Source organism: Zonotrichia leucophrys, chromosome 15 (genome assembly GCF_028769735.1).
Source record: "Zonotrichia leucophrys gambelii isolate GWCS_2022_RI chromosome 15, RI_Zleu_2.0, whole genome shotgun sequence".
Lineage (NCBI taxonomy): Eukaryota > Metazoa > Chordata > Aves > Passeriformes > Passerellidae > Zonotrichia > Zonotrichia leucophrys.
This window is the reverse complement of record NC_088185.1, coordinates 8,293,000-8,574,263: the sequence shown is the minus strand read 5'-3', so window position 1 is coordinate 8,574,263 and position 281,264 is coordinate 8,293,000. Positions and strand designations below refer to the sequence as shown.

General features: G+C 46.9%; 12 protein-coding genes across 18 annotated transcripts; 3 read left to right on the top strand and 9 right to left on the bottom strand.

The window, feature by feature from the left end:
* The first annotated feature begins 17,102 nt into the window (after positions 1–17,102).
* Positions 17,103–22,242, top strand: LOC135454477 (immunoglobulin lambda-1 light chain-like). The gene is made up of 4 exons (XM_064726669.1): positions 17,103–17,188; positions 17,323–17,614; positions 20,164–20,201; positions 21,761–22,242. The coding sequence occupies exons 1-4, from the start codon at positions 17,143–17,145 to the stop codon at positions 22,084–22,086; spliced, it is 702 nt and encodes a 233-aa protein (XP_064582739.1). The 5' UTR covers positions 17,103–17,142; the 3' UTR covers positions 22,087–22,242.
* Positions 22,243–31,127: 8,885 nt separating this feature from the next.
* On the bottom strand, positions 31,128–38,128 carry LOC135454718 (carbonic anhydrase 15-like). The gene is made up of 8 exons (XM_064727092.1): positions 37,777–38,128; positions 36,136–36,171; positions 34,065–34,235; positions 33,700–33,860; positions 32,953–33,045; positions 32,604–32,670; positions 32,227–32,393; positions 31,128–31,576 (listed from the first exon to the last, which is right to left on the bottom strand). The coding sequence occupies exons 1-8, from the start codon at positions 37,841–37,843 to the stop codon at positions 31,364–31,366; spliced, it is 975 nt and encodes a 324-aa protein (XP_064583162.1). The 5' UTR covers positions 37,844–38,128; the 3' UTR covers positions 31,128–31,363.
* A 7,445-nt stretch (positions 38,129–45,573) lies between these two features.
* Positions 45,574–86,989, bottom strand: DGCR2 (DiGeorge syndrome critical region gene 2). Of its 2 annotated transcripts, none has more exons than XM_064726735.1 (10): positions 86,767–86,989; positions 66,890–67,012; positions 58,637–58,762; positions 57,395–57,608; positions 56,393–56,472; positions 54,344–54,520; positions 52,793–52,996; positions 47,924–48,076; positions 47,245–47,481; positions 45,574–46,461 (listed from the first exon to the last, which is right to left on the bottom strand). In XM_064726735.1, exons 1-10 carry the CDS (start codon positions 86,843–86,845, stop codon positions 46,220–46,222), a joined length of 1,635 nt encoding a protein of 544 aa, XP_064582805.1. In that variant the 5' UTR covers positions 86,846–86,989; the 3' UTR covers positions 45,574–46,219. The 2 variants fall into 2 exon arrangements, with proteins under 2 accessions (XP_064582805.1, XP_064582804.1); XM_064726734.1 differs by having other exon boundaries at positions 46,070–46,461; positions 57,395–57,617.
* Positions 86,990–91,049: 4,060 nt separating this feature from the next.
* On the bottom strand, positions 91,050–98,600 carry ESS2 (ess-2 splicing factor homolog). The gene is made up of 10 exons (XM_064727069.1): positions 98,388–98,600; positions 97,921–98,089; positions 97,147–97,242; positions 96,697–96,863; positions 95,895–96,012; positions 95,338–95,471; positions 95,095–95,197; positions 94,025–94,134; positions 93,016–93,131; positions 91,050–92,476 (listed from the first exon to the last, which is right to left on the bottom strand). Exons 1-10 carry the CDS (start codon positions 98,532–98,534, stop codon positions 92,191–92,193), a joined length of 1,446 nt encoding a protein of 481 aa, XP_064583139.1. The 5' UTR covers positions 98,535–98,600; the 3' UTR covers positions 91,050–92,190.
* Positions 98,601–99,314: 714 nt separating this feature from the next.
* On the bottom strand, positions 99,315–101,813 carry GSC2 (goosecoid homeobox 2). Its single transcript, XM_064726991.1, has 3 exons — positions 101,395–101,813; positions 100,095–100,342; positions 99,315–99,584 (listed from the first exon to the last, which is right to left on the bottom strand). The coding sequence occupies exons 1-3, from the start codon at positions 101,702–101,704 to the stop codon at positions 99,483–99,485; spliced, it is 660 nt and encodes a 219-aa protein (XP_064583061.1). The 5' UTR covers positions 101,705–101,813; the 3' UTR covers positions 99,315–99,482.
* A 3,897-nt stretch (positions 101,814–105,710) lies between these two features.
* LOC135454425 (tRNA (32-2'-O)-methyltransferase regulator THADA-like) lies at positions 105,711–118,784 on the top strand. Its single transcript, XM_064726529.1, has 31 exons — positions 105,711–105,826; positions 106,271–106,448; positions 106,618–106,704; positions 106,978–107,005; positions 107,267–107,415; positions 107,590–107,712; positions 107,936–108,056; positions 108,291–108,445; positions 108,935–109,019; positions 109,277–109,413; positions 109,716–109,913; positions 110,269–110,965; positions 111,053–111,205; positions 111,298–111,407; positions 111,537–111,697; positions 111,936–112,102; positions 112,374–112,559; positions 113,033–113,184; positions 113,536–113,679; positions 113,958–114,062; positions 114,224–114,424; positions 114,673–114,823; positions 114,937–115,171; positions 115,315–115,554; positions 115,670–115,895; positions 116,000–116,206; positions 116,375–116,613; positions 116,809–117,045; positions 117,475–117,741; positions 117,834–118,039; positions 118,152–118,784. Exons 1-31 carry the CDS (start codon positions 105,723–105,725, stop codon positions 118,442–118,444), a joined length of 5,742 nt encoding a protein of 1,913 aa, XP_064582599.1. The 5' UTR covers positions 105,711–105,722; the 3' UTR covers positions 118,445–118,784.
* A 4-nt stretch (positions 118,785–118,788) lies between these two features.
* On the bottom strand, positions 118,789–122,141 carry LOC135454427 (somatomedin-B and thrombospondin type-1 domain-containing protein-like). 4 transcript variants are annotated; one of them, XM_064726533.1, is made up of 6 exons: positions 121,667–122,141; positions 120,767–120,949; positions 120,575–120,680; positions 120,049–120,207; positions 119,564–119,674; positions 118,789–119,473 (listed from the first exon to the last, which is right to left on the bottom strand). In XM_064726533.1, the coding sequence occupies exons 1-5, from the start codon at positions 122,139–122,141 to the stop codon at positions 119,569–119,571; spliced, it is 1,029 nt and encodes a 342-aa protein (XP_064582603.1). In that variant the 3' UTR covers positions 118,789–119,473; positions 119,564–119,568. The 4 variants fall into 4 exon arrangements, with proteins under 4 accessions (XP_064582603.1, XP_064582600.1, XP_064582601.1 ...); XM_064726530.1 differs by having other exon boundaries at positions 120,049–120,680; XM_064726531.1 differs by having other exon boundaries at positions 120,049–120,665.
* A 104-nt stretch (positions 122,142–122,245) lies between these two features.
* SLC25A1 (solute carrier family 25 member 1) lies at positions 122,246–135,980 on the bottom strand. The gene is made up of 9 exons (XM_064726535.1): positions 135,826–135,980; positions 125,931–126,038; positions 125,707–125,806; positions 125,343–125,481; positions 124,796–124,880; positions 124,532–124,636; positions 124,062–124,177; positions 123,678–123,751; positions 122,246–123,582 (listed from the first exon to the last, which is right to left on the bottom strand). The coding sequence occupies exons 1-9, from the start codon at positions 135,917–135,919 to the stop codon at positions 123,468–123,470; spliced, it is 936 nt and encodes a 311-aa protein (XP_064582605.1). The 5' UTR covers positions 135,920–135,980; the 3' UTR covers positions 122,246–123,467.
* A 6,373-nt stretch (positions 135,981–142,353) lies between these two features.
* CLTCL1 (clathrin heavy chain like 1) lies at positions 142,354–176,998 on the bottom strand. Of its 2 annotated transcripts, XM_064727098.1 has the most exons (33): positions 176,778–176,998; positions 168,359–168,566; positions 164,078–164,346; positions 163,650–163,811; positions 163,081–163,194; positions 161,773–161,946; positions 161,298–161,495; positions 160,782–160,982; positions 160,508–160,660; positions 159,850–159,972; positions 158,916–159,053; positions 158,540–158,704; positions 157,991–158,171; positions 157,463–157,626; positions 157,185–157,310; positions 156,769–156,911; positions 155,928–156,162; positions 154,009–154,131; positions 153,435–153,580; positions 152,860–153,043; positions 152,482–152,674; positions 151,839–151,996; positions 151,579–151,743; positions 151,335–151,442; positions 150,849–151,016; positions 150,617–150,766; positions 149,656–149,787; positions 149,205–149,315; positions 148,489–148,659; positions 147,718–147,939; positions 146,989–147,009; positions 144,700–144,775; positions 142,354–143,691 (listed from the first exon to the last, which is right to left on the bottom strand). In XM_064727098.1, the coding sequence occupies exons 1-33, from the start codon at positions 176,817–176,819 to the stop codon at positions 143,576–143,578; spliced, it is 5,040 nt and encodes a 1,679-aa protein (XP_064583168.1). In that variant the 5' UTR covers positions 176,820–176,998; the 3' UTR covers positions 142,354–143,575. The 2 variants fall into 2 exon arrangements, with proteins under 2 accessions (XP_064583168.1, XP_064583169.1); XM_064727099.1 differs by lacking the exon at positions 146,989–147,009.
* A 10,037-nt stretch (positions 176,999–187,035) lies between these two features.
* SNAP29 (synaptosome associated protein 29) lies at positions 187,036–195,489 on the bottom strand. Its single transcript, XM_064726945.1, has 5 exons — positions 195,100–195,489; positions 193,501–193,697; positions 193,155–193,240; positions 192,117–192,221; positions 187,036–191,073 (listed from the first exon to the last, which is right to left on the bottom strand). The coding sequence occupies exons 1-5, from the start codon at positions 195,307–195,309 to the stop codon at positions 190,916–190,918; spliced, it is 756 nt and encodes a 251-aa protein (XP_064583015.1). The 5' UTR covers positions 195,310–195,489; the 3' UTR covers positions 187,036–190,915.
* A 310-nt stretch (positions 195,490–195,799) lies between these two features.
* Positions 195,800–249,759, top strand: PI4KA (phosphatidylinositol 4-kinase alpha). 2 transcript variants are annotated; one of them, XM_064726540.1, is made up of 55 exons: positions 195,800–195,954; positions 198,065–198,181; positions 199,322–199,415; positions 200,076–200,164; positions 200,643–200,715; positions 201,023–201,282; positions 201,964–202,033; positions 203,952–204,100; positions 204,672–204,737; positions 205,738–205,834; positions 206,217–206,408; positions 207,133–207,233; positions 207,969–208,098; positions 208,816–208,945; positions 209,695–209,790; positions 210,491–210,674; positions 211,415–211,518; positions 212,462–212,630; positions 214,540–214,590; positions 227,581–227,689; positions 228,163–228,299; positions 229,180–229,313; positions 229,483–229,565; positions 229,838–229,908; positions 230,026–230,150; positions 230,587–230,668; positions 231,274–231,357; positions 231,725–231,814; positions 232,281–232,400; positions 232,908–233,000; positions 233,345–233,501; positions 233,779–233,906; positions 235,129–235,287; positions 235,512–235,663; positions 236,164–236,271; positions 236,989–237,116; positions 237,212–237,331; positions 237,966–238,045; positions 238,183–238,376; positions 239,100–239,190; positions 239,996–240,163; positions 240,715–240,768; positions 241,737–241,857; positions 242,189–242,318; positions 242,436–242,506; positions 243,351–243,423; positions 243,556–243,626; positions 244,186–244,295; positions 244,886–244,990; positions 245,434–245,559; positions 245,871–245,991; positions 246,640–246,799; positions 247,622–247,711; positions 247,912–247,995; positions 249,072–249,759. In XM_064726540.1, exons 2-55 carry the CDS (start codon positions 198,083–198,085, stop codon positions 249,121–249,123), a joined length of 6,135 nt encoding a protein of 2,044 aa, XP_064582610.1. In that variant the 5' UTR covers positions 195,800–195,954; positions 198,065–198,082; the 3' UTR covers positions 249,124–249,759. The 2 variants fall into 2 exon arrangements, with proteins under 2 accessions (XP_064582610.1, XP_064582609.1); XM_064726539.1 differs by having other exon boundaries at positions 208,813–208,945.
* On the bottom strand, positions 217,525–226,170 carry SERPIND1 (serpin family D member 1). The gene is made up of 5 exons (XM_064727000.1): positions 226,087–226,170; positions 223,225–224,093; positions 219,450–219,723; positions 218,395–218,539; positions 217,525–218,025 (listed from the first exon to the last, which is right to left on the bottom strand). Exons 2-5 carry the CDS (start codon positions 224,075–224,077, stop codon positions 217,834–217,836), a joined length of 1,464 nt encoding a protein of 487 aa, XP_064583070.1. The 5' UTR covers positions 224,078–224,093; positions 226,087–226,170; the 3' UTR covers positions 217,525–217,833.
* Positions 249,760–281,264: the final 31,505 nt, after the last annotated feature.

Below are 281,264 nucleotides of genomic sequence, written 5' to 3'. Positions count from 1 at the left end.
TATCAGCAGAAGGTCCCTGGCAGTGGCCCTGTCACTGTGATCTACTGGAATGACAGGAGACCTTCAGGCATCCCTTCACGATTCTCCAGATCCCAGTCCGGCTTCACAGGCACGTTAACCATCACTGGGGTCCAAGCCAAGGACGAGGCTGTCTATTTCTGTGGTAGCAATGATGGCAGCAGTGCTGGTCAGCACAGTGGAGGCACCCTCAGGCCCTGTGTTCTGTGTGTGTCTCTAGTCCACTTCATGGTATCTTTGTGGCAATTGAGCACAGGGACCCCATCCTGCTGCCACGCAGGTTTGTGCTCCTGGGACACTGACTGACCCCCAGGTTCTCCCCTCTCTTCTCTCCCTCTCCAGGTTCCCTGGTCCAGGCAGCAGTGACTCAGCCACCTGAGATGTCAGCCAAGGTGTGCGACACTGTCAAGATCACCTGCTCCAGTAGCAGCAACAGCTACTATGGCTGGTATTAGCAGAAGGTCCCTGGCACTGGCCCTGTCACTGTGATCTACAGCAATGACAAGAGACCCTCGGACATCCCTTCGCGATTCTCCGGCTCTGGGGGCACGTTAACCATCACTGGGGTCCAAGCCGAGGACGAGGCTGTCTATTTCTGTGGTGGCTTGGACAGCAGCTATGCTGGTGTAATGAAAATGACAGATTTTGAAATTATATACAGAGGAAATAAAAATGGCATTTTACTGTTCTTCTCATTGCAAAGCAGAGTGATGAATCTGAGGCTGGGGCAGGCTTTTGTCTCCTCTGCATGACCATGGCTACAAATGTCCCCCGTTTTGTGTCCTAGCACACTGGAAGCAAACTTGGGGCTTGGGATCATTATCCTAGTCCCTACAATACTCATGGTGTGGCTTTTTCCCCCATCCCACTGCCTCTGATGACCACATTCTCCTGCTATTGCCAGAGGTGCCCCCGTGCTGGGATGCCTTGGGGTACATTTGGCTTGGCTCTGTTCCTCAGATTCACTAGGGGCTGTGGTTGCACCTATTCTCCTTTGAGTGTTGTATTCCCCATCCCCCTGCCCAGGAGATGACCATGTTCCTGGAACACTGGGTGAAACCCCTCTACTGCCCTCTCTGCCTTCTCCACAGTCCCTGACCCAGGCAGCATCTCTGAGTCAGTCTGGGAGAAACCATCAAGATCTTCTGGTCCCAGGGTAGCAGTGGCTGTACCTGGTCCCAGCAGAAGGCCTCTGATGGTGTCTTTGTGATAAGCTCGAAGAGACCCCCAGTGGTGCTGGAAGACATTGAAATGACATGGCTCATGGAAGTAAAGATCTGTGGTGGGGCTACTAGTCCCTGCCCTCAAAATGTCCTGTGCTATGGTTGCTCAGAAGAGCTGGGACAATCCCTGTCATGATCTCTGGACATTTGGGTAACCTCCAGTCCCTGCCAGTTCAGGGCTGATGCACACTCATCTCTGGTCACAGCAACTGTGCCAAAGCACCCTGTGTGTGTGTGAGAGGCTCTCCCCTGGGAGCAGAGTGGCCACCGTGCCATGCAGAAACCCTGATGGTTGTGGCCAGGGCCGGAGCAATCTCTGGACCTGGTGGAAGCCGTGGCAGGGGTGAGAGGCAGCAAGGGCAGAGTCCTGGCCCTGGCTCTGCTCTCAGTTCCTGCATTGCTGTCCCTGAGGCCCTGCTTGTCCCCACACGGTGTCAGTGTGGCTCCGCTGCACAGGCAGGAGGCTCACGGGCCCGGCGGGAGGCAAAGGGGCTGTGGGCAGCCAGGTGCCAGCGAGGTTCAGAGCAGCCCCGCCGGCTCCTTTGGCGGCTGCCCTGGGCCGTGCTGTGCGCAGGAGGCAGAGGGGCTGCCCCCGGCCGGACGTGATTTTCCTTTGTGTTGTTGAGCCTGGAAGCTCCTGGCCTTGGTGTGGTTCCCATTCCCTTTCAAAGCCCCATTTCTCTGCTCTGCACTTCTCTTGTGGCAATTCAGAGAGGCCCAGGGTGGCACCCTCGGTTGAAGCAGGATGTGGTTTTCCCAGTTTCTCTGTCCCTGCTGATGATCAGCACCCAGGGAGTGCAGTGCCCTGGGACCAAGAGGCAACAACGAGCCTTGGGTGCTCAAAGGCATGTGGATGTTGTCCCCACGGCCAGGTGGTGCTGTTCCCTGCTCTGTGCACAGAACTCCTGGTGCATAGAGGCCATGATCCTACTGGGAAGGAACAGGCCCTGAGTGGTCCCCAGATGGTCTGAGAGTACATCAGTCATACTGGGGAAGGAGCAGGCAAACCGAGCCATCTTTGGTGGGACAGAGGTGCCTGCAGCACACTGTGGTAGCACTGGGACAGGACCTCCAGGGAACATGCGGTGCCACATATCCATGGAGAACCTGTGCCTGGGCAGATAGGGACTTAAAAGATGGTCAAGACCCACAGCACAGCACCATCACTGTGAGGACATGGAGCTGGTGGGATTGCACCATGGCCTGGGCACTTCTACTCTCAGTGCTTGCCCACAGCTCAGGTGCCATGGCCAGACTTGCTGTGCCTGAACAGGGTTTCTGGACACAGGGGCCACATGATCTTCCATTGGGAGGTCTGAGCTCCTGGGACACTGACTGACCCTCATCTACTCCCCTCTCTTCTCTCCCTCTCCAGGTTCCCTGGTCCAGGCAGTGCTGACTCAGCCATCTTCACTGTTAGCCATTATGGGAGACACCATCAAAATCACCTGCTCTGGGATTAGCAGCTGGAGCTATGCTGGCTGGCATCAGCAGAAGGTTCCTGGCACTGCCCCTGTCACTGTGATCTATCAGGATAACAACAGACCCTCGGGCATCCCTTCACGATTCTCCGGTTCTGCATCCGGCACCACGGCCACGTTAACCATCACTGGGGTCCAAGCCGAGGACGAGGCTGTCTATTTCTGTGGTGGCAGGGACAGCAGCAGTGATGCTGCACAGTGACACTGAACAATGGGGAAGTGATTCAAAACCCTCCCGCTTCAGCTGTCTCTTACAGTGCCATCGCTGTGCCCATCCTCTGTCATTTGGGGAAGGGATGACCTCCCTGCAGCCCTGTCCCTGTGCACTGAGCCAGGGCCAATGCCCCCCTGTGCTCCTCAGCTGGTGTCCAGGGCCCTGCTGGCTGCCTCCCTGCCCAGCTGCATCAGGAGCCTCTCGACATCACCCAAGAGAGTTCAGCCTTGTGCCCCCAACACCGAGTGCCAGGGGGATGGGCCAAATCTTTGCCTTCAAAACCTAGGAAGGAATATTTCCCATGGGTGCTGGAGCTCTGGGATCACACATGAGGCTGCCAGGGCAGACCAGGGCTCATCAGGGAATGCTCTGTTGTGTTCAAGGGGAGCTGCTGGGCTAAGGCTGCATTGGCTGTGTGTACTCAGTGCCAGCCCACCAGGCTCACTTTCAGCCTCTGCAGGAGCCCCCAAGCATCTCTGGCCCTCAGGGAAGCCCCAACCAAGGACAGCATCCCACTATGACCCCACAACAGCAAGAAGCTTGAGCCCATCCCCATCCTGTGATGTCTGAGCAGCTGGCACCTACCTGCCTGACCTTGTCCCCTTCCTTGCAGCATTATTCATCCCTGGTGTAGATATCCTGGCCAAACTCAGTGTGACCTGCTCGGGACTTTGAGCACAGGTGTCCAATCATTGTCCCAAGGCCTGGAGAGATCTGTGCTCCCAGCTCACTGACTCACCCCCTCTCCTGTCCTCCCCTCTCTCCTCTCTCTCTCTCCAGGTTCCCTGGTCCAGGCAGCATCACTGAGTCAGCCATCCTTGTTGTCAGCCACTGTGGGAGAGTACTTCAAAATCATCTGCTCTGGGAGTAGCTACAGCAACTATGGCTGGTTCCAGCAGAAGGTCCCTGGCACTGGCCCTGTCACTGTGATCTACCAGAATGACAAGAGACCCTCGGACATCCCTTCGCGATTCTCCGGATCTGGGTCTGGTTCCTCGAACACGTTAACCATCTCTGGGGTCCAAGCCGAGGACGAGGCTGTCTATTTCTGTGGTAACTGGGACAGCAGCAGTGATGCTGCTACAGTTGTACAGCGGATTGTTGATGTGATACAAAACCTACCATGGCAGAGTTCTGTGATGATTCCCTACATTCCAGTATCAAGCATCAGGGTAGACCTCCCGGCCTTACTGAACCTCTCTTGTCTCCTTCTCCAGCTCCCCTGGTCCAGGAATTATTGCCATTCAGACATCCTTGCTTTCAGCTAATCTCAGTGAAACCACAAAGATCAGCCTCTCTGGCCTTAGCGGTATCAGGACATATGGTGACTGTTCCCGGAGGGGGTCCTTGTCACTAGAGCAACAACATACTCCCGAGCATGCCTTTGCAATTTTCCTTGTCTGCCTCCACAGCCAAAGGAGCAACATGGAAAGGCAGAGGCAGGTCGGGGAGAGGCAAGGCAGAGAGGTCTGTGCAGGTGTGTGGGGCTGGGCAGGCTGGGCACTTGCCCTTGTGCTCCAGGGGCTTCAGGATGCAGAGCCCTTCTGTTCCCTCTGGTGCTGCTGACAAGGGGGAGAGTCACTGGTGCTGGGGCACTGCCTGCAGTAGGGGTGATGTGGCACCTCAGCACTGGTGGGGGCCATGGGCTTGGCTGGGGCAACTGCAGGTGCAGAGCTCAGCGCAGAGCCCCTGCATGAGAAGAAAGTGGCTGGAAGAGCTGATCTTTGCTAAGATTGAGGGGCCTTTGCCCACATAACTCAATCCAGCTGAGCATAGTCCTGTGGCTCCTGAAGCACACCAGCTTCTAAGATCCACCACCTGTGCTTGGAGCAGGACCTGTTATTCCCAGCTGAGTGCCCAAGGGAACAGGCGGCCTGAAGTTATCTTGCTGCATTGGTGGGCAAGAAAGAGAAGAAGCAGTGGCACAGAAGCCATCAGGAGATGTTGGGGAACACATTTCTATGGAGGGCTTGTGCCAGATAGGCAGGCACATAAGAGGGTGTTGGGTGCCACAGTGTAAGGACAAGGAGCTGGTGGGATCACACTGTGGCCTGGGCCCCTCCTCTCCTCACAGTGCTCACCACAGCTCAGGTGCCATGGCCAGACTTGCTGAGCCAGAATGGGGCCTTTGGGCACAGGGGCCCCACCCTGCTGCCCAGGCAGGCCTGTGCTCCTGGGACACTGACTGACCCCTGTCCTTCTCCCCTCTCTCCTCTCCCTCTCCAGGTTCCCTGGTCCAGGCAGCGGTGACTCAGCCACGTGAGATGTCAGCAAAAGTGGGAGACACTGTCAGCATCACCTGCTCTGGGCTTAGCAGCAGCAGCTATGCTTATGCTGGCTGGTACCAGCAGAAGGTCCCTGGCAGTGGCCCTGTCACTGTGATCTATGCTAATGACAAGAGACCCTCGGGCATCCCTTCACGATTCTCCGCATCCACATCCGGCTTCACTAACACGTTAACCATCTCTGGGGTCCAAGCCGAGGACGAGGCTGTCTATTTCTGTGGTAGCTGGGACGGCAGCAGTACTGGTGGGGATGATGAAGCCAGTGAGTAATGGGGAAGGAGACACAGAAGCTAAGGTCAAGAGAAGCTTTTGAGCCATTTTTTTCTCACAGCCAAACAAAGCTGTGATAGTGGAGTTGAGGCAGGTTCCTGTCCCCTGGCTAAGGACATGAATGTGCATGACAAGGCACAGGAGGGGACTCTTTTCCCTGTTCCCATAATAGGAATAGCACTGCCTCATCCCCAGCCCTGTTGCCTTCTGCTTCAGGCTGCTCCCTCCTGCTGCTGAAGCTGCCTCTGCTGCATTGCCCTGGGCCAGGCTGGGCCCTGATTCCCCCATGTTTCTGTACCCGTGACTAGGTCCCTTGCCCTCAGAGGGTGTTGTTCTATTGCTCTGCTGCTGCCAGCTCTCCTTCCAGGGCCATGGGTCTCTAATCTTCCTCTCTGTCTTGAGGCTGTCTTTCCCAACGTGGCATCAGAACCATTGGGCACAGCGGACTGCCACACTGCCTGGGCAGGGCTGTGTTCCTGGGGAGAAATAATTGATCCTTCTAGTATTACCCCTCTCCCTCTCTAGGCTTCAGGGCCTAGGCAGGATCACTGAGTCAGCCATACTCAGTGTAATTAAACATGGGTGAAACCATGAAGATCCACTGCTCTGGGAGCAGCAACAACTATGGCTGGCACCAGCAGAAGGTCCCTGGCTGTGCTCCTGTCACTGTGATCTATCTTAATGATAAGAGACCCTCAGACATCCCTTCGCAATTCTCTGGATCCTTGTCCGGCTCCACGGGCACGTTAACCATCACTGGGGTCCAAGCCGAGGACGAGGCTGTCTATTTCTGTGGTAGCCAGGACAGCAGCAGCTCTCCTGGTCAAGGTCCATGGCACAGTCCCATCAGTGTGAGGTCATGGAACTGGTGGGATTGCACCATAGCCTGGGCCCTTCCTCCTCTGCAGTGCTCACCCACAGCTCAGGTGCCATGGCCAGAGTCATTGTGCCTGGAGGGCAGAGGGGTCACATTTCCCTGCCCAGGCTTACCTGTGCTCCTGGGACACTGACTGATCCCCATCTTCTCCCCTCTCTTCTCTCCCTCTCCAGGTTCCCTGGTCCAGGCAGCGCTGACTCAGCCACCTGAGATGTCAGCCAAGGTGGGAGACACCATCAGGATCACCTGCTCTGGGGGTAGCAGCGGTGGCAACTATGCCTGGTTCCAGCAGAAGGTCCCTGGTACTGCCCCTGTCACTGTGATCTACTGGGATAACAGCAGACCCTCGGACATCCCTTCGCGATTCTCCGGATCCAAGTCCGGCTCCACAGCCACGTTAACCATCACTGGGGTCCAAGCCGAGGACGAGGCTGTCTATTTCTGTGGTAGCTATGAAAGCAGCAGTGGCAGCTACTATGGTGTGAGGTAACAGTAAGAGAAAGTGACAGAGACTCAAAAAACAGGGGAAAGATTTTGGTCTTCTCCTCCCCTAGCAGCTCATGGTGTAGCTGTGTCCCCCACAGACACTTGGTACTGATGGCCAGGTCCTTCTGTGCTGCCAAAGCTGCTTGTGCAGCCATTAAGCAATTGGCTGGGCTCTGCTTCTCAAATGTCTGTGACCGTGTCCTTGTCTGACTGTTGGATTCCCTGTAATCTTGTCCAGGCAGGCCTGTGTACCTGGGACACTGACTAACCCCATCTTCTCCCCTCTCTTCTCTTCCTCTCCAGGTTCTCTGGTCCAGGCAGCGGTGACTCAGCCACCTGAGATGTCAGCTAAGGTGGGAGAGACTGTTTAGATCACCTGCTCTGAAGGCAATCACAAAAAAATACTTTGCCTGGTTCCAGCAGAAAGTCCCTGGCACTGGCCCTGTCACTGTGATCTATGAGAGCACCAACAGACCCTCAGGCATCCCTTCGCGATTCTCCGGATCCAAGTCCGGCTCCACGGGCACGTTAACCATCACTGGGGTCCAAGCCGAGGACGAGGCTGTCTATTTCTGTGGTAGCTATGAAGGCAGCAGCGGCAGCTACTATGGTGTGAGATAACAGTGAGTAACAGAAACTGACAGAGTCAAAAAACAGGGGAAAGATTTTGGCCTTCTCCTTCCTGGCAGCTCATGGTGTAGCTGTGTCCACCACAGACTCTTGGTACTGGTGGCCAGGTCCTTCTGTGCTGCCAAAGCTTCTTGTGCAGCCATTCAGCAATTGGCTGGGCTCTGCTTCTCAAATGTCTGTGACCATGTCCTTGTCTGTTGGACTCCCTGTAATCTTGTCCAGGCAGGTCTGTGTACTTGGGACAATGACTAACCCCGTCTTCTCCCCTCTAGTTTTTTCCCACCCAACATTCCCAGGTCCAGGCAGTAGCAGTGACTCAGCCATCCTTAATGTCAGCCAATGTGGCAGTGACTGTCAGGATCCCCTGCTCTGGGGCTAGCAATGGGAACTGGTATGGCTGGTACCAGCAGAAGGTCCCTGGCACTGGCCCTGTCACTGTGATCTATGAGAGCACCAAGAGACCCTCGGGCATCCCTTCGCGATTCTCCGGATCCAAGTCCGGCTCCACAGGCACGTTAACCATCACTGGGGTCCAAGCCGAGGACGAGGCTGTCTATTTCTGTGGTGGTTGGGACAGCAGCAGTGGCAGTTGGTATGGTGATAAAGAGAGAGGTGAAAATGAGGTACAGAGGAGTTAAAGATGGAGCTTCTCTGCCCTCTCTCTCAGGGCTGAGCAGGGCTGTGGGCTTGAAGCAGCTTCAAGTCCCCCCTCCATCACCGCTGGCTCTGAATGGCCTCCTCCTTGCCTCACGCTGTGCACGAGGAGTCCTGGGGCTCTGCAGTGCCTGGCATTGTCCTCAGCCCCACCACCTCATTCTGCTGCCAGCCACGTCCTCTAGCTCTACCAGGTCTCTTCATGGGGCCCTGGCCTTGAGCTCAGGCCGTGAGCTCTGTCTGAGGCAGTGACCCCTCTGTTCCATCAGAACCTTTCGGGACAGCAGCCTCGTCCTGCAGGACAGAGAGGGCTGTCCTGGGGCACTGACTGACACCTCTCTTCTCTCTTCTTTCCCTCTCTACATTACCTGGTCCAGGCAGCATCTCTGAGTCAGCTCTCCAAGGTGTCAGCCAACATGGGAGAGACTTTCAAGATCAGTAGCAGTGGCTGTGCCTGCTCCCAGCACAAGTCCCTGTCACTGTCATCTGTGATAGCAGCAGGAGATCCACAGTGGTGCTGGTCCCTGCCAGTTCCGGGCTGATGCACACTCATCTCTGGTCACAGCAACTGTGCCAAAGCACCCTGTGTGTGTGTGAGAGGCTCTCCCATGGGAGCAGAGTGGCCACCGTGCCATGCAGAAACCCTGATGGTTGTGGCCAGGGCCGGAGCAATCTCTGGACCTGGTGGAAGCCGTGGCAGGGGTGAGAGGCAGCAAGGGCAGAGTCCTGGCCCTGGCTCTGCTCTCAGTTCCTGCATTGCTGTCCCTGAGGCCCTGCTTGTCCCCACACGGTGTCAGTGTGGCTCCGCTGCACAGGCAGGAGGCTCACGGGCCCGGCGGGAGGCAAAGGGGCTGTGGGCAGCCAGGTGCCAGCGAGGTTCAGAGCAGCCCCGCCGGCTCCTTTGGCGGCTGCCCTGGGCCGTGCTGTGCGCAGGAGGCAGAGGGGCTGCCCCCGGCCGGACGTGATTTTCCTTTGTGCTGTTGAGCCTGGAAGCTCCTGGTCTTGGTGTGGTTCCCATTCCCTTTCAAAGCCCCTTTTCTCTGCTCTGCACTTCTCTTGTGGCAATTCAGAGAGGCCCAGGGTGGCACCCTCGGTTGAAGCAGAATGTGTGCACCAAGGCCATGGTCCTATTGGGCAGGAATACGGTCAGGGTGGTCCCTGGCTGATCTGAGAGCTCAGCAGGCATGGTGAGGTAGGAGCAGGCAACCCAGACCAATCTTGCTGCCTTTTGGTGCGACAGAGGTGCCAGCAGTGGAGGGAGCTGTGGGACAGGAGCGCTAGGGAACATTGCTTGCCATGTATCAATGAAGAGCCTGTGCCTGGTCAGATAGGGGCTTAAAAGTGGAGCAAAGCCCACAGCACAGCCCCATCACTGTGAGGACATGGAGCTGGTGAGATTGCACCTTAGCCTGGGCCCTTCTCCTCCTCATAGTGCTCGCCCACAGCTCAGGTGCCATGGCCAGACTCGCTGTGCCAGCACTGGGCCTTTGGGCACAGGGACCCCATCCTGCTGCCCAGGCAGGTCTGTGCTCCCGGGACACTGACTGACCCCGTCTTCTCCCCTCTCTTCTCTCCCTCTCCAGGTTCCCTGGTCCAGGCAGCGCTGACTCAGCAGCCACCCAAGATTACGGCCAAGGTAGAGACACCGTCAAGATCACCTGCTCTGGTAGCAGCTACAGCTATAGCTGGCACCAACAAAAATCCCTGGCACTGCTCCTGTCACTGTGATCTACTACAGTGACAAGAGACCCTCAGACATCCCTTCGCGATTCTCCGGATCCAGATCCGGCTCCACGGGCACATTAACCATCACTGGGGTCCAAGCCGAGGACGAGGCTGTCTATTTCTGTGGTGGCTATGACAGCAGCAGTGGCAGCTATGGTGTGTGGCGACCATGAATAACAGAAAGTGACTGAGACTCAAAATGTAGAGCAAAGATTTTGACCCTTCTCCCTCCTAGCAGCTCTTGGTGTAGCTGTGTCCCCCACAGCCTCTTGCTACAGATGGCCATGTGCTCCTATGCTGCCAAAGCTGCGTCTGTGCGGCCACTTGCAATGGGCTGGGCTCTGCTCCTGGAATGTGCTTGTAACCATGTCCCTGTCTGTTCTGTCCAGGAGTGTTGCATTCCCTGTAACCTTGTCCAGGCAGGTCTGTGCTCCTGGGACACTGACTGGCTCCACTCCTCTCCCCTTTCTTCTCTCCTCTTCCACATTCCCTGGTCCAGGCAGCACTGAGTCAGCAACCATCCTTGCTGCCAGCCAGTGTGGAAGAGACTGTCAGGATCTCCTGCTCTGGGAGTAGCAGCTACTATGGCTATGGCTGGTACCAGCAGAAGGTCCCTGGCACTGCCCCTGTCACTGTGATCTACAACAATGACAAGAGACCCTCAGACATCCCTTCGCGATTCTCCGGCTCTGGGGGCACGTTAACCATCACTGGGGTCCAAGCCGAGGACGAGGCTGTCTATTTCTGTGGTGGCTGGGACAGCAGTGTTGGTCAGGATTGAAGCCCCCTGCAGGATGGTTGTTGTTGACCATGGATGCTGGGGGATGCTGTTTCTGAGGAATAAATGAGGTTTAAGAACTGCAGTTTACAGGAATGGTTATGCAGATTGATAGTGAATCAGAGGCCCTTGGATTTAGGGATCCCTGGTGGTACCAACACCCTGTTCTGCCATTTGGACATTTGTCCATCACCATGTCACGTGTAACTCATCATAAATCTGGCAGTTTTTCTCAGCAGTTGAAACATGGTATGGGAAGTATCCTCTAATGAGTGAGCTGAGCAGGTGCTGGGGAAATATATATTGGCAGGTTCCTGCCTTGTGAATGGAGTCTTAATTTCATGGAGGAGCCATGGCCCAGATATGTGGTGGCTTAAAAGCTAGACAAGGACCACAGCACAGCCCAAACAAGGATGAGGACATGGAGCTGGTGGGATTGCACCATGGCCTGGGCCCCTCCCCTCCTCACACTGTTCTCCTATAGCTCAGGTGCCATGGCCAAACTCACTGTGCCTGCACTGGGCTTCTGCATGCAGGGCACATCCTGCTGCTCTAGGAAAGCTGTGTTCCTGGGGCGCAGATTGATCTCCTTCTTCTCCCCTCTCTTCTCTCCCTCTCCATGTTCCCTGGTCCAGGCAGCGCTGACTCAGCAGCCACCCGAGATTAAGGCCAAGGTGGGAGACACCGTCAGGATCACCTGCTCTGGGGGTAGCAGCAACTATTATGGCTGGTTCCAGCAGAAGGTCCCTGGCAGTGGCCCTGTCACTGTGATCTACAACGATAACCAGAGACCCTCGGGCATCCCTTCGCGATTCTCCGGATCCAAGTCCGGCTCCACGGGCACGTTAACCATCACTGGGGTCCAAGCCGAGGACGAGGCTGTCTATTTCTGTGGTGGTCAGGACAGCAGCAGCTATGCTGGTGAAGTTACAAAGGCAGAGGAAATAAAAGCATAGATTTTCAGTCCTTCTCATGGCCAAGCAGAGTTGTAGATGCGGGACTGGGGCAGGCATATGTCTCCTCTGCATGACCATCGCTATGAATACCATTTTTTTATTGAACAGGAGGCTGTGAGAACAATGTTCTCACCTCTAACAAAACTCATGTTATAGCTGTGTTCCACACCTCACTGCCTCTTGCTAGTGGTAACCATGTCCACCTTCATCTGCCAGAGCTGGCTGACTCTCTGCTCAGATGCCTTGGCCTCAGATGCCTCAGATGCCTTAAATATGCTGGTGACTGCATCTGGGTTCATTCTCCTCTGACTGTGGCATTCCCTGTAAACCTCCTCCCCAGGAAGATCTGTTCTCCTTGGGCACTGACTGACCTCCTCTCCTTCCCTTTCTCCTCTCCCTCTCCTGGTCCAGGCAGCAGCAGTGATTCAGACATCCTCAATGTCAGCCAATGTGGGAGGGACTGTCAGGATCACCTGCTCTGGAGCTAGCAACAACTGGTATGGCTGGTTCCAGCAGAAGGTCCCTGGCACTGCCCCTGTCACTGTGATCTACGATAATACCAACAGACCCTCGGGCATCCCTTCGCGATTCTCCGGATCCCAGTCCGGCTCCACGGGCACGTTAACCATCACTGGGGTCCAAGCCGAGGACGAGGCTGTCTATTTCTGTGGTAACTATGACGGCAGTGTTGCCCAGGCTTTTGGTTATGGTGGGATAATTTTTTCGCTCCTCTTGATTGCAGGACTTTTCCCTGTATGGGGAAGAGTTTCTGAGCATTGTCAGTTCCTATCCTTGGTGCCTGCAGCTATTTTGGCTCTTGGTTTACCAGGTCTTGTCTGCAATTCTGTCCTCGTGCCACATCCCATCTGGTGGCCATAGTGTGTTGAAGATGTCCCCATAACTTTGTCATGCATTATAACCACACAGAGCTTCTCACTGCCTAAGAACCCCCTGCTTTGCAGTATCTGGCTGCTGGCCTGGACGTGGTTCCCCTCGGTCCATGGGCAGGGCTGTCTCCAACTGCTCCAGACACTGGGTGTCCACAGCAGGCCATGTCCCCAGGCTGTCTGGCCTCAGTGCCTGGGATGAGGAGTGCCCTGAGGGCAGTGGGCAGGGAGAGGTTTCAGGTTCTGGCTACAGCAATCCCTCAGGAGTGCCCAGGGTGGGCATCACACCTAGGGTGTCCCACATGTGTGCCTGAAGGCAGAATGGTCCCATTACTGTTCCCCTGCCTGGGGAGGGCTGTGCTCCTGTGCCACTCACTGACTGCCTCTTCTCCCCTCTCTCCTCTCCCTCTCCAGGTTCCCTGGTCCAGGCAGCAGCAGTGACTCAGCCATCCTCGGTATCAGCCAAGGTGGGAGACACCATCAGGATCACCTGCTCTGGGGGTGAGAGCCACCATAGCTGGTACCAGCAGAAGGTCCCTGGCACTGGCCCTGTCACTGTGATCTACTGGAAGGACCATAGACCTTTGGGCATTCCTTCACGGTTCTCCAGCTCTGGGGGCACGTTAACCATCACTGGGGTCCAAGCCGAGGACGAGGCTGTCTATTTCTGTGGTAACTGGGACAGCAGCAGTGGTGGCTATGGTGTATAGTGGCAACAAGTAGGAAGTGAGAATTCCAAGGATTTCCAAACTCCAAAATGAAAGAAAATATTTCAGCCCTCCTCCCTCTTGACTGGCTGTGGGGTAGGTTCCTGTCCCCTCTGTACAGCAATGGCTACGAATGCCCTGCTTTTGCTGTCCCACAGAACTGGAGGTTCTCTTGTTCTCCACCATGTCTGAAAGTCATTGTCCTTGTTCCTATAAAGATCGGTGTGGCTTTGTCCCCCAACCCATCACATCTTGTTACTGATGACCATGTCCTCCTCCTGCTGCCTCTGTTCTGGGGTGCCTGGGGCTGTGTCACTCTGATCTATGGCAGCAACAACAGACCCTCAGGCATCCCTTCGCGATTCTCCGGATCCTGGTCCAGCTCCACGGGCACGTTAACCATCACTGGGGTCCAAGCCGAGGACGAGGCTGTCTATTTCTGTGGTAGCAAGGACAGCAGCAGTACTGGAGATGAGTAATGGGGAAGGAGACACAGAAGCTAATGTCAAGAGAAGAAGCTTTTCAGCCATTTTTTTCTCACACAAACAAAGCTGTGATAGTGGAGTTGAGGCAGGTTCCTGTCCCCTGCCTAAGGACATGAATGTGCATGACAAGGCACAGGAAGGGACTCTTGCCCCTATTCCCATAATAGGAATAGCACTGCCTCATCCCCAGCCCTGTTGCCTTCTGCTTCAGGCTGCTCCCTCCTGCTGCAGCTGCTGCTGCTGAAGCTGCCTCTGCTGCATTGCCCTGGGCCAGGCTGGGCCCTGATTCCCCCATGTTTCTGTACCCGTGACCAGGTCCCTTGCCCTCAGAGGGTGATGTTCTACTGCTCTGCTGCTGCCAGCTCTCCTTCCAGGGCCATGGGTCTCTAATCTTTCTTGTCACAGACATCTTTTGTGAAAAATCCTTTTTTTAGGATTTTTCTCCCTTCTGAGAAGCTGTGGCTTCAGCAACAAAATGTAAACAGTGGTTATCTACTGCTGTGGAATGCAACAGGTAGATTCGTGATTGGTCTCAGGTGGATGTTTAGATTTACTGACCACTCACAGCAGAGTTGTTCCTGCTTTCTGCCTGGACACAGAACTTTGTTATTCATTCCTTTTCTATTCTTATCTTAGCTAGCTTCTGAGAACTTTTCCCTCTATTCTTTTTAGTATAGTAATAATGTAATATATATCATAAAATAATAAATCAAACCTTCTAAACATGGAATCAACATTCTCGCCTCTCTCTTTGCCCTGAAAACCCTTGCAGGCTCTGTAACACTTCCTCTTTGTCTTGAGTATATGTCACTGTGGCATGAGGACCATGGGCACAGGAGGCCTATCTTACTGCCTGGGCAAGGATGTGCTCCCAGTGCTCACACCATCTCATTGCCTTTCACTTCTCCCTCTCCAGGCTTCCTGATCCAGTCAATCATCCTCGGTGCCAGCCAGCCTGGGACAAACTGCCTGGGCTATGTGCTCTGGGAGCAACAGTGGCTATGGCTGGTACCAGCAGAAGGTCCCTGGCAGTGCCCCTGTCACTGTGATCTACTGGGTGACCCAAGACCCTCAGACATTCCTTCGTGATTCTCTGGTTTTGTATCTGGCTCCAGAGGGTCACTGGTGTTCAAGCTGAGGGCAAGGCTGTCTACTATTGTTGTAGCTTTGACAGCAGCAGTGCTGATCTCATGGTGACCTCTCTCCCACAGGCAAGCAAGATCTTGAGTGTCAAAAAGACTGGTTTTGGTGCCTCATTCCACTCCACCAGGCATGACCACCTCTCCAGCTTTGGGACTTTTCCATTCCCTTCTCTGAGTGTTCCAGGTCTCAGGGCTGTGACTCTGAGCATGATGTGGCACTGGAGCTGGTTTCTCAGAGAATTTGTGGATGACCCATCCCTGGAAGTGTTCAGGGCAAGGTTGGATGAGGCTTGGAGTAATCTGGTCTAGTGAAAGGTGTCCCTGCCCAAGGCAGGAATGTTGATGGTATTTAATGTCCCTTCCGACTCAAACCTTTCCATGATTCTACAACTGTGTTCCCAGTGACTGGGCCCTGGTGCTGCAGAAGCCCTGACCTGGGCTCATCCTCACTGCCCAATAGCCATGTGAGGGGCAGAGGAGCCTGGGACAATGTCAGGAGCTGCAGACAGTGGAGCTGCCCAAGAACACCTTTGCCACATACCTGCTCCACAGTCTGAGTCCTGCCCAGGGCCTGGCAGCATTGCAGCTGCCCTGGCAGCTCAGACTGGGAGTGTGGGCATTTGCCACCCCTGGGTGCTCTGGCTGGGCATGGAGAGCTTCTGCCTCAGCCCTGGTTCTCACATGGCTCTGGCATAGCTGTCCCCAGTGTCCATGTCTCTGCAGCAGAACACCTTGATCTGCTGCAGGGGCAGCAACAATGCTTATGGCTGGTTCCAGCAGAAGGTCCCTGGCACTGCCCCTGTCACTGTGATCTATGCTGATAGCAGCAGACCCTCGGGCATCCCTTCGCGATTCTCCGGATCCACATCCGGCTCCACGAACACGTTAACCATCACTGGGGTCCAAGCCGAGGACGAGGCTGTCTATTTCTGTGGTGGTGAGGACAGCAGCAGCAGTGCTTAGACAGTGGCATGCAGCAATTGGGGAAGTGATGCAAGAACGTCCTGCTATTGCAGATATCAGTCAGGAGTCTCTGCTGTGCTTGCTTGATGGAGGGTCAGGCCCTCACCATGGCCCTGCCCTTGCTGCCCTGCACTTAATGTGGCTGTCCCTGATGTCTCAGCCTGGCACTCCCTTAAAGCCCCAGGTCCCTGCCCCTTCCGTGGCACTTTGGGAGGGGATATATAGCACTTGGAAACACACTCACCTCCATGGCCACATTATCCGTGGCTGGGTCCAGGCAGAGGACGAGGAGAATCGGGAGGAGGCTCTCACTCTTCTGGCTGGGACACCAGTGGTGACTCCCAGCACAGGAAAAGGGAGACACAGGCCCACTCTTGCCTCAGTAGGACACCCTTGCATGCTGCCTGCAGCTGCCAAGCACAACATGGAGCAGCATCTGTGCCTGTGTGGCAGTTCCTGCTATGGGACACATGCTGTGCTCTAGCAGGTCCCCTCCGTGCTGCTCACAGGGAGACAGCCCTGCAGCCCTTCCCTGCCCATGCCAGCCAGGCTCCTGGTGCCCTGGGCACCCTGGGGACACCAGAGTCGGGTACAGGGAGGATCCTGGGGGAGAGGGAATTTCCTGTGGTGCAGCCACTCTTTGAGACTGCCAGAGGCAGCCATGATCCCTATGCCCTGAGTTGGAGCAGCACTGACCAGGAGCTGCCCGAGCTCTGGCTGCTGAGCACCAGCACACTGGGCTCATGATCAGATAATGGGGAGGCATTGCTGGACCCTGGGGCTCAGTGCTGGCCCACTCCCATTGTTCTGGGGTGTGAATGCCTGATAAGAACAAAGGTCTTGGTCTTGAGTGGTGGATCTCAGCTGTCAGAGGAAGGGCTGGGGCACAAAAGCAGGAGATCAAGGGGGTACTTTACAGGCCTGGGACAGCTGTGGGAGGGAAAAATGCCAAAAATTAGTTGGGGAATGGTAGAGCTTGGCATCGTTCAGGTCCCATCACTGGGAGCTGCAGATACTTCTGTATGCCCTTGCCACAGTGTCCAGCTCTCCCTTTTTGGGCACTGCAGTCACTCAGCCTGGTGTGGGGGCAGGAGGGTCAATTCTGGTGGGTTTCAGGCTCAGAACTGGGGGGTATCTCCACTTTGTGTCTGTGGGCAAGCCCTGCTACCTCTGGTGTGGTGGGGTTGGGTGTGGAGCAGGGAGGGATGTGCGGAGAGAGGCGCGGGCAGAATCCGGCCGTGACCGCAGGGTCGGATTTGCATGGAGGGGACGTGTCCCCGACGGGCGGGGGCTTAAAAGGGAGTCAGGGTCCACAGCACAGCTCCATCATTCTGGGGACGCTGAGCCGGTGGGACTGAACCATGGCCTGGGCCCCTCTTCTCTTCGTGGTGCTCGCCCACAGCACAGGTGCCATGGCCAGACTTGCTGTGCCTGTGCTGGGCCTTTGGGCACAGGGACCCCACCCTGCTGCCCAGGCAGGCCTGTGCTCCTGGGACACTGACTGACCCCCGTCTTCTCCCCTCTCTTCTCTCCCTCTCCAGGTTCCCTGGTCCAGGCAGCGCTGACTCAGCCACCCGAGATTAAGACCAAGATCGGCGCGACCGTCTCGATCACCTGCTCTGGTAGCAGCTACAGCTATGGCTGGTACCAGCAGAAGGTCCCTGGCACTGCCCCTGTCACTGTGATCTACTACAATGACAAGAGACCCTCGGACATCCCTTCGCGATTCTCCGGATCCAAGTCCGGCTCCACAGGCACGTTAACCATCACTGGGGTCCAAGCCGAGGACGAGGCTGTCTATTTCTGTGGTAGCTATGACAGCAGCAGTACTGCTGCACCGTGATACAGAGCAATGGGGAAGTGGTACAAAAACCTCCTGCCTCAGCTTACCCTTGGAGCCCCAAGACTGTGCCCATCCTCTGTCATTTGAGGAAGTTATGACCTCCCAGCAATGCTGTCATGGCCCAGGGTGTCCCATGTATGTGACTGCAGGCAGATTTGTCCTGTCACTATTCCCTTGATCAGAGAGGGCCATGCTCCAAGTCACTGGCTCACCCTCATCTTTTCTCCCTCCTCTCCCTCTCCATGTTCCCTGGTCCAGGCAGTGCTCTTTCACCTCTACTTGGTGTCAGCATTGTGGGACAAACCACCAAAGTCATCTGCTCCAGGGATGGCAGCAGCTGTGACTGGTACCAGCCTAAGTTTCCTGGCTGTGCCCCTGTCATTGGGATCTGCTGCAATGACCTGGGACCACCAGACATCCCTCTGGGGATGCCAGCCTGGCTCCATGAGCACAGTAACCATCTCTGGGGTCCAAGCCCAGGACAAGGCAGTCTGTTAATGTGGTAGCTACCAAAATGGCAGTGATGATGTTACCATGGTGAAATGGAGCAATGGGGATGGGATACAAAGTCTTCCTGCCATGGCAGGGGCCTGTTAGGAGCCTCTGCTGTCCCTGCTTGGTGGGGCAGGTCCCTGGAACAACCCTGTCTTTTTTCTGCCCTGTGGTGAATGTGGCTGTTTCCAGTGACACAGCTCCATCCTCACAGCCCTTTCCTTGTCATTGGTGGATGAGAGCAGATAGGATAGAACTGAACAGACCATTTCAGATGGAAGAGGCCTTCAATGATCACATAGTCCAACTGCGTGGCCACTTCAGGCATGACAAAAATGTAGGGCATTGACCAAGTGCTTGTATAAAACACTTGCAGGCCTGGGAAACCATCCAGCTCTCTAGGAAACCTGTCCAATATTTGCCCACACTCTCAATAAAGAAATGCTGGGATAACCTCCTGTGCCTGCCTGTGCTCCAGAGCCAGGATTCTTCTGATCTCCCTAGCAAGCACCCAGAGCCCTGCTGATGCCTCCCAGCCCTGCTATGCCAGGACCCTCTGGACCATCACCACCTCTGGAAACAAAGGAGTTAAAGATGGAGCTTCTCTGCCCTCTCTCTCAGGGCTGAGCAGGGCTGTGGGCTTGGTGCAGCTTCAAGTCCCCCCTCCATCACCACTGGCTCTGAATGGCCTCCTCCTTGCCTCACGCTGTGCACGAGGAGTCCTGGGGCTCTGCAGTGCCTGGCATTGTCCTCAGCCCCACCACCTCATTCTGCTGCCAGCCATGTCCTCTAGCTCTGCCAGGTCTCTTCATGGGGCCCTGGCCTTGAGCTCAGGCCGTGAGCTCTGTCTGAGGCAGTGACCCCTCTGCTCCATCAGGACCTTTCGGCACAGCAGCCCCGTCCAGCAGGTCAGAGAAGGCTGTCCTGGGGCACTGACTGACACCTCTCTTCTCCCCTCTCCCTCTCCACACCAGAGGAGAGGTCCTGCTGGTCCAGGCAGCATCTCTGAGTCAGCTCTCCAAGATGTCAGCCAACATGGGAGAGACTGCTGATCTCCTGCTCTGGTGGCAATGCCAGAAGCTACTTCAGCAGCACCCTGCTGCATGCAGCACAGCCTCTGTCCTCCTCCTTGCCTCCCTGCAAGGAGAGCAGAACTGAAGAGATGAACATTGTCCCCCTCTTGTCCTCCCACAAAATGAAACCGAAACCCCATTGAAGCCTGAGAAATGCTCAGAAAATGATCATCCACAATAGAGGGCATTGGCTTCAGCTAAATGCTTTGCATATACAATTTCAGTGATGTTTTTTTCTTTTTCAGATAGTTTCAGACTTTGCACAAAAGCATAAACCTTCCCAGAGGCAAAGCAAACCTCTGAAAGAGAAAGTGTCTCAAACCACAAAATCTTCGAAGTGTTACCTGTTCTACAGTGAACTATTTATAGAGTTCCTGTAACTCAGGAAGTTCACTGACTCTGCCTCTTTCTATAACCACTTGCACAAACCACATCATTTGAAAATCTGTGGGTTCAATTTACATTGGTGCTGTTGGCATCCAATGGTCCAAGATGAGCACTGAATCTGCCAATCTGTGGGATTGGCACCACACTGGGAAAACATTTTTCAAAGAAGCAGCCAAGCCTTTACAGGGAAATTTGAAGTTAATTGGTTTTAGCTGAAACTCATTTTGTCTCACCCCTTCCTTGGCTATCTCAACTTTATGAAGGCATCTCCACCTCTTGCTTTTTCATATTTTTAGGGTAAATATGAATAAAAATAAGTTGCCTGCAGAGACCTTCAGCTATTATCTGCATTGCTGGTGGTGGGAGCTGCACAGAAAGAGACCAGCCAGGACCAAAACTCCACAGGTACAGCTGTGTCCACACCTTCATCCTGCTGTGTCCATGGGGGCATCCCCATCCCATCACCTTCATTCCACTGCACCCATTGGGGTATTTCCAGACCATCCTCCCCACCCTCCCACATCCGCGGGCTCCAGGACCGCTCAGCCATGAGGCAGGAGGTTTTTGTGTGGCCCTGTGTCACTGTGTGGTGTATTCGGGGCCGGGACCACGTTGATCCTCGAAGGTGAGTCGCCGACTTCCCCTCGGTCTTTCCTCTCCCACCGCGGAATTTTGACATTTTGTCGATTTTGGGCGATTTGGGGTTTTTTCTCGGACTTGGCGCCGGGCTGGGGTCTGCCGCCCGTTTGGGGCCGGGCACTAAGCCCGGCCTTGGGGGCTCTGTCTCGTCCCTGCGGACTCTGACGACTCTGTGCACGCCACGGAGATTCAGGGCGTATTTTCTTAGTCGAAAATTCTTAAAATTCGTCCAGGAAATGTGTCTGAGGTCTGAGGGGGAAGGAAACTCAAATTTAGGTCCCTAAGAGATGTGATTTTTGTCTTTGTCAAAGAAATTTGTCAGTCTAAAGTCTAAGTCCTCAACTCTTAGTCCTGAGGACTAAGTCTGTCACTCCTGGTGAGAGGCAGGGGCTCTTCTGCGGGGTCCAGGGGTGCAGGTGCTGTGAAAGGGCAGCCTGTCCTCAGCTGTGAGCAGCCCACAGTCATCCTGACTTTGTGTTAAAATGTCCCTGGAATCTTAGACAAAAGATTCCAGGGGTATCTTAGAGAGCCCATTGTCCAGGTAAGACATGTCAAAAATGGAGATTATTGGGCTGAAAATGCTGCCGGAAACGTTGTTTGTCTGTCTTTGTCTGTAATTTTTAAAAGAATTTGTTGAAAAATCCCAATTTGAACCAAATTACGCAGGGCTAAGACCAAGAAAAATGTTCTTTGTGCCCTTTTTAATCAAAAAGTATTTAATAGAGTCATCCCGGTTTTTAAATGGAGATAGAGATAGAAATAGAGGTGAAGATAGAAATGGAAACATTGCACATTGGAGGAGGCAGCAGAACCACACCAGAAAGACCAGACATCTTTTTTCCATCTTCCTTTGTGTGATTTTTAGTGGTAGTTTCCAGAGAAAAGAAAATGTCTGAAAGCAGAACTGGGCAGAAAACAGGATGGTTTGTCTGTGAAATTTTGGGGTTTAAAAAAAAAAAGCCCTGTAAAAGGAAAGAAATGGCTTTATGGCAAAGAAATTAATATTTAATTACATATATATATATATATATATTATATATATATTATATATTATATTTATATATAAATATACATAAATATATATATATATAAAATTAATCTTTTATATATATGAGATACAGAAATGTACAAATATCCATGTTATATGCATTTTATAGAATTATACATCTATTCATATGATATGGACGACCTATGTATGTATATTGTACAGTGTATATATATTATGCATATTAACTGTATATATCTATCATATCTAATACATATATGCACATATATGTGCATATAGTGTATATAAAACATATATACAAGCATATATGAGATGTATGTGTATTGCACACACACATATATGCATATATTTTATATATATATATATATATATATATATATATATATATATATCCCAAATTTAAATACATTGCAGTTAGGAGTGATAAGCTCTGGCTGTGGGGAAAGTGGGGAGTTCCTGGGTTGTACCAGCAGAGCAGGCAGGGGCTGTGGTGGGGGACAGGGCCCTCTCTGACCCCGTACCCCTCTTGTCCCTCACAGACCTGCCCCAGGTCGCTCCCACCGTGCACCTCTTCGCGCCATCCACCGAGGAGATGGAGTCAAAGGGCAAAGCCACCCTGGTGTGCCTGATGGAGAACTTCTACCCAGGCAAGGTGACAGTGGAATGGGTGGCTGACGGCAATGCCATCACCACTGGCGTGGAGACCAGCCAGCCCCAGCGGCAGAACAACAGCAACCAGTTCATGGCCAGCAGTTACCTGTCCCTGGATGCCACCAAGTGGCAGAGTTACAATTCTGTCTCGTGCAAGGTCAGGCACGGCGCTGGAAATGTGGAGAAGACCGTGAACAGATCCGAGTGCTACTAACCCACCCCGCTGGCTCCCTCCCTCCTCCGCACCTCTGGAACAGCGGCTCCCCCAGCCGCAGGTGTCCCTGCCCATGTCCGCCCGTCCCCTGCTCCTGTCCCCCCACTGTGAGTGTCACACAAATAAACACCGACACTGAACTACGCTGGCTCAGCATCCCTGGCTCTGTGTCCTTCCAACGCGCTCGCTCCCCTCGCGGCCTGGCAGCAGCCCAGGGAGGGTGGGATGGAAACACCTGCACCAGTAGGGAGGGTGGGATGGGAACACATGTGTGTGGAATTTGCAGGCAACTCCAGCATGGGAAGAGATGAGAATCTTGACTCCACGTTTCAGAAGGCTGATTTATTATTTTATTATATATATTATATTAAAAGAAAATTATATATTAAAACTACACCTAAAGAATAGAGAAAGGATTTCATCAGAAGTCTAGCAAGGAATAGAAAGGAGTGATAATAAAATCTGTGACTGCTCACAGCCTCGACACAGGTGGCTGTCATTGGTCATCAAGTAAAAACAATTTCACATGCTGGATAAACAATTCTCCAAATCACATTCCAAAGCGGCAAAACATGGAGAAGCTGAAGCTTCTCAGCTTCGTGACATATGTGTACACACACACTCATATTGCAGGGCCTCTGCAAAGTTTTGCTCAACCCTGGGGACCCCAATGAAATCCCCTGGCACTGCCAAGACAGGGAATGAGCAGCCTGGGGCACAGCCTGCAGTCAGCCCCCATGCACTCATTGCCCACACAGCCCTGGCTGTGCCATCCTCGACCCTTGCCCATGTGCCTCTGGGTGCCAGCTGCCTTGCAGGCACATGTGGCGGGTGGTGGAGGCACAGCCAGCCATGTCCCTTTGCCACCAGGCTCTGTCCCCCTTTCATTGTCCTGTTGGAGCTTCCCGGAATGTAGCTGCCAGTTAAGCACAAGCACCAGCCTGTCCATCACAGCCTGTGCCACCACAACTGGGACTCCTGTGTGCCACATGCCCTGTCCCTGTCCCCAGCACAGCCCTGGGGAGATTTCCCTGCAGCCCCGCCCATGGAAGGGCAGAGAGCCATTGCTGTGCTGAAAGCACCAGCGCTCTGCTGTTGTCACCCCATCAGGGCAGCCAGGAGCCACTCCAGGGTCAGGGGCTGGGAGCAGCCAGCCATGCCATGTGCAGTTCTGGGGAAGGTGTCCCTCACCAGCCTCTTGGGAAAGGGGGATGACCCCAGCACATCCTCCTCCTCAGGCTGTGCTAGTGGAATGCCTTGCTCCAGGTTTTGGGTTGCCACATGTCCCTGCAAGTGTTTTCTGGGGACACAGAATCATAGAAGCCTAGAATGGGGTTGGGTTGGAAGGGACCTTTAAAAATCATCCAGTCCAAGCTCCCTGGAATGAACAGGGACATTATCCAGATCAGGTTGCTCAGAGCCCCTTTCATTCTGATCTTGACTCTTTCCAGGGATGGGACATCCACAGCTTCCCTCAGCTACCTGTTTCAACACCTTACCACTCTCACAGTAAAAAATTTCTTAATTTTACCTAGCCTAAATTGACCTTTCTTTAGTTAAGAAACATTATCTCTTGTCCTATTGCATCAGGGCCTGCTAAAAGGCTGCTATAAGGTCTTGCCAGAGCCTTCTCCTCTCCAGGCTGAACAGCTACAACTCCCCTATCTTTTCATCATAGCTAGGTGTTCCAATGCTCTGAGATCTTTATGGCCTCCTCTAGACTAACCCAAACAGGTCCATGTCCTTTTTATGCTGTGGGATCCAGAGCTGGACACAGCAATGCAGGTGGGGCCCCACCAGAGTGGATTACAGGGGGAGAATCCCCTCCCTCAAACCACTGCCCTCACTGCTTTTGATGCAGCCCAGGATATGGCTGGCTTTTTTGGGCTGAAGGTGCACATTGCCAGGTCCATTATCCACTGATTGATTCAAATCCTTTGTAGCAGGACTGTTGTCAATTCCCTCGTGCCCCAGCCTGTATTGACATGAGAGCACAGCGCCCCTTCCCTCCTGCTTTTTGTCAGGGAGCTGGCAGCAGGCCCTGATCCCACCTGAGCTGCCAAAGGGCACCTCATGCTCCAAAACAGCTTCACTGGCTTTAACCCTGCTTTATCCTCCTCAGCTGGGCAGAGGAGGCCTTGCCATGGAGCAGCCCCATGCACAGGGCAAAGCCCCCTTCCCATCACCCTGCTCAGGGGGTCAGTCACAATGTCCCTTCCCATGTGTGGGGCCACAAGCTCATGGTTTTCACAGGAAATCCTAAATCCCATTGCCACAGAGCAAACCCATGTGCAGGCCAGACCCCTGGGCTGCTGCTGGCCTCAAGGAAGGAGCCAGCAGCACACCCAGTGCTCATCCTGCACTGGAGCCAGGCAAAGGAAGGAAGGGCAGATGATGGAGAGCTCTGTCCCACTGTTTCAAGATAAGCTTCTTTAACAGAGTTTCCTGAGCAGAGAGGACCCACCATGGCAGAGGTGCAGGGCTGGCTCCTGGGGGGCCACTGGGCTATGGCAGGTGCTGCTGAAGGTGATGTCCCTGCAGCAGGGCCACATCTGGGCATGCATCCATCCATTCCAGCTCACTGCTGGGCATGTGAGCCCAGAGATGGCAGCAGCTCCTCCACACTGCCACTGATCCCCTCCTTGCTCAAGCAAGGTTACTCCCTGGCAAACCCCTGCCTTTGGCATCTCATCCCCAGCCTTGTGGTGCTGCCAGGAGAGCTGAGACTCTGCCAGCCAGAAATGCCCCAATGACCCAGACCTGCTGCCAGGGAGGATGTACACTTCTTTTCTGCTGCAAAGATCAAGCCTCAATAATTACCAATTCCAGCAGTTGCTGAATCACCTCAGTACTGGTTGAGGCTGCAGTGAATGAGAGGTAACACAGAGCCCCCATCCCAGCTGTGCTGCCAGGTTTTACCCTGAGAAATGCCACATTTCTGGGGAGGGGCACTGGTGGCAGGGCAATGCTTTCCCCAGGTCCTGAGATTCATCTTGGCATTTCCTCAGTAAAGCCCATTCCTTGGTCATAGGACACCACCCCAGCTTTTGTGGGCTCAATTTGGGGCATGAGCTGGGGTCTCGCTTCAGCTCAGGTCTGTTTGGGCAGGGCACAGCACATCTCTGGCTCAGGGAGCAGGAAATCTCACTAATTATTGATTAAAAAATTTTTCTAAATCTTTTCCATAAGCAACAACTGTCAAGAAAAAAGCCTGATTAATTATAGATCAGTGGCCCTGGCTGCTCCAGGGCTCCCATCCTCCCCCGCTGCCTGCAACTTGGCAAATTCCCAGCCAGAGCTTTACCCTTAACAAACCTTCAGCAGGGCCAGAGAGCCTCGGCTGGGAATCACAGAGGGATGCAGGGCCTGCTGCATCCCCTGGCAGGGAGGGAAGCAGTGCCTGGGAAGAGCAATCACCACCCTGGCTGGGGGCGTCTGGTGAGCAAATGTGCTGAGCAGAACCGAAACCTCCCTCCCCTCCCCAGCTGCAGCTCTTGCTCTCACTCTGCCTGCTCCTGCACTGCAATTCTAACAGTCATTTATTTGCTCATTTTCCCAGCTTGCCAGTAATTTTAAAATGAGGGGGATCTAATTTAGTAAATGAGATGCTTCGGGAAGGCTTTAATTAGCTGCAAAGAGAAGCAGTGGATCCCATGAAGGGTTTGGGCTTGGTGAGAACTGCTCTCTCAGGCTGAGGCTCCCAGGTGAGGGCTTAACAAAGCTTTCAGGGGCCTTTTGATAAACCCTGGGGGTTTGGACATCATGGGCTTGGAGGGGTCCCACAGCTGAGAACAGAGTGAAGGATGCAGGAATGTTGGCAAAGGAATGTGGGACCATAGGAACTCTTGCAACCCTCGTCCCTAAACCACCGCCACAAACCTCGAGCACAAAGCTCTGCTCTGGTCCCCAAACCCTCCTTGGGTCCCCTCCATGATGACCACCTCTGCCCACATTTGTGCTTCAAAAAACAGCCCTGACCTGCTATTTTTTTATTGTATATCACTGGGTGATTTCCCCAGGCCAGGCAAGCCCCAACGTCTTGTACCAGGAGGAGGTGGGGTCCTGTTGTGGGGACGTGGCAGGAGCACAGAGAGTGCACCTGGAGCTGATGAAACAGCTCGTCTGGAGAGGCACGGGCGGCGTGGCAGAGCCGGAGAGGAGGGGACGGGTCCCGCCTGCCCCCAGGCAGCTGCAGCTGCACAAACAGCCGCGTTCCTGGAGGCAGCGGGGCTGAAACTCGAAAGCAAGAGCAGCGTCCCAGAATAGCCCCAGCCCGGGCTGGGGGGAGTGGGGCAGAGCCAGAGGCACCGGGACAGCAGTGGGAGGATGGCCCGAGTGCCCTCGCTTTGGTGCTACAGCTGTGCCAAGCCCGGGTGACACCCAGGGTCTCTGCCCTGCCTGAGCCAGGGGGCTGCAGCCCCCGAGCACCAGGAGAGTGCTGCTGGGTCCTGCTCCCCATCCTGGCACTCCCTGCACTCACATCACATCACCGTGTTCTCTGAAGGACTTGGGGAAAGGCTGAGCAGAGCCCACGTTGTGCCACGCCAGCACTGGCCCCTGTTTTCCCCAGCCAGCCCCACCGTGCAGCTGTGCAGCACTGGGGCATCCCCTGGCTAAATTTAACCCTCACCCACTGCAGTCCCCAATCAGAAATTGAAAAGGGCGCCCCAAAAAAGGAACTGAAACTGTCTCCAGTGGGTGCTGACGTGTGAAGGCAAGCGAGCACCACGCGGTTGAGCCAGCTCAGCCCTGAGATGGTGGCCATCATACCTTGTGGGGGACATCAGCCCTGAGATGGTGGCCAGCTCTGTGTCCCCAGGGCTCTCACCGTGGGGGATCATCACCTTGTGGGGTCATCAGCCCTGAGATGGGGTGGCATGGTTGGGGTGGCATGGTGCTGCCCAAAATTGCTGCAGGGTGGGTGGTGCTGAGCAGGGACCCACTGGGGCTGGTGCCAAGGCTGTGCAGACTCTGTGCCATAGCAGGGTACGTGTCCCCAGGCCAGGGTCACCCCTCCTGTCCCCTGAGTGTCCCTGACAAGGCACCCAGTGGGGTCTTGCCTGACAGGGCGGTCCCTGCCCTGGTGTGGGATGTCCCAGCTGCTGTACACACGCGCACACACACACACACACACACATGTATGCACACACCTTGCACACGTATGTACACACACATCCCCCTCCAGTGACCCCGGTGCTTCCAGCCCAGGCTGGGCACCACTGACCCCACACCTGTGGGCTTTGAGGCCAGGAGAGACCCTGACACTGACATTGTGGCCTTGTCTCCCTGTGCCACCACCACAGGGTGACCAGCCTGGACAGCTTCCTGCTGCTACCCTGCTGTCAGGTCACCCTGAATTTACCCACTCATTTACTGAATTAAACTAATCAGTCCCTGCCTGCTGCCAAGGCAGCCCCTTCTCTGGGGTCATCCCTCAGTCTGACCTGTTGCTGGGTACAGGGGCAGCCTCCAGGTTCACAAAATATGGGGCAGGTTTCCCCAAGTCTGGGAAATAAATTTATAAATTAATAAAATACAAGATACAAATTATAAAGTACAAGTCATGAATGACAAAATACTATCAAACACCCCTGGGCAGCCCTGGGTCAAAGCCCCAGCTGGAGGGGGCAAGAGAGTGCAAAACCAGGGTTTATTGCCCTGCAATTGGAAGAGAATTAAATGAAATAAATAAATGTTTCAGGCTGGTGTGGTCGAAAACACAACCTGAGCATTCAAGCCCATTTGTGAAGACGAGAGCAATCATTTGCATAACTGTGTCAAAACAGCAACTGCCAGGACATGCAGCTGGCAGGAAGGTAGCCCCTAGCTGGGGGTTATTTAGATGTGTATGAAACCACACCAGAGCCTGGGGGAGAGCCCAGTAAACAGCCCCAAAGATAAGTGCCCAGGCTTGTAAGCAGATTGTAAACAAGCTGAACCAACTAAAAAATAAACACCTTTCAGCTGCTTCAAAATATTTATTATTTCAATTTTATTGTGGCAGTAAAATGTAATTCCCAGGAGAGCCTCAGCCTGGCCTGGGGACTCAGCAAAACCTTGTTTTCTCTCATATTCAAGATAAACAGGTGCTAATCCCCAGTCAGGTGTGCTGATAAAGATTTGATTGCAGGGCTGGTGCTCCCTCTCTGGAGAAACATGGTCATTGAATTGCAGACCTTGTTCTGACTCCCTGGGTGGGACTTTTTAGTTTAATGTTTGTAAATTTCTAGGTAGGGAACGGTGACAACAAGGTGGTGGCAGTGGTGGCTGAGGGGTGTGATGGGGTGGCTGCCAGGGTCCACGCCAGGCCCTCGGGGTTAGGCTCACCCAGTTAGGGAGGACTTTTAGCCGGATTTGCCTTTTTCCCTGTCCACAGCCAGGGTGGGCAGAGCAGACAGCGGGATGGAGAGTGGAGGAGAACACTGGGTGCACCCTGGGGCTGGACCCTGCATCCTGCAGATGTGGTGTGCAGGGACACGGCTGGAGCTGGCGTTGTCAGTATGATCTTAGATAACTTTTCCATCCCTAAGGGTTCTGGGTTCCTACCCCAGGCAGTGACACCCTCACCACCAGCTCCCCACCCTGTGCACATGCCTCCAGCCCCACACCAGAGCCACAGCCCTTTCCCCTTCCTCTGCAGCCACTGCAGGGACAAACCACCAGGTTTAAACATTTCTGCCATGTTTTGGGCACTTTTGGCCGGACCCCCCAGCTGGCTGTGGGCAGGGGTCTGATGCACATCACAGCCCCCCAGCTGAGCCAGGCACCCTCCCAGGCAGCTGTTTTGACCGCAGCCCCGCAGGCTGGAAACAGCCCTTGCTAAAATTACAGCCCGCCAAAAGCAGGAGCCCGCCAAAAGCAAGAGCCCGCTGGGGCAAACATCAGCTGGGAGCCAGGAATAGCCCCGGCCCCGCACGCTCCGCTGCCCTGGCACAAACTGCCCTGCACGTGGCACCCGGGCACCGCCGCCGGGCCGTGCCAGGGCAGGGCAAGGGCGGGAAAAGCTGGGGCTTGGCCCCAACTCAGCTATGGCTCATGGAGGGGGCATTGCCGTGTTCCTTCCCTGGCAGCCCGGCATTCCCAGCACAGGCACAGCACCCCCCAGATTTCGAGTCCCAGCAGGGCTGCCCAGGGTGTGCTGAGCCTTTGGGGTGGTTTTGGTGTCCAGCTGTACAGAGAATCTCTGCTGCCAGACCCTGCCTGGTGCCACTACTGTCCTCTGCTGGGGATGCCACAGCCAGCAAGGACAGGTCCCCCAGGTGATGACTCCAGGTCCCCCAGGTGATGGGGACCCTGTGGAGTCCCTGCTCCCAGAGCCACTGCCCAACATTTTGGTCACCCATGCCTTTGGAGCCACAGCCTGTGCCCTCCATGGTCCCCCATGCCTGGGTGCCCCTCACACCCTGGCCTGGCACTGGCTTGGACTGGGGGGCTGCAGCCACTTGGGGCTCACCACAGCCGACTGGGCCCCCATTTCTCACCAGCTGGGGCTGGGCCCACCCTGGGCTGGACCTGGGCACATCCACAGGGCAGCTGCCCTGTGGCCTTTGGGGACAAGGGGCTGGAGCTGGGCAGTGCAGCTGGGAATGGTGGGACGTGGGTGGACATGAGGGAACAGGCAGAATAGAGGACATGGGAACATAGAGGGGCAGGGAACACATGGGGGCATGGTCGGACATGGGAGGAAGAGAGGGCACAGCAGAGAGGGTGGTAGGGCAGAGGGAGCAGTAGAACACTGAGGCCAGGGACATGATGACACAGGGCACAATGGTATCCAGATGTGGGGGACAGGGGCAAGAAGCCATGGATGCCAGTGGCACAGGGACACAGGGGCTGGGGGCATGGAGACACAAGGAATGGTTGTATGAAGACACAAGGGACAGCAGCAGGAGAACTTGGGGTACAGGGACATGAGGACACGGGGGACAAGAACATATGGAACAGGGCAGAGGGGAAAAGTGAATGAGGACATGAAAGGATATGGGCCCAGGAGTCAGGGGACAGAGGCCAAAGGACACAAAGGAAAGGGCCCCAAGGACATGAGGAACAGGGACAGGAGGACACAGGCGGCGATGGCATGACACAGGGACACAGGCACACGGACACTTGATGGCAGAGACAGGGATACAAGAACAAGGGACACAGGGACACGAGGCACAGGCACACGGGGCTCAGGTGGCAGTGACAGGGATGGGGACAGAAGCACACGGGGCACGGGTGGCGGGGTCGGGGCCGTGCAGAGGGCGCCCCCTGGCGGCCGCCAAGCCGTGCGGGCCCCTCTCCTTGCGCGTGCCCGCGGCGCCCCCGCGTGTCCGGCGTGTCCCCGTGTCCCGCGGCTCCAGCCCTCAGCTCCGGGGGATCACAGAGCCACATCCCCCCCGCGTGGGCATCAGGGATCTGGGACGGGGCCCCTCTGCCCAGGGAGAGGCTCTTGCATGGAGGGCCTGCCCCAGGAGCCTCACGTGGGAGATTCTCGGGAATACTCGGGACCCACGGGTGGGGCGGCCACCGCTGGGGCTGGGGCTGGAGTCCGGCACTGGCAGCGGTTCCATCCAGAAATGATGAAAAACCTCAGTCTGCCCCCTCTTCTCCCGGATAACGGCCTGTGCTCTTCGCCCATAATTCAGGGGAGGATGGGAACATGCCTGGAGCTCCAGCACATTAATTATGAACCACCCCGCTCATGCAGTTATTCCTGCCAGCACAAAATGAGCTCCGTGGAAAGATCCCTGTGTCCTGCACAAGGGCACTGCAGGTGCTGTGTTCCTAGTGACACCCTCACCCTTCCAACAGGCAGCCCCAGCCCTAGGGAGGGTGACAGGGCAGCAAATGCAGCACAGGGACTGCATGCGGGGCCTGCTTCCCGAGCCAGGGCGGGGATTTGGCTTTTCCTGCCTGCCTGCACCAGCACGCAGGGGATATCCCTGAATGCCACCCAGACAGCTCCCCCAGCTCCTCCCCACTGACCCCACAGTGCCATGCCGAGCCCCTGCCCCAGCTGGCGAAGGGACAGAGCCAGCAAAAAGGAGGCAGCAACCCACTGACAGGACCTTGGCTTTATTCCAGTCAATAGAACATCCCCCTCCCAGCAGCTCCCCCTGCCCATCTACAGGGGCAGCCCAGGGCAGCTCCAGGCTTGCTGAGATTCACCTCTGCAGAGATTCAGCTTCACAAAATCCTCACCCAGCCAAGGTTTCAAGGTGCTTTTTTTCCCTCGTTTCCCATTTCCCACGAACAAGACGCATCGCCTCCATCTCCACTGCAGCGGGGCCAGACCCTACGGGGCTGCTGAGAAGAGGCTGAGCAGGGCCAGGGGCAGCAGGGGTGACAGGAGCCGGTCCCCATGCAGGGAGCCCCCGCTGGCTGCGGCCCCCCTGGAGGCAAAGATCCTGCGGCTGCGGAGCGGCTGCGGCGGGCGGAAGTTGTTGATCATTTTCAGGAGTGTGGATCCCTCGAGTGGGAAGTGCAGGGTGCTGACGAACGCCTTCAGCTGTGCAGGAGAGAGGGAGGGTGGGCAGCTGCATTGCCAGGCACCCCAGGGCCCTGCCCACTGTCAGCCCACCTCTGACTGCCCCACCGCCAATGGCACAGGACCCAGGGCATGGCCCCACACCAGTGCGTGTCCTCCCACCACCCCCAGTGCTCTGCTGCAGCCAGACCCGTAGGTAAGCACAGAGGCAGGTCCTTACAAGGATCAGATCTTGAGTTTTCAAGGAGCTAATTGTGTTTTGGTGCCGACAGTGGGCACTTAGAGAGTGGCTGGCCCATGACTCTCTCAAGAAAATACATCTACTAAAATGCTTGAGCAGCAGAGGAAAACTCCTTCCTTCCTTCCTTCCATGCATCCATCCATCTCCTTGGAGCCTCTACTGAGCTTCAATGGATTCACTCCCATTTCTCTTTCTGAATGCCAAGGCTGGGCAGGAGTGCAGTATGGATGGCATTTCTCCCCACTGGCAGGTGGCCACATCTCCATTACTTAACCTTCATAAAATTAATTAATTGCCAAGTTGCCAGGAGCATTATTATAGAGATGACTTTCCCCGTGCTCTTGCTCTAGGGTCGGGAAGGACAAGGAGAGAGGTCACCCTGGGCACCCAGCCTGTGGGTGCTGGCACGTGGGGCCGTGCATGGCAGTACCTGCTCCCGGCCGATCTCCACCGGCTCCTCGAACACGGTCCAGAGCACGGCCTCGCTGCAGTCGGGGGTGGTCAGCGAGCCCTGGTAGCGGTAGTAGCCCGAGAGGCGGGCGGCAGGCGGCAGCAGCGTGCTCAGGCGGAACGTGGAGGCCAAATCCACGGAGTCCCCTGTGGGGCAGCACAGGGACACTCAGCCTGTCCCTGCCAGGGATGTGGTGGGGACGGCAGGGCCGCCCCCATCAATTTCCCCTCAGAAGATGAACCCAGATGAGCTCAGAGAATGGCAGGGTCCCCCATCCAACCCACTGGGGTGCATCCCTGCCCTCCCACTGCAGGGTCTCCCCTTTGCTGCCCTGCCCTGATGAGGAGGTGACTCACCAGCATGGGAGACATTCCTCAGCCCTGCCACGATGGTGTTGTAGTTGGTGTTAGTGGTTTCAGAGACCTGTGTCCGGGGAGAATAAGTGGTTGAAGTCAGGCAGAGCCCGAGCAGGGCAGAGCTGGGTCATCCTGTCCTGCCAAGCAACCACAGGCAGAGCCAGCCTCCCCTGCTGCAGGGCAGTGGGGAAGGTTCCCAGGCAGGTTCCCTTGCAGTCAGTGGGTTCCCCATCCTCTCCTGGCCTTGACCCAGCCTTCCTGTCCCTTCCCACTCCTCCAGGACACCCATACAATGCTCACCCAGCTGCACCACCAGCACCCGGTTTCTAGGGGGCCCCTGCAGACCCACCTGGAAGAAGAAGCCGAGGACAGCCAGCCCATTGGGATGCCCCTTGGCCTCTGCCAGTGTCTGGTACTTGGCATTCATGTGGACAATGTGCATCTGAGGAGAGCACAGAGGAGTCAGGTGTGCACAGCTGCCCCCAGCCAACACCCTGGCAGCAGGACGTTCTGCTATGGATCCTTCCAGCCAGCTTGGCCAGACTCTGAGCCAGCCTCTCCCTTCTGGTCCTATTGGCACTTCTGTGGGGTGGGTGCTTGAAGGATCAAAGCACCCCAGTGAAGCAAGAATCCTTTGAAGGGAGTGCAAAAGGGGGCCAGCAGTCCCGGGGTGCTCGCCAGAGACAGAACATAAATTCTGCTTTCCTCTGGCAGATAATGAATATTTTAGAGGCGCAGAGCCTCTTTCATCCAGAAGGATCCCAATGTGCTTAGCACAGCAGGCTCCTGCTTGCTCTCACTTGCATTCACTAGCTCAGTGTGTGACCCCAGCAGGGCACAGAGCCCCCCAAACCCCACTGAGTGCCTTGGATGAAGCAGCTTGGCCCATGCATGGTAAAGAAACACCTCGAGTCTCACTTCAGCTGCTTTTTCATCAGCCAGGTGCCTGTGCAGGAGCACTGTTGACGCCACCAATGCAGAGTCACAGAGTCCCTTCACCTGCTGCACAACAGCCTTGGGGTGCCCCAGCACCTCCCCTTCCCACCTCCCCAAGGGCTTGGGCAGCCCAGAACGTGCTGGGGGGTTTTTCTCGTACCTCCATGGGGAGCTGGCGTCCATCGAGGGTGTGCTCGGAGCCGTTCCCAGCCGGGCTGCCCCAGTGGAAGTGGAGCTGGAGCGCGCGGAACCGCCCGGGGAGGCCGCCCCCGCTGACGGCGATGTGCTCCGAGGCCGACTCGCCCGCCAGGCTCAGCATCACTGCAAGGGCAGCAGGACAGGCTCACGGGAGGCTCGGGGTGGGGAACAGCCCTGGCACTGCTCTTTCCCCCCAGCTTCGTCCCAGCACTAACATTCACCTGCGTGGGATCCTGCAGCACCCCGGAGTGGTGCCAGAGCCAGGCCCCCGTCAGGATGGTGCCTGGGGAACTGGGGCAGGGGAAGGTGCCCAGCCTCAGCACGCACCTGTGTGCCCGTTGTTGGTCAGCCTCCACTTGCCAGGAGGAGCCTGGTCATAGCCCTCGAAGAGGATGTCCCCGAGGCCACCATCCCGCTGCAGCCGGCGCCTGTCGATGTTCACAGGGGACTGCCTGTTGCCACCACATGTGGCCTTCAGCTCCTTCCAGTGGCTGGGCCCTGCAGAGGGGGAGCAGGGGCACCACGGGCAGCCACCAAACCACCACTGCCCCAGAAGGGGACACAAGCCCACGGGTGGCTCTGTCCCCAACCAGCTCTGCTGTCCCTGCCAGCCTGGCCTTGCATCCCATGGGAACTGCTCTCCTGCCCGGCTAAGTTTCCTTCCTATTGATGAGCAGGGGCTTATTGCAGCCTCATCCATAATTCAGCAGGATTTCCTCGAGGGGCTGGGGCCTATATTTAGCCTGGCAGCAGCGTCCACATTGACGCTGGTGAAGGGCAGGCTTTTCTCGCTGTCCCTTCTGCCTGTTGTGACACGTTCAACCTACTCACACTGGTTCTGTCCAGCTGTGACAGGTGACAATGCGACCTGGCCACACAACTCGTCCTGGGGCAAATCCTACACATGTTCCAGAGTGACCACACGATGCCCATCAGCAGCTCCTGGGGTGAGGGGGTCACCTTGGCAGGAGCTGGGTGAGGACACAGCAGTGCTGGCAGCTGACTGCACCCACTGCAAACACACAGTGCTGCCTGGGGGCTCTGAGCAGGGTCCCCATGGCTGCCACCACGGCCAGACCACACAACCAACCCCTATATGTGACTGGCCCCCATTGCCCCATCATCACCTCTTCTTGTAACCCTTGTGGCAGCCCACAGCTGTAGGATGCAGCCAGCCATCCACCCTGCTGTTCACTGCTCCATGTGGCTGCCATGGCACCCACTCTCCTGGTGCAGCCCAGGACTGAGGTGTCAGCCCTGGGCACTGCCAGTATCTGTACTCAGTCCCAGCTGGGGAGCAGGAGCTCCCTCAGTGTCTCCAGCCCTGTCCTCCCACGGCATCTCCATTCCCAGGGGAGCTCAGCGCATCCCAGCAGGCACTGCTGGCTCTCCTCACACACACATCATGGCTTTGCCTACAGCCAGGGTTTGGGGAACTGTTCCCCAAGCAGTGCCCCATAGCTCAGCTCTGACATTCACTTCCTCTTGGGCAGACAAAACCACAGACACTGGTGGGCTGTATCCCACCTCCTGCCCCCTGGGCTCAGCCCTTACCCTTTATGTTCTCCACTCGTTACTCCAGGCAACTTTTTGCCTGGCAGCCCTGGGAGCTGCAGCCTGGCCGTGCCACCATCCCAGCGGGTTCCTGGCACGGTGTAACTGGGCAGCCCCACAGGTTCCCAGGTGCCTTCAGTGTGGGGGGACATTCCCCATGGCTCTGCTGCAGGCACACAGCCGCCTCCACGTGGCTCCAGCCGCTTCCCACCGGCCCCTCTGCCCTGCCAAAACCTGCCCAGCAGCGTTGAACCGGGTGAGACCGAGCCCAGCAATCCAGGCTCAGCAGCCACCGGGCATGGAAACCCAAGAGCTATAAAACAGCTGGGCCGTAACAGCTGATTAAATGCTTGATGATCTTTAATTAACCTTTTACAAGCTATTTGTAATTTGTATTTATGTGTTTTGAGACAAAGTGCCCCCAGCCATGCTTCCCTCCCCATCCAGGCAGGGCTGCTCAAAGGGAGCTGTCCCTCCTCAGGCGGGCCCCTGGACCCTCAGGCCCCAATGCTGCCTACACTGCATGGGGTAAAGCCTGGACTTAATTTGTTTCAGGTGGAAGGGGGAAAGCTGGTGCTGTCCCAGGAGCACCTGGACCTGGCTGAGGTGAGGGCTGGGGCTGACTTGCTCCAAGGAGCTCAGGTGTTTGTCAAGTCCCAACAGCAACATCCCCGAAAGTGAAGCTCCTCTAACCATTCCCATGGGGGGATTTACCCTTTTCCATGCCTCACTGCCCCTGGGCCTTGCTGATGCTGCCCAGGGCGCTCTCAGCTGGGCACTGTGGGGGGACACGAGGGTCTGAGCCCTGCCCAGCCCCAACACAGCCACACTTGGCTCCACTCACCGCATCGGGGGTCCTGTGAGTCGTAACACCACTGCCCTGCAGGAGAAAGGAGAGCTCAGGGCAGGTGATGGAGACAGGCACCCTTTCCCAAACCCACCTATGGCCATGCCCAACCCCCCGACAATGAGGACATCCCCCAGTGCAGCCCGGGGTCCCGCCAACACTTGTGTTCATCACGGTTATTTTTGGCGCTTGTGTTTTCACACCCTCCCTGCCTCCCCCACACGCTTCACAGGGAAACCTCCCTCAGTATCGCTGCTCCAAGGCAGCCAAACCTCCTGCTCACTGTGCTCCTTCCCCAGCTCTCAAGGAGCCATCCCCCCTTCTCCATCCTGGGCAACCAAGGCTCACCCCACAGCAGGGGCGAGCGGGAGCCGAGGGGAGCAGCCTCAGCCAGGTCTGGTGTCCCTCTTGCCGTGCCCGGTGTCCCTTTCCCCTGTGCCCCTTTCCCTTGTGCCCGGTGTCCCTTTCCCTTGTGCCCCTTTCCCCTGTGCCCGGTGTCCCGCGGCTCCCGGGGGGCTGGCAGCAGCAGCAGGGTCGTGGGCAGGCCCGAGCCCACGCCGTGGGGATGGTGGCCGGCCCCGTCACTCAGGGCCACCCCAGCCAGAGCTGCCGAGCTCCCAGCAGCGCTCGGGTGGCGCTGGGTACCGCGGGCTCCATGGCAAGGGCTGGCGCAGCAGGTGCGGGGACACCGAGGGGATGCCGAGCAAGCCCCGCTCCTGCTCTGCTGGCTGCACACCCGCCCAGGGCCATCAGCTCTGCAGAGCAGGCCATCATCTCCCCGCTCTGCGCCTGGCAGGAGGCGCAGAGGAGCCGGTGCAGCCCGGGCCCAGCCCACGGGACACGGGAAGGGTCCCCGCTGGTGGCCGAGGGCGATGCCAGCGGGCCGGCTGCCGGCGAGCCGAGCCACGCTCTTGTGCCAGCCACAGCCGCTCGGAGCAGCAGGACAAAGACAGCCCTGCCAGCCCTGCCGGCCTCCACCTGTGCTGCTCAAGGCCCCAGCCTGCGGCACTGCATCCACAGTCTCACTGGAGTGGTACAGGAGACGCCAGCCCCCGAGGAGAGCTGCGAGTGGGACAGAGCAGGCAGGACTCTGACGGTTCCCAGAGCAGGGATCTTGGGGTCCAGGGGCAAGAAGAATTCCTGGGAAATCCTCAGACCTGCACGCAGCAGCCCTCGAGCATCCTCCGGCATGAGCCAAGGCAGCGCTGGGCGCCCCAGCCTGGCCTGGCTGCACCAGGTGAGCACCCAGAGCCCGGCCCGGGACGGCAGCGCCCGTTCGCTCCGAGGTTTCGTCCTCATCGGTGCCTCCCGGTGGTGCAGGTCTGTGGGGCGGATGGGCTGAAGCCCAAGACCCCACTGTCCCAAGGGGGCCCTGGCCCCACCACCTCGAGCCCCCCCGAGGCCGGCAGCACTCAGGGCCGTCCAGCAGCGGGAGGGGCCGGTAGGAGAGCAGGAGAGGGTCCTGGGTCAGACTGGGTCCCCCAGCCCCTATTGCCGACCCCTCAGCCCGCATCACCCCTCGACACGTGGGAAGGGAATGGAAAAAGGGGCGCCCCCCAAGCCCGCGCCCCCCAAGCCCCCCAGCCCCGCGCCCCCATCCTCTCCGCCCGCGGGACCCCCGCCCCGGGCGCAGCTCACCTCCCGCGGCCGCTCGCACGACGAGGGGCAGTGTCAGGAAAGTTATGCCGAGCCCGGTGGGGCCCATGGCGGCGCGGGGCAGCGGGGGGACCCCCGCACCTCCCCGTCCCGTCCCGTCCCTCCGCAGCGCGCCCGGTGCCGGGCTGGGGCGGGCGGCAGCGCTGGCAGCGCCCGCAGCCCGGGAGATGCTCGGCTCCAGCCTGGGCTCTGCTCTTACATATTCATCACCCGGGCTGAGTTTTTAACTCCTCGGCTGCTAGGAGGGAGCGGGGAGAGCCCGGCCCCCGGCCAGCCCCCCGCGCCCGCCGGGTCCCCGTGACAGGGACAGCGACAGGGACAGGGACAGGCGGGGAGCGGGGGCTGCCGGAGCCCACGGGTGCGGCGCTCCCCGCCCCGCTCCCCATCCCCAAAGCTGGAGGGCGGCAGCATCCCCGCCGTGCCCCAGCCCGCCCCCGCACAGTGTGGGGGACTGCAGATGGACTGCAGGGGCCTGCCAGGAGGCAGACCGGGCTGGGGACGGCAGCTTTGGCCCGTCCCCTCCCCATTCCTTGCAGACACAGGCTGTGGGACATATCCTCCCCCCGGCTTTGGGAACTCCCCAGCCAGCAGCGGGTCCTGCATCTCCCATGTCTGAGCGTGGTGGTTCCCACCTGATGAGGGGCAGGCGGTGCCACGGGGACCCACAGACCAAACCCAACTCCTGCCTGCAAGCACAGGCCCCTCTCTGGACAAAGCCCAGCGAGCACCTCCTGGAAGCCCCATCCTCGGGGCCCAGGCAGCCGGGACAGCCACGCTATAGGTGACCCTCATCCCTGCAGTCACCAAGGAGCTGCACAGTGCTGGGGCAGGTTCAGCCCTTTCCTCTCCAGCAGGCCCAAGGCTGCAGTGGCTCACACTCCCACAGCCATGGGGCAGTGCTGGGGCACAAGCCTTGCACACCCATCCGAGCAGCACCGCAGCACAGTGCAGGCATCCCGTGCTGGTGGAGGCAGCTGTTCAGCTCCTCAGCACAGAATAAGCATATGCCATCCCATTGCACCTGTCCAGGCAGGTCCCACAGGAGCCAGGATCTCAGCAGGTAGGCAGGTAGGTAGGAAGGGGGTGAGAACACAGGAGCTCGGTGTTATCACATTCTCCTTAAATATCCGTGCCATGCTCACGCAGCAGAGGAAAGGAGGCCAAGGGGCCCAGCCCGCAGCTCCCCTCGCTGGCCCTGGCCGGGAGCACTGGCGAGTCCCTGCCAGGATGAACAAACCCGGCAGCAGCTCCTGGCCAGCGGGAGGCAGCCCCTGCTGCCGGCTTGGCCAGGGATGGGCTCTGGCTCAGCAGAGCTGCTCGGCTGCCAATGCTACAACGAACGGGCTCATCTTCAGCAGGGATTCTTTGGGGCACCTTCTTCCCCCCAGGCAGCACCAGCCTGAGCCACCTTTGGGTCTCGGAGCAGGGAACAGAGGAGGGTGGCAGCACAGGTGTCCCCTGGGCTGGGCTGGATCTGTGCCGTGGCTGGCACTTGGCCCCTGCTCCAGGGATGAGGTAGTGTGCAGAGGGCTGCGGTCATCCTTCCGGAGAGCCGCAAGGGGCGGGCAGGTGCGGCAGAGGGTCGCACCAGCTCCCGGGCTGCTGCCGATTGTTGCCGGGAAAGCGAGGAGCTGCTCCGACACTCATGGAATCAGCACCTCCCTTGGAAACATGAGCCCACCAAGCGATCCCTCTTCCTGCACGCTCACAGCAGGACAGCGCGCATTGCCAGGAGTGGGGGAGAAGCCCGAGACTCCTGGGGTCCGAAGATGAGACTCATTGCCCCATGGACACTTTTTTAGGTTTCCAGGTTTCTCTAGTGGTGTTTTTTAGCAAGAGGAGCAAGAGCAGGGTGTGGAACTCTGCATAGCCCCCACAAGCAGCGGGAGCAGAGTGAGGAAGCAGTGGGATCTACAAGGCATGTGGAAAGGCAGTGGCAGCACCACAGCCATACCCTGCTGCCACCCATCCCCAGTGCACTGCTCCCTAGAGTGCATGGCTGGCTGCTGGCACTCGTGCCAGGCAGGAGCAACCTCCAGTTTCTACAGGAACCAGATCAAGCCTTGAAACTGACGGCCTTGCTGATGTGGTGGTGGTGAGCTCACAGCTGATCCTGCAGTTTTGTGCCATCCTCATAGGGCAACACCATGTCCATGTCCATCAGCCTGCTGCCACCGAGCCAGGAGGTGGCGAGGTCCCTGCAGACACACACAGCACCAAGGGCAAGAGACATGATAAGGGGAAAAATACCACTGAAAGATAAAAATAGTTACTTAAGCTGCAACCATCGATTGGTCATGGGCATGATGCCACCCTGGTGGGAACCCCCAACATGTGCACCATCAGCATGCCCTGTGCCAGCACAAAGCAGAGGTGCCAGCAGCTCCTGGAGGTGAATCCTTCACTGCCACCCGGGAGCCTGGCCGGGGATCTGGGCAGAGAGAGACAGTGACAAGACCAAGACTTGAGCCTCCAGAGCATGGTTCACATCACACAGGGAAGGGTGCACGAAGAGAGGCAAAGTTCACAGGCAGTAAATACTCTGATCTTTGATCCCCATAATAAGCTGGTGCTAGCCCAGGAAGAAAGCCGGGAGCGGGGCAGGGAGCGCAGCAGGGCCCGGCCCTCGGGGCACACAAAGGAGGCACTGTGGCCGCAGATGCGCTCTGGCCACACGCCGCTGCACAGCCCCTTCATTCATGCCACGCTCCCGCCGCCGCCGGGGTCAGCGACACCTCCCCGCCGGGCCTGGCACGCCCGGGTCAGGGCCAGCACCGGCCCCGGCGGCTCTGACACGGCCCTGGCGCGCTCCCAGGGGCTGAGCGCCCCGGACACGCCGTGCCCAGCACAGCTGCTCAGCACTCGCTCAGAAAAACGCATTTTAAGCTGCTAAGAGCTTACAGCAGGAGGCTGCCCAGCAATGCCCTGCCACAGCAGCCAGGGGCCTCTGGACACGCGTGTCCCGGGTCAGGGCGGGAGCCCGAGAGCCCTGGCTGCGCTTCGGACAATCCCCACAGGAGCTGCCCTGTCCCCAGGCAAGGGCAGGTTGTATCTGCACGGGATCTCCCAGCAGCAGCAGAGCCCATGGGGTTCCAGGCCAGACTGAGCCCTCCAAGAGGAGCCCCTCATGCTGCAGCTGCTGCGGAGAGACGCGGGTGCTCCCGAGCAGCAGCGGGGCAAGGGCTGCGCCCATCGGGCCCAGCTGGAGCCGCCGTGGAGCTCTCTGGAGCCGGTCAGGGCCATGGAGCTCTCTGGAGCTCTGCTGGCCATGAAGCTCTCTGGAGGTGTCAGGGCCGTGGAGCTCTCTGGAGCCGGTCAGGGCCATGGAGCGGCTGCGGCGGCAGCTGCCCTCTGCAGGCACCGGGACAGGAGCGGGGCCCGGCCTGGCCCCACAGCAAACACTGCGAGCCCGGCGGCTCGAGCTAAAACAGCGAGCTGAGAATCTGCACCAGCCTCTCCATTCTGCAGAACCCCCCCCCTGCACTCAGCAGCTTCCCGTGGGGTTGGGGAGAGCAGCACGAATACACTGCACTTCATTTTCTTGGGTATACACTCAAGACCTTCCTAAAATTACACTAATACAGGTGAATCCCACTGGAACCTGTACACACAGGAACTCTGGCAGACTACCTGCTCAAAGTTAAATGCATTTATTGATCTTTTTGCAAGATCACAGCTCAGAAGAGTGATTTAACAAAACCCTCCTTCACAACGCTGGGCAACCACATCGACGCAGGAATCAGGAGACATTGGAACACAGCATTTCTCTTACAGAACACAATTTATTTGGCATTTGGATGAAATGTTTCTCACAGCATCTTGAAAAAAAAGAGATTAGTGCCAACCCCAAAGAAGTTAAAAACAAAAACCAGTGTCACAGGGACTCAATTATTATAGTATCAAATTTAAATTCTACATGGTATTTCACAGAATATCAAAATCTTTTATACACTGCCACAGTTAAGTCCAGTCACAAACCAACTACACAGGAGAAGCCTGCAAGTGCAGCGCTGGCTAAAATGATTTTCCAGAGGAAGGTACAAAGCAGTGTCTCATTCTCTCACAGCCTCCCAGGCACCCTCAGCCCAACACACAGGGACGGTGCAGCCCAGCCACCTCTGCTGGCAGCAACCCTGACCCACGCAACACTCGAGGGGCACATCCTAGAAAATTAAAGCTATGTGGTACCGTAGCAGGCAGGCAATGCTGACTGTTATTGGGGGGAAGCACATCTTCATCACTGAAAGCATCTATTCCAAGGAAACACCTACTTCACTTGGGACTGGGGAACATGAGAAGCAAACATGAACTTTGATTCACCTCCTCTACACTCAACTGCTCTAATTTTATGGTCCAGCTCCCAACTTGCAAGGGAAACTTAAAAGAAATTTCTGCATATTACATGTTCCTTAGCTAGGGATAAAAAAGACGTTCCAGCAACTGAAAAAAAAGAGGTGCACATTATGGATTGTACGAGGCAACATTAAAACATCAGTGTTTTGCCACTGAGAAGTCACATCAGAAAGATAAAAACATCTTTAAGTACCAGGTTCAAATTCATTTAACTTGAGATGGGAAAAGAATGGTAATAATTACTGGTCACAAAAAACATTTTCTTCCCCCAAGTACTGAAACAGGCCATCACCCCATGGCACCTGTGGAGGCAGAGCACCCACCAACTGCGAGATTCAGCCTTCAGAAAAAAATGTCCACCTACTTCATATTTCATCTAGATCAGTGTCCTGCTGTGCATGGCTGAAGGAACAGTCTGAGGCTCAAAGCAAACAGGACTGAACCCTGCACAGACAAGCTCCTCGCACACCTGAATGATGGTGCTGATCCTGCACAACAGAACCACCACCCTGCAACATTTCAGCTCTGAACTCTGCCAGTGCAGAGCCAGAGGCTGCTGTGGGACTGTGGATGGGCATCACTGACAAACCAGAGTGTCTGGGGCTGCTCTGGAACAGCAGAGGCCTCAATATGGCACCGCAGAACGGGGAAGCTGAGGAGCAGCTTTGTCTGAGGCCACAGTGGGACAAGACCAGCCCGGCACAGAACCAAGTGCTGGGACTTGACAACAACTGCAGTCAAGGGCAGCCCGAGAAAAACACACCCTGGGCTCCCCCAGGCTGCTGGAAACCATGTGGCAATGCTGTCTCCCTGCTGGGGCTGCAGGGACATCCAGGATGCACCAGATGTTAAGAACATCCAGAGATGGGAATAGCAGTGGGGAAAAATCAATGCAGAAAGTAACTCCAAAGATCTCATCACGGAATGGCAATCAAACCAGAGAGGCTTTCCCTGGGCAAGCACCAACTCTCTGTCATCAGCCCTCGGGACAAACTGCCCACCAGTCACCTTGCCAAGGTTTGCTGAGGAGTCCACTGCTGTCAAGAAAACTCCTAACTCTTCCCCAGTTGGTCCAGCAGTCTGAGTAGTTGAGACATTTTCTGCTACAAAGGCTCTTACTCCAAGAGAAAGTACTCAATGTGAAAAAGTTACATTAAAGGAGGGGGAAATGACAATTTTATTGCCAAATTAGAAGCTCACCGAGAGGTAAATGAGTTGTACTTAGTGAGCTGCTCCATTCAAGGCAGAATTTCCCTTGTTTACATTTAAGATGAAGAAGGATAGGGGAAAACAGAAAATAGCAGTCTCCTGCCAATATACAAGTGGGAAAGGCTCAGAAGCAATGGGGAAAATATCACACTGAGGCTTCTACAAAGAAGCCTCCATTTGGAATAGCTACAACCAGGAGCCACAATGAAGTTGCCAGTTGTAACAGAGCTTATTTGCAAATAAAATTCACCACAGAACCAAAAGTAAAATACAAAAGTATTGAACAGATTCCTGCAGTGTTAGGAGAAGTGTGAGGTAAGGTTATCTGTTCACCTCAGCCACAAAATACAGCCTCAGAGACTGAACCAAGCCAAAAGGCTTTTGTTATTGCGCTAGGATAGTACAAAGAACAAATATTCCATCTGGCTTCAAAAGAAATTGGAAATTTTTTACTTTGCACTGCTAACAAAGTATTTTTCAGGAACAGATTGTAGTAGCATAGACTTTGCATCCTATTTAAGTGTACACTATCACAGCCTGTCCTACGAGAGAGTGTAGCCAGCTCAAGAGAAGTATTAACCCTAGAGCCTAATTTCTATCTCAGTGCTTAGCTTCACCTAGCTGGACGCAGCACAAAGGTTACTGTCTACAGTATGTATAGATATATATATATATGTGTGTATATATATATATATATCACCACCCAGAAACACACACACGCACACACGCATTCGTACCTAGAAAACTAAAGAAAAATCAGTACATACAATGTATAAAACGTATGAATGTGCTCAAAAATGCACAAAACCCGCTTTATTTTCATACTTCAGAAATGCTCAATAATTTGTATGCATGGTTCTGACTACTGCTATCCATCCACTTCATTAGACCAGGACTTGGAACTCGGAGAGGACTCGGTCAGAGATCCCACAGGGTGGAGAACTGCTCCTCTCGTTTCGTACCACTGCTGCTGGAGCCAGGCACAGCAGAGAGCAGGATGGGGTGGTGGAACAGCTCCAGGCAGAGAGAGGCTTCCTCCCAGTGCTTCCTCCCACTCGTGTGCCAGCAGCGCTCCCAGAACTGTGATTCACGCTGGAGTCAGGGCTGTCTGCAGTGTCTGCAAGGCGAGACACCAGCTACGACCTCGATAACCAAACTCACACTTTTCTGTGCAAAACGAGTTGAACTGTCAAGACCAATCCCCAAGTACAGTATAAGCCTATAGGCGAGACAGGGAATAGAAAGTAGCAGCATATTCCATGGGGAAAGAGTCAGCTGCACTGGGAAACCACAACAGTGGGTTAGGATTTGTCATACAAGTATGATTTCTCATCATTACTAGAAAAATAGATCACATACACAGCCCCATGCAGTGCTTTCTTCCTGTCCCTCTAGGCTTGTACCCTTCATAAGGTAACAGGAGACCACTCACAAGAGGCATTCTTTACAAATTCCTTAAAATTCATCTCATCTGCTGACTATTACAGTAAGTCAAGGAGAAGCAGAGGCAATGGGAGTATGGGAGAAAAGGGTAAACTATTTGTACACTGAAATCCAAACTTAAATTTAAAATTGCCTTTAAAGATTATTTTATACTCATTATCAAAACCAACAGTGCTTGACTTTGGGTATCGTGAGGGATTGAATGAATCTTTGCCACCTGTAAATTAACTTAGCTTAAAGAGTTCAATACGAGGGGGAAATTTAAGTTGACATATCAGACTGAAGCAAACTGCTTTATTGATTTGAGTACACTAACCTCATTATAACCCCTTGTGGGACCTGGATAAATGGCTTGAGGGGCACAGGGGAAATCTCCAGAACAGGGTTGGCTATTTATGGGACTGAGATAAGGAAGAGGTGTCCAATTAGAATTAAACATCACCTATAGTACATGTTGATCACCATTTTTAAGTGGTATTTGTAGAACTGTAAAGAAGTGAAATGAAGGGGAGGGAACACACATGCTAAATATAGCATGCAATAAGAAAAGCAAGAACAGTGGTCTTGTATCCAGGCCAATTTTGTGCAACCACTCACTGCAAAGAAGTTAAACCAGAAAGAAAATACCCCAATCTTACTAATGGGATTAGAACAAACAGGGGCTTCACACAGTGAACTCAGGCTGCATCAAAGTTAATTGCCCCCCATCTCTTCCCTAAAATACTTCCTAACACACGTGAGGGTTCTACTAAAGGGACATCACACACCCAGTTTTCTCGGTGGGCCAGAAGTTTATCCAAGAATACAACAAGTAACTGTCATTGCAAATCCCGTTTTTCTCAGCACCCATTTGTCACATATTGCGTAGACCATTCCTGCTCCAGCTCCTCTGGTGTTCTGATCAAGGCACTGTGTTTTACACAGTGTAACTCCTGATGGCATGTGTCCCACTCCATAGAACAGGCCTCCAGCCCCTCCTCTGCAGCTCCATCTTCTCTGCTTGAACAGTGATTGTCCCCACCCTTCTTTTCCACTGTCTGTTTCCTGGGTCCAGTGGTATCCAGCCAAATCCAAGCAGCTTTTTTCTGATGTAGATTTTGATTCCTCTCAGGTTAAGAAAAAAAACCCAACAACCCAAACTACCCATACTTCTCACCTCCTCAGAAGTCAAAGGAATTCTCTGCTCTCTTTTCCAAAGCCAATGGAAAACAAGAGCAGTTGTACAATCCATATTTACAGGACAAATTGATTAGTGAATGAATAACGACAGCCAAAAAACGAGAGGCACGATCCTAATCTAGAACATAAAAGCAGTGTTTGAAAAACAAAGTGGAGATTCCTTCTGAAGTTCAAGCCACGGATTAGTGTTTGTCTGTGCAAACAGTTGCTAAACTCTGAGCGGTGCTGGGGCCTCACTCCTTTATACAATGGTGTTGAGGGAACAGTGGCTGTGGCGGCTGCCTGTCACAGTTTCTGCTGGGGTGTTTTCATTCGTGGGTGTGTCAGGAGGGACAAGAAAGGTGCTGCTGTCAGCAGAGTCTTCCAGCTCCACTGGAGAAGGACCAACTGAGGGAGGAAGCGACCCCTCTGTCAGCTGTGGGGATACATCACAGTTTCCTAGTGATGGAGGACTGCTTTGCACAGCCTGAGAAAGAACTCCATCTGCAAAGCACAAAAAACCAAGCAGAATCAGAACGTGAAGTTTACCATTTCACATTCCCAAACAGATTTATGATCCATACTTCTGGGAGCTCTGAGTTTTTCCTGGTTTTGAGCTAATGCACAACAAGATGAGACTGCAAAGAGGAAAATTGTGTAACAAAAATAAAACTTTGACATATAAATAAGATGCTTGCACTAATCAGGCTCACTTATCCTGTGAAATATGCTGCTATAAAATCCCAAATTGGAATGATTTCTACAGTATGTGACTATCACAGCTGCAAAACTGAAGAGCACTGGGTGAATCATTAGACAGTGGTATTTTTGGTCAATTTTTGGGGGGTGTGGGTGGGGGAAGTAGGGAGGAGAGAAGAGGCTGGATACATTTTATCCAGAATCTCTTGTACTTGACATTTGTTCTACTTCTTAATACCAAACTCTATCAACCTATCTTCAAAAGGCCAAAAATGGTAGCATCATGTTAGAGAAAAGGTAACCAGCTAATCCATCCAAGGTTAGGCTCAAAAATAGGTAAGGTTTAAGAGGTAAACTGCTTACAGATTGGATTCCACTGCTAATTTAGGTGATTCAAAAAACCCTTGAGAAAAACCAAGCTTAATGATACATTTTAACAAAAGACTTTTCCATCACAGAAATTGCAGATTTTTTGGTAAAATGTCTTTTCCCATCACAATTGCTAAAACACATAATTACAGCTTAAAAAAATCCGTCCTCTAGCCAAAATGGAAAAGTGGGAGAAAAGAGAAATCATTGTCTGCATACCTGGAGTGGAACAAAGGATGCTGTCTGGATTGACAGAAGCCTCATAAGGAGGAGGTGGGTCATCAGGATGTTGGATATCTGGGTACTTGTAAGCAGTATAGGGTGGAGGGGGATCGTGAAAATGAAATGCTCCACCTTCCCCATCGTCTGAAAGATGCAGTGGAGTAAGGCCAGTTCCAAAACCATCGGGGCCGTAATCAAAGCCAGGCATCCTGCGGCCCAAGTTGAAATGGTGCACTATTTCAAGAGAAGGAAAAGGAGTAAGTGACTTTATCTCGTGCTGTCTTCTTCAGTTTAAGTCAGATCTCAACACTTTTTTCCACTTTTCACACCCCAGGAACTCAGGTCTCCTGAAGACCTAGAAAAGTCTACATAACCCATCCAAGCCAACTTGCTGCAATTACACAATACCCAGGCCCACCTGCTCCCAAGTCTGTTTGTCCTGCATCACATCTAAATTTGACTCTAACCTCTTCAAACTACAGACTATTGTTCACACAGAAGATATTTCAGATTTGGAGCACATACAAACAAAAATATTCTTCCATTATCCACTACAAAAGTTCAAGTTTGAAGACCCCACCAAGACACAGGCACAGCCAGGCAAGACGATGACATTTCTCCCCTTTGCATACCCCAGTGTGTCAATAGCCAGCACAAGGAGAGAGCTGGTACTCACAGTTAGCTCCAATCAGAGACTCAATGCGCTCTCTCCGCCTCTGGCGCAGCCGGTGCACCATGAAGAGCAGCAGGGAGAGGATGAGGAAGGAGGAGATGCAGCTCACGATCAGGCGCATTCCACCGGCCATGGAGTCAAACAGGCTGTTGCCATCTGTTCATCAAACATAGAAAAACAGCTTGTTATTTTTGTTCAAGCTTCATTTCTCTTGATGTTCTTCTGTCAGTAACGGAGAGATAAACGTAGAGTGGAGATTCATTAGCCTGGTTTAACACTTCTCCGTATTTCAAATCTATAAGAAAATCATGAATCATCAGGTGATTTATCTTTTTACTGCAAGAAGATCTGAAAGTTTCTAAGAATATCTTCCTTGGGAAAAGGGGCGAAACGTTGAAGGCTTTGGGCCTCAGAAAATTGGAAAAAAGGTTAGTGGCATTTTGCACATCCACTTGTTTCCCTTGCATGGCTGATCGTATTATACTAAAGAGGAAAAAGCTTGAGAACTGGCATATATATACACTACATAACTTCTGAACATCCCAACACTTCCATTTCCACTAAAAAAATCTCTGAACATTGTCACTGTCACCCAGATGAAGCCATCTAAATTCCACATGTCACCAGTACACTGGTCAGCACCACTAAGTGATTGGAACATGGTAATAATCACTCAGGAACTGAAGAGATTAAGGTGAATGGGAATTAAACCCTTTCCTAGAGTCATACCAAAAGCAAGTGGCAGAACAAGAAACAGACCCAGGAGCTCAGAACTTGGAGAACTCTATCCCATTGTTAACCAGACCCACACAGGGAAGGCTCTTGTGAACAAATTACCACTGTACTCCCAGCACCAGGCACAAGAGGCATTCATTTCTCAAATTCAGCTAATCCCCCTCGGTTCTGCCTAAGCAGCACATGCACACAGAGGTACTCTACACAAACTAAAATGACCTGAAGATGACGTACTGTGCTCTTTGCACTAACTTCCACTGTAGAGTTCTGAATGAGAGACACACCCAGGTTAGGGGTGGGTAAGAAACAGATGAGGTGGCTCCCAACATGGTCACCTGCTGCCACAGGACACCAGCACTAGCAGGGATGTTCTCTCTTCCCAGTCACTACCACAGGAACCAGCCAGGCCCTGGCCACCTCTCCACACCCACTCCATAATTTTCCTTTCACTAACAGCAACTGAAGTTTTAGCAAAGATTCCTCATAAAAGAAGGCTTTTAGCTCTACAAAAATTTTAAGTATTAGTTTGCTACACATGCTAGTACAGAAAAATCCACCTAATCTGTATCATTCCAGTCCATGGCTAACAGGCTGGCATTTATTATGTAACACCTCCTTGGCAAGAAGAAATCCATTTAATAGTGCACCACGCACAAAGCTCGAACATTACACCCTCTCAGATCCGGCTGTGCAGCACAAAAGCCTGGGTGCTGTCAAACCCTTTAGCAAGTACCACTGACAGAGCTTCAACTGCTGCAGTCACACACCTCCAACCAGCACAGCCTCCTGAACAGCACAGACCTGCCCTGCTCCTCCTCCATCTCACGGCCACACCGGCTCCATCGTCCCTGCACAATACTCAGGGCTGTCAGTAACACTGGAGTGCCTTTAGTAAAACACACTCACAGGTGCAGAGGCCCAGAGAAGCTGACTTCAGTCATGGGATGGATTCTGGTGGTGCATTCCCCCTCTGCAGGCTGCACTACGATCTGAGAAATGCTCATTAGACCTTGATGAGTTGCACTCAGGCTAAGCCCTCTTGAGCTTATCAGAAACACTGTCTGTTCCCAGGAACTAACAGGTGTCTAAAGAACATCTGGCTTTTAATGAACAGCCTTGCAAACTTATTTTTCTTGCCTGAATAACAATCCACTTGGAGTGGTATTTTTGTTATTGCACCTTCAAAGAAAGTTACTGACTCAAACTGTGGCCAGGATGGAAAATTACTACAACTAGAGCCCATTCTCTTGTGACCCTATAAACAGGAGCCCAAAGTGGATCCTTCTGACCTCTCAATTCCCAGATAAGGGGCTCATGTGTATGTCTCAAACACCAACAACCAGGTGGCTGTGGAGCCAGCCAAGGACTGTTAGTAACAACAGAGACAAGAATTGTTGTTAATAACCAAGGACTATTGGTATTAACATGGCATGAGAAGGAACAAGATTTGTCTGGAGAAGAGAAGCCAGGTGCAGATAGGGCAGCACTTTTCTGTGAGAAAGAACCACATCACAGTACAGTGCAGGAGCAAAAACGGTGGCAGGAAGTGGGCATGGACTCTAGGGTGGGATTGAGATCACCACAGACACCTGAAGGCCACATAAATACAAAATTCATTATTTCAGAAAACTTGTTTTTACCCTCAGTAGTGCCCTGTAACTGCACCACTTCAGTCACTAGAAAAGCTTCAGCACATCAGTTCTTCCCAAGTATTTTATTTCTTCTACTACCTTTTCACAGCTGCAGGTCTGTCTTAACAAGAGCCACAAGACAAAAATTATTTTCTACCACAACATGAAGCAGCAATAGACAGACTACCTTGGTTTCAAAATATTCTTCTGCTATTTATCTTTGGCTAAATGAGAAGCATCTTTTAAGTGAGTATAACTGGGATTGCTCAGCTCACTCCTACCACTGAAAAATCCCCCTACTACCAAGTCCTTGAGTAATATTTGTTACCACTTGTAATCATTGCTCACCCACTCACACTGCAAGAGCTGATTACCTGCCAACCCAACAGCAGGATTTATTTCCCCCAGGTCTCTCCTTGGGTGATTAATTTACTTACTGTTGATTAGTAAACTGTTTTCTTTCATTTGCAACAGAACTTAGGGAAGATACATGAAAGAATCAGACAAAGATAAATACATGCTGATTAAAGAAAGGAATTCATTAATTTTTGTCATCTGGAATAGTCATTTATAACCACCCAGAAGGAAAACTGAAATGTTTAATTTAAAATTTTCAGTGTTTATCACTAGCTGAAGCAACTTCATGATGAAAGAAGTTGGATGACTGCTTGATAATTCCTCTCTACAAAACTAAGTTTCTAAAAAATCCACCAGAACACTTCAAGCAAGAGTATGATGAAAGAGTCTCATTTAGCATCAATACAGAAGAAGAGCTTAAGGATGAGAAAGGATGTGGTAAAATACACTCTTCAAATCAGTATTCATGAAATAGTTAAGACCCACAGCAATAAGCAAGGATTAAAGAACATGACACGAGGTTATCCCAGGCCATCTGATCCTGTCTGCTGGATGATGCTTTGCTGACACTGTTCCTGCAGATAAAAAAAGTGAAGCCTAAGTCTTAACTCAGCTGATAAGAGTGGGAGGAAGACTCCTGCTTTTTCCCCACTCTCACTGCAGACCTGCCACACTAGCTGCAAACATCTGTTAAGCTTAAAGCTCAGAGCAAATGTGACACGAGGAGAGACAGTGGCCTTTAATGATTAATCTCTCTAGTTAGGACCAATCAGACTGCAAATTTGGAAGCCAATAAGCACCCCTTTATTTGTAACAGATTGAAATAGAAGCCTCTGATGGAAGAGTTGACCTTCTGCATTTTCCACAGGAGTTCAGAAAAATAATTTCTTAATGCACTCAGATAAGATTAGGTTCATTTAAAATACCAATAAAACAAATATTACAGAATGGCTGAGGTCAAAGGGAACATGCTGAGATCATCTAGTCCAACCCCTGTTCAAGCAGCATCAGCTGGAGCAGGCTGTGCAGGGCAGAGTCCAACCAGGCACTGAATATCTGCACAGAAGGCAATTCCACAATCTTCTCCACTATCTGACCGCTCTCACAGTAAACTCCAAGCAAGCTAAATTTCTTTTCTGTACAGAAAAATAACCTCCCCAAAATCTGCACCCCAAAACACTGACTGACAAACAGTTCAAAGTCAACATCATTGACTTAATCCAAAACAAAAACTGCACTGATATGCCAAATCCAATAATTAAGGTAGTAGGTCCTGATTATTACTGAAACTCTATTTAATTTTAAAAACTCTGCTTCCCACATGATCCCTGCATGAACACTTCACACACATAAATATGCTCATGACCAGAAAAAGATGCTTAATTAGTGCTCAAGAGAAAAGTGTTTTGTTTTCATGACAACTAAACATGACAAAGGAAATGTACCAGATGCTCTACTAAAAACCCACAGTATCATCCCCCTCCAAATTGAAAATAAACTACTGCTTCTCCTTTCTAACGAGCATCAGGGATAATTCATTTTAACCAGCCACGGCCTGAAGTGTTTCCCATGATTTGAGACCCTTCCCCACGGGATGGCTGTACTCAGTAATGTAGAGGCATGCAATGGACATGCTTTATGAAAAATCCTTTTGCTAGGATTTTTCTCCTGAGAAGCTGAGAGGCCTCAGAAATTAAGTGTAAACAATAATTATCTGTTGCTGTGGAATGCAACAGGTGCATCTTTGATTGGTCTCATGTGGTTGTTTTTAATTAATGGCCAATCACAGTCCAGCCGTCTCAGAGTCTCTGGTCAGTCACAAGATTTTATTATCATTCCATTCCTTTCCTTTCTTTGCTAGCCCTCTGATGAAATCCTTTCTTCTATTCTTTTATTATAGCTTTAATATAACATTTTCTTTTAATATAATATATATCATAACATAACAAATCAGCCTTCTGAAACATGGAGTCAAGATTCTCATCTCTTCCCTCATCCTGGGACCCCTGTGAACACCTCCACATTTGGTGAGCCCCGAGTGAGGAACACGCCACAGAGGCACTGCAAGGATGTGCTGTTTCAAACAAAGCTATACCCAAAGCTGAGCACTCAGCTGATTTCTACTGACAAAGCTGTAACAGAGTGGTACCTGGGTCCAAGCAGGTGAATTTGCAGCACTCCTTGGGGTCCTTGCGGTACTGCTGGCAGCCCTGGGGCCGCTCACACAGCGCGGCCACGCACATCTCGGGCTCCCCGTTGTGACACGTGCAGCTCAAACAGGGATCGTTCCCCTTGGGAGTGAAGTAGTAGCCTTCATCCACAATGTTGTCTTTGATATCAACACAGGTCTGGCCTACAACAGACAGGCACAGCAATGTCCAAGGAATCCAGCTTCATTTGTTGTGTTAAGTGATTTGTAAACATAAGCAGAGCATCAGTTAAAATCCAGGCCTTCACACTGAAGAACTTTGAAAAAGGGTCTCCAGGGAGTGGGAAAGATAATGGATGGTCCCAGGGACACAGAGATGATTTTCAGCTCATTGACAAGGGGAGTTTTAGGTATTTAATGGAACTGACACACTTCCAACCATCCCCTCCAAGACAGAGGAAAGCAAGTGGTCTGAGAAGTTTAACCTCACTGCCAAAGCCTGCTGCAGCTCCCTTCCTCTTCCCTGGAATTACGAAAAGCTGTATCTTTTCTAGACCAAATCTTTAGGCCTTTTAACAGGCCAGGACTTAAAAAGGGAGCCAGGCAATAGTACTTCCACTGTGCTAGCAGCATCCTGATCCCTGCCCAGCAGGGGAAGCTTAGCTGCCTTTTGCCCACTGAGCTAAAAGCAGGTGCCAAAACCAGAGACCACAGTGCTGGGAGCTGGCAGCTGTACTGACTGTCAGGGAGGATGGCCTGGCCCCTCCAGCCTAGGCACAGACAGCTGCTGGGGTCCAAAGGGAAGGTAAGACTGGGAGAGACCTGAGGAGCTCAATCTCTGATCAAAGCAGAGTCAGCCATGACATCCCAATGGGTTGCTCAGGGTTTTATCTAATCTGGCCATAAAAACCTCTGAGGACAGAGGCTGCACAACTTCCCTGGCAGTCAGCTGCAGCGTGTATAACCCTCAAGTTAAACAACTTTTCTCCTTGCAAAGAAGCATCATCTAGATCAGGTAACGTTTAAGATTACCTGATAATACTGCAAATATCTCTGCTGGTATCAAGGCTTTTGGAGTACAGGAATGCAGATACAGAAGATACAGAACAAAAGCCTTTTGTTTTTCCACTTTTAAGTCAGTCAGCTCCACTTGCCTTTCCCTTCTAGGTCTAATAATTAGATGGAAAGAATTTAGTAGAATTTGCTATACTCTAAAATAAGTGTTTCCTCATTTTAATGTGAAATTAATAACTTAAGAGCAATATTTACTAACAGGCATTTAAGAAAAAAAACCAAAAAACTTTTTTTGCCTAAGTTTATTTTGGGGCTGATATAGCTGCCTAATGACTTTTTAGTAGAACTCTGTACTTTGTGACAGCCACACATTACAATGCTCTTATTTATTAAAATCAAGCAGAAATGTAACTCCGCCCTTTTTTTCTTAATTCACTGGGCCAAAATTAGAAAGGGCAATGAAACAAATTTCCAGCTACTTATTATATGCATATTTAAACAAACAATACAGTTAACACTGAACTGAACCCAACTTACTCCTTTTGCAGAGGAATGAAGCTTTCTTATAGCAGCTTTCAACATACCAGCCGTGGTAACCGTCGCGCCGGAGAATGTGGGAAGAGTAATACTGGAACTGGGCACAGAAAACGTTTTCCTTTTCAGGCACACGGTTATCAAATTTAGGGACAGGGGGTAAAAACACTTCTGGAGAGCCTGGAACAAGATACATGGGCATTAGCAGCCTGTGGGTATGTAAAGCTTTGGAGAGGCTCTGTAACATGGCCCATTTCCTGCACACCAACTCCCATACAAAGAGTCCTCCAGCACCAGCTCCCATTACCAGCACTGCTCTGGGGGAGGGCAAACAGCTGGGAGGGAAGGGCTGACTCACACAGAAAAGAGGCTGCTGTTTTCAAAGTACTGGGTAATTCTGTCACTCTGAACCAGAAGTGATACTCCAGCATCTCCACAAGTGCTGCTTCACAGAGCCCCATGGGGTTTGCCTGACAATAGTCACACACCTCCTCAAACCACGCTGAGTTTGGTCACAGTTGCTACCAAGTGGAGCAAGAACCCACACAGCAATTTTGTGACTGGCACTCCATGCGCCCACCAGTGCTTCCAAAGATGTGCATCCACCTGTGCAGCCCTCACAGAGCTGCTCCATGTTTGGGGGGATGCACCAGGGCATCCACAGTTCCGTGCTTCCAATCATGAAACAGCATCCTGATGGGCTCCAAACACAGCAAAAGGTGTTGAGGGCATTTTCTGGAGGACTCATGTTCCACATGTCACAACAATAAATTAAAATTTTCAAGCTTTAGAAGCCTAAATCACTTTTCAAACAGGTATTAGAAATTCAGAATCTGCATCAATAAAAGCCTAAGAAAAGTTTTTCACAAACTACTGAATGTTACTATGTACTTTACTTTGTAGGGGCATCTCTTTGTTAAATATAAAGCTTAAAAACAGAAGATTATATGTTATTGAGAAGGCTTAAATTCATAAAATGCACCAAATTAAATAAAACTAATGATAAAGTTATGATGATTTTTCTGTAATTCATGCCTCCCTGTTGTGACCACTCTGTCAGCAGATGGCAGTGCAGTCAGCTTTCCAAAGAGCAAAGAAAGGTCCTTTTAAGGAGAATCTTTGCATTCATATCTCAAAGGAACTATTTTTCAAGACTCAACTGTTTGAAAATTCTGATCATAATTATGTGTCTGTACCTAAAGGAGAGTTTTCCTTCCACATTATCCATGGATACTGAAAACTATGCATGAGAAAAAACCTATTCAGATTAGTTTTCAAATGCTACACTGGAATTCACAGTGCTGATGCTTAAAAAACATCTTTGTTATAATTTCTACATAACCTAAACCAGTACAGGAATTAAACACACAACTGTACACATAAGAGCTTGTATTATGATTTTAATCTCACTAATAAATTAGCTAATAATAAAAGGTGTAGAAACATAGCTTTGCACTTTCAGCAGAGGGAGCTGCTTGTTTTGCAATTGAAAGGGTTTAGCCAGTGACACCCATCAAATTAATGTTCAGTTTTTCATATAAAAGGAGATATATTTCTGGGATTACACAAATTCTGACATGGTTTAAGTAAACTACCTGAAAATACTTTAAAAAGAAAAAGTAAATTCTGCAAAACTCAAGTGTGTTTTTTTAGTATACAGAATTCTACCAATTTTTAAAAAGCTAAAACCTCCGAACATGCTACACTAGTCTGCAAATACCAGAACCAGGAATCAGCAGTTCATCTAAACATTCACCACAAAGAATGAGAAATTACAGATTAATTCCCTTTCTCTCATTTAATCAAGGGGAAAACCCAAATAAATTGACATGTTCTTTCCATGCCAGAGTGAAAACCCATAAAACTTAAACTTTAAAATAAGATGTGTGTTGAGTATTAAACTCTTCCACTTCTACCCTCTGAAGCAAAGCAGTTCACCTATACTATTTCAACATTACCACTGAAAGAAGTCATGCTGTTCTTTCAAATCATATTCATGCTTTAATACAATTTTCATGGGCACTGAAGTAAGCAGCAATTTGAGAGACCCACCTTTATAAGCAACTTCCCAGTGACCTTCCATCACAGAGTGATTTCTGTAGGTGATCACATACTGATATCCCACCCAGAACCTGCAAATCAAGTTACATTCTAAAGATACAGGCCAAAAACACATTAACAAATCAAATTACACAGAACCTTCTAATGTCTTCCTATGTAAAAGCAATGTAGAGAGACTACAGTTGAGGAACTGAGGAGAATACTTGATAAAATACTTATTAGTTTTCTAGGTTTACAAATTATAACTGACTGTGTCCTTTATTTTACTCATAAACACCACCTTATTCTGTTGTCATGGCAGCATTTCAGTATCTCAAACCCAAAATCACACAGCAGCATCCAGAAGTCAAGTATTTCTGAACATAAACAACCTAGGTCAGACTGTTCTGGATCAAACCATTTAACTCTTCACAGACAGAAACACACCTCTACTCAGCCACTCCTGGTGATCTGACACAGCAGCCCAGGAGTGACAAAAAACCCATACACAGAAAAAGGAGGAATTGTTTGTTGTGAACTAACAGAAAGAAATATCTAAAACCACCCAAACACAGTAGCTGCAACTCAAAATGCCTTTTTACTTCATTCTTATCTCAAAGTTGCTCTTTGTTAGAGCTACAGGTACTTCATAGAAATCAAAATTTTGTTGAAAAATTTAAATAATTATTTTTATACACAGCAGTGCGGCAGCAGTCATTGTTAAATCCACCTTCCTGATGCAGCTCAAGAATACCTGTACCTTGCTAAGACAAGCTAAAGATAAGAAGACTCTGCTGATAAAAAGACTCTGCTGAATTGAATTATCTGTTAATAATTAAAACATAAACTACAGATGAGGCACTGCCTAACAGCCAACCAGCACATTCACACTGGCTTATTCACCTGATGTAAATTTTATCATTAGATTTTCTAACAAACTGAACCACCAGCATTTGTTGCACACAGAAACCATTCTCTGTAACGTGAGATCTTTGTCCTTTTCTTCCTACTCACCTCTCCCAGTTGTTTTCCTCTCCCAGTGCTTTTTCTTCCAAGCTCCACTCCTGTGCCAGGATGAAGCTGAGCTCTTGGTCTGCAGTGAAGGTGGCCAGGGACCCGTTCACCTGCTGACATGTCTGCACAGCGTCCCAGTAGTTCTCCCCATTTAAATACAACCGGTAACAGCTGGCTGTGCCCTCATAGTGCTGCCATCCTGTTGGGCACTTTCCTAGGAAACATGAAGAATAGAAGGGAAACCATTCCCCCCAAATTAGGATCTTTAAGGTAATGCATCCTAATCAATTATCACTGGGGCACGTACACACAATAGTGAGGAGGAGGAGTGCACACATTACAGATCCCTGAAGAGTTACTTTACTACAGTTTCTGATAAATGCTGATTTTTTTACATGTTTTTAAAAAGATTAAGCTCCTAGTAAAGTTCCATCACATTGTCACAGCCTTTAAAATCTTTAATTAAGACTGACCATCTACTGTGGAACACATTTCCCTGCACATCTTTATAAAACCAATAAATTTGATTAATCCAAGCAAAAACAAGCAGCACAAAAACCCCGGAGGTGGCCAATTGTCTTTCTTTAAGATGATTAGCAATACATTCAAGGTGCTGTGAAGTGTTCAACCTACTCTTACAGTCTCAATAGTATTCATATAATCCTGCCCCCAGAGTGAATCATTGAAGGCGATAGAAGTTCTGGGGAAATTCTTGGTTGCTTTGTAAAAATCACCACTGTAAGGCAGATCTTTAGGAAATAAGAAGGTGATGGTGTGAACTGCTGTCTCTGCTTTCTCTCAATTAACTCAACTAAGGGAACTTGAAACAAAAGTCTTGTGGCATTTCTGGATGACACAGGCCCATGGGCTAACAGAAAGAATCACAGGACAGGAGGATGACATTTAAACCTGCACTATTAATTTTGCATTGCCTAAGAAACTTAAAATTCAGAAACTGTTTTCTGTTCATTGCATTTCACAGTTCTGTTCTCAAGCCTCTTTATTCTGTTTTGTTTCTTCTGTTTTTTTTATCCATTTTTATTCTGTTACAACTATGCAAGAAGTTGTAACAGAAGGACACATATAAAAGAAATGCACAAACACCTGAAATAGCATTGCAAGTCAAAGTTTGGTCAAAAATCTATGAAACAGAAAAGACTATTACTTTTTAATTTAAAAATAGCCTAAATTTGTAAATTAATTAGCAGAGAGATGGCCCAGATTTCCCAGTCTGCAACTTACTGCTGAAGCGGACGGGCTGAGCCACGTTGACGGTGTGGAAGCGGGTGGTGTCTGCTCCTCTCCCCCAGCTGTGCCTCGAGTCCATGTTCTCCTTCCCATGGTAAGTTCTCTGGTCCCCTGTCAAGCCTGGGGACCAGGAGGAATAGTTACTACTGGTGAAAGATGCAAGCAAAGGCAGATTTCGTTTTATTAAACTTCCTCTGGGTTTTAATTCAAGACATATGTGATACCTGACTCGGGTAAGCAAAGATGGCAGGTCCCTGCAGTAACAGCTTGGCCATTTTACCCAGCAGGTAACTGAAATACCTTCAACTGAAAAGAACCAACAAGCCATTACACACTCGTGCAGGGTAAATGAAATATTTTGGCAGATTCTCACCAGCCTGCAATTGCTCATCATTTCAACTGCTGCAGCAAATGCATCACCCCCAGCACATTGTATCTGCTCCTGTTTACAGAACTACCCACTCCCCAGCTGCTTTGTTCCTCAGCTGTGTGCTCAAGGACATAAGACAACTCCTCCAATACATTTTCCAACACATGCTCTGAGATGTAGGATGTAATTAAAACCAGGAAAGGAGACTGATCTTCAGCCACAAGAACAAGGCTTTTTTTATTCACTCTCAGGCTTCTAAAGGAAAAGTTAGTTGATGACTTCTGAAATAAGCCCCCACATCCCCTAATCTCAGTGTCAGGGTTACCAGGTGTGCATGACCACCAGATTCAGTAACTTAGGAAGAACACAGTGTAAGAAGTTATTCAAGAAAAGGGGCTGGAGGGCTCCATGTGCCTACCAGGAGTAAATAAGGAGCACCCAGTTCAGGTGGAGGCAGGGTGGGCCATAGCCAGCACAACTAGCAGGTTCCTAAGCAGGAAGGCTGGCAAGGTGGTGGGGAGAAATGTTAGAGAAAGATGGAGGTGGGCACCAAGAATGATTAATGTGAAAACAAGAGATTAACCTTGAAAAGAGAGAAATTAACACCCAACACTATAAGCATTATAAATATCTGCTTGTATGTTACTTAATACTACTAGATGTTATTGAAGGTAATAGGGTTTAACCAGCACAGTGCTATGTAGATATTCATTTCTGTATAAAAAATCTGCTTATTTTCCTTTAAAGCTGATTAGCTCCATTTAGCCTCACTAAACCAAACAAACAAAGACATGATCCCAAATAAAGAGAAGCTACACAGTCTTCTTCAACAGTTTTAACGACATCTGTTTGAAATATATATGAAACCAAGTCAATAAAACTTTCTCTTTTTGGACTATCTTTGGAAAGCAAGAGGTCCACAGCAATTTCATGGTATATAAACCCTGAGCTGCAGGCTGTTCACTGCATCACCTGGGGAAAAGACTTCCACGAGACCCAACCTCAAACAGGGCACTCCATGGAACAAATGCAGGCACTGATGAGCAGAACAAATCCCGAGCTGGAGCCCAGGAACAGCAGAGTCGCTCTGCACTCATCTGTCCCTAGCACACTGAGTTGGCCCTGGGTTAATGGGATAAGCAAGGGCTATTTAATTATCACATTATCCTAGGAATTACATGTCTACAGAGATCACCCATTAAGGAATGGCTGAGCATAATACACTCACAGGGCCTTACAGGAATAAAGCAGAAATTCTGGTGCTCAGTATTAGAATATGTTATCTATCACAGGCAAGAAGTCAGTGCCAAGAAACTCAGCATACACTTCAAAGGACACAAAACAGTAGAATTATTTGACAGTGAAGATTACTGATTTTTTTATTACTTTAAAGGCTAATCTATTTTTAGTTTTAGAATCTGTTTTTAATCCTAATGGTTCAGTAGCACTATTTACACTATGATTTTCAGAGCGATACTGAGACACTGAAAAAGCAAATCTTCAATTATAGCAAGGCTTTAAAAATAACACTAACTAATGTAGAATGCTTTATCAAATTCTACTGAGCTCAGCATGGGGAGCTCTATTTTCCCATGGCATTAAATGGTAGCAGCTAAACCCAAAGAACCAGTCAGAACCACACACATGAAGAATCAGTTCCCTCTCAGAAGTGAGAGCAGATGCAGCACCATATGGCTGACCCTCTGCAGCTAAACACAACGCCCACGAGGACTTAACAATTTATCTCCCCCAGGAATAAAACAAAAGTTCACAGGTTTTAACATGCAAGGTTAAGGAAGGGTTACACAGGCTAACATCCTAAATTAACAGAATTTATGCCAGATGCTTTGAAAAACAGCTACACAGATCCCACACAAAGAGAGTTCCATCACTTCCACCCAGGAAGCAGAACTCATTCCTTCCTCAGCATCTGCCCTTGTCAGCAGATCCATGCTGAAACCAGGACTGAAGTGGCACAAAGCAGCCACCACAAGCCACTTCTTCAAGCCCAAGCTGTCAGCTGCTTAATAAACTGGTGCTCTTCAAATATTAAATTGCTTCTATTTGACCTGAATATCTGTCTCCCAAGAAAAGCAACGATGACAACTTTTTCCAGGGCAATAAAGAGATGCTAACAAGCCTCTAAGTCACTTGACTGCCATGAAAAGCTGTTGCAGATTCTGGTGGCAAAGGTGTAATTGGACTGGATTTCTATTCCACTTCTGCAATACTCTGCAGAAGAATTTTATGCGCTGTTCCTACTTCCTTTTTACAAATAATTTTATCTTTAAAAATAAATTAGAGTGCCATGAACTCATCTTTAGATAACAACTTAACTCAGAAGATCAGAACCTAACTCTGAGTGCTTCACAAAGGAAAAGCCATCACTTTCAGTGCTTACACTTCATATCCTGAAAAGAAATGAAATTTTGGAAGATCAGGTTATTTTCCAAGATCTTTATTCTTCTAAATACTACAATCATAGGCAATAACAGCAACAGTGGTATTTTTACTAGCCATGACAGATAAAGATCTGTTTCTTTGACTTTATATAATTCCTCCAGAAATGTCATTTGCTGGCTAGTTGGTGCAGAAAATGAAAAAATGGGTTCAAGGAAGAATCCATGGGGCACTATTTTTTTTCATCCTTTGAATATTAAAGTAGTGAACACAAGCATCCTCCAATGTGTTTCCCAATTGATCAAGTCATGATTAGTATTCACCCAGCTCCTTCCAATTTACAGCTGCTATCTAATTCACTCCAGCACAATTATAGTCTAAGTATAGGGCTATCCATCAAGAGAAAGTTGTCTAACAGTGGTGATTCTGTGGCTATTTTCAGTTGTTTAAAACTTGAAGCTACCAATTCAGAAAGGAAGTCTGCCATGCTGATGGCTCCTTCTACCTTTTGGAAAACTGTCACAGATGTCAAATCACTCAAGCAAATCCCTTCATAAGGATGGATGTACTATGTCAAATTATGTCAAAATTGAACTGCCTGTGAAACAACCAGGTCTTGCCATATCTTATTAGTTCAAAGATGTGAGTTGTTCCTGTTTAAACACACAGATTCTCAAAATTTACATAAAAGCTGCCTTGTCCCCAAAGCTTCAAATTTTCTGTCCAGCATATTACTGAAAGTTTAGAAAGCTTCTAATTCATCTGGTAATTTGAGAGGTGAGAGAACTTCAAGATTAAGTCCAGTTTTGTGCCTCAGTATTTGAAAATATAGTTCAGAAGCTCCTAGAGAGGAGTGATTCTTCTCAGATCAAGCAGCTCCATGCTGTGTGTTATCAACTGCATTGTGCAAGGACATCAATGCCAAGCAAGAACAGCATCCTGCTGTGCTGACTGCTATTCCAAGTAATGGACTGGCAGAAAACAGCTTATAATTTAAACACCAAAAGGTAGGGTAAAAAAATCGAGGAGTTCAGCAAGAGCTCAGGAAAGGTGTGGAAATGTTCAGAGGTTTTTATCATTAATACCTAGGTTTTAAAAAAAGAGATGTACTAAAAAGTGCACAAATGTCAAGAGTCACTTCAAGCATACAAAACATCCTTGGTGAAACAAAACACAAAGCTGTTTTTGATCACTTCAAAACAGGTTGCTGCAGCTGCTGCTTCATCAGAAGGGAAAGATGTGAAACTGATATGGATAGGATTTATGAAGGGCACTCGAATTTAAGACATCCATTTTCATTCATGGGCAACAGAAAAAAACACCAAGCCTGCAGTTTGGGAGGAAAACACAGCCAGAGCTATACTAACCCCTGCTCTGCTCAGCTTCCTGAAATGAGTTACACCAGAAGGCCTGCAAAGAAGGCAGGATATCTGCAGAAGCTGATCTGATATTCTGGTAGAAGCAAAGCTGGAAATCCAATAAGCAGTAAAAGGTAAACTGCAGATCCCTTCCCTCTTATGGGTTTAAATACAGAACTTTTATAGAGGTGAAAAAGATGTGTTTCTACTTTGATTGCTTGTGTAGAAACATGAGAGAAAGTGATCAGAAAGAATAAATTCCATTTGTAAAAGTCCTTGTTGAAGATATTAATGCCTGTTTCTACCATTTAATAAAATACACCACTTTGGGATAAACTATTTTTAGGATCAATTACTGTTGACATGGAAAAGTCCACAAATTTCTTGAAGCTCCACTGCTTAAGCAGAAGCGAGTCACAGGCACATGCTACATAATGAACCCTCCCAGCAATTTTTAGTATTGCTCACAGGAGCAGGCAGACACTGGTTTTAGTCTGTCAGAGAGATGGATTGAGGGTAATCACTGCAGCAGATTCCACTGACACATGGGTGCCTAGTGGGAAGGGCAGGGGGAACAGTACTTTGCACATGGAAAATTTGTGACTGAGAGAAATTCCATGTTTTAAAGGAAAATGGTCATTATGATAAGAGATAGTGAGAATAAAAACAGCTATAATGACAATCTTCAGAGAAATATAGCAAAAAATAGGCATCTCACACACTTATTCAGATTGTCAATGAATTAAATGTCTTACTTAATTGTGTTCTGAAAAAAATGCCAGAAGAAATTCAAAGTCTTACAATTTGAAATATTTCTTGGATTTCAGCCAATATATGATTACCAAACTAATTTATTAATTATGGATCCTCTTCTTTTAATAGGACCTTTGTTACTAACACAAATTAAATTAGACCTAAAAAAGGTGAACCAACGGTGGCAAACAACTTAGAATGGCTTTGTAATAAACTTTCAAAACACCAACATGACTAAGGAGTCACTGAAACACACTTTTAACACCACCACAAAACCCTAATTCACTGCCATTGATCTGTTCTGAGTTGCTCATGTTGGAGTGTGCCATTAGTGGCTCAAAGGCTGAAGATTAACAAGCTTCACAACCAGATTCAGGGCCCTCTCTTGCATGCTTTCTTTTCATGCTTCAGAGAGTTTTCATGCCTTTTAATTTAAAGATGTTATAATTCTCCAAGTTTCACAAGTCCAGGTGGCTTCACTAACTAGTTCTTTTAGTCTTCAGACCGCCTTTATTGAAGGGAAGAACATTTTAATTAAAGTATTTACATTTAGCTGAATCATCACACAACTGCTCATCTAATCCAAAGGCATTTTCTACACTTAAAGCTGCATCATTTCTTGTTAATTCAGTGGCCAAAGCAGAAAGTTGCCACTCCTGAGTATGACTGTGTTACTATTATTAGGAGCATTAACCCCCATCAATGTCCCAAGACAGTCTCTCCTGTGACTGCCACATCTGTACCGCTTTCCTCAACACAAACTCACTGCTCTTCCAAACTGATTCTGCCCTCAGGTTTACTTTCATGGATGCTACTCCTCTTTATGCTCCAGCACAGCACTCCCATGCACACCAAGCTCTTCTATTGCTGACAGCTCTACTAACACCTGCCCTTCAACACCCACTGCAGGTCACCAGCAATCCCACCAAGTCCTTTGTTACAGGTATAATAGTTTCTACGTCCTACACGAGTAGTTCTTGTTCCTCTGGATTGCTGGCTGCACTCCTCACATTACTGTGCAAATATCTCAGTTCTTTCACAAACACCACACCTGCTTTCTGGCTGTTTTACTGAGCACAGTCTTTTCACCAATTACTTATCTAATTATTCCTTTCATCAAGTGGAATACTTTCCTCTCTCTGCTGTCCAGCATTTTCCCCTCTGGTATTTACAGGCATTATTCTTCTCTTCATGCACATAGACATGGTGGTGAATTAAGTCTCTCCCATTTCATTTCTTTAACCTTCAAGCTCTTCTTATCATGTCAGGCTAGACAGTCTACACCCCAAACACAACACCAGAACCCACGTATTGAGAAGTGTTACTCCCATAAAATCCTCCTCCTATCAATATACCAAACATTCTTTGGAACTCCAGTCCTTAGTCAACACCACTCTGATGCATACTCCAGGCAATAACTTAAGTTGCTGACTAATACATCAGGAACAGGAGAAGATAAAAATAGTTTTCTATTAATGTGGAAGTTCAGATGTTCCCACAAGCAAAGTCTTCAGTGCTTTTTGGGTAAATCCAAACACTAACATGACTCTGCCCTCCCCTAGCCACTGAATTCCATTATACTCCAGAATTTTATTAGGTCCATAGCTTTTTTACATTTGGCCAAAGTTAGTTAAAAAGGAAGAATAACAGCACAGCTATAAAAGCAATTTTCTTTAGGACATCCACATTGCAAAGAATATCCTTAAATAGACTATCAATGGCAGAGCTTAATTTTCAGTGTCAGAACAAACTACCAACTGTTTTTCCCCTGTACTGCACATTCACACACACACACTAAGTTTTCTTGAAAGAGCACCGACATTGTTTCAATTATTTGTCCATAGTACACACTGGGAGGTGGCTAACTCTAGCACAGTTTCAAAGTTTGAATGCTAGATTTATTTCTCCAATTCCTTTAGATAATATGAATATTTAAAAGCATTTGTTGCTGTAATACATCAATGTTACTATTTTGTAGCACCTCTCTGAAACAGCTGAGAACTCGGAATGATGAATGCTGTTATGGCAATGCCACAGAGTTCACATGATTCTCTGCCAAGAAAATGTAGTAGTTCACTGGAAAAGAACTTCTTAAAACAGTTTTTGAGTGTAATTTAGTCACACTGTAAAGATAAAAAGTTTTCAATTGTGCCACAGTTGAATTCATGCTTTCAAATACCTGTCTCATTGTTCTTAACAGAAAAAAAATTACAGGTCAATTCACTTTTAACATACACAGGAAGAGCTGCACTAGCCTGTTTTTCAAGAACAGCTGAAAACATTCCAAATTGTGATTGTACAGTCACAATATTTCTTTGCTTCTTTTTCAGCACAGCTCAGTATCCAGTAGCTTTAGCAGAGATCCACTGCTGGTGACAGGCTCCTCAAAGCATCCAGTCATAGGAGCTTATGAAGTGCAAATACACCAGCTTGTCTGGCAGAACAAAGTTCTCCACTTACGCACAAGAAGCATAATCAGAACAGGGAGCAATAAAACAACTCTCTACCCGAGTCCAGCAATGTCTGACTGATACACAACCAAATCAGTAACTCCAAATTTAACCACAGGCTTATGTGTCATTTCAGTTTAACTGCAACATTTTTTCCTTGTCAGGAGAGTCTCTTTTTAGACCACAAACTCTCCTCATCTTCAGGATACCTGCTCTGACCATAAGAATGGAAGGATAATTCAGACAAGCAAAAAACTGTTTGCAGTATTAGCTGCTAAAATGAAGAGAAGCCAACTCAGTCTTTGTTAATAATGGGTACAGTTCTACCAAGCAATCACCAATTTCAAATAAAAAGAACCAAACAACCTTGTTAGGAAAATTAATCCACAAACACCAGAGGTTTATGTCCAAAAAGGAGACAGAGGAGTCCTTTCTGGCTTTATTCGAATAAAGGGAGAGGCCATGGGGCATTCCCCTGGGATCTCTCGGATTTTTGGAGGACGCAGCCTCCTTTTTATCCAAATTGCCCAGCCACATTTTCCTTTTCTCTTTCCCATTGGCTGAGGTACTTGAGAGGTTCTACACTTCCCAATACACCTGATACAGAAGACTTCCCTCTAATGTATACCCCTTCTTTTTAATTTTTAATTCTTACTCAATTCAGGGGTTTTTCTTCCCCATTGTTTCTTTCATCTTTCAATGTCTTATTTTGCTTATCAGCAAATCTAAAGTTGATTCATCAATCAGTGGAATCCTTCTCAATATTTCTTTTATCTCCCAGTGCTAGTTTTATCTACCAGCAGACCCACAGCTTGTTTGTAAAGCCAAATCCACTACTCCTCTCAATCTGAAAGAGGCAAAGTACTGCTGCACAGTAAGCTGGCACAGGGCTGAGCAGTCTCCTGGATGTACCTACCTGTACAGTCCACTTCATCACTCTCATCCTCGCAGGTGGGGCGCCCATCACACTTCCAGTCTGAGGGGATGCACTGAATGGTCCCACTCCGACACGCAAACTGCCCCGGGGTGCAGCGCAGCTCTGGGAACAGGGAAAAATGGTGCTGTGTTTGAAATGTTATCTATTCTTGCAAATTTATACATATATTAATCATCTGTCATGTCATGGATCACTGAAGCGTAACAGATAAAATCTCTGGTTAACTCAGCCTGTTAAAAACTCCTTCAGCTCAGATCACTTCATGCCTTAAACTGCATGTTTGTGGTTTTAACCGACAGGAGGGGATGGGAAATCATTCTCTCAAGACATCTGTGGTAAAACCTTCCTGATAAAGATAGCCTGTGAGCAGCTATTACCATAGCATTACCCATTTGCTTCTTGTGGGGCACTGAGGAGTGCCTGCTCCATTTTCCCAGAGCTGAAGTTCAACACAAATATGCTTCCATAGGTGAGCACTGCATTATGCAACAGCCTCAGAATCCTATTTCCATTCCAATCACTGTGTATGCCAGAACCCACCAGACTTGCACAAATGCCCAATCTGATTCAGAGACATTTCACAGAACTACTTGTAACACAATATCTATATCCATGAACCTGTTTTCACTTTCTAGCTTCAGCTCTTTTGTAGAATTTCTCCATGTGAATATATCCTTTACTAGAAACTGTCACTATCTGCAAACATGTTGCTCCTGCTTCTGTGAGTTCACTGCCTACTTGCCATCACTACACTGTCACACCTAATTAGCATTATAAAAAGTACAACTTTTTTAAAACCTTTTCTTTTCAATTTCATCTATCAAATGCCAGAACCTAATAACTCAACTTCATTTTATGTCCCTCAAAACATTTTGCAGGGAATAAAAAGGTCTGTCTACAAAAGTGAACAATTCTAAGCTTGTCCACAGCAGTCTGCCAGTGCCAGCACCATGCACAGGCTCACTTTTGCACCTAACCATCATTGTCCATCTTTCTTCTAAACAGTGATTGTCAATTTACCAACCATTGTTTTTGAGCAATTTAGCACATTTTCCTCTCAGTGAGCTGCACTAATCCCAGGTAATTTATGTCTAGAGAATGAGTAGCTTTTTAAACAGAAAAAAAAAAGTTTATATGCAAAACATACTGATTTTTCTGTCTTGCAGAAGGAAATCACTAAAAGAGAATTTAAACTACAGGTGTGCATTCTCTCATCCACAGTTTACAACATAAGAGCAGACTGTAATTGCAATTGTTTCTTCTTGAAACACATGCCTAAGCTAAATCAAGACAGAGGTGACATTTAAGTGTTCAAACAACATGACTGGGTGTAATAAACCCAGTCACCAGGCACTCTGAATAAAAGCTGTACACATACACCTGGTAATTGGTATAACATATTGATAACAGGCTTCTAATTCCATGCTAGACTAAAATATAGTCCTACTACTGGTTCCTCTGTAAAGCACAGACCTGCTCTTCTAGAAGAATCAAAGCAGGCACATCCTCTTAGCAACCACCTACTCAGAGCAAACATTCAGGTCACAAGATGCTAAGAACTCACACGGACCTGCCAGACTACCGAGGGCAACAACAGACCTGACAGCAAAACGAGTGTTCTCACCCATTTAGAGCTTCACTCAGCCCAAACAGAAAAAACAAAATAACCAGTCATAATGATTTCCCCCTCAGACAAAAAAATTGCATAATTTATTTAGCCTGAAGAGAGAAAGAGGAATTAAATGGTTGAGGGTGGGGGGGGGAGCTGTGTAAAAAATAAGAGGAAAAGCTTCACTTACCCAATATAGTAAGAGAGAAAATTTAAAATCTATCTTTAAGCTAAATAATTTCAAATCTAATATCTATGAGTTAATTAAATCTCCTTCTAAACTTAGAGGGAAAACCTCACAACACAGAAACCACCAAATCAAACAAATACAAAACCTCAAGCTGAAATGGAAAGCACTCAGACTCCAAGCCCACAGAAGACACCGTTTGGTAAATGATTGCAGCTTCTTTCACCACTTTTGCACAAGGTCAGCACGCAGTGGGAGGTTCCTTAGAAAGTCTTGCTACTACAGTTTCAAGCACAGAATTTACACCAGGGCCTGTGGGAGATCTTTTAACACATCCAAGACCATTCTCAGCCCAGCTCCACGTTTGCACTGCATCCACCCATAGTTATGACAAAATTCAGTACTTTAAAATAATTTTTTTTTTTTTTACTGCTTATTTTCAATGGAATTCACACATACACCCTGTGAACAAAATTATTCTGCAGCCTTCTGGCTTCACAGGCAGCATCCACCAGGAATGCCAACCTGCACAAGGGAGAAACAGTCAAGAATACTCCTGTCTGTCTGCAATTTCATACATACTATTTTATGTACAATTACATATGAGTGGTTCAGATAAAAGGATGACTCCATCTCAGCATTATGGGCATTAAAAAAATGCCAGCTACATGCTGTAATGTCATGACTTCCTGTGCTAGAGACACTCCTCTCTGAAGAATGTGGATACATGGAAGAGTACAAAACATTTCTAGTAAAGCACCTTCCAGACCAGCTGTACCATTGTTCCCAATGGAGATCATGCTGTCAGATGCACTAATTATTTCAGACCAAGGAACATGAATTGCTATGCAATTCTGCTGCAGAGGGGGGAAATGTGACACAAAGAAATACTGTGAAATTAAAATCTCTGTCAATAAGCCCTCCTAAGCCATCCCAACCAATAGTCATCAGCAGTAAGATACAGACATAAAAAGAGATGGAAGTCTACAACCAAGCTGTAAGATACTTAGCCCAGGAATGGAGATATCTGGGAGAGGCAAGGATGCACAGGGTATGTGCTGGTCTCCAGAACCCTGTGAAACATTTTGTGTCAGTAGCCTATTTTTAAGTTAAAACAGCAGATAAATGAAAACATCTCAAGCCCATCTCCACCACAGAAAAGGGAAGTCACGCTGCCAGCAGCAGGACAAGAGTCAGGAAGATGTATGGGCAGTACTGAATAGTACAACATTATGTGACCATCCATCTTTCCTGGAATGCAAGTAATCACTTAACACATGGTCAGACCTTGTACTTTCCACAAGTGTGGTAAATAAACTGTTTCTTCACCCATATATTTTCAGTTCTTTTGAAGAATAGCAAAGATTTCAAAAATATCAGTACATTTCTGTCCTTAAAGCCAGATATCCCTCACAGTTCACAGCTGCTGACGGTAACTCACAGCAAGAAAGGATTAAGAATGTACCTTAAACTATCACCTCCACACAGCACTAAAACCATACTTTCTACCAGCTGTAAAATGCAGGAACATTTCATATTTTCAAAATCATTAGTAAATATGTAATGGCACGAGTTCAGCTAAGAGCAAGCAGCTGTTGGAGCAGAAGCACAAAACAACATTAAGCCAAGGGCATCAACAATTGCCTCGAGGTGAAAATGTGGAAATGCAACCTCCCCCAGCACTCACATATGATGTGATGAGTGACATCAGCACTATAATGATTCACATGTGCAATTCTAACATAAAAGGCTTCTTTTTCTTTTCAGCATCAGATGCAGTCTTTGCTATGCTACAAGATGAAATTTAGTACACTGAAACCTTATTGCAGAACAATTAAATTTATCTGGCATTTGCTGGGAAGAAAGGAGACAACTACAACACTGAAAATAGCAGCAATTGTAGCTTTTGCACTATACAGAGTATAAACCTAGAAAACACCACAAAGTTCAGGCAGTGTGAGAACATGAAAGCACTCGAAGCAGTGAGGTGTCATGAGAGTCTCTTCATTTCACTACCTCAGAGTACTCCTACAACATTAACCCTCAACCAACCAGTGCATCCTCATGGCACAGTTACAACCAAGAACAGAACAAGTCAAGGGTTTGCCAAAGGCTCCAGAGGAGATGAAGCTGCAGGAAGGCAGCTGTCCTGACTGCTGGCTCTGTGCCTTCAGGACGACACTGGGTTTATTCCCTGCACCCCAAGCAACCTGCACCTGAACAAATGTCTGTCAGAAATATTAAGTAACAACAGTGTGTTCTCTGGTAACACTTCACCTGTTTCTCTACTATAAACTGGATACAGAAAACAAGAAATTCCTTAACTTGATATAAAAAGAGAAGAAAAACTGAAATCAGATTCAGACCATCAATTCTACAAGCTAAATATATAACCCAAGATAAAACTTACTGTCAAATGATGGCCAAAAAAACCGTATATCAACTTGCTTGGACATGTTATTAGATAATATAACTCATCCACAAGCCACTCATCTGAAAGAAGCCTTACCAATTTAAAAGAAAACTTACAAAACAGTTGGAAATTTATTTCATCAAACCAGAAATGACAAGATTATAAATCAATTTAAGCACTGCCATACAAACAAGAGGCCTTCATCTGCTTTAGCTGTCACATATTTTTCTAAGCTAGCCAGCAGCAAAACCAACAAGATTTTTGACTAACAGAAAACCTGAGGTTTCATACAGGAAAAACCTCATCTTTTGGTTGCTTACATGCTCACAGAGAGCTGTTGTTCTGAAGATTTTGCCCACTGCATGTTGAATGCTAGGTGTTTCACAGAACTCATTGTGTATTTCAACACAGGGGTCAACTAGCTTTTGAATTTTCTTTACAGCAGGATAGTTTCCTGATTTTCTGCTAAGTACTCAAAAAAAAAAAAAAAACACATTTACAAGAAGCATTATCCACAGGAAGGACTTCATGATAGATAATAAAACACACACACATGCTCCCTCTAATTTCCAGCCAGCTTCATCTGTTTCACAAAACAAACAGATTTTGACCACTAGAGAATGATCCAGGAAGCCCTTTCAGGTTTAACAACCTCATGTACTCCCTCTGTGTAATTGAGAACATTTTCCTCCTGGAGCCCAAGCACTGAGAGCTGCAGTGCATCCTTCCTGAGCAGATGCACTCTGGTCACTGAGCTGCCCTGAGCATTACACGTCCTGAAACTTGAATTTTCTGCATCATTTTTAAAGACTTTTGAAGTTCATTTGGACTAAGACACCTCCTGCTCACATCTAAACTGCAACTAATTTTTTATTAATCTTCCCTGTTTTTATGCAAGACCTAAGGGATAAATGGTTACTCAAAACAATTGTTTTATTTTAAAGACAGGTAGGGAGGATCCATATCCAGTATGTGAAACTACTTTTTCAACACAGTACAACTCATTTTAGAGCTTCCAACACCAAAGCAAGGCTGTAACAGACACATGAGACAAAATGTTGATTCTAAACAAGTTCACCTTGCTGGTTCAGTTTCCTGAATGAATGTGATCAGTTGGCTTTGAAACAGCAAGCTTTAGATCAAATTAGCTACTGTCTGTCCACATTAAGTCAGATCAGCTCAGGTTTGTCCCCTTGCAACCAGAAAGATCCCATGCTCCAGCTAACTCAGCAGAAATATGGCTGTACAAATCCAGCAACACTAATGTGGAATTGGGGCACCATAACATTGTCTGCCACCACAGACAGAACATCTCCTAATGTGTCTGTTGTTTTAAATATTTGTTCTAACAGCAAACATTGGAACAGTTGGGACCTTCACCTCCACAGCAGCAGAAAAGCCTGGGGAGAGCAGCGGGGTCACAGCTCTGAGGCACAAAAGGCTGGGCCAGGCACACCCTGGGGTGACACAAGGAGCAGGGGTGCAAACAATGGCAATGAGCAAACGCCAGCAGCTGGAAACATTTCCTGCAAAGATAAGCTGCTGGGCAAATGAGAAAACCTTGATACTGTTTTAGCAGGATTATCTATCCTGCTTCAATTGAAGCCAGAGATACAGGAGAAATTCAACTGAAAGAAATGTTAGATGCAATAAAAATGATGAGGCCCTATCTCAGGCACGTGTAATAAACATCTGCTGAAAAGCATCAGGTGAACACATCAAAGTTCTCAAAATCTAAATTTCAACCTTATATTTTCAAGACACCAAAGATTAACACTACAGAAACCTGCAGAAAAAGGAGCAATAGATCCTAAAGTAGAAATGCATCCCTGACAAACAGAACACTCTCCTCACCTATGTTCCTAGCCCCAAAATAAAACTCTTTTATACAGCAGTATAAAAACCTTGATATCACAGCAATTCACAAATTCAGAGGTACAGATGAGGAACCAGAGGCTGAAACTAAAGCCCCCAGAATATAACTCTCAATTCAGCAAAGTGCTTTGATACAGAAATTAAACTCAGTGACTACAATCACTGATTATAAAAGTTTGGGTTCTTCTGGTTGCAATTACTGAACTTTTCTTTATTAAAGGATTCACAAGTTAGTAAAGTCTGATACATAATAAGATAGTCTTTTAGTAGCTGACTACAGATGCACTAGGTGTTTGTGTTTACACAGCAAATATAGATTTTAATCTACTTCAGTTTTTAACACAAAAAAATGTAATTTTTTATTTGCTACACTAATTGTTCTTGTCTGCTGAGCTTCATTTGTATGGAAATTGAGATTTGATTAAATGTACACCCAGCATTTAATGTTATTTCTATTATAAGCTATTACTCTGAAATTCATGTACTGGAAGAGATAAGCTTGAAGTACATGGGTTGGTTTTATATATAAGCTTTCAATGAACAATGACAGGTTTCTGTGTACATCAAACTTGCTTTGCTTATTTTGATCATATTTCTCAAGGTTGGGCACGGTAGATCCTCTGGCATCATTTTTATTTACACATCAAAGGAAAACAAAGGACAAAAATACTTCCTCCTTTCCCAGAGTAAGTCACTCATTGTCCCAGACCAGATGAACCAACCTGTAAGGGAAAATTCTGTTCAGATTTCAAGAGGCAATTACAGCCATCAAAAGCTGATTAAGCATTAACAAAAACTCTAACTACAAGTGCTTAGACCAGTAACTCTTCTTGTTCAGATTTTAACTTGTCCAACAGGTCTTTCTTATGTTTTGTAATACTCAACCTACATACTTAAGACCTGTACCTACATGTTGCATTTAACTAAATATTTAACTCATTTAGGAACAAGTTCACTAAAATTGAATTCTTTTTTTCTTAAATCACTGTTTCTATATAACCTGAGCCATGCTACACTGCATGAGTATGATCAGATCCCAGCCTCTGCAAGCAAAAAGCCCAATTCCCTAAATCCTTCACTCCTGGAGATTCTGCTGAACACCAGTGCTCACCAAATGCCTACAAACAAGCACCAGAAACAAAACAGCAGAAGGAACACCACACCCACCACCATCAAACAAACACACACCACTCTATGTCTAATATTTACGCTCAAGAGGAAGCACAACACAATCAATATTGCTCTACACTGGTATTTACTGCAGTAACATAAACTTTAAAATACTCTTAATACTTCCAACACAACATAATGATGGTTATCATAATGTAGTCCTCAGCAGATATGTGAAAAAACTGTCCTTAAGGTAATCATCTGCACTTAAAAAGCAGTTTCCCTAACTTGGATGTGTCCCAAGGCCACAGGTGAAGGTCACTGGAGCAGGGACAGTGTACATCTCACAAAACCCCTGCCCATGTGCCAGCCTGAAGGAGCAGGGCTGTGCTGCCCCACCTCTGCTCAGTGGCCAATGCCAGCTGCTGGCTCTTGGGGACAGAGCAGCTCACAGCAAAGCGCCCCTGAGGATGCTCTGACTCAGCCCTAAAGAGGCTCTCTTGTCTTTAACCTGCCTTTGAGGTACCCCCAATCCCCACAAGGGCTCTGCTCTCAGGGAAGAGAAGCCATACATAAATGGTATTTCCCTCAGCTCCAGGGCTCAGGGAAGTCCCCACTAACCACTCATTTCCCAGCAGGTCCTTGTGTCACTCGGTGAATCTCACACCAATTCCGTATTTTTGAGTTTATCATTACACCCCCCACTGCTGCATTCAGTGTAGCAGAATAAATAAATACAGCACTTTATAACAAAGTCACAGTAGGAGGAAAGTAGACTACAACACTGATCTTTTCCAGAGAAGAAAAGTATTTATGAAGCTCATGTGTCACCATCAGTTACCCATTTCATAGACAGTTTATTCATTTCTGGTTCTACTTACTGTTCTTCAAATTAAAAGCCTACAGAATAATTAAAATTAAAAACCTTCAGAAGAAATAAAAGCTAGAGAAAAACAGCATTTCATTTTCATGTCCAATTCCACAGAAGATAAAATGCTTGGTGATTCACCCATGATACTGCAAGCATGCTTAGGAAGTACCCTTAGAGCATGTAGCCTTGGTTCATCATGGCCTGAGTATGTGCAGGAGAGTATGAAAGCACAACAGCACCTAACAGCACAAAGCCTGGAGGGAAAAAAAGGCCATGTGATATGCTCATAGCCAAAACACAGCCCACACTTATTCTCAAATCTAATTCCAGCTCCGAAATTTGGAGATTCTGAAGCTAAAATCCCATCTAATAAGAATGCATCGGTTCCAAAAAAAAATAAATAATACATGTTAGAAGCACTGGCATTTTCTTCATAACCTCAGCATGCTGTTCCATGGAGTAATTAAAATTGTGACAGCATTCCAGCTGAAAACTGTAAATCCTTAATGAGTAACACTCATCAACATTCAGTATTACTCAGTGTTCTGTCATAGTAAGTTATGCTACATCACCTCAACATCCATCACAAGACTTCACAGCACGGTGAGGAATGGTAGCAGTCTCCTTCCCCTCATGTTTGTTCTGCAGGTACCCACTGCCCAGAGCTGGCAGGCAGGGACAGGGAGCAGAATGAGGCCCCACAAGCCAAGGGGAGATGCTCAGTGACCTGTATGGCCACAGACACACACAGGGGCTGGGGCTGGACAGGATCCACCCAAGGATCCTGAGGGAGCTGCTGAAGCACTCACTGAGCCACTTTCTGTCATTTACAGCAGTCCTGGCAGCTCAGCTGGTCCCAGCTGCCTGGCAATCAGCAACAATGACAGCCAGCTGCTGTAAGAAGGGTCATAAGGTGGATGTGGGGAATTTCAGGCTGGTCAGTCTGACCTCAGTGCCAGGGAAGGTTGAGGAGCAGATCATCCTCCATGAATGGCACGCACAGGACAAGCAGGTGCTCGGCCCAGCCAGCGTGGGTTTGTGAAAGGCAAGTCCTGCCTGACTAACCTGATCTCCTCCTAGGACAAGGTGACCCACTTAGTGGTCCAGGGAAAGGCTGTGCATCTCATTTCCCTGGTAGATTTTAGTAAATCTTTAACAGCACTTGCTGCAGCATTCTCCTGGATACACCGGCTGCTCCTGGTTCAGAGGGTAAACTCTTGACTCAGTAAAAAACCTTCAGACAGTGAGGCCAAGGGAGACATCACCATCCTCTAGAACCATCTGGAAGGTGACAGCAAGGTGGGGCTCAGCCTCTTCTCCCAAGTAACAAGCAACAGGACAAGAGCAATTGGCCTTAAATTGCATCAGAGGAGGTTTAGATTGGACATTACCAAGAAGGTTGCCAAGCATTGGAACAGGCTGCCCAGAGAAACAGAGTCAGGATCCCTAGAAGTTTGTAAAAGAGGTGTTGATGTGACTTTGGGACATGTTTTGCTAGTGGACTTGGCAGTGCTGGGTTAATGGTTGGACTAGATAGTCTCAAAGGTCTTTTCCAACTGAAATAATCCTGTGATTCTATATTTATTATACCTACACCCTGCACGAGCTTGGAACTGACCCAGTTTTTCCTTGCTCACAAGTGTCATTCACTGCAATTCATTGTCTGCTCTTTGTCTGGAGGGCAAACTCAAGGCCAGGAAGGAAGGAAAAGAGAAAGAGAAATCAAAATAACTACAAAAAAATAAAAAAGCACAGGCAGGGAACAGACACAGCATTCAGCCAAAGCAACAACATTAGAGCTTCTTGAATAGGAATCCTGGCTATAATTTTTTAAGACAGAAAATACAGACTTTGAGCTCAGTGAAAGTCAGCACTTATTCCTAAGACTGAGACAGAAAAAAAGTATTTCCCAATTCTCCAGCACTGCTAATACCAAAGAGAAAACAAAACTTGCTTCTTGGACTAAGCTGAAAGAATACTGTGAATTAGGCAATGAAGCATTCCAGACTGAAAACCAGTTTATTTTCATAGTGAGAATACCAGGCTAAGCAACAGTCTTGCACTTCTCCCCCCAAGAAACTGTTATATTATGATAATAAGTAAAGAGGCAGAAGGGAAAAGCAAAATACAGCACAGGCACAAAGAGCAGACAGTACAAACAAAACCAAAGCCACTGGTACTCGAGAAGTCTCTAATATGGCTCAAAATTCAAGCCCACTGTCTCACTAACAACCTTGTTCAGGACCTCCAGTGTTTTGTACAGCCTCAGGCAGGATTTCAGTGTTTTAGTACAACAGTGACACGTGACTTACACCTGTGCAGCACCAAATTTTTAACCCTTTCCCTAAAGAAAGCTGATCAGTGAAAGTGCCAATCACACCTCACAAATTCACTCAACAATTTCAAGCAAGCTTGAGAGAAGTCAAAACCAGGAAAACAGCATATGTCTTTCGCAAGCTTGCACAAGAGAAGCAAATTCGGACCTTCTTGAGCTTCAGAGGGCAGGAAAGCCCCAGCAGGTGCCAGCCTGCCAGCACACCTGGTGCCACACTGTCAGCGGCGGGGTGCTTTCCCAGCTGGCAGGAGGGAAGTGGTGAGCTGGGGTAACTGAACCTTGGCAAGAGCCTGCAGGACCCCCAGCTCGTTCATGCCAGAGAACACACTGTGGGCAGGCAGAGGGACACCGGCCTTTGGAAACCAGTGCCAAGCAAGGGTACTGCAGCAGAGGAGGGACACAGGGACAGGGACACAGAGAAGCCCACTGGAGTCCAGGTTTCATTAAGCCCCACTGCCTATGAAACATGCTCACAGGAAATAGTGCTAAGTAAACAGCATCATTCCTCACACAGAATTTAAACACAGCCACACACAACACACTAATTCTCCCAAAAAATGAAGGAACAAAGAAAAAGTCCATTAAGAACAACATCAGCTGTGATATACTCAGCAAGTCATCAGTTGTGTCCAGAAAAGGGCACCAACAACAACAGTGCTTTCTCCCTACAATCCATACACCAGGTCAGGGCAGATGGATCATCCCACACACACCACAAATCCTTCAGCTACCTGGGTTCCACAGCTCAAAGTACTTCTGTATCTAAAGCTGTTACCTGGTAGCTGCCCACCCAGAACTATTCCCAAAAAAATCCAGGCATGCAAGATGGTTCCTCTCCTCTCCCTGTATTCTCAAGGTTAATACATCTCACCAAGTCAAGTTTGGGTCAGTATTTGTTCATATACAAAACAGTTTCACTAAGAATCAGCAGAGGAAGAGGCTGTATTCCCTTTGACCAAATAAACTATAGGTGTACAAAAAAAAACCAAAAAATCCCCAAACAAATAAACAAAACCAACACAAACCCCAAGCCCACCAAAAAAAAAAAAAAAAACCCAACCAAACAACTAAAAGCTAGCAAATACTCTACAGAAACACATTTTCCTCAGAGGAAAAATTCAAATCCAAAATTTTACATGAACTGAATTAGTACTGCCTTTAGATCACATTTCAACAAGAAGAGGACCCAGATGAAACATGATAACAGCAATTCAGGAACTGTCAGAGCAATCAAGGCTAATTTGTAGCCACCATTTAATCTGAAAGTAGGAATTGCCAGATTTCAGCAGTATTACTTAGCAAGCCCATTTACTTTCAGCAAGACAACACATGTTCCTTCTTTGCAGGAAAACAAAAAAAGTTCCTATCTCATCTTTTTCTTTTTTAGTACACGATTCAGCAGTATTTAAGCATATTCCTTAAACTTTCAGCACATGAGCAATCCTAACAAATCAAATGAAAATATACAACTTAAAGCTAAGTATGTACTTTAAAAACTTTGCTGAACTAAAACATGAGGAATTGCAGTAGTCTTTAAAGCAAATAGCTGACAAAGTCCTACCTATGAAATCAGGTATTTTTAACTACACCACTCTCCAAAAACTAACACATTTTTTTAATTTTAAAACCAAATGAACATGGAAAAAGTTCTCTACAGAGCCCTAAGAAAGTTAAAGGTCTTAAACAAGAATCTAGCAATTCAGGGAGACAGGAAAGCTGTGCCTGAGCACTATTCAAATGCAGGTCACACTAAAAAAAGCTTTTGCTCCTGTTTCACTTTTGTTCACATCTTGTACAAGACTCGATGAGCCAGCACCTAGAACACTTAAGAGAAAAAATTCAATATACAGAAATATTATGACCTCAAATACCGAAACCCAGTTTTATCCTTGCACAGGAGCTGGTGCAGTGGCTGGCTGCACTGGAGCAAAGGCTCATGCTGTGAATAGCATTCCCCTGCTCCACTGAAGCCCAACACAGCAGGAATGTGGCCAATGTCAGCCACAGCTCTGTCTGGCCACACTGGATGAGATCCTGTGCCTGCCTCTTCTCCAGCAAAACAAACACCTGAGGAGAAATTCCACGTATTGAACTCCTAAGTTTAACAGTTCCACCAGAAGTCAGCAAATACAGATCCAACCCAGCTGTAGAAAGGCACAGAACCCCTCAGAGCAGTTTTCTCATCCCCCCACACCTTCTAACAACTCAAGTACTGCCAGCACTCTTCAATACCTGTTATACCCATGCGCCAGGTACTATGCTACAAAACAAGATCTTTGCCATTTTTTAGCTGTCACCTCAATAGAAAAACTACACTCAATTCCATCAGTGCTCAGAAAGACAAAGATGGGCACTACAGCATTCTTGAATCATTTCCTCCAACCTGCTCACTGCCAGAATTGAGGTGGCACAATGCTCCTACTTAAATCTCTGAGCTCCCTCCTGCAAGATTCCCAACATTTCATGCAGATTTTCCCAGAACTCATTAATAGACTACTCTTATGTCACGGATTTTAACCAGTGAAGGGTAATTTAAGTGTATCAAATTTCCACAAATCCAACAGAGACAAAACACAAATGCAGTTTTAACCATCCCTAGATTAAAACAAGCTCCAGTAAGTTTTAGAGGCTTAAAAAAGCAAAATGCTACTCATGCACAAACTCAAACCCAGCAGGTGTTAGAAGAGGGTTATTTGTTTTCTTCTAAAGTGTATAAAAGATGGTAAATTACTTTTAAGTCAGAATCAATCTTTTTATTTATGTTGCTAAAGAAATATTAACACAAACCAAACACAGAAGTGCTAAGGGACAACACCAACCCAGTTCTGCAGCCAGCCCAGAACACTCAGCATCATTCTACTCCAAATGGCACTTAATCCCATTTTTCTATTAGCTTTGACTTTCAAATAATTCCACTGGGCACCCCAAGTAACTGGTCCTATAGTGGGAAAGGCATGAGGGAGCACAACAGAAGCAGTGTATGAAAGAAAAGACAACACAGGAAAAAGAATTACACAAATTAAAATATGACAAAGAAAAATCAGTTAAAGGACAAAAGAGCAGGGAATATCCCAAGAGCAGCCACCAAAAGCTACTTCCACACTTCCCCCCTGAGCTGGCTGATGATTCTCAAGCACAATAATCAATAAACAGAACAGAAGCTAAATATAATGTTAGACAACCAATTTTAATTTTAATTAAGTAGGAAGTTGAATGTTATTTAGTTTAGTTATATACAATGAAGTAACTATCAATTGCTATTAAACTTAAAACCATATTACTAAATTCTCTGAATGGCAGGAAAGTACTACAAATAACTTTCTTAGGAGATCCATTTAGCAAGTACCATGTAAACCCTGTTCATGAAACCCAGAATTAGCAGGCTGACCCTTTAAAACAAAGAAAAAGTTAAAGTTTCACAGGAAACCACAAGATGCCAGAGGATTTCACAGTTCAGGGAATATGGATTAAAGGTTAATCCCAAACTCATGGTTTTAAGGAAATAAATTGCTCGAATCCTGCTGCAGCAAATCAACAACTTCACCACCCAATCCACGCTTCCTCCTGGACTCAGGATCCTCCACAAAACCACCTCTGAGCCTGCCATGGAGGGAGCCAGCATGAAACAGAAACCCTTGAGAGAGTGGAGAGCCAGGAAGGATTGGGCACTGCAGGCACCCACCACACTCAGTGCTGCAGGAAAACTGCACCTGAAGTGTCCTGGAAAAGTGTGAACCTGTTCCTTAAAGCTGCAGTTTATGAGGGACCCGTGCATTAGACTGCATTTATACAGATAATGAGCTACAGGACAAACGGACTGGTCACTAGAGTTACCAAAAGAATCTGGGTTTGGAGTTTATCACAGGAAATCATTAACAATGTGCTTGACAAAGACCTTCAGCAGTTGCCTGGGTTTGCCAGGTTTTCTTTTGGGACAGGATAGGCGACCCCATCTCTTATACTCCTCCTAGCCATAACATTCTATCAACCTACACAGAATAAAAGGTGAGCAAGGCTCTTCCCATCACAGGTTAACCCTTCAGATCACACAGGCAAAGATCTGCAGAGCCTCTCATTAGCTGTGCTCTATTCCCTTTCTATCTAAGCTCTTCCATGTCCAGCTATCACTGCAAGAACCCAATGCACTTCCCCACCTCAAAATACAGAACAACCCTGAGCACACACATTAAGGCTTGAAAGGCAGGAGCTGTGATTCCACTCAATTCCTTCCAGGCTCTGCTCCAGACAGAACCTTCAGGTATCAGAAGCTGCACTCAGGGTACACAGGTCTGCACTGCACAATGGGAAGTTCTGCTAATCACAAAAGAAGTTATTCACATGCACCTCACAGCATCAAACAAGAACTTATAAAAGTTGCAAGAAATCACCAGGTAAAAACCCAGAGACCCAGGCATTACTCAAAGATGGACCACAGAGGTACCTACTACTCTTACATTACAATTCAACACCAACACCAGTCCTAACAAAGGTAATGCCAGGGGACAAAATGATTCATTGAAGTCTTGACTGGTTTTCTGACATTCACCAGGGGATTTTACATCTTTCATACTTGGTATCTAAAATTCCTCTCTTCAGTCTAGCTGTGCCTTTCCCCTCACATACCAAGAAAGAAGCACAGCTGCTCTCTCCTGCTGCAGAGAGAGGCTGTGGCAGTGCTTTATCCCCCATCACTTCTGCTCTTCTGGAGCAACCTTCCCCTGCCCCCAGACCTACTGTAGGACACAGAAGTCATGTATCTGCAAACCCCCAAGGTGCCCCTCTGGTTTATCACTTCTCAGAGCCAAAGCAATGCAAACAGCCCTGCCTACTGACTCCTTTTTTCTCCTTTACTTGGTAGCCACAGCTAGCAGCAAATCCACTTGCACCTCAAAATTTTTGCTTTATAATTAACATCAGGAATTACCAGTCTTAAAGTATCAGACCTGCTAATAAGGTCTGATACCTTCTGCTTTGTCTCTCTGCTACACCGAGATCAGCCACAAAAAAGATTTTTTGCATCTGTCAGCCTCGCTCTGCAGCTGTAAAAACAACAAACAGCAGAGCAAGGAACATCAGAACAAACTCAATAATGGTAACAGTAGGAAGAAAAATAAAACTTAAAACCAGTAGATTAAGAAGCAAAAGGATGAGGGGGAAATACACCAGACTGGAAGAGGACCTGATAAAAACCCTTCTACCCCTCACTCCTAGAACCTTCCTCTTGGGAATTCACCTAAATACACAGACAGGAACTGCAGCTAGCAACAACATGAACCTGAATAAATATCACTCACCACAGCTCTCACTGACGTGGAGACAGTGAACAAAGAGCAAAATAAGGGTTCATGTTTGCCTACCAACAAAGTGTCTCCAGAGCAGAGGAACAATGGCCTGAATAAATTTTATGACTCATATATTTGGGTCTCCATTTGAATTAATCAATACACTTCAACTGGACAAAACCAGACCCATCCAGTCACAGCACACCAGTGGATCACCTTGAAACTGGGTCGTGGGTTTGCTTAGACCTCTACTCTGATGCATTCTGCCTTGCATGTAAAGCCAACAGCCCTCGACTGAAAGACAAGGAAGAGTTAGCAATTTGAGCACATTTGTCAATTGTACTGTGTCAAAACACCAACACCTCACCTGTAAGAGCACAGCCACAGCTGCCAGCAAGCTCCAAAGCGTATGGGACGTTCCAGCTGGGAGCTGGATGTGGGGCTTTAACCAGACCACTTGCACTGGCAAGTCTTTCTAAGCATTGCAGATTAAGTACGTTGTGCAATATTTTTTTGAAACAGAACTTGGGTAATAAAATTACTTCCTCTAGCTGGCTTTGAAGTGGAGAAAAAACGCTGCAAGAACAAGAACTCAATTGGCTTTTAGCTGCCTGGCAAATGCTCTAATAAGAAAGCCCGATGACCTACATTCACAAGGCTCTGTACTAAACCACTATTACAAAATCCAATATAAAGCCTGACCATGTTTAAGTGTTTTCCATTAGCAAGCAGCAGTATCTTGTTAGAGAAATATGAAAACATGTTATTGTCTTTAGTGATGATGATCTTAATTAATCCTCTAAATAGTATTCTGAAACATGTCAGCGTGGTCATTCCAGACTGCTTAAGCTCCCAACGTTACAGAAAGACACCAAAACCTCCTCTTCTCAGTGAGATGCACTGGGGTATTAACAGAAAAAGAAACTTACAAATATTCTCAAACTGTGAAAGACTCAATTTATAATAACTTACACCTCTGATGCTCTTCCAACAACCAACAGAAATGCACTGGTTCAGAAACTCGGGCAAAATCTAAGCTAGCACCAGAACAGATTATTGCAACTCAGTTAACACACCACCGAAATATTTCCTCACACAAAGACATCAGCTATCTCAGCCAGCTAGTCAGATAACCTGGAACAGACGGGTTTGAGTTGTCCTGGAAAAGATTTTATTAAATTAACCCCTACTGTGGTAAATATCCCCAAAAAGCAACAGATAGAGTAAAATCAGCAAGAGTTTAAAAGAAACACTAAGTTAGTCTTTCACTCTACACCCATATAGTTGGAAGAGTTTGATACATTCAGCTTCAATTCACATTAGCAGATTCCAAAACCAGTGAGTAACACAACTCAAGGAGAAATGCTTTAATTTGAAAAAAAAGAACGCTTTCAAAAATGCACTATAAAGCAGGCAACTAGTCAAACCAAGAAGGATATGGTCAAAACTGAATGGGAAAAATGGAAACACTGGGAAAAAAAAAATTGAAGTGGCAATTCTCAAGGGCTCAAAATTACCATTACAAGTTCACAGGTTCAGAAAAATCCAACTGCCCAGAGTCCTTCAGGAACCCAAGGCTGCACAGCTGAGGCCAATATCATGATATGTTGGAAGTACCTTGTGCTGTTAGTGATGGCAGTAGCACAAAACAGGCTCATGTAACCAAGAGAGAAAAAAACTGAGGAAAAAAGTAAATTTTAATTAATTTCTTCCTAATTTACTAAAGCCCACCTCACCCTAAATGCAGAAAAAAATAGATCCATGTAAAATCACTGCCTTTCAGATTGCATGAAAAGATACTACAGTTGAGGAGGCTTAAAAGAAGGTTTTATTTATCTGAAGAGCACAGCAAGAACATGGATACAAAGCTAGTGTCAAATTAACATGGAAATACAAAGAGATGCCTGATCTGCCGGGACTGAATTGTGAAGGGACTACACATTCATCTCTGAGTACATAAAACCTCCCAGGGCTCTGCAGCACTCATCTGATAGTTCCAAGTACAGATTTAAGCTAAGCAAGCTGCAGGCGTCCTTCCTAAACCAAAAAGACAGTTGCTACAACACACAGGTTTAAAGAAGTAAAAAGGAAAGCAAACACCACCTGGGAAATAAATTCTAAGTCCAAGAACTCTTCTCTTTCTGCTGTCTCTCCCCAGAGTAGACATGGGAGACTTCTTCACCAGTGATTAAAGTGGTAAATTTGGTTCTGTGTGTCCTCTGTACTTGTGTGAGCCAGGTTTTCCCTACTCGCACCTCATGTTTCAGGAACAAACCACGTGCTCCTAATCTATCAAATGGGTGATTTGTTAGAGACAGCAGATTCAAGATATAAATTATGCAAACCAAACAAGCCAGGTGACATCGGCAGAGAGCTGTGAGGCCACCCAGAAGCGATGGACTCTGCTCCGAGGAGGAGGGAGAGGCATCACCATGGACAGCTCAGCCACCTCGTAAACAGGATGGATGAGTCTATTCCACATGGAACTCAAACTCCTCACACAGCAAGGAATTCCAGCTGCAACACCACATCCAGATGCATCACCTTGGGCTCAGGAATACATATGGTCTGAACTAAATTCATGGAATGCTTATGGAGCTGCCACAGGGGAATTCTAACACTCCAAGTTTCAAAGCCAGTGGTGTAGAACCTGAGTAGCTTAGTAAAGGTTTGCTCACAAGGACACTTCTGCCAGTGAGGCTACAGCACCACAAATCTCTAAAGCAGGCACATTACAGGTACAGCACCAGGGAAAATATCATTCATCTTAACAAAGTAAATCTAAGTGAAAAACTTGTGTTCATCCATCAAGCATCAGCTGTTGACAGAGGTACATTATCAAACCGGAGTGACAAATGTGACACAATATGAAAAAGGCCATTTTTGAATTTCTAGGAGGCTACAAAGCTCAACACCAGCAGAGTTCAGGGTCAAGTCTACCCACCTACAAAAGCACAAAGACAGCTCTGAATAAGCTGAACCTTTTCACCCAGCAATGCAGCAGCCTGTAGCACTTAGTGGCAGCAAAAAGGAGCTGCCTGAAATCAGTTTTACATAGTACCTTCTCAGCCATAAAAGCCTCTAGCTGTAATAATACTAGGCTACCAACACAACGGGGGCTTTTTGGCTACTTAAGTGCATATCATAAGCCCTGTACATACTGCACTGCCAAAAAAACAAGCTAAACAAAACAAGACAGGCACAGAGACGTTTCAACACCCAAGTTAGTTATTTCAATAACTCTGCCTACACTGACCCAATTGTGTTTCAGCTCTGCTGGGAACTCGCTTAGACGCAGTTCATTAATACTGTTACCTTTTATTAGTCTGGGTCATGAAAGTTATTTTGAAGAGAAAGAACAAGGGGGTGTCAAAGAACACCATGGTTCTTGGTCTCCTATTTACGAGCATGTGTGACCCAGGAACAGTCCCTTGGTGCGACGGGAGGGCGATTCCCAAACCTGCAAAGCCACTCTCATGCTTTTGCTACTGATGCTCTTTGGCAAGAGCTGCCCATGATAGCCGAGGGCTTTGCCAAGCTCCAAGAGAGTTCAACACCCAAAAACAAACTCCAGCTGAGCGATATACCTAGAAAAACTGTAGTTTTCTACCCACAAACACGAACCATTTCTCCTAAGTTAATCACCTTAGGATTTTAAGCACCATGCCTAGCAGCTAGCACACAAACTCCATCGCTGAATTATTCCCCTAAAAGAAGCACAAACAGAACCAGACAGACGGACCAGGTGCGGCAGGTTTTTTTTCTCTCTTCCTGGCAGGATTAAATGGCACTTCGAAAGCAAGCACTTGGTCTGGCCGTGTAGGCATCCAAGGCCCACAACACAAGAACAGGTAAGCAACAAGCACCTGAAAACTTCGGCACCACATTTTCCGCGCTCATTACCCGCATGGTTCTGCAGATTTCTAGCCAAGCTTTCTCACTCTGACACCAAGGTTTTACCCCGACTCCCAGGGTAAATCCAGGCTCTCTCGGAGCCGGGCAGCCGGCACAGGGCACCGATGCTCGGCCGCGTCCCGGCTCTGTTCAAAGGCACAAAACAGCGGCACAGCCCAGACCCGGCTCTGGCCGCTCCGGCCCCCGCTCCGGGCTGTCCCCGGGGCTCTCCCTGCCGTGTGCCCGGGCCCGGCACCCCCGGCCCCGCCGCCGCCCCTACCTGGCCGCAGCGGCTCGGTGATGCTCAGCACCAGGAGGAAGAGGAGGAGGAAGGTGCCGCTGTCCGCCTTGGGCACCATTTATCCTCCGTTCATCCTCCCCCGGCACAGCGCCACAAACCCGCGGGGAGGGACGCGCGCAGCGGCGGGAGGAGGGGCCGCCGCCGGGCCCGCGGGGGGCCCCGGTTTGCACGGAGCTTTTCCCTTGCCCTCCCTCCGCCGTTCGCCGCCGCCCCGGGCGGAGCCGGCGGGCCAGGCTGCGGCGGGAGCGGCGGGAGCGGCGCGGGTCGGGCGGCCGCGCTGGGGCGGCTCGCAGGGCTCCGCCGGCGCACAAGATGGCGGCCGCGCCTCCCCGCCGCCGTGCCCGCGCCGCCACGCCCCCTCCCGCCGCGCGCCGCCCGCCCAATCTGCGCTCAGGGGGCGGGGCCTAGCGCGCGGATCAGCGCACGCCCCGCCCATTTACGGCGGTGGGCGGGGCCGCCGGCAGGGGGCGGTGGCGGGGCGGCCCCCGGAGTGCGCCCCGAGCCCTCGGTGCCCGGGATGGCGCTGATGGCACCGCCTCTGGTAGCCCCTCCGTCCTCACCAGAATGGAAACCCCATTACCCACAGGATGCTCTTGCTCAGTTGGCTCGACCTCCCCAGGGCAGCCTTTATCAGTCCCCTTTTCCCTGCAGAACAGCATTTCCCTGTCCTTGCCTGCTCCCATCCGTCACTCCCTCACAGCCTTTCCCATTCCTGCTGGAGCAGCCCCAGCCAGGTTCCTCTGTACCCTGGGACAGCCTTTCCAGGTCCCCTCCATCTCTGCTGCCATGGCCTTTCCAGTGCCACCGCCTTGCCTGCCCGCAGCAGAGGCACAGAAAGAACTCTGCCCTTTCCCAGCCCCAGCACGCTCCCAGGTTGATCAGGTTTTGCTTCTTCATTACTCTGGTCGCCCCTGCCCACAGTGGACGAGACAGTCCCTGTTCTCATGTCTGCAGGGTGACAAGGACAGCAGCACCCGGGGCTGGACATTCCCACAGCCAGCCAGGTGTTTCCATAGCTCCTGGAAACATTGCCTTCTCAGTTCCCGGCCCAGACAGAGAGGAAATGCACAAAGAGAACTAATTGTGTGCTCAGGTCATTGCTGGTGGCCCTGCAAGTGACAGGTGCCTGTAGGAATTTGACCCTGGGTGTTGCCAGCCGGGCAGGGTGGAGGCTGTCCCTGGCTGCAGACAGTGGCCTGGTGCCACAACTCTCCTGGCGCTGGATGGAGGTCAGCCCAGGTGGCATTTGGGATCAAAAGGCAATTTTAGCATAACATCCACTTTCATCTGTAATTTCCACTGACTAGGGCAGCAGCAGGACATAGGCTCTGCCAGGGGCCAAACACAATGGCTGACCCACGGTCAGCAGAGAGCTGTCACTTTCCTCTGCAGGGAATTCCAGCTTTTTAGTACAACCTAGTCAAAGTCAAAACCTGGGAAGGAAAATCCTGCCTTGGAAATGTTTATGTATTTTTAATATTTACAAGGAGGTGTTTTCTACTCTTTTGCAACACTAGTACCCTAGAACTAATAGTTCTTAAATAAAACATTGCAATTCAAATAAGGTCCATTTTGACCCAATTTACCCACTCCCCGTTTCCCAGTTAATACCAATTACTCACTATATCCAGCAGCAAACTTTTCTCAAGTGTTTTCCAGATGGATCTAGAGCTACTTCTTTCATGGCTCCTGCTCCCCCTCAGTCACTGACTGCCCCATGGGTCAGCTGCCAGCCTGCAGGGAGGGAACGGGGTTTCTGTGGCATTTCTCGAGCACTCCCTGCCTCTCTCACCTCAGGAGCTGTCGCTGTGCTCAGGTCAGTAGCTCCAGGGAGGAGCTTCCTTCAAACCTAAATGTGCAGTTTAACATGGGAGGGGAAATTGGTGCCTGTCAAGAGCTCCTCAGAGCTGGGGAGCAGCAAGCAGGAGCCTGGAGCAGTGAGCCCTGGGGCTCAGGAGCACTGAGTGCCCAGGAACGTGCCTGGGGACCCGCTGGAGTGGGTCACAAGCAGCAGGGCACTGCCTGAAGATTCAGGCCAAAACCCACTTTCCCAGCTCTCATGTGCTGCCAAATATGCCATGGTCCAAGAGCCTGTGGGGACCTGAAGCATGACAACATCCTCCAGCACAAAGTGTGAGCATCAAAGTGCCCAGCTTTGCCCCTCCCTTGGGCCTTGTGGGCACAGACTGTTCTGAGCCTGGTTTGTGCAGCGCAGCCTCACAGGCCTCATCAGGGTATCCTTATCCACCCCAGGGCCAGGGCATTACACCACACAGGGTGATGCATAAATAAATATCCTTTGATGCCTCCACCATGAGAGCAGGGTGCTGATCCCTGGCTTCTGTCCCAAGGCAAGGCAGGCTTCATTTCCCCTTGTCATGTCCCACAGCACTCCAGCTCTGAAGAGAGGGGGCCCAGAGCACACCCCTGTGCCCAGCAGCCCTCAGCACCCCTGAGCAAACAGGCCATGGACCAATGGCCCAGCAGCACCAAAGTGAAGGGTGAGAGGTGCCCAGTGCCCCAGATTGTGCCAGGGCAGCTGCTGGGGCAGGGAGAGGCGGGGAAAGGGGCTCAGGGGTGGTTGAACCCATCCCTGGCCCTGGCCTGGCCCTGAGCTGGGGCTCATAACCAGCTGCTGTAATCCAGCAGCCATGAGCTGGGATTGAGGCAACACGTGCAAGTATGAGGAACTGAGAATTGCTTCATTTCCCTCTCCCCTGAGTGAGCGGACCCATTTCCTTTATTTTTGCAGAGAAATAACCCAATCCTCCAAAACAACAAAGTATCTCCAACCACAGCTTCCCTTTTGACCTAAAGAATCAGTTCACTTACTGGAACCTGCTTTTGGAAGGGTGAGAAGCTGCAATCCCTGCACCAGGGCAGAGCAGGTTACGCACTTCAGACGCTCCTGGCCCTGAAGTGAAGGGCTCAGAGAACCAGCTTGGGGCTCAGGGATTAGATTTACAACAATCTCCTGTGGTCTCCCATTGTCTTTCCTGCCTGGGGCAAAGAGCCAAGGCCCAGGCTGCACACAGCAAGCCCCAGCAGCCCCTGGATGTGATGGTGTTCACACCACATGGACATAGGTCTACCACGACTTCCAAGCATCCAGTTACTCACCACAGCCAGCCTGGCCACCCTGGGGCCACCACTGCTCACTGCCAGCTACTTCTGCAGCATCAGGAGAGCTCCACATGCTCTTATGGCTGAGGCAGCAAGTGTGCTTGGGTCTTGCACATAGGAAAATGCAGATATATTGCAACAGCAAAAGAAAAATAATGTGCTGAAAATGGGAGAAAAAGAAATGACCAGTCATCAAGAACCAAGAGGTTCTTTCACACTGGATTTGGCCCTGTAAGGAACTTGATCTGCCACTGCTACAGCAGCACAAATATCCGGCAATGAAGAATTTAGTGATTTGCTAATTACAGCTAGCAGGGGCTGAACTGCAGCAGGAAGCAGAAAACAGACATTACAGCAGGCATTACAGGAACAGGCAATCTGAAGAGCACTCCAGCCCTTTCCACAGACCCACTTTTACAGCATGTAACTGAAAATAAGTTCAATTTCCAACAAACATGTGAAGGCCCATCAGTGGCAGAATCAAGACTGTGATTTTAGTGTGGCTGTCTAGGTTAATTCACTTGAGGACAAACACAAAACCAACACCATCCACAGAATATTTAATGCAATCTGCTTTTAAGCATGAACTGCACAATGTGGAGCTAACCACGCTCAGATATCACGTTTCCCTATTATTCCAGCTGCTCCTTGGTATGAGCACAGCCAGTTTGAAATGCTGTGGCAGAGATGCCACATCCCACTCCTGATCCACGTGTCAGGAGTCCCATCTGCAGTCCCTCGAATGCTGCTCAGCCTTTCTGTGCATCCCATGCTCAGAGGAGCTTCTGCACCCACCAATGGGTGGAATCCCACATCCCAGGTCTGCTCAGTGACCCAAACTGCAGAGCAGGGTCTGACCTCCTGCCTGTGCACCTAACAGAGAGGTCCTGTGCCTCACGGAGACAAGCATTTCACTGTGAAATAAATAATTAGTATTTGAAATTAACTAAGAACTTGGTTAATATTTAGTCAGTTCAGTCCTTAAAGAACAATTCTGAAAGCATGAAAACTTTAGCAAACACACTCCTTTTACATTCATTCATAATGAAAATAACTTTTTTGCTTAAAGAAAAAACATAGCCTTCAAGTATTTCTGGACTAAAAAGGTAACAATTACTAATTTTTGAGTCCTAGCAATGCCATGTTGATACATTTATTTTTACAAGGTGCACTATAAAAACTGAGTCTCTCAGAAGGGTTTTTCACAGTCAGGGACACAAGTTTTGGAAGAGGCAGAGGAAACCACACAAAAGGAAGCTCTCCACCAAGACAAACACAGCACCCAATGCCCCAGACCTCAGAGAACACTGCAGACACTCCTCAAGTTGCTGGGTAAGACTTTCCATGGATGTTCCCTCAGGAAAACATCACCTGACTACAGCAAATGCCAAGTGTTACACACAGCGTCTTGTTCACAAGTGTGGAGCGAGAAATGAAAACATCTGGCTACACCTGCTTCCTCCTAAAGGGTGCCCAGTGCTTCTCCAGGCTGGATCACACCACACAAGGGCTCATCCACACACAAACATCAGCTCATGTGCAGCAACCACAGCACTGAGTGCAGCCTATGGATGGTTAAAATTGCTTTTCCTTTTTTTGGCCAATTATAAAAACTAAAGCCAAAAGTTCCAAAGAATGGGAGGAGAACACCAAACAAAAGCTCTGGTGTGGCTATCAGAAGTATCACTTCTGTCCTTCAGAATGGCACTGCCATCCTGGTGGGTGACACAGGACTGTCTCTGGCCCCTGACTGTGATCATCAACTCTCTGGAGTCACACACAGAGCAGCTACAAAACAAATCTGATCCCTTCCCTCTGCCAGCTGCAGAACAGGGCAAGCCCAAAACCTGCAGAAGTCTGAGCAAAAGCAGGAAGGCAAATCCCATTCTGCAAAGTGTAAGCAGTGGAGGAGAAATGGGGTCCTCTTAAGGAATGCTGGTTTTAACAAGATCACCAAGTTAGTCAAACTTGTGAACTGCATCAGTTTAAAGTTAATCTCTCTAAAATTCTGTGTCATGCCTCAGTATACACATGGTTGTGTCCCCTCTTCTGCAAACTCAAGTTTGACAAGCTGGAGCCAAGTCCAGTTCAGCCTTTAAGAAAGGCTGACCCCACTTAAGAAACAGATATAGCTGTACAGAAATTAATTTAAATGCAAGCCCTCTTAAAAACAGAAATATATCTTTAAGAAATGATGTCCATTTTCCCAGTTTCCAGTATCCAGTCCACAGTTCACTGAGCACAGCCAGATCACTGTCACCTTGGTGGTGACTGGAATGTTCAGAAGAAATCAGATGCCTTTCTTCTCTTGGGAAGCTGCAGCAAATTGTCCGTGATGGATGTGGTATCCTGAGATACTGGTGTCTGAGATACTGTCCTAGATTGTGGGGTGCTCTGGGGGGTTTGAGGCCCACTGGCTGGGGTCTTGTACCCAGGAGTTCCTGTGTGGGCTGGGGAGGGGGTGTAGCTGGCTCGCAGGGCTTTGTCCGTGTATTTACTTGCAGTCCTGTTCACAAGTCTTTGCAAAGCTGGTGACATTGCTGGGCTTAGTCCTTTTGGAGTAAGGCTGAAAAAGAATAAACAGCTTTAAGAAATTTTATAGTAAAAAAATCTGCCTTTATCAGGAAAAGCAACATTGCCTCCCAACATGAGTTCCCCCACAGAGCAGGGCCACTGCCTGCAGGTAAATGCAGCCTGTCTCTCTAGAGAAACAGTGACAGAAAAACCTCAAACATCCCTCCCAAACCTGAGTGGCACTGCCTGACTTTTCCTTTGAGCCCATTCTGTCCTTCCTGTGACCCTCCCCAAGCAACTCTTATCATGTCTCCCCTTTGCAATGAGGAAAGGCACTGATCCAGAGGCATCACTGGGTGGCTGCAGGGCAGAGCAGTAATGCTGACAAAGAGTGTCAGGGACAGCCACCAGCCACTTTCCCTCAGGAATTAAGTTTTTTAGTTTCTAAATTTTTAATTTCTAAAAACTTTCAGTCCAAATGTACCTCTTCCCATCCTTCCTTACGATAATCCCTCCCTTTCTACATGTGCTGATTTACATCTCATCAGATAACAGCCACCCCCAGTTCTGCTGTCCCAACAGAAGTCTCACCTGGCCAGGTTTTCTGTCACTTTTCGAAGTGCCTCCTGCTTCTTTGCTCTGTTTTTAGCTGCCACTTCATTGGCCATCTTCAGTCCCAACCTCTCACGGCGTCCGGGCTCCAGGATCTAAAAATGCATCACACACAGCTCACTCAAAGAGTGCAGAAAAAATGAGTCAAAGCACCTTCAAAGCTGGATTCCAATGCACAGGGATCTAAAGCAGGGAGAAGTGGGGTCAGCCCACACCTCTTTGCTGCTGCATAAAAGCCAGAGAGGACACAGAGACCTTCAACCTGCCTTTGCAAGTAACAAAAACTGTAAAACCAGTCCAGTCAAGGAAGCAGCCATTACCTCTGGCATTTCCTCCTGCTGTTTCTTCTACACAAACAATGTCACCTGTGTCTTGCCTGGCCTGTAGCCAGCCAGCTCTCAGCCATACACAGATATTGTTAAACAGCAGGAGAACCAGTCAAGGCCTTTGGAGTCTGACAAAACAGTGGCACATACAGCAAATTACACCCTTCTTAAACTAAGAGTCTCAGACATCTCACATTCAAAGACACCAGCAGGAGACAAGTAGCATGCAGGGTTAGGTGCCATTAGCAAAGCCAGAGTGTCTTTTCTACTCTCAACTGATACATCTGCCTCAGGCTGCAACAGCCAGAAGATAAAGACAGAGGGAAATGCTAAATTTCCACCTATTCACACATTAAAATCAGAAAAATTGAGCATGTCCTCAGCTTCCTCTGAAAGCTCCTCTGCCTGGGCCCACCCCCAAATGCAGAATCTCCTTCTCCTGCCAGCAGTGTGTGTTCCACCTCAGGTAGCTCCACCAACAAGATTTCACGTGGATCCATGCTCACCTCCACCCTCCAAGCACAAACGAGATTATTAGTTTCAAGGACTGGGAACACCACCCAGAGATGTGTCACACTCCATGTTAATCTATTACTTACTCATTGCCTTTCCCTTCTTAGTTCTTCCCCCCCAGAAAAGAATGTCATGCTGACATGAAATACCTTGAAAGCTGGGCCAGGTGTTCTGTCCACATAAGGTCTTTCTGACCCTTCCAGACGTAAAGGGGTGCTTTCAATTTCACCCCATGTCATAAAAGGTGACTCATTCACACCTAAAAACAATTTCAACAAGTTATGCCTATGCAAGACATTTCACTAGTCATTCACAAAAAAAAAAGAAAAAAAAAAAAAAGAAGAGAGAGAGAAGCAAAGCAAATTAGAAAATGCAGCAAATTCATCAAGAAAGGAGCTCCCTACACTGCAGAGGAAATCACACCACAACATGTGGTTCCCATTAAAGGGATTGCCTGTAGCTGTGTCACCCTCTCAGTTACAACAACCAAGTACCACCCATTCCATGCCTTCATTTTTCCATTTGCTAACTTTTGATTAGTGACACTTTCATTTTTCCTTCTACAGTACTAGTCCTCCCCTCTGCTGCTGTATGGAAACTCCTTGGACACAGGAAACTCTTTAAAAGTAAGAAAACAGGCAGAGGATTTAAGGACATGTAATAACCAAATGTTCCCTCCAATCATCTCAGGGGCAGCCTGTACCAACCAGTGACTACATTTTGTCTAACAGGTGTAGAACGGATTCTCAGAGCCCATTTAAGTCTCTGGCTGGAAAATTCCCCTGCCCAGGTTTGGAGAAGGCATTTACGATGGAGGAAGGAGGTGCCCCAAACGCCACCTGCAGGCTTCCCAGAGGGAAAGCCCCAGAATGTCCAAGTGTTGGCATAACCACAAAAAGCACAGAGAAACAGCATGGCTGGTGCAGAACAGCTACAAATTCAGATACCACGTTTCAACTCGAAGAAAAATAATCAGTTTGTTCACTACAAACACCTAGATGATTCTTGAGCAATGGCACAGCAACTTCAGAGCCTCTTGGTGCAGTGTGACTTCTCCTACAGTGTATTGGACTAGGATTTAAGCCCTGTATGCAGCTGGCATACACAGCACGAGGTTTTATTCATCATCTAACCCTGTAATGACACTCTAGTGTTGAACAGAGCATCAAAGTGCAGTAATACTCCTGTTAAAGCAGAAGAAATAAGAAAACCCTCTTACCTGGGGCAGGAGAGGGGGTAGCCACAAATCCATACCCGTTCACTTTTGGAGAATCTTGTGGTATCAGTTCTTTCCCATCAGGTCCCACTTTGCCCTGTTTGTACTGAAATTAAAAAGACAATGTTGTTCATGTGGAGAAAGGTGAGAGTCAGCTGCATCCACACACACACACAATTCTGGGGGATGAATCCCACCAGAGAGCAAAGCCTAACTAGACTGGAATCAGAAGTAAAATTATCCAACCTGAGCATTGAGGGCTGCAGCTTGTTGGAGCTGTGATTTGCTCACAGCTTGGCTAAAAGGGTCCTTCACAAAACGTGTGTTTCGATGCACAACTTCCCTGGGCTTCTTAAAAACTTCACTCTCATCAGGCACACCTAGAAAAGCAAAATGCCTTTTAAAAAAGAGCCCTTTACTTCACTGGTTCACAGAAATTATCAACTGTACATTTACAGCCAAAAAAGAAAGTACATTTACAAAAATATGTATTTTTCTATAGCAACAAACAGACTAACAAGTCCAAGGAGGACTCTTTGAGCAGAAGCAAACAATGAATGAAGATGACAACAAGTGCTCATGAAGGAGACAGGCCAGGAAAGAACTTTGGCTGCTGAAAACAAGTACTTCTATAATACAGATGAGCTTCTCAATGGCAAATAGAACATAATCAAAGTTTAGAATCAGAGGCCAAGAAAAAAAGAAAAAATAACTTTACAGAAGAAAAAGCACAGCATTGCCTGTAACAGCTGCTCAGTCACATGCAGAAATGTTGTAAGCACTGTCTGGAGCCAATGCCTCACCTGTGGGATAATACATGAGGGTGTTTCGAGCTGTGTATTGCCAGGTATCCAGCCCAGCTTTCACATTCTCCAGAGCTTGCTGCTCAGCTGAAGGAAGTGCCAGGTTTTCATTCTGTTGCTGAAAGGGCAATAGAAAAAAATTTTGAAAGGTGAGAAAAAAAAAGTCTGAAGCAGCCTCCTGCAATCTTTTATTCAGGCAAACACAACTTGGAGAGCTCAGTCACAAGCTCAGCCACCTGCCCTAGAACACTTTGCATAAGGTTTGTAACAGACTGTGAGGGATAGCTGGGATAACAAAAATAACACTGCCTCAAGAAACAGCAGCAAACACCCACATGTCAGTGCCAAACTTCATGAAAGGGCACTGCATCCCACATCATCAATGTGCCAGTTGCTCAGACTGACAAGGCAGGCCCAGAGCAGCACTTGGAGCTCCCCTGCAGGGGGCTGAGGAAGGCAGCACAGCCAGCCATGCTCATGCAGCTCTGTGCTTCAGCAGCGGAGTGGGTTATTACTGATAACAGACACTGAAAACTGAAATAAGACAGACAAGCTGCAAATAATGAGAGGCTGATGGACAAACAGCAGGAACTGTGCTCAGCTGCTCTCCCTGGTGTTGCTGCTTACAGAAGAGACAAAACCTCAGCAACTAAGTCAGCACTGTTCCTTCTGTGTGACAGAAAAACAGGAGTGCACAAGGAAGCACAGAGCAGTCCCAGGCCCCAGGGAGCTGAGCCTTAGCAGAAGCAGAGTGAAATGGTTTCCCTGCTGAGTCCCTCTGGCAGAGCAGAGCCATCCCTACCCGGGTGTACTCCTCCTCTGCGCTGTACAGCCAGGCGTGCTTGACCTTCTCCTTCTCCTTGGCCATCTCCATGATCTGCTCAAAGGAGGCGTTGTCCTCGCTCGTGTGCTTGGCCAGGAACGTGTCCAGGCTGGGAAGAGCATCTTTCTCATCCTTCTCTGCTTCTCCTACCAAGAGAAGGGAAGAAGCCTGAGGAAGGTTAATGCCTCCCTTTCCAGGGGAGCACAGTGTGTGCTCTTGACCTTCCTCCACAGACACACCAATAACCACCATCAAGCTTGGCCAAGACATAGATCCACACAGAGTGGTGCAGTAATAAATCAGGTTTGGAACACATATAAACCCTTTTATGGCATTTACAGCAATTTATTTTAAAGGTGAAATGTACAAGTGGCCAGCTGCTGGTAGACAATTTATTTTTGGAAGAATTCAGCTAGATAATTCTCCTACCTTCCTCTGCAGTCTTGATGCCAGCTTTAGATTTATTTCCCACTGGAAGGCCACCTGGATGCACTTCTGGGGTTTCAAACGTGGCTGGGGTAACATCTGCCACAAACAAAATAAAAATTCACCTGGTTACTGAAGCACACAACAGGATTTGCTCTAAGGATGATGTACCAAACAAGTCACAGAAGGCATATCAAGAGAATAAAAATTAAATAAAAAACTTGTGAAAAGAACTCCACAGTGCTCTGTTCAATTCTCTCAACCTCCAAACAAGATTTTGGCCTCATCTAAGACATTTTTCTCCTGCTGGGAGAAACCCCCAGGAGAACCACAGCCGAGTATATGCTGTGGGAATCTCTGATAACCACGAGCTTCCCTCACCTTCTGTCCCTGATACATGAAAATCTCAAATGTCCATAGATGCAACAAGAACCCCTAAAACTACAAACTAAAATAAGGATTCAAAACATTAGGATTTCTCCCAGTAGAGAGCACATAACATTCCCTAGAGAGCAGGAACTTGGCAAGAGATGCCTATAAGAAACGCTTATTAAAAGGCTGCTTTTCCCAAAACCCTTCCCTCAAGGAGTTATTAGACACCATCAAAGAGAATTCAGCATGAAGCCACCAGACACTGGCTGCTGCCCAAACTGGTACACTTAGCTCTCATGCAACATCAACCTTGAATCTATAAGATAAGCATTGCCTGCAAAAAATTAGATAAAGACCAGCAATATCAGATACAATCCCATCATGCCCCACAGAGCCAGTTCTTACAGGGTGCAGGTGTGTCCCTCGACGATTTGTTCAAGGAAGAGCCAAACTTGATAGCAATTTGTCTCATTTTCTCCAAGTCTCCATTTTCCTCAGCCTCCAGATACTCCTTCTGTGCTCGCAGCTTCTCCACATCAGGAAAAAAGTCTCGCTGGATGATCTTCTCCAAGCTCTGCAAAGACAGAGACAGCTGCAGTGCCCCGCTGGGACACCCGGAGCGCCGGCACAGCTCGGGGCGAGCGGTGCCAAACCCAGGCAGGCCGGGCAGCCCCGGGCCGGCGGCAGAGCGCGGGCGGTTCCGCCGCAGGACGGGCGGGAGCCGAGGGGCGGCCCCGGCGGGATTTCCACCCGAGCCGCGGTTGCAGCGGGCACGGGCCGTCCCTGCCCCGCGGAGCCCCGCCGAGCCCAGCCGCGCTGGAAGCGCTCGGTCCAAGCACCGGCGGGCGGAGACTCCCGGGCCGCTGCCTTACCTCGATATAGGCCTCCTCATCCAGGATCTTCTTCGGGTGCCTCGCGGCCGGCGACACCACCTCCTTCCCCGTCACGGCGACGGGGCCCGCGGCGGGAGCCGGCACCAGAGCGGCGGGAGAGGCCGGGGGCACCGGCATCGCCTCCATGGCGTCAGAACCGCTCCGCTCCTGCTCCGCCTCCTCCGCCACCGCGAACGCGACGGGCAGTGACGTCACATTCCCGCGCCGCGGGATCGGAATGCGCGCCCGGCCCCGGGAGGAGCGCGAGCGCCCCCTGCCGGCCCGGAGGAGCCGGGCGGGCCCGGGCCGTGACAGCGGCGGAGCCGGATCGGGAACCGGGATGGGAATAGGGGTACACACGGGATGGGAACCGGGATACAGACAGGATGGGAACCGGGACAGGACACGGGATGGGCGCCGGGCGGATCCCCCCCACGCCCCCAGCTCCTCAGAAACGCCCGGGCTGCGGGGAGCGGACCCCGGCTGGCTGCCCCGGTGCCCGGGCACTTTTATTGATCTCGTTGCTTTCCAGCTCGTGGCTTCTCCTCGGGCCCGTCGGGAGCGCGGACGCGGCTCCTTGTGCCCGGGGCTGGCTGGCAGAGGGGTGGAGGCGAACCTGCCCGTGCCAGCCCTCTCAGCACAGCAGGGTCATCGCCTCTCCCCAGGGATATGGGGGGAAACCCGCGTTCCTTTGTTTTGAAACAAATCGCTAGTCCAGCGAGTTCAACCCCAAAAGCAACTTTAGATGCCGCTGAGGTGCTGCAAACAGGAAACATTCATTTGCAGAATATTTTGCAAATCTACATCAATAAAACAAGCACAAATACTACGTGCACAGAGCAAAGACAAGAAGGGGAGTTTCTCTTACAGCACACAGATTTAACACCGGTACAGCTCTGTCCCCTGCAGGTCCTGCCTGCCCAGTCATTTGCCATGTGAACTCGGTTTGGGAGAGGCATGTGGCAATGCCATGTCTGCTTTTACCTGTCCTCCTCCTCCTGTGAACCACAGAGGTTCCTTTTGCTGCATCAGCCCCTCGGGTCACCCCTGAGCCTGCCAGCCCGGGCAGGGGGTGCTTGGTGCTCCCTGCGGGCACTAACAGCCCTCCTTGGGGGGCTGCTTGGCCTGCAGGGTCACTGCCGAGGCACTCGCCCTCTTCTGGTGTCGCCACTTCGCCCGACGATTTTTAAACCAAACCTGGAAAGTGCAGAACAGGAAAAGGGCTCTTGCACGTCAGGTGTTACTGGGAGGGGGACAGGCAGTGGCCCTCCTGGGCTGTAAGGTACTGTGATGGAAAGGCTTGATACAAAATGTAATCAGTGCCTCTGCTGCTGTCTTGCTCAGGTACATGTGAGGGGCACAAGGGAGCTGGGACTAGTTCAGAAGTCAGGCAGATCACTTAGGTAAGGGATACACCCTTGGGTGCAGGGGATGAGCAGCAGAGCTGGGCATGTCTGTGGGTAATTCTGGGAGAGAGGCATCGTGTGTGTGTGGGACTGGGTGCCAGTACAAACTAGCCCAGCTGAAATGGTTTATGTTCTTCCATTGCTCACCAACCTTAAACTCTCTTTTGTCAAACACACAAGGATGGATGCTAAAACAAGGCCGTGGGTCTGCAGCTCCCCAAAAAAAGACAGCACATTGCCCCAGTGTGTGCTCCTGGGGGGCTGCAGGAACACACGAGCTCTGCCCTCAGCAGGATCTCACCTCCACGCGCTCCTCCTTGAGGTGGATGCGGTTTGCCAGGTGCTCGCGGGTCACCACGTCCGGGTACTGGTTCTGGTGGAACAGCGTCTCCAGCGCCTGCAGCTGCTCCTCGCTGAAGATGGTGCGGTGCCGGCGCGTGCGGCGCTGCAGCTGCTGCTGCAGGCCCTGCAGCTCTGCCTTCTCCTGGGAGCTCCTGCACGCCCTGAGCGCCGGCTGCAGGAGCCGCATGGGCCAGGGCAGCCGCGCATCTGCCAGGGGACAGGAACAGCAGCGGGGTTACAGGGATGGGGCTCAAACACTCGCCATGCTCAAGGCAGCTCAGGCATCAGCTGTATCCCTGCTGCTGTTTGGAAGGTGGCAGCCAGGCACCTGGAGCGGGTGCCAAGCTGAGTGGTCACTGTGCAAGTGGGAGAAGAGCGTAGGGCATGACTCTGGGAGAAGGATGCAGGTGGTGAGCACTGGCTGGGCTTTCTTTGTTCACTTACCAGTTGCACTATGGCCAGCTCCAGAAAATAACTGCAAACTCACAGACCAGCAAAGATCTGTGTTTCAGCCCTGGCACAAGGGAATTCTGAACTTTCAGGATGCTCTCGAACTGCATTTTTAAGGGTTTGCTACTTTTTATTTTCCACAGTAATTTTGCTAGACATAGCCAAAACTCTTTTCCTTAAAGGATGGGTGAGGTTCCCCAGGGTTGGTGATGTCAGGAAGCACAAGCACAGCTGTGCACGTGGGCAGCCCTGGTAGCATTTCAGGTGAAAGTTGCACTCTCAGGAGCCCTGCTAGGAACAGCTCAGATTGCTGGGCATCGGCCCCAAGACCACTGTGCCAGGTGCCATATTGCCATTAACAGCCAGGTTTTCCCCTGCCCCCAGCACTGGCACCAGCCCTTCAGGGAGCCCCACACCTGAACCAAACCCAAACTGACCAAACCCAGCACTCACCCAGCCCAGCACTCACCCAGCCAGCATCACCAACCAACACTCACCAGCCAGCACTCACCCAGCCCAAACCACCCAGCCAGCACTCACCCAGCCCAACACTCGCCAACCCAACACTCACCCAGCCCAGCACTCACCAAACCCAAACTCACCCAGCCCAGCACTCACCCAGCCCAAAACTCACCCAACCCAGCACTCACCCAACCCAACACTTACCCAGCCCAGCACTCACCCAGCCCAGCACTCACCAAACCCAAACTCACCCAACCCAGCACTCACCCAGCCCAGCACTCACCAAACCCAACACTCACCCAACCCAACACTCACCCAGCCCAGCACTCACCCAGCCCAGCACTCACCCAGCCACGCCGGCAGCTCCTGCAGGGAACGGGCACTCGTGTGAGAACAGCAGCAGCAGCTGCAGCCTGCCCCTTCCAGCTCTTCCTCCTCTTCCTCCTCCTCCTCCTCCTGCAGGGAGCTGGCTGGGATGGTCTCCAGCTCGCAGGGCCTCTGGGGTGTGCAGCCCAGGATGCTCCGTAGGCACAGGGGCACCAAGACCTGGGGGCTCTTCTCCGGGGGGCTGGAGAGGATGTGCTCGATGCTGAACGGACGTGGCTTCTTCAGGCCTCTCCTGGCAGCCTCAGCCCCTGGCACTGGCTCTGCAGACATCCTGGGCAAGCAGGCAGCCCAGCTGGGGGCTTTGCTCTCCCTTCACTGCCTCCCTAGCAGGGTTTTGCTAGGGAAAGGACAGCTCATGTGGCTTTTGAAATGGACTGGCAAAGCCATCCAGAACCATGGCTTTGTCTTGGCGTTTCAAGTGACTGTCATTCTTGCAGCTGAGTTTTTATTTTATACGCACACACACTCTTTTCCTCCCTCTGACCTAGCTGTGTTATGACTGAAGCCACTCTAAATATATATATATAGTGAGAGAGATATAATCCCTTTGGAAAGAAAACCGTAAACCCCCCTGCAAGTAAAATAAATTCTAACTAATCTTGGCAGCTTTGTGAAGGGTTAGTGTGGATCTAAGATTTAGCTAATCCTACAAAAATGACTGGAGAAGGAAATCTGATTTCTCCATCTCGGGTGTAGATTTGAGGTGGTTATGATCTCCATTGTGCTGCAGCTCCCATCCAAGGAAGGGGGAGGATGGCTGTTCCCAGCCCGGAAATGGACCAGAGGATTAACTCCTTAAAAGAAGCAAATTATCCCTTTCTCTGGCCAAATGAAAGCTTTCCCATCAAAAGAGAGCTGTCATATCATACAATATGAGAGAAGAGAGAGTTCAGCTTAATAAAAAATCATTTTTAATGACAGCACAGCCTTTGGCTTTGCCAGAATTCTCTGTGAAAGTTGATTTATTTTCTGCTGAAAGCAGAGAAATTGTATTTTCCCTCCTTCCCCTTTCCCCATCTCTGCTGCCCTAATCACTGTAATAATGCAGATGCTTTGCATGTATCCAACATACTCTTTGTAAGGATTCAAAGCTCTTAATAAATTAGATTACAAACTGCTTGCAGCAGCTCTACACCACAGTTTAGTGGCATGGAACCATCTCCCAGAGCAGCCATGCTCTGTGTGGGGAAGGGAAGGGGAGGATTGTTGCTGCTGGTGCCTCTGTGTGCTCTCAGTGATGTCCCACAGCCATCCAGGCAGGAGTGTGGACTCAGTACCACAGCCAACTTTCCCACAGCCAGTTCAATTCCCAGCTCCTGCCCAGACAAAGAAACTGGGGAGAGGCCATGGCCAAGATTCAGGAGGGGAAGGAAAGCCTGGCTCTGCCCCTCCCGAGGACAAACAGGAAGGCCTGGCAGCTGCGATCCACAGGAGGAGAGAGAACATCTTGGATGCTGTGTTTGTAACTGACTGAGTAGCTGGGAATAAAATAGAGAAGGTGTGGCTGAGATCAGGTTGCTTAGCAAAGTTGAAACCCAAGCTCCCTCACCCTCAGTGCAGTTTAAGCCCAGGTGAGAAGCGAGGCCCTGGAGCTCACAGGGGTGCACTCACACCTGGTGCTTCCTTGCAGTCCCACCCATGGTACCCCAGGGAGACACACGGCTGGGTGCTGTGAAACCACTGCACACCAAAGACCTGGACAGCCCAGCAATGCCTCCAGCACCCTGCAAAACCTACAGCCAGTCCCCAGGAGAGCCCCTCTCAGCTCCCTTCTCCCTCACCCCTGCTCACTGCCTGCCTTCCTCACCTGCAGGCCCCTCGGTGCTGGGAAGAGATGCCCCATAGCTGTTCTACTTGTGACTCACGTCACACCAAACTGCTGCTTTTCCTTCCATCCCTTTACTTGCCTCTCCTTCAGCTGTTCCAATGGTGTAACTTGGGTTATAACTGAGCTCTGCAAATCTTTACCTTTTGGGACAAAGGCGCCTTTGTAGCTGCTCAGTCTGGACGTGTTCACTGTGCCCTGCCAAGGTCTCAGCGCTCCAGAGAGGCACTGGGGATGCCCTCATTCCAGAGATCACTGAAACTGCTCCCAGCTTTTAGGCATGTACCCAAACACTGACACAAGGGGTGGATGTGAGGCCAGGTTCTCTGTGCTGGTCCAGAAGGGCCACAGGCTGGTGAGCTGGGATGTGCCATGGGCAGGGGCAGGATCTCACCAGCTCTGTTCAGATGCCTGAAGAGGATTAATTCTCCTTCCCCATCCTTAACAAAGGATGCCTTTCCCTGGGCATCCTGTCCCAGCCCTGCCTTCCCACCACACATGCACTTAGCCTATTAGGATCTCTGCTGATTGCTTTCTTTCATTCCTCCCATACCTTTCACTACAGAAAATGGACTGGTAATACTTCTTTTATCAAAGAATTATGGGATTTAGGACCCAGATTGTACAAAGAGACTTTTGATAGCTGCTGGTAATCAAATCCAATCGGCAGACACTTCTCTGTACCCTGTTACCAGAGGGGAATAAAGGAAAGGGATTTCTGATGTGCTGTTTACTGAGCCTCTGGGAGATAGGATCGCTGGGCTATTTCATATTAGAAAAGGAAAGGAAAATAAAACAAGAAAGAAAAAACATGCAGACAAGAGAGGACAATATAGATATAGATAAAAAGAAAAGAAACAGGTTCTTATAATTTTCTTATTGGTTAAGGAGATTCCAAAGCCATTATAGAGGATTAGCAATAAGGTTAATCTGCTTTAGCTGTTCACTTGTCAAAAGTGAATTTATAGGGTCTGAAAATCCTTCCTATGGTGAAACAAGAAAAAAATCCCCCTTTCCCTCCTCTGCCCCTCCCTCCTGCAGGCAGCACAAGGTGATGGGAGCATAGGAAACCCTACAGCATGCAGCACCCTCCTCTGCCTTGCCTGTGCTGGCACCTGTGGGAGCTCTCATTTGGCAGCGCTTCTCCCCACTCCCTATCACCAGTGTGGAGTGGCTGTGATACTGAGGAAATGGAGCATCAGATCTGAGGGATGTAACCATTCTCCTGCACTCTGCCTTACCTGGGACAAATCCTGGGCTCTTTCACTCATTGGTATTGACGGCAGTCAGGGCAAACCCGGACCCCTGGCTGGATTTGGGCTTCCGGGCTGGTTTCTAAAGCAGAACAGAGATGGAGGCTGCTCACAAATGTTGCCAAAAACAACAGTCTGGAGGCTTTCCATCTCCAAAGGAAGTGCTCAGCCCGGGATCCACATCTCAGTGCCCTCCAGGCCACACAGCGGAGCCACTGGCGCATGCCAGCTGTGCTTTCCTGGGCTGCCCGTGCCACGACTCATCCTAGCCAAGGATGCACATCACTCACTCCAAACCACTGTAAGAAACAACCCAGGGTAAAAACAATCCTTCAAGATCAAAAACAAAAAGCATTTTCTGTGTAACTGAAATTCAGTGGGATGTGCTAGTCAGGTGTTAAAACTATGTTTAATAAAAAAACAGAAGTCGTAAAATTATTGGATGGTTAGGATTGAAAGGGGCTTTTGAAGATGATCTTAAGATTGTGCCAATTAAAATTGTTCAACCCTGTGCCAGCAAAGATTAAGAGCTCCAATAAACTCATTTTGATTTGATGATAATTACAACAAACATGTCTCTCTCCCCAAAGGCCATTTTATTCCATGGAAGAAGTGGGATCTCTCCACTGGGTAGTAGTGTTATTAGTGGTACTGCTAGTGGATGGTGTCAGTGGTGGTGGCTGGCTGTCAGAGATGGTGTCCGTGGTGGAGCACCTGGGGTGCCAAACCTCCTCCTCTGCATGAACCACGATGGGATCAGACAACTGCTTCACCCTGGAGCATTCCAGCTGGCATTTCAGAGATCCTACACCGCCTCGTGCTGCCCAAATCCCTCTGTGCTCGGCAGGCAGCACCGGCGTTTCAGAAGTTCTGGGTTGTCTCGCTTTCCTCCGACTACGGAAACAGTTTGGGATGATGATGCCTCGTAACTCCTGCCTTGCAGCCGGCGCGGGTCCCGGCCGGGGTGAAGGAAGGAAGGAATGAGGGAAGCACCGCGAGTCCCGGCCGGGATGAAGGAATGAGCGAAGCACGGCGGGTCCCGGGCAGGGTGAGGGAAGGAAGGAAGGAAAGAGGGAAGCGCAGCGGGTCCCGGGCAGGCTGAGGGAAGCACGGCGGGTCCCGGGCGGCGCTGCGGGCGGTGCTGTGCCGGGACAGCGCCAGGGGGCGCCGCCGAGAGCCGCAGCGGGCCCGGCTCTGTGGTGCGGCCGCCATGGGCGCCGAGCGGGAGGCGCGGGCCTGCGCCGCCTTCTACGGCTCACGGGGCCTCGCCCCCACGGTGCTCTCCTGCCTGCGCTGCCTGCGGCACTTCGCGGGGTAAGAGGGCGGGCCCCGGGCAGGGAGCTCCCGGTATCCCCCGGCGGCGGCTGCACCGGGAAACCCCCGGCGTGTAGCGGCCGTGCATGCCGCGGGCGCGGGTCGGGAGGAGGGAGGAAGGGAGGGAGGGCAGATCGATACCCAGAGAGGGTTCGAGCCACGCTCACGGTGCTCCCCATTCCCTTCCAGCCTGCTCAGCAGCAGCAGGGCTGCAGGGTTTAGGATTTTCGTGCCCTTCTGCCCACCAAGGGTTTGCAATGCGCTGGGCTTTGAGGATTCCGTGTAGCTGCCCCCCTGCTGCCGCCCCTCCGTCCCCGCTCCGGGGCAATGCTGAGCGCAGCTGGGAGAGAGCAGCACCGCCGGCTGGGGCATCCCAAGCCCAGATCCCGCTGAGACGGGGTATTGAGCCGAGGTAGCCTCACCCCTGCCCTTGTCCTGTTCCAGGAGCACTGCCAAGAGATGCAAGGAGAAGCACCTGGAGGAGGCTCTCCAGCTGACACGGGCGCTGAGCGAGGGTCTGCAGGCGCTGGGCGAGGCAGAGGCACGACCCCTGCTCCGCTGTGTCCTGGCTTTCCAGATGGAGGCAACCAGCAGCTGCAGCTCCTTCCAGAAACTGGAACAGGTCTGTAAGGCTGGACTGGCTTTGCCCACTCGTGGCACAGCCCTGGAGCTTTCTGCCATCCTTACCAGCAAAGGGGCTCAGAGGTGGTGCAGGCTCCCCCAGTAGCTCTTGGCAGTGGTGTTGCCCTGGGGTCTGGGTAGAGCAGCTGACTTGGGGTGTCTCTTGGCAGATGGTGACCCAGCTCGCAGTGGGGAAGGAAGCCCTGCTGGCCCAGGAGGTGGACACACTGCTGAGTGGCCTGGCTCTGCAGGGAGAGGTGAGAGAACCCCAGCTGTGCAGTGTCACTGGCTTACGTGGGGACTTATCTGGAGACCATGTGTCACAGAGACCTGGTTTGGCTGCCTCCAGTCCTTCACTTCACTTCCCATGATTCTGGGGATTTGCCCTTGCTTGCAGCTGGCAACACGTGGCTGTCTATCACCTTTGCTCATCCCTGGGGCAGCTTTTGGCACTGGCAGAACCCTCCTGACCAAGGCACTGAGCCCCAGCATGTTGTCACACAGGACAAACTATCCTTCTGTCCCTGCAGGTGCTGTCTCCTGAGGACCTTCAGTCAGGTCAGCCTCTGTTCTTTACCTTCCGGGGTTTTCTCCCAGCTCACACCACGAGGGCACAGAACATTTCCTGCCAACCCAGACTGGGTCCTCTGTGCTCATGGGAGGGGAGCAGGGATCAGCCAGATCCGTGTGATCTCTGCAAGGTCCCAGACAAGCCAAAGCATCCCCTGCATCCCAGCCCCTTCTTACCTCACTCACCACCGCTCTTGGCTGAACTGGTAGCAGGAGGGCCGGGGGCTGATGCTGTTCCCTTGCCTGCAGTGTCCATGTTCCTGGAGGAGAGCAGCCTGGGCCGGCAGCACTGGCGGCAGAACCTGCCCCTGCTGCTGCAGCGCCTGGCCAGCACCCTGCACTGGGTGCTGCAGGGCCAGCCCACACCTGGCAGCACCTGGGGCTACCTGGTCATCAAGGTAAGAGCCACCCTGGGCAGGGGGGAGGGATTGGTACCTGCAGGGACAGGCTGGGCACCGGCAGCAGTGTCCAGAGGGATGTAACGCTGCTTTGAATGGCCCTTCCTGGGGCATTGCTGCTTTTTCAGAGGTAAGGAATACTGATCATCCCTGTGGCACCTCCTGCTCCTCCAGGCCTGCCTCCAGGTCTTCCAGGTGCTGCCAAAGGATGTGGCTCCCCTGGTGTGGAGCACATCAGGAAAGAGTGAAACCCTGCAGAGCCTCCTGGGACTGCTGCTGGAGGTGGCCTGGGGGAAGGTGGGTACAGCCCTGGGAGGGGTGGGACTGCCTGTCCCAAGGAGCAGAGCAGTGCTGTCCTTCCCAGATGCTTTCCCCATTCCCATCCCCAGGGCAAGCCTGCAGAGACAGCTCAGTGTCTGTCATGTCTGAGAGACCCCATGTAGCTGTTTGCAGGGGCAGTTAAATGTGGTTGGGGTTTCAATGGTGTTTGAGTTGTGCCTTTGCCTCCCTGTGAGTCCAGGCCCTGAACAAGGACACGAGGCTGCTGGCGGGCACAGCCCTGAGCATGTTGGTGAACACGGCCCCCCAGCCCCAGCACGGGGCCAGTGCAGTGCTGACCCTGTTCCAGCTGCCCAGCCAAGGTGTGTGCTCCATCCTGAGCTGAGCAGGGCCTCTGGCAAAGGGTGGCAGGCGTGTCTGGGTGTGAGGGGACAGGCGCTGGTGCCAGGCTGGACTCTGCTGCTCTCTCGGGGTCTGGGGGCTCCAGCTGTCTCTGGCCACCTCCCTTGGATGCTCTGGAATGAGCCATGGCAGTTGCTCTCAGAGCAACATTTGGGTTTGCCACCTTCCTTCCATCCAGTGGGGCCATTTTCCAGCAGGCACTGGGGAGCTGAAGTTTGGGGAGCTGGTGGTGGAAGTGCCCCCTGTCCTGGAACCAGATGGGCTGGAGAAGCTGGTGCTTACCAGAGGTGTGCTGACATGCTGCAAGATGGAAATCCTCAGCTGCCAGCTGGAGAGCCTTCCCAACAAGGTAGGAGAGCTCCAATCTGGTGGACAGGGCTGGAGGAAGCCCTTGGAGAGGGCTGGCAGCTGTCTGTGGTGCTCGCAGATCCCTGGGGGATGAAGCCAGGCTGCACCCCTCCACCAGCAGCTCCATGCATCCCACTGAGCACAGGCATTGGCCAAAGAGCTTTTTCCAAAGACATCCCAGCAGGGATTTCTCTTTCCTGGAGAGGTGGGAAACAAAGTGATGCCAAAAGCCCCTACACAAGCAAAGCAGTGTTCACCCTGTGTTCCCATGGCATGAACTTGGGGCTGTCCCTGCAGAGCACAGCCTCATCTCTGCCCAGCTCTAGCCTCTCCCAGGTCTTCACGGGCTGAGCACTGCCAGGCAGGGAGCAGAGGTGTGCTCTGTGAGAGCAGGAGGACCAGGCAGCACTCTCCTTGCCTGTCTCATGGCAGGGTTTTCTCCCTGGAAATTCTGTGCCTGCCCTCTCCCTGAGCTGCTGTGCCCCTGCAGGCCTGCCTGCTGCTGGACGTGGTCTTTCCTGCTGTGTGTGCCCTGAGCAGGGAGCAGAAGGACTGCCACTACTACTGCTTCCAAGGTAGGGGACAGTGACCCTGCCATGTGGGGAGGGCTGGGAAGGTGCTTCCCAGGGAAGGTGCTGGGTCTTGGTAGCTGGTTTGGAAACTGCTGTTAATTTCTGTTCCTGCCCAATGGACACTTGCCCTCTTGGGGTCTTGTGTACTTAACAGAGGAACTGCTTCCCCTGCACACAGGGTCCTTTAGGCCACAGCCTGTGCTGGCCCTGGTGCAGGTGAGTGTGGGGGAGGGCTGCAGCAGAGCTCTCTGTTTTGGCAGCCTGTGCGCTGTGGCTGCAGCGCCTGCGGGAGGGCCTGGCTGCTCTCTGGCACCTGATGGGGACCCATGTCCTGGCCCAGGACTCTGAGCTCCTCGAGGAGCTCACCCAGCTGCTGTGGAACAACGCAGAGACCCCGGTAAGGACACAGTGCCAAGGGCACCAAATGTGGCAGCCAGGAGCAGCTCTTCCTTCTCCTGCCTTCTCCTGGCTCAGCTGCTGTCCCTAGCCCATAACACATCCCTGCTGTTCAGCTCCATCAGCCAAAGAGACTCCCTTGCCTGCAGGTGCCAGGGCAGGGGCAGTCACACTGCTGGGGTTGTGGCATTTGTCACACACAGGCTCTAAAGGGCCATGTCCCAGTGCTTCACCAGCCACAGGACAGCAAGACACGAGAGGGAGCCCACCCTAACCCCCCTGTTTGTTGTCCTTCTCCCACAGGTGGAAGGTGTGTCTGAATTCATCCACAGCTCCTTCCGATTGCTGCTGGAGATCTACCACCTGGAGTGCCAGCACTTCCAGGACCAAGAGAGACCCCTCTACCAACAGATGCTGCAGAGGGTGGTCTCAATGCCTTGGCAGATCAAAGCAAGATACGTGCCCCTGTGTGCCATCGTCCCCTACATGGGCAGCCAGCAGGTAGGGAAGGCAGGGGTTTGGGAGTCTTGGTGCCAGCTGGCTCTGCTGCTGAGGTGGCACAGCCTCAGTCCACTGCCTGTCACCTTCTACCCAGCTCAGCTGCGTGGGCTGGGAGCCTTCCCACCCAGAGGGGCTATTTTAGTATCCCTGGGGTAGTGAGCTTCAGCAGTGCATCCCTGGGGAGTACCAGCGGGAAGGGAAGCTTTGCCTGTCAGTGCCCACCAAAAGCAGCTTTGAGGTACCAGAGATGCTCAGTGCCCGGGGTGACTGCAGTGTGGCCTGTACCCATGTGTCTTTCCCCCACATGCAGCTTTCAGCCTGACAGGGAGATGAGGGTGACCTGCCTTTGTCCCAGGTGCTGGATGCCTACCCGGACCTGCCACAGCATCTCCTGAACTGCCTCTCCACCAACCACCTGTGTCCTGTGGCTGCCGAGGCCTACAAGGAGCTGGTGCGGCAGCAGTGCCGCGAGTGGCGGGATGGGCAGCGGGGCACAGAGGAGGCCCTGGCAGAGCAGTGGGCACTGCGCTGGCTCCCCCTGCTCTCCCAGGGCCTCTGCTCTCCCCTGCCCATCCTGCAGAGCAACAGTGCCAACCACCTCCTCACCTGGACCCTGCGGCAGCTCCCGGCCACACAGGCACTGCTGGCAGCCCAGTTTGGTGGCCAGGACACGATGTCGCTGCGGGCCTGGGTGTCCGTGCTGAAGGCACAGAAGAGTGTGGCAGGGGCCCTGCCGCTGGGGGAAGCGGCTCTGGAGCGGCTCTCCCGCTGCCTGGGCACCCGTGAGGAGGGCGTTCGGCTGGCGGCGCTGGGCCTGCTCTGCTGCAGCCCCAACACCAACCAGCCCCTCTCGGGCACCGAGGTGCGGCTGCTGCGGGACTTCCTGCCCCTCAACCTCAACTGCGACTCCTCCTCGTTCCGGCAGCTGCTGCAGGCAGCCGTGAGGAAGGCGCTGGTGCGGCTCAGGGACAGCTCGCTGGCCCAGCTGCGGGGGAAGGCGCCGCGGCGCTCCGGGCCGGCAGAGGGAGCAGAGCAGCTCGCCCAGGCAGTAGGTGAGGCGGGCACTGAGCACCTGCGCCACAGCCCTGGGAGATTCATGTGTGCCCGGCATCCCTTGCTGCCATGCTCTCTGCCCACAGGCTTTGTGGAATGGCTGCTGCAGCTCAGCATCGCCTCACTCAGCCCAGGCTCCAACTACCAGAGGAAGAAGACGGCTCTGCTCCTCCTGGCCGCTGTTTTGGAGACCTGCACAGACACCTGGAGCCCTGACAGGAAAAAAGGCCAGCCCCCACGTGAGTACAGGCAAGCTACCTGGAGTATCACCTGTAGCTGTGGGGGATCCTCCCAGCCAGTCCCACCCCACCACCCCATGTCCCCATCACAGGGACCATGGCCACGCTGCTGAGCTATGCCAGGCAGAGAGGCTGCTGGGACTTCTTCTCCCAGCCCAGTTTGTTGGCACTGCTGAGCTGCCTGCAGGACAGCACTAATGAGGTGAGCCTTGTAAAAGCAAGGGGAGGTTGTGAAGGTGCCTGCCTTGGCCTCCAGCAGGCTTAGAGAATCTCACCATGGTTCCCATTCTCCCATGTCCCACTTTTCCCCATGTCTTCTCTGTCCTGGCAGATCAGAGACTTGGCCTCGGAGCTGCTTGTCCGCTACTTCCCTACCACATTCCCTGAGCCCATTGCCCAGGATCTCTTCCAGCTGGCCCAGGACACCCTGGGCAGCCCCCGTGTGCAGGAGGCTGAGGCTGGAGCTGTGCTGATGAAGACCATCCTGCAGAAGTATGAGCTCCTGGCATGCCCCTCCCTTTCCCTGTGGTGGCACAGGACCCTCCAAGAGTGTGTTGGCAGCACTGGTGCTTCACCAGTCTGTGGTTACAGATGGGGTTTGCAATGGCCTTACAGTGGGAAGCTGGGGAGGGCTGAGCTGTCTGCACTGGGGGAGGCAGGAGCTCCTGTGTGGCACAGGATGGGCAGGAAATTCCCTGGTACTCACAGCAGGATCTGCCTGTTTCCCCAGGTCAGACAGTGGCACCATGAAGAGCCTGTCCCTGGAGGCTGAGGCAGCCCTGACACTGCCCAGCCAAGGGCTGTGCTTTGCCCAGCACCTTCTGCACGTGCTGCAGGCCCAGTTCAAGGTGGCACGCCAGGACCTGCTGCAGGCAGCAGCCACAGCACCAATGCATGGTACGGCCCCAGCTGGGCAGGGCAGGGCAGGGAGCAGCTCCTGCAGCAGCTGCCTGGGACCTGGAGCAGCCCAGAATCATGGCAGGACTCTGGCCATTGCTGGTGCCACATCCTTGCCTTGGTTTCCCTGTTTTGGCACTGCCCCTGCCTTGCACACCCCTCACCCAGGGCCCTGTTGCCTGCCCTGCCCCTGAGCCACGTTAGCCATGGGCTCAGGCAGGAGAGGCAGGGCTGTGCTGACAGCACGTGAGCAGAGGTGTTTGTTCTGCAGGAGCCATCGCTGCCCTGCGCAGGTGCCTGCTCCAGGTGCCAGAGGTGGCCGTCTCCATGCAGGCAGCAGAGCTGGTGCAGAGCTGGCAGGAGCTCCTCACCTGCCTCGTGACCACAGTGAGAGACATCACCTCCCTCCTCCTGGGGGCTCTGCAGAGCCAGCAAGGCCCTGGTGCTGATGAGCAAGGTGAGTGTGTCCCCATGGCAGCAGAACCAGCCCTGGGATCCATCCCTGGGATCCTGACTACTCCATCACAGTCATTCCTGGCCCAGCAGCCCTCCAGCCCCAGGGGAATGCACTTACTTTGGGCTCAGTTCCTCTAGCAGGGGACCCTTGTGGGGCTGGGCCTGGCTTTGGGTCCCTTTCTCAACTCCGTGGGAGAACAGGAGCACTGGAGGCAAAAGCCTTCCAGGAGCAGCAAGGCACCTGCCAGATGGAAACAGTTGGGAAAGAAGGGGCTGGCAGAGACCTTACAGGCCTTGGAAAGAGCAGTGGGAAAAATGCAGCTGCATTCCTGATGGGCATGTGGCAGGGCAGGAGCCATTGCATTTGTGTGCATTTGTGTGCATTCTGACAGGACAGCAGGTCCTCCCAAACCCCAGCAGCATCCCCCTCACACTGCCCTACACCCTGCTCAGACCTGGCTTTTCCTTTTGCAGCTGCTGCCCCATCATTTGCAGAGATGGGCAATGCCATTGGCTCCCTCATCATGCTGGGGAAGGGCCAGGGGCAAGAGGAAGAGGAGGGTGACTCAGTCCTGCTGTCAGAGGAGCACAGCCTGATCCTGACGTGCTGCTGGGTGTCAGTGAAGGTGGGGACTCCTCCTCATGTCACTGGGAGAGGGACAGCCCAGCGTGGCACCCATCATGCAGCCTTCCCCAGCTTCACCTCCCCCTGGGGCATTCCCTGGGGATGAACAGGGGAGAATTTCTGTCCTTACTTCAGTGCTCTCACAGATGTCCTCACCCCCTTCCAGGAAGGATGCAGCTAGCAGGCTCCCAAAAGCAGCCCCCTCCCTGCCCTTATGGAGCCCAGCTTCTTCCCAGACACTGCCAGTCCCCTGCTGTGGTACAGCCAGGCTACCTGGTTTGCAGCCCTGCTGCCACCTATCCCAGCTTCTCCTCCTCCCTGCCAGACTTGCTGACCTTCCTCTTCTTCCCAGGAGATTGGGCTGCTCCTGGGGGGCCTGGCTGAGCTGCTGCTCTCCCCAGCACTGCCTGCTGAAGTGGGGCCCCTCCTGCCCCTCCCCACCCTGCAGATGGCCACCAGGGTGTTCCAGGAGATCCTGCTGCGATGCCGGCACTGGGTAAGGGCAGACCTGGGCCCTTGGCCATCCCTGCAGCCCTGTCCCTGCCCTGGCATGCTGGGGGAGGGAGGGCAAGTGCAGTGGGGCAGGGTCTGCTGGGGGACAGGACATGGGGATGGCTGGAAGTCCCCTGGCTGGGATCCCAGTGCCAGACCCTATCACATCCCACACCATCATGTCTTGTCACTTGCTCTTCCCCTTCAAAGAGTTGTCTGGGGGCATGGGGGTCTCGTGGGTGAAGCCTTTGGGGTGCTTGTCCTGACACTGCTCTGCCCCAGGGAGCAGTGGAGGGCTGCAGCATGGGCTTCACCAAATTCTGTGCTGCACTGCTGAACCACCCGGATCCGGAGCTGCAGGCCATCCCACGGGCTGTGCTGGAGCAGGTACAGTGCTCATTGTGCCTCTTGTTTCCCCAGGGAGCACCAGAGGCATTCTGCACTCCCTGGGACAAGCACCCTCCTGGCAGCTGAGATGCTGGTGCCCTCCTGGCAGGGCAGCTGCAGGTTTCCAGCCACACCTCAGGTGGATTTTGTTTCTCTGTCAGGGCTTGGAGGCCCTGGGTGGGCCGCGGAGCAGCTCGATCACGCGCCGTGCTGCCGGCTTCCCCATGCTCTTCCTGTGCATCGTCAGCGGGGAGGCCCCGGCGCAGGCACGGCCCCTCCTGACCCGCTGCATCCAGACCCTGCTGAGCTTGGCTGCCACGGCACTGCCACAGGACTGGGACCAGACCCTCGACCTCCCACAGGTTAGTGTGGTGTTCCTGGCTGCTGGATCCCCTTTGGGTACAGGGTGACCTGTGCTGGGTCCCCTGAGCTGTGTCAGGTACCCAGTGTGGGACCCTGAGAACTCAGAGTGAGCAAAAACCCCCAGCCCTGGTCACACTGTTCAGCCTGGGCGCTGATGGCCTTTTTGCTCCCCTGCCTTTTCTCCCCCATTCCCCTGACATGGTAGCATGAGCCCCCTTGTGACACGGTGCCCCTGTGCTCTCCCCAGGTGTGTGCCCTCCACGTGCTGCAGACGCTGGTCCGCGGGGCGGGGCTGGGCGGGGCAGTGCTGTGCCACGCCACACCCATGATGGCCCTGGCACTGCGGGGCCTGGGCTCGCCCTGCTGGGCCATGAGGAACGCGGCCATCCAGCTCTTCAGTGAGTACTGACAGAGATCCCACAGCCCCCAGGGCTCGGAGCCTGTGTGCAGTGAAGTGCAGGGGGTTGGCAGGGTTGGATGGGACCTCACACTGCCTTCTCTGTCCCTGCAGGTGCCCTCACATCCCGGCTGCTGGGACAGCCGTGGAGCCACAGGGATGGCTGCCCATCAGAGGGGCTGAGCCTGCACGCCTTCCTCGGGCAGCACCCAAAGCTGGGCGCTGTGCTGCTGGGAGAGCTCAAGGTGGCCACAGCACCCACATCAGGGGGGCCCCGCCTGCACCCTGCACTCCATGCCATCCTCACCCTCTTGGCCCAGCTGCAGCCTGGCGCTGACATTGCCGGCAGGTATGGGGGCAGTGGGGATGCTGTGCCTCAGCCCAGGGCTCATGCAGTGGGAAGGGCTCCCATGGTGCTGAGGCTGGCCCTGGCTCTTGTGAGACTTTACTCCAGCCAGAGCATCACCACATGGTGCCCTTTTTGCTCCACAGTCCCTCTGCTCCCTTCCTGGAGCCACTGCTGGGGCTGGCAGAGAGCCCCATCTACGCCGTACGAGCGATGGCTGCCAAGGCTCTGGTGCCCGTTGTGGCCCCTCCCCAGCGCTGCAGGCTCCTCCTGCAGCTGGCCCGGCAGCTCCCTGCAGCGCCCGGGCAGATCCGCTCGCACAACGCCGTCCACGGGCACCTGCTGCAGATGCAGGCACTGCTGGGCTGTGCCACGGGCACCGGGGGGTGAGTGTTCCACGCTGCCTCCCCAGCTGGGCTCACCCTGTGCCAACGCAGCCCTTAGGCCACAGGAGTGCCCATCTCAGTGCTTGCCCCATGGTGAGGCTGTGTCTCCACGCAGGCTGTCGGCCGAGGCGCTGCACCCCGTGGCTCTGCAGCTGGAGGCGCGGGGCTGGCTGCTCACCCCTGCCCAGCGCTGCCCCCTCGTCCGTGCTGCCTTCCTCCAGGTCCTCGCCCTCCTGCCCACATCCTTCAGCCCTGGCTTCGCCCAGTACATCCATGACACCATCAGCGCCGAGCTGGGCAGCCTCCTGCAGGGGGGAAAGTCAGGCTGTGCCGAGCCACAGGTACTGCACATGGCCATGCCTGACTGGCAGTGAGCCTGGGCAGGGGCAGGGGGAGCCATCACTCCAGGCTGAGCACTGGAAGGGGAATCCTGTTTTCCCTGCAGGTGGGCTCAGCCATCCTCCACCAAACCATGGCCCACTTCATGTGCAGCGAGGCAGCCCGGCTGGCGGACAGTGAGCGCATTGCTGCTGTCTGCACACTCCTCCAGCAGCCCAGCCCTGACATCCAGCTTGCCATCCTGAGCAGGGTGATTGCTGGGGAGGGAGGATCCTGCAAGGAGCTGGAGAACGCTCTTGGGCTGACATTGCTGGTATGATGGGGCTCAAAAGTCACCAAGTAAAGCAGGGGGGGCCCAGTGAGATCCCATTGCTGAAAGCTTGGTGCTCCCCAGGCTGAGGGTGCATGGGTGCAGTGCAGTTGCCTGGTCCTGCAGTGCTAGGACCACTAACCATGTACCTTCTTTCCCATTGTCAACTAGGAGAGCTTGCAGTCGGTGCTGCAAGAGAGAAGGGACAAAGAGTTCCTGAGATTGTACCTTGAGGCTTTGCTGCATCTTTACAGAGATCCTTCGTCATGGTCCCAGGAAGCTTCCAGTAAGCTCCAGGGCTCCTCAAGATCATGCCTGGAGATGCTGCTGCACATGGTGGAGGCTGAGTGTCCTGGGCCTGATCTCCTCTTCCAGGCACTGTGTACTGCCAGCCTGCTGCTTGCCCACCAGTAGGTCCTTGCTGCTGCTGGGGAACTGCCCAACTCTTCCAGCAGATTCTTCCTTAGTCCTTACTAGAAACAGAGCCCTGACTTCCCTCCCATAAATCACAGCATTGCACCTGGCTCCTGCAATCTCAGGCCAGCCGGTGACCTTTGGAGCAGCAAGGTGTGCTTGAATTCGCTCTCCTTCCCTGGTCTTGGCAGGTGTGGGGACGAGGACGCTGCGCTGGTGGAGCGCTGGTGTGCGGCCCTGGAGGAGTGCAGCCGCTCCGCCTGCTCCGAGCTGCTGCGGCTGGCGGCCGCCCGCTCCCTGCAGCTGGCAGGGCCCAGCGTGCTGCAGCCATCCCTGCGTGGTACCCGCTCCCTGCAGCTGGCAGGGCCCAGTGTGCTGCAGCCATCCCCGCATGCTGCCTGTCCCTCGCTCGTCCCTGTGGCTCTGAGGTAGGTCACTGAGCCCATCTCTGGGGGTGACTGTGCTTGCAGCACTGCTCCCTGAAGCCCCAGCCCCAGCCTGCTGCAGGTTGATGGACTCTGCAAAAGGTGCCCCCTGTAGAAACTCAAGGGTGTTGAAGAAAACCCCGCTCATTCAAAAATCAGTGGCACTCAAGAGCTCACAGCCTACAGAAAGACCTGTGGGTGGCATTTTAGTACAAGCAGCCAGTCCATTATGAGCACCAGATGGCATTGCTGAGTCCTCAATCCCCAGCACAGCCCCTACCCTCCCAAGCTCTTGGGTGGTGGGTGTGTCTTTCACAGTCCAAGGAAAAAGTCCCTCAGAGAAGCATTCTTCTGAGGTCTCATCCTCCCCTCCAAGCAGGCTGGGATGCTTTGGGGCATGCAGCATGCTTCCCTTTCCTTCCCTTTTCTCAGGCTGATAAACATGGCCATTCACCTTCTGCAAGATGAGGAGCGGGAGGTTCGGCATGAGGCCTCAGGATTCGCCAGCCTCCTGCGGCAGAGCCCGGGGGAACTGCTCCAAGATGGCTGCATCTTTGTGCAGGACAATGTGGGGCTCCAGAGCCTCCTAGAGCTCCTTCTGGGAGAGTTCGGGGAGCACCCTGAGACCTTCAACTCACTACTTCAACACATCCCCGTCTTAGATGTCAGGAGTGTTGTGGAGGAGCTGGAGGCCAACAAGTGAGTTGCTGGAGCTGTGGACTGGCACAAGGGAGTCTGGGGTACCATGGGGCCAGCTCTTGGCTTCGCTCATACCTCTGCTTTGCCCCTAGAGCTGTCAGCCTGTACAAGGAGGATGAACCCAACGTTTTTGCAGAGCCAGCTGTCCTGGCACAGCAGCTGCTCCCTGTCCTGGTGCAGCTCCTGGAGAAGGCTCCCACTGGCAGCCCAGTCCATGCCTCGGCTCTGCAGTGGCTGGAAGCCACAGGCCCCGGTGTGCTGAGGGACCTGCAGTACTGCAGACACTGCTGGAGCCAAGGTATGGTGAGCATGGAGTACCTGGGACAAGCAAGCGGTGTCCTTGTTCCCCAGGCCAGCTCTGCCCAGGGGCACCCTGCCACACTCACGGCTCCTTCCCTGCTCTCGCACAGGTCCTGCTGCCCGCTGGGGGATGAAGGCGCTGGGCTGTGCCAAACTCCACACAGCCCTGGCCGTGCTGCTGGTGAGGGCCCAGCTGGTGGCACAGGTGCTGCGGGTGCTGGGGGAAGGTGCCACCGCCACACCAGGCCTGGGCTGTGGCTCCCAGGCGTTGGAGGAGGAGCTGGAGCTGGTACAGGGGCTGCTGGTGGAGCAGGGGCTGGCTCCTGTGCCAAGGCAGGACAATGCACCAGGAGAGCTGGGACCACTGTCGGGGACTGACAGCTCCAGGCATGCAGCAGTGTGACATGACATCCTGCATCCATCTCCCTCCATTTCCTGGATGCTCTCTCTGACCAGCATCCAGGCCTGCAGGTTTGGTGGTGTAACTCAGGGGAATCCCACTCACAGTGTGGGACACACTCACTTTTGTTCCCAGTTTCTAACTGCAGCTGAGGACTCCAGTACAGCATTGCCTTGGCCCATGTCCATGGTTTCCTTGCCCTCAACTCTGGCTGGCAGGAGGGGACCTGTGCTCCAGAACTCTCACACCCCCTCATGCTCAACTCCCACCACCTGTTTTTTTAACCAGCACTTTGGTCCTTGGCCGACCTGGGCTTTTATCCCAAATAAAGAGGCCAAGAACATTCCCAGTGTTGAAGCCTTTTAATTCCCCTGCCCAGGAGGGTGGTGTGAGAACAGGCTGCAGGAGCCAGACATGCCCTGAGGCAGCAAACAGACAACAGCCTCTGGCTGCAGTGGAGCAGGATCCAGCCCTAGCATGGCACATGCTCCCACCACAGGCTATGGTAGCACCACCCAGAGCTGGAGCAGGGACCCCACCAGCAAGGTCGTGTTGTGCTGGGTGAGGTGTGGAGAAGGGCAGCAGCAGCACCAGCCCAGCCTCACTCCTTCCAGTGGGGGCTGCTGAGCCCCATGGCTGCAACTGGGCACCGGCACCATCGCCTGTGTGCAGACTTTGGGTGTCTGTTTAATTCTGCAAAGCCCAGCAGGGCTGAACTGCCCTGCATGGCTCATCTGATACTGCAGTGAGTGAGCTCAGACAAGGGAGGGATGCTGCCTCCATCCTCACATTGCTTACCAGTTGCAGCTTGTAAAGTATGATGTCATGGCTGAGTGTGACATCATCACACCATGTCACTGCCACATCGTCTTCTCACCCAGACTTAACCTTATCATGCTGTTCTTCTACCATTTATTGCCACACTTCAGCAATTCCCTTATTTTTAGTCTTTATAAGAAGGTTTTTTTCAATTCTTCAGCAAAATATTTAATGGAAAACAGAGGGAGCTGGCACCAAGGGTGAACAGCAAACCTGCAGGAAGGTGAAATGAAAGAGAGCACATTTTTATTTAATTGCTCACCTCCCCAGCAAGGAGTGGTGCCATGGGGAGGGTCAGCTCACCTTCCCTACACAAAGATGAGAGCTGGGGGGGAGCAGACACAGCCCTCCTGCAGGCCCTCCTGCACCCATGAGCCCTGGCACCCCACCACAGAAGCGGCCACCCAAAATGTCCTGGAAGGGAAAATCAGTGAGAACTGGGGTGTGCCATTAATAAATACAATTTAAAAAATCAAATATAGTTTTATATATGGGATTATATTACATATATAATAACGGCAGTCGGACTAGATGATAATTGTCTGTCCCTTCCAACAGATATTCTATTCTATTTATACATGTTTAATTTTATATTATAATCTGTTTATAGGACATATTATTGATTCTTTTATAACATGATGGTGTACTATAACATTGTAGCATATTTTAACATAATTATAGCTTTGTATACAAATATTGTAATTAGAATATAAAGGGATAATGCCTTAGAGAGGGAGAGGTGTTCCAGGAGAGATCCCACGGTGGGGATGGCACAGATTAGCACCTACCTGGCTCCCTGCAGGCCGTGTCCGGTGCACTGGGGACGGCGGTGGGGCAGATTCCCCCGGCATTCCACACAGACCTGCCTGTCCCGCTGCAGCCGGCGGCTCCAGGCGCGCCCGCGGCACGGGAGCCCCACCTGGGTCAGGCGGAAATAGCCGCAGGAGCTGGGGAGGAGGAAAGAGGGAAAATGGTGGTCGGGAGGTAGGGCAGAGATTGGGGTGGGTTGTTGATGGATTGGGGTATAAAGAGGATGTGGGTTTGGGAGTGGCAGAGGGGGCACGGCTGGGGAGGTGGGAAGGGTCATGGCTCTGGGGGGTGCAGAGGGATCCGGGTTTGGAGGGCGGGAAGGATGGTGGTTCTGTGGGGCGTGCAGAGGGCCATGGTTTTGTATGGGGGTGCAAACGGCCCGTGCTTTGGGGCAGGGAGAAAAGCAATGGCTGGGGGTGCAAAGAGGCCATGAGCACAGGGGGTGCAGGAGGGGTCTCGGCTTTGGGGACGGGGGTTACAGAGGGGCCCCTTCCCCACACGTACCCAGAGGGCTCCTCCGGCGGTGGCATCCCAGCTCTTCGCCAGGGATCTCTGAAGTCCTGGCTGAAGGAGTTGGGGAGAATCTTGGCTACCTCTGGCACAAGAGCAGCTGTGAGGGGCAGGGGGATGATTAAAGACGCCCCGGGGCGACAGCACTCGGGGACAGCAGCAGGAGGGCAGCAGGCACCCCGTTACCTTGGGCCGTGCCGCAGGTCGGGTGCTGCCCCAGGCAGCCGCGGCGCTGCTTGAGGTCCGGACAGGGATCGCCGCCGTGCCGGGGCGGCACCGTGACCTGGCGGCTGCGGGCCCTGCTGCCAGCTCCGCACGGGGAGCTGCACCCGCTCCACGGCCCCCAGGGCCCCACGGCACAGCCCACCGCTGCCAGGGACCGAGGAGAGGCAAAACAAAGAGTTTCAGCGTCATGAACAGGGGAGATGCAGCACAGGGGACGGGGAGAGGGGAGGAAGGGCAAGGGCCAGAGTGACCCAGCAGCCCCTCTCCCCTGACCCCTGCCGGTGCAGGGCTTTGTGAGCTGCTTCTGCAGGACTTTATCGCTGTATGCATCGCGCTGAGCTGGGACCCTGCTAATCTCCGCGGAGATTAGGTAGGGCTGACTGCTGCAATTGTCCAGGGGGCCGTGGCCGGAGCCTGCCTACCCAGATTTGGGTCCCCCCGGCAAGCTGGTTCTGCACTCCCCTAGCCCTATTTGGCACCCTCAGTGCAGCCCCCCGTTCCCTCGTCCCTGTGCAAGGCACTGCTTGTGACAGTAGCAGAGGTGACATCGGGATTTGTCCTGCTGGGTCCCACACTGACCACTCAGGCTTGCAGAGACAGCGCTACCATCAGCTGCAGAGCAGAGGCCACCCCTTCGAGCTCTTTCATTGCACTGGGGACAGCCAGACATTCAGCGCGGCAAAAAGGGGACAACTGGGACATTGCTACAAATCCAGTGCAGCCAGCATCCCCACACACATCCTGTTATCACTCAAAGTACGGGGCTACCAGGTACCAGCAAACACTTGCCGAGCACGGCAGCACAGGCCGGTGTCCCCAGCCGCGGTCGGGCCGGTGCCATCCATCCCCTCGGGCACTCACCGGCACGGCGGCACGAGGTGGGGTAGTCCTGGCAGCAGTCTCCGGTCCGCTGGCAGTACGAGTCGCAGTAGCAGCGAGCCCGGCGGGCGCCGGGGGCCCAGCAGGCGTTGTTCCTGCCGGGGCAGCAGCGGTGCCGGCAGCTGCCCGTGGCTCCCAGCAGGCAGCCGGCGGCCAGCAGCCAGCCCGCCCAGAGCAGCGGGCCCCGCATGGCACCGGCAGCCTGCGAGCCCCGCGGGACGAGGGCTCTGCCCCTCTCCAGCCGACACTGGATGAGGAGCGAGGGCTGTGCGGGTGGGAGCTCGGCCCTGCCGCACCGCCCCTGGGCTGGGCGGGGGGACAAAGCCCGCTCCCTTCTGCTCCACCGCCCCTCGGCTCCATGGCAGGGCAAGGACTTCATAAAATTAACCAGGGTTATTAATAAAGCAGCGTGCATGAGACAACACAACCCTGCCTGGGAGCATCTGTGATTGGGCATTGCTCCTCGAGGAGCAGCATCTTGGCATGAAAGGGAGCCCCGTCCCCCGCCCACAGGGCAGCAGCCACTCACTGCCCATTCAGCACAGCCCGGACGCCAACGCAGCCGCTAAAGCCAGACTGATTTTATTCAAATTGCGAATGAAAACAGAATAACAATAAAAAAAAACTAATGCAACCCTCACTGGCTTCAGAGCCAAAAGCCGCAGGTAAACCGTGCCCAGGCTTTCCTCCTTCACCCTCCAGTGTTAAGGCTGAGCTCATCGCTGGCTACAAGGGGGCGGAGGGATGGGTTGAGCCCTGGCTCTTGCACCCCCAGCTCCCTCAGGGAAAAATTTGGCACAAATCCAGTGGGGCCAGCCTGGCACAGGCAGGGCAGGGCTCCAGCCCCACGGCCATGGGTGTTAGTGAGTCAGCGTGAAGCTCTAAAGCTCCAAAAGCTACGGGATCACCTACGGCACCACAGAAACGCGGCGGGAGGGCGGATGCGGGGAATGTGGCAGAAGAAAGGGGTTTGCACCCCTGGCCGAGGGGCCAAGGCTGCGGCTGGGGCTGCACCTCCTGCCCCGGCTCGCACGCACGGCTCGGCTGTAAACGGCAGCTGAGGGGGCACCCGGCTCACCCCAAGCCCAGCCCACAGTGAGCAGAACTAAAGGCCTGGTGCATGTGCAATTTTGGGCAACTGCTGCTCAGCAGCCCGGGGCTGAGCAGGATCCCCGGGATGGGATGGAATGGGATGGGATGTTGCACACCGGTGGTCTTGGTGCTGGCAGGGAGGGAGGAGGGAGCTTGGGGTCACTGCTCTCCCATCCCAGGGGGTGCAAGGCTGCTGGGCCCCCTCCAAGAGCAGCTGTGACCCTGCCATGGTATCAGCCCCATTGTCAGCTTGTGATGTACAGTTTGGCATTGCACCCACATGGCTTGAGGGGGCTCTCAGCACCCCCAAAAGAGCTGCTCCTGAGGCAGTCAGGAGTTCCTGGCTGCTGGGAGCCCCAAGGCCACTGTTAAGGGGACATCTCAGTCTGGTTAACCAGTACACATAGCTCATGTGGGGCTGGGGGAAAGTGTCACCAGGAGATTGGGGTGGGCATGACAGGGATGCTAGGGGTTGCGATGGTGGGATGCAGCTCCCTCCCTGCTCCTTTCAGCACACAACTAGTAATTTAACCTGCTCCAGAGCCTGTTCCTAAAGATAAAGGTGGCCAGGTTTGGGATGTGCAGGGCAGACCTGGCCCCAGCAGTGCCTCAGGTGGGTGTGGGTTTGGTCTCTGCTCTCCAGCTGAAGCCCTGCGGGGCACAGGAGGTGGGGGCTGCCTGGCCCGGCCCCTCAGTCCGTTTTCCACACCTTGTCAAGGAGTTTGACCACCTCATCGTAGATGATGAAGACGATGGCCACGTCAAGACACACACGGCCCAAGCGAGGCACTGTACCCTTGTAAAACCTGCCAGGAATAGAGAGGGGGCCGTGGGGCTGGGTCCCCTCACAGCCCCTTCCCTGCCCATCCTCCCCACCAGCCACCCCCCGTGCAGAGCTTACGCCAAGGGCCCTTCGTGTTTCATGATCTGGTAGGCGCAGTCCCAGGTGTTCTTGTACTTGTGCGCTTCCAGCCCCTGTGGGAAGGGAAAAGCAGGATCAGAGGCCAGAGCCAGGGATGCATCTGGGGGATTTCTGGGGAGAGGCAGAGGTGTGCCATGAGGAATTGATCTCTCTCCACTGCTGCAGGACATCAGTCCCCACAGGGATGTCCTAACCTCGGTGCAAACTCTCCCCATGGCTCAGGAGCAATCCCGGACATCTCCCAAACCAAACCTTATGGCACTGTGTGCCTGCCCCAGGGACTGCAGCAAACAGCTCCCAGGCAGGGGGTGCCCCCAGTCTGCTGCAGGCAGAGCAGTCCCACACCAGGCCCTGGCACTGTACCTGCATCCTGGTCTTCACTACATCCAAGGGAGTGTTGCCAAAGACGCTGGCAGCTCCAGCAATGGCTCCAAACACCCCTGTTATGAAGGGGTTAATGGCCTTGTTGGGATTGTCCCCTAGGAAGGAAGAGAGGGTCAGGGCAGAGTGGTGGTGGGATTCCCACGTACATTCCTGAGGGAGCATGGAAGGAAGGTCCCAGGTCTGGCTGCCTGTGGTCAGGGGGCAATGCTGAGCTGGGGACTGTCCAGCAGCACCTGCCCCACAGAGCCCACACCACACTGTGGGGCTCAGGGTGGGTGTGAAAGTGATGCTCCAGCACTAGGACCCATCAGCCCCACAAGCTGGTGCCACCCCACCCCAGTATTCATTTTCCTCCATTCCAGGTGACTGAGCCATGAGAAATAGGGGGTGTGTGGAAGGTAAAACCATCCCAGCTCCCAGGGGTGGCTGGGGAGCCAAGGGCACCATACCTTTGTACCAGTTCCTGAGGGAGGTCATGACAAAGAAGCGGATGGCCTGGTTTGATCCTTGCTTGAGGACAGTTGCAGTTAAGCCCTGGTAGGTCCCCTTCAGTCCTGCAAGGAGAGGGTGTTGGAGGGGAGACCAGCCTCAAGTGGCAGAGAAAATTCTCCCCAAGCCACCTGTCCCAGCCTGTGCCCATCCACCACCTCCCACCCTGTCCCCACAGCATGGCAGTACTCAGGGAGTCAGGGTGCCACTTTCCTGGGACTCACCCTGTTCCCGAACGATCTCCCGGACGCCATGGAAGAAACCACGGTATTTGGGGTTGGGAGAGCTCTGGTCATGGATAAACTTCACCTACAAGGAGATGATGTGCTTGTCCTGGCTGAGGTAATGCAGATGTGATGGCCCCACAGGCTGGCAGCCACCTCCTGCCTTGCTCCAGGGATAGTCCCAAGACCAGAGCCAACCCATGCAGCTCTGGGAGAGATCACGGGGGAAGGCTGTGCCCGTGGCCATCAGTGCATTTTGAGAGGAAAACATGGGAAACTGCTCCTGCAAGCAGCCATTTGGGCCTTACACTCATAAGATGGCTCCTGGGTGGGGGGCTCCTCCCTGGAGTGGAGAAGGGGCCAGGGCCACCTAACTTGATCTCCACAGGGCTTTCCAGCATCAGATCCGCCCCTACAAAACTGTCTTGGGCAAACGCACACAGTCCTCAGGTCCCCAAGAGTAGGCCATCCCTGGGTTTTGTCCCCTCCCAGCCCAGCCCAGCGAGGGGTGCCAAGGCAGGGGACAGTGGCAGGCACAGCCACCCACCTTCACAGTCTCCATGGGGCAGACCACGGCCACAGCCTCAGCCATGCCAGCCCCCAGCCCGCAGATGAAGCCCCGCGTGCTGTCCAGCCGCCCCTGCTCGTCTCTCATCCGGTTGCTGAGGAACTCAAACGTCCCAAACCTGCAAAGGAGCCACTGTGCCAACCCCTGGGCACCCAGACAGGGGTCTGCACCCCCCTGCTCTGGGTCCAGGAGCAGCTGCACACCCTCTGAGAGGACCCTCCCCGCCTGGGAGACCACATGGCTTTGGTAAAACACCAACGGAGACACCAAGGGCAAAGCCACCCCCTTGTTGGCTGCTGTTGGGGGTCCCCCCCCACTCACACCTTGCCATGGGGGCACGTACCTGACAGCAGCCTTGGGGATGGAGCCGTACAACAGCGAGCTGAGCCCCCGGTAGAGCCCCCGGACGCCATGGTCACGGACAGTCTGCTTCACACAGTCCCCTGTGGCAGAGCACAGCGGTGCCACTGTCACCACCACGCCGAGGACAAGCCAGCACCGCCCTGCCACATCCCCAGCACCAGCCAGGCTCCCCAGGAGCCCCGAACCCAGAGAGGGGCTGCTCACCAATGCCCTTGTAGCGGGGAGGGTTTGCCTTCTCGTCCAGCTGCAGCTGCGTCTTCACATACTCAGTGGGGAACGTGATGCAGATCTCGATCCCTCCAGCCAGGCCACCTGCATGGGAGAGGAAGGGACACTGAGGCAGGAGCAGCATTGTGCCCGTTCACAGCCACATGGCTGCTCCCAGCTCCATGACAGCTGAGCCTGGCACGTCTGGCAGCCAGGTGTGGGCTGGGACACAATATCCCTGTCCTCACCAAAACCCTGAGGACTGCACACAGCAGCAGGGCCCTGTGCCAACCTGGTGCCTTGAATGGGCATCATTGCCCTGCCATGGCAAGAGCTGTCAAGGACACCAGGCAAAGGGGTGGGAAAGCAGGGCAAAACACCACACCTATGGCTGTCTATTTGGTGTGCTGCCCCTCAAAGGCACCTCTCCCTCTCTGGAGCCTCGCACCTCCAGGTGAGCTGCCAGCACTGGGATGTACAAACCCAGCGGTGCTGAGGCAGGCACAGCATCACTGCCCACACCAGCAGGAGCTCATTTGCAGACCTGGCTGTGCTGGCAGGAAGCACAATTATCATCAAGCCTGTCTGGCTGCCCTGGGCTCCCACAGTGGTGGCTGCTGGGCATTGATTGCAATGGCTGCAGCCTTTCCTGATGGCCTGGGCAGCAAGGGATGCTGGCTCTCAGCTCTGGGGCTCCCCTCAGCATGGCTGGAGCCATTGCAGCTGGACCCAGCTGTGCAGGGGGAGCTGGGCTCGGCCCATCCGGCCACGATGGATCACAGAGCATCAAAGTGTGGCCAGGTCCTGCTGAGCAGCAGGAGCCCTTTGTGCCGGCAGCACTGGGGGGAACCACCGGGCTGAGCTCCCTCAGGTCTCACAGGGCCAACCCTGAGCTCTCTCAGGTCCCACAGGGCACCAGGAGGAAGCACAAGGCTGAGCACTCCCTCAGGTCTCACAGGGCCAACCCTGCTCCGCCCAGGACAGGGCACAGGACACCCTGAGGATCTCCCTGCTCTTTGCCCAGGGAAGGTGAACCATGCTCCAGCCCACAGGCTGGGGTGCAGTGTGTGGTCAGCTCCCAGCTGGGGCTCCCAGTCTCCCTATACAGCCTCCAGGTGTTCCTCCAGCCTGGCCATGTCCTTGGTGTGACTCAGCAGGCCTGTGCCCCCACTGCCAGGCTTGGGGGCCCATCAGGGCCCAGGGGACACCCCAGCAGGGAACACACTGCCTCTGCAGGAGAGGCTGGGACTGGGTGCAGTGGTTGTTATCCTGCTCTGCAGTGAAGCACAGGCTGGTGCCACGTGGCACAGTTCTGCTTATCAGCAGCCCCCCAAAGTACCCCCATGAAGGGATGCTGATAGGGGACACCACAGCCCATGGCTGCTCCCTGTGACAACAGCAAGCAGCACCAACTCCTTGGACCAGCAGACTTTCTCACAAAGTCATATTTCTTCTGCATGGTCCTCACACATGCAAGAGATCTCTCTGGTGTTGCCAGCTCCCCTCTGTCAGCGCCACTGGCAACTGGCATCCTCAGGAGCACTGCTGCCTCCTCTCAGCCCTGTCCCCAGCAGCAGAGCAGCACTCATCTTTAAACAGCCTTATGCTGGTTTTCCCCTCAAGCACAAAAAGCACCAGGTTGCACTTCTTACCCAGGGAGCCAAGAAGCCAGGCCAGCCTCAACAAAGCTGGGGCAATGCAAAGCTCAGCTCTGCTCACAGAGCATCCCACTCCTCCCACAGGCACGGCAGGGATGGGGGCACCGTGGCACTGAGTGCCCGAGGAAGGACACGCCAGCCCAGCTGGGCCGCAACGGGGCGTGAGGCCAGCCCAGCTCTGCCACAGCAAACAAAGGCTCCTTGTTTCTTTCCCACTGTGTTCTCAGGGGGCTGGAGCTGCCCAGCCCAGCCCAGCCCAGGCAGGCTCCCCTCAGGAGGCGGTGCTGGGTGACCACTGCCAGCCCTGACGCCTCCATGCACCCGCTGCTCCGGGGGCATGGCAGGAAACACAGAGCCAGCCCACAGCACTGCAGCCAGCCAGCAGCTCCCCTGGGGCAGCACAGGACGACAGCCACCAGCCCCAGGGTCCCCAGCACACCCCTGCTGCCCCCTCAACCCTCTCCTGCCCTTGGCGTGTCTGTCAGAGAGGCAGACACTGCTGGTCCCATGGCAGGGGGCTGGCTGAACACTCATTTCTCCTGCAAAGACAAACAGCTCCTGCAGGAGCAGCTGGCAGGCCCCAGAGAGCAGCTCAATGAGGAGCAATGTGCTCCAGCGGGGTCCAGTCCCCAAAAAGCTGAGCACCAGCTGGCCCCTCTCCACTCCGTCACACACCACGGTGCCACCAGCCTTGCGCCACCACAGCCACACGAACACCCCGAGTGCTGCCAAGGCCACTTCCCAACCTCCCACACTGCAGAACTGAAGTGCTGGATGTTTAAAGCACCATAAATATTTGTTCTCTCTCGATCCCCCAGCACCAGCTCCTCCCCCAGCACACCCAGAAGCCAGAGAGCAGGGAAGCACCCAGGACAAGCAGCAATCCAGGGACAACCAGAACCTCAGCTCATGGCAGCCACACCAAATGCTACAGGGTCAGAGATGCTGCACCTCCTGCAGCCTGCTACAGCCTCAGTGGTCACACTTGCAGGCAGGGGAGGCAGAGGCTCTGCTCAGCATCCCACGGGCAAAGCCATTCCCAGGAGCCCAGCAAAGCACACTGTTCCTGGGAACTGGCAGCCTCTGGGGCAATGAGGCTGCCCTAGCCAAGGATGAAGGAACAGAGCACTCGAGCTGCCAGGTCCCCTCCCTGTTCCCCAGTGTTGTTCTGGCCTAAAATCCCATGGGAAGGTGCACAGAGAGCAGGGACTCTGGACACACTCCATGACTTGTGGCAATTTTAATCCATTTTCTTTTGCCCACAGAGAGACAGGGTGGCACAGGCCACCTGCCCTGCAGCCCCCTGGAAGCAAGACCCATCAGAGGTCCTGCTCTGCTGTAATCTCCTCTCCATACAGTTTTACCCCAGCAGACACCTCATTCTATGCAAATAAATCACCCCACTGCCCACGAGCAGCAGCTTTGTCCAATCCCCTTCCTCTCCAGAGCTGCAGGGACTTTGCAACCTGTTTACCCGGACTTTACACAGCAGCTCCAGCTCTTGCAACACCACGGAGTCAGCAGGAACAGCGGCACTCAGGAGGTGAAAGAGCACTGGGGGCAGCTGAGATGCCGGGCCAAGGCTCTGACTGCTGGCTGGATGCAGGAGCCAGAGCACAGGGAACGTCCTTCAGGGAAGGTCGCTCTGCCCGGCCCCAGGGAAGGTGCCCCCGGAGGGGGGATCCCTCTCCCTGCACCAGGAATGGCTCCCTGCCTGCAGCAAGCCTGCAAGGGCTCCAGCTGCCAGCTATCCTGACACTGCAGGCTCAGCAGGAAGGGAGAGAAGGGAAAAATACCCTGGCAGGGTTTTCCTAGAAAAAGTTTAGCTTTCCCCGGCAGAGAGGCCCGGGGAGGCCGTGCTGTGAGGACACGCCTGCAGCCTTGGGCACGGCTGGGGAGAGCTGGCAGGAGGGAAAAGAGGATTTTTTCGGGACAGTGGGAGGTTGCTGCCCCTGCAATGCTCACACAACACGTGATGGCATCAGCACACACAGGTTCAGCTCCACACACTGTCCATGAGCAGCTTCTGGGACACCACTGACCACCCCGACCCAGGGACCCAGCTCCAGACCAGGGCAGTGCTGAAGGCAGGAGGATGCAGCTGTGATGGGGAAGACAAGCAGAGCCCTAGGACTGACACAAACCAAGGCTGCACCAGCCAGGACTGGCACTGTCACCCTCTGCAAACTCCTACCCAGAGGCAAGTGCCCCAGTGAACACCCACTGCCCTGTCTGGAAGCCATTAGGAGGCAGGGGGTGGCACTGCCCTCTCTGCCACTCCTGCAAGTGGCTGTGCCTGCAAAAGCATCCTGCTCCTGCAGAGTGATGGAGCAGCAGGTCTCTGTGCAGCTCTGATGAGAAGTGAGCACCTGGGGAGCAATTTCAGTCTCTCCATTTTAAGAGTAATTTCACATGCTGACATACCAGCACCTGACTTCCATATTAAAAGCACCTTTTAACTTCAGATTCGTTAGGATCCTTTCAGGCCAGAGGAAATTATTCCTAAGGGTCTGGAAGCAAAGCAGCAGAGCTCTCCCAGGGCCCATGCCTGGAGCATCTCCATTCTGTCAGCTGGGTGTCTGAGGATGGTGGGAAGGCACAAACAGGCTCCCAGTGCAGGCTGAGCCCTGAGTTCCCCATTTTGGGGGCTCCCAGCCCACGTGCAGCAGGTGCAGCTGGATGGGGTGAGCTGAGCAGCTGACACAGGTGACACAGACCACTACAGGCACAGGGTGCAATTCTGCCCAGCTCCTGGATGCAGTGCTGACAGTTTCAGCACTCTCACAAGGGGACTTGGTGCCCTTTTAATTAGCTAATACAGCTTTTGGATCTGGGGAAATAAGGAAGAAAACCCCAAGAACCAAAGACCATCAGGCTGCTATGAACCAGGAAGGCAGAAATACCACCAGCAGCTTGTCTCTGCAGCCCAGACTCACCGAGGGACCAACCCCCCCTGGCAGCCATGCAGGCTGCTCTTCACCCATCCATTGCCGTGGAGCAATCCTGCCCTGCCTGCCTGCAGCGGTGAAACGGGTTCGACAGCTCCACCCTCCCAGCACTTCCCACCACGGGCCATCTTGTGAAACTGGGGGCTCAGGAGCAGGCAGGAGCCTCGCTGGGGCTGCAGCTCTCCAGGAGAGCTGGCTCTCGGCAGAGCTCCAGCACTGCTGTCCTCACCCAGGCACCTCCTCTGGCCACGGACAGCCCTTCACCACCCATCCACAGCCACATCCTTGAGGAAAACCACCACAAGTCTGACTCAGTGCTGAGATGGGGAAGGCTGCCTCCCCAAACCAGACTGCCAGAAGTTTAACTGTGTTTTGGTTAGAAGGGAAAAAACATGTCCTGCATGCAACAGGTCAGCAGGCTCAGAGGGTGACTGTCCCCATGCTGGGTTAGGAAGGTTTCCCTCCCATCTGACAGGGGCAAGGCCAGTGGGGAGCACAGGGGCTCAGCATGCCCAGCAGTAAGCAGACATTCACAGCTGGTTTGGTCATGGGAGCGTGCTACAGACAGGCTGGTGACAGTCTGAACCCCCAGTGAAACAGAATGGCAAACATGAGAGGTGCCCCTCTGTACCCTGTGCCACTGAGGGTAAACAGCCCCGTGCAAACAGTGCTGCAGATAATGCTACGGATGGGATGAAACCATTTGTCCTGAATCTTACTGGAACTGTCCTGTTTGAACAGGCTGTCCTTTCACAACTCACTCATTCATCACTCTTTGCATTTACTTCTCAATATGACAATTAATCATTATTGCAATTTAAACTTCTCAGCTGTGACTATAATGGCAGAAGCCATTTCCCCATGCTCACAGTTAAAGCATCCTCTGCCTTTGGTGCTGATTCCACCTTTGGGGACTGTCAGGTTCTTCATCCTGCTTAATTCACCTTCTCCCCATTGCCCTGCACACCTCAAGGCCCCAGGTTTGTCACCATGAGCTGCCTCCTGGCCATCCCAGCACTTCAGATACCAACTCTTCAAGTGTCAAAAACTCTCTTAAGACATGCAACAGGGAGCCGATGTCAGAGCCCAGGGCTATTGGATGACTCCCCCAGTACAGCCCCATAGCTGGATGAAGGAGCCACTGCCAGGACTGAGACTTCCCTGGGGACAGGCTTTGATCTCCCAGCCCCCAGCACGGGGGAGTGACCGCTGTACCAAGCACTGGAGCACAGAGGGAGAAGAGATGGCCAAAAAAAACAATCCCTGCTGTCAAGAGATGACCTGAGACCTCAGGGCACAAGCAGGAGCAGGGAGGCTGCATTGGCATGCACCACACAGCACCATGAGAGCTGAGAGATGCTGCAACATCCCCAAGCTGTCAGCTCATGGTGCTCATCGTCTCAGGAAGATGGACGACTCCTTCCGATCATTTACATCAACCCAGAGAAAATGGTTGCCTGCAGAATGTCAAGCAGAACATCAGGCATGTGAAAATCTCAGAAACTCACATTTCAGAGCCCAGGGTTAACTCCAGCTCAAACAGAATCTATTCAGACTGAAGGCACACCCCAAGATGGTTTCCTGGCCCTGGGGCTGACATCCTCCTCCCACCAGGAGCCTTGGGGCTCTTGCAGGTTTCCACTGCAGCCCATGAGGGCTCCCAGGCAAGCAGGGACTCACTCAAGGCTAGCATGGTCCTTGTGCCCCACTCCCCAAACAGATGACAGCCACAGGAGGCAACTGCAGGGAGAAGCCACAGCCAGGAGTGATGCACTGAGGGCCAGCAGACCTGGCAGGACTGGCTCCCTCCACACTCTCCAATCTTTCCCCCTGGCTGAGCTTGGCCTCCACCCAGCTCAGCATGAAGGGAGAAAGATCCCCTGCTCTGCTGTGAACACCAGGCATCTATCTCAAAACCAGGGAGTGTGCTGGACCACAGCCATTCACAGCAGCACAACCTCCCTCACACCCTCTCCTGAGAGCAATGACCCTGGAAATCCAGATGGACTTAGGACTTTTGGGGAAGGAGACCTGTTCTGCAAAAGGCAAGTCTCAGCTTTCACACCCAGTCCCTGACTCCTCTCCTCTGCAGGTACAGCATTTCCTAAGAAAGATAATATCAAGGATTAACAAAGAAGAGGAAACTGAAGCTCCAATTACTGCTTTGTTCTGGAGCCTGGGCTCCCTTGCTGAGCCCTGCTTCATGTCCTACCCTCTCCCTGCCTTCCCCCTCCCCTGCCCATGCTCCCCCCTAGGACCCTGGTGCACATCACTGTTATTGGCCAGTGATACTCAACACCAGGGCAGCAGGTACAACCCCTGTGAGCTCTTTCCAAATCCAGCACCACATAGGACAACATCCAGGCATTCTGCCTCCCTGGCCAGGCAGGATTAGGTGTAGGTAGAAACAGCAACTGTGCAACAGCCCCCGGGTGAGCAGAGATAGCATGCAGAGAGCAGCTGGGAGCTTCTCCGTGGGAGGGAGCAGACCCCAGGCTTCAAAGGTGGCTAGAAACAGAGTAAGGCTGTACTTAACTCTGGCGAGGGCAGGCAGAGCCTTTCATCAAATGAGCACTAATAACCATGAGCAAAGTTCTCAAGAGGAGGGCAGGAGTGCAAGGCAAAGATCATTTGTGCTGGGCTGGAAATAGCCCACACTGCAGGCTGACTTGAGCTGACCCAACAGCACCAAAATGAGTTGCCAACGTGGCATCCAAAAACCCAGTGAAGGAGCACTCAGGCTTCCCAGAGGTGACTGATGACTCCGGCACCAGCTCTGCCACCAGCATTCCTGTCTCACCACTTAACTGCCTTTATTTCAAGCTCCCCACTGCAGTGTGGCCCTGTGCTGGGAGCACAGTAGACCAGCAGCACCCAACCCTTCAGGATGCTGGTGGGAGGGACAGGAGTCTGGTGGGCTGTTTGGAAACCACAGCACAAAACAGGAAGGCTGGCTGTGGGAGGCTGGAGACAGAGCTGGGCTCCTGGCCCACCTGCTAACAGGTTGTTATCCAGCAGAAGAGCCCGAGCTGCCTTCATGTGCTCAGGCCACACATGGCCACAGCAGCACTGTCACTGCAAGGTGAAGGGCTGCCTTGGCACACAACAGCTGCTTGGACAAAGGAGGGCCCATTAGCAAATTAATTTTTAACCTTGTGTTTTGTCTGTTGCGACAATTGAAGGAGAAGAGCTCTTGGCAGACAGAGATTTACTTGCATCTCTTCAGAAAAGAGCCAACCCCAGCCAGTTGAGGTCTGGGCAGCCAAGGGAGCTGTGCCTCCCTGGCAGAGGATGCCAATTACCCACAGGGTCTGGGAGCAGATATGCACCCAGGGAGGGATGATGGCTTATTTAACTCCACCAGCACAGGCTGATGAAGCACAGCAGGAATGTTCCATCTTAACACCTCCAGCTCACCAGAACATGGAGCATACATCCCTGTTGTGAAGACAGATGTCAGATGAGAAACTCTGAGAGCATCAGCAGACCCCTTAAAGTCAGCAGAGACAGCCACAAACAGCACTGCATCCCCCAGCCAGGGGCTGGAGGGCTGAGCAGACCAGGGCACAGGGAGTTAACAGCAGCTTTCTCCCATTTCTGTGGTTCTCTAATACAATTAGATGCCACAGAGGCTTGGCTGGACTTCTGCCCATTAACCAATTACTCTGATTACAGCCTGTGAGGAGAAGACCAGCATCTCAATAGAGTCCTTCTTCTACCTCTGCAAGTCTGCTGCAACCTCTCTCGCAGGAGGCTGATTCTGGTAAGCTGATGATCCCGATTACAGATCTACACAAGATCTATGAAAGTATCCCGGTACATTGGTCCAAGCAGTGACAACCTGATGCTTTCACTGCACATGGACAGCAAGTTGGGAAAGACTGGGAGGGTGGGGAAAAAGGAAACATCCTGTCCTTCCCATCCTAAAATTGCATTAAATCCTATTTAAAAGACCTTTAGTCAAGAGGCCTGAAAAAAACCAACCCATTTTGAGATGGGGCAGCAGAGAGGGGCACAGAGCTCCGGATGAGCCTGGTCTCACAGAAGGGCTCACTTGAGTGAGAAGTCACCCTCTCGTTGGAGGCTGCCTCCTCCTTGTGCCCCAGCCCTTTGGCCAGGCAGCCGAGTGACGGCAAAGTCCCTTCCCGGAGACGTGACACCGGGAGGCTTCGGCACCCTTTGCACGCTCCAGCGGCCGCATCCACCTCCGCCAGCTCTCCCGGGACTGCGAGGGAGGCCGCCCGGCGGGGCGGGGGCAGGCCCGGGAGCAGAGCTGGAGCGGCCGCGGCTCTGCTCCCCGTGCGGGCACGGCCCCGCTGCTCCCCGGTGCCGCTACCGGGGGCTGGAGCTCTGCCCTTGGAGGGGAGCAGGGAGCTGGACAGACAAACAAAGGCACAATCGTAGGAGGGGGAATTGGCTGGAAAACACAAAAGCTCTAAACATGCCAATCATGTCGAGGCTACGATGGCTCATTTCAAAACAAAGACGCTAATCTCCACTCTGGGAATTGTCCTGCGACTGGCAGGAGAAACCAGGGAGCTAATGAACAGCTACAAAGGAGTTTAACAAGCCTGCGACTGTCTTGGACTCCATTCAGCTCAGAGCTCGAAAGAGCCACAAGCAGGAGGCAGAGCGTTAACTCTGCAGTTACTGCTGCCCTCGGCGCACTTACTGTTCTGATCCCATGGAAGTGGTCAGAACTGGACGGGAAAACACGCCCTGATCCAAGAGACTGATGCTCCGGCACAAAGGAGGGATCCAGCAGCCTTTAGAGGAGCTGTTTCAGCGCAGCCTGTGGGACACAGCTGGGGCAGGGACAAACGACTGCTGCTGCTCCAGCCCTGTCCCTCAACACCCTCGGGGGAGCATGTGGGGCCCTTGCTGCCACCAGCCTCTCCCATCAGTTCCGCTCCCTCCTGCTGAACCCCCGAGTGCCTCTCGACCCGCGTCATGTCCGAGCCCACCAGCAGCTTCCCGGCCGGACCACCGGGTGCACAAACAGCCTGGCAAGACGCTGGAGGCTCCGCGGACAGCGGGAGCCCGCAGCCAGCGTCCAGGCTAGGGATGCAGCTGCGGGAGCTCCCCGGCTGTGGCTGAAGGGAAACCCCGGTCCAGCGGGGTCGCCTTCCGCGGGCAGCGGGAGAGGGGCAGCAGTCCCGGGATGGAGCAGCACCTGCGGGAGCGCCACCGCCCCGGGGCGGGCCCGGCAGCCTCCGCCCAGCCGGATGCCCACGCTGGCGGCGGCGGGGCGACCCCGTCCGCAGGAGAGCCCCGGGAGCCCCTTACCTGCCAGGATGGCCTTGCCGGGGTGCGTGAGCTTGGCCTTGCCGGCGGGGGCGGCGGCAGCGGCCAGGCTGCGGGGCGCGGCGGGGGCGGGCATGGCCGCGCTGCTCCGCGGCTCCGGCTGCCCGGCGGCGGCGGCCGAGCCCTATTTCAGAGCCGCGCCCGCGAGGGGCGGCCCCGGCGGCGTCACATCCTCGCGGGGCGGGGCGGGGGCGGCCCCTGGGGACGTGGGGAGCGGCTCTGCGGGGCAGCGGGTGAACGACAGCAGAGCGGCGGGTGAACGGCAGCGTGACCCCGCCCGGCCCTCGGTGCGGCGCGAATGGGGGCTGCTCAGCTCCCGGGAATCCACGGGAAACGCCTCCGTGTGCGTACGGAGAGATGCCGGCCCGGCCGCAGGGACGTGGGCAATGCCCCCGCTCCTGAGCAGCGTCAGCACCTCCGGACACGCCTAGGCCAGGACTAGCTCCGAACCAGCCCAAAGCCCTCGGTCAGGGAGGATACTCAGCGTGGCGACCGTCCGAGGGGAGGGAAGGGGGAGGGTTTGCTCATCTTAGGCCCTTGGCTTGAATCCTTTCTGTTTCAGTGAGGAAAGGAGACCAGGAACTCCCGGGGTAGGAAGCGCATGTGAACGCCCAGCACAGGCGGAAGAGAAACAAAAACATTCTCAAATTAAAAGGCTGCTGTGAGTGCAGTGACACTCCGGGCTTAGACGGGGTTGGTTGGTGCTTTTGGGTTTTTTTTGTGGTTTTTTTTTGTTTGTTTGTGTTGGTTTTTTGGGGGGAGGGGTGGGTGTATTATCTATTGCTCCTCAATGACTGGGCTGTGCAAATTGCACTAGGATTTTTTTTTTTGCTTTATCTGGAGACAGAGGAAGACTTCCCTGCTCTAGTTTATGTCCAAAAGCTGTATTTACAGGATGTAGGGAAAGAAACCAATACTGTTTTCACTTCCATCCAGAATTTCGCAGAAAGCAGGGAACACTGGAGCTGTACTCCAGAGCTGTGCTCTCCCTTACACCTGGTGCAGCCACATTACTCAAAAGAGTGAACATTTTGTGCAAGAAGTCACCTCCAGCTATGCATAAAACGTGCTCCTGTCCAGACTTGCTCTCTGTGTGCTTTGTGACATGATTTTTGCTTAACGAGACTCAGCAATCTGGCAGCTGCCAGCCCCATCCAAAGGCTCACTCTGCAGCTACACAGCCCTGGCTTTGTGGCTGAACTGCTGGCAGAAGAAGCCTTTGGGAAACTGAAGCATCTTTATTCTGCCAGTGTTAAAAGCAAACATACTTGCATTGCAAAACTCACCCCCAGGTGAGATCAGAACTGTACGTGGTTTCACAACAGAGTTAAAATAGGCATGGAGTGGTCTCATGCCAAGTCTAAGGCCCCCCTTCCTTTAAAACAAGGCAGTAAAGGAGGGGGAGGAATTACCATATGAAGAGAAGGAACAGTCATAGTCTGGTCACAACTGCAGAGCAGCTACTCATGTTCAGGTTAGCATTATTAGAATGGTAAAGATAAGATAAATTCTTTCAAACACGGCAAACAAACAAATGCATTTGGATTTCTGATTAACCTCTGCAACTCCTCATACCTTTCCATCAAATCATCATGGCTTTCACATCTGCCTGCAGACACGTACGCCCTGTGGTGTGAGACCATGATCACCTTCACAACAAACACTGGCTCTTACAGATTCCCCAGTCACCAAGGCCAGTGCACAACCTCATCCAGTCCAAGAAAATACCACACCACATGCTTCATTCACATCACACTCAATGGGATTCTCAGCAGTGCTTACCTTGCTGAACAGGGAAAGGATTATTCATATTTAATCACATGCAGATTGCTAGCCATCTCCTGCAAGGACCTGACCTCCAAGAAGCTGCTAACACCACTTGTCAGCAGAAAGCCTGAAGGAGAAACAGTGAAACAAGATAAACAATCCCTGAAATACCAGGGGCTGCAAGAGGATGTTTTAAATCCCATTAGTTGTGTGAAAGTAAATACTTAACCAGGCTTACGTAGTCAAGAGCATCTCCAAAGAAATGCATGGTCAAAGCATAGAAGAGCAACATCAAACCCACCATGTTACTGCTCTCACTTCAGGAATTTTAATGGAAACAACCCTCTGACAATCTGAACTCATTTCCCTTGCTGGTGGCTGGTGCTTGTTTCTGCTGGCATACAAAGACTTGTGAAATACTTAGTCAGGTGCTGCTGCAGCTTGTGTGCCTCATGGCACCTCTCCAAGCCCTAATAATCAGAATTTAAAAGAGCTACTGAAAACGAAACAACTTTCACAGTTTATTTTTTCAAACACAAACAGCAATTGCAGACAGAGTTTTCTGGATCCTCAGAAGCACATGCTTACATGTTGACAATTAATTCCAACTTATTCCTCCCTTGCCCCTCCCTAAAATTATTATTATTACTTTTATTTAATTGGCACTAGACAGCACACCATGGTTTCAGAGACCATGAGTGGTCAGTATGGGGCACATAACTTCCTATTATATATCCTGGGGTCAGAGAACCTCTGAATTTCACTGAATTAAAAGATGTATTATCACAATTGATACAACTCATCAACTACTACAAACCTTTCCATGCGTTATTAATCCCCATCACTTGCAGTCTTATGATAAAATAAGAAGACTCATTTTCTCTCAGATTCCCTATCGAGACAAAACAATTCCTTTATGCAAAACAGATCCTGCATATAACTGGCTTCAAGAAATGAAAATACTGCAGATTTGAGTCAACATTTCCCCAGCTTTGAAGTGTGTGCTGCAGGAGCTGCTGTGATTATAAGCAAGATGATGCTATTCCAAACAACGAACACGATCCCCACTTGAGCAGAGCACACATGCAGAAAGAGCTCCTGTTGCTACACAAGATTATTCACTGAGATTACCAGGACTGAGCCTCTCATAAGCACCACAGAAGTCCTTGTTACGTTCACATCTGCGTGGGCCTGACTCAGCTCAGAAGGGACTAAGCCCATGTACAGCATGTACTGATTATCATTCTGCTACCCTGCCATGGTGTGAATCCCTCACAGCAGGATGTATAACTCAACAAAGCAACTCCAGTTGACAAACTCTATTAGCAGTTCATGAGGCTGTTTCCCCACCCCCTAAGTGGAAAAAAAAAGTACATTACAAAAAGAGAGCAATTCAAAGATTTATTAGTTTCCCACCCAAACTCACTCCTAGCTCCCCATCTCGATAACCACTGCTTGGGGAATTTGTGCTCTGCATAATACTGGAGAACTTAGTGCTGTGGAAAACAACATACCAGAAGACTTTGTAATTCCTTCCTTTCATAACCACTGGGGGGAAAGGAGAAATGGAGATTTTTAGGCAAACAAATTTTACAATCTTGATTAAAAACAACAGACAAAAAAAAAATCATGAGTCATTGAACCACACAGGAAATGCATAACTGAATAAGCTCAGAACCTGACTCAGGACTTTTAAATTCTGACACATAGAAGACAGGACTTCACTGACTGTATTTCAAATTCATCTTAAGCTTAAAAGCTGTCAACTTTATATTAGCTTGGAGGAAAACAGATGGATGTTGTTGCCTTTTTGAAAGATTGCAAAGGCTCCAGACTGAAACACACATCTATTCTAAGAATTTTGCAGTGTTGTATTAGTAAAACATGAGTCAGGATCTGTCAGTACCTTTGGAAAGGTGCCCATAGAAAATGCACAATATTGAAAAAGGAGAAAGCTAGACTAGTGACAAACTCTCTGGAGGCTGGACACCTGCTGAAGGTGCACAATAATGGCTCCAGATCCATTAAAGTGGACTGGTGCACCTGCAGGTTGCTATAGCAAGGCTCATTCAGTTGGCAAACCCAGCCTAATTACACACCAGTGTCACAAAGCACTTTGGTGTCGTCAAGCATTTTCCAGCCTTATGTCCTTATCTGGAAACAACGAGATTGAAGCAGTCTTGGGGTACTCTGCAAAGCAAAAAAGGAAATACAGTCAGCTTGGAACCAAGTGCAAAACCAAACTATTTACAGCACAACAGAAGGGACCCAGAAAGACTGCAAGAAGCTTTACAGATGAGAAATAACACTGTCATAAGGTAATGCATACACTTGATAAACTGCTTTATGAGAAGCTGGTACATACAGTGCTACCTGTACCAAGATTTGCAAGAGTTCTCACCTCATTTTTTTCCAGCTGACTGAAAAACTGTCATGCTGATTTAGTCACACTAAGAATTTCTCAGAGGCCAAGTCCTAGCCTGCCAATTAGGGTATCACACATCCAAGCATAAGCATTAATTACAAGCAGTTGACAGTCAGCTTTGCCAAAGTACTAAAGTTACTCACACTCATTTAAGTAGGCATCTAAGGTTTGTTTTTCAGTTTTAGAGTGCAATAAATCAAGGAAATTTCTTGGGCTTTTGAGTAACTGCTGCTGGATCTGCTAGGAGAAAAAAAAAAAAAAAAAAAAGGCTGTTCCTTGTTTCCCACAGCCCAATTAAGGATCCATGTTGTGCTGGAAGTGCCAGCTCTCAGCATTGCAGCTGCTAAAAGCCTGTTAAATCAGAATTAGGTTTTTGACCCTACAGTTACTACTGTCTTTACTGTAGCATGCCTATTATCTGCACAAACTTCAACAGACTTCATCTGCCTAGAATTTTTATTTTTTAAGGAGCTAAGTTACTCCAGATCATTTCCTTCTGCTATGCTACCGTTTAATTACAGAGTCCTAAAAAGGAGGGAAATTAAATGAAGTCTTGTAAAATACCACACCATTACATGAAATAAGAAACAGGACTTACCCCAGCAATGCATTCCTCCTGAATTCTCCTTGTGAATTGCTGATGCCAGATCTGTAAATGCCCAGAGTTGGACAGACCAGGGAAGATTCCCCTAAGGTCTGACAAACAGCAAGAACCATTACACAGAAGGAGATCCATACTCTGTTTCTCACAGTGAAAGCAAGAGGCAGTAAAAGCCTGTATGGAGTCTCAAAAAACTTACCCTCTGACATAAGTTCTCTCTGGAAGTTGTTCTCCAGATGCTGCAGGCTGCAGCAGGTTCTGCATGAGCAGATCATTCTACAGGACAGCACCAGCCCTGTGGCACTGGGGTGGGAATCAGCAAGAAGCTTAGCTTTAAAGCAGATTCTCAGCAAAACAATCTTATCCAAGTTTTCAAAAACTTGGACATCACAAATTCATGAAATGAAGTAAATCCTTCACCTAACCCCTAAAAGAGGAGTTATTTCCTGCTGTGAATGACTTCACTTTCAGGGAAGCACTGAAATACCTTAGTAACAAACAAGAGTTTGTTCCACATTTTAGGTACAGCTGCACTGTATTGGCAGGGAGTCTGTTTTGAATGCATGTCAGAATGCAAGATCACAAAATTTATAAAAGCCATTTTACTTAGCAAGAGCTTAAATACCAGGAGAGTAACTAAAGCAAGACTGTTGATCAGAGCTGGCAGCTTTGCTTTCCTTGAGAGCTCAGTCACTCCTGTAATTAGATTTCTAGACTGAGGCTATTAAGGATCCCCAGGCTACCTCAATTCTCTTACAGTCAGGAGCTGTTCCAGTATTTGATCTAGCACTTCACTGTGTTCCACCATTGGCTTGCACTTGCTGCTATAAAGTCAGAGCCCATTTTTAAGTTGGTATGTTGCAAAGTCCTACAGTCATACTAATCCTAGAGCTGGTCTTCAGTTCTAGCTGACTTAGCCAAGTTTATTTCAACTGACAAGGAAGTGGTTACAAAATAGAAGTACCATTTTCCTGGAAAATGGCAAGCTACCTGGCTAATTCCTGCAGTGAGTAACTCTGGACAGAGTGGAGGTGTTCCTGAACTCATTATCTGCTCAGCATTTCAAGCTGAGCTGTGAGTGCTGATCAGTACAAAGTTGAGGTTAGTACATTACAGCAACACTTGGGGTATTCTGGCATCCATCAGGAAGGAAGGCTGCATCCCCTTGCCAATGCTGTCATGGTGTGGTGACCAAGGAGACAATACACTCAATTAAAATTAAACACACACAATTAAAATTGTGCCAAAGCAGAGTCTGCTGTTACTGATTCCACAACCCTGACAATCTCCACTGGTTTGCATTAAAAGCTGTTTTGCCCTGTTCAAAGTGGGACTCAGTATGAAAGGGTTCAGCTTACCAAAACCACTGCTATGCTGATGTATCTCAGCAGAGAAGACTCTCTCTCATTGCAGCACCTCCCTCCACACAGGGCTGAAGCTTTCCCAGGCCCATGAATGAAAGCATGAGAACATGTGACAGCCTCCTGCAGCATGCCCTCCCCATGTGACAGCCTGTGCTGATGTGTCTGGTGAAGAGACCACAACTGCCCTAAGTTCCTTACTAGGCCTTCCCTGTTCCGTGCCTTGGCACAAATCTCCCTTTTCCTGCCTGGCATCCTCAGTTGTCAGCTTAAGAAACCTGATGCTATGAGTGGCAGTGTGTTACTACCAGCCAGTCCCCACACCCAAGATAGTAAGACTAGAACCACACGGTGGATACTGCAGTTTTACATTTATAATTGAACTTTTATAATATTCAAGATTAGCACAAGATTCATAACCATAAATTATACATTGTTATCTAAGTACATAAAACGTTAATGATACATGTATTTGAAGTGGCACAAAATAATAATATATCCCTGTTGGCATTCTCAAAGGAAGAGGTGGGTGATGGACACGCTGTTGATCCACTGCAGCATAGCAGAACTGAGTCAGTGCACCCTGGTCACTCAGGTGGTGCCGACTCTGCCCACCAGACAGGGTCAGAACATGGTGTGGCAGGAAGCCAATGCCAGAATCAGTTAAAGGTGCAAATAAAAGTCAGGATTATGGCCCTCCCTCCTGCCTCAAGATGGTAGCAGTACGTCCCCATCCCCAACCCTGACGCTGTGCTCTTGCATCTCCAGTGCTCTGGCAGCCCATGCACACTCCCATGTTCTCTTGCCACACACAGCTGAGGTTTGTTTTAGTACCATTTAACGTCAATAAGTAACATGCTCTCTTCTTGTTAAACAAAAAGCATCTGGGAAGTGTTTGCTCTCTGGCATGAGAAGATTTATTTTCTTCAAGTCTCAGATCTACTCCAGAAAATAGAGAACAGACTCCAACAGTATTGAACCCCAACAGTATTGAACTCCAACAGCATTATTGTCCAGAAAAGGAAACTTTCCCAATATTCCTCTAAACGTTCAGAGCACAAATATTAGAAAAGCCCATTTTCTTTTGCACATAAGAATGCAAATAAAATGGGGTGGTCAGATGTACACAAGCTTTGAACAATTCACTAGTAAAGAGATGTTTCATTGAATTGTTAACAACCCTGCTACATCAGTAGCTTCAGCTAAAGCTTTAACAACTTGGTGCCAGGCAATTTCCCAGCTGCCTTCAATGGGCTTTTCCAAAGATAGAAAATTATGCTCTCTTCCCCCCTGGCCTCAAGTAGTTATTGCTATATGAGTTAGTGAAATAGTGCCTTAACTTCAGACAAGAGTCTCACAATGTCATTAACAAAAGCTGCCTTTCAGAGGTTGAAATGTAACCGGACAATAATCAATAAATAACAGTAACAGGCATCCTGCTGAAGTCTCCTCACTGAGCTGGGCAGCAAGTGTGTTCAGCCAACAGAAGGTCATCTGTGCCTTGTACACTTCTTGGAGAAGTTAAAAAGGGACGGGAAGGAAGAGAACAGAGACAGTGAAGGTCTGTCAGAGAGCTAGTTACATATTGAAACCATAAACAGGCGGCTGGGTGAATCCTGGTGCTGTGTATCCATATGGGAAGTTTGCCTGGGGAGGTACTGCACTGGGGCCTGCTGTTAACATCAACTGCTGGCCTAGGAAAGTGTGAGACAAAAAGAAAGTTAGTTTAAGATCCCAACCTTCCCCAATGCTAGCTGTACAGTGTGATAGGACTATTAGGCTTTAGCTAAAAATCAGCCCCTGTGCAAGCACACACCAGCAAGTCACACTATTTCAACATGTGCCATGGACAAGGCACCCATGCCATCTGCTCTTGCTACCAGGAAGCTACAAAAGAGCAAGGCAGGATGCAGAGGGAAGATGAATATCCACTGATCTTGAGGTCATAATAAACATGGCTTGTTTTGAAGAGACCATACTGAAAGCCAAACTGGTACTATTTAACCCATGCATGGTCAGATCTAGAGAATAAAGCAAGTCAAGCAAATAGTTAGGTCTGTTAGGTCTCACAGTCTGGAGGGTGCTGCAAAGGGTCTGAACACACCTTGACAGATTTGTTTTCATCACTAGTCCCACACATGCCTCATGCATCTGTTAAATTCAGGTTAACATTTATATCAGACAGTGAACCAGTCACATCCTTCCCTTACCAGCCACTTCTAGGTGCTTGTTAGCAGAATGCCTCTTCAGAAGGGCTTCTAAAATAGCACCACACTTGAAGACAGCCATGGTGGCTGCACATGTCTTAAAATGCGTGAGCTAAAAAGACAGTCTGCCTTTCTACTTGGAAGAGCAGAAAGCAGACACATTCCTCAGACAGGAATTAGAAGAGGAATTTTCATGCTCTGTAAGTTATTCCTGGGGTTGGCAACACCCTGGTATCACCTGTCCTATTACCATACTGAAACATGATTCCTAAAGTAGAGATCTGAGCCATGTAAGAGGAGCAATACTTTAATCTGAAGAGCAGAAGTACTGTAAGAGTGAGATGTCACTTCAACAACTTACACAGTTCATTGAGCAGAGACAACCATTTCAATTACTATCCAGTTGAAACCAGTATTCTTGGATACAATGTAATCATGTAAGCTGCCTCCACAAAGAGAGACCAGAGTGACAACAGGTAATCAATTAAAACCTACCAAATACTATTGGAGTGGGTTCAGCTACTTGTTCCTCTTCTTTTCTTAGGCTTTCAGAAGCATCAAGTTTATCCACCTACATTGAAGTGAACAGGAGATTTATGAAGGCCTTGTCTAGGAATTGCACCATTGTGTGAAGCTTTTCATGCCTGGTACTTCAGCTATCAAGTGCTCCTTTTTAGTCCAAGTTGGAGACTACTGAAGTCTGCCTATTCCCAGCAAGCTTTGCTGTAAAACTGACTTCCCAATTCTTTTAGGTGCACTGCAATAAGCAGCAGCTCTCAAATGCAGATGAGGAACTCATTACCTTCAAAGGAAGCATTTTCTGGGGTCTTATTCTAGTCACTGCTAACTATGGTCCAGAACTCAAACCCAACAGAGCATCCATCATCTCAAATAGGCCTAATCTACATTTACCTATTAACCTGCAATTCCTCTTCCCTTCAGTGACAACTCACAGATATTTGCAAATATTCCAGGCCCATGAAGTTTGATCTAATCTAGGACTACAGTCTAACCTGGCTGCTGGTTTAATGATATTCACAAGACACTTATTCTAGGGGAAACTCTAGAACCATCATGGAAAGTGGCCTAGTAGTATCAGCTTTATACAGATCTTAGTGCTGTGCCACATAAAGCTCTGTTCATGCTAAACAAATTTGTGGAAGCACTCCAGTAATGCAGGAGCCCTAAACACAACTTTAGATTGTGGCTGTGGAGGGCAATCTGAAGAACAACAGTACTTTCCTTCTCAGGTTTAACAAGTTGTATCTTCCAGAAGAGAACCACTGAGACTGAAGACTACAAGGCATAAAAGTCACACAACTTCACATCCTGGTACAGGCAGTACTGACATGGTGGGCAAACCTACATTTAGCCCACTGCTGTATTTCAGCTGATCCTCATCCTCCTTTCCCACTGCAAGGGTCCCATCTGGTCTGAGAACTGCTTCAAGAGGGATATCTGTTAAACTTTAGAGATGTTATCCAGATATGGTGTTTAACAGTTTCCTCAACATTTTGAAGTTTGCAACTCAAATTGACAACCTGAGTGGCAGCAAGTCTTTTACTGGTTCATTTATAGCTGTCAGCCTAAGAGCTCTCCAGCATAACACCAAATATTGCTGTTAAAAATGCTATCCAAATTACTAAGGATCAAAGCAACTGACAGACACCCATTTCCAAGTAGCTGTCCTGCTCTATTTATCCCCAGCCTCAGCTCTCTTGGGTTTGCCTTTCCCTGGGGCTGTCCTGCAGTGGCTCTGGCCAGCAGCACAGTCCTGCCCTCAGCTGGGCAAACAGCAGCAATGCCGAGAGCAGCCAACCCCAGTAAGGGTTGAGCAGCCCTAGGAAAGCCAGATCACATTGGCTCTGCTGCCTAGAACTGGTTCAAAAGGTTTCCAGGTGTCATTATTCTCCACGTGCCTGACTCCTGGCACAGGCTATTCTGTGCTTTAACATTTTTTTATGCAGAAAAGACAGGTAAATTCTGGAATATGTACACACTCCACCAAAACTAGTCTGTTCTTTTGTGCTTTTGAAGTTAGTTACATGACAATTTTAGACATACCACATTTATAAAGCCCATTCTCCAATTTCATGTTTTGCAGTTAATTCAACAGACTAAATTAGTTTCACTGTAAACCACTTTCACCATGCAGATTTTCCTTCTGGCAAGTTATCCCATATTTAGTACACATGATTACTTGTAAATCCAACCAGCCGTTTAAGATTAATGATTTTAGCCCTAAACCTCACATGGAGGAGTTCAGGTAAACTTGTGTGGCAAGTTTCTCCAGAGTGAAATAGGAGTAGGAGATGCTTAAGATCTGTGCAAGTACTTTCATCATACCAACAGGCAAGAAGTTTAGAGAAGTTTCATGGCACTATAGAAACTCACCATCATGCCTGAATTATTGCACACTTTGGTAATTTACAGTGTAAAAAGCAATTTGCCCTTGGAACACATCCTGTTACATGGCAATTGCTTTTCTTTGTTTATGAACAGCATCCTCCCTGCCACAAAATATGTAATACAGTGAAAAGGAGCCCAAAGTAAAGCCCTCCTCAAGCACTTGTTTTTGTGTCCCATGAAGAGGAGAAGAGTCTGGTTGGATTTTCAAGTTGTTTGTGAATAGTTATCCTTTTAGCATTAGAAAGTGAACAGGAAATGAGTTAGAGCTAAATTACACTGCTCTTCTGGCAGAAGCTACAGCTAGATTCCTGTAAAAGAAACCTAGGATATTGAGGGACACAAATAAACACAAAGAGTTTGAAATCAGAGTGTCACCTTATAGAATAGTCCATCAACCTGCAAGAAAATTCAGAGGGGAATACTTAACGTGACTTATTAGCAGCAATCTGAAGCACTCACTTCTACATTCCTCATTTTAATGAAGTTCTTTACTGTGATGCCCTATGCAATCCTACAGCCTTCCAAGGTAGGATCTTAGCTTAGTATCTTAGAGCTGTTTGAGATAAGCATTTCAGGACCACACATGATCAGAATCTCTTTTCCCTCAGTTGAGAACCAGCTCTTAGTATCAGTATTGTGCAACCAGACTATGAATCTAAAGTTCTGTTTTCCTTTTAAAAAACCAAACACCTTCAGCAGTCTACTCCTATGGCTGATATAGGAAAAATCTGCACTCAAAAGCCCTATGCTCTTTTGACTCTAGGAAATATGGGGACTTTACTTTCATAGTTACACAAAGATAAAAGTGACATATGTGTTGTCCTCACCAAGTTTTCAGTTCATCAGCTATGGAGCTGCTGTGAGAAGCACAGTTGCTTATGTCTACTGCTAAAAGCAGAACTTTAACTAGACCTCTTCAAGTGCCAAGGCATCTATTCATTAACTCTACTAGCTAGCCTGGAGTGATGAAACCTACAGAACTTCAAGACGACTTCCTCCACGAGGAATGGTAATATTCCAAATATATGCAAAGAGCTCTAGTTTACATAATGCTAATCATACAGCAGACTGAAGTCTTAGCTTTTTAGCCTATGCAATACTCACTTTGGTAAGGTACTCTCTCATCACTTGGATGAAATAAGGCATTGCAAAGTCCATGATGTTATGTCTCCATGCCAACTCAAGGACTACATCTGGGTGCAGCAAGTCATAGCATGTGAAAAGGCAGGCTGCAAAGCACTCCTGCTTGCCTTCTTCCAAGAACCACTGGAGCAGCTTCTCAGCCAGCTCTGCATCTTTGGACTCTGCAGCATACTGCATAGCATCCTACAGAAAAGAACAGTTAAACTTGACCCTTGCCCGTCAACATCTTGCCCTACATCTTAAATCCACGTTATTGTGAGCCAGATAAGCTGAGTACTTGGCATACCATGAAGTTAGTCTTTAACACCAGGCATGTTCTGTAGGAGGCTAGATACACACACAACAACTCTGAGGTAAGCCAAATACTTTATTAACATCATCCAACAAGCTTCCTACAGACTACATACAAATTGGCCTGTGAGAACTCACCACAGGTTTGAAGAGCATACCACTATAATTGCATTTCATCTGTATCCTTAAAAGAGCCTGGGACTTGAGGCCTATGGAGAATGTTCCATACTGATACAGGTAACTGTAGAGATGCCAATGATTGAAGAGATACATCCCCAGATACAGGACAACATTATGAAATTAGATTTAAGACATGCATTTGAAACTCCAACAACTTCTGCTTTAAGAGTCTTTCCTTCAAGTGAAGGACTACTGATTAAAACTCCAGATTTGAAACTACCATTCAGTACCCAGGAGCTTTATGCAGTGTCATGAACTCACCTTATACAGACGATCTTTCTTGCACAGCTCCACGCTCTGTTTCCAGCGGTTGTTACCCTTGTACAAGTACGCTGCAATACGCCTAAATTCAATTAGTTCATGCTTTTCCAGACGCTGAGCCAATGTTATGTTATCAAAGTTGTCATAGGCATCAATGGAAGCTCTCAAACCCTGTTTGAGAGAGAGTTGTTACACATGCTTCCAGATGGCAGTAGGTGAAACTAGAGTAAAGAAGCATCTATTCCTAGTGTACAAGTGCTTCAGTTCTGCCAGCTGGATGTTGATACCATGATTACTACTAATTTACCTGAGCGTTTCATGCACCTCTTTAAAGGATACTTTCTAACAAAGCAAGATGCTAACTTGGTCATACCCACCCCAGACTAGAAGAGCTAGTTACCATAAAAAGACAAAGCATGTCTTCAAATAGCAGCCAAAGGGGCCAGAAGCAAATTTATTTACTGAAGTGCTGTCCCACTGAGAACATACCTGATACTGACCTTTGAGAGGTCTGCTCTGAGAAAAACACCTGTGGCACCTGCTTTTTTGCAAATCATTGACATCTCAAGACTCCTGCCTGCTAAGGACCTGACTGCATGCCCTCTCTTTGCTGCACTGGAGAAGTGCTATCTTCTACTCAAGGACATTACTGTGTCAGCAGCTTTTTTGCCAGAGAACCATCCCTCAGGCTTAGCAATCTGTTTTCAGGGGCTCACCTGGAAATCTTCCTCTTCTGTTAAAAGGTTGTTTAGAGCTTCGTTAACTCCTTTGTTGTTGTGGTTCTGGACTGAACGCAGGTAAGGCTTTACTAGAAATAGCTGATTAACCTGGAAAGAAGATGTTTCCAATAAAAGATTATGTATAGCAATCCTGACATTGCATTCACCTGAAACAGGTTCCCATTTTTTAATACAAGAATTTGTGCTTATTGTTAAAACTCTTCAGACAAGGTATCCTGTATTGCCAGCACTAAAATAAAACAGTCTCCAAGGCCAGCTATGCAACTCTTCTGCATTTCCCCTATCAAGCCAGGACTGGGCTGCTTCTCGGTCCTTCATACCGGTGGCAAAGCTACTCAACAGATGTCAACTCTTTTCCAGCCAGAGCCTGGAGTATCTTAACTCGAGCAAGAGGACTTTTTGTTGACCTACAAGCTCCCAAACTCACCTTTGAGAAAAAATTGACTGTCCTGGTGTGATCCAGTCGTGGAGATAATACAAGCAGGAGATCATTGATCAGCAGAGGTTTGTAGTCTAAGTAGAACTGCAAGGCTTTGTAGTACAGCTCCACATTGGCCACCTGCACGATCAGATACTAGTTAGTACTTTAAACAGAAGTAAGCCTAAGGTGCTTAGTTCAGACCACTAACTCAGCACAAAGTTTATCTGACTCCTACTAAACAACAGCTTAAGTTTCCTTACAGAGGTAGAAAGTTTTACACTGATGCAGAATTCTTGGTCAATCTTATGATTGCTTCTTGTGCCATCTGCTTCCAGACAGTGAAATCACATGCTACACCAGGGGCATTACAAACCAATTCTAATCCATCCACTGAAGAGGTCCTGGCACAGGCAGCCATTACAGCTAATATGACCATTTGTCCACTTCTGAAGTCAGTGAAGACTGTAGCCTTAAAAAGTCTTTAAATTGTTTCCCTGAAACCCCCAAGAACAGTAAAAGTGTACTCAGTCTTATATCTCATTTAAACTACTTCTCAATTCACTATTCTCTGCTGTACTCATGGGACTGCCCACCACTCTTCTCACACCTGGAAACATATGCAGAAATCTTGCAAGAACAGCAACACCCTCACTATAAACCAGCAGTCAGCTCAAAGGTATTAAGGAGGTTAGGCCTCTTGCTTGTGACCTATGATCCTGTGCAGCCTCTGAAAACACTCTGTGCTAGGTGCTGCCACTCAACAGAATGTGCTGCACAGCATAAAAGAAATAGTGTAAGATCAGATTAATTCTTTGTGCTAAACTGATTGGAAGTTGTTTTAAGTACAGCAGAAAAACTGAGTAGTAACTTAACCAAACTGTTTTCTAAACAGCAATTCTGTTGTGCATTTTTGCCTCTGTCCTGAAAGAAGCTTTCAGCACTTTGCTTCAGTTACCAAGTTACTTACCTTGGCAATTATGTCTTTAAACTGGCCTTCTTTCCAGGCATCAGTGGGATGATTCATCATAGTAATTATTGCATTGTCATACTCCTCATACTTGTCATACAGGAATACAAGTTCTGCCCAGAGATGAGCCTGTTCTGCAGCTCTGAGAACCTAATAAGAAAAACAAAAAAATGCACCAGGTTTGATTCACTGGTAGCTTCCCACCTTCACTTGCAGCTACCTTACTGCATACCTTTGGAATATTAACTCTAGACCAGAAAAGTTCCAGATGTTCTCTCATTTTCTGAGGCTTGAATTTGGAGTATAAGATGGCAAGTTCAGTGAACATCCCCATGTGAGCACGCTCTAGGCCCAGAGCAGCTTCCAAAAGGGCAATGAGGTCTTCAAAGTAGCCACGATCCTGGATGTTAGGAAAATAAGGATTAATAAAGCTTGCTAAAATGCATATTTACCTAAATACAACATGCTTTCACTTTCTCTCCATTGAAAGTGCTTAGATTTTTTACTCCAGTGAGGTGAGAGAATTATAAAAGAAGGCACAATGGGAACTATTACCTCTCCATTTACTACAGAAAAAAATGTGCGTTGCCACTAAGAAATGAAGATAGAGGAAAACTGAATTTAAATATTAGCTCCTAGAGTATCTTTTTTTTTTCTGTGACCACTTTATTAGCAGACACAAGTATGCTGTACAAGTCTTTGAGAATATTAAAGTTACCTGATAGTAACTGATCAGCTCCTCAAGTTCATCAGCATGGATGACTATGTGCAAGCCACAGATCTGTGCCAAGCGGAATTCTTTTCCATCCACACAGGCAAAGCAGACCTGTCATGACAGTCAGCAAATAGTTAACAGGACAAAACTTTACCAAATTTGAGGTTTACTAAGAGTTCCAAATAGGTATTTCCATAATACTTGTTCTAGAATTAAAATCTATTAAAACCCACAAGTTTTAAGTCACCTCTTTCCAAGTCCTTGTGCTATTGGCTTTGCGGCCACTGTCCACTGCTGCCTGATACTCCCCAAGGTGCACCAGGGTAGATGCCAGGCGAGCAAAGTTGGACACGTTGTTATAGAGGAGCTTTGCTGCTTCGTACATCCCCTCTTCATAACAGCGATCACCGACCTGAATGAGGAGTCCAAGGTAAACAAAGGTAGCAGTAAGAATAAGGGGTCAGCAAAGCCGAAAGTTGCACTTGGAAACTGTGGATCAAGACATACCTGTTGTATATGGGCATTATTAGGGCCGCTAATAAACTCCTCCAGTTCTGACAGACGATTAGTTTTTGCCAAAGCAAAAATAAGTTCTGTCTCTACATAAGACTCCCTGGCCTTCTTCCTGGCCATCTGTAAGAACTTGACTAGGTCCTCCCAATTATCTGGAAGAGATGAGAGATATGAAAGAACCTATATTTAGTCATTCTGTATTGTTTACCTTGCCCACCTTAGGGACAGTTTTCACAAGCAGGCTCAAATCTCTCCTCTACCACGATAATAAGCCATTTGTACTTGAGTTATGGAATTCCCTGTCAACATCAAGCCACCTTCAGGTAAGACTGGACTTCTTGCTACCATTCTGCAATCCAACTGGCAAGCAATTCTGCCACATACAAATAAATACATTATACTTAGTGATACTTTAGATAACAGTCCAGATTATCTCTACTGAGAGGTCTATGTTTGGTGTAGCAAGACAGACAATCTTGGTGACAGGAATCTCACTTAACATTGACTCATCCATTCCATGTACTGACTGTTCCCATTTTCTCTGAAACAGAATTCCTAAGTCTCAATAGTTCCTGATGTAAATGCAATAAGGTAGCTCACATCCAAGCAATCTGAAGTTGAAGATGCTTTGCCTTACCATTTCTATTAGCTGCCTGAACAACTTCCATGTAGGCAGATGGATCATCTGCTTTTATATAGGAGTCAATGGCTTCCTTCACCAAGTCCTTCTGGAGCTGTGCTCTGGCCAGCTGGCTCCACACTGCTGGTTCATTACATCTCTCTGCAAATTCATAAGCACGGTCTAAGTTGCCAATGTGCTCAATCAGCACCTGTTTGAAATTGAAGTTCCAAGTTAAAAATCTAAGTTTTGTAACACTGTCCCTTCTAACAGAACTCTTTCTTCAAGTGTATACACTGCTTACTCTGTGTAAGCAATATGAAGCTAACTGCTCTTAGAACAGCCATTTCTGTCCAGGGAAGCATTCTACACCACCATGCAGGAACCACACCTCACCTGAATTGCTGAAGTATTGACATCAAATTTTCTGAATATAGCAAAGGCTTCCTCATATAGCTCATTACTGATGGCAATGTTTGCAATATCTGGGGCATCATAGTTATCCAGCCGATTGATGTACTCCATCACTCGGGTGCGGTCGGCCTTAATGGCAGTCAGGATCAGCAGGTTCTGCAGATTCCTTTGGTTAACAGAAGGCATAGGCTATAAGCAGTGCACAGCAACACCTGCTTAAGCGACATGGATTGTACATGTGAAAAAATAAACCCACTTACTGTCACCAGACACAACATTTCATCACCAGATTGAGAACAACTGACATTTAGCTTCAAAAAGAATTTGCTTACCAGTATTAGTGTGCTCTGGCCTCAACACATCACTGCAAATTGCACAGTGTGAACTAGCTCTGTTCTTCAAGTACAAAGCACTCCAAATTCTAGCTTTTCACCTTATCATAACCACTGAAGAGTATTTAGGTCTTGCAACCAAGAGGCCCATGATAATCTGGATAATTCACAACCTAAACAAAGGCACTGAATACGCTAAACTTGAGGACAAAGCTCTCCTCTTACCTGTGTTCACTGAATACAGAATTATCCAAGACAATTTTTTCCAATAATTCAATCAGTTCATTTGGCAGATCAGCAGTCATGAAAGCTTTCACAGTTACAGAAACTTCCTCTGGATCCTGTGTCTCTGATAAAGCTGTTTGGACAACCTAGATTCAAAGGCAGGAAACTATTAAGTGTTTTCCCCAAATTAAGTATTTGTCCATTTGTCAAGTTATTTGTCCAGTGAACTACAAATTAAAGCTTCAGAATTTTGAGAGTATTTTGATAAAGACAGCAAGAAACTGCTATCAGCTGTATTTTATACAGAAGTAAAATCACATCTTACATCTATATGGGAAACAAATTCCCTAGAAGAATGTCATTCTCCAGGACAGAAAAATTATCTTACTGGTAGCTAGATCTTCTGACCATGAAGGTCAGAATTAATACCTGCCACTCCAACTCTTACAAACTTTTATATGGTGAGATGGGGCTTTAAGGGACCTTGTGGGGGAAGAATGATACTTTAATGCTCCATAATGTTTCTGAGACATCCTGAGGTCTTCAGGATGGAAGCTGAGCCTTTTTGCTGTACCTGGTCAATAAGCTGCCGCCTGAATGGGTTGTTTTCTTCCAGTACATTTGCCCAGAGCTCAGGGTCCTTCCTGCGCACCAGGTAGCGAGCCTCGCTCTTAAACAGGGAGTTCTCATTGCACACCTGAAGGAGGAGTTACAATTATTGGCATTACTGTTAAGGGTCAGTACCACAAGACAAGTTTAGCTAGCTATGAACCAGACAGTCTAGAAGACTGACTAGAACTAATTTTTGACCAATGCTAAATGCCACAGACAAGTTCTTACCCAACCTCTGATCTGGAAGGCTCATGGAGAAGGTCTCCAGCAGAATTTCTAGAGCTTCTCTTGGTTTTGCCCAACACAAACACTCTGACTGTGGCTTCACAGTAACTATTTGCTTCTGGTTGAAGTGAAGACCTGCAGAAGCCTGAAGAACTTAAGTTTTAAATCTAGAAAGGGGAGCCACTTGCCTGGGCAGTGCTAAGTAGTGAACTGAGGAATGGTGCAGTTGTTTAAAGCTAGAAGTAGGTTATGTATTTGGTGTCATTAGCTTTATGTGCTTACGAGTGTTCAGAATAGCAAGTGGCTTGGATTCTCTTGTTAAGATGTTAAGGGTACAGAATAAGTGTGAAATTCCTTATAGAAGTGCACCATGGGGAGTTACAAGTTGTGATCCTATTCGTACCACTAGCTGCAACTTCCAGCTAGAAGAGTAGAAAGCTGAAGGCCTAAGTCATCTTACAGCAACAGCTCACATTGCTAGTATCCAAATAAGCCCGTGGAATTTCAATTACTGTGCTGTGAGCAAATCAGTACTAACACAATTTTGCTTTATGCTTTTCATTTATCAGCTGCAGGAGTTGACCCTTCTTCCAGGAGACAACAACGTCTCAAGAATAATTCTTACAGGAAGAGGATCTTTATTCCACAACCAGAAACACCTCCTCAGAACATCAGTTCAGGGAAGAAACTGGTACAGACAGGCTTTAATGGCTAACTCGAATGGTAAAGTTTATCCTAGCAGCCTTCTAGCAAACAAGAACTCAAAGCCACCTTCATATCCTGAAATAAAGGAGACAAATGTAGCCAGCCCTTTTTTAACAGCTACAGTGGAACTATTACTTAAAAATTAAACACTTCAGGCTGGAAAGTCATTCACTTTAATCCAGTAGCAAGCCTGGATTATACTACCATTCCAATGCTCATAGCTGACATTCTCTGCATATACCAATAGGAAGTGCAGGTAGGAGGAGAATGTTTTTCTCAGCAACCACAAGCACTACTGGCTTCATCTGACATTAAGCTCTGGTGTTCACATTGAGACCAGAAAGTATCTGAGAACCCTGAGAATTTCACCGGCCCTTGAAATTCTGACGGATGTTCTAAGAACAAGCTTAAAGATAGGAGAGGAATGCTATTGGAGTAAGTCCTTGTAGTTAAAGTGTCAACATTTATTTTCCTCATTTCTGCTTAAGTACTGGAGCAAGTCTACGGGTCAATCACAACAAAGGAAAACTACAAGCCCTGTTTTAGTTTCAGGAAAACTTTTCTTTCATGGTAGGGTCAGGGTAGATGACAGCCTGTTCCTCCTGCTGAGCCTTCAAGGCTCAAAAAAACCAAATTGACAAAGCTTTAATGGTAGGCCTAGTCATTACCTGGGCCTAATAAACAAATGAATTTCAAGCAGAATCAGTGGATGAAAGACATGGATTGTACTTCACAGTTCCAGTGATACAATTCTAGTTTGGACATATATCATAAATTCTTCTCATCAGCATAAAAATTACTGTCTCCACATAGAAGAATCCCACCTGCCTCAACTCCTGAGTGAGACTGCAAGACAGGATTCTGCAAGTGTTAGACTAATAGCCAGACAGGCTTCCACTTCAGGCAGCAAGCAGTTCTTTAAAGCATGCTTATAAATGCAGTTTTGCTAACCTTTATGAGTTCCAGATCACACTGCCCCCTCTCATAAGCAACGCAGGCCAGATGAGGGTCCCTCTTTTCACAATATTTGCCAACTACACGGCTGTCATAGTAAGGATTCTCACGAAGGAAGCGCTCTGGATTATTATTACTGTCAATGTAGATTTTGGCCAAAGCATTATGAGTTGCAGGTTCTTCACAGCCTTCATGAATCCTCGATTCAAGCCATGGCAACAGCAACTTAAGCCTTTGAAGAAGCAAACATTTTAGGTTTATAAGTCAGACTGAGGTATGTTTTACAGCTACCACTCAGTGCCTGGCCTTCCCTTCAAACAAGTCTGCTGGTCAAACTTAAAAGCAAACACAGACCAGCCAGTTATTTTTTAATGAGTCTTAACTGAGTGGAAGACAGATCTGCAGCTTAACATCAGAGAAGGTTGCAAACACCCCTGGTTTTACAATCATCTCTCAACTCCTGTTGTATTAGCTGGCAGTTCACGCTTAAAGCCATTTGTTCGCTTCACAGGTTAGTTAGAACTAATTACAGAAGCTGCTGCGGGCCTGCAGCAAGACTGTCAGGACAGTTTGATCCAAATTTACTCCGAAGGCACATCCCATGGCTGGCTGTATGGCAGTGTTCAAAAGCCATGTTATACATGATGCACTGCTGTCAGGCATTTCTACATAACCCAATCAATCAAAAGACCGACCAGCAAATTTGAACTGCTTTTCTATAGAGAAACACAAAACAATATCAGTACTTTATCATTTAACAAAACTGCATGCAATTCAATTTGTGTGTAGCAGGGTCAGGGAAGCCCGACACTGGTGCCTACAGATGCATTTTCATTACCGATTTCTTTTTTCCACTTCAGCCACCAGCTCATCTGTGGAGAACTGCCCTCTCACCACCATGATCAAGTTCTTGATGACATCTTCAGAACAATCTACATCAAGAAGCCCTCCAACCACTGCTGGTATACGGCTAGGATTCACCTAGAATAAGCCACCATCATTGAAATTAGTTATTAGCATTACTAATAATGCACCCCCAGTCTTCCATATGGGGAAGTTCTAGTTAACAATTTCAATTATGCTTTCAGAGCAGAGAACTTTGAGTAACTAACATTCGTATATACATTCCAGGAATAATGTTTTTGTGATAGACAAAAGGCTTAATGAAGAGCCTCTGCACCAGGAGAGTGAGCAAAAAAGAGGCAGCAGACCATGCTGTAGTTCCTTATAATGAAGTAAAGAACAAGCCCTTACCTTCTGTACATAGATCTCAATATACTTCTGCAGATTATTGCGATACAAATAGAGCACCAGGTCATGAACAAAGTCAAACCGATCGCAGACAATGATCAGAGGAAGCTGATCTGTGAGCTTTGCCTCCTGTATTTTGTGTGAAAGAGAAAAAACAGCAAAAGATTATTCACAGCCATGCCAACTAAACTTTCTTGGTGTTTCCCTCCACTAGAAAGCTGTAGCTCTGCTGCTGAGCAAAATATACAGCAGACCCTTCAATTCCCGGGCAGAGTATTTACCTTCAGGAAGTTCTTCACTCGTTCTGGGTTATAGCAGTTACTTTCACGACAGATTCTTTCCACTTCCTTTATCTGACCAGTCTTGCAAGCTGCCTGGATGTACTTGAAGTGAACATCAGGATCCTGGCTAAAGTTTACAATGGAACCCAAGAAATAGAACAGTCCTGGAAAGAGTCACATGTGTTTAACATTGTTAGAAGTGAAGAAAGTGAAGGCTGTATGGGCCTCAGATTGTGACTTAGAGTTCAGCCTTGCTGACAGAGCAGCTTTCAGTCAACTGCAGAGTATAAGAAAGATTCTTTTCCCTTCTTTCAGATTTCATCTTTCTTTCTGATCTTTACTCAAGAGAGTTAAGAAACCATCTAGAACAAAACTACCCCTAGAACTCACTGTGATGAGCTCACTTTCATAAAAGTATCCTAAGATCCAGCCATGTGAAAAGTACCTTTCCCATAAAAGCTACAATCCTTACTATTCACTTTAATCAGTCAGTGCTTCCAAGAAAGCTGCTTCCCTCTAATACTGTACCTTCATAGCTTTTGAAAGATTCAAAAAGCTCCACAAGAGACTGGGTGCCAAGCTGTTCATGGTATTTAGAAGCAACCTGCACACAGAGCTGTAGGTTTTGCCGAATGTTGGCTGACAGCATGGCACGCAAACACTCCACAGAGTCCTCAACTGAGAGAGAGCCAAAGAAGTTCACGAGCCACTGCAAAGAGACAGAAGTTTTACTCAGTAACTCACACAGGATTTGACTGACATCTAAGATGGGCCAACTAAACAGTTACTACCTCAGCCACTAGAGAGAAGTCTTCCATGAACTAAGACCAGAGATATAAAAACAAACACTCACTGTATTTACAATCACAAAAATGCATTTGGAAATTATATTTCAAATGCCCACCTGGGGAACTAAGATTTAAGCCACTGAATGTACAGATTACAATTTGATCATTAACCAGACAAATGTTCTTGAATCACAGCTGCTCATGCTACTTCAGTACCTACAACCCATTTTACAGCAGCTCCAGTGCTAAAGACAGCTCACATCACTTTCTTACTCTGGACAACGCTTACCTCAGGATTCAAGAGGTGAGTGTGAACAACTGCACGTTTAATATCATAGAGATCTGTGTAGTGTTCCAAAGCTCGCTGCAGCAAGCCTGCCTTTTCACACAGCTGGGCAACATGAGCACGATCATAGTGTGTAAACATTTGGTTTCCAAGGATGGCATCTGCGACCTAGGAGGTTACATTTCATATTCACTGTCAAAAAATCAAAACTGCCAAGAGAATCACAGCAGCTTAGCCTACAAGTTGTTGAGAAGTCACAGCAGTGACTTACTTAGTAAACTTTCATGTTACTAAACAACTTGCAGATAACAATATCACACATCCTATTCTTGTGCAAGTCCAGTACTGTCTCTCCCTTTTTGGAGGAACTGGGTTGTACCTGCGGGGCATGAATCAAATTCATTTCCAGGAGACGGGTCTGAAGGTGGCCTTCTGCAGGGCGGTTATTTTTCAGGGCGTCCAACAAAAAGGATGTGCACTGCTGCAGCAGACTGTGCTCCATGAACACATCCACAATCTGTTGAGATTGCACAAGTTACAGAAGAGAGGTCTATATACACACATGTAGATTTTTCTGTGTATACAAAAAGCCTGGCTAGAGGTGTCCTGGGGTGATGTTATGATACTGCATCCCCTATTTTCTGCTTTATGACAAGATTCTAGCTTGTCTCAAACTGAGAGAACAGGCTATCACAGCACCTACCAGGCTGCATTGCCTTGCTTTCATAGTCTTACTATCATGGTAATAGAGAGACAAGTTTCACATTTCCTTTTTCTCTAGAATGGAAGAAGTGCATTACTCTGAGCTATTATGCCAGACTTTACCACCCACTCTTACTTAGTTCTAAGACAACATGCAAAGCTCATCCCTTCTCCTGCTGGGATAGTTGCTAGAAATAAAGCCAGGACTTTTTCCAAGTAGCTTCATTCTTTAATAATGCACAATCTTCCCTTATTTCTTCATCCATTTACCAAGAGTGGTCAATGGCAGCCAGAACTGAACTCAGGTTTATTTGTTCATCTTCCTGTAAATTCTCTGCATGAGGAGATATATGCTCCATTAAAGTCAACACTAGGATAGTAACACTTTATTGCTTAGACTAAGATTGTGGTAGGTTTACTATCAATAAACCAACAACTTGAAAACACACTTGCCTCTAAAGACTCAATGATAACCAAACTTAACTAGACTATTTAGTCACTCCTCTAATCAAGATGACAAGAGATGTGAACCAGCCTTACCAGCCCCCAGGATGGTACTACACTATTGCCTCTGCCTAGAAAGAGACCAGTACTCTTGTTGTAGGCATCACCTGGTTAATGTTTGCCAGTGGCTCCTCATCCTGCACCAGCATCTGAGAGAACTGCAGGCCTTGTTCTGGACTGACTCTCATCACACTTCTCAGCAGGAAGATCCAGTCAGGGGTGTAGCCAACCTAGAGATTTCAGAAGCAGTCATACATATTTAGGAAGCTTCACACTTCTGTTAAGCCCTCAGATTCTTTAGCATAGGGACTATAAACTGTTGTGAGCTTGCAGTGCCCATCCCCCATCTTCCAGGAATTCTCAGACAAAAGCATTTCTAGTCTGTTGACACAGAAATTCAGTATTCACCTACTTAGTAACTGAACTTGTGCCAAGGCAATTCTCTGGCTATGTAAGAAAACTGCCTGGAATAAATTTTTCAACAGTCCTAAAGGCCTATTTATCAAGCCCTAAACTTAAAAGTAGGCATTAAGCAATTTTTCTTTTTTTATGAATTACAAAACAAAGTCTGAGGAAGTCTGGAAGAATCTTATTTTTATTCTGTCAAATAAGCTTAAGCCAGTCCATTAAATTAATACTTCATAAAATTCTGGATGCTTTGAAGTTTATTTTTTAGACCTTTTAGACCATAGTAATATACCATGATTTGCACAATGGACACATTAAACATAAGACAGAGCCTGCAGTTTGTAATAAATGATTTACCTTCTTAGCATACAGCACTATTTTCTGGAATTGGCCAGTTTCAGCAAAGCACTGGATCACTTTGTTTGGCACATTAGCTCGAAGGTAGACGCTGAGTGCAAGGGTTGGGTCAGCCGTCTTCACCAAGTCTCCCAGCTCCTCCGAGCACTCCAGCTGAAGTCAGAAGTGGTATTTGGTCAAGCAGAAGAATTCAGAGTTGTAGCATCAACAAAGTGTTGTTCACACTCAACTGTTAAAGGCAACAGAAGTAGGCTAATGTCACGACTGAGCCTACCTTGTCTTCCTTCAGCCACTTCTCCAGAAGCTGTTTGCGGCCCTGCTGCAGGACGGGGCGACAGAGCTCCAGAGATTCAAACTTGTTCAGCTGGCCCTGGTCGAGCAATATTCCAAAGTACTGGAGCAGGGGAGAGGCCTGCCCAGGCTGAGCTGGTACACTCTGGAACTTCCTAATTGTATCACTGGTACGTAGAATTCCCTGAACAGGCACAAGACAGAGAGAAGCAGTGTTAAATTAGTGAAGACTGAAGAGCATTAGTTAAAAAAGCAGGTTGAAGTATAAACTGAAGCATCTACTGTTAAACCTTCAGGACAGAGACCATCAAATCAATTACTTCCTAGCAGGAAGTCAGTGGCCATAGAAAGTCCAGTCTGGTTAGAAATGGATAGCAGCCACTCCTTACGGCTTCTTTATGTTTTGAATGCCAAGCTCTGAAATGAAAGTGACCTAAGCAATCCACTAAGCTTAGGCAAGTTTCCATGATTTCTAAGCTTTACCTTTGGAGTTACTTACCTTTGGTGCAGATGCAGCTACTTTAGCAGCATCTGCATAGTTTCCTTGAGCAAACAGTGTGTTGAACTTTCTGGCAAACAACTCCTCTGCCCCTGCCAGGTTACTCCGTATAGCCATTCGCAGTCCCAAGTCAGGATTCTGGAGAACATTCGTAGCATAGTTCACAATGTTGTCTTCCTCAACACATACAGAAAGCACCTGCAAAGGACAAGAGGCATATTGAGGAGTACTGTCCTTTCCACAACTACTATGAAATACAACAACAAAATGGCTGTACAGCTCATCAGTGAAGGAGCAGATTAGTAAAAAACCAAGTTCTTCTTCAAGTAGCTCTACACTAGCAGACACAAAAACTGATTAATCAAATAGTCACTTGCTCTCTTCCATGACATTGGTTGCATCAAGTCACTGCTTAGGTTTGTTACATTCCATTTGAACTTTAGAAGGCTCAGAAACAGAATGGTGGATTTGTTACCTGTCCTTTTTTGTTCACACCAATAATGCCTGAGGTAGGTTCATGAGGAGCTGTGACAAAGATAGTGTCAGCACTAATACGGTTCATGTAGATGCACACTCCAGACTCCAAGTCATACATGTGGATATATCCATACTTTGTGATCAGATAAATCACACCATGCTTAATTCCAATCTGCCAAAAAACAGGTTTCTATCAGTAAAAACTAGTAAGATTGTAACACTAAAGACAGCTGCCTTTAGCCTAGTCACAAGAAAGCACTGCAGAGACATGCCTTTGTACTGACACTAAGAACAAATATAGCTTCAGGCTTCTTCCTTTCAGACTCAAAAGCAATGAACAGCTTTGCTGGCCATTTGCAGGCATAGCTCCAGTGAACAGAGGTTGAAGGGAAATTAAAATTCATCTGCAGCAAAGAACATACTCCTCATCCTAATAAGCCAAGCTGAGGAGAAAAGTTTGGGCATAATTAGCATTCTAGTCTAGATATGTTCAGAAACATTAATGAGAAAATCTCATTCTCTTCCAACAAAGCCTACCAGCAGAATCTAAACCAAGCTCATCTACTGAGTACTCCAGTTTATCTGTCAAGTCACTGAAACTGGGGAGCCTTTCAAGCCAAAAGGGTCCTAAGACATAAAAGTACTCTCCCCTTGGAACAAGTTTCTGGATGTTTTGTTAATTAAGCCTTAAGCTGAAGCATAGAGCCACAGATGCACCTTAGTTATGGGCATCTCTTGGTCTATTTCCAAAGCTGGTCTATTAGACTTATCAGCAGTCTTAGGCTCCAAGATAGTCTGATTTTATGACACATTTCTAGCCCTAGAGACATGCTTAGTGAAATTTGGTCTGTGATAGCAACTAGCTCTGTTTCTTCCTAAAGAACCTCACACTTATGCCCCAAATTGCCTTTTCTGTGCTGCTACTACAGGAGGTATGAGGTATGCTGATATTCTTATCCAGAACTTGGAACATTAGTAGGAAGGTGAATAGCTGAAGTGATGTTGGATACATTCTCCCTGAACACACTCTCAAGGGGTTTTTTCTGTTGTCTTTTTCATTGGTTTGAGTTATTTTTTTTTGGTAGAAGTTTTGTTGGGGCTTTTTGTTTATTATTTTTTAAAATATAGGAGCAGTTTATATATTTAAGTTACTGTTTTAATGTCCATGCTACCTCCCACAAACCCATTACAGCCCCCCCAGAACTAGGAAGAATGACAGCAAAGCACTATAGAAAGCAATCTTAGCAGCAGATGTCAGCTCTTTGCCAGTCTATAAAGCTCATTTTAGGGGAGGTCAAACATTTACCTGCATTGCCACAGGAAAGTCTGTCTGTGCCTCAGGTGGGAAAAACACATCAACAGCTTTCTTAACAAATGGCTGATTTCCAGTAGCTGGCTGACCTACTTCGATTATGTGCAGCTAGGAAGAAAAGAGCTCATGTCACAAGATTGCCTGCAAGTGCAGCCACATGAAAGGAGTTCCTTTCCTCAGATATGCTACTGAAGTCATCTGCCACATTTGGCCAACACAGTCTGGGGAGCTGTGCTCCACATATTCAGAATGTTAAATTTTCTGGAACCTGATAAATTAAAACCTGGGAGGAGAATAAAAAAAAAAACTAAAACAACCCCTCTTTTTATGAAAGTGACTATTCCTATTCAAGCCAACCCATTCAAGATATTTTGAGTCACACTTGTCAATTCATCAGTTTTGGAGGACAAGACTAGTAAAGACAAGGCATTTACTGTGGTGTTACCTCAGCCCAGCACAGACTGCTCAGCAGTTGTAGCATATCCAATGCTAATGAATTCCACATTCAGTTTGCTGCAAACAATATACTTAAGGCACTAGAGGAACATAGCTGTAGAATTTACCTTGCCTCCTGCAGGACTCCTCACAGCAAAACAGAAGAGGGTAGAAGGTTTGGCATTTCCCTCTATTTTGAATTCTGCAAATGCTGCTGCATGGCCTTCTATAGGTTGGGAGACTTTTCTATCAACTGAGTACAGCTGCATTGCACCAACCACACGATTTTGCTAGAAAAAAGAAAAGGTTAGCTTTTAGAGAAGACTTCAAATGTTTGCAGCAAGACCCTTGGGACAGTAAACTAAAAAGCAGCAAATGCCTCTCATCCCCTCCTCCAACACTTGAACCAAACTAGAAGTCAGGCTATTTCTACACAAAAGATAGCTTTGAATTTTTTATTTACAGAAACCAAGGTTAAACTACAGCAGCTATTAAGCGAAGTGGGGCCAGGTCTCTCCCAATTACCTTCATAACATATTGCTGCCAGGGAACTTACCTGTGCTGAAATTCCTATCAGCAGCAGCCATTTTTGGTGTTCATCTGTTCTGTAATTGATGATTTGGCAGCCTGCAAGACTAGCATGTCTATCAAACATCTTTTGGGGTTGTGATTCTCCCTCCATGCTCCAGTGGTACACTGCTGTCTCTGTCACCAAGGCAACTGTATTCACAGATATCCATTTCCAGAAGATCACTTCCTCAGCCATTGTGTGGGCTTTCATTTTACTTTTCATCTCAATGTTAAAGATCTGAAGTGTTTTCCCAGCTAGTATGACAAAATCCAAGAAACATCACAGATCAATTACCACAATGGCCATCCTGTAGTCTGCCCATTTACAAGCACCCAGTTTAAGCCACTGTTGCAGTGGTGCTACAGACAGGGTTAGTGTCCTGTCACATCTCAGTCTCCTTTGACACCTGACTGAACAGAATCCCCTCTCCACCCCCAACACTTGTACCATCCCCAAACCAACCACAATCTCCTTACGGACACTCACACAGACATTCCAACAACTGACAAGCATGGACACTTCAATTTACTGTAAGCTGCAGTAAAAGACAGTCTAAGCTACAGAGCTTGTGTAAACTCTTGTGCTGCCAGCTGGCAGCACTGCTAGGCCAAGTTACAGATGCCTAGTAGATGTCACTCAGTATAATTAGTAGAAAGAATGGCTCCACTTTATGTCAATTTAGTAGCTGCTGTAGATCACCTGGACCAAGTCAAACAGCATGAGACTTGAAATGGCTTCAGACAGCCAAAGATCACAGCTCCCATTCTGTTTTCCTGTTGGATGAACTGCACACTGAACTACATGGGCTTTGTACAAGTATCTACTCAAGAGGAAAGTCAAAAGCTCAGAAAGGCTATAGGAAGGTTTGGAGGTTTAGGTCCAGTTAAGATTACCTCTTCATGATTTAGGAAACTACACTGCAGGTTTAAGCTTGATTTCAGTAGTCCTTTTAAAAAACCAGAAGCTCTACCCTGCTAAGTAGACTTAAAACCAATGCTAACTGAACCAAATTATAAAGAATAAGGGAATCCACTCCTTTCATGAAGTCAAAGTGATGTTTTATTTTACTGCAGATGAGACAACTCAGCTCCAGGAATATTCTTTTCTGTTCACAAGACACCCACTCAGACTGCTGGAATATTGGCTTGTAATGCCATTATTTCTATCCCCATTTCAGAAGTGTTTCCTGCTAGTAACACTTGTGACTGCCAAACTGGGAGATGTTCGCTGATAGATAAAGGCTGCTGGCCATGGAGAAATCGTATTCAGGAGCTACTAATCCCAAGTTAATATGTATCTTGAACTGCTCTATAATGTTTTAGCATAATTTATACATAAATTGATCATGTTACTTGAATGCAGTGCCAAGAGACAATGCAAGACTTAAGAGCTATCACATGCAGCATTTGCTGCCTGGTTTAACAGCATTGAGAACTGTCAACCTGATCAACAACATCCCAGGAGAGCTTGCTAGCTTCCCTGGGACCAACAGCAGCCTGCTAATGAACACTGTGCTCTGCACATGCTCTTTCTGTGTTAGACAGATGCACTAAGCCCAGTAAACTGATAGCTGGAAACAGTGTATTTACTCTCTTGGACAACAATTTGTCCAGCAGTGGCCTGGTGCTATCAAAAGATGGATTTTCAACTGCCACAGTGTGCAGCCTCACATGCAGCCAGGAGACAAGGAGTTCTCTGGTCACCATCTAAACAACAATCCCAGAAGAACGGCTCTTAAGGACAGACTTCCTGAACAGGAAACAGTATGCCTTTCCTAGGTTTAAGAACATAGGAGAAACTGACAAACAGCTAAGAGCTCATGCTTGTCTCTTTTCTAGGCTGAATTTGACTGTTATGTCACAGATGGAAATGGCTTCAACAAGCTTCACTAGGCAGTTTAGCCCTGGATGTTGGGAGCTGCAGAAAACACTGCTTTACATCTCCCTAAATGTGGCAACATATATTCAAACTTCACAGTAACTAAAATTCATAGTAACTGAACTATTAAAAAATTCTGTTATTTGGACTGAGAAGCAGGACCTGCTATACAGTCATAGTGAGGGCAAGTGTGCATTTGAGTCTTATGTCTACTTGAACACTTTATTACAGCAAGATTCGAGACAAAAAGACTTAAGGTTTTTCTGATCAAACTACCAAACTGGTGAATCTATTTAGACTATACAGGTGTAATTAAGTAAGCAGATTCGATTTTTGAACATCAGCACAAGAACTTACATTACAGTTGACTGGAGCATGACATTTCTCCATTACACAAAGAATGGAAGCACCCTCGAATGCTGCATTCTCCACTTACAGCCACTGCTGAGCACTCCCAGTACAGAGCAGTGCAAGAGGACCAAGAACACGAGGACAATGCATAAATCTTGGTACACCACGAGAATGCCACATGCAATCCAGAAATGAAATTGTGCATACTGTAAGTCAGCTAAAAATCAAGAACCATTTCATTTCTTTTTCTGAGGGTGGGTTTCTACATTTATTGCTCAATAATCCTGGGATTACGAGCAACTGCCCATCATGGCACACGGAGTCACAATATGTAACCATTTTGACTATTGAAGCCTGACTCAATCAGCAGGGAGAAGTCTGGAGAGACAGACTGACTTAATCCATGTCTGCAGGTTATCATGGATAACATATTGGTTAGGTAGCTCTATTAACCCTCTTTCTACCCAACCTTCTGACCACTAGATTATTTACAGAAGAGATCATTAAGTTTGCAACACTTGACAACACAAGTCTGCATGTCAACATCATTAACTCAACCTTGTCGGTTCAGAGGAGAGATTTACTCACTCTGAATGGACAGAATAATGCTCCTTTTGAACAAGTCCTAACTGGCAAGAATAAAGTTATATTCTTTGAAGCTGATGATAATCCATTTAGTTAGTATATTAGTTTTCAAACCTGATTATGTAGTTTCCTTTTAAGAGGTAGATGAAGCTCTGTTAGTGTAGAGAAGGCACCTTCCTTGCCAATACAGTTTGTTTAAAGGGGTCCAAGATAAAGGACAGTAAACTCACAACAGATCTGATTTTTTTTATTATTATTACCTTTACCCATACCCAGGGTAAGGCAGTCCTTTGGAAGATGCATAACTATCACTACAAGTGAAGTCAATATTCACTTTAGTTCTCACCTTATGTCAGTATAAGCCTGAGATCAAAGAGAAGTTGAAAGTTTTGCACCAGTTCTAAGGACGGTTTCTTGGACCCCCAAGTAATTTCACCATGATTTTTCACAATAAAAACCACACTTAAGCAGAAATGAACAGCACACAAGACATGCTAGCAGGTCTCTCATAAAAATATTGCAACTTCATTTTGTCTATCAACTGTACTTCCACCACATATACACACAAACATGAAAAGCACACTCTCCTCCTTCACTTGGTACAGTCAATAGTCAAAACAGCCAAATGGTTAGAAACAAGCCAATGGAGAACATGATCACTGTAATACCAGTTGGGGATTAAGATTGCCCCACCTGGCCATGAAGTGAACTGTCAAATGGCTACCTTAAAGTTCAGTACTTTTTATGAGATGGGACCATTCTGTACTACCAAACATACAATGTCAGGACAGAGTTCACTCACCATCTGTTTAGATAAGATGCAGGAAGAAAAGTACATAGTCAGTAACAGTTATTGAGATTAAATACCAGATGTTGGTCATTTGAGAAAAGAGCCAGACATGAATTAAAAATTACTACTTTGATCTCAGAGTGCTACTTAAAGGCAGGAACAACACCACAGGTAGCAGTAAACAGAGGTCTTCTAGCTGCAAGACCTCATAACTGTCAAATTTAACATGTTTGTTATGTTCAGACTTTTACACTTACTGATCATCCTTATGACATTTTTGTCACTATCTAGTAAAAACTTCAGAGCTACAAGAAAAGACCAGGACAGGGCAGAAAATGTGGCTTTACACCCCTATTCATCTATACAAGTGTCCATTATGTTTACAATACCTGTTTAAAGGGAAAGTATACCAGAGGCTGACCTGGTCCTCAGTGAGCATAGGAGGCTGCAGTGCCAGGTCCAAGCAACTCACATCCACTTGGAGGCAAATCATCCATAGATTACTGAAAGATCTACTACCAAAAATACAGCATGCAAGTTCAGGCAAGAATTCTTGTCCTCATATACATTCTTCTTAGAAAGTTTATACTGAATTTAAGAGCACTAATAAGTAGTAGAGCTAAACAGTAGTTTCCATACTGCAGTCCTAAAGGGTGACTCACCTTTGAGTGCTATTACTTTAGAGGCTGGATTCATGATGGCACTTTCTGCAGAAATTGGACGTCTGATGGGTGTTGTTGGATCACTCATGTCAATTATCACTACTTGTGCCTGCTCTCCTACTTTCTCCCTTATGCAGATGAACTTGTCAGACTCCATTGTTAGGGTGCTGAATCCAATGTTTGCTGGATTAATGCCCAAATTTTGGAGCTAGAAAGACAAAAAAAGAGTACTTTGTTATCCTTCCCATGTTGAAGGTCTAACTCAAGCCTCTACGTCTGAAATCTCCTCCAGAAGGAAATGCAAGACTGATGAGTTTCTCTGACTGGAGTGTACACTACTGAACCCTGATTTGTCTTCTGAGTCTCTTTGTTCCACAGGCAAAGAACTACACAACTGTCAGTATACAGGTCCTAAAAACATTCTGAAGTTGTATTATTGATGCAAACTAAAAGGAGTTTTAACTTATGTGTTTATTACTTAACCTGGTTTTAATATGTGATAAAGACTACACCAGCAGTAGCACCACTATTCCAGTTTTAGCAAGGTCGGTAAATTTGATGTACAAAACTTAAGTGGCAGAATGACAATGTTCAGCATCAGAGGGCAGTACAGAAAGAATCAATTACCCAAATGCAACCCCCTCCTAGCAACAGTGTAGAAGGAAGTCTACACAGCAGGTCTCAGTTGGCCTACAAGTGGACTTGTTCATCTTGCTTCACAGAACACCTAATTCTTACCAGTTAAAGGTAAGAAAGATGTGTTAAAATAAACAATCACTTCATCTCTCCTTGCCCAACATGTCATGCCATTAGGCTCAACAACAAAGACAAGGGCTGTGATGCAGGCCCCTTCCAGCCATACATCCAGCTCTAAAAACATAACTTGTGCTCAACCACACAACAGTAAAACCAAAGTAGTTACTCTAAATGTAACCTGGAGTCATTCTGAGGTGCCAAACAGACTCCCCTACAAGACACCTATGTATATATATAATTTTCATCCTTTTGTGTTAACCTTATTTCCATTCACTCTCAATTTCAGTTAACAGGAGGAGGTGGTAGTGAACAAATGTCACTGTTCCATTGGTCCACAGTAAATCAGATTTACCTGTGCAGCACAGCCTGGTTTAGTACATGAGTAAGCTGCACCTTCTATAACTGTAACAAGCCTGAGCACCTGCTTTATGCCCCAAAGCGATGCTTTTCAAGCACAGGAACTGCATCAGCTCCACTGAAGCTTCTCAAAGGATTAACCTACACTGCTTTTCAGGGCACTGCAAGGGAAAAATTACTGCCCTCAAGGAGACAGAACAGAGTCCACCACCAGCATCACTGAGTCATTACACTCCTTTGATACATACCACCAGGAGCCTCACACAACAGACTAAATCCCTTGGGCAAGAAGTCCATGATGGCATCACAAACACTGTTTTAGTGTGTTTGAGCTGGCTGATCATGGCTGGTTACAGGTTCTGTAACGCTACTCACTAAATCGTAAACTGGGTATGTAACAGAGATACCTCTAAGTGTGACGTGTTGGGACTGAGCCCAAGAATGCCTCAGGAATTGTTTGTTTTCTGTTGAGCTGACTAATGAAGAGCTATTCAGCTCAGTAATTGCTAATCTCAACAGACTCAACTTTCAGTAATGTAATATAAGCCAAATGTACGAATGCATAAAAAGACATTTACTCACTCCCATAAGTGTTTCTCAGCAGAACTGCGAGCCATTCAGCTAACTCCTCACTTCAGGGGGAAATACTTAACACACAACAGTAAACTTCAGCAGGTGCCACTCATTCCAAAAGAGAATCAAAGTTTAGGCACAAGGTTATCAGATCATGCTTGCACCCAGTTCTGAAAACAAATCTAGCAGGTAGGTGGCTAATACATGCTTCTGTGTCAGGAAGGAAAGAAGTTTTCATACCAAGACAACCTGTGTACCTTTCATATGTAACACACAATGTTTTAGCACCCAATAAACATGCAAGTCATAGCTCCACCAACTTCTGTGACTTTGGACAACAGAAGAATAAATAACAGGCTCTTAATTCCACTGTTCTTGCTCACTTGCTCTACACCAGACAATGTCCACATATTGCCACAATTACATGCTGACATATTTGACACTTAAGCACTTTGATGCTGAGTATGTTCTGAGTCCATCTGCCAACAGAGTACAGTCCATTATAAGAGACTCCTTAAGAGTCACAAGAGTAGTCAAGAGATTTAACTGCAGCACAACTAAGTTCCTAGCTTGATTTAATTAATCCAAATTCAGATGTATTTCCAGAGTATTGAAGAAGAAACACAGCTTTTTCAAGGTCTCTTCTCAATTAGTGTGCTTCAGTCTGACCTACTCTTCAAGAGACAGCCCCTGGACACTCATTTTGCAAAGTGAGAACCTTGAGGCATTTCCTTGAAGTTCAGCTTTAAACCCACCATTATTCACTTCAAAGTCTGGTCCCTGTTTAAGAAAACATTTTGGGTATCTTTACTAAGGCAAGTATAATTTTGCAACACACTCTGGTACTAAAATTTCCAGCTTTAACATATGATAAAATCTAGCAAAGACTTCAGGAAAGGTAATGCTAAATTCTGCTTGAGTATCACTGCCATCGTTATTATCAGGGAAACCCATCACATCTTTTAAAGGCTAAATGCCAGTACTCCCTAAAGCACGGTCATGTGAGTACTGCAAGCCTCAGTCAATGACGCCAGCACTTCACAGTTTAACGGTCTGAAAACACTGAAGACTGTTCCTGCCATTAGGGGATGGTATGTATCCTCCTGAGACATGGGAGGCACTGTAAGAGCCTATTTCTTACTGACTATACAGAAGAACATGAGCAGAATCCCTCCACCATCAAATAACGTGCATCAGCCAGCACCACTCTTACCCTGGATGGGACAAATCTTCCATGATGATCGGGACAACGTTGTTCTAAAGCACCTTCCCTCCCTTCCTCAAGAATAAAATTAGTATAACTTTATTACAGGAGGTAGCAAGCACTTAGCCATGTATATTAAAAGGCCTCAGGTGAAGATGCTACAGATCATTACTGAGATTTATATATATTAATTAGTGATTTTTCAGCTTATTTTCATAAAGGAGTGAACAAACAACAGGCCTCTCAACTACTACTGAATTTTCATTTTTTATTATGCTTCTTAGTCAAGCAGTACCCTCTCTCAAACTAAGGCTGTTTTCTTCTGAAAATAGAGATTCACCACTACACAGTCATTCCAGCAGTATTTATTATGATTTCCATTTACCATAATTTCCATTATTTCACCCCCACTTTACTTTTGGGTAATCCAGTTAAGCCCTACCAAGCAGCCCCATGTAGGTTACAGCAAGCCTTGCTGTAGGGGAAAGGGCAACATTCTGTTCCACAGGTAACACCCATTAGCTACACACAGAGCACAGAACCATTCTCATTATCAGGCTGAATGAACCAGACAGACAGGGATTTTTGCTTCATAGATATCTAGTACTACAACAGAGTGGATTAGATACCATAAAACCTTCAAGCATTTTATGGATATTGAGAACTTACTGACATGGTAAAGATTAAACTAAGATGTATTATTTGTTTCTCAACATGAATGAAGACACAAAGATATTCAGGATGAAAGACCATTATTAATATGATATTTAGTCTTTCTCTGTTCTTTACCAGCATTGTACCATTTGCTAAGAAATTAACTCAAGACATCTCTTACACAAGAGCTTTACTAAATATTGAGCTTTCAAATGCTTTTCCCTTACTGTGGAGTGCAGCAATCCAGGCTGAGCCAGCACAGACCAACTCAGATACTGACACCTCCAGTCTTCAAACTAAGCCTATTTCTCTAATGAGAAATAATTAAGCCTTACTGTCTAATACTGCCACTCCAGTAATTGGGACCTACCATCAGTTAAATGGAGTCAGAACTGTGAATTTAGTATCTCTTCAGAGTTTAGTGTGAGTATCCCTTTTCAGCTTCATGCCACATAATTCTGGCATAAATGCTTGTTAGAGGTGATCAACTATTGCTTCTAAGGCCATTAGAAAAGAGTAAGGCTTGGACAGAGGCTGTATGCACCCAAATAAAAACTGCCTGCTAAAAGTTCTGTAAGTACACATCTTTTTAAATGTAATACAAACCAGGAATGCAGTAATAGCTTCCCATAACTCTTACTCATGTAACTACAAAAGCTCTAATCATTCCCAGTAAGGATGTGCATGTAATTGTTGGACATTCCTGCCCAACTGCTCACCCTCACCTCACCTCCTGCTATAGTTCCCATCCTGACAGCTGAGGGACACCAAGGAAGTATGGAAGACCTAAAACCTGCAAGACCACTGGTCTGAGCTGCAGTTGCAATCAGGCTTTCATCTACAGTGACATTTACTCCCTACACAAAAATCTATTTCTGTATGTTTGTGATGAGGATTGAATCATCTATCAAATGAGTTATCACTACCACGTGAGGGGCACTTCTGAATCCAATGAGCAAACTGAGGCTCTTCATCACTGAATAGCTGAATCAAGTCATAATATTTAGCCCTACCTTTTGAAACAAATCTAAAAAGTCACTTACAGCTTGCAAATATTCCTGAGTGCTTCTTAAGTGCACACGTCCAACCAAAGCCAACTTATGAAAACCATCCAGCTCAGTCATGCCTATTGCACAACAGATAGTAATTCTTAATAAGTCAGACTATCCAAGCAGAAAATGGTTTTGTCTTGAAAACGATGGAAATCAATTTACATTCTTTATGCTTAAACCAGGATATTTTAGCTTGTCAGTGCTGCACCAAGATGTGCAGCACTTCACACTGAGAGCATGCCATGCACACCAGTTTTCTCACAGTAGCTGCCTGTGCTCAAGAGGCTGGGTCAGTTACTGAACAGGCAGCAGAACTTTGTGTCTGTGCATCAAAGGTTCCAATCTTGGAACCCGAGATCTTGCTTAAGCAACAGTTTTCCCCATAGACAAGCAAAGATTTTTGCTAGTGAGAAAAAACTCAGGCACAAAGAGACAAAAGCAATGACTAAGTGAAGGAAAAGTTTAATTTTAGATCAGGAACACTTTGTACACTGGATTCCAGTAGTACTGCTTCCAGTCTATCTTCCAGTATATTTGGTCTTTTACTGCACTTCCATTGTAAACTGCAATTCCCTTGGAAGAGTTCAATCTGGTAAATAATTCATAATTCACTGCTCCAACAGAAATGCTGGAGTTAAGAACCTGATTAAATCACATTAGCTTAAGTAGTATGCACGAGTAACTCAGTGCAGCAGGACTTGGCAGACTTTGCACTGCTGCAGCTGGGCAGTCACCAGACAGATAAAAACTGAGTCCTTGTCTTATTCCCCTCCCTTGCTATGGAACCCAAAACTCCAATATCCTCTGGGGAAAAAATGAGCAAGATGAAAGCTCTTAATAAATTTGTGAAGACTCGTAGTGACAGAGTTCATATCTAAAAATAACTGTTCAATTGCATCAAATGGAGCTAAACAAACAGACTGAATTCCTTCTACCACATCAAGACCTGCATATCTTTTTTTCACTGCAACCATTCTCTATCCTTCAGCTCACACACGGCTTGAACACACAAGCTGTAACAACTTCAAATTCAACGTGCCCTGTGACTGGCAGTCACTCCCCCTGCACAGGCTTGGAGCTACTGCAGTTAGAAGGATGATCAATGGAAGACAAAATGAGCTGCACAAAGAATGTAAACAGTCTGCCTGATCCCCAGCACTCCTCCAATTCTACATGGACCAAGATCCCTGTTTCACTTCACACTGCCATTTATCCACTTCCAGCAAGAGAGAGTGGGAGAGAAGCGTTCAGGATTTAGCACTGCAGCTTATGTTTAGCTCCTCTGGAGAGCACTTTCTGCACGGTTCAGTTCTGCTTTTAGTAAAGTACATACAACTACCTCGGGAAGACACTGAACTTAAGGGAAATAATGTTTCATCAGCAACAGGCTGAACTTGGAATTAATTATAGCACTAACTGATATTCTAATCACTTACAGCTGTATTAATTAAAAAGGCTACAGGTAGAAACAGTACACAGATTGAATTAAGGCACAGAAAGATTTTACAACTTGGAATCACTAGAAGACACAACAATTACATGGAATTTTAACTTTTTTGGCTTTATCATAAAGCAGCACAGTAGATTTATCATATTAATTTTAAATATGATAATTTAACCATAGTCAAAACAATTACTTGAAAGGAATGTGAGGGGGGGAGAGAGACTAATCTGATAAGGCTAAATATGTGCGACAGTGTAGTATTATGAAAAGAAGGCTTAATGTTTTCACAAATTCTCTACCAGACAACAAGCACCATGTAACATTAATTCATGACTTTTGATTCTAGTTTACAACATCCAGTGAGTTAGAGCTGATATAACTGTACTGCAGATATCCAGCCAGAGCAAACACAGGAGTTCCTACATTCCTTCCATTTTCCCTCCCTATTTATCCCACCATGTAGGGACAACTGCAGAAGCAGCATGAGGAGGCTCCTGCCTGCCTCCTCCCAGCTCCCACTGATTTCAGTCTGACTTCAGCTGAGCACTGCTTCAGGGCTTCTGCACTCAGCCTGGGGGAGAAGCAAAGGAATATACAGCCAAGAGTGAATGCTGAAGAAGTTTGTTCCTACATGCCAGCAATGGACACCCCACGGTTCTCCCTGCTCCTCCATGCAGCTTTCATGCTGAGAAAAAGTAACTCAAGCACAGGTTTAGCCTTTTCAATAAGATCAAATTGCTTAAGGGCAAAAATAGAGCATGACTTCAGTACAAAACCCTTGAAAAGCAGGTGGGCAGGCCCCTCACCCAAACCTGAGGTAGCACAATGCTGATTTTGGCAGTGCTGCAAGACACACAACACTGGTAATCACAGAAACAGTCACTTAACATGCAAAGCAGCACAGGACACCTCCTGCATATTAAGTGGGATGTCCTCACACTGCTATTGTATAGATCAAACACAATCAGCAGGATTGGTTATGCTTGCCAGTTTTAAATGGCAAGAACTATATGCTCTCCAAAAAGAGTGTGACAATAAAATCACTTTGATCCCAAGTTTCTTACTCAGACAGCTGTTCTGCATCTCTTAGAAACCTATTTGAGATTACTATAATCACTGCTATAGTGGACACTGGCCAGGGAGGGCTGGTAGAATTCTTCACCACGTTAAACTCTCCCAACCCATGAAAACTCAGAGGACACAGGTTTGTCTCTTCCCTCGGACAGAGAGATTAGATATTTCTGGAATTCACTCTAATTATTGGATTTTTTCCAGCTAGAGCTCCTTCTAGGGTCACCAGGGCAGTTCTTCCAGTTAAGCAAAAAAATACATACCAAAGGGAGCTGGAAGTGGCCATAACCATTTCCCAAGCTGAAATGCCCAGACTGGCACGCAGTCCACACCGGGGGATGACACCTAGTTCGTATTTTGAAATGGATGCCTGATTTGACAGAAAGGGGCGGTACAGCGACAGAAGGATGACTTGCCAAGTCCACTTCCTGTTCTCTCATTCATTTAGCAAATTCCTTTAATTCCTGCCTCAAACTGCACGTTCAGAGACTGCTGTTCTCTCACTCCATTTACAACCCTCCCTCACCACCAGGTCACAAGGAAACACATAAACCGGTTTGTCTGTTCTGCATCCATTAGCTATGGATCTTTTCCAACGCTGGCGTTACGGTTTTCACAGGATATTAAGAACAGAACCATGTCATTCTGGGGGAGGATTTTTTTAATATTGTTATGTTTGGAAGGAGGGACAGCGGCTGTGCAGCTTCCAAGTCCAAATGGTTTCTTGCACCTCATCTCACCAATTTCCTCACAGCTGCACAAAAAGAGGTTCTCAGGAACCTTCGCGATCCAGAGGTTGATGGTCGTTTAGGTGAAAGCGAAAAACCACAATCCGCCTGCAAGACTGCGGCGTCCACCCAAGCCGAGGCGGGGGAGCGCCCGCGGTGCCCGGGGCGAGCAGCGCGGCTCCGGCGCGGCGCCGCCCCCTCCCCGGAGCGGGAGGTCCCTCAGGCGACGAGTGACTCTGCACAAATCGCGGCCGCTCCGCACGCCGCGGGGACGCAGCTCCGGGGATGGAAGGATGGACGGACGGACGGATGGATGAGCAGAAGCGGCAGCTCAGAGTCCGCACCGGGGGCGGGCTCGGCCCCGCACGCCTTCCCGCGGCGCGCAGCGGGACGGCGGCCGCGCTCCGCAGGGAAGGAAGGAGGGGACGGAGGAGATCCCCCCTCGGCCTGGCCCCCTCTCCCCGCCCTCAGCGCTCCCCCGGCCCGCCTAGGCCGCGGCCCCCCCCTCTCCTAAAGACGGGGTGAGGCAGAAGAGGGGGACCCCAACCCCGTGCCTTTTCTGCTGCCCCCCTGCGCTCACCTGGAAGTGCTCCTGGAAGCGAATGGGCAGTATCTGGGCCATGGCTGGGAGCGAGCTCCCCGGGGCAGGGGCGCGGGGCAGGGGCGGGCGGTGAAACGGGGCAGCCGCCGGTGCTCCCCTCACGGCAGCGGAGGCGGCGCAGGCGCGGAGCCCTCGCTGGGATGGCGCCCGGCGCGCCCGCCGCTCTCCTCAGCCTCAGTGCGGGGCCGCTCACTCGCCGGAATCACTCCGCACCTCAGCCTGCCAGGGTCTCCTCAAATAGTCCCTCCCTGCCGCGCTTCTTCCTCCGCCCATTGCCGCCGCCTCCCGCCCGCCCTCACCCTCCTGCCTGACTCTGCCCCGCTATCTCTCACTCCCGCTGAGGGCACGGGCTGGGGACGGGGCTGTGAGGAGCGGGTGGTCCCCGCCGCGGCTACGGCCAGCGGAGAGGGGCGGGAGGGGTTGTCAGAGTGCAGGTATCCCTCCGCTGCTGCCACACACGCTCACGTGACGCGGCCCCCTCCCCTGCTCCCTTCGGCGCTGCCCCCGGCCAACCCTCACCCCGGGCCGGGGCTCCTCCTGACCCCTCCGCACCCCGATCCCTGGGGCTGCCCCCTCACCCACCCCATCCCCCGGGGCTCCTCCTGGCCCCTCCTCACCACGATCCCCAGGGCCTGCCCCCTGACCCACCCGATGTCCCGGGGCTCTTCCCGACCCACCCTCACACCGGCCCCCGGGGTCCCTCCCGGCCCACCCTCACACCCGCCCTCAGGGCTTCTCCCTTCCTTTCCCCGCAGCCGCGCGGCAGTGCCGGGGCGAGGCTTCCCTCAGCGCCCCGGGACTCCCGCCGGAGATGAGGAATAAGATGTGGAACACCCAGGACCTGCCTGGTTGGCACTGGAAGCCGGTAGCCTGGCACCTGCCGTCGTGGCTGGCACTCCCAAAGTGTGGCACTTCTTCTCCTTGGTAGCCCCAGAACCCCAAAGGCACTGGGTTCTGGCTGGGTCACATGGTTGCTCTTGGCCCACCAGCCACCGACTTATCCCAGCACCATGTGGGCTTTGCTCCCTGCAGTCATGCCCAAAGGTAGGTGAGGGGGTTTATGGCCAGTTACCAGCCCTGAAAACCATCCAACTGTTCTGCCCTGTTCAATTTTTAAATAGAACTAGGGCTCCTTCCCCAAGAGTTGACGTTGTGAGTTGGAAGCTCTTCAATAACCGTGAAGCGAAGGGTCCAACATGTAAGAGATTCATCAACACTTTTTTTTAACTCTGCCTCCTAGTCAGCCCATTAGCATTAGATGAAGGAGGTGAAGTTAATGTTAGTGCTATTATACTTCTCCTAAATTACAGTAATCCTTTGAGGTGGAAACAGTTGCAGTGGTACTGGCTCCAGCACTTTTATTCAGAGCATTGTATTGTTCACATCTTCCCAGAGAGCTCAGCTCTGGGAAACACAAGATTATAGGAGGATCTCTAATATAAAGCTGAACAAAGGACCCCTGAAGACTCAAAACCAGAGGCAGATTAAAACAATTTCATATACATTACAATTTAAAACCTCATTATTTTCACTTAACCTCATTCATTTTTAATACATGGGAATTACCAAAACTGGGTTAAGTTTCCAAAGGGATAATAGGCATGGCTTGCTGAGACACCTGGGTTCCTACTGGGGCACACAGTCACAGGCTGCAGCCATGGGGATCCCTTGGTGAAGAATGGTCTACAGTGGGTCTGAGGAAACACAGAACAGCCCATTGAACAGGTAGGTAGGAATGAGATGCTGCTAAAGCCCCATCCCTGCAGAAATCTGGGATCTGTAGCTCTCCCCAGAGGACTCAGGACTGGGGTTATACATCACAGTCTGGTCTTGAAAGAAGGAAGAAAAACTGGAGGTAAAGTGGAGGCAACCTTTATGTGGTCCAAAGGGGTTTGAGTAGCATCTGCTCTGTAGGTTTGTGAGTTGCAGTTTAATTTTGGTGGGTTATGAGTTTCTAAATGAGGTCAAGTGAGCAGTGCTGCAGAGACAGACTACCAGTGGGGCATCAGGACTTATCTGTCACCAGCCCATTTTGGTACAGTGAGTGTGTCAGTCAGCTTCCCTCCCTCATATTCACTTTATGGATGCTAATTAATTACATCTAGAACTCCTATTTTTGCTAATTTATATCTATTTCTTTAAAAAAACCCAAAAAAACCAAACCACATATTTTCATCATTTATTGCACAAATTAAGCAGTACCTCTTAAGTAGTGTACATAGTTATAAGAGATATATTTTTATATCATTAATATTTTAAAGAAAATTATGACAAAGAAGCAACATATTTTTCTCTGAAATATTTTTATTAGATGCACAAAAGTCACTGTGTACTGTGTGCAGTCTTAGTCTGGCACTAGGCTGCTGCCATGAGCTGTAAAGATCACTGGCTAAGGAAACCGAGGCTCTTTTAAAGTATAATTAAAATTAAAGGTCTGATATATTTCTTCACTCCAATTTTAATAATATAATCTTTCATGCCCACTCCCAGCTGGCCAAATCCTAATTACAACATCCCATAATTTCTGTAGTAAAAAAAGTATCTCACTTTATGTAAAAGTGCTTTGCCACACTTCTGTCTGCTGATGTCTTTCTCATTTGTACCTTCTTTGCACTGCTGTGTTTAAACATCTGTCCTTGATAAGACCTGGCTTTGCTGATCCCAAGGGTTGGATTCTTTGCAAGTGTGATTGGCTCTGAAGAGTGAGCTGAACGTGTTGGACATTTTGGCACAAATCAAAAAACCAGGAAAAGTATTTTGCCATATTTTCTCTATTCTGCAGCCTGCTGAGCTTCCACAGCTAAAGAAACTGACCTCTGTACTGTCAGCTGTGTGCATGGATGTTTTAACTGAGCCTTTTAACCTTGTGTTCTATATTTAGTTTGGGGTCTCTCAATGAGAAGGCACTACTGGCCTTATTTAAGGTATTTTTCCTACAGCCCATAGTCTGTTAAAAGGGAATGTAAAAGGTCTCTAATGGTTTGCTGTGTTGGTGCCCCTGTGATTAACTGACTGCTACTCCCCTGCTCCTTTACACAAGGCAGAGCCACGGCACTCAGCAGCTGAGAAGGGTGTAATCCCTAGCAATCCTTTAACAATGCAAATGGAAAAGCTCCTGGTAAATGTTTCTCTGTTTTTTTCAGAAGTTGCTCTCATCCAAATATTTGGGTTTCTGGCTCATCCTATGGATGGCAGCCTGATGCTCTTTTTCCAGTGTTTGAGAAGAGCTACATTCTTGTCTTGGAGGGGCTGTTATTTACATGGAAAAATGTTGTATGCATGTTCCCAGTCTTATTCCCACAGAATCCGCCAAGGAAGTCTCGCTGAAAAAGCAATGTGCATTTCTCTTAAATGTTTCTCTCGGGTTCTTGCTCAACAACATCCGTTCATATCGCTGCTTAACTACACAAGTGTTCAATTTCCAAATGTTTGGCCACTTTCCTGTTTTGATTCAAGAAGGTAAAAAAGTCACTGGCACATCTTCTGGAGAAGCATCCACTACAGGAGACCTGCATGAGTGGGAACACCCAAACACTTGGAGTGTTCCTCAGATTGGAGCTCCAAGAAACAAGGGATCTGTGGGTTGGACTTGCACATCCTTGTGCATGATCACTGCAAACTGCTGGAGAGCTGCTGCATGTGGCAAAGCACTGAGCACAGGATGCTGATCCACATCTGTTCTCAGCTGGTGAGTGCTGCCTGGCACTGTCAGAGCATCAACGTTTTGCCTAACAGATAAATGCAAACCTTGGGAATGCTGGGTCAGCACAAAGATGTTTTGGTGCAGCAGTGGTAGCATGTCACAACAACTCATCAAGTTCTGATTTGGTCTCTCGTGGAGAAAATTTGCATTCCATGCATCTCAAGGCTCTCACTGACTGCCCTGTTTGCTTGAGAATCCAGTTTGAAATTGTACTCCTTGTTTTTCAAACCACACCCTCGCTCCTTGGACTCCTTTCCAGCTGTCTCCTGGAGACGGCAGAGCCTGCCCCTTTCCTTCCCTCTGTCTCCTCTCTCCTTCCAGCAAACTCTTGCTGCTGGGTCAGGAACTGTCTTTCATCACTGCCTCCCTTCCAGAACTGACTCCTTGTACATGTCCCACAGTCCCTCATTTTACTGCAAAGCTCCATTCAAATCATGCTTTTTTGGCCTGGAATTCAATTATCCGTTTCCATCTGTTCTTACTGAATGCATAACTCTGGGTCCTACCAAGCACTCTGAGGCTCTGGATGAGTTTCTTCGGTGGTTTTTGTAAGTCATTGTGCAAGCTCCTGAGAGCAAGCTGGTAAAAATTGTGATGTTTTTGAAGTAGTTATTTGAAATGTAAATTTCAAACTCTACAATTATGTTGTAGAGTTGTTTAATATGTAATTATTTAATGTCTAATTCATTCTTTGACAAGAGAATGGTGTCATACATGCTTAGCATTTCAAGACAGTCCTGTTTTGGTGGATTTTACTCTTGATGTATCACTTTATGAATTTACCTCAGTATGTGAGACTCCATCCTGTATTCCCTGCACATGAAAGCTCTGCTGGAGATTGTCTTCTCCATCTCCCCATCATCTCCATCAGCAGAATCTGATAGCATTTAATGTCAGAATGAACAGGAGTGTCTGCACAAGGCTGGAGGTCTTCAGGTTCCCCACAGGGAATGCCATGCCATGGTGATACACAATTTACCTGCAATGTGCAAACAAAATGCTTCTCTTGCCTTCCAGGAGCATTTCCATTTGAAGGAGCCATTTCTGTTCATGAACAGAGCACCAGCCTCGATGCTCTCTGTGCATTTGTAGAGTTGCTTGCTCCTCCTGGGCACTGGTGTTCTTCAGGCTTTGCAGCACAGGTGCTGAATTCCTTGCATGGCAGTTTCTTAGCTGAAATTGCAACTCCTCCAGCCCAGCCTTGTAAAACCAGGGGTGTAGTGGTCAGTGATGCAAAGCTGGATAAAGGGCAGGGGAGTCAACATCTGTTTTCAAAATCCTGACAAATGCACCAAGGCTGCATCCTGCATCAACCTTTTTAGAAGCTGAATTCCCCCAGAGTGTTTTCTCTGGCAGCTCATTCATCAAGCAGGTAGAGAGTGAATGTGTTCTTTGGAAGTATGAGCAGTGGCAAGAGAGGAGGTGGCCCATATAAATCCAGCGTGCATCTCTTGCTAATTTCACTAGGTTTGGAACAACAGAAACCAAGCTGTGTTTGTATATAGACCAAGTAAAATTTTAGCCTAAAGGATCTGATCCTTAATAAACATTTAGGAGCAGTCAGTGCATAAACAGGGGATGAGAAGGGGCTGAAAAGGACCTGGAGGGGTCTTCTGGTTATCACAAGTGTCCCACAGCCAGGCCATATTGTCCAATTGCAGATTAACAGGGTGTTTGAGAAATGCTGAATATAATGGCTCTTAGGGCCTTTTGGCTATTTCCTTTGAAATAGACCCTTGAGAGGGAAAACCTCAGTGTTCATTTTCTTAACATTATTATATTATCCAGGAAAGAGAATGAAGCCAAGAAAAGCAGAAACTGAGTTACATTTGAGAATGTACTGGTAAACCATAGGGATGGTAAACAGACCTTTTATCTAAAGGGTATTTACAATATATTTCCCATTCTCCTACTCCTGGAAAGAAGTACTTTATAAATTCATCATCTGTGAATTTCCCCCATCCTCAGAAGGAAGATGTCTTTATGAGTGTGCTTTTGCTGTGTTTGTCTGTGTCCTTTCCCCACCACAGTCAGTTTGGAGACCATTGGCCAAATTCAACCATATGTGATCGAGAGGAATGAGCTCAAAGATACTGAATTCCAGCAAGTTTCATGAAAACAGGCAGCCAGAATGGAGACACTTTTATTTAGAAGGAATGACTGAAGTGGGAATTCAGCTTTTATTTGCAAATTTATGAAGCAGTCAGTGAAAATCATGAAAAAAAAAATCTTTTACCAAGGACAGTACCTTCTTGAATTAGTTTTATTGTTCATGAAATATTTTTGTTCCCTTTCCTTATGCCCAAATTCCTGCTTTTATATGAATCTGCACCTTTGCATTAGCTTTAAATATAGGTTCAAAAATCCTCTCCCAAAACCATCATTATTTTCTGAACTGTGTTCTCCCCTTCAAAAACAGGTTAGACCATGTAATGCTGTTTTATGTGACACAAAGGCTTTTTTTCTATCAGCTTATAGGACTTCAGGATGCTGAAGATAAAAGTCACTCATTTTTTTATTCACTCCTGGCTTTGTCTGGAGTTGTTTCTGGAACAGGTTATAATGGACATTCTCTGCATTTCTTGCTTCTTAATGACATGTACCACCTGGAAGTAACAGACTGGCTTTTCTGGAACTTCAGTCTTAACTAGAACATTCAAGATACAAACACAACACAAAGATATTTCCCAGAGAGGTTGGAAAATCACACATTTACTACCTTTTAGATTATTGACAGCAAACAAGATGGCTGAGCTGGAATAAAATGTAGGCAAGCACAGGCTTACAAGCTGGAAGTCCTCATAATGAAATGTCTGGCTAAAAAAAATTCCTACTAGTGCTCAGTGCCTCAAAGGCAGGAGCAATACATAAGCACTTTGCAGCCCTGTCACTAGAATGAATTTAGATGACACAAGATGAAGGCAGCCGTGCCCCTTTCTGCCAGAGCTTTCACTGTAACTGATGCTACTTGTGAGAGGGATGTTGAAAAAAGGGAGAAAACCTGTGCAGAGGCCTTAACAAGCACCATAGGGAATTTACAATGCTGTCTTTTTAGAGTATAATTAATCTTTTTAGAAAGATCTTCCTGAATTTAAAGGGTATTTGGTACTTTCTACTTTTCTAAAGGCCCGAGGGATGCCCTGAAACATAAAAACTTACATCATATTTTTGGCAAACTGTGCTGTTCCAGATATGTAGTGTATCTTAAGCTAACACAAAAAAATGAAAGGGGAAGCATATAAAGGGCTAGCTAAATAATTTATTTAGCATTTTGTTGTCATGTTTCTTTGCAGATTTTTGGTCCTTATAATGGAAAAAAATGTGATCTAATTAGGTACTAATTTCAAAAAGAATATATGAAGGTTGTTATGGAGTAGCTTTTAGTTGCCTCCTCCTTTCTGTACCAAGCCATACTGCATCCAGGAAGCAAAGGGATGTTTGTACCCCCAGTGCCAGAATTTTCCCTCTTTCATCTTAGCTCTCCACAAGTCATTTGCTCCAACTCAACCAGAGCCCAGTGCTCAAAATTCTGGATGGAGTAAGGCTGGAGCTACAGCACACCAAAAGTGAGTAACCTTTGTGTGTTTCTACCCATATAATGAAGACTGAAACATGTTAATAATAAGCAGCTCTTCTTCTGTTTCTTTGGTCATGCTGGAAGAGACAAACTAAAGAATTGAAAGAAACAAGTGTAGTGTAAAGAAACAAGCACTTTCACGGGCCCCAAAGATCTTTAAATATGTGCATATTTCTCTTCTAGCTCAGAATGTGGCTGAGACAGCACATGATATGTTGCCTGATGCAAGAACTATGTTCAGTTAATGCATATTGCCAAGTCTGTGTCTGCAAACAGGGACTTGATTTGCTATGTCTGGGCTGTGACTGGTCTTATTGGTCTTACTCCTTCACAAAAGCAGCAAAATAGCAGAATAAATAGTAGAATACAGGAAATGAGCTTTTTGATCAATTATTCTAGAACAAGGGTAGTCAAATCTAGGCCATAGGATTAAAACACAGCCTGAATCCACTCTCATTTGTGACATGAACATTTTGGAATGGTTTGTCCTTTCCCAGTCCACCCACTCATGTCAAAAAATGATGTGGTTGGATGTGCTGATGATCCCAAGGTCATGGTCAGCTGTGGGCAAGGTCTGGTCAGGCAGGGCTTTCTGAAGTCCTGCCTAAGCAGAGACCTGTGTGTTAGACCTTTTCACAAGTGTGTTACCTCCTCAGCTGCTGGGTTACAAAACAAGGCAGCCTCTATTTCACTGCTGATCTCAGATATCACTTCCTCTGCCATCTCCATTCATAGTTACATATGACATGCAGAATTATTTTCAGCTCTACTTGGCTTGCATGTAATCCAACTTTGCAGCTCCTCTCTGAACTCTGTAGATACAGCAGCAGGAAGAAGCCACCTTTTGTCCCTTTGGGCCAGGAGGACATGCCAAACATCAATGTGGATGTGTTCCTGAAGACCAAACTGCTTTCTGTTCATCTGCTCACAGACTTCATAATCCATCTGTTTTCTGTAAAATGCAGTTATTTACAGCAAAGTTCACTTCACAGTACAGTAGCTGCTGTTTATGTTGCTATTTCTGATGAGGCTCAATATTGTCTATTTTTCATTCTATCTCAATGCTGCCTTTAATTGCCTCTTTCCAGCAGATTTATGTATTATCCCTCCCGGCTGTTCACACACAGACTTCCCCTTACTTGGCAACCTTCCAGTCATTCCGTACTACAGAGGTACTAAAACAGCAGAGCAGTTGATGAGAGTTAAAATAAAACTGCATTATGTGGTACTACAGGGCCTACAGCTGACTGAGCAATTGGGCAACAGAGCCTCCGAGACTCAGCAGAAGTTCTCTTCCTTCTCCTGATTTCTCATTTTATACTTTTGGGCAGGTACAAAAAAAAGGTGGTAGAGGCTTAACAAATGTATCTTGAAATGTTATCTAATGCCTTTATTTATCACTACTCCAGGGAAGAGTATGTTGGAATTAATGATTCTCTCAAATAACAAACGAAAATTGTTCTCACAGGAATCAGCTTCATAACCCTGACACTTGAGACACGTGGGGAAGCAGAGACATTCCCTGGAGATCTCCTGGGGTTATCAGCACAGCCAGGCTGACTCAGCAGTGCATCTGCATGTGCCCAACTGCAAAGATACAAGGAAGCTGAATGGTTTTAATGTGGTGCTCAACATAAACACACACCTATTTCCTAAATAAGTACATTCCTAATTTAAGGCTCTGGTGTCTTGCTGTTTAATGCACCCAGACCCCACTGCTCTGTGATTCCCAGTAGCTGCTGGTGCCCAGTAACACAAGGAAACCAGCAGTGTGGGGCTGTGTCCCACACAAGAGCTGCTGTGGTTGTGCTCTTCCCTCTGCCTCACTTGGGCACAGGTGAAGCCCTCAGGCTCCTGGCAGGCTGCCACTGTAAACCCAGCACAGCTGGCTAGAGTGGAGAGGAAGGCCTCAATATTGCATTTCAAACACTGATTAGTAAAGCAGGTGATTGAAAAAAAAGGTGTTTGTTTAGCTTATTGGGATTGGAAAAGAAAACAGCTCCAGGAATCCCAAGCTGGAAATGCTACAGCAGTTGGGTACATGGGATTCCTCTGAACGAGCACCCCTCCCTCCACCTGGGCTGCAAGGATGAAAGTCTCTCAGACAAGTGCTCAACAAGCAGCTGAAATCCAGCTCATTCAAAAGGGTCAAGAGCAAGGATTCATGCAGTAAAATAAATACCTGGAGATGGAAAAAATCTTTCTGCAGTTTTCCTCCCACATGTTTTGAAATTATTGTGCCAGGAAATTATTAAATCACGCAAGTTTCAGTAATGAATGTATTGCTTGGATGGCATGGAAAATTGCTGAGGGATATGGCTTAAGGAAAATAACTTTCCAAAGATCACTGATAGATGAGCAGGACCACAGCTTATATGGACTTCTGAAAATAGAACTGGCATGGTACTGAACCAGTACTGGGACAATTAAACTCGACTGCAAAAAAATTCAGAAGCCAAGTTCCTCCCTTCACATACAAGTAAGAACCTACCTGAAGGTTAAGACATTCACAAGTTTTCCACCATCACCAAGTTTGGGACCACACAAATACCACAAGTTTTCAAAAAGGTTTGTATCTTTTTATGCCTTACTCCTGTTTCACCTGTCCCATGTTCACACATACATCCACTTACTGATATTCCTGATAATACCAAATACTGTGGCAAGGTTACTTTTTAAGCAACATCTGGAATTATTTTATCATCACAAATAAATTCTTTTGCAAAAATAAATGCTTGTTTACATTCCTCTCTCAGGATCTAAGAGAGTCTACTCAAGAATAACATAGAAATGTCATACCCTCTTTTATTCTTAGAAAACAAAACCCACCAGCTGCAAAATTATGTCCATGCTGGTACAAATTTAATAGAGTAGGTCCTGTGTTTTAATAGATATTAAGGGGGAATAGCATCAATGAAATTGTAATAAAAAAATTTGGGAAATAAATGCAAGAACTCTTCATGAACAATAAGCACCTTTATTGACTGTCTTGCCATTCAACACTCATTCCATTCAATCTCTTCAACTGCTGAACTACAGCCCAGTTTAGCATTTAAATAAAAGATAATGCAATTTGACTTGTACAAAAAGTGTTATACCTGGGTAGCACAGAATTAAAGTTCTATTTTAAAAAGCCATAGACACAAATAATCACTACCTGTGATTTGAAAATTAAGTCCTATGTGTTTCAAAGTAAAAATTAACACATATCCTCCATACAAAATTAACACATCTTCCATATGATGTTATGCTTGTAAAAATGCCTACAAAAATGTTTGTTTAGAAGGCAGACTGGTTGGAAAGTATTTTCTATTTCACCATTTAACAAATGACATCACTTCACAAGGACTACTAGGCAGCAAAATATTTCAGGTGAATTTCACACATTAGAAGCAGCCCTGACATCATCATGTCCCAATGATTTTGGTAGGGCCCATACAGCTCAGCACAGCAAAACAATCTGTGTAGTACAGCCTAAAATTCAGCTACATATCATTTGTTACAAGATTTAATTCAATGCTCAGGAAATTTAAAAGTCAAATACACCTAGGAGTCTAGTCATCAGATACTGGTTATTCCCATTCTTTTTCCTTGCTGCTTTTAGAATTTTCTATCTGAGTTATGAAGGGCATGTGCTACTTCCCAGTGTTTAAGATCTCTTCAAAATTAATTAGCAAACTTTTTGAGAAACTGGAAATTTGCTTTTCATAAAGAATACTTAAAATGTTTTGGTTTTTTTGCCATCTTCTTCTGACCTTATTAAACTTCTACCCAAGCCAATAAAATTAACCAGAGCTATTTTGCTGCAAGAACACCAGCTTATATGCCAACATGAATATGCAGGAAAAATAATTTATTTTATCAAAAATTAGCACATGAGTGCAAATAAAACTTCTTCTGAAAGTGCTGGACTCTACACAGTTAAAGTTTTTCAACAGTATCCAAGAAGAAATAAAAGTCCATCTGAGGAAACATTAAGAAAAGCTACTGAAGTAAATCCTTCACTATACATGCAAAATGGCATTTCCTGGAAAAGCAAAAATCATGTGGTTATTTTCCTTTAAACTTCCTTTTCCTGTAGGATGGAAAATTATTCCAAGAGATAAAAAACATCATCACTATTATAAAATAGTGGTGTCTCCTCATGTCAGTTGGACTTAAGTTTGTTATCGGCAAAAATCAATATGAAAGCACAGACAAGCAATTCAGTTTGTAGCAGAAATTCTTTTATATCCATGCACCATTTTTTCCTCCTGCAAAAGAAACCCAGTGTGGGAAATGATCCTTTAAAACAAGGCCATTAAAACCAAACCAAAATAATCAGCAGAGCAGGAAAAGCTAAGGAAAGGCAGGCATACATGACTGAGCAGTGGCTGGGTTGTTAGGAGCAGTTACCCCTCTGTCCAGACTCCACATGGCTGGGATCAGGGCATTCTCAAAGCACAAACAGGGATTTATTTTTTATTTCCCTTCCCTGCCTGTGTTTTTAAAGGCATCAAAGATATCCAGGATGCATTGGTTATTTCATAAGGCCAGCACAACTAACATTTGCTCAAAAACTTGAGTTAATTCTGTGAAATAACTTAGACTAAAAATGGAATAGCTTACATGAGAAAGGCAGCACAGTTCACCCTTAAATCAAAGATTTTTGCTTGGATTCAAGCTCCAGACTTCTCACTACACATAACACAACCAGATCCTCCAGTGACATTTTTCCTTCATGGCCATAATTTAGTCAAGAAAATCTCACTCAGTGTCCACCCTTGTTATCAGAGCAAACACTGAGTTGTTGTTGTCACCCAGTTGCTTACAGGTGAAGGCAGAATTCACACTAAAAGGAGTGTTAATTAAACAAATAAGAAACTAAACCAGGTATAATCAAAATTTTGATCTTCCTTCACTGAGGTACTTAACATATGAACACTAGTAACTATATAATTTACAAAATAAATGTATCAGCTATCTTGAGACATCAAATTATATAATTAATAAATATTCTAACAGAGTAAGATAATTAATCATGGTATAAACCCAAACAGTAAACTGATATATTAATATTAATAGGGTATTTATAATTATTTATGTGCATAAATGATACAAACTGAAAAATTAAAAAGCAATTAAAGGTACTCAATTGCTCTTGAAGTTTTATGACCCTCCAAAAGAGACGTTTTGTGGGGGGGACTGAAATAAATGCCACCAGTAACAAAGGGAACAGAGGCTCACCTTAAATCTAATTCACAACTCAACCCTGCCTGTATGCCAGCAATAGTACTTTTTTTCCAAAATACTATGTCCAATAAGTGTAGCCTTTAGTGACTTATTTTTCTGAGTGAACTTTCTGGAGACACAGTAAAACAAGAAAGGCTCAGTTTCTCTTTTCCCCTTAACTGGATGCACCTTGTGGCAAGTGAGCTCAAGGAAACACATCCCTTGGAAAAGGAATGAGTGGGGTGTGAATGTGACATCTGTGAGGGGGACAAGCTTGACAGCCCTGAACACCAAAATCTTTCTTTAATTCATAAGGCAACGTGGCACTAGTTCAAAAGAAGTAACAATCTCTTACTGGCCACACACTGTCACCTGTGATGTTCCAATACTGACACAGGTCCCTTGGCTCTCCAAACAGGAGTTCCTTGCTTGTTTTCAAGGCAGACAGCAAGTTCTCACTGTCATGTCTTCAGGCTGGAGCAGAATTGTGATTTTGTTCTAAGTGACCCTTACAAAAGAACAAAACAAAGCGAAAGCCCAAATTCTATCTGGAAGACTCAAAAAATGGTTTTGGGTTTTTCTTCATTTGCAGGAATTATTCATACCTGCTGAGCCAATGCAGCTGCACGGGAACCATAGTGGAGTTTCTTAACAATCACATTAATTAGCAAAGCCCAGCATCTGCTCTGGCTGTAATCACATCTGAAACAAATGCTAAAGAATAGTCTTCTACAATCTGCTTGTGCTATCAGATCAACTCTCCATTTCTGAAATGGAAGCTGATTTTTCAAATAACCACCTAAATGAATAAGGTGAGAAACAGCAGAAAATTAAAAACAGATGGTGACCATTTCTGCAAAAGAATCTTTGAGAGCATTAAGTCCTGATTTTGTTACCCAAACATTTTGGGTCACTGTCAATGAACATTTCTTGCAGACCAGAAGATACACTTAGAGATCTTTACTGACAAGACTGTAAAAGCAAAAGTATTTAGTTACCCAAACATAAAAACCACAATTTGTGGATGCACCATTTGGGCAAAATCATCTTAGGAAAGGGAACACACACAGGATATTACCATTGCTGCATGACACCCTTGATATTTTACAACTTCCACAGAACAGTTCATTCCTTAAGCCCCAGAAATGCTGCAGAACAGTCACTTAAAAATATTTTTGCAGCTGGAAATCAGCATTTTTTTCTGAATTTAACATATCTGTAGGTAAACAGAATTAGCAACATTTCTTCTGAACAAAGCAGCACATTCTGTTCCCCCTGCCCCCTCCCCAAAAGAGAGGCAAAAGTGCAGCTCCTTTTCTCATCACACTCCCAGCCAAGGACACTGCAGGTCCATGGAGTGTGAATCCCTCCACACACACAACGTGGTTACACAACTGAGGGGGCACCCTGACCCAGTGCTGGGGGATTCCACTCCACATGCACTTTTCCCATGTAGACTAAGAGGAAATGTAAAGTATTGTGCTGACTTAAGGCGATGTAATTTTAATGACAACAGAACCAGTAACAGAGCAGAAAAAAAGGAGAAACAGATACTGCCCAAGATGTGGGTTGAGATGAGGCATTCAGGATGAACCAACACTGAACAAAAGAAATTCTAAAAATCCTTTAAAGCTGTCGGACTTTCCTATCAGTGTTTTTAATGTTGACATCCAGTGTCTCTACTTTCTTTGTGAGTCGATCCAACATATCATCCTGCTCCTCTATCTCAGTCTGCAGGCCCAGAGCAAGGCTCTTCAGGCGACTCAGCCCAGAGGACATCTCATCTGTCAGGGGAGAGAGGGACCATCAGGAACCAAACTGCTGAAACACAGATTATCTACATGGACACTATCAGCATTCCTTCTTCTCCAAAAGCCTGGGTTAGGGAACGTTAGATACAATTCCTCAAGTGGGAGTGTTCCTCTGAAATAGAGGAAGCGCTGGCATGTTCATAGTTGTACTGTTACCACCAGAAATGGTCACTTCCTCCTTTTTTACACTTGACATTTGGTGTTAAGCAAATGCTTAACACCAGACTGGATCTCTATCACATGACATAGCCTGTAATGTAGTTTTTACCTTTTTTACAAAATGTATCTCATAGAAAATTTGGTACATATATTCTCTGCTCAGCATACACAGTATGCTCACTACACCTCAACTGTTTTTCTTTAAACTTCATGCAGAGATGATACCAGTGCACTGAAAATTTAAGCAGTTGTTTATCATAGATGGAAAAACTCCCATTTCTAGATTTTCTAAGTGACCAAAAGGTGACAATTTCATTGCATGATTGATTGGTATAAATACTAATTGAAGTCAATAAGTTTTCCACAGCTTGTGAACAGAAAAAATGGGCTTCCACTAGCTCTTATGACCAACTATTTTTCTTTGATTTATTCCTTTCTGATTTTTTCCCAACCTCTTCTGTCTAGGTCAGCTACACAGTGACACATGTAAGCAAACAGGTGCTTTGTCTACATGCTACAGAACAAAGGAAGGCAAACTCAGCTGAATGGCTTTGAGAAGTAATAAAAAAATTGCAGCAAATCCACAAATATTTAGTGCCTTTCAATTCTTAGCAACATTTAACAAAACATGTACTTCAAAAGCTGTGCATTGCTTTAAATTGAGTCTAAACCGATGTACCATGCAGATAGTTTTGAAATGCAAGTACAAGCAAATGATTTTTTTAAATTATCATCAAATTTTACATGTTAACTAAACAAAAAAGTGTTGGCAATATATCACTTATTAATTCTATCTGGCTTAGGAGTCAAAAATTCCCAGTTGTAGGACATCAAACAGCTTCAGTTTCCTCACTCACCTAAGTTGGTATCAATCTTCTGGTGGTAAGCTCGCAGTTGTTGGTTCTTTGGGTAGGCATCACTTTGCACTGAAGAAACTAACTCTGCTCTGTTGAAGTCATTGTCTGTTAAAAGTATAGAGTACAGAATATTATATAATAAAGCATGTGAGAAGAGGTTTTGAAGTTTTAGTAAGGCTGTTAAAAATTAGTTTGCACACAGCTGCCAGGAAATCACATAACCAGAGTACCAGCAGTAGTGCGAGACCATTGTCTGTAGGCCAAGATGAGCACTTAAGCTACAATTATTCTCTTTCGGGCTGCCACCTGTAGCTCTGGCAGGGAGTTGGGAGAGAAAAGTAAACGGAGCCCCAGCGCCCACCCGGGCGGGACCAAGGGCTGGGACCGTGACCGGAGCCGCTCTGCCCTCTGCTGGACAGAGCCGGCACTGCACGGACCCCGAGCTCCCAAAGCCTTCATTCCCTTATTCACATATCATCATCGATATCCTGCTGCTTTCCCACTCTTGCTGTGTGAAATAACCCGGGCTCACTCGATAAACAAACAGTTATTTAGTAGGAAAAAGCCCTCACAGAAGTTAACAGATTGAGAGGAGGAGGAATGAGGCCAAACTCCACACACCACCCTCTGGGAATCAAGAAATAGCTTCTGTATGAAGGGTTAGAATCCATGTCTGAAATAACAAGGACAACGTATCTGAAAACTGTGACAAATAATGGTTAAAAGGAGAACCTCTGAGCGTGCAAAATTTTGGCAAACTTAGGGAAACCCTGTCTGTACACCCTGTGCATTCTCTGCAAACACAAGCACTGGGTGCTTTTAGTCTCTAGCAAGTATAACATATTCACTTTGGTGATAAAGATTTTAATGGAAACAATTCCCTACAATTCAAAGCATGAAGGCTGGGATACAATCTCCAGATGTTAGGCAGCAAGGTAAGTCAGCAGCTGGGCAGGCTGAAGGGTCTCTGCCTTCATCACTCTGCAAGTTTGCCCCACATAGATGACAGGCATTCAGTGTAAAATAAAGATAACAAACCTGAATTATCTAGCTTCCTTAAATTTGGATGGCTTTCCTGGTATTTTGACTCTTGTTCTTTACTAGACATCATTGCTTCTTTTAACCTAGGAAAAAAAAAAAGAAAGAAAGCATTACTATTGACCTTGGCATTAAAGAAAAAAGGCAGCTAGACCACCTCAGGAAACAATGGAAACAATTCCCTAGAATTCAAAGCATGAAGGGTGGGATACAAATCTCCAGGAGATTTGTCAGGAGTTTACAGGAGTTTGAATGAACCACTAGATGTTTTGTTTTCTGATTTTCTGGTGACATTTCAGAGATGCTGTGAGAGACAAGTCCCAAACAAAAAGTTTATGTCACTTACCTGCTGTTAGCATAATATTCAGGGGCTCCATTCTGCTCTGGCTTGCTCTCTGGGGGTTTGGCTTTGAAGTAGTTTACCAAGCCCCCCCAGACACTCTTGATGCTGTTGATGTGCCTTTGACTCGTTTTCAAGTCCTGGTCCATTTTATCCACCATCTGCTCCGTGCGCTTCAGAGCCTCTCCCTGCCGGACGAGCTCCTGGGGGCAGCGACAGAGGGAACGGATTTGACATTGGACATTGACAGAGAAACAGAGCCAGGGTAAACTGAGACACCAAACAATAAACACTGAACAAAAATAACAGCGTTCCTTCACCTGTGCAGGTTATTTCTGAGGGCAAACAGCTTTTTCCCTCGTTCCCCTTCCTCCAGGGATTTCAATCAACAGTTGCTTGTCAGCCACGGCATTAGGCAGCTGTAAAATCCTCATCCCTGTGCCAGGCTGACACCTTGGCACCTACCACAAACAATCCAGAAGTTTTCTGTACTATATTTTTGACAAGCTGACATTTTCATCTGTGGCTGACCACCAGGTGGGTGATGTGGTGAAAATGCACAGGTTTATGGCAGGGGAATGAGCAAGCAGGAAAATTTCTAGTTATGAATGGCACCTTAACTGGGAAAGGATTGTATTTTCACCTTACTAGAATGTTTCTGATAATTTAGAAATAGAATAACCAAAGGAAATAAACACAAACAGAATTTCTTCAGACTTCAAGAATATTTTAGTTAATTTGAGCAGAGTAGGATTTAGGAATTTTCCTATACAGAACTACATTATTTTCTAATTCAGCAGCACAAGCACTATTCCAAAGTAATCCAAAGATTAATGCTGGCAGAAGAGTTGCCTGCAGCTATCACCAGTGCAAAACAAAGAACTTGTGTTCATATTCTTGCTAAAGTCTGGGAAATTTTAGTTGAATATTCTCTTTTTCCCCCCTCTCAATAAAGCACAAACACACAGACTTCAAGTTTTACCACAGGCCCTGTGTCAAGCCTGAATTCTTGATTCCTCACTTGTGATTTCCCTGACAAACAAATCACGAGTCTAAAAGTTCACAGAAATCCCACCAAAAACCCTCTAAGGATAAGGACTGGCTGCAGCTCGGGGATGCTCTGGGGTTAATACAGTCAACCACATCACCCCAGGAACACCCCATTATAGCAGGTGACACAATGGGCAGGAGCCGAGCCCGAGCACAAAGTGCTGAAACAGGGCCTGAGGAATGAAGGAAATGATTAATCAGGGTGAACTGAAGCACATCACAAACAACTAACAGGGAAGGCCCTTCATCTAACCAAAGGAACTGCTAAAAACTTTTTAGTCAGCTAAAAATCAGTAAGAACTGCTGAAAGCAGCTGAAAACACGGCCCGGTCCCAGCCTCAGAACTGCCCAGACACACCGGCTGTAACCGGGATTTTCCCCTCAAAACCCAAACGCCACCACGCAGAAAACACAGGGACAGGTTGGCTGGAAAACCCCGACTACAGAGGGACTTATTGGGAATCTGTCCGGGACACAGGGAGACCAAAACTCCCCTCCCGGACGGGGAGCGCAGGGCAGCGCGAGGGCCCCGCGGCCGCTCCCGGCCCGACCCACCTCGGAGGCGGCCACGCCGATGCGCTCGGACTCGTAGAGCAGCGACAGGGAGCGGGTGGTGCTGTCGGCGGTGGCGGCCGTGCGGCGCAGCACCTCCTGCTGCAGGTACCGCTGCCGCTCCGCGCCGCCCGCCCCGCCGGGGCCCGCCGGTACCACATCCTCCTCCTCGTCCTCCGCGAACGGGTTGTAGCTCCTCGGGAGCGCCGACATGGCGCCGCCGACGCGAGAGTGTCCGCGGGGAGTCCTCGCCCCTCACGGTACCCCCCGAGCCCCCGCCTCTGGCCGCGGCGCTGCTTCCGCCCACGGCACCGAACGCCGGGCGGAAGCGCTGGGCGCAACCACGGAGCACCTTCCCCCCCGCGGGGCGGGGTGAGCGCGCCGCAGCGCCGCTGGTGGACAGGCGGCTGCTGGGCGGAACCACTGCGGCTGGGAGGGGGGAAATATGCGGAGAGATGGCTGCGTAGGGAGGGGCGCGGGCAGGGAGGGCGGGCCACCGGGCGGAAGTGAAGCCGCACCGGGCGCTGCCATCTTTGTGGCGTGATTGGTGCACCGTGCTCTCGTGGGAGCCGCTGATCTCGCGGACGGGGCGGAACGAACTGGCCGGCGCCGTTCCCGCACAACATGGCGGCCGCGGTGGCGGCGGCAGCGGCGGCTGCGGCCACGGCGGCCACGGCCACGGCGGCCACGGCGGCGGCGGCCGGGACGGCGGCTGCCACGGCCGGGACCGCCGCGGCTCCCTCCGCGGGGCCTGCGGGGCGCGGGAGCAGCGCGGCCACCGCGCGCGGCTTCTACTTCAACACGGTGCTGTCGCTGGCGCGGTCGTTGGCGGTGCAGAACCCGGCGCCTCTGGAGAAGGTGAGGGGCGTTTGTGGGGAGCGGCCGTCACGCGTGGGGCGCTGCGTGTGTGCCGGCTGCGGGGCTGTCACGCGTGGGAGCCGCGTGTGGTGGGGGGGCCGTGCCGCGGGAGGAGTGGCCCCTGTGTGCACAGGAGCCCCGAGCAGCCCGCCCGGTGCCGTTCGTGGCCCCTTCTGGGCACTGTTCGTGCCGTGTGGGCTGTCCGGCCGCCCCTTGGAGCTGTCACGCGTGGGGAGCGGGCTGGGGGCAGCGTGCGTGCCCGCGGGCCGGGAGATGCCCTGGGGCTGTGCCCTGCCTGGGCGGGGGTGTCTGTGGGCTCCGGAGGGTTCTGTCAACCCCGCTTCGTCCGACCCTGCCTTCGGGGCAGCCGGGCCTCAGGGATGCTCGTGTGGGCCAGCTTGACCCAAAAATTCGGGTCAGCGGCGCACCCTCAGGGCAAGGAACTGGATCTTGCTGCGTGTCCCCCAAATCTGTAGAGTATAGTCTTGTGGGAATAATTAGTCTCAACCTAATTAGAGCTGGCTTTCCTCCACGTATGTGGTTAAATCCAGACGACGCAATCAGTGCCGGGTGAAATGTGGGTGAGATGAAGCTCTGCTGAGGGGAGAACCGCGGGGATCCATCCGTGTGAGGGCTCCCCGCTCCCGGGCAGGGATGCACAGCCTGCTGTGCTGGGTCTGGCACCAAGTGACAGCCTGTCCGAATTGCTGTCGTGACAGCACCAAGTGACAGCCTGTCCGAATTGCTGTCGTGACAGCACCAAGTGACAGCCTGTCCGAATTGCTGTCGTGACAGCACCAAGTGACAGCCTGTCCGAATTGCTTCAGGCAGCAGTCGTGACTAAATAGCTGAAAAAATCACCGCTCTGTGCTGATGAAAACTATAGTGCTTGTTCTGGGCCAGCTGTTGCAGCCTTCTTATTTCTTGTTTTGGAAATGTTCCACTGGAGTGGCAGCCAATGGTGAATAATTTTTCTGTGCCCTGCTGTTGGTTCACAAATATCCGGGGATTTTATTTTTTTTCCCAATTTGACAATACAGCAGTTCAATTATAGTAACAGCTCATATCTAGCCAGAGTTGCTCACTCCTGTCATTGTAAATGTAACCTGATGTGGAACACATGCATCAGCAGTCATCTTCCAAAGTTCATATTTCCTCCACTGTATTTTAAAGTGAGCAAGAGGATTATCTGTGTTGTACTACAGGTCTTGAAATTAGAAGGTCTGGCGGTTAAAGGACCAGAACCTTGAATTCCACTGAGCATCCAGTCAGTTTTTCTAATCCTCTAGGGACGTTGTTTCTTGCTTTTGAAGTTTTGAGGTGGGATATTCAGAGAGTTATCTAAATAGGAAATGACTTGGCATTCAAACATAGGTGAGTCAATCATGGTTATTTATTATGAAGGGCCTTTCTAGATAGTATTTATTAACATTAAGGAATATTAACATCAAGGAAATTTGTAAAAAGACAACATGCTTGTTGCATTCCCGTTTGTTAACAATTCTGTTGAAGAGCAAAGTATTTGCGAGGTTTGATGTATTCTTTTAATGTGTGTTTGTTAAGTATGGAGTCAAGTAATAGGTGAATAGTGTGAAAATATGAATTCTGAATACTTATTCTGTTATGTTGAAAGGATTTAAGCAGGAGTCATACACAGGTTGGTAACAGTTAATTGTTCAGTGCTGTGTATGTAGGAGACATTGGTGCAGCTGTAATCAAAGCTCCATCCACTTATTTTTTGTTTACAGAAATTAAGTAAATATAATAAAAGTGCCTGCTGCACATTTCCTGCACATCTGAAAGTGAAGTAGTGGAATGAAGGCTTTATCATACTTCAGCACTTTGATCAAGTGTTGAAGAAAACCTTTAAATTTACCCACATTGTAGTAAAAATGTTTGACATCTATTTGAGATTTTTCTGCCTTTTTCTGGTTTCTGTCTTTCCTCACTCTTTCTTGGCCCTTGGATGTTCTCAGTGAGATTGACGACTGAAGGAGGGTAATGTTGCCAAATGTATTCCAGAAGGTGGAGAGACCACTGTGCACTTCAAACAAGCTCCAATTTGGTTTCCAATCTTGTTCCACTGTTCTTTCCCTCTGCTGTTTTTCAGGTACAAAAGCTGCTCTGTATGTGTCCAGTGGATTTCCATGGGATTTTCCAGTTGGATGAACGTCGCAGGGATGCTGTTATTGCTTTAGGAATCTTCCTGGTTGAATCTGACCTTCAGGTATTTTTCCCACTTAGGCTACCTATTTACTTTCAAAGATCCTGGATTAGTTCAAGTTTAGTTGTTCAGTGAATGAAAAGCTGGTATTTACTCTTCATAAAAGTAGATGAAAAGATTAGAGATAAGAGATGGATGCTGTCAGGAGAGCAAGGCAGTACTGGTGGGTGTGATAGGCAGTAGCCATGGCACTGCCACAGCCAGACTGCTGCTGTGTTTTCTGGTCATCATGGGCTAAAGCAGAGAAAGGAAAGAGTATCCAGCAGGATTTACTCAAACCAGGTGTGTCATGGCATGTTCTTCCCCACATGCTCCTGACTGACAGGGATGCACTCCTGAAGGCCAGGTTTGCAATAGGCCCTTTCATGCCACGATAAACAGACAGACAGACAGGGCACACAGGCTGCATTGTACACAAGCATCCCTTCTGTGTCTGCCAGCAGGGCCAGCACAAGCTGCTTCTCTTCCCTTTGACTGCTGGGCCTGGTATTGTTGTGTGTAGAGGAGGGGAGGCATTCACAGAGTCCCAGGTCCATTGCTCTTAGACCTCACTTTAAATTCTTTCATATTGCTAAGGTTGGCATCAGGCCTGAATTGCCTCCTGTTTAGTACCCATGTGCTATGGTACAGCTTGTATGGATATTATTGACCTTGTTCTTTTTTATTTTTGCATTTGGTTGGGTTTTTTTATATAAGGCAGCTGTGCTGTGCTTTGATTTGCAGGTGAGGGAGCTGAAGTGTTACATGGCTGTGTTAAGTGGCTTTGTAAGGCCCTGGGATGCATCACATGTACTGAATTGGCACTGGCACTCTGAATTTCTAGCTGTCTTAAATTTATTTTGGGAGCTTACTGTCAGTTAATAAAGTGTTTGGGGTTAGGTACTGTTCTGGAACTTTCTTCTCCAGCTTTGACAGAGAATGAACTGTTGCCTGGAGTGAAAGGCTCGGATTTAAGACGCTGAATTGGGTTACTTTCATTTGCTTGTTTTGAAATCAGTTTTGCAATAGTCAAGAAGCCTATGGAGTAATCATTAGAAGCAAGTTCTGTGTGTGCTAATGTACTTTTACCATATCTCTAAAGTATCTTGAGATTATATGGTTCAGCTGTTTTTCCCCTTTTAAAACAGAATATTTTTTCTTTAGCACAAGGACCATGTGGTTCCTTACCTGCTGCGACTCCTGAAGGGCCTTCCCAAAGTGCAGTGGATAGAAGAAAGCAATGCACGGAAAGGCAGAGGTGATGTTTGGAGGTTTTGATCTTTGCCATGGAATGCCAGCCAGGAGATAGACATAGCAAAGGTTGTTCAGGACATGACTCAAGGGGAGGGGAGAAGTCCTGCTATGTTCTTACTTAGCTCCTGGCTTGACAGCTTTTAATATTGATTTTCTTTAGAAGCCAAAGGAAGTTTAATAGATCCCTGTTTTCCTGCTTTGCTGCTTTTGATGAATTGCAGTTTCCAAATAGTTCTGTGTTCGATGTATTTTGTTACTAAACTGGAGAAGATTGTGTAGTAGCTAGAGTAGGAGAGTGGAACATGAGATTTGTTGCTCTGCTTTTAGCTTTGATGCTTAGTTGCTGTTTAAACCACTTCATTCTTTGCTCCCTTAATGTAAGAATACTTTCATACAGTATTACATAATTAAGGTTTATTTCTGATAAGTTGAAAGCCTGGGAAGGTTTTTAATTCTGGTTTTTATTTTAATGTTTATGCTGAAATTATGGTGGTTAGAGTGCTTCTAAATTTTGTATGTAATACTATTTTTGTCTACAATCTGCCTCAGAACTTTATGACATGGGAGTCACTTGTGTCTTCTTGCTTTATTATAGTTTGCTCTTTCTATGTTGGTTCTCTCTAACAAGGCTTAAGTAGCTGATTTTCTCTCCATTACTTTGCAGGTTTGCTCCCAGTGGCAGAAAACTTCAGCTTCTGCTTAGTGACCTTGTTATCTGACGTGTCTTACAGGGATGCATATTTCCGAGAGCAGGTGGAGTTTGAGTTTGTGCTGTTGTATTACCCAGATCTCCAGCACTGCAATCCTGACAAAGGCCTGGAGAAGAGCACAGCTGCTCCCTGTCAGCAAGGGGCTGATTGCCTTAGTGTGTGCACTGATGCTTTAATTTGCTTGTGTTAATAGTCAAGTGCCTAGAGGATATTCATAGGTCTGCAGTTACTTTTGGGTGTCAGTTGCTGAGCCCAGAGTTTTAAAATTCCAGTTTTGATACTGGGGTTGGGAGTGCTGCAGTCTCATTGTGTAGTACTTGCAGCTCACTGCAGACTTCACAGGAGAAACTCTGTGGCCTGAGTCAGGGCAATGTAATCTTTTAGTAACACAACATGAAGAAATCTTCACAGAGGTGCTTACGTTAATGTTTACAAGTTTCATTTGTTATAATGATCTGGTGTAAGATAATGATATCTCTTTACCCAAAGATATTTTTGTATGTCTCTCTTGATGACTTTAGATCGTGGAAACAGTCCTACAAGTAATGCAGTTCCTGTTGGGAATGTGCCAGACACCACAAATGCACGATAAAGGTAGTGATAAAATTGTTACTGTATTTGTAACTCCTGTCCTCTGAACTTCTCCTGTGTGTGTTTGCTGCTTATCAGGATCAATCCTGAAAAGTGAGTTTTGTCTTTCAGCTTCCCTTAGCACTTCTCTCTTCTGTTTGTTGCTGACTGGAAAATACAGAAGCAGGATTGTAGTCATTTGTGATGCTTTCATCGTTTTTCCTCTGCTTGTACAAATCAGTCGTTGTAAAACAGTTTAGTGAAGTGGTAGCAAAAGCATGAAGAGGAAGTTCTACTGTTAATTGCTGTTATATGTGTTTTTCTTTCCCAGAATATTTATGCAAGTATGCAGTGCCCTGCCTGATAGGAATTTCTCGAGCCTTTGGTCGCTACAGCAATTCAGAGGAGGCTCTCCTTTCAAAGCTTTTTCCTAAAATTCCCCCACATTCCCTGAGAGTTCCAGAAGAGCTCGAAGGAATTCGCCGTCGATCCTTTAACGATTTCAGATCAATTCTTCCCAGTTCTCTGCTCACTGTTTACCAGGAAGGAACACTGAAGAAAAAGGCTGGCAGTGTGTGCAGCATCACCCAGGTTTGTATGACTTGCTCTGTGTTGGAGTCAGCACTGAGATGATTTCTTGGGCTCAGTCGAGTTAACACTTAAGCCTGGATGTCCAGAGAGTCTCTTAACACATTGTTTGAGCAGATACAAATGTCTTTATTGTGGTTCTACAGCTGAGTTTCAAAGTAGTTTTGTAGTTTCTAGAATTACAGAACAAGCAGTGACAGTTAAAGTAGAAACTGTACTAGTAAATCTTTACATGGAGCATTTGGCAAATGCCACTCCTTGTGTTATTATCATTAAAAGGCATTGTAATGTATATCTGTAAAATTGGGAAGCTGCACTTAATGGCTGAAGCTTTCAAAGAGGGTACAGGAGCTGTTCCTGGTTTCACCAGGAACTGTAGATGCTCATTGTCTTGGGGGAAGACTGGATTCAGATTGTGGTTTGAAACTACAATTTGTTACTGGCATAGTTTCATACAGTAGAGGAGTCATCACTGATCTCTTCCCTTTAGCCAAAAGCACTGAACTGGCATTTTTTAACTTCCCTTCTTTGGCTGGAATTGAGCTGTTAGACCCAGCAATATGTAGTTCCTGTTAGTTTTGCTTGAAGCTGTGTTTCATTTTAAAATGTGCAATCTATTCCCTCACAGGTTTTTAAATGTTTTATAAATATTTCCTAAAATACAGCTTTTATGCAATGTTTCAGGTTAGTCCTGAACGTGGGCTTCCTGCTCCCAGCTCTCCTGGAGGACCTGCTGGAATTCATTACTTTGAAGGTAGATTACCTTAAGGAACAGTCTGTGATTTGGGGTTTTTGTTGCTATTTATAGAAAATTTTAAACAAAAAACCTTTTGACCCCTTCCTCTGCCTTTTGGAATTCTTACAGGAATTCAGTGGCATGTGCTGGGTAGGACTTTTTAAAAAATTATGGTTTAAAGACAGTAGGAAGTAATTATTACCAGCAGTAATTTCCAGGCTCAGTTGTTTTTCCCTTGTTTCTTGATTCCCTTCCTGCTAGGCAGTGCCTAGTACTGAAGAGCTTAATTCAGCTAGGCCAGAAAGATTTCAGGAGATTAGGCTGAGTAACTTTGAGGAACAAGAGTTAATATTGTGCTGCAGTAGACAACTACATTGTTGATCTAGGGTCTGGAATTTTGAGGCTTGTGGCACATTGTATAAATCCAGACCCACTTCTCCATTTGGAGTGAGTGTGATGTGGGCCACTGTGGAAGACCCAGTCATTTTCTGAAGCCAGAAATAGTAAAGAAGACACTGAAGAGGAGTGTTCACTGATGTTCATTGGCTACTGTATCATAAAAGGCCAAAACCTGAAAAAGTTTCATGAATTACTATGCAAACTCAACTCCTGAGCTGTGGTAGAGCTCCATCTGTGAGTTCTAAGTCAAAGGAGGGCTTAAAAATAAACTTTCCTTCATGAACCATGTGGAGGACTAGCTCTGCATCTGAGCTGTTTTGTGTCGCTGTTTTGTCTGACCCTTTCACATTTTTAACAATTTGGGCTTTCTCTGTTTCTGGGCCATTCTCCTCTCTCAAGCCCTGGCTGAAATGAATTTCTTCCATATTGCTTTTCTTTTTTCTTCATATTGCTATTTCTAGAGACATCTCTTCCTCAGTCATACAGAGTAATTCTTAAATTGCCAAGTAGGAGCAGACCTGTTTATCTTCTGTCTACTGTGTTGAAGCAATGTATTCTTTAATGTTGTGGTCTGCATGGTTTGAATTAAAAAAAATAAACAAAACCCAAAGGTTGTGGGTTAGAGAGTTACTATTGTAGTAGAACAGAAATAATCTTAAATCTTTAGGTGCACAACTTTGTAAAATCTTTTGGATTATTTTAGTTGTCTCTGGTAGAGTTATGATTATTCCAGTCAGGATTTTATTCTCAGCACTAACATCTACCAAATATTTCAGCTGCAGTCAGTTCTTGTATTACTTCTGTTGATATAGTTTATGATAGTCTTGCCTTCTGAAGAAGATGAGTAGTGACCTTGGTTTTATTCTGGCCAAGGCTAAGAGCTTAAGAAAAAACAACTGGGGACCTCTTTTTTTGTTGTCAATAAATAGTCTTGCTTAAAAGCCTGTTAATCACAAGAGCATTGCTCTAGCACAGCCAGCTGAGCACTTCAGAAAGGCATGAGATGTAATTTCTCAAGAGGAAACAGAGCCAAGAGCAGTTTGCTGAGCAAGTTGTTTGCTTAAGAGAGTACTTGAATCTGAAAAATAATTTGATTCTCTTTGCTTTCAGATTGCTGTGGTGAATTGGTGCCTTTTCTAAGATGAACACTGTGCCATGTGTTCATTTCATCTCATACAAGGGAAAACCTTGCAAGATAGTTTTGATTTAACCTGTTCTTTGCATCTCTGTGCTTCTGATTTAAGGGGCATTTACAAATGTTTTCAGGTAGATGCACGTCAATAGTGTGGAAAGGTTTGTCAGAAGTATCACTGACATGGACACAGGTTATTGTAATGAATTCTCTGTTGTGATAGTAAACTTCTAATGACAATTGTTTCATAGTTTTCTGTCTTAATTTAGATGAGCTGAAATGCACCTCTGGCAAGGTAAAGACTGTGTTAGAAAGAACTCTTGTAGTGACTAAATGTTTCTATAAAGAAAGTTAATATCCTTTCTCTCCTCAAACTTGTATTTCCATTATTTTTTTTCTGATCAGGTTCATATCTTCCTGATGGGAGTGCACTGGATCCTGATTATTACTTCTCCAGAGTCAGCTCCAGCTTTTCAGTTTCTCCTCTCTTCAATGGTATTAACAATAAAGAGTTTTACATCCCACTGGAAATGCTTCGACAGCTGTTGGACATGGTAGGTGGTGGCTCCTTATGAAGATTGCAGTGACACTGTGCTCTAGATATTTGCTAGAAATACATGCAGTTTAAGCTTTTAGAATTGCAAGTAAAACAACAGCCTTTGTCTCTCAAGCTTTGTGTAATTTCATTTTTATGACATTTAATGTCATGCTTCAGTAGCATTCTGGAAAACTCTCATAATAACCATGCAGAATTTGTAAACTTAAGTAAGTTTATGTCAATTTATTCCTGCTTAGTCTTGCAGACCACTGGTTCTGGTGTAACCTGCATACTGCTAGTGGCTGAAATAGAAGGTTGGGTTTTGCTGTGAGACTTCCTGAAGGGTTTGCTGGGAATTCACACAAGTGACAGAAGCTGCAGGCCCTGTCTGCTGCTGGCATCAGCTCTTCTGGAACAGCAGAGAGGCTCAAATGTTCTTGTTGCAGCCTTAATTTCATCTGAGGCTTCATACTGAAGTGACTTGTTTTCTGTGCATAAGCAAAATTTTATTAAATTATATTCTGCTCCTATCTAGAGTCACTAACAGGAAACATCCTGTTTTAGTTTGGTTTTTTTTCCCTCCATAGGTAAAGCAGATTGTTGAGGATTCTCTTCTGAAGACCTTAGATGCAGTTCTAGCTGAAGTTGCAGAGGTATGGTTTTACCTTCCTCCTTTAATGACTTTAATACTTCATTTTTTGCCTTATTACTTGCAAAATTAGTATTTTACCTATGTAAGGTATGCCTTCTCTTTGCAAAATGGTACTAATTTCCATTCTGAAAAATTCCTTCAGTGGTTTAAATCTAGCCTTGGACTGTGTAAAAATGGTAAAGGAGGTGATATTTTTCACTAACATAGAAGGAAGTAGTCATTTTCCTACATTAGCTCTGTTGTCCTAATAAATTACAGCACTGGCTGCCCAAAGCTGGTTTACTGTAGACAAAGGTCTTTCTTGCATATTGCAGTGACACTGTCTTTTTCCACATCCATGAAATGCATTTTTTATTTTCAGTTTGTGGCTTGGAAATCACTGCTGCTCTTTTAGGTGCCATTTCTATGAGTTTGTCAGTGCTGCAGCTCATGGACTCTCAGAGGTGGCAGATTTGGTTCTTTGGGCCTGTGAGTCCTCATTTCAGAGCAAGGATTTGTTTCTTCTTCTCCCCTCCCCTGGGTGCAGTTCTGTCACAGCCTCCACACATTTTATGGAGTTTGCCTCATTTCCTCAGAGCATAAGGCTGTGGTGAGAGGGGTGTGTGCTGAAATGTGTGCAGAAATGACTCTGCTTTGCTCTCAGCCTCCCACCAAGCACTGCCCTGCTCAAAATGTAGGCCTGAGTGGAGACAACTTCAGCCTCTCTTTCTTTTTGCCATCTCAGTAAAGTGAGAGCTTTGAGTCCTCCCTTTTCTTTTTTGTTTTTAGCCCCATTGTTGGAGAAACAGACACACTCTTCAAATCAAACAGCACCTGAATTTTGTTAAATGTATTGAATGGCTGTACTTTTATTAAAAGTAGAGGGGGGAAAAGCTGTGAGGCTATTTCTTGTACCTGTTTTATATGCTTGTTTACTTTGTGGAGGTGGAGTGAGATTTACTTATTTGTATAATGGAAAGGCTTCCTTTTGAATCTGGGAAATTCCTTCTTTTGTCTTTCAGACCTGTTGTAGTTCAGAGCTCTATTACAAAACCTTCAGTGACCCTCTTTACCTTGCTCAGTTTAAAATGCTGAGAGACACACTATACTATATGAAAGGTATAGTATTTATTTATTTTTGTTTATCCTTCATTATATTTAGGATCCCAAGCATCATCTGCTTTGTGTTGAGTGCTTGAGCATTGGGTTTGCATTTCCTGGGAACTCTGCTTAGGGTAATAAATTTTGAAATGTTTCCATTTTAAAAAGGTACTATGGAAGTAGAAAAAATATTTTGGCCACCATTAAAAGGATTAATAGGTGGCATTTAAATTGTCTGTTCAGTGGTGGACTTTGTTATGATATTTATCTTTTAGACAGGACATAAACTTGATTAAATAATATAATTTATAATGTAGCAATGACTGTTATATATGCTGTTATTCTGATTACACTGACTTTCATCTTTCCAGTATAATATTGTGTCCTTTTCTTTCTTTAGACCTTCCCACCTCATTTGTGAAGGAAGTCCATGATTTTGTGCTGGAGCAGTTCAACAGCAGCCAGTCAGAACTCCAGAAAATCCTGCACGATGTGGATCGACTGCACAACGAGCTGAGCCCGTTAAAACTGCGCTGCCAGGCCAACGCTGCCTGTGTGGATCTCATGGTGTGGGCTGTGAAAGATGAGCAAAGTAAAAAAATGCTCCTTGGTCTCTGCAGTGTCTGCTTGTTGTGTTCTAAGTTGTAGAAATACTTATGGAGTAGATGATGCTCAGAGAAATATTGAATTTCAGTGGAATGCTTTGTACTTTTAGAATGCAAGGGTAAAACGTCCATCAAGAGGTTGTCAGATTAGTTGGCTGGGTAGTTAGACATCTCTTTATAGAAAGGGAAACAGAAACTTCTATTACTTATCTCCAGGGGATGCTATAAATGCTTGATTGCATGCAGCTATTTGTTTTCTAGTTTCTGTTTTATTTATTCCTCTTATCCAGTTATGGGTATTTCTCAGTAGTTCTTTTAAAGAAAATGTTTTTTCTTCATTACTAGCAGGACTGGGAGACTCTTTCTTACTTTTCCTCTATTTTCTTTCTTGTCTAAATCTTATATCTGCTGAATACGTGGAGGATTTTTTCTCTTTGGACATTGCAATATTTGATTTCTGTTCAGTATGAAGTATGCTCAAAATCAGCTTTAAATACTGTCATTCATTCAGTCACAGTGTTTGACAGAGCTGTTTGGTGCAGGTGCTAAGTTTCTAAAACTGTTTTTGCAGAAGCAGCACTAAATCTTACAGTACAAGATTGAAGCTTATAAATCATCTCCATTATTTTAGAAATTCCAGTAAGGCTTGGGTTGTGTGTGGCCTAATAACAAATAAAAAATAATTTTTTCTGTTGGATTTTTTTATTTAAGGTGCAGAAAACCTGTGCATCAAGTTATCAGAGAAGCTGCAGTCCAAAACCTCAAGCAAAGTCATAATTGCTCACTTGCCATTGCTGATTTGCTGTTTGCAGGTCTGTCTTTACAGTATTTGTCATTAATTACTGCAGTTAGTCACTGTGTCAGTGAATGAGAATTGGGGGATTTTTACAGGTTGCTAGAACACTTGATCTGCTCTTTTTATTACTTTCCATCACTGTGTTCTATATATGGATTTCAGAGATCTGCTGTGAGAACTAGGAACTGCTTTTAGAATTTTCTTAGCTCAGCTACTTCTTGAAGAAGAATATTCATGAGGAGTTTTTAGCCAGGATTTAATTTTTGAACTATTTAGCTTCTTAGTCCATTACATAAAGAATTAAAATACTGGGGCTGGCAGAACACTGAGGTTTTAGATTAAGCCTTGGTTATTCTCATTTTTGTCTTCTTATTGGGCACTCATCCAGTCTTACAAATGTGGTGTTTCTCACCACAGAAGTTGTAAGTTATCAGGTTCCTCTAAATGTTGGCACTTGTACAGTACCTTTATTTTTGGAGAATGCAGTTCATTTCATGGAACTCCTGTGAAAATACCCAGGAAGAGAGCAGCAAGGCTTGAGTGGTATATGACACACTCTGGAATAACCCAGAACAGTTAGAGGCTTAAAGTATCTAAATCTTCTGCTAAAAAATGAACCTCTCAAAACTGTGTAGGATTTGTTTTGTTTTCTGTTTGTTTGTATTGAGCTGAAGTTGCAAGCTTGCAGCTGAAATAAAAATAATGCTGTTTTATTGTAAAGCTATGGTTTTTTGGTTTTTTTCCTTTTTAGGGTCTGGGTCGTTTGTGTGAGAGGTTCCCTGTTGTGGTTCATTCTGTCAATCCATCACTGAGAGACTTTCTTGTGATACCTTCCCCAGTGCTTGTGAAACTTTACAAATATCACAGCCAGTATCATTCAGGTAAAGGGAAAAAACCTATGTTCCAGAGTCATTGTTTTCCAACTTTTGTGGCTTTTTCATACTTTTTGGTATTTTGTGGTGATGCAGCTGGAGGTGGAAATGGAGATGGAATTGTGTAATTTTTTTTGGAGATGGGGAGGAGGGAAACCAATGAAATTCTGGTAGAAGTGTATCTAAGGGTGAGCAGCAGGACTGCTGTGTCTCTTCTGCTGACACTGAGCACTTGTGTCTTGAGTGCATAATTATCCTCATAATGAGGGAAAAGAATCACATACCCAGTTGGAACCTCCCTTGTTTGGAGTTGAGGCTGTTGTGTCCAGTTCTCCTACAAAGGCTGCTTGTCTGCCCTGTAGCCTACTTTGCAGCTTGGGAGGCAGCCCCTGGCTCTGTCCAAAGCTGCTTCTTCTGCAGAGTGAACGAGGTCACGTTCCTCACACTCCCCATACCCATCCTCTGCTCCAGCCACGTGACTGTCTTGGCATTTGGCAGGTTTTTGTTGTTGTTTTTAGATTTTAATATTGAGTGATGATTTCCTGAAGAAAAATGTTCCATTCAAATCACTTGCTGATGCAAAAGCAGTATTGTAATGCTAGAGCAAAACAGTAAATTAGTAAGTGGCTAAATTTAGGAATAATCATTTAGGAACAGTCAAATGCAACAATGGCTTGTCTAGCTCATCAAGTGGTGTTGATTTCTGTACTCCTGTGTTCTCAGTAGGTGGGAATGACATTAAGATCAGTGTCACCAACGAGCATTCAGAGTCCACTCTAAATGTAATGTCTGGCAGGAAGGGTCAGCCATCCATGTATGAGCAGCTGCGTGACATTGCCATAGAAAATATCTGCAGGTAAGAGGGGGCTGGTGCCATGCTGGGCATGTGCTGCTTCCCTGGCACCATGCTGGGCATGTGCTGCTTCCCTGGCACCATGCTGGGCATGTGCTGCTTCCCTGGCACCATGCTGGGCATGTGCTGTTTCCCTGGCAGAAAAGTGCTGTGCCCATTGAGAAGGTTCTGCTCTGTGCTGCCATGAAGTCTTTGTGCCTGGTTTGGTCGGGGCTTTGTTTTCCTTCAGGCATCTCTTGGTTCTGTTTATGTCCTAACTGCCCTAAATTATTATTCAGTCTTACTGTTTTGCTTCCCATGTCTGCTAGTCACCATTTTCAGTAGGTAGGTGTTTTTGTAGATGTTCAGTAGGTTTGTTTTTTGTTTTTAGCTTGGATTGTCGCATTGACTGAGCCTCATGTAACAGAAGGATTGTCACACACCCGTGTGGGCAGTGATTATTCTTCCCTTTTAGACAGCTGCAGAGAGCTAGAGGGAAGACATAGTTGGTGGCTAGAGACAAGGAATTAAAGTTTCAAACCAGTGGATTCTGAATTTACCTTATTGTACATTCCCATCATTATTATTTTTGGAGAAAGCAGAAGTAGAAACTCGACTCATTTTTTAAAATGTATCTGCTGTGTTCCTTGGCAATCAATTCTTATTCTTCAGTATAAACCTGCTTCCCTAATATACAGATAGCATGAGTTCACAGTAGTTGAAAGTGATAGGATTTATTGATGCATTGTTTTTTCTGTCCATTGTTACTGCAGGTGCTTGAAAGCTGGCCTGACCATAGATTCAGTGATTGTTGAGGCCTTTCTTGCCAGTCTATCCAACCGTCTGTACATCTCTCAGGAGAATGATAAGTAAGTGGTCAGTCAATCATAAAACCAATTTTTCCTTCACTCAGTGAATCTGACACTTATTCTAAGATACAAGTACTGGCAGCATTATTTTAGAACTAAATGTCTCTGAGATGAATGGGCTTGTGCATGGGGTCAAGATCTTCCCATGCCAAGTCTTTGCAGAGCTGAGCCCATTTTCATACTGAGATGTATGGATTCAGTTTTAGCTGATTGGATCAGCAAGTCTTTGGTGAATGTTAGCCAATTTTGAGTCCTCAGCTGAGTGATGCTTTCTCTTCAAGTTTCAGCTGTCTTCTTTTTGCTAGACACATCTTGTCATTTTGGTATTTTGCTCTGCTTTTAAGAGCCTCACTAACCAAGAAGTCTCATGGGGGAGGTTCTGTAGTAGCTGGTCTGACTGTCTTAGTATTTTGCCCATCATTTTTGCCTTTTATAATGTTGTTTTTAGAACAGCTTGTTCATGTGTTAGTGTGGACTTCCTCAATAATGAGTTTGGGAGAGGTTATTTTTTATTTTGAAAATCAGCTTGTGCAAGTATATCCTCTAATGTTGGGGATGTATAGAGTGTCAGTATAAAAGCTGCTGGTGATGTTTAAATTTAGTATAGGAACTGTTACTTACCTGAAATGTAACTGAGGTCTTGATAACTTGTTGAACAGTTCCATTTATCAAGTTGGGATTTTGTTTGTTTTCCTAACAGGGAAGCTCATTTAATTCCTGACCACACAATTCGTGCTCTAGGGCACATTGCAGTGGCACTGAGGGACACCCCCAAAATGATGGAACCCATCCTGCAGATCTTGCAGCAGAAGTTTTGCCAGCCACCTTCTCATCTTGATGTACTCATCATTGATCAACTTGGCTGTTTGGTCATCACTGGAAATGTAAGGAAAGAATGGGCCAAGAGAATGCCAGTTCATGATTCCTTCCTTTAGTTAAATGGAAATATATTTTAGAGGTGCATTTGCAGTGGGCTTTTAAGGCTTCTCTTTTCTGCACTACAGGTAGACAGACACTTGTACAGACTTTGTGATATCAGACAACAAAAGCTGTGATGATGTGTAAAGTGCTGTTCCTGTAAAGAGAAGATGAACCCCTGCAGAAAATAAGAGTCTTTTAAAAAAAAAAGACTATAAAGCCTACCAAGCTCAATGTTTTCCAAAGTTACTAAGTTTTTAAACTTGGCCTATCACAAATAAGTGGAGGGTATTTTCTTTTTGTATTGGTAATTAACTTCCAAAGTCTTGTAGGTTCATACATTTAAAAGAATGGAAGATTGTCTTCTTTAGTCATATAAAGATTAACTGACTTTTCCCAAATGTTATATGTGCATCTGAAAAAGCAATTAATTGCCAGAACTCAGAAGCCTGAAAAATTGGTTTCCATCAGGAAGGCAGAATTAAAAAACATCATAAATTTGGTAAAATTTCATCCATTAAATGCATTCACAAAAGCACTTCTGCTGTTTGCTTCATGCAAGCTGAAACCATTGCTCAGGCTGTGGCTGCACATCTATTTGAAGAGCTTGGTAATACTTGGAGTATTTTACAGGGCTGATCTTTAGAGAGATTGTATTCAGTAAGCTTTACTTAGGGATTTGGGTTTTTTTGGTTTTGTTTTGCAGCAATACATTTATGGTGAGGTGTGGAATCTATTTCAGCAAATCAGTGTTAAAGCAAGCTCAGTTGTTTACTCTGCCACAAAAGACTATAAGGACCATGGATACAGGTAACAATTAGCTGTGTCCCTTAAATGTGTGAAAACTATATCAAATACCCTTTGGGCTGCTTTGGGGTATTTCACTTTTTCCCATTATCAAGTTTTATTACAAGGTTGGAATTATACTGTTCTTTGATGTTAAAAAGAAATATGTTAATTTAGAAATAATAGCCCTTCAAAATGCAGAGATTCCTGAAAATGCTTTTCACTACAGGTAGCATTGGTAATCTTTACCTCTGTAAGGAGTCAGTGTTTGTGAAAGATAATTGGCATTGATGACTTATGTTATCTGTAATTACAGTAATTAATTACTAAATTACAGTAATTAATTACTACATCTCTTAGCCCAGAAAAGCTGAGAGTGTTGTTTGCTTTGTTTTTAATGTGATCCTGGTACTTGTTAGGGATTAAATGCAAACCATTAATAATTTAATTCTTTGTATGTAAGTTATGCATTGTTGTCCCCACTAGCAGTAAGGATTATCACTGGCTCTGTTGGTACTTGGGGTGGGCTGGATACCTTTCAATGCAGAGTGGGAGCAGCTGAGAGGACTGTTCCTGTCAGTGTGTTTTCACAATGCAGTCTCAGCTTCAGCAACTGATCTGAGTTGTGATTCTTCTGCTCAAGAGCTTTCCCAAAACAGAAACATTGCCCTTGGCTGCTTTTTGTCTGCTACAGGAAAGTACTTAAAGTCCTTTCCTTGTGGCCATGACAGCATCATAAATGGAACATCCTCCAAAGGCACAACTTAAAAATAGTTTTTCACTTAAATACCAATTGCATTTCAATTGTTAGTAAAGTGATGTGCTGCACATAAAAACAGCAAGGAAAAAAACTGGGTGGGAATATGCCAGTAGCCTTATTACAAGAGTTACTGTCAGTATTATGAAGAAAACACTGCCAATATAAAACCTGAGGGATTGCTTGTTCATAACTGTTCTTTCTCCCCAGGCACTGCTCCTTAGCAGTCATTAACGCCCTGGCCAACATCGCTGCCAACATCCAGGTGGAGCACCTTGTGGATGAGCTGCTGATGAACTTGCTGGAGCTCTTTGTTCAGCTGGGGCTGGAAGGAAAGAGAGCTAGTGAGAGAGCAAGTGAAAAAGGACCAGCACTGAAGGTCAGAAATGCACTGGTTTGTAATTGTGTGCAGCTGTGCTTTATGTGGGTGGCACTGCTGAACACACCCTTGCTGTGCCAAGCCTGAGAGTGCATTCTGGTGGTGGGGTGTGAGTGCAGGTCTGGGGTGCCTGACTGACTGTGGAGTGTCCCAGATAAAACAGGGAGTAGCTGCAGTTCAGCTGAGACTGCCCACAGTGCCAGAGCTGCAAAGGGATGCTCTGGAATCGGTGAGAGAGACAAACTGCTGCAGTGGCTGAAAGCTGTGCAGCTCTGCACATGGAGAAATGACAGAAGGCAGATGGATTGAGCTAGGAGGCAGTGTTTCTTTAGTGTGAAGATCCTGAGAGCAGTTCTCACTAGAACATTCCACTCAATGCAGAGTACAAGTTATGAAAGGTTTTCTGAAGACTTCATTTTCAAGAAGAGATAAAGAGGGTAAAACACTGCTCGTGCTGTGCTCCCCAAACAAAAGCAAGTTTTTCTTCATTGCTTTGCCTATGTCTCTTCTTCTCAACACACTAAAATTTGCTTGATAACCATTAAAATGTTCAGTGACTTTTTTTGTTCTATTTTCAACCATTCAAAAGTGATTTCTGTGAGGAGAAGAAAAAATACCTTATTTTTCTTTTGCTATTGCTGGTAGTTGACATGGATGTTCTCTGAGTATGCCCAAGAATGGAAATCAGTCCATCTTTTTCACCCTCAGTGCCATGTATTATCATAAAGAGGCTGATATGCTGATATTTCATTTTTTAAACAAAAAGGGCTACTGGAAAAATGAATTTTCTGTGTAGTTCTGCTGTGTTCTGGCTGTTGCAGTTAGTTTGTGTCTCTGCTCTGACTCTGAGGCAGTGAGTCAGGTGCAGTGGATTGTCCTGAAGTTAACAAAAAACCATGGTGACTTTTCCCAGTTGTCCCTACCCCTTAGAGTATCTTCTGTGCTATTATTTTCTTCCCTTCAAAAATATTTTAAGACCAATCTTTTGTTTGCATTATCTTGACTCTCCAGGAAAGATAACTGAAATTTGTTTTAGTTGGGTTGTACCATTAATGTTTCATCTGAAGACTATTTGGCTTCGTTTCTTTATTGCTCTCTTCTTTCCTTCTTTGTTTTTGCTTTTTTAAATTGTTTCCTTTTGGTTTATTCCACTTCATGCAAAGCTGTGCCCTGTTAGCACATCCTCCCTGCCTCATCCCTGTGGGGCCAGCACTCCCTCTTGTAAGGAGGGAACTGGAGCATTCCCCCTTTCCCAAATCCAGTGTGGAGGGACATGGGAGTGGGGGATACTTCAGAGAGATGTCTCAGTGTGGTGTCTGTGCCACCACTGTTTCCCTGATCAGAAAAGGTGAGAAATGATGTGCTGTGCTCAGTGAATGTTTTCAATTCTTTAATACTCTACTTGCCAAGAGCAAACACACTTGTATAGCTGCAGTTTAAAAAGTCCTAAAAAGCCAAAGGAAATAGGTGTTTTCCTTATGCTTCTTATATTTCAATGGGAAAGGCTGCTCCTCCTGCTTAAATAAATTCTTGGAAATTCTGTCTTTTTACAGGCTTGTTATTTTTGGCTTCATTTTGATAGTAAAATGAAACTTCTGGTAAACATTTGATACTTGTTTGTGGCCACCCATTTAATGAGATCATTTTTCTAGCAGTTATTGAATATCTGTAGACTGTGTGCTAACAGGGGAAAAAATCCCTTCAGTATCCATGAGGAAAACCTGAAAAGCTTTAAAAGATTCCAGGATGTGTTCAGTCCTGTGGAGAGACATCTCCTGACCACCTGGTGCACATCTCTTTGCAAGATACAGAGTTGTAATTGCAGTGTTTGATGCTTGAAATAAGTCTTTTAGCAAATTCTTTAGAAATGCTTTTGTAGATGTTTTGAGCATTTCCTTTTTCTTCTCAGGCCTCCAGTAGTGCAGGGAACCTGGGTGTGCTCATTCCTGTCATTGCTGTGGTGAGTATCCAATGGATCAGTTGCTGCAAACAATAATTTTTCTTGCATTTATCAAATGCTGCTGCTATTTTAAGCAAAATGCTTTGATTGACTGTAATGCAGAGGTTACCATCCAGGAGAAATGAACTACTACTGTGAAATAATACACTTAGCTCTAAGCGGGGGAACATTCATTTAATAATGGCAAATCTCTTGAAAATAAAGAATCTTTTGTGATTCAGGGTTAGATTGTTTCAAGCCATGAATTTAGGAGATTCTTGAGCTAAATAATACTGCAGGAAATATTACTTTGATTAGTATTTGACCTGCAGTGTAATAAACAGCACATATCTGTGGCCTGAGGAGAAGTGAAAAACAAAAGTTAATACAAACCAAGTAAAAAATAAATATTAATTTGGCAGCAAAGTGAATTCTGCTTCTTAAAAGGAAAAAAAAAATCATTGATAAAGAAGGAGGTAAGTGTCCCATGTCTTCTGAAATGAGAATTGACCTGTCAGGCTGAAAGCATTTTAGGAAATGTGCAAGGACACTGATGTCCATGCCAGACTCATTTATTCTGAAACATATCTGTTTCATTCTTGGATGTCATTTTTTTTCTGGGGAAAAAGCATTTCTTTTAACAAAGTACAAGTGCTAATTCAGGAAAAATTTGTAGATCTAGATCTCCAGTGGAAAATTTGATATGTCCAAGACTCGTTACCAGGTCAGTAGGTCTATTTGCCTAACTGCTGTAGCTTTTACAAAAAAGAGTCACATCTGAAAGATCCATAGACAAACTTCCTGAAGGACAAAAGGCATCATGCTGTTTGTTTCCCTCCTGAAGCTGAATTATTCTCTGGAACTTTTCCTGCACAGCTGCTGGGACAAAAGGGAAAAACGTATCCCATGCTTGCAATAGGGATGTCTGCTTGTAGTTTGTTCATACTGCACATCCATTAACAGGCAGGAAAAAAGCATTCATTTCATACTCTGCCCCTCAAACCCCTTCAGTGAACTTTGTCAGAGATGAGTCTAAAATTAGCACTAGTTAAAGATCAGAGCACTGTTCCTTTCTTTCCCATTCCTCTCCACTGGTTTGTACCTCAGCCCTCCCCAAATTCAGCAGTGATCACAAGGACCACTTCCTAATTTCAAAGAAATGTGTTTATAAATGTCTTGGGTCACTCTTATTCAATAGTTGCTCAAGTTTTGCATGAGCCAGCTGGTCCTGCATTGAGATGTTCTCATGGGTGGCATTTTTCAGCTGTCAGATTTGAGTGCAAGCAGGACCATTCCTTGCATATTGAGAGAAGATTAGTGCTTATTAGAGACTTCATGTATAAGTTATGGAAGTACTTTTCTGTTGCAGTTTTTTTATTGATGGTATATTTGTTCTGAATAGCTGGGGGTAGCTGCATTTTTCTTTACCAATGTGACCTTTAAATGCAGTCAGAGAGTGCCAGAATCTGAAGCAAGAGTTAATGGTTACATTATGGTTGTTGAAGCAAATATTTGACTTTCTTGCACAATGTATGAAGATCATGAGTTTTCAGCAGTAGCTGATTTGCTTTTCTGCTTGACCTCTTTGCCTTGAATAATTGTCTTTACTTAAGTCCCCCAAAACCCATATTGCAGATGCTCCAGCTCATTCAGTGATTGAGACTAATTAAACCTAGGGCATGAATATTTAAGCTTTTGCATATGCTTTTCTTTTTTGTATATGCTTTCCTTTTTGAATACAGATAAAACAATAAAATGTGTATATGAATGCTAATTTCTGTTGTGCACTTCGAGTGCTGAAAATTGTCTATCACCTGATGGACTTAAAAGACAGGAATAGGGGAAAACATCTGAGTTTCCTTTTCAATGTCAGCTCTTCATCATTCATCATCAGCTCATACCAGTATTTCACTGGCTGGCAGCTTGAAAAGCTTTGTGTATGGAGCATATAACTGGAGTAGATGCAAAATTACAAACAGTAGTATATAGTATCAAAATTAAATCAACAAGTTAAACTTAATATTGGAAAAACAGCTTTTTAAGAAAATTCATAATTCTTAAATAATGGTTTGTTTAAAGGTTACTTGTGTGTTTTTGCTAACATAAGACAAACTTATAATGTACTACATAGATTGATACAGTATTTGATACTAGAGAAAGTCATGAAAATACTCTCACTGGATTATGAGGCACATTTTTTTAAAAGGTATGATGTAAAGTAAGGTATGCAGAGGTGAGTATGTTCATTATCTTTAATAATTTGAATGTATGATGCAGCTCTGTTCCTTGTACTAGGGAGACAGTGATATTCTACAGAGTGTGGGTAAATCTAATTTTCAAGTGTGGCACATTTGAGCAGAATTTGTTTTGTTACCAGAACGATTGAGAAAGTTTGCAATGACTTGAAAGGTTTCATCCATTGAATCAAGCATGGAGAGTGCACTGGAATATTAATAGAGTGATTGCTATAAATGACTTTTTCTAGAGAGGATTAGGTGACACTGAGCTAGCAAAAAGAGCCCTATGCTGACTGCTGTCGCTCTAAAGGGTATTCTGAGGATATTTGTATCATTTACCAGGCTGGCATAATTCTGATACCTCTTGTACCAATGAAGATCAGAGGAAGTGTTGAAGCAATACAAGTTAGATCAGGGAGAAGAAGTGAGTCCCTTAGAATTTCATTCCTCCAAGACATTTCTGTCTCCTCATACTTGATACACTGGTCCATGAGGCTCATTGTGTGCAGTAACACACATTGTGTATTCACTGAACATTAAATGATGCCAGCAAAAGAAAGAATGGAGACATTTGATCTGTTTCAAGTTAGATTGTGTAAAATGCCCAGGAGAGACTTAGGTGTCTATGGCTGGTCAGGTATTCAGGATTTCCTTAGTTCTGTTTATCATAAACAGACATCCTAGCAATTAGGCTAGATTTAGGGCTAGATTTCAAGACTCCAGATAGTCTAAATACTTTATTGATTACATTTTACACACTGTTGCAAAACACAAAGTGTAAGGTACTTTGTGATTATTTTTTTTTCTAGTAATACACTTGTATCAGTACATGGCACTAATTGCAGACAAATTATCTGCTGCTGTGAGTCCACTCATGAGAAACTACCTGTAGATAATACATTTTCTTTTTATACCAGTGACTTTTGTATTGGCTAATACGACAATAAATTTTCCTTTATGATACTGGTATTTTACCATAGAATTACACAGCCCATGTGTAACAGAGTGTTGGAGGTGTTCTCTGTTTTTAAGACGTGGCTGGGTTGGCCACTCTGCCCATGAAGAGGAGGCAGCTGGTGCGGTGCTCGTAGATCAGGAACAGGAATGGGCGATCCACCACGAAGCGGATCTGGGTGGAGAGAGGCATGAACCCCACCGTGGTGATTGCTGCAGCCTCTGTGCCCTCCTCATTCACTGTGATTGTGCCTTGGTGATTGAACTGTTCAGACAAACAAAACAGGAAAACAAATCAGAGAAATTGAGGCTCTCCTAAGTAAATGAATGATCTGCTCACAGCCTTCCCTGCTCCTTGTCCCACACCCCTGCTGGTCACCCTACACACACCAAAAACCTTTGGGGTTTGTTCTGTGGAGAAGCCTGTTCCTGACTGACCACAACACTCTTAGTGCCTTTGCATCTGATTTAACATGTGCTTCATTATGTAAAGAGGTAAGGACAAACCCACAATCCTCCCTCCTATGTCCTCCAGAAAAGATGAGGAAAAAATCTTGTTTTAGCTTACTGTGTACTATTATTACTGAGCTGCCATGTTTTGGGTGATAGAGGAGGTGAAATGAGGAGTAAATACCCTGTCAATGGTGATCTTCTCATCTGATATGCCAGAGTAGTCTCCGTTTCCATTGAACAGTTCTTCTATTCCCATGGATCTCAGATAATCAATCAAGTTATAAGTCTTCTCCAGCTTAAATTTAGGCAGAACCACTTCTCTTGTTCTAGTAAAAATAAACACAAAAAGGAAAAATCATTGAGCAGATATTTATGTGCATGACTGGTATGACCTGGTATGGTTTGGATTTTTTGCTGTTTTCAGCAAGTAGGACACAGATATACAGGACTGTACTTTTGCTTTGAAAACTTGAGCTTTTAAAACTGTGCTTTAACAAATTAATTCCCCTGTGAAAACTGTTTGTTTGCCAATTTGATACTTCATTTATAATGATTTGCATTATTTATGTGTATAAGGTGTGTGACTTTGAGCAGTTCAGTGCATGCTTGTAACAAGTGTTGAGCTGTCAGATTTTCTGAAGTACTAAACTGGAGATTTGTCACTTATTGTGTACAACAGAAATAGGTTGAATTCCTGGATAGCACATCAAATCATCTCCTTTTATCAAGTCTGAAGACAGATACACCTAAGCTATCATCTTTCTTAAAGGAAGCTTTATTATTTTTCCTCTCCCATAATTGCAATGTCCTTTGATTATGGAATGTGTTCCTTTACACCCAGCTCTGTTGAAATGCTCAGTGCTGAACAGAACATAGACTGATGTGACCAAGATTATTGGTGCAGAATAATGTTATTTTCACAGTCTTGTTTTTCCTTCTTATTGTAAACTTTATCAGTAAGAACGTTTTCTTTAACTCTACATCATTAAGTTCTCAATAGAAAGAATTTTGAAGCTTTATTACAATTTTCTACCCCAACCATCGTTGATTTCTTGTCAGTATTTAAATTTTGAGAGATCACCAGTCCTGATTTTTAATTCAATAAATCCATTTTTGGAGGTTTTTTTCCATATTTTTTACTAAAATATATTATCCTCTGCATGCTTTACTTACCCTCATCAGTCTCATCGAGAAAATACATAAAGACTTTACCAAGATGTGCTTTTCAGCAGGTACCTGTTTGTCATGCTCTTCTGCCACTTTTCCACCACTTGGGGTGTGATCTGCTTCTCGAGGGCTTTCATGCCAGCCAGTTTGTGTGGCAGCACCACGAGCATGCTGATGTTGCCCACGAAGGGCAGCTGGATGATGCTGCAGTCCAGCTCGGGGTCAGCAGCAGCCAGGAAGGTGCCCTTGGTCTGCATCATGGGCACCTTCACCGTCTGCTTCTCGTTCAGCCGGAAGCTTCGCTTCGTGGTCATCTCCACTGGAAACTTGTTCTCCCACGTTCCTGTTCATGCAAGGCAGAAGACATAAACCCCTAGGTGGCTGTTTAATGAAATGTTCCCAGAATAGGTTTACACCAAGCTTTAAGTCAGCTGGATTGGGATTTACTGTAGGAGAGTGTTGATTTCAGTGAAGCCTGAATTAGAAGACAAGTTTTAAAGTGACTTTGAAATTCCTGGCTTTCCAACCTACCATTGGTCTGATTTGAGTGTTCTGAATTACAAAAGCAGGTGAACACAAACCAGAAATAAGAATTTGATTGGTGTGTATTATTTTTCCCTGTGAGGAACCTTGAAATTTAAACAGATGGGTTTGCCTCTAGAAGAACAGCTGACCTAGCTGAGTTTTCTGAGTTGTGATGCTTGAATCCATTTCTGAAGGCACCTCTTTGGAGAATGTTAGTGGTGTATCAAGCTAAGCAAGGGCTGTATTTGTTTTGCATACAGATGCTATGCTGAAGGCATTATATTACCTTAGTCCAGTCAGAATGGTTCATTTTCTGTCATAACCTGAAGAATTGGGGTGTTGACTGCTTAATTCTGTGATCCAGTTTGATGGGATAACAGGCTCCTGTAGATGTGCTGAAATCTGACAAGTTTATGCCCAAATAATGCAGTCCAACACATTTTGCAGCCCAGAAAACTTTGCCCTCCGGGTTTGAAGCTTTTTATGTGGAGATACTCTGGATACCAGAAGTATTTATTAACTGTTGGAAAGAAGGTTTTTTAAATGCAATGTTCTGTTGGTCTTTTTATAGAACTGTAGCTCTGGAATAAACATCATTTTTTAAAGGGCAGACAAAGCTGGAAGATGATAGTGGAAGTCGGGTTACCAGTATTTCCTGTAAAAACTCAGGAATTTATGTCATCATTGGCAAGCAAGGATGTGAGCAATGTGACTGTGACTGTGTGGAGAGCCTACAATATAACCTTAATTGGTTCCTTAGTCTGACTTTACCAGATTTACTGTGAATAAGAGAAGAAAGGCCTCAAGTCCATCTTTCATTCCAAAAGTTCCTGCACAGGTCAGGCTGATGGGGACCAGTTTGAGAAGTGATCAGACTGTGGTTAGTAGTCTGAAAGGTATGGGGTATAAAATGGATTATGCTATTCCTAAACAAATAGTCTCACTTCCAAGGAATACCCAGTATCTGGCTGTTTTTCAGGGAGCAGAATTTACAGATGAAGGACTCCAGCTGTCCAATGACATGGGGCTGCTGTGGGCCAGGGGAACTTCAGCAGCTCTGCCATCCACTGAGGGGTGGGAGACATAATCAGCTCTTCCTATGAAAGAGAGGAGCTGGGGAATATTTTTCTTGGATTCAGTTTTGCAAATGTGTTTGTCTTGGTGTAGAATACTGATCCCCAGCAGGAGCTGTGTGGGCAGCTGAAACCAGCTGGCACTTTGACTTCTGTGACTTTGTGTTTTGAATCTTCCCCCAAGATGTCTTTTGGATCCATCTGTGGGGGCAGATGTCTCCATTGAGATGTTGTGTCCATTGTTGTCTCCATTTGTCAGTTACCAGAACTGTCATGGCTAAAATAACCAGATCCTGCTTGGTAGGAAGCTCAACTCAGAGCAGAATGGGGAGCAGGCTGGACATCTGTACAAGATAAAATGTGCTTCTTACCAGCATAAATAGTTTCTTGATGGTCTTTAATATAAAAGGAGTTTGAAACCTCACAGTGTTTGTCAAGTATCCCACTACTCAGTCTCACTTGTACTGAGCATCTCTGTATATCTGGAAATGCTTACAGGTTTCTTAGTTCAGAGGGCTTACCAGAGCTTTTCTGCAGTGGCACAAACAGTGTAAATGGAAAGATGTGGACAAAATTTGGCATGTTAGAAGGAGTATTGTGGAAACTAAGAAACCTAGGTGCAGAACTTGCTTTTGAAAAGTTCAGTTCCACTCAAAGTAGAATTCCCAGGTGACTGTCACTGTAAGACAAAAGAATGAGAGCAGTAGAGAACTGATCTCTGTTTTGAGGGTTAGAAATTACAGCCTTCAGCAGATGGCACCAAGATAATTTGGACTAAGAGGACAGAAGAAAAACCCTGAAGTTTTTTTAATCTTGATGGCTCAAGAGTTCCAATACCATATCTGTGTATTTTTGTGGTGGTTATGTTATTTTGAGATGGCACAAGTATTTAAAAATTTCAGAATTAAACAAAAGGGTATTTCACATTTCACCTAATTATGAAAAAAAAAAGTATCTGTTTCACTTTGTGTAGTCCTTTTCTTAGGAAGGTTTAACAGGCAGTAAAACCCTGTATTTAATATGATATGATCACCAGGGATGTAGTCAAGTATACAAGTGATGGCGTGTTGGATGGTACCTGAGAATAAGAGATTACTGGATTTAATGCTAATGATTGCTTCAGATTCTTTTAGGGGTAAGTGGCATTATTCAAGGATGTAATTCCTTGCAAGTGAGTGGGAAAAGGTACATTTATAGGAGTGTTGCTTCTATAACCTGCTGAGATGGCAGCTGTAAGAGAGGCCTTTGTTTCCTGGAAGCAGGGACATAACTGGGGAAAAATAAACTCCTTTATGAGTTATGGAAAGGAGTGTGTTGTACTTGCAAACACTGTTACCCTTTTGGGCTGATTTTTTTTCCTTACCTGTGTTTTTAAGTCACTTGGTTTTCAGCTTAAACAGTCAGAAACAGATTTCCTTTTTCCTCATTTCTTTTTTCATTGGCACCTCCCACCTCTGCTCATTTAATGTAATTTTAAAAACTTGTTCAAAAACTAACAAACTTTCAACTTGAGGCAGATAACTTAGTGTAAATGTAAAGACATTGAAAATAAGTGTTTATAATAACAATATATTGTAGAGTCTTTACTTCAAGCCTCATTAACTGTTCAGCCTTTACTAATGCATGAAGGAGCCCATATCAGCAGACCATTCATGCTGAATTCAGTGTGATATTCCATGTAGTGAATGTGTTTGGTTTTACTTGTAGAAGAGCAGTGTTTTGGTTATTCTCTTAGGTCCCCTATATGGACTTGATGACAAGGATCATCACGCTCTGATCATGTTAAAAAATTGCTTCCTTCAAGCTGAAATTCTTTGCAGTCATTTGTATGAGTCCTAGATGTTAAGTGCTTTAACTGAAATCGACCTGTAGCATTTTGGTGACACCAAGACTGAATGTGACTAATGACTTGCATGTGCATCTGTACCTCCCCATCTGATACTTCTACCAAGCTTATGCTTTCTGGGGCTATTCTGCATTCATATGTTGTTTTTCTGTCTCACTGTGAGTCATGAAGGTTTTGGAGGTAGTAAGCATTTGCTCTATGTATGCAATAACTTCAGAGCATTGTTGTGCTACAGAAACAGGCAAAAATGGGCTAATAATACAGATTCCTAATGAGGGAGTCAGTAGTTTTTTTGTAGTGTACATTAGACTTTAATTCTGTCTGGGATTTCTAATGACATATGGCAGTGCATTGCAAACTGAGCAAATCCATCACTGAGATTGAAATAATAGAGTCTTACCTTTAAAGTAAAGACAATTAAGAATCATCATCAGTGTTGTAGGGTTGATATTCACAAGAGCTTCCTTTATTAATCCCTTGGTCAGCTTTAAGATGCGTTCATTGGTTTTGGCTATGAAGCTGGGATCTGAGAAATCAGCTGCTTGGGCATCAGCAAAGTAGTATGTTTTCATGTTGGTTTTGAAATCATTGAGGACAGAAAAGTCTTTATGGATGTAAAGGTCATTGACAGACCTCAGCGTGAAGCCGAAGTTGCGCCTGAAGAGCCGATGGGTGAGTTTGCGGAAGAGGTTGTGAACGGTCATGAGCTCGTATTTGCTGCTGGCATTAATGAAGTCTTCAAAGCCAAGAACTGATAACACTTCCTGCTGGGTTTGATCCTTCAGACCCAGGGAAATCATAGCCATTGCAGTGGAAATACCAACAGGAGCCATGATAATGTTGTCTGAGGAGCTGGCCTTGTCTGCCACGCTGCGGTAAAGGTTGAAGCCAAAGTTTGCATTGAGGATATTGAGGCGCTGGATTCTGGTTTTGCCTTGGAATAGCTCAAGAATATTTCCTTGTTGAACTTCAGAAACCATGTGTGGGGCAGCATCAATAACATCACTGTAGTCATCTTCACCCAGTATCTTGTCAATGTCTAGGTAGTCCTCTTCCTCCTCCTCTTCAGGAATCAAGTCATTAGTGATGGTGTTTTCTTTGTGAAACTCGAGTGGTAGGTTGGGCATGTAAGTCCCATTTTCGTGTGGCTGTGCACCTTTAAGGCTTTCAAAATGCTCAGTGACATCTTTGACTCCACAAAATGTGGAGGTTATGATGACAGCAAAGGCAAGCAATTGAAATAGGAACTTCATTCTGACTGGTGAAAGCCTGGAAAACAACATAACACAGTTGAGAGAGTCAAGGGTAATTGAATTTTAGTTATCTGTTCCCTGATTTTAGGTTCATGCTGATTTCTGTGGCAGCAGCAGATCTATAGTTGCCCTATTTGACAGCACTGTATTTTAGTGGAACAGATGTCAGTTAGATGGGTAAGTCTGTTTTACTGGTAATTGGTTTTGCTTACACAATGCCTCCAGCCTGCCAAAGAGTTGGTTGACCTCCTCCCATACAAATAGTCATTACTGGCATGTTTCAACAGTTGCACACTCATTACCCAGAATATGTGGGACCCTTTATTTTAAACTGTTACACTTCAACTGTACACTAACTGTGTGAGTAGTGTGTGCTGAAAATACAATGTGAAGTTAAGTTTGAAGATTTGAGCTTGGTAGGAAGAACAGGGACTCCTGATCCAATCCCCTGCAGAAACATACCAGAAAGCTGAGATGTACTGAAAAATTTGAAAAACAAACATCCTGTAGCTACAACAAAAATGGAAGTTTTGTGGGAGTATTTTGGAAAAGCAAGGCAGCAGTCTGGTGAATAAGGGTGATCTGGGCATGTAGAAATACGTGTATTTGCACCGAGCCCCATTAGTGGGACTGCAGTTGGGCACAAACGTCTCTCCTGGCCTGCTCATGGCCTTACTTGGGTGTGTATCAATGTCTGTGCACCCTTTCTGCAGCTCTGTGTCCTCATCTGCCACTTTTGTAATGGATTGGCTTGATTCTGCTTTTGGCTTAGTTATGTTTTGTTTCGCTTTTCTGCAGAACTCGTAGTGCTCTCTGTTTCCTTTGTGGTGTGAAGTCTCTGTGGGCTCCCTTCAGAGCTTCGTTTCTCTAGGGTTTCTGTGATCCCAGTTCTAGATTTGTAACCTCACCTTTTTTGTTTGAGATTACATTTAAGTAGAACCTGCATTTTTCTAAGGAAAGCTTAATCAATCTCTTCATCTACAGAGTAGTGGACTACTGCATTTTAAAATTATTTTTAAATCGAGAATTTTCTTTAGTATATATTTTAAGAGAATCCATCAGACTTGCTCAGCTGTAAAACCCTCCACCAAGAAGTAGGTCTGAGAGACTTTTCACCATAATATTGAGTGCAGTAAAGTGATCTTAAAAATATATGAAAAAGTATAGTTGCCTTCTGTGACTGTCAGAGATCAAAATGTAGGTGTTCAATAGATCTGTTATCTGAAACTGAATGGGTGTCTGAATGCCAGGCCTGGGGTTTAACTCAGACTTAACTATAAAGTTATTTCACAAATTTATAAAGTTAATCTCAATTGATACACTTTCTTGAGTAAAAGGCAGTTATTTACAATATAATACAGGACAAAATACTGAATGCAATTGAAACAAAAATCTCACTAAAGTGTTGATTAAAATGCTTTTTAAATTAGGAAAGAGAGTTGTTGTGCAAAGTATAAACGCTCACATACCTGTACCTGTTCACTGACCTGTATATCAGTGAATAAAACCTTGAAGGAAAATATTTTCAAACATGTTGTAACAGGATTGAAATATCTGAGCTGACAGATGAGTTTTTGAAACTCTCCTCCAGACTAATTTGCTTTAAATCCTAAAACCATTTAAGGATGATCCTCCCATATAAAAGAATACATTGTTTTGCAGAAAGTATCCAAATAAATATCCAAATAAGAATCTGTTTTACACTATGACTGAGCATCTCGAGTCAGTGTTTTTCTTATTGTTTCTCCATAAATTCATTTGTTTTTTCCCCGCCCCCAGAAGTCAGGCCCTTAGGGCTGAGATACTCTGTCCAGTAACCATTGATAAACATTTTCTCTCTTGGCACAGCAGAATTTGCTGTCTGTATTCCCAACTTTACATTCTCATCTTCACCAAACTTCAGTTATTTCTCAGCTGCACTTACACAGGCAAAACTTCTCCCTTCTCTGCAATATATATGTCTTTGCTGAGATCTTCCCAAAATCACAGGAGAGGTAAATGAAGCTTACCTTTTAAGCCACTGTACGAGAAGGATGTGTTGAAAAACTGAAGTAAGGGGAACAGCAGGCTTTAAATCTGAACTTTGACGCTGCTTTTTTGTGTATCTCCCAAAGTAAACATTCTCTAAACCAAACACTGCTAAACTTACTTCGTCAGCCAAAATCCCTCCCTTGCCTAGTGATCTCTGCTGAATTCTCTGTTGTTTGTTGAACTGCTTTTGTAGCTTTGCAGGTACTTGTTCCCTTTTGAGGAAGGTCTTTGAGCAAAAATCAGTGTGTATGTAAAGTTTCAAAGTCAAGCACGCACATAAACTTGACTGTTAATGACAGGAAAAGCCATGTAGGTGCTGTTTGTGCTGAAATGGGGGACGGGGGAGCATCTTGGTGCAAATGTGTTTGAGGCCTCTGTGGTTGTGGTGGGGTTTCTTCAGCTGGTGTTGTATTGGTGCAAAGATTTCCATTGCACAAACAGCTATTTACCCCGTAGTGTTGTCCACCAGCTTAAACTCAGACTGATTTTATTATAATAGAGAGATTTTTTCATGTTTTTTCTTTTTAAATGACTAATCTCCCTCATGATTTACAAATGCATCCGAAGTTGGCTTTATGTAAGGTTTCACTGAAGTACTGCTGGCACTCATATCTTGAGAGGATTATTGTGGTTAAAGAAAACTTCTTCAAGCTAGGTTAGAATGTAACATTTTGTTAATAAAGTTTACAGTAGTAAAATACAGTCATATTGAATAAAGCTTGTGGTTTAATGGACAATTTCTCATACTTTTTATATACTGCCTGTGCTTTAGCTCTTTTTAGGATAACACACTATGGTCTTTGTTATATAAATTTATCTAAAATTGTAAGTCATGTTGGCTGAGAGGATATACTGCTCCTCCAATGGCAGCAGCTGTTTGTGCAAAAAGAACCAGAGAATTTTCATAAGTGTGTTGAAAATAATGCTCTTTTACTTGCTTGTTTAGATAGTAAATTCTTCAGAACTGATGTCATTCTGTGCGTGGGTGCAAACAATGAAAGATCCCCAATTGGTGCCTCAATGTATTTCCACAAAGCTGATAAACAATAGCAACCAGAAGTGGTTTTGACTAATATTTATTTGGTTTGGAGTTCCTTTACAGTGAAGCAAAGCTGCATGGCATTGTCTTCAGGACAGTTTAAAGGACCATGTGGTCTCTTCCTCCCTGCAGTGCATAGTATACTAATATTATGTATTCTCCTCAGAGGTTACTGTATCAGCATGGTGTTATTCCTGTGTAAAACAAAGGAAATTCTTACTTGAGGCATCTCAAAGTTAGCCTTTCCGCTCTCCAAAAAGAACTTAATTTCTGTAATATAACAACAGTAATATAATGCTAGTTTTCATAGGTGACAAAGAATATTACCTTTGTAAATCACAGTAAAGAAGGTACATGAGTTGATTCCTTAGTGTGGAATTAATTCATTCTGACTCCCACCATTTTCTGATGTTAATTTTTATTTCTTTGGTAGCTCACTAGACGCTTGCCACCCATCAAGGAGGCCAAGCCCAGGCTGCAGAAGCTGTTCCGCGATTTCTGGTTGTATTCGGTGCTGATGGGGTTTGCTGTGGAAGGCTCAGGTACCCTGCATTGCTGCTCACATTTCAACTTTTGATGAATCTAAATACAGCTCTCTGCAAACCATTCCCAGTAGCTGGAAGAAAAATTACAGGCACATAGAGACTTCAGAAGAAACAGCTTACATGACAGTTCTCTGGTGGGATTTCTTTAAATCTTTGCAGTTTTCTTGTCAGATTCAGCACAATACAATTTGTACTTAGTTTTATTCCTAATAGCTTTAGTTATGAGTTTTGATAGCCAGATTCCTGAAATGGAAGATAAGACACATGGGGTACAATGGTAACTAAGTAGAAGCTTCAGCTAAGTACACTTACTAAGTTTGGCACATGGATCATGTGTGTTGAGTGTCTGTGCTTAAGACCATGAAAAATCTGCCCTAGGAGTAGTGCAAAACTTGATAATGCAGGTATCTTTGTGAAACTTGATTTTTTTAATCCCTCATTCTACCTTCCTCTTTCTACTTCTGTTCCAGGTCTTTGGCCAGAAGAGTGGTACGAAGGTGTGTGTGAAATTGCCACCAAGTCTCCATTACTCACCTTTCCCAGCAAAGAGCCACTCCGATCTGTTCTGCAGTACAATTCTGCCATGAAGAATGACACTGTGACTTCTGTAGGAATTCATTTCTTCTATTACCTCCTTCCATAGTGTCTGCCAGTGTTAAATGACATGGTACCTGTGATATATTGAAATAGCACACCCCTTCAACCTGCCTCCTATTAGTGAAAAGCAGCTGTGTTACACTATTCTTCTCACATCAGGGTGCATAAGTGACTTGGGGTCAGTTTTATGGAGTGTTAATACAAATGTTTAGGGGGGTAGCAACACCACCTTGATTAGGTGTAGAAACCAAGTCTTTATGGAGATGGAAGTCTCTTAGTGCTTTTTCATCCATTTTGTACCTGACAAAACTTGCACTGATTGAAAAAAGAAAATCAACAAAGTTTGAAAGGAAACAGCACATTCAGGCTTTCAAAGAAATGTTACATCTGCTCTGGCTTGATACTGGTATTCTTCTCTCTCCCTAGAATTTGTAGGGCAGATTTTGCAGGACAGATTTTGACCAAGGGCTCTTTTTGGCTGATGAAATCTCTTTGGCTCCCAAATAATACAGAAATCTGCATTGTGCCTGGATACATAGTTCTGTGACAACAAAGACTGGCACAAGTCCACGAGGTCTCAGGAGCTGGACAGTGCTGATTTTGGTCAAACTTCATGCATTTAGTGTAGGAATTGTATTTCTTCATTGGAAGAACTGCATGGGAAGTACCAATTATTTCTGCCAGAAGCTTGATTCCAGATTTAATTCTGTTCTGTATTTGAGGCATTGTGACTTGCTGAGTCAGGGGAGTTTGGTCTGAGTCTGCAGGCAGAAGCGTCCTGCCATATTGTTTGTGAAGGTTGAAATGTTAATGAACAGGTGGATGAATGTTTGAGGACACAAACTGATACAGGACTCCCACTTCAGATAAGTCCATGTATTCATCTCTAGGCTGAATTAAATGAACTGCGGAGCACCATCATCAATCTCTTGGATCCTCCTCCAGAGGTGTCAGCACTGATCAATAAGTTGGATTTTGCCATGTCCACCTATCTCCTCTCTGTTTACCGCCTGGAGTATATGAGGTTTGTGTTTATCTATATTTCATTTTTTCACTTATGAAACAGCAAAAAAAAACCCTAAAACAAAACAATTAGTAAGTTCCTGAAACAAATAAAATCGGAAATAAACAAAACCTGAAACAAAGAAACAAAGCCCCAAACATGCCAACTTAAAAAAACTCTCCTTCCCTAGGGTGCTGCATTCAACTGACCAAGATCGCTTCCAAGTCATGTTTTGCTATTTTGAAGATAAAGCAATTCAGAAGGACAAATCTGGTAAGATTTGCCTGTCTAGGTTTCCTCTCAACTTGAGGTATGAGGCAATTATCTCCAGGCCTGCAAAGCAGAAACAAATCAAGCAGCTATATAACAAAATGAATCATGTTCACCAGATTGCTGCTGCTTCATTCTTGCCAAGAACACTGGTTTTGTTTTGAAACAAGTTCAATATTGGCTGAGTAAACATAAACACTTTTAACTGTTAAGCCTGGTTTATAAAACAAATGTAATTTTTACAATGAAACCTGTCACTTCTCTCCATTCCTCAGGCATGATGCAGTGTGTGATAGCTGTTGCTGATAAGGTGTTTGAAGCTTTCCTGACAATGATGGCTGATAAAGTAGGTTATCTGGCAACTAAAATTTTGAATTTGTATAAATGTTCTCATTTCAGTTTATGAAAGTGATTTTGTCTGTTCCTTTAGGAGCTTCATACTTCTCTTTGGCATGTTTTTTAGCCTAAAACTAAGGAGAATGAGGAAGAGCTGGAGAGACATGCTCAGTTCTTGCTGGTGAATTTCAACCACATTCACAAGAGGATCAGGAGAGTTGCAGACAAATACTTATCTGGGCTGGTAGACAAGTGAGTACAGATTTCACGTTTCTTTTTCACCATGGCTGTTCAGCGGTTGCTTAGGCACTTGGTGGCACTGGTCAAGTGCATTTCTTGGCTGCTACTTCTGCTGAAACCATGCTGTCTCCTTGCAGAATTACATTCAGTGGTGTTTTTAGCCTGAGCTCAGAAACCCCTGGTTAAAATGTGTGTCTGCTCAGTATTGGCATGGGTGGAGCAAAGCAAGGCGCCCATGATAGAAATGCAGTCTGAGCTCCTGTGCAATGGCTCTGCTCAGCTTTTGGCTCTGGATAAAGCCAGGCTGTTGTGAGGCTTTGTGGCTTCTATTGAGTATGAGCTCACCTAGGCATGTATAACCTGGCTCTTTGAGCAGCTCCCTTGATGCAATAAGAGCCTTCCTCAGCTCTCCATGGTTATTGTATTTCTGAATTCTGTCTTGCTCTAGATTTCCTCACTTGCTGTGGAGTGGAACTGTGCTGAAGACTATGTTAGATATTCTGCAGACATTGTCTCTGTCTCTTAGTGCAGTAAGTGCTTTTCTTTCCTAGAATTTTTTTTACTTTGTTCTGCATTTATTTGATACTTAATTAAGTTTGTAATTTGGTTTTCCTTTTACTAAGATTGATAAAATCTTAATTTTAAATTCTGTGAAGCAAGAATTATCTTTGCATCCCTATTTCATAAGTAGTAAAACTACTGCTAAGAAGTTGTCACATGTGGTTTGCAACTGTTGAAATGTCTCATTTGAAATAAAATTTCAGTGGTGTTTTTCTGGTTTGTGGTTTTTTTGGCCTTCTGTGAATTATGGTATTCAGATTATATTCTCTCCAGTCTGTGTGTGTGTATCCATATTTCCTGAATCTGTTACATACTAGAATTTTTGAAGATGGAAATGCTTTTATAGAATTTTATTTTAATACTAAATGTTGAGGAAAGTGCTTTGGATTTTTGAAATTATATATTCTAAAAATCAAACTGGAATGCAAACAGTTTCTTTTAGAGGTGTTCCAATTGAGAGCAAGTGTCAGCAAAAAAGGTTTGGTAATCAGGCTTCTTGTTTGCTACCTGTGGTGTTAATGGCAGGTGGTGATGAATTCTGTCTTACTGAGAGTTGATAATTGTTTCTATTTAGGACATTCACAAGGACCAACCATACTATGACATTCCTGATGCTCCCTACAGAATAACAGTCCCTGACACACATGAAGCCAGAGAGGTGAGTGGCCCTCCTTGATTTATCAAAGAATGAAATAATGCCTTGTTTCATAGCTTGGAGGTAAATTGGTGAGCGACTCTGAATGGTCATTTTTTAAAAGTACTTCACTAGGTAAGATTTTTATAATAGGAAATGAGACAGTATTTATGTTTTTCTAAATTTAGATTATTTTACTTTACCTAAAGCATGACAGTTCTTTGCTAATCAAGGGCACATTCAACTGTTACAGAAAATTTTAACTATGTCATGTTGCTACAACTGTCTTACTCCCTATGTTACTTATTACACCCTTAAGACCAGTTCCTCTTGTTAAATGTCTGTTAAATGTCCTGTATTTTACTGATTGTGTTGATGCTTTTTATTCTAGAGTATAGTCAAGGACTTTGCTGCACGCTGTGGGATGATTCTGCAAGAGGCAATGAAATGGGCTCCCTCTGTTACAAAATCTCATCTACAGGTAATGGGCCTGCTTCTGTGAAAATTTCATTTTTGCACATCTTGGACACTGCAAATCTACCTGAGGTTTATATTTCCTTCCCTGAGAAAAGAGCCTCAAGGGTTTCCATCCTTGTGTGAAAGGACAACTAATTACTTTCCCTTCTTCCATGTAGTCCAAACCACTTCATTTCATAAGAGTTTTATTGTCAGAAGTGACTCTTTTAAGAGAAGATTGTGGCCTTCAAGCATTTATCTCTATAGCTTTATTTATTTTGAGTACAGAAGGTGTCTTACTCTGTGTATTTAGGAGGGCATTCAGAAAATCTTATTGCCAGGGGTGCAATGCCTGGAAGGGATGAGTAGAGACAGTCTTTTGTCACAGTTGTGTGTAATCTAGTTTCCTATGGTTTGCAGTGATGCAGCACTTGCTTATCTGTCTTGTTTTGAGGATAATGAAGTATTCTGGAGTTTGGGTTTTTTTTCAGGAGTACCTAAACAAACACCAGAACTGGGTATCAGGGCTGTCCCAGCACACTGGACTGGCCATGGCTACAGAAAGTGTTTTGCACTTTGCAGGCTACAACAGGCAGAACACCACTCTGGGCGTGAGTATTGTTTGTTCCTTTGTGCACTGATCTCCTCTCTGGGGATCAGTGACAGGAGGCAGTGTCATGAAGCCGTGGCAGGGGGGATTTAAGGCTGGGTGTTAGGAAAAGGTTCTTTCATTCAGAGGGTGGCTGGGCACGGGCACAGGCTTCCCAGGGGAGTGGTCACAGCACCAAACCTGACAGAGTTCAGGAGGTGCTTGGACAATGCTCTCAATGGTGTGGTGTGATTGTTGGGTTTGTCCTGTGCAGGGCCAGCAGTTGGGCTCAATGATCCCTGTCAGTCCCTTCCAACTCAGGATATTCTATGATCCTGTATCCATGGAAGAAATACACATAATCCTTACTTGGTTTTGATCAGTCCTGGTGCTGTTGTATATAACAATCCTGATGCTACTACGATTATAAGCATAAGGAAATTTAAAACATATGTGAAGGAATAAAAAGATAAGGAGACAAATGGTTTGATATGAGCAGTATAAACACCTTGTTATGGTCTGGCCATAGGCAACCCAGCTAACTGAAAGACCAACTTGTGTGAAGAAGGACTACTCCAACTTCATGGCTTCTCTCAACCTGCGCAACCGTTATGCAGGAGAAGTAAGTGCAGGGTTTTCCATGGCTGGGGGGTGTCCAGAGGCTCTGGCATCACTTCTCAGGAGATGATGTCCTTCCAACTGTACTGGTGTATGGGTCTATGTTACATGAAACATAGTCTATAAAGCCCTTCAGGATAAAGAGTATAATTTTCCCAGCTTATTAAACAGATCATTTTAGTGTTAGTCTTGCAGATAAAGCTAAAGATTAGATAAAGCTAAAGATTTGGTAAAGTAGTAACAAAAGATGCCTCTGTTTGTGGAGTTCCCTAATCAGCATGTGACCAATACTTAACTGGATTCCTAAAAATACTGTTCTTTGTTGAAACCCCCCCCTCAATTTTACAGGTTTCTGGAATGATTCAGTTCTCAAATGCCACAGGACGAACATCTGACCTGAATAAACTTATGGTCAAAGACCTGAATGCTGCTCTTGAATTAAGCAATACTGAATCCTACACCCAGGCCATGTTTAAGTTGACTGCACTGCTAATAAGCAGCAAAGGTAATGAAAACCAAATGGAGTTCTGCTTTCTGATGGTGAATGCCAATAATAATAATAAACTACAAAAACTATCCATATACCAACCCAGTATGCATCAACTTGCAGCAAAACTGTGTTTTGAATTTTTAGAATTAAGCTAATACTGGGGAAAAGTCTCCTTAAACCAAAAGCTATTTATTATTAGGAACTGATTATTACTTATGATGGACACCAGTTTCATGCTGGTGTGGAAAGCAGTTTTTCTGTTGGAGAAATCTGAGTGAATGTTTGTTTTCAGACTGTGATCCCCAGCTCCTTCATCATCTGTGTTGGGGACCCCTGCGAATGTTCAATGAGCATGGCATGGAAACAGCAATTGCTTGCTGGGAGTGGCTGCTGGCTGCCAAGAATGGAATAGAAGTGCCGGTAGGAAGTGATTTAATTACTCATTCTCTGCCCCTGTGAGAGGGAAGAGAGAAGATTTTGGGAGATTCACAGATATTGTGAATCTGTGTCAAGGATGTTTAAATGCACTGTAAATCACTTTAGCCTGCCAGGAAGTGTCAGTTCCTGTATTGTTGGAAGTCTGAGCACCCCCATGAGGTGGACTGTGGGAAGCAGACCTTTCTCAACAGCATCAATGTTACAGCAAAAGAAACCTGTTAGAAACCCAGCTGTAGAATTTACTTTGCTGATGAGATGCATGAGCTGTTCATTAATTGACTCTATACTATCACAAACTATGGAATGGTGTTTTGAAACAAAGAGAAATCAGTGTCCCTGCTCATTAATCACCCTCTGGTATCTGGTATTGCACCATTACATAAAAACATAGGCTTGCAAATGTCCTAATCCTGTAACAGGCTTGTATTTTGTGAGATGGGATCAATGTAATGGTAATAAAGCAACTCAGCATGGTGCAGTGAGAATGCTGCTTCTGGTAATTGCTTTGCTTAGGGAGCACCAAGTGTTTCACTCACTGGAGACAATCTTCCATCTGAATTTACTTAGTTGAGTTTACTTGCAGGTTTCAGTGGTTGACTTCTTAAGCATCAGTTTCATTTTTTTTCATTGGGCATTTGGGGAAATGTCTTTGTATCTGATTGAGGAGAAGAGAGAAGCACCCTTGGTTGCTCAGCCCTCTTGCTACAGAGGATGCTGCTCCTGAGAGCAGGATCAGCAAAACTGAATTAGGTGCCATCTTTATGTTGTGCTTGATCAGCCAGAGTGTGTTCAGTGTGCTCAGGGGCCAAACCAGGTCCTGCAGGTCACAGGAATCTGGTCTGTGCTTGTCCCTGCTGGGCTCATCTGGGAGGCAGCAACCTTTGGTGAGCAGGAGGATGGATGGCATGGGCTGATCTAGCAGTTCAGTCTCCTCAACAAAATACTGTGCCTGGCTGCTGCTGCCCTTTAGTTTCAGTTACTAGCCGAGATTCTGGGGCAGTCTCCCTTCCTTTTGTAATGTACTATGTGAAAGAAACATTTTCTTTCAGGTGGGATGTACAGTCTTGTCTCTGCCTCTCTGTCAGCACTGCAGTGAATTTGAATTGATGTAGTTGGTTCTTGTGTCTGCTGTGGGGAAAGTTTGTGCTTTCCATGTAAGAAGATGCTCTTGAAACAAGAAGCACTGTCACCTTCCTTTTTGCAGTTCATGCGGGAAATGGCCGGAGCCTGGCAAATGACAGTGGAGCAGAAAGTTGGGCTGTTCTCTGCAGAGCAGAAAGAAGCAGATCCATTGGCAGCCTCAGAGGAGAGCCAGCCAAGGCCCTGTCCACCAGAGGTGACCCCACATTACATCTGGATAGAGGTGTGTATTTTTTCTGAATATCCCACCTGTGGCAGTCTGTATTTCCTGTTGCTGTGATTTGGGGAAGGACTGAAGTCATGTGCTCCCAGCCAGGAGAGCCACTCTGTTTAAATGAGCATAATCATTGAGGGGGAGAAAGGTGTTTGAAGCAGAGAAGTCTAGGGGTGGGCTTTGAAATTGAGAAAGGTCAAAGGAGGCATGGTATGTCTGTCTCTCTTTCTCAGTTTTTGGTGCAGAGGTTTGAAATAGCCAAATACTGCAGCTCTGACCAGATCGAGATCTTCTCCAGCCTCCTCCAGCGCTCCCTGTCCCTGAACATCGGGGGCGCCAAAGGCAGCTTGAACCGGCACGTGGCGGCCATCGGGCCCCGATTCAAGTGAGTGCTCTGGGCTTTCCTTCTGCAGCCACAGAAGTGAGAAATAAGGTTATAGGGAGATGGAAGAAAACAGCTGAACACTGCATGTTTAACTTGGCTTTAGGTGCTGAGGATTGCTTTAAAAGCCTGTAGTGATGCAGTCTAAGCTCTGTTTTCAAAGCAGAAGTTGATCACTTCAGCTTGAAAGTACTTTTTTTGGTGTTTCAGGAAATTTCATGGGATGATTTCATATAGTGAATAGCCCACATCATGGATCTAATAACGAATCTAGTCTTTGCTTCATCAGTTATTTTCACCTTTTGTGACTTGAAGGCTTTCACTTTCTGTGGTTCTGCAGTCACAGCTTTAAAGCAAACTGGTGATAATGTGAACAGGTTGCTCAGAGCTCTGAAACAGACCCTTCTCAGGCTGCATTTTCAGCTGTAGTTGTGGTTTGCATGGTGGGGTATTGGTCACCATTTTGGAGAGCCAACATTTCCATTCTCTGTTTTGCTTATTAGGTTGCTGACCCTGGGTTTGTCTTTGCTGCATGCTGATGTGGTTCCAAATGCAACTATCCGAAATGTTTTGAGAGAAAAGATTTATTCAACTGCCTTTGATTATTTCAGGTACTCTTTATTTTGAAACAACTCACTGAAAATGTGTTTGTGTTTTTCCTGGACCTTCAGTGATACTTCAAAGCAGCAGCTGTTTTTATCCTCTAGTCATTTTTCTTACTTTCCTTTTTTACCCGCTTTAACAGAAACTTTTCTTGTGCTTAAGTATGGTTGATGAATTATCTCAAAGAGGCTTAGATATTAGTTTCAGATTTTATGTGTGATTTAAAAAGCAGAAATGTTTCTATTCTTTTCTCTTTTTTTCTTATTTTGAAGTTTATTCAATGTTCAAAATTGTATCTGGATTTATTAGGTTTAAAGAACTGCTGTTATAGTATGTGTGGCTGAAAATGTGGTTTTATTGTTTTCAAAATACAGACACACTGAATCTGATCATTTCAACATTTGACACAGGCACAAAAGAAAATTTAATTGATAGAAATGTCTGAATGTGAGGAGGTCACTCAATCCTAATAATAACTTCCAAGTGATTCCAGGATGCTGACAGACTGCTGCCCTAATTTTCAGTTATAATTGGAAGTTTGTGCTCTTCAGTCAGGCATAATAAAGCCACGAGGATAAAATGTGGTGATGTGTGGTCTCATCCTTGTAGATTTCAGTCAGAATAAAAAGTACAACTTGATTAGGCTGGTGAGGGGTTTTGACTGCTGAGAGTTCCCCCCCTCCCCAGTGCATTCAATATTACATTATTTGTGTGATTTCTTCAAGCTGCCCTTCAAAGTTCCCTACACAAGGAGAAAAGAGGCTCCGTGAGGATATCAGCATATTGATCAAGTTTTGGACAGCAATGTTCTCAGACAAGAAGTATCTGACTGCCAGCCAACTTGTGCCACCTGGTGAGTTCCTTTAAGTGCTGTTTTAAAAGTGTCTTTTCCACTGTTTTAAAAATGGTTTCTTTGGATTCTACATCAGATCTGTGCTCTGTTCTTAGATAATCAAGACACCAGGAGCAACCTGGATATCAATGTTGGATCTCGACAACAAGCTACACAAGGATGGATAAATACTTATCCTTTGTCCAGTGGCATGTCAACCATATCTAAAAAATCAGGTATTTTTTGATTGTAACCAGCTCATTACAGCCAATTTTACAGCATGGTTTATGTTCAGATATTTAAAGTCAATATTTATTTTAAACATCAGGCTCATATTCTGGCAGGCTATTTAACTACCAGTGCCAGACTCTGAAAATCAAAGGCAGAAAAAGTCTTACTGGTGACAAGCAGGAAAGTTCTGATATCACCTGAGTTTTTTGAGAGAATGTTCAGTTCTGTTGTGCAGGAGAAATAAGACTGGAAGAGATCAAGTTATATTGAAATCCTGTAAGGAAATTTTTTGCTTTATGGAAACATGCCCCTAGTGCTTTTTGGAGACAGCAGAGTGACATTGGATCATGGACTGTATTTTTGTACAGTTTTAAAGCTAGTGCTCCTTCTTTTTAGAAGACTAAAGCGAATGCACTGCTGGCTACAATAATATCTCTGTAGCCTGTTGTACTTCATATATTCAAAGAACACCTGCACGATGAGTGGCTGCAGTGCTGACTTCCTGCTCTGATCTAAGTTACAGGTGCCCTGTGGTTATTCAGTTCTTCTGTGTCCATGTTTCCAGCTGTGGACAGTTTGAAAATGCAGTTTCACCTGCTGATCAAAAGCCACTGAAAACTTTTTATTCCTTTTCTCCAGGAATGTCCAAGAAGACAAACAGGGGGACACAGCTGCACAAGTACTACATGAAGCGCAGGACATTGCTGCTCTCATTGCTGGTGAGTTATCAGAAGGATGGGCTAACTGCATGAATTTCTAATACCCTCCTATTGTTGCAGGATATATAAACTAAAGGATGAGATTGGGAGTGTTTTGCTTCCTCCAGAAAACTCTTTATTTTTCCTGTTTCCTTCAGGCTACTGAGATCGAACGCTTGATCACATGGTACAATCCACTGTCTTCCCCTGAGCTAGAGTTGGATCAAACTGGAGAGAGCAGTGTGGCAAACTGGAGGTCTAAATACATCAGTCTTAGTGAGAAGCAGTGGAAGGATAATGTGAATCTGGCTTGGAGCATTTCTCCTTATCTTGCTGTGCAGCTGCCTACAAGGTGAGATATTTCAAAAGAAACAACTGATGCAATTACTGCTGCCTTAGAAGTTGATTGTGTATTTACAGTAAATAATGATAGCACTTGCTGCTGGTTGCAGCCTCTTGCATACTGTCACAACTGTTTGAGACCTTTGAAAAGAAGTAGATTACTTAATGGACTCACTTGGCTCAGTCACTAATGGAGTCCACCTGCCTTTCCTACCATCTACTCTTTGCCAGTGCTTAGACAGTGTTTGATTCAGAAGAAATCAGGTTTGTTTTTTAATACCATTCAGCCCATTAGCAAGCATAGCATTTAAGCAGTGCTAAAAGTATCTTGGAATGCAGTGGTTTTGCTAGATATTGGTTTTACTATTATAGGAGAATTAGCATAGTTGGCTCCAGAAGGGAAAGGAAATTCTTTCCCCCTTACGACTGTGATGGTTTTTGCCAAGTAGAGTTCTGTACACTGCTTGCTGTAGAATCCCAGACAGAATATTTTAGCCAAGAATCCACTAGTGGAAGTGGGCTGAAATACAACTGGTTTATACAAAAGCACTGGATGAGGACCAGTTGTTTCAGAGTCCCCTTTCCACAGCATATTGGGGTATGTTACTTCATGGTTGCACTATTTGTTTATTGAGCATATAGTTTTCTGCTTTCTGCTGTTCTCATCTTCACATAAATAGAAGAAGCCATCAACATTTTCTAATAATGTTATTGTGCTCCTGGTTACACCTAGGTTTAAGAACACTGAAGCTATTGGAACAGAAGTGACCCGTCTGGTCCGGTTGGACCCGGGAGCTGTTAGTGATGTTCCTGAGGCAATAAAGGTACCTGTGAATATTTTTACTGTTACAGGGCCCCAGGACGCCCATTTCACTCAGATGTATTGGAAAATACAGTCTTGACTTGCCACAGTGTATGTTCTAGTGCTACCCATATCTCTGGTAGGAGAGAATGACAGAACAGATGTGGAAATAGGATGCTGAGAGGAGAATCACAGCAGTAAGAGGAGGTAGCCAGTTAGTTAATGGTGCACTTTACTTCTTGGTATTCTCACTGTACACAAAATGGTTCAAAACTCATCACTTGCACTGCAACCACCATTTCTGTTCCTTTGGCATAATAAGGGAAAAGATCACTGGGCCAAGCCATGATGAGTGCTGCTGCTGAAGTTATTTCAAGCATGACCTTTTCTGTGTATCCAGAGGCCAAGGTCTGGAAGTGAGGAAGGCTCATCATGCTGATCTGCTGTAGAGCACTTTATCCTGTGAGGGACAGTCTTGTCAGAGCTGTGTTCTGTACATCACTTGTAAAATAGATGGTAGGAAAATTGAACCATTTTTGACCCTCTCAAAATGACTCATCCTTTATTTTTTCTATTTGTTCAAGAACTCCTGGATTGTACTTTTAGTAACTTCATTTGATGTTCTGGGAGGTGAGGTGATTCCAACAGCTAGGTTTCCATGGAAAAAATGCATTAGATAAAACAGCCATAGTTTTGTAAAAAAAGAATGTTCCATATTTCACTTACCCTGCTGGAGGGAGCTAGATGACAGCATTCCTGTCTGATGTGTAGTACCCACACATCAGTGAGTGCTACAAACCCCTGATGTGTCTGACCTGCTTTTTCAGTACCTGGTTACCTGGCACACCATCGATGCTGATGCACCTGAGCTCAGCCACGTCCTGTGCTGGGCACCCACAGATCCACCCACTGGCCTGTCCTACTTCTCCAGCATGTACCCACCCCATCCTCTGACAGCCCAGTACGGAGTTAAAGTCCTCAGATCTTTCCCTCCGGTAAGAGGAGTTCCAAGAAAGCTTCAACACTGCAGGGGAAGTTATGGCCCTGGTCACTGTGGCCACAAGTTTCATTTTAATGCCATGGAGAGGCACGTGCTAAATGGGCATAGCACACTGCAGAATGTGCACAGAGTGGGATAGAAACTTGAAGTTGATTGTCACATGTAAACCTGGCTCATGTATTCGCAGCTTTGTTGTAAATGACACCAAGCTGAATTCTTCAGACTGCCCTTCTTAAATCATCTCTTTTGCCTCTTCTTTCAATGACAATGTTGTTTCTTCTAAGGTGGAAGAAAGCTGTTTTTTAGCACTTGTCAGACTTCTATTAGGACTGTGAAGTACATGATTATTAATTATATTTTTGAAGGGAGTAACTAAACAGAGTAATACTTAGATTTGAGAGAGTTGCATGCATAGTTTAAAATGAAGAGGCAGTGGAATTTTGTTTATCACCTAACTGAAAGGAGCTTTTCTCTGTGTATGTGACTCATCTTCCCTTCTGACTACTAAAACAAAACAGTAAAACCCTGCCATCCCTTCTCTTTCAGGATGCCATTTTATTCTACATTCCACAGATTGTTCAGGCACTGCGGTATGACAAGGTGAGAGTATGAATCAGCTACATGTGGAGAAAACAGATTTTTAATGCAACTTTTAGATTTAAAACAGTAAATAAACCAAAAATTAGGTGTAATCTAATGCTGCTTATTATTATCCTATCTTTAATACATAGAAGAAAAATTATTGTCTCTAGAGGCTAGCTGGTTTTGGATGCCCCTCTTTTATGAACACATAAACTTGAGAAAGGCTATGTAGCTCATCTGTCAGGAAAGTGATTTTGTTATAGGAAACCCCAGGTGAGGACTCTGTTTGAATAGAGCTTTTGGAGGTCTGCATGAGACAACCAGTAATGAAGTTAAATCGTTACCCTTAATCATTTTGCTGTAGAGTTAACCAGAGGAGACATCCAGGGGTGTCTTGTGCTCTATCACATGTATGAAATCAGATCTCAGCCTTATCTTGCAGAAGCCAAAGTAAAGCTTGACAGCCAAGTTCAGAGTTCATTAATGTGAGATCATTCTACCTGCCAGCGAGGCAGTGAACTCTGCTCAGTGCTTTATTTTCAGGTGAACATGTTCCCATCCCATGGTGTAGGTGACGGTACAGTCCCTGTGACACTGTAGATTTCTGGTATTACAGGAGCATGTAGCAATGCCAGGCAGCACCAGTGTCCCTGTTACACTGTGCTCTGTACACATAGTAGAAGATGCTCTGAGCTCAAAGAGATTTGAAATCCAAAAAGAACAGATGGAAAATGGCCTAGAGGTGGGGAAAGGCTGATTAGAATAACAGAATAGGTCAGTAACAAAGCTGAAAACAATTTAAGATCAGTTTGCTACCTTTTAAAATACACTGTCATTCATGTCTTTTTAGCAAAATGAGAGGGTGCAGAGGTCTTGTTTTCATCCATTTAACACTTTCTGTGTTTGAAGAGTAGCTGTTAGAAGCAATAATATTGAGTCTGAGAGTTGTAGAACTTTGATCCTTACTGGTCTGTCTGTGGTTGCAGATGGGCTATGTTAGGGAATACATCCTGTGGGCAGCTTCCAAATCTCAGCTCCTGGCTCACCAGTTCATCTGGAACATGAAAACCAACATCTACCTGGATGAGGAAGGACATCAAAAAGATCGTGAGTGCTTTAAGATGTAATTTGACTTGACTCCTTTCCTTTTCCCAGTCCAATCTAAATCTTCTTCCTGCTTCTTGCTTGTCAGGAAGAATCCTTTTAGCTGGGAAATTCTCTTTTACTTACAGAGGTAGGGCCCATTCTGCATCAGTGCCTGAAAGAGTCTGTTAAGAGAGATAGGGTGCTGCTTCCCTCAGTACCTTTTTCTGAATAATATCCAAAGGTGCTGATTTCCATCAGCCATATAATTTGCCTTTCTGAAAATTTTATTCTACATTTTATTCTACATTCTATTTCCATTCTGACACAGATGCTTCCTTTTTTTCATATGCAGCTGACATTGGGGAACTTCTGGAGCAGTTAGTGGAGGAGATAACTGGCTCATTGTCTGGCCCAGCCAAGGAGTTCTACCAACGGGAGTTTGATTTCTTCAATAAAATCACCAATGTCTCAGCCATTATCAAGTAAGAATTGTACTTAAGAAATTGTGCCAATTTTGTGTAAGTTTGAAACAAACTTGAGGCTAGTGTGTAGAGTAATATATAATGTGCAGATAATTAAAAGGTAATTAATCTTTTTAGGCCATTCCCTAAAGGAGATGAAAGAAAAAAAGCTTGTTTGAGTGCTCTGTCTGAGGTGAAAGTGCAGCCAGGTAAGATGGGATTTAGTTGTATAAAATCGTGGGCTTTTGCATTCAACATGGTTATTTATTTTCTGCAAGCAAATCTTGAAATCCCAATGAGTGGTGGTTTATAGAGATTTCAGTTCTGGTGCTGGTGGCTGTTCTTGTTTGATTATTTCTTTCTTTGAAAGAATTTGAAAAAAATTCAAATGTTTTTGTCCATCCAGTAATTTCTATATGGTGCATCAAAACTTACCCAAAAGCAAACTAGGTAATGCATGTAGTGGATAAAAGTAGAAGTGTGTGTCTGAAGAGGAAGACTAAATAAACTACTTTGCTTTCTACCACCTTCTTTTTTAAAAAGATGTGGCGTTTTTGAGAGGTTTTATCTCAAGAATGAAGCATGTCCAGTTCCTTTAATTCTCCCCTTTCTCCCATCAGGCATTCCCTTGAAATGTCATTATCTGTGGGTCTCTTCAAATCTTGAACATACGTTTTCCCAGCCTGAATCTTCTCTTCAAAATGGAGCTTAATGGAAGTCTTTCCTGACCTCTAACAGGTCTCAGACCTTGTACCAGTGCTGAGGGCACTGCCCACTGGGGCTGCTGCCACATCTAATTCAGGACTGTTGTAAGAGATGTCCTCTCTGGACCTTTCTGTGGTACAGGTTCTGCAGTATTAGCTCAAAACTGTATTTTATTAGTTTCTGGAAATCTCTCACTAATGCAAATCCTTCATGGCGCACTGTAATCTCCAGTTTCTCTCTGACATTAATTCAAAACTATGTACTGAAGTTGTAGGCACTATCATCAGTTATTGTCCAACTTGCATTGTCTCACAGTGGATTTGTCCTCAGCTGTCTGCTGTTTTGCAGGCTGTTACTTGCCCAGCAATCCTGAAGCAATTGTTCTGGATATTGATTACAAATCAGGAACTCCTATGCAGAGGTACTATGCTCTTGTTATATTTATTTACATATATATATATATGTTAATTAATGACATTCAAGTATTTTTCTGTAAATTTTTGTTTGACTAATTGCACTCATCATCATCATCTTTGTTTCTTCTGTAATTTAGTGCAGCAAAAGCACCCTATCTGGCCAGATTCAAAGTGAAACGATGTGGAGTCAGTGAGCTTGAAAAAGAAGGTAACTGCAACTTAATCATTGATACTACTAATTAATAGTCAGCAACGCCTTTAAAACTGCCTGCTTTTAGTAACCTGTACCACTGCACAAAAAGTGTTTCTGTGTTGAACTTTGCCATGATTCAGCTGAGAAATTAAACTGGATCAAAGGAAGAGAGAAGAAAATGCTGAAAACTTAATTTTTTTTAAAGTCCCAAGAAGCAAGCCACATAGGGCTCTTGAAGAAATTATAACAGTTACTTTAGACTAAAATAGAAATCACTGGCCTTTTCTGGGTTTTTAGACCCAGTAGCAAAATCCAGATTTTTGCATATTTTCTCTCAGGCATTGCAGGCATTTATTAGATAAATCACAAACACTGGTTTGAGATGTTCTAATTCCAGTAGACAAAGGGAACTATCTTATGATAATTGCCTTGTAAGGCAGAAATATCTGTGGTGCACCTGCAGTGGAATGCTGTGGGTTTGAGTGCAGAGGGCTTGTCGTGACAGAAAGTTTAAATTAAATTTATGGACTAATTCAAGAGCATGTTTGGGTTTTGCTTGGTTCCCTTGTTGCAGGTCTGCGCTGTCGCTCTGACTCCATCGATGAGAGCGAAGAGGAGGATGAGGACAGTCAGAAGGTTTGCTGGCAGGCTGCAATCTTTAAAGTGGGCGATGACTGCAGACAGGTACAAAGCTCTTGGGGTTTGCACTTAGAGGAGACAGATTTGTAGGTGATAATGCATAAAAAGGAAATAATTTTAATATAGAAGTATTTTCCTTTGGAACTTCGGTAATCTCAGTTATGTACTGAGAGGGAGAATTGTGTGGTACCCCTAGAGAAATTCTGGTTTAGAAATAAAGGCCATTCTGTCAACACAGGTTTACCAAGCCTTAAAATTTTTCACAGAATTTATTTTTCAATTGAGCTATTGGTAATACAGCTTTAGTTCCTAAGGTGGGATCTTGTACATTGAAGTTTGATTGATTAAGAGAGAATGCTGGTTATTACCCCTGGAGTTATTAATAGCCCTTTTATCAAAGGGTGATAGGCAGTTCATTCTTAGGTCAGCAGTTAAATCATCAGTGTTGCTTGCTGCCCACTCACAGAGCATTTATCAGTTCCCTTTTGGATTTCCCCCCTAGTGCATACACAAGCTCACATCTGCACACCTGCTTAACTTAATGTGCACTTCAGAGTTCTTCAGAGCATGTTTATAGTCCAGTTTATGACCTGTAAGCCCTGTAATGTTTGTGCAATTTTTTTCTTGTCTGACAGGACATGTTAGCTTTACAAATCATCGATCTCTTCAAGAACATATTTCAGCTGGTAGGCCTGGATCTTTTTGTGTTTCCATACAGAGTGGTGGCCACAGCTCCTGGGGTAAGTGAGCAATTAACTGTAGTGCTGTAGAAAATTCAAAAACACTTTCTTCCAGCACACATAAAAATTCCATTCTACAAGGAAGTACTGCTCACATCACTTACACCAAATATTTGGAGTACCAGCAATAGAAAGTGTCTTTCCTCTCTTGCTTCCTGCTTTTCTAAAACTTTTGGCTCTGAAATTGTGCTGCTTGCAATGTTGTTTGATTTCTGGGACTATGTTGTCCAAAGCAGTGGAAAGTCACAGAGTTTGTCTTAGTTGCATGGAAATCCTAAAAGAGAGGATATACTTTTTTTTTAACTAATAAACTAGAAATTCTGTATTTGGTGATCTGTAGGCTTCCCCACATTTCCCAGAGAACCTGTATGACTGCCAAGAGCCATGAACAAAATATATTTGGGAGCATGCTTTACAAACCTCTTCCTTTTCTTCCCCTGCAGTGTGGTGTTATTGAGTGCATTCCTGACTGCACGTCCCGTGACCAGCTGGGCAGGCAGACAGACTTTGGCATGTATGATTATTTTACAAGGCAATATGGAGATGAGTCTACCCTTGCATTCCAGAAGGTAAAATGTCACTGGGCAAGCATAGCAAAATATCAACTGAGAAACATTCTACCTATAAGAAATAATGACAGATAATTGCATAATGACTACTATAATGCTGTATCTAGTTCCTGATGCTGATAATCCATTTTTAGCTATTAGTGAGTTAGCTAAAGAAGTAATTGCAGCTATAGATGGATGGAGAATGTCATTGGACATTGCTTCAAATTAATCATGAATGGAAGAAAAAAAGCTTTGTCTGTCTCATCTCCTGGCGGAGTTATTAAATTCTGCCAGTTGTTCTGATTTGTTTTAACTTGCTGTTTGTACAGGCCCGCTATAATTTCATCCGCAGCATGGCTGCCTATAGTCTGCTCCTGTTCCTGCTCCAGATTAAAGACAGGCACAATGGCAACATCATGCTGGACAAACAGGGACACATCATTCATATTGGTCAGTCACATGCACCTCTGAATGTCAGTTCTTACCTTTGCTTTCTGCTCTTAAGTATTGCTGATAAGAGACAATAACCCATTTCCCTTTGAGATCCATCTGTATACTGGTTTCACTGTTTGTAAACATTCATGGAAGGTTTTCATGCCTTCATGCCAAGTGTTGTGTGTTTGTGTTGGCTGCTTCTGTGCCAATTTAGCTCTGCAAGGTTTTGTCAGGTTCAGGAGAGTATATACACACATATGTATGGGTGACACATGTTTATGTACTCATGCATGGATACTTGTGTGTATGTGTTTAATTATAGAAATGTGTCTTTGGATTCCTTTCATCACTGCAAGGGTATGAATTAAACTCGACAAGTAAATTTATATAGATGTGTGAGGCTGTAACCTCTGCTTTAGCTTTGCTTTTCTGGAACTGCACAAATATTTCAGCAGTTTATTTGATATCACCATTCTTACATGTATTCTCATGTCATGGGGATGATGCTTTTGTTGGTATTCTTACACTTCACCAAAGCTATTTTCCAGTTGGAGTTAAAATATTTACATTAATACATGCAATCCACATCTCTTGCTTCTGTCAGCTTTAACAGCACACAATTAACCAACAAAGCTTATGAGGCAGTTTATCTTTTGTGCACAGATTTTGGATTCATGTTTGAGAGCTCACCTGGTGGAAACCTGGGCTGGGAGCCTGACATTAAACTGACTGATGAGATGGTGATGATAATGGGAGGGAAAATGGAGGCAACACCATTCAAATGGTTTATGGAGATGTGTGTCAGAGGCTATCTGGCAGTCAGGTAAGTTCTTAGGTGCTCAGAGTGGAAGTTCTTGCATGCCCAAAGCCAGATGAGAAGAAAATTATAACAAATGTTGATTTGTAGGGAATCTGTGCCCAGTAGTCTTGCAAACTTTGAAACAATGTAATAATCATGCTATTTTACATCTTATCTTTGTTGTATTTTTTCTGTCTTTATGTTATATTTTAATATTTTATATAGTCAATATATAAATGTGATGTTTCACACGTTTCCTCACACAATTTAGTGCACTGTTAATACAATAAGAAACTACTGTCTTGGAATCAAGATCATTTTGGTTCCTTGAGGGGAAACAGTCTGGACAAGTTCTTGTGGCAAAGCAAATGTGTCACTCAAGCAGCAGAATAATAGCCTGGTAGATAATAAATGTTCTGAGCAAGAGGACAGGAAGGAGAAGGAAAACTGGGCTGATGTAGCAGAGAATTACCCTGAGTAATTAAGATTAAAAGACAGTTCCTGTGTGGTGTTGCTGGTTTCAGCCTTTTGCACTATTTTGGTGCACTGCTTCACCATTCTGATGCCAAATAAATGTTTGCTAAAGCATTACTTTGCATAATCCTTCTTGAGATTCATCTTGCAGCATTCTCAGTATCTGACAGTCCAGCATAAAGGAGTGACTTTTAATTAAAAGTGACTGATTGCAAGCAATGGTGTAGCTTGACAGCAAATGTAAGAGGATTATCTGTGTTGATTTAATTACAGGAAAAGGTGGGATCCAGCTCGTTGAACTCCTCAGCTTGTCTGCTTTACCTGCTAAGGCTGCAGGAGTCTGAATGCTCTGTTTTTGTACTCTTTCTCTAGGCCTTACATGGATGCTGTGGTCTCACTGGTTACCCTGATGTTGGACACAGGGCTGCCCTGTTTCCGAGGGCAGACAATCAAGCTGTTGAAGTAAGTCAGCAATATGTGTGAACTGGAAAATGTTTCTTATTAGAATGTTATGTCATTTGTACCAAGTGGTTTCACAAGAAGTAGCTACTTGCAGGAAGTGAAATCACACCTGGCTGAGCTTGTGCAAAGACACATTTGTACCACGTTCAAAGGAAACCTCACTCATTTTCTCTTATTTGATTGTGATTTTCTGCATATAGACACAGGTTCAGCCCCAACATGACTGAAAGGGAGGCTGCAACTTTCATCATCAAGATCATCCAGAATTGTTTCCTCAGCAACAGGTTTGGCTTCTATGCATGTTTTCTCCCTATGGCTAAAGGAAGGCCATCAGGCTTTGAGCAGAGCTGAAAAGTAGAGTTCAGTCAGTCAGATGCCAAAAATTTTTGAGTCATTGATAGTGCTGGACAGCAGCTTTGTTTCTGAATGTGCAGCATCTCCTCTGTTTTGTGCTGGGAAGGAAGACTTAAGTCCAGGATGGTAAAATAGCAAGACTGGTTAGGCTAAATAAATGTAATAGTTAAATATCTTAAGGGCATCTTTTATTATGCTAGCTAATACAGACTTTGTGGGATATATTGGAGAGTCTAATACAAACTCTTGTGTAGTTCCCTGTGGGGTCAGCTTGAGACCAGTGCCACTCACTGGCTCAGATACAGCCCCACTAGAGTGGAGGTTCCAGTGCTCCCTAGTGCACCTGCTCAGAATCTCAGATTGATACTGGGGGTGAAGGCAGTGACACTGCTGTGTGAATGGCCAGAACCAGCTTAGTTCTGACAAGCTTGAGCTTTTCTACCTGTGGCATGGTTAATCTGTGACCTGAATAAGCTCTACCCATGGATAATTGAGTTATCTGTAACAAGCTGGGAGTTGTTTGCTCAGTCACTCATCAGAGATGCTGCTGTTAATGCTCTTATTTCCCCTGCACTTTTATTTTCATTATTGGCATTCTCCTTAATTAAGATGACTTTTATTTCCATATAATCCTGTCTCCATGCATCCCTGATGATCTTGATTCATTCATTATGCATTTCTTTCTCCTAAAACAAACTGCAAATGCTGTGTGATGTGCTTGTGGTTTATCCAAACACAGGATCCAAACTGCTGATGCTGTTGCCACAGTGGGAAGTGTGGAAATACTTTTTTAAAGTAGTTTAAACAAGAGCAGGATGTTTTGTGCTGTCCATAACAGTAACTGGGCCTTCACAATGCCTTCAAAGGATGGAGGGCTAGTTTTGATTAGCAGCTGATTTCCTTCACCCATGTTTTGTCTCTGTGGGATCCTGATGAATGTTTCTTGACAATCAGTGCAGTGTTTTTTTAAACTTTTCCTTACCTCTGGTTTGCTTTTCTTCTTTAGGAGTAGAACATATGACATGATCCAGTACTACCAGAATGACATCCCCTACTAGACACTAGAGATCCACTGCCCAAGTGAAATGTGCAACCCCGTGCCCTCACTCCAAACTTGTGACAAACAGGAGATGCTCATCACACCTGGCTCTCTACCCTCTGTGTATGTGTGTGTACATGTTGGGTACATCCTGACCATTGCAACAATCAGTTCTGATTCATTCCTTTCTCTATACCAGGTTATATATATTACTGTTATTCCCTGGATTTTTGGAGTTGGGTTGCAATCACAATAAAAATTGTATTACAGTTGTGAATGTGTGAAAGTGGTAAAGCTTGAGGAGTTCGATAATTTTTCATGCAATGCAAGGATTTTATAATGTCTTTAAAAAGTAAATTAAACCCTTTCCTGCACAATCGCACAAAATGCCATGGAAGGGAAGGGTATGGATTTCTCTTTGGAAACAGAAATGTTAACTTGTTCCAATTTTACTGTAGAAAGAGCTTGATAATCATCCAGGGTGGTGATGTCTGTGTAGCTGTATTCATATTTTGCACTGTACATGGTCCCTGCTACATGGTCAGTATTTCATATGTACATGAAGAATGTATTTTTTCCTTTTGTGTGTTTTAAAAAGAGACTCTACTGAAGATATATTTAATCTATAAAATATAATAAAATACCTTAGACTTCGTGTCTGTTGCAAATGTTTCACCCTGTGCTGTTTTTACTGTATATACATCACTCTGCACACTTGTGTACTGTTCATTATATTATGCCTTTTCTTTCTAATAGAGAAATCTAATTTATTCTTCAGCTGTTTTTCAGTCTCAAGTGACATTTTTGTATTCGTAAAATAAATGTTTGGTGCAAGAGCTGGAATGTAGGATCAAGGTAAAGCTCCCCAGTGTTGCTAAGGGCCTCTATCCTGGGCTGGGACATAGGTCTTTTGGGGTTTTTTTCCTTATCTACATGCTTGTCCTTCTACATGGGCTCTTCAACACAGGGCCTGTCCCCTCTTTAGGGGATTTTTTTTCCCATCTTTAGGGGGATTTTTCCCTTTTGGGTGCTTTTCCCGCGTGTCCGGATCGTGCCATCAGGGAAGGAAGGGGGTGCCCGGCCTGGGCAGGGCCCCGGCGCGCCCCCTGGCGGCTGCTGCGCGAGTGCGAGCACCGGCGTGGGGGCACGGGGGCCGGTCTCAGCCCTGAGCGGGACAGCCAGCCCTGGGGGACTCAGCCCTGAGAGACTCCCAGCCCGGTGGGACACCCGCCCTGAGGAGCGCACAGCCCTGAGGGACAGCCAGCCTAGAAGGGTACGCAGCCCCGAGGGGCAGTCAGCCCTGAGGGACAGCCGCCCCTGGCACTACTCGAGGGCATCAGCCAGGGTACCCAGCCCTGAGGGATCCCGGCCTAGGACACCTCCTTAGGGCATCCAGCCATGAGGGGTACCCAGCCCTGAGGGACAGCCCGCCCTGAGGGGTACCCGGCCCTGAGAGACAGCCAGCCCTGAGGGGCACCCGCCTTTATGGGCACTCATGCCTGAGGGGCATCCAGCCATGAGGGGCACCCAGCCCTGAGGGGCGAGGGCGACACGGGGTTATGGCCCCGAGGGCTGAGGGAGACACAGCCTCACGATGAAGACGTCGTGAGGGAGAATGAGCCCAGAAGGCTGAAGGGGACGCGACACACGGTCCCGAAGCATAAAGGGTGAGCGGGTCATGAGTCAGCGCCCCGAAGACGGCTCAGCGCTGAGGGCGGAGGTATCGTGAGGGAGACCCAGCCCTGAGGTGGGGCCTTGCCGTGGGGTGGGCCCGGCCCTGAGGCGGGGCTCTGTCCTGCGGTGGGCAGCCCTGAGGTGGGGCTCTGTGGTGTGAGGAACGCCCAGCTCCATTCGTCTGAGGGTCACGCTTCTGGGCCGCAGCTGTGACCTCGAGGAGCATGGTTTGGGGCTGTAGTTGCCCAGTCCGGGGGGTTCCTCAGAAGCTGGGCTGTTGCAGCAGATCAGGGTGGTCTCTGTCTGAGGGGATGGTAGGTTGATGATATGGCTGTGTCCTCGTCTTCCCCTTTGAGTGTGCATTTCTGAGCACCTCTTAAGTGAGGTTTTAGTCTCCCGGTGTGTCCCTGGGGCCCAGGCAGCAGGAGCTGCTCAGGGGGAGCTCCTCAGTCCGAAGCCAGGGTGACTGAGGAGGTCCCTGCGGAGAAGGGAGCGTCACTGAGCTCACAGCTTAGGGAGCCTCAGAGGGGGCAGCCAGGGCAGCGTGTTTTGGCTCTGCCTTCAGGGTGCATCCTGTGCGTGGTGCAGTGGAGGGCCTGACCCTTTTCCATGGTGGGCTGCATTCAAAATTTACACCTGCTTTTGCCATGGGTGTTAAAGTGGGTCTTGTCTCTTGCCCGTGCAGTGGGTGGCTCACAGCAAAGTGGGCTCTGAGCCCCTTTTCTCATTATGGGGAAGTGCCAGTAGCTTTCTAAAAAGGTTTGAAGGCTCATCAGGGAAAAGTAGCATGCAAGAACTGCTTTAATTATTGATTTAATTCAGATTTATTATATAACCAACTGGGACATGGAGTAATTTTGGTGCTCTGTGCCTACGGCTACTTGAACCTATTTATGCTCCGTAGGAAAGGAGCTGATTGACACTACAAATGTGGTAAACTTCCTCACACCTTTCTTTAACGAGGAGCAGGTGGAGTGAGGAGATGTGAAGGCTTCTTCTCAGGGGAGGTGGTGAGGAGTTCTAATATTTTGTTAATTGAAGTCAGTGCTTATGTGCATGTGCTTTCCTGTACCTCAAAATCAATGTACCATGTTAAAAATATCTAGGGCTAGAAGTGAGTAGTTAGCTGGTGAATAATAACATTAGAAATAATAAATGGACCTTTGGTAATCAGAAAGTCACTCCTAGTTGCAAATCTCAAACCACATAGCAATTTGTGTGTATTCTAGCATAGAATGCCCAGAATTTGCCAGAATACAATTAAGGCCATCCAGGGTTTTGTATCAGGAATGAGTTTGAGTGTTCTTCACAGTGCTTACTTGCTTCAGTCAGGCTGTCTGGGTTGCTGATGTGGTCTTAGTTTCTTTTAAGTTTGTTCAGAGAAATGAAAGCTGCTGAAGACAATTGAGTATAGTTACTCTAAGAGCAAACTTGTTTGCAGTATGGTCCTAAATACTCAAATGGCTGCATTTGAGATCTGGATGCATCATTTTGTACTGCTATGAATCTTGCAGAATGTTGTGAATGTGTTAAATCTCCACATTAGCAGAAATTATAGGCTCCTGTGACTTCTGTTCTCACTGCAGTGTCAGGTGCACACCTGACATCTGCAGATTTCGTTTTCTCAAGTTGACTGCACCTTCTTCCCTTCCCCTCCCCTCAGGATTCATTCCTGCAGCACAGACATGGGAGAACTCCCCGTAATTGAGTGTCCACTGAGATATGGAGGAGTTTTGGCTGTTTACATTTAATCATGCAAGGCAGTACCCTGAAGATTCCTCCTGAGTGGGTTGTGTGCTGTATCTTCCTCCAGGGAGACTGAGGAGGCGAGAATACTGAGACCCCCCCAGTACTGCAAGTGCTTCTGGGACACTGAATCAGTGCAGTTGGAGACTCCCCAGACTTAGCTCACCTTCATCCTCCCACCAGGGAAGGACATGTCCTCAACACATGGAGGCTGCCAGGACTTTCAGAAGTTACTCAGGTAATTAAACCAGATAGCATTAAGACCTACATGAAGGTACTGTGAAGGATTTTGTCTCTGAACTTTATGCCAGAATATGTCCTGATGCCTGCACAGCCTTGGGAGAAAAGACATATTAAAGAAAAAAATAAAGGGGGGAGACACTGCTCATTAAAAAAAAAAAAAAATTAAAAATCTAGGGAAAGATGCTCCTGTGGTTTGTCCACTCTCAGAAATTCCCAGTCATGGTGAGACATTTCCTGGGCCAATACCCGCTGCAGTTCTTTCTGCATTGGCCACACATATAAAGAGCTTTTAGGAAAGGAGCAAAATTTATAGTGATTCATTTGCATCTGATGGACCCGGGGTTCAGAGCCACTGGTAACTTGATCAGCACTATTCAAATGCTAATCTCATTATGTGTGTGAGAGACTGAAGCGCAGCAATGCACCCCCGTTAGCACAACGTGCCTGTGTGATCTGCTGGCAGCGGGGTCGCGGTACCCCCTGCAGGCACCCAGCACATGCTGCAAAGCATCAGGGCTGATGTGGGCAGGGAACGGGAGCCCGCTGGAGGAGCCAATGCAATGAGACAACAGAGGAAGAGAAGCCACAGTTCCTTTTGGAAAAATGCTGGAGAAGGGGGAAGGGACTGTGGCCAACGGAATGGTTTGCATGACACTTTTCTTTTTTTTTCCTTTGTATCATAAATATGTCCATCTTTTCCCTTTGCTTCCACATGAATGCCATCCAAAACAAACAAAGAAAAACCAAAAAAACCAAACCCCACCAAAAAACAAACAAACAAAAAACCCAACAAAAACCAAACCAATCAAACAAAAAAACACGGCAGCAAACAAAATTTGTCCTGAATGTACATACAGATTCAAGCATGACTAATTTTTTGACTTTTTGAAAAATATTTTGCCTGTGCTGTTTGGTGTTAAGACCTGGCAGTTTTGCTTGTTTCATGTAACAAGGACTAAAATCTGCTGAAATGAGAGCATGCACAGATATCCTTTCTAGATGAAGGCTCTCTGATAGAACCTTGTTACTGACATGTGCAAAGGATGCAAAAGATCTCTGCCTCACACTGTTACCTAGAGTTTGTGGGTTGGTTTGTTTGAGTTTTGTGGTGCCTCATCTGTTTCTGTGAGGATTCTGCATTTGGGAGGCCACAGGGGTTCTACTCCCCAAGAAGCAAGATGGGTAAGGTGACATGGTGTAATTATTAGATAAGCTGCTTAGCTGGCAGGAGCAGATGAGCTCTGGTAACCTGCAGCCCTGGCACAGCTGGTTTAGTAGCTGGTACAGCTTCCCTAGAAGAGCTGGCTTGCTGCTGGGCCCTTGCCACTGCAGCAGCCCTGTGTCTGAAGCTTTGTAGTTGTAGGTGATGCCTTTGTGTTTATTTCTGGTACAATATCAGTGGCCTAACAGCAGTGATAGTGTTGCTGGGAGTCGTGTTACTCCAACACAGACATCTCCAGGGTCAGCAGAGCCATGGGAGCCTCAGTGCTTACTGTGGCACTGAGAAATGTTCCACGTGGCTCTGCTGTCAGATGGGAGAGCAGAACAGGAGGGTGACACAGTGACACAGATAAGTAATCACAGTAATCACACAGGCAAACAACAAAGGCTGGCAGTTCACCGAAGGGAGAGGTTACCTGCCTGTATTCAGGTATCTCTTCCCAAGAAAAGCATGGCAGCCAAAAGGGGAAGGGAATTGGAAGTTAGAATAAGTGCCCACACAAAGACTGCTACATACCCTGATGCTCCACATACACCTTTTGGAATTAAAAACCCTTCATGGGTAACAGGCAGAGCTAGGATTATGTCTTAGTCTGTTCTTAAGCAAGTAGTCCCAGCTTTGCAGTGATAAGCCTGACAAAATAAATTGTGCTCTGCTATTAGAGAGGAGAAAATGTCTGAATTGTAGCAAATCTAGGAGACAATTCTAGCTGCATGTATTGATTAGGAGTGAAAACTTGGAGTGGTAACTTCTATCCAGATGTAAGAAGGAGAGAGTCATGGAATTCTATCCTTGTAGAGGTATAGGAGCAGCATCTCACAGAAGAATCTGACTCTGGATGACAAAAATAAGAGGTAAAATCATATATTACTTGTTGTAATCCTCACTGCAGTGTTGTTCTTGCCTCTCTGCTGGGGCTCTTCTCCATTCTCTGCAGCACAGTCCTTCCTGTCTTCTCAGGGGCTCCTCCTGGGCTCTCAACCCACCCCTATTTATCTCAGTTACCTTCATGAGCTACAGCTGCTGCCCAACTAAGGACCCCGCAGCTGCGGCTCGTTTGGAGCAACTCGGACCCACACAGGTCTTACAATACAACATATATTCAGGCCCCCACAATTACTCTCATGTAGTTCTCTTCCCCAGTGCAAGTTACATTTTGATGCAACATCTCAAAAGTTTTAAGATGCTTGCTGTTAGCACACAAGTGAAGGCTGTATGTGTGCATCCTGGCATGCACACCTGCAAACCATTTCCTTGCTGAGAGCTTCACAGGACTCTGGAGCACAGACCAAACAGCTTTGCAGTACCTGAGCTCACTGCACAGAGCATCCTGTACATGCTGCAGAGTTATTCCTTGAGCCTGTGTGGGAGCTGATTGGACATGAGTGAGTGATTTAATAAAGATACTTATGGGTGTTGTGCTTAAAAGAACTTTATTGAAAGAACTGTATTAACCTAGGTAAGTAGAAAATCACATTATGTTCTGGCATTGGGAGTCAGAAACTTCAGTCTTGGTGCCAGGTCTGGCTGCTCGCACCAGCTTGAACAGAAAGGGGTAAGGGTAGGATCAGGATTTTTGGAATTGTGAGGATGATGGAGTTACTAAAGAGTTTTGCCTGGTACTATAGGTTGTAAGTTAATAGAACCTTCTAGAATACCTGATATCTTACCACCTAAATAGAAACTCCTTCTGTGCAGTTTTCAGAGGCCTACTGACCCCCAAATGGATTCCTGGCTCCCCAGATCTTGGACTAGACAGCTTTCCTATTTTCCTTTGGAGACAGGAGTTACCCATCACTTAGGTGAGGTGGGCTGGGTGGGAGTGAAGAGTGAGCTGCCTCCCATGGCTGCAAAGGAAGAGTCCCAGCAGTGCCAGTGCAAGGGGCATATGCTGCTTTTTCTGCCTCAGATCCCAGATGAGAAGGACTGGGCAAGAGCTTTGTGAAGTGTGGGAGATGAGCTGAGTTAGAGTTGACCTGAAAAATCAATTGTCTCCGCAGCCCGGGTGGGTGGCAGCGCTTTGCAGACCTCAGGCAGTCAGACCGAGATGCTGAGCTCAGGGCCCGGCTCTACGAGGGCCTCTGATGGGCCTCAGCGTGAAGCTGAACGGCGCTGCCTGCTGCCCGTCCTTGGCCGAGATCGCGCTCACGGCCCGGCCTCGCTCCCTGCAGGCTCGCAGGGCTGCGGGCCGGGCGGCAGAGGGCGCTCCCAAACAAGGCACCGTGCCTGGGACACAGCACAGAGCAACCGAGCAGGCACAAAGCTGCCGCTCCTGTAAAGCGGGCAAGTCTGGCAGGAAAAACCTTGCCGTGACCTTTCCTTGTGACACATCTGTCACGGCACGCACTGAGTGGTAGAGCTAGCGAGTGCCTGAATATCAGATATGAAATTGCTCAAGAGCCTCGCTGTTTGTATTCCAGCATATTCTGCTGGGGAGGTTTTTGACCTTCCAAGGGACAAAAAGGAAATGTGTTTTGCTGGCTCTGCATTGTTGTCAGGTGAAGCCTTTAAATATATGGGTGTCCTCTGGTATAACAAACGTGCAGAAATCCATAGTGCATTTACCAAAAACCCAGAGGTTTATTGTGGTGGCTCTCCTTGTTGCTACCACACTGTATTGGTCAAGCAGCAGCTGTAATCAGCTCCAGAGGTGGCTGCATTTCTGTGTTGCTGGGCATGCACAATTTTGGAAAGCTCTGGGGTGAAAGGTACTCTATATGCAGGCTCTGATGTAAGTTATCTGTTATTTCTAGGTTGGTGTACTTACTAAAAATTAAAACCTGCCCCACATAACAGTAGCTGAGCATTCTCTCTTACCTTTGAGAAACTTGCCTTGGGCTTCACCTTCATGTTAGACCTAGTGGGTAGATGGCACAATGAAGTCTTCCAGCTTCATAGATTAAGTGGAACGCAGGTAATAGGATGGGGGAAGAAAACAGATCCAAGAGAAGAAAGCACTTTGGTACAGCTATAAAGAGTTCATTGGTTTTGGATAATTCCTGTGGTCATTTTGAGTCCAGGCATGTAGTAGTTAAATCTCTTCCCTGTGCTGTCTGTGACCAAGGTGGAATGGGGTGTGTGGAGTCCTCTGCCATGAGGATAGCCCTGGTCTGTGCTGGTACCAAGCTTAAAATTCAGTGTCTCAGGATAGATCCCAAAAGAAACCAGGGCTCTGAAAAGTGCTTTCTCCCTCTTAGCCCCCATGTCAACTGCCATTTGAATGTCATTGTTTTTTGCATCAAGCCTGTCCTTTAGGCTGCAACTCTAGACAATAAAGAAAGAAGCAAATCCAGCTGTAGCTATGGTTGTGTCACAGATCAGAGCTCAGAGGGACACATGAATATACAGTAATTTCAAGCTCATTAGCTTGCAGACAGAAAGACTAGATCAGAGGGAAGGATTAAGCTCTAGGTAAGAAGACAAACATGCCAAGGAAGCACTTGAGCTGGATCCATGATGAAACCTCAGATAGACCTCAGGAACCTGAAAACCCACTTCATTTCCAGGACAGTGCTGAAATTGGCAATTTTTTCTTGCCTCTCTGCTGACACTGTGATCCTTCTTCCAATTTGAACAGAGCTTTCCTTCATTTGAGATGCAGCTCTTATCAGCTTGTGGGACAAGTGACTCAGTGCAGTGCCTGAGGTTATGGGAACTCAGGGGCTCATGGTGTCTCTGTTCCTACTCATCAGCTGAGCCTGGAAAACCAATCATGTTTGTGTTCCTACTTTGTTTTAGCTGAAAGGTAAAACTCCTGGGCTTCAATTTCATTGAATTAAAACGAGACAAGGTTTAAGAGCAGGTACATCAGTTCCAAGCTTCACCGCAGAGAAGGAACTCATGTTGCCAGAACTCTGACACAGAATATATGGTGGGTCAAATCCCTCTAGAAATGCTTGAAGTGAGACCTAAGGCACTTGACCTCTTGAAAAAGATGTTTGTGACTTTGGGAGCTGCTTCAGCTGCACTGTTCTTGAGCTTGCCCCCTGTATGACATAAACTTGGAGCCCAAAAATCAGCGGCCCTTTCTTGATACCTGGGTATGGCTGCCTGTGCAAGAGAGCTCTCAAAGTACAAATTGAAATTGGAGCCTTTTTTCCTCTTGTATCTTTTACTATGATTTTTGAGCATTATTGCAATGTAGGTAAAAGGGACATTTCAAGAGATGCAAGTTCTATACTGAAAATTACTTTTGAATATCAAACATATTCACAACTGAATTTGCTGCTGGCTGTTGTCCCTCAAAGTTACTGTGGCTTGACCTTTCCCCAGGAGGTTGTCTTCTAGTTGTGTAGAAGTGATGCAAAGTTTGCCCTTCACTTTATTTGGGAGCCTTTGCAAAAAAGCTCTCCTCGAGGTGCTTTTACTGAAATGATGGAGCTGTTCTGCCTTTGGAAAAGGTGGTGTACTTTGGAAGACATTTACTGGACTGCAATTGCACTACTCTCTGTGGGATGTTTGTGGAGGTGGGTACGCTGTGTGTGCCCATACAAGCTGTCACCACTAGATGACACCATGACGCTGGCAACAAGGTCCAGATGAACCCAAAGCCAAGGCGATTTTGCTTGTTTTGGGGGTTAGAAACCCAGAACACGGACTGGATTTGTGACCCTTTCTGTGAACTGGAGTCAGCTTTTCCCTGCAAGCTGAGGTTTGAGCAGAATGGACTCATTTCAGATGACAGAGTGGGATTTATGATTTGGGGTGGAAACCATCTAAACATTTGACTTTAAACCAGGCTGATTTTGGCCATAGTTACACTTGGTGCACCTGTGTGTATTTGAAACAAAATCTCAGAGCAAGATTTGGGCAATAGGAGCCTCCTTGAGTCAAAACCAGAAGGGGTTTGCCTAACCCTGTGCAGAACTGCTATAAGAAGGTTTCACATGACTGGAGAGCTTACCCCAAGTGGATCTGGGCATGAACTCCAGAACAGTATCCAGACCTGGTCAGCAGCAGCCCCACTTCTCTTTTAGCCCATTTTCTCTGTGGCTGGTAGGTAACTAAAGAGCTGCCAGGGAGTTGGCTGGCACACATTGCCATGCTGCTGTCATACCTGGCTTAACAGTCACCACAGTGTAATGGTGGCTCAGCCACAGTTTGGGCAGCCTTCTTTCCAGGAGCATGTGGCTTTCTGGCCATTGACTGACTGCTCTTACCCACCAGCAGAAGGGACCTGTTTCTCCCTGGGTCGTCTTTCTGGGCTCTCACCCTAAATTGCACAGGGTCTAGCAGGTAAATCTCTGCAGCTGGTCATTGAGCTGTGGCTCTTGCTTGCTACCTCATTCTCTATTTTGGTAGAGGAAATGCTTTTTTATTCCACAGCCTGAAAAAAATTTCATTCTGCTGTAATTACTTTCTATGCACTACTGAGGTTATCCTTCTGTTGCTCTTTTTTGTCCCTTTCCATGAGACTCAGAGTATGTTCACATGAAGCATGTTAATAAACCAACCTGCTTGTCTCATGCTCTTGCAAGGGCATTTCTGCATACTGAAACATGGCAACTATCATAATTATGTGGCTCCAAGGATAGATTGAGGGAATTGATAATCTAAGAGATGTTTGTACAATGCTTTGTCTCCTTTGAAATTCACGTCTTTCCACTACCACTTCAGGACAATCCTCACATGCAAACCTGCTAAATACCTTATAGCAAGGAGTCAGCAAGACTCAGGACATTTACCTAATGAGCACATTGTGTGCAAGCTACCCCTAAATCTGGTTGTCATTGTGTCTCTCACTAGTCCTGGCCTAGAGGTGTCCCAGCAGTTTGAGAGATGGGTGGTCTTGTTATAACTGTGGCTCCCAATAGTGCTTGTGATTTGGATTCTGTTTTAGTGAACTTGTGGTGCATAGACGTTTCCTTATTCACTTCATAAAATGATTTTCTCACAGAGTGCTCACATAGCTAGCTCAAACAAACTAGCTGTGTTAATAAGGTTGTCTTATGCTAATTTATTATGTGTGTAGAAAACATTTTCAAAATACCATTTGTTAAAGCTTCCTTATTATTGTAAGGTTAAGCACCACAGAAAATTCTACTCCACATGTTTTGGTTTACTGTTTGTTTTTTATACACAGATAGTGGAGTGTTTACCTTGAATCATCCCAAACCTTTGCTGTGATTGGGATATATTTTTTATGGTTATCAGTTTTTATGGAAGGCTGGAATTAATATTTTTGGTGCTTGATAATACTGTCTTTTGATATTTTCACTGATGTAGTCAGAGAATTCTAAAGGTTTTGCTAAGCCTTGGCATTTCATCTGAAGGACTCTCAGACCCCTAGCACTGCTTCTGTTTGTTAGGCCTGCTGGGATGCCAGTAGGGAAGGATTTTCATCTTCTCTTCTACAGCTGGGAAAACAGAGGCCTAAAAAGACTTGAGTCAGTGATGCAGACTCCTACATGCCCAGCTGTAGCCCAAGAGCTGCTGGTCCCCTTCTTGAAGGGTTTCAAAGCTGAAGAGCATAAGCAAGGTGCTACTGAAGCTTTTCCTAAACTTTAATCAAAAGGTTGTGTGGTCATTCAGTGGGGCCCCAACCAGTGAGCAGTCAGTAGGTGATGGCAGTGTCAGTTGCACAAACTTGCCTGATTCTTTATGGGATGAGAGTGTAAGCACAGAGAATGGAGAAGTAGGCACAGCTTGAAGTACTGCCTGTAGAAAAAGAGCTCCAGCAAAAGCTGTCACTCTCCCATTTGGTTTTTCTTTCTGTCTCTCATTCTTTCATCTCCCTGTCTGGCCATTTGTGCTGCCTGCCTGTTTGTTTGTTGGCTGAGTGCTTGCTGAATTATTTACCAACCTGACTGAATTAAGCAGCAGCAAAAGCAGGCGAGTGAATCCCACCTGAGACTCTTTCAGCAAGAGGGGGGGTTGAGAAGTGGGGTGTGCATATGTGGGTGTTGCTTAATTAAATGTATCAGGAAAAACCTTGTGGGAGTAGAAACTCCTCTATTGCCCTGGGACAGGGCTGAAGGAGCAGAGCACGTGGCTGACACACCAGCTCAGGTGGCAGCGTGCCCCATCTCCAGGCTGGCTGGGGGTCCTGCCCCTGGGAGTTGCCTTCAGCCCTTGCCAGTGTCATCTCGTCGTGCTGGGATGTGGCAGGGCTGTCAAGCAGCCATTCCCCTTCACTGCATCAGTTGTGTTGTTTGTGATGGTTGTTGTGCTGTGTGGGGTTAATTGGGTTAATGAGCGCATTGTACATTATTAGAGGCTGAATTGACAATTATGCTAATTATTGTGTCTTCGTTACTGAGGATGTTTAAAAGTACAGGGATTCTTATACTGTACACACTAAATCAAACCTGAGTACCTGGACTCACTTTACCAATGGAGGTGTTCCATATATTTGATGTCAGGAAACACCTCCTGGTTGGCCTATCCCTTCCAGCAAGAATGTGCAAGAGTAACACACAATCCTTAGCTCATGCAATTCCTTGCCTGACTACGTGTCTCGGCTGTTTCGTCTTACAGATGGGGAAAATGAGACATAGACCTTTCTGTGACATATCAGATCTGGGTGCTCTCTCACTAAAGCATGCATGCTCCAGTGTGGTTGCTTGCTCCAAGCCAGTGCTCCTTACCCCATAGTGGACACAGCCTTTTGATTCTGAAACGTGCTCTCATGACAGTTCTTCAGACCACAGCAGTTGGTTCAGATGCCAGAGATCTTTCCATGACTCTGTTCTTCCTATCAAGTTCTGTTTGTGCTGAAAAGCAGCAATCTTCCCAGAGGTCACTATTGCTGAGGTGAAGAAGCAGACTGTGATTTGTAGATATGCTGGTTTGGGCTGCTCTCTAGGTTGCATCACTTTGTCATGCAACTGTTAATGTCATGCCACTGTAGTAATGCCATCCTGACTATTCCTACTGTGCAGTTGTCCCAGTAAAAATAACCCAAGGATGTGTTTGTGCCCTAAAACCAGCTATGGAACATTATTTCTGGATACTGAGCAATTCCAAATTATAGAGCAGTATTTGGCTTGAATAGAGTTATCTTCCCTGCTTCCATGGAGCTCACATGTAATGTTCACCAGAATTACTGCTGGCTTCAGTGGGAGCAGATCTAAGGCTGAGAATGGGGAATGCCCCAGTGTGCTCCTAATCATCTTTAATGCTGATCCAAAGGTGTCTATTCAAAGCAGTACAGTACCAGTATGTGGGCTGCACAACCTTTCCAAAGTCTGGTTGGTATCTGGTGGCTCACCTGTGCAGGATGCCATGGCTGCAGTGCCTTAGGTGCAGTCATATTTATTCAGAGTAATCATGAACTGGGAATGAATGTAGACTGAAGAATTTATGACATCTGAGGCTTAAACAAGAGCTTTTAAATCTATGGACTTCTATCAACTTCTCTCTTTCAATAAAGAGTTCATCTCTCCCAGTTTAGCAGGGAAGGTCATCTGCCCATGAAGTGCCTTGTGAAGCTGGGAGTACTTTTGTGCATGTAGAGTACAGAGCACCTTTGACTAAAGCCAGCTGATTGAAAACTTGTCCCCATCAGCTCTTTTTTCCTTATATGAATGTGCATGCTTGAGCATGTTAGGAGAGATTTAGCCCCTCCAAGCAGCCTACTTGCACTTACATCTCCTGGACTTCTGACTTCTTAAAGTACATCTTCCCTTCCAGAATGTGACATTTCAGCAGAGGCAGCCAATGCAGACTAGTCCTTATTGTCCATAGCACTAGTTCACCACATGAGGTAGAATAATGTCTCCAGAAGGTGAATATAGAGGGAGCTGAAAATGGCAATGAGAAGAGCACGGCATGATCAAAAGCACATTCCTCATGAATTTATCATGAACTAATTCTGTTGCACTTGCTATATAAATCAACTGATAACTCACCATGTAAAAGATCATATACAACTATTCAGCACTTCCCTCCCATTTCTGCTATAACCCTCTTTCTGAAATTCACTGTACAATTGCTGCGAGCGTGCTCACACATTCTGCTCTGTGGCAGAGATGTGTATGTGGCACATCAAGGTAATGGATTTTTCTTGAATACCCTAGCAAGTACTGTCATGTTTTGCATCAACAAAAAGTGATTTCATATAGCATAAAGCAAGGAGTTCAGAAGAGCTGATGACCCTTTTTGGCCTAGTTCCAGATGGGAGTCGTGTCTGGGTTAGTGCCCAACCTTTTCCAGTAAGTTAATTCCCACTCTTCAAATTGTAATGGCTACAGTGAGTTGTGCTCCTCTCCATAATGATTACTTATAGAAAAGAAAAAGTGCTTTTTCACTGAACTCCAGCATTCTTCCTCATGCCTTGCCAGAATTTTGTGTAGGTGCCTACACTTTATATTTGCTGTGAAAACTGAGGCATCATATCCAAAACTGCTGCTGGCATGAGCATACATGTTGTGTTCTAAGACTCTACAGCAACATTTGAGTCTACCAGTGCTATACTGTTCACAGGTCTACAATTGATTTAATGTATTTCTTTAATAAGAAAACTAAACTGTCTTGATTTATCAGCAGACATCATCTAGCTAGATTTTAGCAAAGCACTTTGTAAGGTATCACATAGGAATACTGTGCTCAGAAAAAACAGGGATTAGCACAAGGCTGGTGCTGTAGAAGAGAGGCTAATGACAGGAGGCTGCACAGGAAAGAAAGTCCTGAGAGTGGAATTCTTCCAGTAAAAGGTTGATGTATTTGCAAATGTTAGTTCTACTAAAGTACAGGTTCACCGGGCAATATTGGGATTCTGCAGAAGCATCTGTACACACAAGTGTATCAGAGGAGCCGGGGGCCCCTTTCCTTTGCCTTTATCCCCACTGAACAGCACTTGCCTGCTCTGGTCTCTGCAAGAGGAAATGACCCTTTCTGGTGCTGCCATCCCCTGCTGCGTTTCAGAGAGATTTACTGCTGTCTGCTCACTGACTGTACTCAGGAGCTGGTATAAGAGCAAATACCTAAGGGATGCATACATCAGCAAAACTTGTTCTTCCTGATTACTCCAGTCAGGCCAAGGATGGCCCTTCTGTTAAAGAAAGGTTTGTGAGTCTGGATCTGCTTATTCAGATGAGGTCAGAATCGTCCCCTAAGTCTGCTCCTGCCCACGTGTCTGAGCGTGGAAGGAGAAGGGGAGAGACCTACCCAGCATGTCAAAGGAGGGACAAAGTTCCTGACTGAAAAGTGGAATGGAGAGCTTCTTTCTGTGACGTGTGTGATTGCTGTATGAGAGCATCAGAGCCAGCCTGCCTCAGACTCACAATAATCAGTGCAGCTGCCACTGCTGTACAATGGTGAAGTGAGCCATTTCCCTGTTTGCCAGGCTTGGCAGGGAGGTGATGGAAGAGACCTGGGGAAGCAGGTACTTGGGCTGAATGACTGACGGAGTCCTAGATATTACAAGAGGGAGAGATTCAGAGATTACAAGGAGGAAAATACTGTGTGGGACTGGAAGAGAGGAGGGAACATATCCAGAATAAAATAAAAACAAGGGGTGGAATATTGTTGGAAGATAGAGAAAGGCACTTACTTTTCCAGAAATCTGGAGGGCATGGTGGTTTTTTTCTCTTTGTCTGTCTCAACTTCTACCCCTTCTCATCCTTCCCACACAGATACCTTAACCATCTTTCACTGTGGCAAGTCAGTCCAGCACGCATTCTATATTGCTCAGCTCACAGTGACTGGTCAGTCTGTGCTGGCTGTTTTTGTTGAGATGCTCTTCTCCCTTTTCCCATTTTCCTGTGCAGGGATTTGAAACCAAGAATGAACCTTTCACATCTGTCTCAGTGACAGGAGGTGATGTGTTAACAGGGAGAAGTGAAGGGAGCCATCCATGCCGAGCATTTCGGAGCCTTTCCTATCCCACTTACAGATGTTTGCTAAAGAGGTGTTTTGGTTTAACTGTAGCTTATTGGATTATGTGATTATAGCATTTGAATTCTTTATTAGATCTTTTCTGTCTTGGTCCCTGGAGTTGAGAGGGGCTTGTTTTCTGGCCTTTGATGTGTTTGAAAAAGTCAGGCTATTTGTATCACTGCTTCTTTGCTTTGATTCTTTGACTCCTTCTCTGGGGAGCGTTCTGATGTGCAGAGCTCAGCTTTGTGTGTCTGCTGCATGGGATGTCTTTGTGGTTTATTTTTGTACTGGGCACAAATCACCCCTCCTGCTCCCTTCTTTGCACATTGTCATGAAAGCAGATTATTGCTGACCAGTTCATTTGGAAAACTTGTGCTTGCTGACAGCTGTACAGAAAATTCAGTAGTTTAATGAGAGACATACTACCTTTGCTTGGAGGGATGGATGGCATTGCAGCAATTGTCCATTTTCCCCTCAGGCCCTTTCTCCTGGAAAAAAAATCTTATCATTATAATTCATTTATCAAAAGAATATTCTTCACATTCTGCTGTATCTGCTTCCTTGATGATTTTAACTGAGGTGCTAGAAGAGGACTCCTCTGAACCCAATAGTAAGAAGTGAGCAGCTTATACTCTGGTTCTTTGCCACAAAGCAGCACCCTGTGAGCAGAATTTCAGAGAAGGGAAATTTGCTTAGCTGGCAAGAAAAGGTCAGGCCCAGCTGGGTAAACGCTGCCAAGAAGGGTCAGTGTGGTGAACCAACTTAGGCTTCATTTGTCACCTGTCAGTGCTGAGCACGATACACTTAATAGCATGGCAGTGGAAAGGACAAAGGGGATTTCTGAGGGGAGAAGTGAGGTAAGCCATAATTAACTTGAATTCTGAAGGAGAAACTCCATCTTGGAGCTGCTGAGTTTCTCTTGTGAGCTTAGATGTTTTCACACACACTTCTAACCCACAGCACAGCTCCTCCTGTATGCTCTAACCCCTGTCCATGGCCGTGTTCTCCACAGTGTGTCATGTCAGGAAATGGGACCAAATGAAAGAAGACTGAGTCTCTGTGACTGGTCTTTTGCCCATTGCCTGGGCACAGGCACTGAATGCAGTGCTAAGATCAGGGCAGTGCAGAGCTCAGGCTCAGGCTGACTTGTTGACCAAGGAAGCAGAGAGAACTCTCCCGTGCTTGTGTTAATTCTGGGATTAATGTCCCCACCCAGCATGGGTAAAACCAGAACTTATTGACCCCAAGGAGAACAGTTTTGTTAATTGTCCCTCCAGCAACAAGAGACAAGGGGTTCCCCCACACTCTTTCTTTCCCTATAGGATGAGCTATTGCCTATACCTGTAGTACCTGGTTTATCTATCACCTCTCCTGCATTAAATGTTGCTACCATATTCTTGCTTTTCCCAAGAGAAAACAGGCATGTTTTGTTCTTTTGTTCCTGAGTGCTTTCCAGCCAGTGTTTTATCCCTGTAGATGTATCCTCATGTACCCCCCAGCACAGTGCTTCAATGGTGAAGCATAAGCTGATTGGAAACAAGCTATTTGGTGGCCTCTTCTTCTCTCCAGGCATAGCTTGGAAATATCTTTGCAAGGGCTGCCAGTGCCCAACAGTGATTTGGTTCCCACATCCTGCTCATCCTGTGTGAGAGCTGCTTTTGTTTTGCATGGCAATAATTGGCAGAGCAGGCTTGGAACACTGAGCCTGCATTCTGCTTCACCCCCAGAGCTGGAGTGTCAGTGGGCCTGAACTATTTTTAAAGGAAACCATTCAAGTGTCATTAACAACAAAGTCATAATGGTAGCCTCTGACACAGCTGGAAAACATCTGCAAACACTTGGAACAGGTAACAGTTTGATGAGGGCAAAGTTGTATCAGCCTGCACACGGCTTGTGAGGATTAAAAGCCTTAGCTAGTGGGGTCAGCATGACCTCTGGTTTGGCTTGGAAGCTCCTTTTGTTCAGGAAATATTGGTAAAACATGGCAGCTCCTTGCTTCTGGAGAGTGTCAGGATGTAGAATACCAAACAAAAAGATAATTTACCTGACAAATGTAGCTCTACTCCATCCATGTAAATTTTTTGAATCTGCTCATTTTTCAAAAGCTGAATTTCTGTACCATTTTGAAGGGTAGGGAATGATTTTTTTGTTTTGTTGTAGGTTGTCTTTTAAACAGCTGCCTGCACTTGGTAAACTTCAGTCACTGTGGTTAAATGACTAATGTTGTACATTCCCTAACACTGAAAATAGTTGTGGTGCAGATTTTGCTGGGATTAGTTTTGTTGTTCTGTTTCTGTAAAAATCTTAGGCAAGTGGCTTTTTGCTGATGTAGACAAGCATGGAAAGCATGAAGCTTCATTATTCACAGAAATTATGGCAAGAGCACAGCAATGACAAAAGGAGCCAAATAAATATTCCTGATGTTTCTTTTGCTGCATTTGCTTGGAGCAGTGTGTGTATGGCCAGGATGTCATGGTTTTTGTGTTTTTGTGTTTCTGCTCTTTTGCCTTGAGGTCTGTACAGTGATAAACTGTAAGTGAGGACCACACTGTGTTATGAATAGAGCAAAAAACCAGGATTGTGTTTTGTATCCTCTCCACCTGCCACCTTAGGATTACCTTTGTCTCAACAGCTTCTATTTTAAAACAATTTTATTTGAGATGCCAGGTGAACAAGATTTGGAAATCTAGGTAGTTTTCTGATTGCTATGGAGCCAGTAAACAGAACTGCAATTGCCCCATACATGATGCTACTATTTTTGATGTCAGGAATGCCACAGATAATGCCACAGATGTCTTTTTTTTTTTTTTTTTTGTCTTCTGTTTTCTGTCCTGCTTTTCACCTGAAGCAGGCACACTCTGAGCATTGAGCACCTCCTAAATACCAAAAAAACCCCAAACTGAGCTGTTCTAGTAAAAGATAATACCTCACCACTGGTGTTACTCCTACACTGGTCGCTGGAAGAGCCCCAGGCTAAGCTGAGTGTTTGTTTAAACAGTTTCAGTTGTTGGCCACAGCAAAATTGTTGGTGTTGGAGAAAATTGGGGAATGCTCACAAGAAGTGTTCCTTTTGCAAACTGGTGGAAACACAGCCCCAGTAAAGACAGAAGAGATGGGAGGAGTAAGTAGCAGGTGTGGGAGGTGAGTGCTGCCTCTGGGTGATAACGGCCACTGTGTCCTCTGCAGTGCCACTGCAGTGACAGCAGAAAACTGACTGCAGGTACACACATCTTTTGTCATTGCTAATAAAGGAAAGTTTCAGCAGATCTTGGATTACTTCTTTACCTCTCATAAAGGAGCAAGGTTGGGTAGATGCCACTTTTATAGAACTTTTTAAGGTACCTGCCCAGGGTTATGGGAAATCAGTGACAGTGACAGACCTAGAAACAGAGCATAGGAGTCCTGGCTCTTTAGCTCTCTTCACTAGCCATTAGATGATACTTCCTCCAGATGTTTCAATAAGGGCTGCTATAAAAAGTTCTTTGCATTGCTGTTGCAATTCCTTATTTCCAAAGGGCTGCCTGCCTTTATGTTTTTAATATCATTGCTTTGAAGCACCATAGCTGGAAGTGACAGTGCCAGAAATAATAATAACAATAATAATCTGCATAGCACAACGGGCATTTTACCAGCATGCAGGAAGACAAAGGTCTCTGTGTGTTTTATATTAGCACAGTGAAAAACTCTTATTGAGTCTATCTGGAATGCATAGGTGGGAACCTTAACCCCTCATATGCTGAGAAGAAAATTATATGCAGACCTGAGAGCTGAAGTAAATTAAAAGGGCAGAGCTTCATTCCTTTGGCAGTGGGAGGTCTTTCTGGACCATATGCCTTGACAGCTTTGTTCAACCTTATGTATTTAATATCCATGTCACACCAGTGTAGTTAATTTACAAGTATTTTTTTTTCCATTTTCTTCAGTTGTATATAATTGCTCTTTAATATAGACCAGAAAAGACAGAAAAAAGGCAAAAACCCAAATCTTTTTTTTTCTCTGCCAATTCAATTCTTATTTCTGCCATGGCCCGTGTTCAAAACCCAAACAATAAAACATACAGCTGTGACATAGGGGAATTGTCCAAAAAGGACGATGTCTGAAGGTTTATGATTAGGTTTTATATTCCCTCTGTCTACAGAGCAGCACTTCCTGAATGTTTCTGTGGTGGGAAAAGCATCCCAGCCATTTCCCCTTGTGGATGATGGTGTAATTAGAGCTGTAAAGAAAGAACCCATGACACTAAAAGGCTATAAGTGCTGCAGATTTAGGACAACAGGTTTCTATGGAAACTGAAGTGAAAATAGGACCTTAAATGGGTGGATAACAATAATACAGAGTTCTCAGTTTGGATCAATCTGTAAGTTGCAGGAAAATACAGCCTGCCTTTCTGGCAGTTATTTGCATAATCTTTTCCATGGTGCTTTCAATGAAACATTGCCCCTCCAACTCTTAATTTCTATAGAGAAACATTCTTTCCTTAAAAAAGAAAGATGAGTATTTCCCAGTGGATGGTATGCATCCGTTTATAGATGTTATCAAAATAATTCGAGCTCAATGTAGGCAAATAAGCAACATAAGTGATGGCATCTCTTCTCATCACTGGTACTACTCATTGGAGTCCTTGGTAGTAGCTGAAATGTTTCCTGCACCAGATGGAATATGAATTCTTCTTATGTTCTTGTTGATGCCCTGGAAAGATGAGGCAGCACCAATGGTACCTTTGCACATGATGCATCTGTCATTCACTGCGTGCTCCAGTAGCCAGTTCTTGATAACCAATTGTCTCTGAAATTCTGCTGAGTGGTTTGCAGTCCAAGACTGGGTTTCATGTTTGCAGTGGGAGATCCTTTCCCCTCAGCTCTTCAGTTTCTGAGGAAATTTGGAACAGTCTCTTACTGGCAGGAAGTCTTTCCAGGACTTTTGGTAGAATATACTGTCTTGCATTTGCTGTGCCATGCTTTAAGCAACATCTGAAAATGCCACAGTTGGAAATGCCCAAGGAAAGAACAAAAGGGGACTTGGCATTCTTTGCAGTGTTATGTTTTCTTGTTGAGCATTTAACCACAGTAGAAGAAATGAAACTGCAGTGAGGGAAAGATTGAACTGCTAGTGACAGAAATACCCATATGGTCCTGTTTGTTTCTGTAGAAACAGCCATGCAAACTTTGTATAATAAATATACAAACTTGGGAATATTTGGGTCATAGATTACAGCTTTCTCTGCAATGAATCTGTATAGGCTAAATCTATAGGAATATATATGTAGCATTATTACTAAAATGAGAGACAGCCAAACTGGGGCACATCTGTGCAGTAATTGACCTAAGAGCTTATCATCCCCATGGCACTCTGAGTGGTTCATGGTGCTCTGCAGCCTGAAACATGAATTAATTTTGCAAGCTGTGGCTAAAAGTCACATAAGCTGCAGTTTAACTCTTTGCAAACTGTCCCAGAAGAGAAGGCAGCCTCATAATGTGCTCTTTGGTACCAAAACACTATTCCAAATGGGAGCCACTTCGAGCAGTCTATTGACAGTCACTGAGCCTGAGCCAAGATCCTGGGTTGTGGGAATGTCATCTACAGCAATACCAATGATTTCTGGTCTGAAACTTGTGTTTTCTACCATTTGAGTTTTAATTAAATAATACAGGCTTCTCTAACTCTCCAGCTTTATGTTGCCATAGATGAGGGAGAAGCTGTTTCTCTGTGCATGTGTCCAGAATCTCTCTCTGCATGTCAAGCCAGGCAGATCCATGATTCTGGCTGCTCTGCTTGTGCAGGCTCAGGGCATCATCCAGATGCTGACACACTGGCTCCAGACAGGCTCCCCACAGAATAAATCGTGTTAAATTCTTGATCTGATTGGCAGCCCTGGGAATTCAATTCAAGTCCCTGGGGAGAGGCAAGAGAGCATTTCTTTTCTCTATGGCTATTGTCATGAAAATGAATAAATCCTTCTCCCTCCCCCCCATCCTCAGGTTGTCACTGGCCTGGATTAATTTTGTGTACGTTTTTCATATTCTTTCCCATGCTGTTTCTTGAGGAGGGCATGGCCTAATTCTCTGCTCAAGTTTAAAGCAAAACTGAGCAGCCTGGTCGGTGTTAAACCAGGAAGGGAAGATGAGCAACGTGAGTGAAGCCTCTGCAGCCTGCCGGCTCTGTGGCTGCCTGGTGCCCCAATAAACACAGAGGTTCATTGGAGCCAATGGGGGCAAGGCTGGTCACTCTCTCCACTGCCTTTAGCACATCCATCTCGTCATCGTTCTCTTCTTGTGAAGATATTACTTGGTGATTTGTCCATGGATTTACTGATCCTTTTAGGCAAATCGAAGTTATCTGCAGCTGGGCTGGGCCTGGTGTGCCCCGTGTCTGCCCCCGTTATCCGTGTGGTTCCCAGCACGGGGCATTGGCTCCGCCACGGCCCGGTGAAGGGAGCGAGTCCCGAGCCCAGCGCGGGTCAGGTCAGGCACGAATGAATCGGAGCAGCGGCTGGGACCCCGCGCAGGGGCCGGGCTGCAGCTCCCGGCAGTGCGTGCCCGATGCGGCCCCGGGGAGCGGGGATCGGGTGCAGCTCCCGGCAGTGCCCGGGATGGGGCTGCAGCTCCGCATGCCCGGGGTGCGGCTGCAGCTCCCGGCAGTGCCCGGGGATGCGGGGCTGCAGCTCCCGGCAGTGCCCGAGTGCCCCGGGGATGCGGGGCTGCAGCTCCCGGCAGTGCCCGGGGATGCGGGGCTGCAGCTCCCGGCAGTGCCCGGGGATGCGGGGCTGCAGCTCCGCGTGCCGATGCGGGATGCGGCTGCAGCTCCCGGCAGTGCCCGGGGATGCGGGGCTGCAGCTCCCGGCAGTGCCCGGGGATGCGGGGCTGCAGCGCCAGCCCGCGGTGTCAGAGCAGGGACCGCGGGGAGCTGCCCGAACGCGCCGATCTGAGGAAACCCATCCAGCCTTTGTTCCAGCACAGCATTTCAGCATGGTTAAGCTTCACGTTTACTGCAGTGCTTGCACGGGGAAAATGGAAAAAGTAAAATTTTGTATTGTAGTTTTATTAGCTGAAACTTTCTGATCTGTCTCTTCCCTTTTGAAGGCAAAAAAATGAAAAAAAAATTCCTTTTGGGGGAAAGAAATTTGATCGTTTTGAAAAGTCTTTGTTTAAATATCTAATTTATAATTAATGAAATAAAAGTTTTTATTGTAAATTAAAAACTTCCCCAAAATTTTCCTTAGAAAAGGAACCAGTATTTCTCAGTTTTATTTATATGTTTAAAATTACTTACATGTTAAAGTGTCTTGCTGAATCAGAACTTAAGAAGATAAATCTTTTCTTATCTTAGCTACAATATCCATTTGAACTTATGTAGGACGTGTAAGTATAACAGTTATATGCTCTCTCTTTTATCTCATAATTATAGGTCTTTAAAAACCTCTTTTAAAAGTGTATGTAATTATTATATAGAGCAGAGTTTTTTACCTTTAAATGTCATGTATTTGCATAAAAATTTACATATATTAATGCTAATCAGGGACATAGGAAGAGAAACGAATTTCGCTAAACTTTTTGCTTTGAATTAGGACACCAGTGTCAGAGGTTGGGCTGAAAAATACAGATGTTCTGTGATCCTCAAATCCTTGCACAATGGCAAAATTATCTAATGTCTCTGTTGGTCATCATTCTGTCAGGCAGTTTGGGAGTGCTGACACCTGGGTTGCTGTTGCTGCACCGTGCTGTTAACACCTTGTTGAGCTGAATGAGAAATTTGCACCTCTTTTAAGACAATTGATTTAATGATTTATAATCTGCGGTCTGGAGGCTCCCAGAGGTTCTGAAAGCGCCAAAAGGAAAGTGAGCCTGTTGACAGTGTGCTTAGATTTGCTATAAAAAGCCTAGGACAGCCAATGGGAATTTTTTTGCATCTGCAACCTGGAAAAGGTTGATAACTGCTGATTTAGAGTGTCAGCAGTCTCAGCAGCCAGAGCTGCTCCTGGTTAAGGTCTGGACATTTCCTCTCCAGCCTTCACAGGGGGTTCTGGGTCTGTTCTCAGGCATTCTGTGTTCACAAAACATTATAAAAATAAAAATGTTCAGGGAGAAATGATTATTCTTAGAAACATGAGGCAGCTTACACAAAAAACGATTATTTAAGTTGGAGGGGGGGCAATAATGGAGAATTATTTCAATTCCAGAGAATTTTTTAAAAAATCCAGAAGCATGTGAAATGAAGGACTAGCATGATGATGGTAAGGAACCCCCCTCTCTGCATTTTACAGTAGAAGAGGAAGGAGATAATGGATTTTAAATGTTAATTATAAACCTATATTTGATAGGTAACATCTTTAAAACAGCTAAAGAAAATATTCCAGAGTCATGTGTTGCAGAACATCCTGACAAAATGTAGGACTTTAGCAAGGAGTTCAGCAGGATCCAAAGTAAAGAGAAGTTTCTAAGGCAGGAAAACCAAGGTGGGCATCAAATTCCCTGTAAGTCAATTGAATGTTGAAGCTGCAGTACTTGATACCTGCTCGTTCTTTAAAGGCTGGGAACATCAAGAGCTGGATAAAAAAGGATGAAGTGAAATATAATGATAAAGCTACAAGAGCAGTGCATGTCAAGGCATAAACCTCTGCCTTGTGCCTGCTAGGAAGGAGTTTGTAATTTGCCCACTGTGAAGCTCCACACATCTACGTCTTTACAAGGGATTGTTTAGCAAAAAGGAAAACAAACAAACAAAAATCCAGTTTATGAGGCACTGAAATCTCAGAATGAATGAAATCCTGAGCTGCTGAACAGAACTTCACTCGTTCAGAAATGTGGCAAAGGCACCACTGTGCATGCACGTGGAGCTGTGCTGCACTGTCTGTGGCACTCTGACTTGGATTTGGAATGGGAAGAAAAGCTGAGAGTACTTGAAGGAGAAATTATTTTTCTGAACTTGCTAGAATGTTGATGTTAATTTTTTATGTTTTGTGATAAATACTTGAATATCTGGAAGCTTTCCTTCTCCAATAATTAGTGAAACAGATCTGCACTGACCCAGAGCAGCCTTTTCCAGTGCCTAAATATCTTAGAGAAGAATTTCTTTCAAAGCACAAGCCTCTTGCATACAAGCTAAATAAACATATTCTCATTTAGGGAGTAATTTATGATCAGTAAGGGCTGAAAAGGTAACTGCTACAATGGAGGCACTGCAGCCAAGAAGTGACAGCATTTAGGTACAGCATTGGTATCTGTAGATAAAGGACAAGAGCCTTGTTCAGTCCATCTGTGTAACATGAGAATGGCAAATACACAGCTGACTGCAGGAAAGGAAACAGTGCTATTTTCTTTGAGATCTGCCTTTGTGCTATTTTAAGATGGCATCAGTTTTGAATAGTGATAGTGGCAAGCTTGCTGTGGCTTATAAACCTTTGACTCAGCAAGGGTCCAGGATGAAAAAGGAGCCCACCTACCTGCATAAAAGTCATCCCCCTGCATCTTGCCTGCAGTTTGAATACTAGAAAAGCAAGGGTTTTAGCCAAATTAATATGTAATAGCTGAGCTATATCCAGTTGTGAGACATCTGAGGCAATTTTAGCATCAGTCTTTGGGATTATGATTTACACCATGTATTCCTTTTTACTGTGGCACAGAGTGGCTTTAAAGAATGCTCTGGTTGAACACGTGTTGCTGCCATCTTTGTACTGGTATGGGGACAATCAGAAGCCATAGGCATCTAAAGTAGAACTTAGTGTCTTTATTAGAATGTACTTTTTTTCTTTATGGCTTTGATTTACAATTTTTTCTCTCTAGAGTCACAGTGAAAAGACTGGAATTTTTGATAATTTGTTTTTAGAAAAAGGCAAGAAAGTGTTATGTTTCAAAATCTATAGTCATTGTGAAAAAAAGAAGTTTTGGTACAGATGAAGCCTATGTACATTCAAGGAACATTTCAGAAAGTTTGGTAAATGACATTACTAGAAAGGGACACAAAAGGTGGATGAATGCATTTCACAATTTTCATTTGTGTTGATGATTCTGCAGCCGTGGGTAGCAGTGTGTTCCAGGACAGCTCTGATTGTCCAGCTGGAGAGAAGTGAGTGCATCATCATGCCCATACCTTAGATGAGACAGGCAGAACCAGGCCCAGTGAATGCTGGGAGGCAGAATAAAGCCTGTGGTATTGCAGGGACAGGATCTTGCTTTTGATGCTTCTGTTGATATACACAGCTGGTTTGTGCAATGTACTGCAGAGCATCTGGGCATGTTGTACTGCTCTAGAGAACAGTGCATGCCTTGGCTTAATTGTTGTTAGTGCTCAGTGTTAGATCATTATCCTAATTTGCTGGATGCAGAGCAGTTGCTACAGATTACATTGAGGGCATCTGAACAGATTACTAGGACCTGCAGTTTGCTGCAGGGCAGCAACCCATGTGAGAGAGATTAAGTGTCAAATTCTGCTCCCCAGTATAGCATTGTAAACATCAATAATCCAATTGATTTTATCAAAGTAACTCTGGATTTAAACTGGTGTAATTAAGGGCATCTGACCTCGTTGTTTTGTTGTGTTTGTTAATACACACGATACTTTACAGCAGAAGTCTTTGTAGTGGGTAGGACAGGAATCTGTAAAAGAGATTCCCATACATTGCTAAGATTTTTGCAGGAGTCCAAATAATTAATGTGAGCCTTTCCTTCACTTTACTTACCCCATGTTTAAGTGTCTGAACATCTCAGCCATAAAGTAAAAATGATGTTATAATTCAGTTTTATCCAACAATTGAAAGATAATGCCCCCATTTCTGACTGAGCTGTGGGCATGATGCAGGATTGCAGAGACAGAATGATGCACAAGATAAATAATGCTGATTATTCAAGATGAAAAGGCTGTAGTGAATACAAGTAACATCAGTGGTTACTCATGGATTTAGTACTTGATCCTACTAGCACCAAAGCCTGTAACAAACCTTCCCCCAGCTCTAGGTGAGGAAGGCTGATTGCTGGGAGAGCACAGCCAGGCTGTGTGTGCTGCAGAGAGCGGTGCAGGAATGCACATTGCCCTGCTGTGCTGCAGCGTCAGGGAATCTCCTGGTGCTCTGCAATAGAAATGTCGCTCAGCCTGCCTGCTTTAATAAATAACTGAGGTTATTTTAATACTACTCTTGTTAAATTTGCAGCTGCTAAAGCAGCTCTGAGTGCCAGGGGTATACCAGCTTCACCTGCAGCAACTCTGGATGGCTGCAGGAATTTCATGCTTGTTCATTCAAGGAGGAATGCCAATTTTCTTCTCACACCTTCCACCTGACCTTGCAGTTCTCTTGCATAGCAAATGTTTCAGAGAGGCTCCTGGTAAGCATGTGGAACAGACAGATGTCTCATTGCAAGGGGGAGCAGCCTTTGCCCTGTTGTCCTCCAGCTCTGCTAAGTGCTTTGCCTCCCTGAGTTAATGGCTTGTTCCCTACCTGTCTGGTGAAATTTTAAGATTTCAGAGCCAAAGGCAGTAACAGGATAGTGTGACATCTAATAGGGTAGGTAGGGCTTTAGTCTTTGGACTTCTTAGGTCAGGTGCAAATGGGACCAGTGTTTGGTGCCCTCTCTGGTTTGTTTTAAAATACCATATCCTGTGAATCCATATCTCTTGCAGTGCCAAATGTTGCAGCAAGCAGTTCTCTAACATGTCTGCAGGTGTTGCCATACAAATGATGAACAGGTCTCAGAGGAGCACTGCAGAAAGGATGCCTTAACTCTTGAGATGTAGAGAAATGGGGTAACTGCTTAGAATGCAAAATGTTCTTATTTTATTCATTGTTTGTCTCCTTCTGTTCCACCCACCTGTTGTGCCTGTCATTAACTGAGAGTACATCACTTCAGAGCAGTTGTTGTTTAAAAAGCAGACATAAATGTTCATAGAATTTCTGGCATAACAGACAGCGTATTACTACTTTTATTGACAATACCAGCTAAAAGAAGCAACAGAAGTTTTTACTCTTTCTTCTCATCTCTGCATTATCTATGAATCTGGGCTGTGCTCTGCTTTAAAATTATGAGCAGATAGATTATAGGGTCTGTCCTCTCTGGCCTGAGTCCCACTGAGAGTGATGGGGTCACACACTTGTGCTACCTTAGACTGAAGGACCTTTTATCAATGCAGTTAAAGCACCAGTCAGAGTCAGAGATGACCATGGGGCTGAGTTTGCCTCACTGACTTGGTCTGAAAACTAATTGTGTTCACACTCTGGTTCTGGAGGACAGCAATGTGGAGCCCAATGCTATTGATTTTAACAGAATAGAAGGAGCCCCCAAGGAAGTGTTAAGGCTTTAACGTCATAGAGAGGAAAGCTGTTGTGCAATGGCAGTGATGAGGGCACCAAGGCTGGCTTTACTTGCACGTCTGAGGACTTTCTGTTACCAGATTCTGCATTCATGAAAAGAAAATCACATTCATCTTTCTCATTCTCATTTCTACACTCTGTAGGCCACAGGAATTTAACCCACAGCATTCAGAGTAGGGATTTGGAAGCAGACTCGTTTTCTCCCTTGACTGACCCATTGTTTTACCCTGACTAGCAGCTGTGCACTAGGACTGCTAACCTTCAGTGCATTCGTCTCTCTCCCGATTTTCTGCTCTCAAGAGCTGGTCTCTGTAACAGGCCAGGGAGGTTAGAATATCTGTGTGAGCATTAAATGGATTTATGCAGCTTTGACACAGCCAGAGTGACTGCTGCTCAGCCCTGTCATTGTTACTATAATAACTTAATTATTAGATTTCCGGTTGCTACTGTGTTGTTGTAGGCACTGTATAAACATACAAAAGTGATGATGGCCTCTGCCCTGAAGCTCTTGCAGTCTTGCATACATGAGACAGCAGGCTGTTGCAATGAATGAATATTGTTGGACAATTAAAAGTATAAAGCAAGAGTTGGGTTTTAGCCTCAGGTCCTCACAGCTCTCAGGTCTTGTGGTTACGTTCAGGGTTGCCTTCTCCAGGATGCAGGGGCAGAGCTGCTTGTGTATCACTTATACAAGTGTATATATGTTAGTTTGTATTTAAATAGTGTAAAACAGTTTTAGTGCAGAGCTTGAATCAGACAAGGAGCCTAAGATAACTGGTGGGACACTGCCCTGTGCTAGATAAGAGCTTAAATGGCTGCTGACAGTAGCCACTGATGGATAATTGATGGTTTTCATTGGCCTGACCCAGATTCATTACATAATCTGGTATGAATTATCACAATATCATCCCTGTGATATTGCTGGCTTCCTCTGCTGGCTTGCTCTGGTTATTCTGACCAACATAGTTCAGTTCATGGAGATGCTGGGAAAAGGAGACTCTTGCATGTGCTTCCAAGAGTTATAGACATACAGAAATATTCACACTGAACTGGTGAACAGCTACTATGAAGACTGATTTTGGTTCTGGGAGGTTACTAGTCAAGCAGGAACTCCAGAAACATGGTGTACAGATTAGTCAAGCTGGGCAGATAATAAATTCAACAAAAAACACTCAAAGTTGTGGCAAGTTGTTGGCAAATATTCCAGATAAGTAAGGTATTCCAGGAAGTATTGCAAGTATTCTGGTGTGAATTGTGTTTGCATAAATCATCTGATAAGGGTACGTTACACTGTTAAAATGATGATTGGAAGTATCTGTTCCTGGTTATTTTTTTGGTTTTTTAAATGGTTTTGACTTGAAGGGCTTGCAATTTTAATGATTTAACTAATTGTGGTTAGGCAGTATGACTTTTAGTTGGTACAACTGCAGTGCTAAGAAGTCACAGCACAAAAGCAGGTACAGTGATTATTACAATGGTTATTAACAGGATGTATTCCAAGCCAGGCAGAAGGAGGTGAGGATCCTGCCTGAGCTCAAGAAGAGCCAGGAAGAATTGCCCTGCAGGGAGGCAGGATTTTGCCATCAGCTGCTTCCAATGAGCAGCTGCTCAGCTCCTGCCTCTGGGCTTTCACTTCCTGCAGCTGATGGGTGGTGCTTTGCTTCTGTGTGAAACTGCAGCCCCTGTGAGGTCCTTCCAGGCATTTCACATGCAGCTGTCTGACTAAAAAGAGGGGAGGGATGGCATAGCAGTGTTGCAAAGGGGGAAAAAGGAAGGGGAACCTGCCTCTGCATATCACTGTGCTTTAGGCAGTGCTGCAAGAGGTGACTGCCCCATGTTCCCTAAAGGAATAGGGAAATCTGCATAGAATGCCTTTAGCCAAGGTCTGCTTGGCTGGGGAGGTTTGTGTGTACCTTGGTAGAACAAAGCAGGGCAGCTCTGCAGCACAGACTGAGCCCCAGGCACAGCTCCAGCCAGGAGCTGTCGTGTTCCTGTTTGACGTGGTGTGACTTGCTTTAGAGATATGGGAACCACAAGCTGCTGGGGCATTTGCTTCCTTCATGGTACCTGATGTGCTCTGCATGACACCAGTGAACAGGGTTCATCATTTCCATGTATATCAGTACCTCAAGGCACTAAAATCTGGTGAGAAGTGTTAGTACCAGTAGCAAGCTCTGATGCTGGTGTTAGTACCTGTGCTGGAGTCCAGCATGTCACGGTTTTATCAACTGGCCTCTCTTATTTTCATGACTTCTTGAAAAATCAGTTTTTCTTCCCTTTGTTGCTTTGTCTCATTGCTGATGAAAACATGGTCTCTTCAAATGCATCATCCTACACTGCATCCGGTGGTTTTGGCTGTTCTTGATTTCAACAGACTTTGCAGAAGACGTTCTTTGTATTGCTGAAGTTTGCAGGATCTGACTTGTCTTCATCCATATGTAACTGGTTACTCTTTGATAAATAAAGTTCTACCCAAGTAAGTATATAGAATCCCCTCACATTTGGAGTATGTGTTCCTGCTCCCTGGCTTTGAGATCTCAGCAAGAAACAGGGTTTTATTGGTACTTTATTTAACAGACAAAGGAAACAAGCCATAGCACCAATCTCTGATTTAACTTAGCCACAGAAGTGTTTGTGAGTTTTGTGTTTGTTGTGTGGAGATGGAAACAATCACAAAAGTAGTTTTCTCCAATATTAGAGATCTTTTCTGACACACCAGCCTTTTTGTATTAACAGACTTTTTTGTGATCTTGCTGCTTTCATGTTATTTTCATAAGCCTTCTTTGCTGACCCTAAACTTTTTTATATATTCAGCTCTTGAAGTACTAGCTGTTATTTCCCATTTTGTTTTGCTTCTCTGCTTGTTGTTTTCTTATTGATGGTCTCACAGACTTCGGTCCACTGGCTTTTTATGAACCTTCTCTCTTTCTGAAGCTCCTTCAGAAATGATGCATTATATATTGTGAGATTGCATGTAATGAGGAACCTTTGCCTGCCTAGAGGTTTCTATCTCCATGGGACAAATTTGTGGCTGGGGTTTGCAGGAATGTTATGGATAAGGAGATAGTCAAGAATCCTGGATGTTTGTGCTGCAGTTGCAGGCTTTGGTGGGGAAAACATGAAAGGTGAGTACCATGGCAAAGGAGTGTGTGTGTCAAAGCAGGCAGTAAGGTTTTTCTTGTCTTGAGTTGCATGTAACAGTATTTCTAGTAGAAATCAGTGCAGTAGCAAGTGAATTTATACATGGCATGGGAAAGATGGCAGAACTGGCACCATAATTTTGACAGTAATGGGCTCAAAGAAACCAGCACTGAGCCAAACAGGCCCTAATGGCCACGTCAGGTGAGCCTGTGCAGGAGAGACCACACTTCTCAGAAAAGCTAATTGGCCCAGGCAGAATGCCATGCTAACACAGCTGTATTGCTCCTAGCTCCTTGCTAGTGCTGAGCAAGCTTGGCCAGAATGATCTGCCTGGCTCTGTGGGGCAGAGATTCATCCTCCTCACTTCCCACTGCTTTGGTTACTTCTCCATTCAGGAAGAGATGAAATGAGTGTGGCTTTGTGCCAGCACAGCTTGCTGGGACATCCATACTGCTCCGCATTGCTGAGCCACCCCTGTTTGTGAGCCTGGTGCCAATGACAGTCCTTAGCAGAACCTTGGGGCTGCAGCATGTCTTAGGGAACACTGCTGCTAATGCTGAGCACATCCCTCATCAGCTTGCTAGGAAGGTGAGACTTGGGCTCTGAAAACTTGGGTGGGGTCTCAAGAAACACCCTAGCAAATAAATGGTTAACCAATAAGGCAAAGCATAGAAATAGGATGGAGGAGTGTAATTATCATGGGATAAGCAAATGATTAGAGTGTTATGATGCTCTAAGTATAGCCCTAGAGTCAGGTGCTTAATTATTAATATTATTATTCATGGATGGGTCTTTATGATGTGGGAAATGAATATTTCTGGCACTGGAAGGATATGTAGACACCAGTTTAATATGCCAAGCAGAGCTTATGAGAGAGTGGTGTGCTTCATATAAATTAAATCTGCCCGTTAGCCACGTGTTTTCCACTGGGGATGGATTCTTCATCTCCTTGCCTCCTAGAGCTGCTCGTAAAATGTGAAATTAAAAAAAAAATCTCCTTTTAATATTTTTTAAGTAA

Excerpts from the sequence above, each read along its gene's own strand:
- SNAP29 (XM_064726945.1), bottom strand. The coding sequence starts at position 195,309 with ATGTCGGCGCTCCCGAGGAGCTACAACCCGTTCGCGGAGGACGAGGAG. Across the intron at positions 192,222-193,154 it reads AAGGAAGCTAGATAATTCAG|ACAATGACTTCAACAGAGCA; the intron begins GTTTGTTATCTT and ends TACTTTTAACAG. Across the intron at positions 191,074-192,116 it reads GAAGATTGATACCAACTTAG|ATGAGATGTCCTCTGGGCTG; the intron begins GTGAGTGAGGAA and ends CTCCCCTGACAG.
- GSC2 (XM_064726991.1), bottom strand. The coding sequence starts at position 101,704 with ATGTCTGCAGAGCCAGTGCCAGGGGCTGAGGCTGCCAGGAGAGGCCTG. Across the intron at positions 100,343-101,394 it reads GGAGCTGCCGGCGTGGCTGG|ATGCGCGGCTGCCCTGGCCC; the intron begins GTGAGTGCTGGG and ends GTCCCCTGGCAG. Across the intron at positions 99,585-100,094 it reads TCAAGGAGGAGCGCGTGGAG|GTTTGGTTTAAAAATCGTCG; the intron begins GTGAGATCCTGC and ends TGCACTTTCCAG.
- LOC135454477 (XM_064726669.1), top strand. The coding sequence starts at position 17,143 with ATGGCCTGGGCCCCTCTTCTCTTCGTGGTGCTCGCCCACAGCACAG. Across the intron at positions 17,189-17,322 it reads GGTGCTCGCCCACAGCACAG|GTTCCCTGGTCCAGGCAGCG; the intron begins GTGCCATGGCCA and ends CTCCCTCTCCAG. Across the intron at positions 20,202-21,760 it reads GACCACGTTGATCCTCGAAG|ACCTGCCCCAGGTCGCTCCC; the intron begins GTGAGTCGCCGA and ends TGTCCCTCACAG.
- DGCR2 (XM_064726734.1), bottom strand. The coding sequence starts at position 86,845 with ATGGTGCCCAAGGCGGACAGCGGCACCTTCCTCCTCCTCTTCCTCCTG. Across the intron at positions 58,763-66,889 it reads TGATGAAGTGGACTGTACAG|GCTTGACAGGGGACCAGAGA; the intron begins GTAGGTACATCC and ends CCTGGTCCCCAG. Across the intron at positions 52,997-54,343 it reads TTCATTCCTCTGCAAAAGGA|GCCAGACCTGTGTTGATATC; the intron begins GTAAGTTGGGTT and ends TGTCTGTTGTAG.
- ESS2 (XM_064727069.1), bottom strand. The coding sequence starts at position 98,534 with ATGGAGGCGATGCCGGTGCCCCCGGCCTCTCCCGCCGCTCTGGTGCCG. Across the intron at positions 95,472-95,894 it reads CCTCATGTATTATCCCACAG|GTGTGCCTGATGAGAGTGAA; the intron begins GTGAGGCATTGG and ends TTGCTTTTCTAG. Across the intron at positions 92,477-93,015 it reads GTGACAGAAAACCTGGCCAG|CCTTACTCCAAAAGGACTAA; the intron begins GTGAGACTTCTG and ends ATTCTTTTTCAG.
- CLTCL1 (XM_064727098.1), bottom strand. The coding sequence starts at position 176,819 with ATGGCCCAGATACTGCCCATTCGCTTCCAGGAGCACTTCCAG. Across the intron at positions 151,443-151,578 it reads GCACAAGGACTTGGAAAGAG|GTCTGCTTTGCCTGTGTGGA; the intron begins GTGACTTAAAAC and ends CTGTCATGACAG. Across the intron at positions 151,017-151,334 it reads AGCTGATCAGTTACTATCAG|GATCGTGGCTACTTTGAAGA; the intron begins GTAACTTTAATA and ends CCTAACATCCAG.
- LOC135454425 (XM_064726529.1), top strand. The coding sequence starts at position 105,723 with ATGGGCGCCGAGCGGGAGGCGCGGGCCTGCGCCGCCTTCTACGGCTCA. Across the intron at positions 109,020-109,276 it reads CCACTACTACTGCTTCCAAG|CCTGTGCGCTGTGGCTGCAG; the intron begins GTAGGGGACAGT and ends CTGTTTTGGCAG. Across the intron at positions 110,966-111,052 it reads GCAGCTCGCCCAGGCAGTAG|GCTTTGTGGAATGGCTGCTG; the intron begins GTGAGGCGGGCA and ends CTCTGCCCACAG.
- SERPIND1 (XM_064727000.1), bottom strand. The coding sequence starts at position 224,077 with ATGAAGTTCCTATTTCAATTGCTTGCCTTTGCTGTCATCATAACCTCC. Across the intron at positions 219,724-223,224 it reads TAATTGTCTTTACTTTAAAG|GAACGTGGGAGAACAAGTTT; the intron begins GTAAGACTCTAT and ends TTGCATGAACAG. Across the intron at positions 218,540-219,449 it reads CAGAAGAGCATGACAAACAG|AACAAGAGAAGTGGTTCTGC; the intron begins GTACCTGCTGAA and ends TATTTTTACTAG.
- LOC135454718 (XM_064727092.1), bottom strand. The coding sequence starts at position 37,843 with ATGGGCCCCACCGGGCTCGGCATAACTTTCCTGACACTGCCCCTCGTC. Across the intron at positions 36,172-37,776 it reads CGTGCGAGCGGCCGCGGGAG|GGCAGTGGTGTTACGACTCA; the intron begins GTGAGCTGCGCC and ends TTTCTCCTGCAG. Across the intron at positions 34,236-36,135 it reads CTCACAGGACCCCCGATGCG|GGCCCAGCCACTGGAAGGAG; the intron begins GTGAGTGGAGCC and ends CCCCCTCTGCAG.
- LOC135454427 (XM_064726530.1), bottom strand. The coding sequence starts at position 122,141 with ATGCCCAATCACAGATGCTCCCAGGCAGGGTTGTGTTGTCTCATGCAC. Across the intron at positions 120,681-120,766 it reads GACCTGCGGCACGGCCCAAG|CTGCTCTTGTGCCAGAGGTA; the intron begins GTAACGGGGTGC and ends TGCCCCTCACAG. Across the intron at positions 119,474-119,563 it reads CTCATCTTTGTGTAGGGAAG|GTTTGCTGTTCACCCTTGGT; the intron begins GTGAGCTGACCC and ends ACCTTCCTGCAG.
- PI4KA (XM_064726539.1), top strand. The coding sequence starts at position 198,083 with ATGTGTCCAGTGGATTTCCATGGGATTTTCCAGTTGGATGAACGTCGC. Across the intron at positions 232,401-232,907 it reads GGCAGAACACCACTCTGGGC|GCAACCCAGCTAACTGAAAG; the intron begins GTGAGTATTGTT and ends GTCTGGCCATAG. Across the intron at positions 244,991-245,433 it reads TGGTGGCCACAGCTCCTGGG|TGTGGTGTTATTGAGTGCAT; the intron begins GTAAGTGAGCAA and ends CTTCCCCTGCAG.
- SLC25A1 (XM_064726535.1), bottom strand. The coding sequence starts at position 135,919 with ATGCCCGCCCCCGCCGCGCCCCGCAGCCTGGCCGCTGCCGCCGCCCCC. Across the intron at positions 124,881-125,342 it reads GCCCCATGGAGACTGTGAAG|GTGAAGTTTATCCATGACCA; the intron begins GTGGGTGGCTGT and ends ATCTCCTTGTAG. Across the intron at positions 124,178-124,531 it reads CCTCAGGAACTGGTACAAAG|GGGACAATCCCAACAAGGCC; the intron begins GTATGGTGCCCT and ends CTTCCTTCCTAG.